The sequence below is a fragment of the Eptesicus fuscus genome, chromosome 8, assembly GCF_027574615.1.
Source record: "Eptesicus fuscus isolate TK198812 chromosome 8, DD_ASM_mEF_20220401, whole genome shotgun sequence".
Taxonomy (NCBI): Eukaryota; Metazoa; Chordata; class Mammalia; order Chiroptera; family Vespertilionidae; genus Eptesicus; species Eptesicus fuscus.
The window spans coordinates 92,480,703-92,769,060 of NC_072480.1; the positions used below are offsets into that span (position 1 = coordinate 92,480,703).

The following is a 288,358-nucleotide window of genomic DNA, read 5'->3' on the forward strand; positions in this document are numbered from 1 at the left end:
GCAGCTTATTTTACCTTTTAAGTAGCTATGATTCTTGTGAGGTTCTTTCTAACTTTACTCAAAATTAGCATACTTACAGTTTTCATCTATCATGTATTTTAACTGATTTATTAATTTTCTTCTTGAAGTTTTTGTGGAATGAATATAATACATCTTCCCATACAAACCCTTCAGCTTTTGCTGACTACTACCATGTTTCTCCTGGAATTCTCTTGCTGTCTCAGTTGAGCTAAGTAATACTCATCATTTCCATTGTGGATGGTCCCTTCCAAATGAGCTTCGGTTTATTAATATCCCTTTAATGTTGGTGCAAAATTGAATCTAATATTTCATATAAATTTGGATAAGTCCAAAGTAGTTACTACCTACACTGAATGGCCAGATTATTATGATCTCTGAATGCATAATAATCTAGCCACTCAGTGTATATCCTATATAATAAAAGGCTAATATGCAAATTGTCCCCTCGACCAGGAGTTCGACTACCAGGCAGGCTGGCCAACCGCCCATGTCCCCTCCCCTGGCCAGGCTGGCCAGACCTCATCCATGCACGAATTCATGCACTGGGCCTCTAAAATATATATATGTGTGTGTGTATGTATATATGTGTGTATACACACACACAACACACACACACACACACACACTGAGTGGCCAGATTATTCTGCATTCAGAGATCATAATAATCTGGCCATTCAGTGTATATCTATTATTCTAAATTTTAGATGTTGTATAATGAACTCCAAGATCATACTAGCTTATTTTTGGTAGCTACATTATCTGTGTAAATAATTTTGTATTAATTCTGATTAAAGGACTGTCTCAATACAGATCTAATTAGTGGCTCATTCTTTGAAGGGTCCATAGCATTTTTTACAGACCGCTATTGTACAACCAAGTGCAAAGGTGTTTTACCTATTTTATTGTGTTCTTACATTTGACTATGTGCTCTGCATAGGTAAATTTTTCATTTTTTTATTATAATGACTAATAACTTATGTTACCCAAAACATGTTTGTCAAATAAATGTTGAATTAATTCCTTTATAGTGCTTTTTAAAGGGAACTAGTTAACAAAGATCACTGTACCATAATGTCACATGAAATTTAAAATTTTTTTCAATTATGGTTTACATTCAATATTATCCCATGTTACTTTCAGATGCACAGCAAAGTGGTTAGAAAATCATATACTTTACAGAGTGGTTTCCTCGATGCTTCAAGTACCCACCTGGCCCCATACATAGTTAGCACAATATTATTGACTATATTCCCCATGCTGCAATCTATGTCTCTGTGACTATTTTGTAAGTACCAATTTGTATTTCTTTTTTTTTTTTAATGTTTTTATTAATTTCAGAGAGAGGAAGTGAGAGAGACAGAGACAGAAGCATCAATGTGAGAGAGAAACATTGATCAGCCATCTCCTGCACCGCCCACCCCTGGAGATTGAACCTGCAACCCGGGCCTGTGCCCTGACCAGGAATTGAACAGGTAACCTCCTGGTGCATGGATGATGCTCAACCAACTGAGAGCCACATAGGCCGAGCCCAGTTTGTACTTTTTTTTTTTTTAATGAAGTAAATGTCTTTATGAATGTTATTAGAGTAGAAGTTCAGAATGTAATGAGGTAGGAACCAGACATTTCTCTTTTGTACTTAAAAGGTTAAGTCAATAGCTAAAAATAAGTCATTATTAAAGAATGTATATAAAGAAATATACAACTTAAGATATCAATGAGACCATTACATTGTTGAAAGTAATTCTTAAAAACATTTTTTTAATCTTCATTGTTGAAAGTATTATATATGTCCCCTTCCCCCCCCACCCCACCAATTTGTACTTCTTAATCACATGAAATTTTTTATAGAAGAGGCCCACAGAGATTAATAAGCCCATCTCCTTTCCTAAAGTCCGGCTTACACCAAACCATCCAGTTGACGAGTTGTAGAACTTGAGTCTTATGAACATCAGGAAAAGGGATTATTAAACCCAATAACTTAGTCACGCATGTGCCCTATGTATGCCTCCAACCACACAACCACTGGGCATGTAAGAGTAGGGGTGGATTACTGCGCAGATTCAACACCTACCATGGCAGAGAAACAGCTTTGGAAGGCAGAAGCCACACACAAAGCTGCTCCACAGAAACCTGATGTGGAAACTTTCAGTGAATTCTGCTGCCTTGGCAGGCACATGGCATCCAACACTCTGGACCAAGGAAACTTATTTAGAGAACAAGCGTGCCTTTCAGGAGATTGCAATGAATCGGACCTTAAACTATACACTAGGGGCCTAGAGAATTATGGTTCTATTTATGTTGTTTGTGTTTTTATATATAAAACATATATATATATATGTTATATGTTATACACATATGTTTTATATATAAAAACATAAGAAAGACGCCCTTTTCCTCATTGGTTTTTGTTAATAAATATTGTTTGGTAATAGCTGCTATATTGAACAGAGAGGAACAGCTACCTCAAGGCCTTAAATTCTACTGGATTTTTCAAAATTGATATTCAATTTCCAGCTTAGCTTTGATAGCAATATTTTCAAATCATGATAAGTAAAAAACACTGAAGCAAGTCCTCCTGACCATGAGATCTTGTGTGCACTGAGGAGATCAGAACACTGGAACCGAAGTTGTTCGCGTCTTTGATGTGGCTTACAGCCTGCATCTCTAACCGGACAATCAATGGGTCCTTGCTGCCTGTCACTACTTGAGCCGATTAAGCAGAGAGAGGGGTGAATCATTTGAGCGTTTATTCCAATACTGCCGGCAGTCTGGGAGAGCAGCAGGTCATCCACAAAAATCTGCTCTCCACCCCACCATAAACCAACAGCTTACATTGTGTAGAAGGGCAAAGATTACCTGGGAAGAAGGCAAAAGGGTATGCCAAAGAGGCAGTTTACAGGTAATGCGGGCTGGAGATTTGCAAAGGCCTGCGGGTATGCAAAGGCTGGGGTTTTCAAAGGGCTGGCGGCTCTGGTCTCTGCAACAAGGTTGTTCATCTTCCCATGGTGACAGGCAGCTCCTGGATGGGGAGGAGGGGCCGCATTTCCAGGTGAGCTCCCAGGCCCCACGTGCCTCTCCCAGCCAGGTGACAGTGTGCCTTCTTTAATCAGAATAAAACAATCACGATTAACAGAGCATGCTTAATATTCTTACAATTATAGTTGCTCCCCAATATTCTATTTCTGCCCCTTATCACATCCAGTCACAACTCCCTTCCTTTCCGTCCAGAAATCCCCATCAGTAAAGTTAGAACCAAAATAAATAGAGCTTATTGCTTGGTGACTGAAGGGCATTTCCCTGACCTGACAAGACATTCTCGCCCTTCCTTGTTAGCACCTCAGGCAGCAATGGCGAGTCAACACCTGAGAAGGTACCAGAAAGAATCTACCTGAGGGACCAGGTCCCTAACAGTTAGTTCCCAGTGACCGAACTTCTCCCCAGGCCCACACCTGGAGCCTCTGAGGGTCAAGAAGACCCTGAGCGGCCTGAGCCAGAAGCCCGTGGGCCAACATCTAGGCAGTTCACTGGGCCGGCCCTTTAGGGAGGGAAGACTGAGACAGGAGGGGAGGAAGCCGAGACTCACTTAGGATTTGCTCTGGGAAGGAAGTCCTCTCTGGGTGGCATTCTTGCCACTGTGACTTTGCAGGGTCAGCAAAGCCACGTTGTGAATTCACGATACAATCCTGCCTGGGAAGCAGCAAGAGCAGACCTGCAAAGCTGCCTGTGGACACGAGATAGAGGCAGTTCCTCTGTTAGAACCCACATCTCCAGGCAGGGAGATGGTCCTGCAAATAGTGGCCACACGTCTTACCAGGGCGACAGGTCCCAGGTCACAGCCATTCCATGAGGGGCCTCCGGGCTACTACCCCTTCCTGCCAAACTCAGAAACACCAGCGCTAACCAGAGTGTCTTCCTCTCCCCACCACTGCTGGACTTTTTCCATCAACCATGAAATCCCCTCCTGGTACGCTTTCTTCCTTTTATTTTAGGAAATTTGAAGAAAATATTTTTCAGGTAAAATACACAAATATTTCTTTTTAAATATTTAAAGGTTTGCATTTAAAACACTCTTTGACTGAGAAATTACTCTTCAGTGAAGACTTGTCACATCTTGGAGTGGAAGACTGTGTTTTGGCAGGGGTTATTTATGGATATAGGAAAAAGGGACTAACTGAAAATGGTCAAGGAGATTGCCACACACTTTACAAAAAATAAATTTAAAAAAAATTTTTTTTGTTCTGGGCCTACTTCCAGCATGGAAAAGTTTTCCTCTCTAAATAGACTCTTTTAGGAAGTTTTGGATGATGGTGAAGATGGTCTACAGAGAGTTTGTCACCCTAACTTCAGCTTTGATGAACATTGACATATTAAATAAAAGCTACAGTGACCAATGAGCTCCAGAAGTCAGTCTTTTACTAAATTATGAAGCAAGGAGGCCAGCTGGCATTCACGCCCCCTTGGCAGCTAGTATGATCCAGGCTTTCTGACCGAAGGAATGAGTATGGAGAGCTCACCAGCTGTCCAAGCATCCTGGCTCAGGCATCCGGTCCTCAAGGGATTGCTGAAGAATGTGGGCGCACACCTGATAGCCATCTGCATGCTGTAATCATCATTGCATTGCTTTTTTTCTCGCTGGGTTTCAGAAAACTGTAAGAGAATGTAGGTCTGAACTTCTATCCCATTAAGGTTCACCCTGGAAGATTGTCCTTGAGCTAAAACTGCTATGTCAAACTGTTCAACTTCTCTGAATGAGAGCAGTGTTGAGGAATAACACCAAGGATCTTTAAACTTTTGGGTGAATCAGATTTATTTCTGGAACTTGTTAAAACTTAAGTGGCTCAGGCCTCCAACGTGGAGCTGACATTAAAAATAGCCTTGAGAATAAAATATATTGTCTTTCCAAACTCCTTCTAGCTCCTCCGAGTTACACATCCTACTACATGCTGACTCATACACAAACAATATGCAGATGTTCCTTGAACCCAAGTTTCAAAAGATCCCTGTTTAGAAAAAGTTCGTAAGCATACTCACCAAATTCCTTACATATTGTGAATGTTTTCAGAGTTATTCTCTCTCTGGCCCTACTGGTCTCCAAGTCAACATGGAACTCTTGCTAATGTTTCATTTTAATTGGCATTGCTTTACTTTGCATAATCATTGCATATGTCTATCAGCTTTTGACTTTTAAAAACATTTTTTTAAGTATACAATTTTCTGTCTCTTTTTTAAAATCCCTTATATTGTGTGTGTGTTTGTGTTGTGTGTTTTTTTAATGTATATGTTTTTATTGATTGCAGAGAGAAGCAGGGAGAGGGCTACAGGGATAGAAACATCAATGATGAGAGAGGATCATTGATTGGCTGCCTCCTGCATGCCCCCTACTGGGGATTGAGCTCATAACCTGTGCATGTGCCCTGACAGGGAATCCAACTATGACTTATAATCACTGAGACACACTGGCCGGGCACTATTTTTTTTAAGTATACAATTTTCTGCCTCTTCAATATGAATAAAAGCACAAGGCTATCACTCTCTGAAGCCACAACTACTAGAACAGGACAAAAGTGGCTGGGGTTATGTCGATTTTCCACCAATGAGCTACTTAGTGTTTCAAATTTAACTTCCTCATAACTTGGGAAACACGGGCTGTTTTTTAAAAACAACAACAACAACTAGTGGTTAAAGAGCTGGTATTATCTCTAAAGAGCCGTCTTTGAGGAGTGTGCGATTCCTGAGAAGCTCAGTTTGTTTGGTCAACAGAAAAGGTCAGAGAAGCCTTTGTAACCAGCCGCCTTCCCGGAGGTTTCATTTTACATTTCAAGCGCCCTGTGTTCTAACATCACCCAACCGAAAAGAGACACTGAGGTGTGATAGAGGAGGAGCGTGCACGAGATGGGACAGCTGGCACATGTCGGCCACCTTTAAGAGCTGCAAAACTACCTGGTGTTCCCAAGAATGATGACGTGCGCGATCATTCCGAAGGGTGTAGTCACTGCTCCTGGGAGAGAAGCCGCCGCGGGAACCAGGGAGGCAGCTACTACCCGACAAAGGGGTGTCTGTTCGGCGCCCTGAAGGAAACCTTCAAATGACCCCTAACTCAAAACGGTGTAAGGCCCACGTCTTCTAATGAACGTACAAACCTAGTCCTTCTAACGTAGACTCTGGCCCCATCCCCCTTGCTATGTGACTTTGGAGAAACCTCTTTTGAAGTTTTCTGTGTCTATAAAACCTGGGTAATAATACTATCTCCCAGCTGGTGGAAATTGTAGGAATTAATTAGTTCAGGCTGGAAAGGCCTTTGATAATGCTAAGGGCTGAATGTTGTTCTGGTTAGAGGTGCAGGTGGAGGCAATGTTTCATAGCACGTCTATAATTAGAAAGGCCTAGAAACGGCAGCGGGTGCCAGCACCCAGGAGCCCAGGACACAATACCCTGTGTCACCGGCTCCCCGGGAAGAAGCCGGCTTGCTGCGGCTAAAAGCCTCACACCGCCCTTTGTCCTCCTGGCAAGGCTGCAGCTGGTCTGGGGCCTGCCCTCCCCCCCCCCCCCCCACTCCCGCCCCGCCATGCACACCGCTGCACTAGGTTTTACCAGGTGCACCTCCCTTCTAAGGCCGCTTTCTAAGCGAAGCGCCGACATTCTTAGGTCTGTGATGATGCCTGTGACTCTATGAGTCAAGGGAGTAAGTCAGTCCTTCCCCACAAATACCTGGAAAATGCAGGCGGCCTCTCGGTCTATACAATAAAGGGAGAGGTCTAACTAAACCTTCTTTCAGAGAAGAACAACTTTGTTTTCTTCCCCCCAAACAAACAGGTTTTTAAAATCACAAAGTGTTATCTGGAATGTAAATAGGTAAAATATATAAAAACTGAGCTTTGTCAGAGTGGAGGACTCTCCTGAACCCTGTCCCCCCATGCCCAGGCCCCTGTCCCCCCATGTCTCCTCCCCCCACCCCCCCCCCAGTCTGCACCAGCTCCATGCCCACAGGGCCCTCTCAAGGGACCCTCCCTCTGAGCGGTTAGGAGCCCGGCTCCCAGGAGAGATCGCAGCGCCAGGCAAGGGTCAGACAGCCAACCCGAGGCAGGTGCGCCCACTGCGACCCTCCAGGAGAGGCTCACCTTCTAGGGAGCTGGGCCAGAGGGCTGGGCCTGGAGGCACCCGGGGAAGAGCCCCCGGGGAGCCCAGGCCTCGGCTGTTGCCTGCCCATCCGCGGGCTGTCCCCACAGGAAGGGCCCCGTGGCCTGCTCTGGGACACCCCTTCACCTGCACCCCATGCAGGACAGGAGCGCCCCTCCCAGCCACTGCCACAAACGCACAGACCTCACCAGGTCCCTTCTCAGAGGACAGGATGACAGGCCCTCCCTCCGCTCTGTCCTGCCCCAGCACCCCCCCTTCCCATCCCCCCACCCCTCACACTGTGCTCCTGAAGGTGCTGTGGGTGGGGCTTGTCCCAGGGAGGCGGGGTCGCTAATGCTAGTAGACTGAGCACTGAAAAGAACACACTGGTTTGTGGACCCTGATGTCCAATCAGCTGATAGAAAGGAAAAGCGTATTTGCATTTTAAAACGTGATGAAGCCTAGTAACTCCCTAAGGATGACCTTTCAGAGGCGCTTATTTCAGACTGGGGTCTTCCTGATATTTGTGGCTTCAGGTGAGGCAGCCGATTTCCCTCTTTTACATCTAAACGTCTCAGGTGACCTCCCTATTCTCTCTCTGCCCTTATTTCCTGGCCTCCGGTTATTCTCTGCACTAGCCCATTGAAACAGACTTAAGGATACAAATCACATTATCACTACGTATTTTCCGACTTATAAGACGACTTTTTAACCCATGAAAACCTTCTCAAAAGTCGGGGGTTGTCTGATACGCCGGGTGTCATCTTATAGGGCGGGTATATCCCAAACTCTATATTTTGACTGGAAAAGTTGGGGGTCATCTTATACGCCCAGTCGTCTTATACGCCGGAAAATACGGTAAATCCAACGTTCTTTCATTAGAACTCTTCCTCGTCCATCTTTTTATGGCATTTACATTCTCGTATCATTCCTGCCGAATTGAAAAACTCTGATACGGAGCTTTAAGTAACACTATACTGGTTTAGCTGCCCCCCCCCACTTTTCTGTAGAATCACTTTTTTTTTAAATATACCTTTAAAAGCTTTTCTTTTGATCTTTTAATTGTATGAGTTCTTCAGGCTACTACTTGAGCAAATAATAGCTGTGTTTAAAATGGTCACTGGTACCCCATTCTTTAAGTGTGATCTGCAGAACGCTATTCCCACAAGACTGCATTAGAAAATAAATGTTCAGAAACATTGGGGAAGGATTCTCTCACTGCACATTCTAGAGACTGTAAAACGGAATATTCTCTCCTGATCTTCCTTCCAGATGGAGTGACCACATGACTCAATGTTGGCCAAGAAGGCAGAAATTGAAGTCCATCGACCCTTTGCCCTCCTTCCTGCTTTTTCCATGGGCCGGAAGCAGGCACTGCGGTGGACACCTTGAGATTTTGAAGGAAGGGCGAAGTGAACTGCAGAGATATCCGCTTCCACACTGCAGAGCCCTGATCCTGGGCAGCCGCCTCCTGCCTCCAGGGTTCTTATTACACAAAAACAATCCCATTTGTTTGCATTTCCAAATCAGGTGACTTATACCTCCCGACTGAACACACTTCTAACTAGATATAAAAATACAGCATACTATCTGTCTCTCTTGGAACTTGGGAATGCACATTAGAATATTAAAGGACCCAAGAAAATATTCAAAAGAAATCTGTTGAATTTTGTTTAACGAATCATCTCCTAAACTCATTTGATTAAGGGGCCCTTTTAGTTATTGTTTTGTTTGTTTTTTTTTATTTGTTTGTTTGTTTTTTGTTTTTTTGTATCAAGGGGCCCTTTTATTCTTGTGTTAGCTATTACTATCCCATAGGGCAGTGATGGGCAACCTTTTGAGCTTGGTGTGTCAAACTTCACCAAAAAACTGAGCATAACTCCGGTAAGTGTGTCACTTTGAGGAAAAAACTAACTCCAAGACTCTAGTCGCAAATGTTTCATCCTCAGGAGCAGCAAATGTTTCATCCTCAGCATGCAGCCGCGTGTCATCAGAAATGGCTACGCGTGTCTTAGGTTCGCCATCACTGCCATAGGGCTACAGTTCCCTACATCCTTGATTTTCAAAGTGTGATCCCTAGAGCAGCAACTTCTGCTATCATCTGGAAACTTGTTAAAAAACAAAACAAAAAAACAGAATCCTAAAAAATAAAAAAATCTCCCAGAATGCTAGGCCCCACCCCAGAATCTACCTTTTAACAAGAGCCTCTGGTGATTTGCATGACATTAAAGGTTGAGAAGCACAACTTTGGGAAACACTGGTTAGAGAACAAAGTAAAACTAACCTTAACATTTTTATGTGACCCATTATTTTGAGACATCTATTATTATTGTCCCTTCATGCCTACTTCACTGATAATCATAACTAGTTCTTACTGATTGCTTACTTTGTGCAAGACATTATCCTAAGTACTTGAGTAATTCTCACTCAACCTGAGACAGGTACTATTGTAATCATCTTATAGATGAGATAGCTGAGGCTCAGAGAGGTTAAGTAGCCTCCCAGGGTCACACAGCTATTAAGTGGCAGAATCCTGGGTTTGAGGCTGTAAGGATCACTAAGGGATACTGCCCCTCCAACCGTTTTTGTTTCCATGCACTTTCCTACTTTGTGTGTTTTTCACAAGGGTTTCCTTCTGCCTGCAACCATCTCCCACACTCACCTAATTAAAAGGTGTCAGCTGAGCCCTCCTCGGTTTTCTCAGTGGTTAGCGTCGGCCTTCGGACTGAAGGGTCACAGGTTCGATTCTGGTCAAGGACATGTGCCTCGTTGCAGGCTCTATCCCCGGCCCTGGTCAGGGCACATGTGGTGTGTCTCTCTCACATCGATGTTTCTCTCTGTGTCTCTACCCCTCCCTTCCATTCTCTCTAAAACATCAATGGGAAAAAATACCCTCTGGTGAGGATTAACAACAAAAACAATGTCAGCTGAAAAGTTTAGTTCTCCCAGGAAGCTTTTCTGATCCTCTCCCCCAAACCAGGGCAGGCCCCTGCTACCAGTATACATGTCTGAAGCACATATTTTTCCTTCATTCTTATCTGCCTTTAAAATTATATTTTTATGACTATACTAGAGGCCTGGTGCACAAAATTCTTGCACTGGGGGGGAGGGGAGTCCCTCAGCCCAGCCTGCACCCTCTCGCACCCTCTCACAGTCTGGGAGCCCTCAGGGGATGTCCAACTGATGGTTTAGGCCTACTCCCCATGGAGAGGCTCCCGCCACCACTGCTGCACTCACCAGCCATGAACCCCACTTCTGGCTGAGCGGCACTCCCCCTGTGGGAGCGCACTGACCACCAGGGGGCAGCTCTTGCATTGAGCATCTGCCCCCTGATGGTCAGTGTGTCATAGTGACCAGTCATTCTGCCATTTGGTCCATTTGCATATTAGCCTTTTATTATATAGGATGGTTAGTGCATATCTTACTAAAAACACCTGAGCTTCATGTGGACTTTAACTGTATTCTCTGGGTCTGATTCTTGTCGGCACTCGAATATTTGGGGGAACATCTTACCCTTAGTCTTTCACTCTCACTTTAAAGGTTCTCTCTCTACCTCACCCATCCACATTCTAGTCAGAAGAACCTGTAGCATGGTGGCAACATGTTTCATTTAGCCTCAGAAGGCTTGGATGTGAGTCTTTGTTCCCTTACTTACTAGCTTTGTAACTTTGAGCAGTCACAAAACCTTAGATCCATAAATTCTCAGCTCTGTTCATTGGGATAATATTACTTCACAGGATTGGTATAAACAAGGCTTCGGAAAGAAGAGTACAACCTACATAAACATCCTAAAAGTATAAGATATGTTTTCTGGTTATTAAGATCCTGGGTTGTGTTTATAAGATTTCCAGCTTTGTAATCAGAGACCTGGGTTCAAATCCCTACTCATAATATTTGTTGTCCATGCAGTTGATTTGGCAATCCATTATTTGCTGGATTTTTTTAATGTGTATATTCAACTACATTCATACTTAATTTAGTATGTACTTAGGCTTGTGTTATCTCTCAAGTTGGCATATATTCTATGCTTTTTATTTTTGGTGTGCTCTTTATTTTTTATTCAACTCTAATTTTGTATTCAAATCATCATATCCCTCTTTACACAGGAATGCAATCATTGTTAACATAATCTACATTTATTTGGTGAACATTACATACAATTTCTGTACATTAATTAACAAAGACAAGTAAGAATGAAAAGTAGTACACAACAATGACCATCATCATACATGTATATGTTCAAAATTGTTATTTTTCAAATCACTTTAAACCAACATGATTTGCAGAAGTAAAACCCCAGGGGGAACGATTAAACGATATTTGAAATAAAGTCATTTGGCCTAATTTTCATAACCACGGATTTCAAAGAATACCACCATCCATGCCAGGTGTGCCAGACAACCCCATTGTCAGTTGTATTGCTATAGGGGCCCAGGTAGTATAAACCATTCAGGTTTGCAGAGTGACACCTAGTGGGAGAAAACATAAACACAGAACAATCAGACCAGAAAAATATCCCGACACCCTTGTAGTATTTTGCTAACAAATGATCAAAAACATCTTTATGAATTCTTCCATTTCAGACAAGGAAATATTTATCAGTTTTCAGAAGCCAAGATATTCCTACAACAGATGGATTTTTTTAAAAAACTGGTGGATTTTAGCACCATAACAAATCTGAGGATCCGAGCCAGGACACTTGGAGTGAGCATATTGATAAAGAAGCTTTTCTGTTCTTAACAGCCTTTAAACAAAAAAAGAAAAACAAGCAAACAAAGGCTGAGCTTTGTGATCCTCGGCCTTGGCAAGACTGGCAGTGGGTAACGCAGCGAGGTGGGGCGGAGCGCTCGACCGCTGCTCCCCGCCCCCCATAATTTGCACTGACACATTTACCCATCTGCTGCCAAGACGCCACTTTCGTAATTCCAACTCTTTCCCTCCCCTTTTAAAAAATCGCTAGCATATCAATATTTCAACCTCAAGGATAAGAAAACAAAGACTAAACCCACAGTTTAAAGTTTTCCCAGCCGACAACCAATAATCATTTGTCTGAGTTACTGAGTTAATTTTTCACTCTAATATATTGCTCCAATCTGGATAAAGTGGTTAGGTTATCATGCATTTTAAAAAGTCTCCCTTCTTCCTTTAATATCTATAAACTAGAGGCCTGGTGCATGAATTCATGCACGGGTGGAGTCTGGCCAGCCAGCCCTGATGAGGGCCAATGGGGGCTGGGCCGGCGGGCGGGCGGGCAGGGGTGGAGAAGGGGAGCCCATGGGCAGTTGGCCCCAACTCTGATTGGGGTGGGGGACCAAAGGACCAATAGGGGGCCGGACCGGCCAGGGGGAGGGACCATGGAGGTTTGGGGGACCGATTGGGGCCGGATCAGGCCAGTTGACCACCATGTCATAGCAACCGGTCATTCCGGTCATTCCATTGTTCCGGTCACTTGGCTTTTATATATATAGATTTTGTCCCTGGCATGGACTAAGAGTATGTGCAGTGTTATGAAATGAACTGCTGTGTATTTCTTTATTGATATAACCAATGAAAGATGTCAGGCAATAGGATGTAAAGAGAACATTCACAAAGAATAGTTCTGACATCTATGGAAAGTACCCAAATTATATGGTTTTCCTGAATTAAAAAAAAAACAAAAAACACCATATAATTTGCCCATAAATGCCAAGTGGTTGGCTTGGATCATTTGCCCACTTGGTAATTCACTCCTGCTGACCACCCTGAAAGTCATACTAGTCTAAATAGATGGAACTAATCGGAAAAGTATACTAAATTTGAAGTGTCAATAGTGTACTGTGTTTTTAAAACTGCATGGAGTCTGGCCAGTGTGCCTCAGTGGCTGAGGGTCCACGAAGGAACCAAGAGGTCACTGGTTCCATTCCGGTCAGGGCACATGACCTGGTTTCTGGCTCAATCCCCAGTAGGGGGCGTGAAGGAGGCAGCCAAACCATGATGTTTCTCTCTCATTGATGTTTCTCTCTCTCTCTCTCTCTCTCTCCCTTCCTCTCTCTGAAATCAATAAAAAATATATATTTTTTAAAATATAAATAAATGAAAATCTATGTGACAGAAAAATAATAAGGAGGAAGAGGTTGGTAAAGTTAGACTACAGTAGTAGCAGGCATGGTAGAAGTAACACTAAACTTCTGGAATAACAGGCTTTTTCTCCAGCTTTTCTGATTTCCCACCTGCACAGCCTTCTCATCTCCTCTGACTCCAAGGATGATGCAGGTTCCTTGGGTGGCCAGCCACTGAATGGCCTTTGTCCTCCCTGAAGCCCTATCTTTAAAGTCCGGTAGACAATGTATTTGCCCAGGCTCACACGTCTGCCAGCATCATTCAGACACAATACAAGCCGAACAACTGAGCAGGCACATGGTTTTGATCTTATGCTAATATTAACCGATGTAATTGCGATGTCTGCATATAGAATTCTGTTCAAAACTAAACATGAAGGGATGCTTGCAACTTTGTAAATTATAGGTAAGTTTTACATAACTTACAAGGACAGGGGGAAGGGGGAAAGGAGGAGAAAGAGAAGGTGACCAAAGAGGGTTTCTAAAAAGAACAAGAAAATTGCTAGGGAAAAGACTGTCATTGCCTTTGAGTCTCTAAGTAGGAAAGATAACGTTGTCTCTCTGACCCTTCTCACTGCTGTATGTGCTTCAGTTCCCTTACAGATGACCAAAAAGTAAATACATTCGAACTTTTAGAAAAGCAAAATCCAGAGAAAATACTGCTTTACAACTACTTAGATTTAACTTGACCCTACCTACAACTAGCTGTATCCCCTAGACCAGTGGTCGGCAAACTCATTAGTCAACAGAGCCAAATATCAACAGTACAACGATTGAAATTTCTTTTGAGAGCCAAATTTTTTAAACTTAAACTTCTTCTAATACCACTTCTTCAAAATGGACTCTCCCAGGCCGTGGTATTTTGTGGAAGAGCCACAACTCAAGGACCAAAGAGCCGCATGTGGCTCGCGAGCCACAGTTTGCCGACCACGGCCCTAGACCAGTGGTCGGCAAACCGGGGCTCGCGAGCCACATGCAGCTCTTTGGCCCCTTGAGTGTGGCTCTTCCGCTAAATACCACGGCCTGGGCGAGTCTATTTTGAAGAAGTGGCATTAGAAGAAGTTTAAGTTTAAAAAATTTGGCTCTCAAAAGAAATTTCAATCGTTGTACTGTTGATATTTGGCTCTGTTGACTAATGAGTTTGCCGACCACTGCCCTAAGACTATACAATTCTAAAACCTCACAATAGCAGATGTTCATAATGAGGACTCTCCTGATTTTAGGGAAAATTAACATATATCTGGCATACCTCCACTTTATACAGTAGATGATTCTTAAATGCTTTAAAAGTGTGATTATAACACAGGGAGCTGTCTTGAAACCATGTTGGGTGGAGAAGAGTTAAAGGAATTGGGGAGATCTGGCCTAGAGAAGAGAGAATATGGAGGAATACAGTGCATGCCATCTGAGCCAGAGCCTGAAGACTTACGTTGAAAAGGAATTACAATTACTTTGTAGCTAACTGAGGAAAACACTGGCAACGTACAAGAAGGCAGATGTCAGGTTAATAAAAGCAAAAACTTAATACAATCAATAATGGAGCGAGCTTGCGGATTAAGTAACATTGCAGTGTTCCATCCGAGAGTGGAATTAGGTCTCAGGAATATGATAGAGGAAATCTCTGCATTGGGAGGAGCTTGGGTTCCATGATTTAATGAAAGTCACAGTAATTGAAGAGTATTATTACACAGAGAAATTTACAACAATAACATGGCCACCTCCTATGAGGGGGAAAGTGAAGAGCTACTTGGTTACTAAAAGGCCTGAAAATTTTTTTCCTATATGTAAATACTTTCTTTTTCTTCATGCCTACTTTCTTCAATTTGTGGCCTGCTGTTTATGATAACAAACCCATAATTCGGGTTGCTAACAATTTTTTTAATTGATTTCAGAGAGGAATGGAGAGGGAGAGGGAGACAGAAACATCAATGATGAGAGAGAATCATTGATCAGCTGCCTCCTGCTTGCCTCATACTGGCGATCAAACCAGCAACCTGGGCATGTGCCCTTGACCATGATCTCTTGGTTCATAGGTCGACGCTCAACCACTGAGCCACACCAGTCGGGAACAAACATCTTTGTAAAAACAGTAATTTGATTTATTACTAAGACATATTTTTCCTGCTTTGCTAACATACACAATGAACGAATCCTCAAAAATACTTCATCGGTGAAGAATTCTAATAAAGATGATTACTTAATGCCAGTATTACAAAGAAGACCAACATGACCTCATACAGATATAATTAATGCCCAACAGTGAGATACCATCAACGCCATTACACCTATGTTTATAAGACGTCAAACCTGTTAAACCACCAGCCCGACTGATCTTCCTCCGCACAGTTGCCTTCGTAGTTGTCATGATCTCTGTCCCATGTGCTGAATTTCATTCTTTGGTGACTACCCCACCATTGCACCTCCGGATGAAATCTCACTGCAAGCGAGTCTCCTGCCGTTCCAGAATATTCCCCGATATTCAACTCATAGGAATCCTGAAGGAACAGAGGCAATTTCTACTGTCAGTTGTGACTATTAAAAAAGTAGGTTTATGTAACAAACAAAAGAATTCTATTGGTATATGTTTGTTTCCACTGACTTCGGGGTTTATCTTGTATGTTTTACGCATTAATTGGTGGTATTAGTTATTTGAACATTTTAGTACCTTTTCATCTCCAACTTTGAAATTTTTGTATTGGGCATAACGGCTATTGCTTTCAAAATCTGCAAGGTCGATTTTTAAAGTGTAGTCTCCTAGAAAACAAACAAACAAACAAACAGAAAATCGTAGTGGTTTCTTTTTTAATGTATTAGATAATGACTTACTGAGGTTTAAAAAAATTCAGTCTTGCTCAGTGGACAGAGCATTGGCCTAGTTTCTTTTTCTCTATATCTTAGTTTTAAACGGCCACATTTTAGAAAGAAAATTATTGCCCAAAAGAGACCATTGCCATCTGCGAATTAGCTCTATTATCTATGATTTAGAGAAAGACATTTTAGTGTTGTTTTTATTGTATTTCCAATGAATATGATATTAGGCAAATCTTACCTTGTGTGGTTAATAAGTGAAGATTTTTATTACCCAGCCAATATTCACCATTTTTTTGGACAAAATTTCCAAAGCCATTTTCGTAGTCATTCCAGTCTCTACAAAATTTAAAGTGAAAGCTGATTTTAGCAAAATTCAAATAGACCTTTGCAGTACCCAAGGTGTCCATACCCCCTCGCTGCTGCTCTCACACCCAATATTTCCTTGATTTGTTAATGCACTTTCAGTATTCTTACTTAGAGAGAGTGAGAGTCTATCTAATTAGTAGAGTTTAGGACACGAGAAAAGGGCTCACTTATAAATCTCACATGTGCTACTGCCAATAAACCCCTGTGTCCTAATTAGCACACCTGTTAAAGTTCTCACTGCCATCAGAGCGTCTCTGAATCACAGTCCATCCTCCTCCATCAGACATGTCACAGTAAACGGAGAATTCTGCTGGGCTCTGGAGAGGTTTGATTTTGTAAAATCCACTGAGCTTAGAACCATCATTGAAAATTTCTGAACAATCTGTTTGCAAAACAAGGTAATGTAACATTTGTTTTGTGTCTTTTTTTTTTTTTTTAATAAAGGAAGGCTCTGAATGAGATTACTCAATACTAATGGAGACAGATAGACACATGACATAGACAATCAGCTTTTTAAAATGGCACCTTGTACATTAGGAAAGCATTTCTCTTCCTAGTATTTAATTATCCTCTCACTCCCTGATATGATCATAAAAAAAAAGAGTGAAATACGAATCTGCTTTTTCATTTCTAATTTTTGTGGAACACAATTTTTAAAATGATATGTGTTCAGTTGATTACATTTATTTAAGTGGAACTTACAGATTTATCAGACAGAATAGTGGAACTTACCTCTCCTCTGAAGCTAAAATAAAAAGTAGAACTATAACACCAAACAAGTCAGATGGGTTATCTTGACTTAGAGCATTGCAAATCATTCAGAAAATCTGGAAATGAACTCAAAATAGTAATCTTTTTTAAAAATATGTTTTTATTGATTTTTAGAGAGAGAGGAAGGGAAAGGGACAGAAAGATAGAAACACTGATGAGAGAGGAACATCATGGATGGGTTGCCTCCTGCACGCCCCCCACTGGGGATCAAGCCCTAAACCTGGGCAACTGCCGACCTCTTGATTCCTGGGTTGATGTTCAACCGCTGAGCCACACTTGCGGGGATAAAAATCATAATCTTCTTGTTATATTCTTACAACCTTCCAGTCTCATTAGATGTTTTACTAAACCATAACATTTCTAATAGTCCATATATTCTTAGATATTTTTGCTGAAAACTGAAAGTTTCTACTATTCTTATCTCAGCATTCTTTTTTTAGCCAGGGTATTTCTTTGACCATTGGAGCAAATATAGCTACCAGTTTGTCACTATAAAGTGATTCCTGTTTCTTAAACCACTTGAGGGTGAGACAAGTTAATATCATTGGGTCTCATTTAGGCTGATCTGTGCAGACTTAAAGAATATGGCGAGCCCTAGCTGGTTTGGCTCAGTGGATAGAGTGTCGGCCTGCGGACTGAAGGGTCCTGAGTTTGATTCCAGTCCAGGGCACATGCCTGGGTTGCGGGCTCAATCCCCAGTAGGGGGCGTGCAGGAGGCAACCAATCAATGATTCTCTCTCATCATTGATGTTTCTATCTCTCTCTCCCTCTCACTTCCTCTCTGAAATCAATAAAAATATATTTAAAAAAAAGAATATGACAAATACGAACTAAGCTATGGTTTAGATGCCCAGGAATCTATGTTTTAAGGTGAAGTACTGGTATTGGTCACTATCCAGAGATTGTTTCAGGAACACTCATTCACAGACTCTTGAATAAAGACTATAATATGACATCACTAACTTTCAAATTTTACCCTTACTATTTTGTTAATTTCCTATCTTTTCAAAAAAGTTTTATCTTCCTGATTGGATAATTCTATCCTTTCAGCATACTTTTAAGTTTTTTCTTCATTTTCATTGTTTTGACACCAAACTGTCTACAACTCTGCTTTGTTACTAACATATACTCCATTTTAAATAGATTGAATAGGCAATAGGAATCAGAAGAGAAAGGAGCCCTAACCGGTTTGGCTCAGTGGATAGAGTGTCGGCCTGCGGACTGAAAGGTCCCAGGTTCGATTCCAATCAAGGGCATGTACCTTGGTTGCGGGCACATCCCCGGTAGGAGATGTGCAGGAGGCAGCTGATCGATGTTTATCTCCCATCGATGTTTCTAACTCTCTATTCCTCTCCCTTCCTCTCTGTAAAAAATCAATAAAACATATTTTTAAAAAAGAGAGAAAGGAAACAAAGAAACTCGGTCACTTTCTAAAGCCCTCCCCAAGTTGAAACAAATCACACACTATTGCTTTGGTGAGATGATCATCTTTGTAATGATCTAAGCTTTGTTCACATATTTATTTTTGAGATTCAGAAACACAAGTGTTCTTGATACTGCTGAATTATAAAGAAATGTCCTGTTTTGTCCATTAAACAAGAGTAAAAACAATAGGGAAATGATTACCTAAAATTAGTTCCATGTTTGTTCAAAAGCTTACATCTTGTAGGCCACTTTTCATTAAAGAAGGCAGATTTGAACTTTCCTTGTTAAGAAAGCTTTTTGCTTACATTTAACCTCCTACCAAAATGCTGAATAGTAAAGTTTCATAAGGTTGAGACTATTTTCCAGGCAAATATGGAAATAATTAGCTATACTGTTTGCATCTGGAAAACTTTGTGAATATGGAGTTTTCAGCCAACACTTCCTATTTGTTTTTATTTTATGCCAAGTGTGAGTTTGTTTGTGTGTTTTTTTAAAAATTTCTTCTTCCCAGAGGAAAATGTTATCTACAACTTAAGATCCAGAGGAAAGCTTTCAAGCAGGGGGCAAAACAACACAGAACAACACCTAACATATAAATGGAGTAAGCGTCTGTAGCAAAATTAATTATATCAAATAAGGTAGGCGCCTGCCATGGGGAAATGTGACTTCCACTAACAGGGTAGGGTTTTCAATATTAACTAAAACTACAATTTTCAAAATGTTTTGAGTCCCTCAACCCCCCCTGGAGAATAGGCAGGAGGACAGGGTTAAAGAGCTCTGTGTTCATGGGACTTTAAAAAAAAAGGTTTTTGGATACTTACATAATATTAGAGTGAAGCCAAGGCCTCCTGCCCCATTTGACAAACACGGCATTAAACTGGGCGAGGTGAATACTTTCTTTGACCACGCAGAAAACAGTCCATGTTGGAAGTCTGAATGTTTAAAGCTTTTCATAAAGGGACATGACAACCTGCCAAATGGGCTTTTCCTCTTGTCCCTGAATGGAGGCTGAGCTTAAAGCCGAGAACTAAAGGCATTAAAAAAGGCCAGCACGCCCTGGCCGGTTTGCCTCACTGGTTAGAGTACTGGCCTGTTGATGGAAGGGTCTCGGGTTTGATTCCCGGTTCCCAGTCAAGGGCATGTACTTCAGTTGCAGGTTTCCCAGCCCTGGTGGGGGCGCATGTGGGAGGCAACTCACTGATGCTCTCACTAGATGTGTCTCTCTTTTTCTCTCTCTCCCTCTTCCCTCCCTTCCATTTCTTTCTCCTCCTTCCCTTCCACTCTAGAAAACAATGGAAAAAATATCCTCTGGTGTGGATTTAAAAAAAGGTCAGCCGGCCCTCCACGGAGCAAGTTGGGAAATGCCAGAACTGGCTCTCCCATTGCCATTCTCAGCCAGGTGACATAAGAAGGGAACACAAGAGCCCTCGCTGGTTTGGTTCTTCGGACTGAAGGGTCCTGGGTTAGATTCCAGTCAAGGGCACATGCCTGGGTTGCAGGCTCAATCCCCAGTGAGGGGCGTGCAGGAGGCAGCCGATCCATGATTCTCTCTCATCATTAATGTTTCTTCTCTCTCTCCCTCTCCTGTCCTCTCTGAAATCAATAAAAATATATTTTTTTTAAAAAAGAAAATAATAATTTTAATGGCAAAGACTTCACATCCATCCTCCCCTAGGAAATTAGATCAGGAGAGAAATAGATACGATACATAAATCTGCTCATTTTTGTCGGGACCCCTTCCAGTTTTATACACAGTTTCTTGTGTAACTCAAATTTACCTTTGAAATGTTTTTAAAAATGATAGCTATACCGTGAGCACTTACTGTGTGGCAGGCACAATTCTAAATGCTTTCATTCATTTAACTCTCACAATAATCCTATAAACTAGCAGCTGTTACTATCCTCATTTTACAGCTGAGAAAATTGAGGCATGGAGGAGTTAAATAACTGGCCGGAGGACATACTGCTAGCAGGGCTGCAATCCATTCTTCAAACAATAGGCAGGACAACCCTCGTTTCAAAATAGACGGTTAATATGTGTTTGGGTGACTAAGAGCAGGGACATCCAGGGAGGGCAGATCCAGGCTGGTCCTTTAGGAAGATGCTCTGGCAACAAAGATCCTTCTAGGCTTTCCTCATTAGAGTCAGCTTCACCAAAACATGCTAATTTTATGGGTTGCCTGTCTGGTTTCACAGTCCTTGGGAGCTCTGACTCAAGGCACTTCTAGTTACCTTTCTTTATAAGAGTGTTACCTTTCTGGGCCAGAAGCTGATATCTAAGGCAATGCAAGGCATGTTAACTTGCCTTAATAAAATATTATTTGCCCACAGTAGGGGAGCATGGAAGTTCAAGGTTAAGGTGTCTGTATGTTTGGTTTCTTCTGAACCCTCTCTCCTTGGCTAACAGATGTCTGCTTTCTTGTTCTGTCTTTACGTGGTCTTTCTCCTGTGCACCCATATCCTTGGTCTCTCCCTGTGTGTCCAGCTTTGCTCTTCTTATAAGGACACCAGTCAGATTGAATTAGGGCCCATCCTAATGGCCTCATTTTAACTTCATCACCTCTTTAAAGGCCCTGACTCCAAATATAGTCACATTCACCGTGCTGGGGGTTAGGGCTTCAATGTGAAGATTGGGAGGTAGGGGACAGAATTCAGCCCATGAGGGCAGGGTCATCAATCAAATGGCCTTCTGACCATTCTGGTGATCCCCTTCTCTGTGAATCATTTCTGTCCTCCACAATGATCGACCCAAATGGCCCAGTGAGATCTTACAACTATTGCTTGTGTACTTTAAAAGACGCCTGGAGGAAATCAGGTGAGCAGTTTTCTGCAGGTAACAGTGATATGTTCAGTGTTATGTTTCTAGGGGGGAATACTGGCCTCATGAAAAGGGAAGTCACCAAACTATAGAATATACACATAAAACAACTCTTTTATTTTCCTAAATTATTTTCATTCCTTTTCCTTTTCTAAACTTTTATTCTATTACATTACTTATTTCCTAAGGCACATCAGAGTTTCAGAGGGAAAAACTGTGTTAATGTACCAAGAAAAAATACACAAATAAAAACAAAGCTCGCCCTAACCGGTTTTGCTCAGTGGATAGAGTGTCGGCCCACAGACTGGAGTCCCAGGTTCAATTCCAGTCAAGGGCATGCACCTTGCGGGCTAGATCCCCAGTAGGGGGCAAGCAGGAGGCAGCTGATTGATGTTTGTAACTCTCTCCCTTCCTCTCTGTAAAATCAACAAAAATATATTTTTTAAAAACCCCACAAAGCTCAACTGTAAGATTTTGCAAATATAATCTGCCATTTGCAAACTGATATTTAAACAATCTGTTGTCTTGATCTTTTATTAAACAATAGAAACCCTCAGACATTGAGCATTGATATTAAATGTCCTCTGCAGAGATAACAGAGAAAATAGGATAAAATCTGGTGGAAGACATTTAAATTTGGTATAATGCTTTATGTTGCTGGTTACTGGAATTAAAAAAAAGCTCTTTAGCAAAACCTGAAGTGATCAAATGATTAGCATCATCATTGCACGTGGGTTTATATAAGTTATTGAAACACTAAAGAAAAATGGATTCTGACCTGCATATTGCCTCTTGCCTCCAAGGTCAATGACACTGCTCTCCTCTCCTTTATCCAGGAACTGGATTTCCTTCTCGTGCAAAAGCTGAGCAATCTTGACCTGTTGTTGTTTGACCCGGGTCTCAAGCAGGTGCACCTGGGCTCTGAGACGCGCCTGCTCCTGGAGACAGCTCTCTAGAGCCTGCAAAATAGCGTGCATGTTGTTCTCATGGGAAATAAATGCTCCTGGTAAGTTGGATAAATTAACAATTCAATAATATTCTGAAATCCCCATTTCAGAATATTATTCCAACCAGGAAGTCGTTAAAACTTCCAATACTATTAGTTATTGGAAGGATAAGAAGTCATGGTTTATGCTAATGTGCTTGAACTAAAAAATGTTATAAAATAATCTGATGATTACGCTAAGAATTTTAGAGTCACTGTCTCATTTGACCCTCATAACTATTCCATGATGTGGGAATGGGTTCGATCCTGATGAGGAAACTTGCTCAGGAATTCCCAGTGGGCAAGAGAAGTCAAGATTTAAATCCAGCTCAAGGTTTCTATTCTCAATCTCTACATGACACTAAGTGCCTCTTAACCAGTGAAATTAACTAGGCTTTTGAATGACCTTTTGATATTAACACGCTGTGCACCAGTAGTTTTATTGCCAGCTTTACCCAGTGGCCAGATAAGTTTCTATTGAATGAGTACAAAAAACGTTGTACGAAGATTCATACTTTAAAAAGATATTAGCTTGTAAGAACATGTAATAAATAACTGCAAAATGCAATGGGTATTTAATTTTAAGGCGTGCCTTTAACATTTATGTAAAACACTGGGTAATATGAAGACATGAGAATGCTCGTGATCCGCCCAAAATGTTTAATATGTTTTAAAATTATAATTGAATGCTTATGACCTTAGACATATGGTCACCTTTGTTAAAAATGCTTAATTTAGACTCTCATATCCTTGAACATCTCACCCATTTACCTTTTGCTGAAAATTCTACTGGGTTCACTTTAACTTTTTGCTTACTTATCGTTTTTTCCTCAATCACTTTAAAAAGGGATGGCAGGAGCCTGAGCCTTCCAGTTAAGTCATTTATCTACTCTAAAAAGCCAAGTAACCCAAGAATATTGCCTGTGAGAGAGTTTATTAGCTTCTTTCTAAAGTGGCATTCGACTGAGCAAACCCTCCAAAGAGAAAGCAAATGTGGTGGGTGAATGGGGAAGGAGGCTTGCAGAGCTGGGTCTCCTGGGAAGAGGGACTGAGGCCAGGAAGCTGCAATAAAGCTCATGAGTGCTCAATGCGGGAGCCGTACTAAGGGGGAGTGAAAAAAAAAGGACAAAAGACAAATTTTTGCCATTTTTACCTTGAATTCTCTATTTGCAGCCAATGTCATGATCTCCTGTGGTACATGCCAATGTTTACTTATGAGAAATTATCAATTTTAATGTGTAAGTGCTTCACACTAGTTTTATATGCATTAATTTCTAAAGCAGGCATTTGGTTGTAGTACGATATATTTCCCAATTTATATTTGCATCACTTCCTGTCCCTGTCTTTATGGGCTACCTTGTATTCATTCCGTAAATTCAAGGCCCTACTGCGTTCCAGGCCCTCTGCTGGGCAGTGAGAACAGCACAATTAGGTAGCGTCTTCGGGACAAAGGAAGGAGGTACACCGCTTTCCAATGTAGGATTACGATGTAAATACAGAAGTGTAGCCTCACAACTGAAAGACACATCACAAGAGAATGGAGAAGGGGAGGGAGAGACCCCCCACCCCCTCCAATTTCCTGGTCCAAGTCATTGACTCTCCCAGCTATTTCTCTAGGACTATTTCTTACTTGTTCTTGATTTACCCTCTTTGATTTATCCTCTTAGCCCCCTGGGTCCCACCTGTCTAAAAAAATGAACAGCAAAGACTTTTGATGGTGTCTGGAATCCCGTGTTGCTTTCTAATAGTGGAAAATTGGTTGTGATCTTGTTAAATGCAGTGGACTATGCAACTTAAAAATAACTGAAGGGATTACAGGGCAAGTATGTGCAATCTGTTCAATGTTCATGAGACTGGACATACAGTGTTAGTAAGCTTATTTAAAACCTAGGAGTTTTCTTTCTCCCAGGACTGTGAGTAAATGAGAATTTTTACCTTTTTACTCATGAATGGAGGAAGGCATGAGTTCATTGTAATTACTTTCAAACAATCGGTCTAACTTATACTAATCGTGTTCAATAGCCGGAAGCTCAGGGTCCATTTTAATGGACAGTTTTAAATTCCTAATGTTAGGTAATCACCCAAATAACCCCAGTAAATTAAAAAAGAATTTACTGATTTGTTGTCAATACTGATTTTTTACTTCAAAAACTTTTTAAAGCACGTGGTAAGTACCTACTATGTGGCAGGTGCTGCCACAAACCTTCGTTTCCACCCCTTAGTTAAGTTCTTCAGTGTCACAACTTACTATAGATTTTCTGCAAAATAAAATAACATGCAGGTCAAAGCAGACATTACACACACAACAAGAGTCTTTTTACGAGCTTACCCAGCTTGCCTTGCCCGTTACCAGAGCAGTGGTGACGAGGATGAAACTGAACATCTTCGCCATTTTCCCCATTGAAAGGACTGCAAGAACAAGAAGACTTTCATAAAGTTATTTTCTGTGAATTTTTCATGAGGGCAGGGTTAGGGTGAGACTCAAGACCATCCAGGAGGTCAGCTGCAGTTCCAGGTCACCTGAGCGTCGCCGAGGAAATTCTCCTGGACTTTGCCTGGCTTCCCCCACAGAGAGAGATCCTCTCACAGTGCCTTTCATAGAATTGAACCTGTTCAACTGCAAATATAAAGGAGGGACTCGGGATCTGAGGGTGGTCTGAATGTGCTGCTTGTACACTGTGCTGAAAAGGCACAGGCTCTCTTAACACAACACAAAGGGTCTAGATTTTCGCTGAACTGCTTCCTGGTGTGTGGCCTCAAGCAATTTACTACAAGGCTTTTTACCTCTAAAACTAGAGGCCCGGCACATGAAATTCGTGCGTGGGTACGGTCCCTAGGCGATCAGGGCCATCTTCCCCAGCTGCCGGCAGCCTGCTCCACCCCCCGCCGCCACCCACTCCCAGTTCCACGCACGTTTGCCATCAGGCCATTGGAGCCTGACAGTGGTGGTGGGGGGGGGGAGGGAGCCAAGAAGTTGGCTGTTCCTGCCGCTCACTGGCCCCGCCCCCACCATGGGTCGCCCTCTGTGTGTGGGGTGACGGGTGGGGCGGAGGCCTTGGCCTGGTGCTGACCCCAACCCCCGCCACCCACCCCTGGTTCCCCGTTCGCCTTCAGGTGATGGGAGCCTGCCCGCCGGGGAAAGGGACTGAGAGGTGGTCAGTGCGCCTCATAGTGACTGGTCGAGTGGTCATTCTGGTCGTTCTGCTGTTAGGGTCAATTTGCCTATTACCCTTTTATTATATAGGATGGAAATCCCAATTCCCACTTTGCAGGACTGCGGCAATTTTGATGTGAGATTTTAAGATACCCTGGCATATGATAAGTGCTAAATGAATAGTAACTCATTTTGTATATGGAAGACAGCTTTTATTTTTAAAAGAAGAAGAAAAAAGTTACAACAAATAGAAGGTGATGTACATTGTTTGCCTTAATGTCTTAATGTTTAGGCAAACTACCAAGGTAATATGAAATCTTTAGGCCCTATTTGAAATTGTGGAGGAAAATTCACTTTACCATTTCTCAAGATTTTTTAAAATCAATCTTGAAGTCATTAGTCTTGATGAGAAATTTTGCCCATCCTCAGAATAACTTCTGTATGCTGCCAGTAGTGAGTTTTTTTTTTGTTGTTGTTTTTAATGTTATTATTGATTTTTAGAGAGAGGGAGGAAGGGAGAGAGAGACAGAGAAATATCAATGTGATAGCAGAACATCGATCTGCTGCCTCCTGCATGCCTCCCCCTGGGGATCAAGCCTGCAAGTGCCCTGACCAGGAATTGAACTTGCAACCCTTTGTGCATGGGATGATACCAACCAACTGAGCCCCACCTGCCAGGGAAGTAGTGAGTTTTTATACATTTTAGAAGCTATCCTTAGAAGGACAGAAATATCTGTATTATCTTCAAACGAATTGTAAACATATGGTTTCTGTTAAAATTAAAAAAAAAAAAACTGGAATCAACTGACATTTGTTAGCCAATTTTTTTTCTTATAGAAGTTATGATCACTGGGCCCTTTTAATGTGTCTCTGTCTCAATTTTTTATGTAAATGGTTCCTAAACTTGGCTATCCATTAGGGTCTCTCAGGGAGCTTTTAAATAATCTCCATGTCTAAAGGTGGCAGCCAGACCTCGGAATTTTTGAGACTTCCCTCCGAGTGCAACGTTTGGCAAAGATTGGGAAGCAATCACTTAAAGACTGAATAGACAATATATGTTTAGTCTATGTTAATAAAGTAGGTAGTTCTTAGTCCTCCTGGGGCCAAACAAAATACTTACAGGATGGGAGAGGCATTGCTTACATTCAGTCACAAATAGCATGCATGACCTTCTTGGAAAACATTGTAAAATACAATATGAATTTTTAGAATATGTGAAATGTGGGCATTACAGAGAGTAAGAAAGAGTCTGCTAGATCTAACTGTATAATCTTACTTCACACATGATTACTTCTGGCTGACATTTTTATAACTGTGTACCTAGGACTGTGCTATGCATTTTATAAACCTCGTACTTAATCTTCAAATAACTGTACAAGGCAAGTACTATTATCCTTATCAAATAAATTAATTATAGATCAGAGAGGTTAAGTCACTTCCCTAAGCTCACACAGCTGGTGTATGGAGGACCAAGCAATTGAGCTTTCCACCTTGAAGGCTTGCCCCCAACCTGTACTCTACTTGGCCTTCCTCCCTACATACACACAGCATGGGGCAAAAGTAGACTTACGTTTGTGAGTACATGAAACACAGAATTTATTCTTGTATTATTATTTATTAACTAGAGGCCCGATGCACGAAATTCATGCAAGGGTAGGCCTTCCTTCCCCCAGCAGCTGGCACTGGCTTTCCTCTGGTACCCGGGACCTGGGCTTCCCTCGCAGCCTCGGCTTTGTCCAGACAGTTGTCCGGAAGGACATCCGGTATAATTAGCATATTATGCTTTTATTATTATAGATTATTGTATTATTTTCCATACATTCTGAATATCCCTGCTGTCTACAGGGACATAGGCTGCAGCGAGGAGTAGAGGCCCTCTTACTTGGCCTTCTCCACTGAATATCACTCTCACTCCTGAACGTGGCTGTGACTTATTTGCTCTTGAGCCACATGCTTCTCTAAAGGGACGTTAGGCCCGCTTGGCGGGAGAGGAGACAGCTGCACCGAAGCCGAAGCAGTCCTAGGGAATGGTAGCATCAGCAGGCATTTACTGATGACCTGCTATCTGCTCAGCACTATGCTAAACGCTGCGAGAGAACAAAACAGCTGCCTCAGCAAAGTGATGTTTTGAGGAAAAAACAGAAAATAAATATTAAAACGGAAATTAAAGACAATATAAATTATGTAGACATGACACCATATGTAATTAAATATAAAAACTAAACTCTCCCAGACCACCCCTCAAGAAAAAATTAATTACTTCCTCCACTGTGATCACACACTATATTTATAGACCAATATAGCATTTATTCACTCAGTAGACATGGTATGCATGCCTGCTGTGCTCTAGGCACTGTGCCAGGTAATGGAATTCTCATTTAGTCAGCTTTTCACGTCTTTCTTGAACTGCTTCCCTTTATCCAAGCTGTTTTGCTTAGAGTAAGATTTTTGAGGGCAAAGGCCACAGCTTGCTAATTGTTGTATCCCCAGCATCTAACCTACTTGGGCAACTCAGATAAAAGTGTAGTTATTGCCTCTGCAGAAAATATTTCCCAGGAGGGAAAATCTTTTACGGAGGGGAAAATGTGATTTCCTTGCCATAAATCTGCAGTCTGTTTATTCTGACGTACTTCCTCCTCTACCCTTATTTTGGTCAAGGGGAAAACAATGGGCTTAGTGCATTTTTGAAAGTAAGGGTTAAGGAGGAGGTAGGCACTTTTAGTTGGATTGAACTCATGAATTTATTTTTTCTTTCTCACAAAACCCTACTCCAGAGCCCCCTTGAGTCTCCTGAGTCTCTTTCTTTAGTGCCTAGTTGTTCCTTTCTTAATATATTAAATCAAACAATAAGAAATGGCATATGTTTGAGCATTTTTGACCTACAAAATTGGAAATTTCATGATTCAAATTAATACATATTGGTTAGATGGAAAAAACACACTTGAAATCATCATAGCTTTTTTGCCAAAAGGCGTAAGTTAAAAATAAAATATTTGCAGCTTATATAATGAAAGAAAACAATTTAGTAACAGCCTGTTTTTATATGAATGCTGCCTCCATGTGAATACTATATAATAAAAGGGTAATATGCAAATTAACCATCACTCTGTCACAAAGATGGCGGCGCCCATAGCCACAAGATGGCGGCACCCAGTCCTCTCAGCCCTATGAGTCCCCCAGTCCCGGGGGGAGGTGGGAGGTGGCCGCTGAGCAGGCAGCCTGAGCGGCCTGGCGAAATGCTTGCTTTGTTGCCGCGGCAACGAGGTAAGTGTTCCGCACCCGGCCATGGATGGGCCTCTGGGCCATGGAGAGCCTCTGGGCAGTGGGCGCAGGGTGGCCAGGCCCCACAGAGAACTACTGGAGCATGAATTCATGCATAGGACTACTAGTACATTAATATACATCAATTAAAATATATTTTAAAATTGCTAACACATAGCCAACATGTGGAATCTTATACTTCTGCCATGAGTCAATCCACAGGATGTCTATAGAAAAGAAACTACAGCTCTAAAAAAAAAAAATGTCTTTATATCTATGTCTGCGTCTGATTCTTGCATAAGTAACAGTGTTGAAAGTGCTCTGGGAACTAGGAAACTATATAACATATGTTCATATTGCTATACCTTAGATTTGCTATAAAATAAAGGGCCAAAGAAATGCTTTGGCAGGTCTCTGCATCTTGGTGTCCTGAAATTACTATCTCATTGGCATTAAGATAATCAAATCTGATTTTTCCTAGAGAAAGGAGGCAGCTTCTAGTCTTTAGATCCTTAAACAATAAGGCATTTCAAAATGTCATATACATCTTATGTCATATAGTCATTATGTTAATATATCATATGTCATATAGTCATTATGTTAATTTGACCACCTTTAGAATAGTTCCTGAGGCTATCTTAAGTCTGCTAAAAGTCTGCAGTGCCCTCACTTCTTTCTCTCTTCTTGTTTTTTGTTTGTTTGGTTTTTTTTGTTGTTGTTTTTTTTTTTACCTCATTTCTAATTCTAACCACCTTCTACAATATTGAAGAAATGTTTAGGTATTAAGAAACTTGCTTTGAAAATCTGGTCTCCATCATTCATCAGTGTAAACCATTATTATTCTGCAAATCTGGCTTGTGGTAAAGTTATATCAGATTATTTAGTTCTTTACTATGCAACTAGTTGTATTTCTTTTACAATATTTTTGCTTTGGGCTACTTCAAAAGTTTTAATTATTATAAAACAGTTTCAATTGGCTATTCTTTGATGTACTGTATTATTTGGTAGAGTAAACTAGTCTAAGTCTATAAAGTCTAATTTCTTACCCACTAAAATTTTTTAAGTTAGTTGACTATAGTGATTAAATTTAAGTTTGGAACGTAAAAGTTCAACAGCTGATATGAAACTTTTACGAACACAATTATAAAAGCATGTAAAATTTCAAAAAATGGTATGTTTTAAATGAGCTATTATGGAAAAAATACAAGATAAAAGAAATTTTAAAAGAAAGGAAAGGTTATCAAAGAAAGCATATTTAATAAGTTAGCATTCACAAATGGACTGCACCCTTAATGTAAGACAGTTCAAAATTTACCCATGACATGGACTTAGAGATTGTTTATATGCTACTTTCTTCCAACTTTATTCCTCTTTTAAAAAAATAGAAAATAGCAGTATCTTTACTTACCTCAAGAATTGATACTCAATGAAAGCTTTCAAAGTCTAAATGAGTTTATCCCCAACGATAGAAATAAAGAAAAATATTTCTGAAGTTTTTACTTCTGAAGTGGAAATTATGAAATGCTCCATTATTTCCCACTTTGTATAATGAAACTTCAAATATAATTATTCACATCAAATTCCCACTCAATTCACCCATAATGCAAGGGGAATGGGAAGGAGGTAGAATTCGAAATCTCTTTTCCAAGCTGCGGAAGCAGCCTTTTCTCTCATCGACCTGACCTCTCTCAGTAGCTGACGGATGTTTATTGAGTTCTGCAGAATATCACATCTATGAAATAAATGAGCATTATTACAATTATGTCCAAAGCGAAGAGATGTTAAATACCTTGCTAACGTCAGAACCGAGTCAGACACAGCGCAGGCTAGGTCCGGCCACTCTGCAGGATCCTTTAACTGCATCAGGATTTGTAATTGTTTCTCCATTATTTGATTAGAAATACGGACAATGTTGATTCTGGCTTTAATCCAGAAACAAATATGTGAGGAAATCAGTTTAACTGGAAGCAAAGCTAAAAGAGGAGATTCAAGGACAAATCCCAATACTCTGATATTTTTCTCCTGTTTGTATGACTTTTTATGAAAGATACAATAATATGTCTTCACAAAAAACACATCTCTGATTTTTAACCTCTTATTATTGGGCTCACTCAGAGAAGTTTTGTAGTTTGATTAACTTCAGTAATGCTCACTTAAAGCTTAAATAAAGCCAAAGTTCAACTGAAGCTTTGCTTTACAGTACTAATAATAATGACAAAGTTTTACCTATAAAGATATGAATTAAAATGTCATTTCAACTACAATATAAGAATCTAAATTTTTCTTAGTTGTAGAAATGGGGCAAGTTAATAATTGCCAAGATGAAAGGGTCAGTTTACTTGCAAAAGGATTCCCTGAAGGGCAAAATTGTGAAATTTATCTGTAAGCATCAATAATCTTCTAAACGAGTTGTTCCTTTTGTTTTAAACTCTAGCGGACTTTTTAATGTGTAGGAGCTGACTTGTTAGCTCCATTCGCCATATTGCATAATAGTTCAGACTGCAAATCCTGGTTCATCGTTTTCTTTTCACTCTGATGTTACTCAAGCTGCTGTTTGCTATTTGTTCTGTGATCCCTATTTCTTAACTCAGATTCCAGTAAAATACTGAAGTTATGTTTTCTCTCTGTTCTTTGTTGTTTTCTGTACTCAAGTACTGCGGGTGGTAGGCCTTCCCATTGAACATTTTCCTGTCATTCACTCAGGAAATTTGAAGTTCATCCAGGAAAAGGTAATCCTGATGATTTACTGGAAAGAAAAACAGTCAGTTAGGTTGAAGTGATTTACACACCCAGGAGAAGTAGATATGATACATGAATTTCATGCATCAGGCCTCTAGTGATAAAATAATTTGAAATACAAACCTATATTTTCCTCCTACTATCCCTTTTGTCTTTTCCCCATTCAAGCATTTAATAACTGCTCTGCTCACTTCCTCAGAGGAGGGACAGTAATAACATAACAGTAACTAACATATGTGGCACATTTCTTATGTGCCAGACATGGTATGTTTAGTAAAGAATTCAGTCACAATAGCCCTATATGCAGGTATTGCTAATATCTCCATTTCACAAATGAGAAAACTGAGTAACAGAAGTTTAAGTAACTGGCCCAAGGTCACACAGCTAGAAAGAGGTGGCCAGGATTCAAAGTCTGGCTCAGAATCTGCACTCCTCACTATTAAAAATAGACAATTCTGTCTCTGAGGGACATTGCCTCAGAAAAAAACCTGGAAAAAGCTAATCGAAGGGCAGAATAAAGGTCCATGTTCTGGGAAGGCATGCCAGAGACTGAACTTAACTGGGGAGGATGTTCTTCCTTTAGTCCTTGGCTGCTCGGTCAAAACATGGTGGAAGACTGTCATCAGGAAAGGTCAAATTTTCGATCTTGTATGGTTGCACCCAAGGTATGAGATGAGAATGAGACCAGACATCACTGGCTGAAAGAAGTAAGATAAACTTTTTTTTTTTTTTTTTTTTTACTGCCTAGGAGATGGTTTGCATGGGAAAGAAACTGGAAGTAGCTTGATCCTCCAGGAGGTACCAACAGATTATGCTAAAGTGGTGAGGACATAAATGAAGGTGATGGCATTGAGGTTGTGACAACGGGGCTGATGAAGAGAGTTTGGCATCCAGGAGGAAGAATCAATAGGACTTACCACTAAGGAAGTGTAGGATGAGGGCAAGAAATGATGTGTGATAATGCCAAGACTTTGAACTGGATAAATAAATAAATATCGGTCTTACTTATATGCTCTATCTTTTGACATATAGATAAAAACTCTGGGGATTGGTTCTATTTTTAAATGTGGTCATGAAAGTTTGAATCATCATGTGTTTTCCAATTAGTTGGATAATATTCTAAAATGAGATAATATTTTAAGAATCTAAAGCTGGAGAAAAAGTACACATAGACATTGGATTTAGGTATCTGAAAAAAGATTTATAACAAAGTTATTGAAAGCAGAGAAGTCATACTGAGGACTACAGTGAAAGCAGACATCTTGAGTTACTGCCCATCTTCCTTATGTGCACAGGCATATTTTAAAATGTGGTTTTACTTAACATGTGTTCTTGTTTTCTTTTTCCTCCACATATTTTTACACAATATAGCTGCATTTCTTCTTCATGTGTTACATGTAAACAATCTGTTTTCTATTAGAATTTAACATTTATTTGGTTTCAATTGTTTTGTTTTTTATGATGTGATCTTATGAGGAGATTCTTGTTTCATAAGAAAGATGTTATTATTTAGAATCATAAAATATATGCCATTCTGAAGTCCTTGCCTACACATGGAAAAAAAATATCCCAAACATTCCTTGGCAGAGCTCTTTTCATTCTTTGCAGGGGAAAACTGAATAGGAAAACATCTTTTGCACTTTGTTAGGGAGCAATTTATAGTTAGTTATACTCCAGTAGAAAAAAAATTCAGATAGGTGTGTCGACTGAGCACAAAAGAGTGAGAAGGCTTGATGTAGAAATAAATGACAAAGATTTATTAATGTGTCTCGGGATTTGCAAATCAGAAACACTACCAGGTAACACCCAGTTTGTTCTGAAGAAAAGAGAAGAATAGAGAGTTCTTACAGTAAAAAGTAAATTCTTGAGAAGAATAGGTCCTGCATTTGGTCTGAGATAGTAATTTTCAGGTGTCTGATGGTCTGAATAATGTATGTCAGGTGACATGGACGCATGAATATTCTTTCCTAAATTCTTCAGAAGGTTATCTATAGGCTTTATATATATAATGGAGCTATCAACTGTTAAAGTGTATATACATTTTGGGGGAGCTATCAACTGTTAAAGTGTATATACATTTTGGGGGGGACCCTGTATATATATATATACACTTTAACAGTTGATAGCTCCATTTTGAGAATGAAATGTATTTTAAAAAACACTGCCTTTAGAATTATCCAAACCCCTGGTTTAAACCCTCCAACTTGATATGTCCTGGGAAGCAAGCATTCCACTCAGGGCTTACCGTGAATAGAGAAGGTGGGGTAAAAACATATAGACCCCCAAAGAAAAAATATAGGAAAAAGTATATAGTAATTACAACTCTAAAGAACTAAAACCATGTACACATTGATAAAATGCAAATTTGGATGGAATTGTCAGAATCACATGGTTATTATTTTTTTTAAAAAGAAAAGGACAAACTGGTTATGAAGGAAAGGGCAGTTCAGACTGGTGTAAATATTAATATTGTGTGTTGAGAGTAGCAATTAGGTATTTTGGAACTTAGTAATAAAAAGCGAATTAGGCAGTAATGAGAGATGTCATGGTGATTAATATGAAGAAAACACAAGAAGGTAAGAGGAGCCCGGGAACATTACTTATGCACGTGGATTTGATATAATTAGGTGATAGGATTACATATAGCAATTGATTTAATTACTTATAAGTACGGGGTTTTTTTTTAGCAAAAGAGGTACATAAGAAAAATCATAATTAGCCGAAACTGGTTTGGCTCAGTGGATAGAGCGTCGGTCTGTGGACTGAAAGGTCCCAGGTTCGATTCCGGTCAAGGGCATGTACATTGGTTGCGGGCACATCCCCGGTAGGGGTTGTGCAGGAGGCAGCTGGTCGATGTTTCTCTCTCATCGATGTTTCTAGTTCTCTGTCCCTCTCCCTTCCTCTCTGGAAAACCAATAAAATATATTTAAAAAAATTAAAAAAAAGAAAGAAAAATCATAATTAATATGCCTCTTTTTTTTCCAATACAAACACTAGATCAGTGTTTCTTAACTGGTGGTGATTTTGCCATCCTCTCCTCATCCGACCCTCATTCCGACAATGTCAGCAGACATTTTTGGTTGTCACAACTGGGAGGTGGGATGCTACAAGCATCTATGGGAAGAGGCCAGGGATGCTGCTAAGCATCCTGCATTGCACAGGGCAGCTTCCACAACAAGGAGCCATTCAGCCCCAGATGACAGTTATACCAAGATGGAGAAATGCTGGGCTAGCTTAAGGCAGAGAAGTAAAGTTCATAAATTTAATTAAAAGGTCTAAGAACTAGGTCAGAGGCCTCCAAATAGTCCCTTGTTTGACATGATCAATCTCTTCTTTCATCAAGCTACCCACAAAGCTAATATGAAGAGTAAAGATAAAATTAGTTATATTCAATTGCAGGAATATTCCAAATTTCACATTCTGCTCTTAATAGACTCTGTGTTTCCACCCATCAACATGGATGAGTCTCAGAAACATAATATTGAATGACAAAGCAAGCCAAGTAAGAATATATTTAGTGTGATACCAGTTATAGAAAGTTTGAAAACAAGCAAAACTAAACAATATGTTATTTAGGGATATATAAGTTATATGAGGAATATTAAGAATGATAACAACAACATCATTCAGGATAGCATTTATGTCTGCAAAGAAGGAAAACGGATTTGGAGAAAAGCACAGGGGACCCTTCAATATATTGATTACATTCTAATTTTTAGAGAAGGTAGTGGGTTATTGAGTGAAGTTACTGTACTTTATAGTTTACATAAATGTCATATATTCCCTTGGGGGTATCAAAGATCACATAATACAAACAATCATAAAATTCAGTTATTGAGAGTTGGCCTGCGGACTGAAGGGTCCCAGGTTCGATTCCAGTCAAGGGCACATGCCCCGGTTCGGCTCCATCCCCAGTGGGGGATGTGCTGGAGGCAGCCGATCAATGATTCTCTCTCATCATTGATATTTCTATCTCCCTCTCCCTTCCACTCTGAAATTAATAAAAATATATTAAACTAAACTAAAATTCAGTTATTATATCAGTGCAATGGCCACTGAAGATTTTTCCTTTAAATTCTATTACCCTCTGCAGGCTAATACTAGGTACTGCAACGAACTGGCTTTCAAAAACCAAATGAATGAACATCAAAATAGATGAACTCTGCAAGGCATTTGGGATATAAACAAATACAAAAGGCTGGGTTTCTGCTCCAGCCATGCTTAAAATCCATTTGTGGGTAAAGAACACCCAGAACACATTAAGGAAATAAACGATATAGCACACAATATTATATTGTAAGGGCCCCTTTGTCAGCGTCATACTTAAATAACAGAAGCAAACGATATTTGACAGCATGAGAAACTGATTAAGTTTACCATCAGAATCCAACCCCTTGACTTGATTCTTCCTGCCACTCCCTTAGGCCAGGCCTCAGTTACTTCATGCCAGTTACCACCTGTTCTCCTTGTCTCTCCCCTCTCCTCTGTCCTCCCTCGTTTATTCTAAACATTGCCGCTGTCTTAAAATAACTACTTCGTATTAGAAGCCATTCATGTTCTCCATCTACATTTCCACCAGACCGTTGTGCCCAATTTCACCCTATACAGAAATCCTGGAACCGTCATTATCTTTGAGGGAGTACTTTCTCTGAATTCCTAAAGCACTTACTGTTTGTATCATTTATTTGCCATTTTCACATACTGATACTAAAACTGATTCCTTTACATAAGGTTTGTCTTCTAAGTTAGGTAAGTTTTTGGAAGTCTGGGATAATTTTCTAGTTTTAGGAAGGTTCCTTTCTTTTGTCCCCTGCTAAGATCTGTAATGCCCATATTTGAGTTTGAGGACCCCATTTTAATGTAAAAATTTCTCAGACTCCTCCCTCACTAAACAGACACAATAGCATTTACATTTTTCAGGTTCCATAAATGAAAAAAACAACAAGATAATGACGATATTGATTTCAGTAACACTTCAGAATTAATATGAATTGTTTTAATGACAATAGCTTCTACAATTTTATATACACACTAGAGGCCCAGTGAACGAAATTCGTGCACGGGGGTTGGAGGGGGGAGTCTCTCAGCCCAGCCTGCATCCTCTCGCAATCTGGGACCCCTCGGGGGATGACTGGGAATGGCCCTAAACTGGCAATTGGACATCCCTCTCGCAATCCAGGACTGCTGGCTCCTAACCACTCGCCTGCCTGCCTGCCTGCCTGATTGCCCCTAACCGCCTCTGCCTCTGCCTGTCGCCATGACTTTGTCTGGAATTACGTCTGGAAGGTCATTCAGCTGTCTGGTCTAATTAGCATATTATGCTTTTATTATTATAGGTAACTAGAGGCCCGGTGCACGAAATTCGTGCACGTGGGGGGGGGGTGTCCCTCAGCCCAGCCTGCACCCTCTCCAATCTGGGACCCCTCAAGGGATGTCCGACTGCCCATTTAGGCACGATCCCGGTAGGATCAGGCCTAAACAGGCAGTCGGACATCCCGCTCACAATCGAGGACTGCTGGCTCCCAATTGCTCCCCTGCCTACCTTCCTGATTGCCCCTAACCGCTCCTGCCTGCCAGCCTGATCACCCCCTAACCACTCTGCTGCCAGCCTGATTGATGCCTAACTGCTCACCTGCCAGCCTGTTTGCCCCTAACTGCCCTCCCCTGAAGGCCTGGTTCCCCCAACTTCCCTCCTCTGCCGGCCTGGTCACCCCTAACTGCACTCCCCTGCTGGCCTGATCGCCTACAACTGCCCTCCCTTACAGACCTGGTCCCTCCCAATTGCCCTCCCCTGCTGGCCATCTTATGGTGGCCATCTTGTGTCCACATGAGGGCAGCCATCTTTGACCACATGGGGGCAGCCATCTTGTGTGTTGGAGTGATAGTCAATTTGCATAGTACTCTTTTATTAGATAGGATCATTAGGGTAGGTAGTGGGTATGTGATATATATATATTAGAGGCCCGATGCATAAAACTAGTGCAAGAGTAGGCCTTTTCAGCCCTGGCTGCCCCGGCTTCATCGGGAAGGTCATCTGGAAGGTTGTTCTGCTGTTAAGTCGTTCGGTCAATTTGCATATTATGCTTTCATTATTATAGATACTAGAGGCCCAGTGCATGAATTCATGCACCAGTGGGGTCCCTCAGCCTGGCCTGTGCCTTCTTGCAATCTAGGACCCCTCAGGGGATGTTGGAGAGCCAGTTTTGGCCCAATCCCCGCAGGCCAGGCTGAGGGACCCCACTGGTGCACAAATCCATGCACCAGGCCTCTAGTGTGCATATAAGATCTTTGGTTAATCTTTTCCTGCCCTCTCCCCTCCCCCCTTCCCTCTGAGATTCATCAGTCTGTTCCATGTTTTCATGTTTGTGCATTGAGCATCTGCCCTCTGGTGGTAATTGTGTGTCATAGGGTTGGCCGGTTGCTTATATTTTCATATATATATATATTATTAGAGGCCCGGTACATGAAAATTCATGCACTGGTGGGGGGGGGGGGGGGGTCCCTCAGCCCGGCCTGCCCCCTCTCACTGTCTGGGAGCCCTCAGGGATGGGAGGTGACCTGGTGATCAGGGGAAGGAGATGCCCCATCACACCTCTGCTGCTGCCACTGCTGGCAGCACAAGCCTCGGCCAGCCCTGGTTACCTGAGCCTCGGGTGGCCTTGGGTGTCTAGGCAGTCGCCATTTGAGGCTTGCCTGTGCCTCGGGCCAGCCCTGCATGGCTGTGGGGCTGAGGGGACTGGGGGACTCTGGAGGCAGGCGCCCCAGTGGGGCTGAGAGGACTGGGCACTGCCATCTTGTGGCTGTGGGCACTGCCATCTTTGAGGTGGGGCAGTCAATTAGCATATTCCCTCCTTATTGGCTGTGGGTGCCGCCATCTTTTGTGATAGCGTGAGGGTCAATTAGAATATTCCCTTTTTATTAGATAGGATACACACACACACACACACACACACACACATACACACACACACACACACACACACACACACACACTAGTGGCCCGGTGCACGAATTCATGCACATTGAAAGGAAATTAATTAGAAGACATTTTAATATCGCTATTTGCCCTTTCTCTATAATAGGAGTGTCAACCAAATTCACGATCAACAATGACAGATGGAAACACATGCGTGCAACTGGCGCCAGTGAGAGCTTTATATGTATCATGCATGTATGAGTCAACTTAGTCTTTTATAGATATAGAATAAACTTGCTTAATTAGACCTGCTTTCTGATGTAGCTAGACTTTTTCCAGCCCAGTGAAGCAAACCAACTTCTCTTTCAGGTAATTGTCAGCAACACAGCAGTAAATATCAACACGAAGCAGATTATTATTGTAGATCACGCAGGGAGAACAAAGGGTAAAATATTTAACTGCCACAGTGTTTGACTATATTCTGTGCAGTGAGAAAACCTGAAGTCATTTTCAAGGTCCATCATTTCTTACTTCTTTTCAGTCAGGTCAAGTTTCTAAGCTTTCTAAATCTCCATTTTCTGGCTAATGAAAAGAAAATGGGATTCCATCGAGTCTCCTATCTACCTACTCCAGGACTTCTGTGAGGATCAAATGAGATGAGGCACATGAAACGTTTCACAGACATTTGGTTAAAATGTGAAATGTGTGCGCTTTTCTATAAAGCAAGTCATGCTCCTGGGCTGAAGAAACTGCAAGCAGGCTAGTCGTCGCTAGGGAGAGGAAGCCAGACGTTGCTACGTGACATCATTACCCAGCGTCCATAGCCACCGTTTCTGGGCTGGGCTGGGCTATGGGCTGCATTTTGCACCATGGCAGCATCAGCTGCGATTTGGTGGGGTGTTGCTCTGGGGTGGTGGCGGGGCCTGTGTCCCATTTTGGGGAAGCCAAGTGTTGCTTTGTTGGCGCCAGGTCCGTGCTGCTGTTTCTCTGTAAATGGCCAGTGCATGTCACAGCAGCTCCTGTGTTGAGCGTCTGCCCCCTTGTGGTCAGTGTGCATCATAGCAACCAGTCGGACGGGCGGAGGGACACTTAGCATATTAGCCTTTTATATAGATAGATAGATATGAGGGGGACCAAAGTTTTGCCTCCTCAAAATATGCCTTTTAGGACTTTGATTTTAGGCTGGTTATTAAGAAAACAAGACTCAGAAAGGAACTTTGACCCTCCCCCTTATCTGCTTAAAGGAATTTAAATAGAAAAACCTGCTTAAAGCATAATATCATAGACTAAATGTGCCAGACCCTGAGAAATCTAGCAAAGCCTGTTTGGTGAGCTTCCTTCTGTGTACCATTGTTTCTGGGTGGCCCAGCCAGCATTTATTACATGTTTGCTCTTTCTATCCACCTCTAAACTGTTCGCTTTCCCTTTAAAATCCCAGATCCTTGCCGCCCTCTCATTTGTTCAGAATGGCATATGTCTCAACTGCCAGTGCCTCCTTGGGTCTCATATTCTTATGGCACCCCCTGCATTATATCTGTAATACAGTTTGGACATTCTTCTCCTGTTAATCTGTCTCATGTTAATTTGATTATTAGCTCAGCCACAACAACTTAGAAGGTTGTTCTGGAAGAAAAATTATTTTTTGCACCGCCATATAAAACAAAATGGTAATGATGATGATACTGATAGCTAGTATTTTGAAATCTTATACGCTAGTACTTTTTCCCATGCATTTTCTTCTTTAATCCAAAAATCCCTCCAAGGATTCAGTAGACCTCGGTTTCAACCTGGGCTCTACCACTTGGAGTCAAGAGCTTTGGTGATTTATTCAACCTGTTGTTTGTAAAATGAAATGAATGCAGAATCAATCCCTTCGGGGTAGTTGTGGGAATTAATATAATCACAATAGGAGAGATGCTTACCTCCGTGCCTTGCACAAAATAGACACTACGTAAAGAGGCTCTGAGAGGGTAGTGACTTGCCCAAGACCTTAGCGCTACTGAGTGTGAATTCGAAGGACCTAGGGCGCGCGGGATTACAACCAGCACATCCTGGTTAGCTGCTCTAAGCTCTGTGCACTTTGTTTTCTTACAAAACAGAATTTGTTTACATCACACCGTTACATCGTTCAGTAAAATAGGAGCCCTTCAAGGGCGACGTTTTTGTTAGCTAAGTAATCAGCACCCAAAGTACTAAAATATGTATGACAGAAAGAAGTGCCAGACCAGTGCACCGAGGCTGAGCCTGGATACAGTTGCAAATGACAGGAGGCTGGAAGAGCTCCCGCGCCTGAATTATGCAGGGAGGCGAGTTCCAGTAATTGGTTTTGTGAACAGTTTCTGTTGGTCATTGAGAGCAACTTGTTGTTGGAACCCAGATGCCCATTCATTTTCCCTTCCTTATTTTGCTTAAAACAAGCCAACAAGCAAAGCAGAATTATAAACTGCCTAAAAATATGAATGCCCTTGCCCTCCAGCAAAACTGACCAATTTTAACTTCCCAGGCAGGCACACCTGAAAACCTTACATATCCCTTTGTCGCATATTTTTGTTTTACGAGAGAACTGTCCATTTACTAACCTTAAAAAAGCTGCTGCTCAGAGAGAGGGGTCAAAAAAAGAATTCAGAATGCAGTTTTAGAGAAAATTTCTCAATATTAAATTCTGACGTAAATCATCTGGTCCTTCTGAAAAAAAAAAAAAAGTAGGACATTTATCCAAGGTGGCATTAATGATTAATATTTATGATCTCCCACAAACTATATATATATATATATATGGCTTTCGGCCAATGAACGCCCGTGGATTTTTCTCCTCACGGGTAAAACCTAAAACTAGGTTGGCAAAGACCCTTTTGTCCCCATCCCTTCGTGACCGGGAAGTGGGTGGACAGGGAATCCAAGAGCGACCGCGGACTTGGGTCAGGTCTCCTCCATCCGGCACCACCCGGAGCTGACACCCCCACGCAAAACGAGAAGGCGCCTCCGCTCTTTTTCCAGCTGCCAAGGGCAGTGAACCCCCTTCCGCACAGGCCTCGAGTCCCCAGTTTCGCGAGCTGCCTCGGGAAGCGCACAGCATGCTGGGATTTGTATTCCTCTCCCTTCTGGCGGAAGGGCGGACACGCCTAACCCGGGGTCCAGTGGCATTCTGGGATATGTAGTCTCTGGTTGTTCGTTGGTGTAAGCGGCACCGGCAGACTGAGGAGCCTAAAGTGATACCCGAGACTCCGGCCGGTCACGTGACTGCAGTCTAGCGCGGTGAGCGCACTGCGGCCCCCGCCCCGGCCGGAGCTCGCAGCGCGCGGCCGTTGCCGCGGAGACGGCGCACGTCGCCCAGCGCGTAGCCCCCTCTGCCGCCCCCCCGCCCCTCTTCTCCCACCACAATGAGATCCTAAGATGGCGGTGGCTGCGGCGGTTGGCGCCGCCTGGCTGAGCTAGGGAAGGCGGCCATTGGGCCCGCGGCAGCCCGGGAACTGTGGACTCTCCCTGCTGCGGTCTCCAGGGGAGGACCGCGGTCGGTGGCGGGTCGAGGGGGCTGACCGTTACTCCGCCCGCGGCTGGAGCGGCCGCTCGGTTTCCAGGTAATACCTGCGCGTCCCTCGCCCTTGGCAACCGAGGCAGCGCGGCGCCGGGGGCGGGGGAGCAACGGCTCCGGGACACTTGACCCCTCGGGCCTGGCCTCGGGCCACGCCTCGGTGGGCTCCCGGGTCTTCGCGCTGCCTGCTCCGGTCCCCCAGGCAGACAGCCCGCCCCCTCGTCCGGACCGGCCGGCGCCATCTCCGGGTGAGCGTCTGGGGCGCGTTCGGGACCGCCGAGCCCCCTGCCCGCCTCCCCGCCCCTCTTTTCCGCCCCGGGGACGAGGCCGCCCCGGGAATGTCCCCCGAATGCGGGGAGCGGAGCCGGGGGGGCGGTGTGGTTGTCAGCGGCAGGGTGGGATCTGGTTCTCGACGGCCTGGGGCCTCGGGGGCCATCGTCTCCGTCCTTGTGCCCCCGCCCTCCCCCAAATTCCATTCTGCGGGGCTCTCTCGCCCAGAATTTGGGGTGAGGAGCGACGCGGCTTTCGGGTCGGGCTGTGAGCCGCGGGATCTGCTGTGCGGGGTGTTCGTGGAGCCGAAGGGCCGCGGGCGGCGTCCCGGGCTCGGGCGGCCGGAGAGGCGCCTGGTGGTGGCGAGCGGAATGCCGACCCGCGCCCCTCCCCACGCCGTCGCCCCCCGCCCCGGTCCCTCTGCACGTCCGGGTCGGGCGGGTCTCGGACGGGGAAGCTGCGGGCCCGAGGCCCGAGGCGATGCGGGGAACGCCGCCCGCTCCGCAGACCCTGCGCTGGGGAGGCGGGGCCTGCAAACTTTCCGTCCCCGCGGCCCGCGCGGGAGCTCGCCTTTCCGAGAAACAAAAACAAAACACACACGCACACCCGCACCCGCAACACTTGTGTGCGTGTGTCCTCTGCCCTCCGGGTGACGGGTCGTGTTTGGGCGCCCCCAGCACCCCCGCCCCGTGGTCGCTTCTGGGTGCGGGGGTGGGTGAAGCTCAGGGCGCACCTGCCGGCCGTGCGGGGTTTCTGAACTGGAGGTAAAGCTTGTGCTTTTGTAACCACAGTTATTTCTCTTTAAGAAAGCAGGTAGCTTTCACACAAACCCCTTTACCCCCCCCCCCCCCCCCTCGGATGGACAGAGTTGAGGAGAAGTTGAGGGAGTGGAAGTTAAGTCTGGAGAGGAAGCCTTGGCACGGGTCTTCCCGGGGTGGTTAGGGCGAGCCGCTTTCCTCTGGGTTCCAGCGTAGGTGTTCCGGTCTGACGTGGCCGTGTGGTGGGAATCTTACAGGTTTGGAGGATTTAAACATTTGTGTGTATCGCATTGTTTCCCAAAAAGGATGAAAGTAACTTGAGTTTAAAATATTATTGGTGAATTGGGTTTTTTTTCTTTCCTGTTGATCTTCTAAACCTATTTTAGGTCTAAACAACATAGTGCTTGTTATTCTGTACTTCCTAGTGTACAGAATTTACTAAAGTTTTTTTTTTTTTTTTTTTTTTTACTCAAAAGCAGACAACAGCTTTGAAGTGTAAAGCAAAAAAGAGCTATTTCTGAGCTGCAAAGACTAGTTTCCAAACAGGTAATTTGACATCATCATATATGTTACTGCCCCTCGTATTATAGTTGAAGACTTTATGATGAAGACTGCAGTGAAAACACCGTGCCAGGTGGAGGGCCCTCTCTGCCTAGTGAACACACAGTCCTGGTTTGCTGCCCTGTTTGCCTGCCTTTTGGAATGCCACTTTGGTCTGCCTCCATACTTTTGTTAGAAAGGAGCCATATCATTCCTAATTATTAAATACTGGAACACTTTGTGTAATGCCTTGTGAAATGTCTTTCTTTTCATAGAATTTCTTTAGGTCTGTGGTCAGCAAACTCATTAGTCAACAGAGCTGCAGTTTGCCGACCACTGCTTTAGACCAGTTGAGTTTGAATTTGTCCTATAGCAACTGTTTGGATAGCCATATCCATTTATTCTTAAGTAATCTTGTACAACTTCTCTATTATTGCTCTTATTTTTTTATTCACAAACAATTTTTTGGGTTTGTTATACATACTATTGACTAGAGTTTATTTTTTTCTTTTAGCTGTCTAAAGTTACTTTAAACATTAGTTTCTATGCATAGAGTATTATTAAATCCTGGCTATGTGAAGATACTCTCTGACCAGCAGAAAAAAGTCAGTGTACTAGGAAGTTCATTGAGGGAAAGTTTGCTAAGGACAATTTAGAAATTAAATTACTGAGGGATGAGGAGTTGGAGAAATTTTTGTTTAAAATGTTTTAGAAATAATCTCTTTTTTAAAAAATCTCAGTCTGAATTCTGAAAATTTTAAGGCAGACCATTTTCTAAATTTATTTAATATGTTTTTGCTTTCTAGGAAAGCAGACAGATCTTCAGCTTCCTTATGAAATAAGCTGACCCTCATGAGAAAATTTGACAGTGGATTTATATCTTAATAGGGGCCCGGTGCATGAAATTTGTGCACGGGTAGGGCCCCTAGGCCTGGCTGGTGATCAGGGCTGATCTGTGGGGCGACCGGTGAGGCGGTTTGGGGGCCCCCACTGGCATCGGCCTTGGCTAGCCTGGCGCTGCCCGCTTGCTAGTCCTGCTGCTGGTGGTCGCCTCCCTCTGGCACCCTCCTTGGCTGGCCTGGGGCCTATGGGCTGGGGGCAGCTCCTGCATTGAGTGTCTGCCCCCTGGTGGTCAGTGAGTGTCATAGTGAGTGTTTGTTCCCCCGTTATTATATAGGACTAGAGGCCCGGTGAATGAAACTCGTGCACTGGGGTGGGGAGGTCCCCGGGCTAACCCCCCTCAGAGTCCGGGAGCCCTCAGGGGATGTCCTACTGATGGCTTAAGCCGCAGTCTGGCCTCCCTCTGTGGGAGGCAATCGGGCTGATCAGGGGAAGGCGCGACCCCCATCACCCCTCTGCTGTTGCCACTGCCGGCTGCTGCAGCCACCAAGGTGTTCTCATCAACATGGACTCCAGTTCCTTCACCACAAAAAAAATGACAACTTTCTTTAGGCATTTTCATATCATATGTCGCATAGGATATGACCTTTCTTTTTTATTTATCCTCACCTGAGGATGTTTTCCCATTGATTTTTAGAGAGCGTGGAAGAGAGGGGAAGACAGAGAGAAACATCAATGTGAGAGGGACACTTCTATTGGTTGCCTCCTGCATGAGCCCTGACTTGGGCCCCAGCCAGGGTGGAGCCTGCAACCTAGGTACATGCCCTTGATCAGAATTAAACCCGGCTACAGGGCCAGGGCTGGGGGCCGGGCCACCTGCAGGTTTGTGTCTCTGCTGCTCTGGCCCCAGCAGCCTAGCACTGCGGGGCTGGGGTTTGGGGCCGACCCCACTGCGTGTTGTTCTCTCCGGCTCCGGGGCCTGGCGCGGGCCGCTCTGTCTGTTGTTCTCTCAGGCTCTGGACCCATGCCAGGCCCCTCCTCCTGAGCTGGTTGTGACGGTTACGGTGTCCTGGCCTAATTTGCATATTACCTCTTTTTATATATATATATATATATATATATACACACACACACACACATATATATATATATATACACATATATATATGTATATATATATGATTATAATTCTTAGTAGTATTTTCTTTTTTTAATTGTCAGACTGTAACAGAATAGGACAAGAAAAATGGAATTCTGGGGAAAGGTCAAAAGTGAGTGTGTGCATTAGAGTTCTTTTTTTAATTTATTTATTTATTTTATTGATTTTTAACAGAGAGGAAGGGAGAGGGATAGAGAGCCAGAAACATCGATGAGAGAGAAACATTGATCACCTGCCTCCTGCACACCCCCAACTGGGGATGTGCCCGCAACCAAGGTACATGTCCTTGACAGGAATCGAACCTGGAACCCTTGAGTCTGCAAGCCAACGCTCTATCCACTGAGCCAAACCGGTTTCGGCTGCATTAGAGTTCTTAACACTAAAGTATGTAGTAGGAGTTTGGTAAAATAAAAAGAATTGTAAAATGAGTTATAAAGTAAAATAATTTTTCTTTTAACATGGTAAGGAAGATGGATAAGATTAAACAAAAACATAGGATCTTTGGGCTAACTCACATTAGAAGAACTTGGTTTTCTCAATAGGGTTTGGCCACCTGAAGGAGGCAAGTATATTTGAGACCTGGGGGAAAATATAAAAGGTTTGGAATTCTCACATTGGAATTCATTGAGAAGCCATTATGGATACATAGCAATACATCTTACAAATTTAATTGAGTGCCTACAGGTGGTACTTAATGACTGAAAAGTACTTGAGATATGGCAGTGAGCAAAACAGACCAGGTGCCTTACCTCATGGAGTAAATTTACATTTTGAAAATGCGTGTGTGTGCATGTATGTGTGTGTGTAGTATACTGTAGTAATGGACACAAGCAGTGCCATTTTATATCTGTTCCCCACTGACAGGTGCAGAGTAGAAGCGGAGAAAAACCATTAAATGAATTGACAGAATAGGCAAATAGGTGAGGAAGTTAAGGATGCTAACAAGGCATTTTTGGAATGGCTTTCCTTCACAGACTGATTACTTGAAAAAATTACCTAATGACCATCTTTTCAAATCCTTCCCATTAGTAAACAGATGACAATTATGGAATTGACCCTCACCACCCTGTTGAAATTTCTCTTAACAAAGGTTATCATCAGTAATCTTGTTGCTAAGTCCAAGTGGACATTTCTCAGTACTTTTCTTACATGACAAAATAACATCTAGCATTTTTATACCCCGTCTTTATACACTTTTCTCCATTTCTAGTACACTGGTTTCCCTTCAGTCTTTTTGTACCTTCACGGTGTTCTTTTTCTCTTTAAATATCAGTGTTCTTCATTCTTTTCTCTTACTCTTCATCTTTGCCTGAGCCTTCTGTTCCATTTTAAGTACTTTTATGACTGTATGACTTGCAAATTTCTCTCCAGCCTAGATTTCACTTCTGAGAGATTCGTATTTGTTCACTAGACAAATTTAATTTGGTATACCATAGGTATCTCAAACTCAACATTTTTTCTCAACCAAAACCTGTTCCTTTTCAAGTCACTTTGAATGTATCATCGTATACCCAGTTGCTCAAGCTACAAGTGGTTCTAGGGTCATCCTTGTATTCTTTCCTCACTGCCTCATCTCCCTAGAATACGTAGTCACCAATTCCTGTGATTCTGCCTTGGAAATCTTGCTTGTATTGGCTCCTCTACATACCTACTGTTTTGATTATTGGAAGTCTTTCTATATAAATAGTAGTTTATAATAATAAACTATATAAATAATAGTTTATATGAATGTGTCTACAGAATAAAATTTAGAAGGCAGAGATCCTATATTTCTAATGGTGACTCTGAGATGATTAGAATGGTTGGCATGAAGAAGAGAGAAATAATTTGCCTTTATTTTGCACCTTTTATGGGGTAGATTTTTATAATGTTAAGAGAATTAGTCCACTTCCATTTTTCAGTTTTAACTTTTTAAATATTTAATGATCATTTTTTTAAAAAAATGTATTCTTATTGATTTCAGAGAGGAAGGGAGAGGGAGAGAGAGAACATCAATGATGAGAGAGAATCATTGATCGGCTGCCTCCTGCATGCCCCACACTGGGGATGAAGCCTGCCACCCAGGCATGTGCCCTGACCGGGAATCGAACACTGACCGGGAATCAAATCCTGAATGGTTCATAGGTCGACTCACCCACTAGGCATGTGCCTTTTTAATACATTTGGTATTATGTTATTACATACTAGAGGCCCAGTGCATGATTAAATCATGCACATGTAGGGTCCCCTAGGCCTAACCTGCCATTCAGGCCATATCCACTGCCCCGCAAAGCCTAGCACGCTCTGCGGACACTGCTAGCAGCCTGCTCCCCGCTTTTGATGGCAGGGGGTCCGCTGGTGCTGGAGCGGACACACAGCTCCCCTGCTTTCGCTCCCCGCTTTTGATGGTCCGCAGCAGGACGTGGGCTCGCTGCCCCAGAGGCCCCTTCTGTGCCGCAGCACAGCCATGGCGCAGACGCTGAGCTCGCGCTGCTGCTGGTGATGCAAGCTCAGCATTCTGCTGGCCCAATTGGCCACCCCGGCCACCCCAAGTCCCGCCCCCTGCGCCTCCCGCTGGCCCAATCGTGGGCGTAGCGGAGTGATGGTAATTTACATATTACCCTTTTATTATGTAGGAAGGATTCTACCTCATTGTATTGTTAATCACAATATAACAGTAGACAAAGTTTATTTTATAAACTTAATAGACTTTATTTAGGAAGTGGTTTTCTTAGAAAGGTTTAAAAATATTTGATCCATTTTTTCCCAAACTAATTTTAATGAGTTCAAACTGTTTTAGAACCTTATTTTAGTAGTCTTCAGTTATTAGCCTAAAAATAGATTGTTAATAAATTTACAAATTTATCTTAAAGGGCTTATTACTCTATTGCTAGAAAGCATAACATACTCTAATTTTAAGAAGTTATGTAAGAATTTTTACTTACTTTTAATAATTTTCCAATCTAATTTACATTTTAAGACAATTTACTTTTAGTACTTTTAAATAAATCACCTGTATTGCATATGTATTTTTAAGCTGTTTAATATTACAGATATGATCAATGGTTCATCATTGATTTTTCTGTCTCCTTCTCTCTTTCTGAAATCAATAAAAATATTTTAAAAATAATAAAAATGATATCAATACATCTAGAATATAGTAGTTGCCAAATGTTTAGTTTAAATGAGTCATTTCAGCTTATTGGACATATCTATCTATGGGTATCAATTATTGCAAAAAATGTATAAGACAGAGAAAAGAGGAAAACAGCTTCATATTCCTATCCCTCTAACCCAGTGGTCGGCAAACTCATTCGTCAACAGAACGGCAAACCGCGAGCCGCAGTTTGCTGACCACTGCTCTAACCAATAATTGATTGCATGCAAGCATTTTATTGTATTTTCTTAAAATCTGTATACAGCCGAAACCGGTTTGGCTCAGCGGATAGAGCGTCGGCCTGCGGACTGGAGGGTCCCGGGTTCGATTCCGGTCAAGGGCATGTGCCTTGGTTGCGGGCACATCCCCAGTGGGGGGGGTGCGGGAGGCAGCTGGTCGATGTTTCTCTCTCATTGACATTTCTGGCTCTCTATCCCTCTCCCTTCCTCCCTGTAAAAATCAATAAAATATATTTAAAAAAAAAAAATCTGTATACAATTTTGCATATTGCTTTTTTCCTCTTTTACACTATACTAGAGGCCCGATGCATGAAATTCGTGCAAGAGTAGGCCTGCTTTCTCCCGGTTGCTGGCACTGGCTTCCCTCTGGCACCTGGAACCCAGGTTTTCCTTGCAGCCCCAGCTTCGTCCGGAAGGTGTCCGGTCTAATTAGCATATTATGCTTTTATTATAGATTATTATAGATGATGATATATTATAAACACAGGCAATATTATTTAGCTTTCATAATTACATGTTTTGAAGGGTACTCTTCCCTAATAGCATTCAGTCTACCGTTTGATATTTAGTTTGTTTTCAATTTATTACAATTTTAGCATAATAAACAACTTCCTTTATTATAGTCTCCTCCTTTTCAACTGTGCCCCCACCACCACTCCATATTTTTTTAAATTAACTACGGAGACGTAGAAGTACTAGATCAAAACAATTTTAGTTCTTGATACAGTATTGCCAAAATGCTTTCTGGAAAGCTTATACCTGTTTAGGTTCTCACCATAATGACTGAGTGTCTGGTTTCCCTTTGCTGTCATTAGGATTTAATAATATATATAATTGAGCGAATTTAATAATCTCTTATTTTGATTTTCAGTTGGATTGTATTCATATCTTTATCATTTTATGTTTACTGATTTTTTTGTAATTTGTGTGATCAGATTATTTGGGTGGGGAGGGTTTTTTTTAAAAAACATTCTTCATATAGTAAAGATATTAACGGTATACTTCATATTTATTTCAGTGGTTTTTCCCAATTTATCATTTACTGTTTATTCTCAGCATACTTAGAATTTACTTTTATGTGAATAAAATCTGTTGAACTTTTTTTTTGGTGCATCCCACATTAGTAGCTCTCTTTTTAAAAGTTCTATTTTGTATGTTGTTTGATTTTTAAAACTTATTTTTAATCTACTTACTATCTTGGTGTTGTATAAGGCAGCCTTTTTCAGTTGGAGAGAATTAAACTCTAATGCTCTGAGCCCTCCATTGTTTACTGTGAATTAATTCCTCTCTGTTTCTGGACTGGTACTGGGTATGCACCATCCTTGGAAGAATTGAGAAAACAGTCACTTAAGTCATTTTCCTGGGTTCTGTATCTGAGATGAAGAATCCTAATTATAGAAAGACTGTTAAAGCTCTAAATAAATCTCTTTCAAAATTGGTTAGCAAATTGCCTCATCAACTGAATAATCTTGCATCAAAGACTTCTTGTGAGGATTAAATGATAAAATGCACATAAAATTGTATAGTGCTTGGCTTACATATAGTAAATACCAAGATATAGATGGTAGCTATAATTTTTCTCATTTTTTTCTAATTAGGTATATTTGAGGATTTTCTTTTTTGGGTGGGTACTAATTTACCCATATGGGCATTCAATGTGGTTGAATTATCTTGGAACTAGTTTTCTATTTTCTTGACTTCTATTGCTATTCTTTTTATTTTTCATACAGTAATTTTTTTCCTGACTTGTTTATTCATACCTGTTCTATTAAATTCCAAGAAGAATTACAGTGAGGTTTTTGTTGGAATTTTATTAAGCCTGTACATTTAGAAAAAAAATGGTATGTTTGTAATACTTGACTTCCTACCAGAGAAGAGAGTTTGTTTTTATCCTTATAAAATTTTATCTTCTATTGTTTTATAGAGTTTAGTAGTGCTTCTCCACATAGGGCAAATAATATTATTCCTACATATTTTTTTTTGTCACTACAGACAGTCCTCTGGTTACGTCGTACTTGATGTACATCGTTTTGTGGTTACGTCTCCATCTCCCATTTATTTATTAAAAATAAAGTTCCGTCATTTTGACGTATGTACATATGTGCTTGATGTTTTTTATTATTTATTTACCACAAGGTCAGGAATTGTCTCTCTTTTAAATTTTTTTACTGTTTCACTTCATTACTGCTGTGTCTGTGCTCCATGTGAGTGACGTAGGTGCTTATTATGTAGGTGGGTTCCGACTTACGGAAAAAAGCGCGTAACCCGAGGACCTACTGTATTATAAGTGGCATAAATTTTCCCAGTGTATTTTCTGAAAGGTTATTGGTGATTATTTGAAGTTGTCTAGGTTTTTTAATGCATATATATATGTGTGTGCATATATATATATATATATATATATATATAAATATGTTTATATTGATTCTAGAGAGAAAGGAAAGGAGAGGGGGAGAGAGGGAGAGAGAGAGGTACATCTATCCAAGAGAGAAACATCAATCGGCTGCCTCCTGCACATCCCCTATTGGGAATCGAGCCTGCAACCTTGGGCATGTGCTCTGACCAGGAATGGAACCAGTGACCTTTTATTTTTTATTGTTAATTCTTACGGGAGGACATTTTTCCATTGATTTTCAAAGAGAATGGAAGGGAGGGGGAGAGACAGAGACAGAGACAGAGACAGAAACATTGATGTGAGAAAGACATCAATTGGTTGCCTTCAGCATGTGCCCCGACCGGGGCCAGGGATTGAGTCTGCAACCGAGGTACATGCCCTTGACCGGAATAGAACCCGGGACCCTTCAGTCCGCAGGTCAAGGCTCTATTCACTGAGCCAAACCAGCTAGGGCCAAACCAGCGACCTTTGGTGCATGGGACAACACTCAACCAACTCAGCCACAATGGCCAGAGCTTAATGCATATTCTTTAAAAATACCACCTTCTCTCTTTTCAGTATTAACATTTGTTTCTTATTTTTCTGTATTTTTTTTTTTTTTTTTTAGACTTCCGAAACAGTGCTAAATAACTGATAATGTGGCATTCTTGTTTTGGTCTTTATTTTAATAGGGATGTCCTTCAGGTTTTATTTTAAAATTATTGGCCATTGGTTTAAAATGTACTTTTTTCAACTCCAGAAGTTTATTAAAGTAACGTATGTTCATTGAAAAAACACACACAACCACTATAAAAATAAATATAGCTATAAGGAACTGTCAATATATTTGTACTTTTAAGATTTTTTTCAAATTTGAAGTGCTGAATTTTATCACATCACTTTTTATTTTGAGATGAAAAAATTTAATCTGCCCTGTAATCAGTTAACACATGATTCTGATAGGTATCCTAGCATTAAAACATCCAGGGGATCAATCCTACCTTGTCATGGATGATAGTCCTTTTAATATTGTGTTCTAGTGATGAATGGGATAAGTTAGGATCTTAGAATTAAAGCACCTAGTATTTGTATTCATCTTTGACATTTTTAACTGCATCACCTTGGCAAAATTATCTAACTCCTTTTAATGTTAGTGTTATTGTTTATAAAATGAGAAGCCTATTACAACCCTGATGTCCTTTCCTGCCATTAGATTATAAAGTTGTCTTACCCTCTCCTTCACTCAGCCTCTCTCCAACAGGCACAGTTCCATACCCAGGGGAAATTTAGTTCACAGGTTATGTAGAAATCTTATTTTCTCTTAAATATCTCTGCTCTTAAACCTTTGCTTGCTTCTCCCATTGCTGCTACTGTTTCTTATCTCTGACTCGGGCATGAAATTCACTTCCTTCCTTGATTTTTACAAAATTCCTAGAAATACAATTTAAAAGGCAAAGTATTTTAAAAGTGATTTAAGCCACTGTATTCTTTGCTTTTATAGGCCACCCATCTAGTCCTGCTTCTTCCTGCCTTCTCGTCTTGCTTACCATTACTTTCCTTTCTATTAAAACCAAGCCTTCCTCAGTGTTTCATACAGAGCAGTTCTGCCCTCTGAATCTTTGACATAAAGCAAATGCCCTGGTTTCTGGAGAGTATTAGTTTCTTTTCTAAGAGCACTATTGGTTTTAGTTATTAATAACTTTTTCCTACCACATTATCTTTTAGGACTTTGTTGAATAAATTAAATGAAATAACCTTAAAGTTTACAGGCAAGTCTATATAGTGGATATTCAGAGGTTTTCCTTCCCTGCCCCCGCCCAATCACTCCAACTACTTAGCTCATATTAATCATACTATGTCTAAATCAATGTGTTTGTGATATGTGGTTTTCAGTGCCTCTTTTAATTTTGTAAAATCAACTTTTCCGAGATTCTTTTATATTGCTAAGTTTCATGGAGTGATTTAAATATTAGAGTTTGTCTTTATGTGTTAAAAAGGTTTTTACTTGTTTTATAGGAAATTAATTGTTAAAGCCAGTATGGCCGCAGGAGGAGGTCCTTTTGAAGAAGGCATGAATGATCAGGATTTACCAAACTGGAGCAATGAGAATGTTGATGACCGACTCAACAATATGGTATGATTATCTTATTGATGGTGTGTTACTGACTACTGATATTAAAATTCAGCTTTCCCTTGACTTAGCTAAATCAGACTCACTGAAACTATCTGTAAAGTAGACACATGTTTTCTAACTGGCCAAGATATTAAGTCAGTGATGGCGAACCTATGACACTGACACGTGTAGCCATTTCTGATGACACGCGGCCGCATGCCAAGGATGAAACATTTGCTGCTCCTGAGGATGAAACATTTGCGACTAGAGTCTTGGAGTTAGTTTTTTCCTCAAAGTGACACACTACCCGAGTTATGCTCAGTTTTTTGGCGAAGTTTGACACACCAAGCTCAAAAGGTTGCCCATCACTGTATTAAGTGATGCTGGGCTATTTGTTACATTAGTGAAGACATTTTTGTTTGCAGGTAACAGATACCAACTTGAGTTAGCTTAAGCCAAAAAAGAGGTTTCTTTAATAAGGATATACAGCTGTTTTATGGAAAACAGTTTAAGGGAATAAAGTTGGGTTTTAAGAAGGGACTAGAAAAAGGAACTAGAAAGTTTTCAAGAATTACTTTTTGGCTACTTTCACTCTCCTTCTGAGTGCCTCTGTTTAACACAACAGCCCAGCTTTCTCTCTCCTCTGCTTCACATGGTGCACTATGGCTGCCCTTTGATTCTAAAGTTTTCAGTTATAGCTGCAATTAAATACTGATTAGTTATTTTTTTCACTGACTAGTGACATTTTGAAGTATGAATATCCCAATTTAGATTAGATATGCATCTTTTTTCCAGTTATCTATGGCAGGATGGGATGGGGTAGATAGACTAAGAGGTTGGCAGGAACACCAACACATGGATTGGGGTGGAGGGACAGTTTGTAGAGAAGGAAGTTTTGTTATAAATGAGGAAGATATCCCAAAGGTTTTATTATTGTGAAACTAAAGGATTCTTCTAATCTGGATATGGTGGGAATTTATAGACTTTTTGTTGAATGAGTTAGGTTAGTAAATAAAAATGTTTTCTAGTGGAAACATTAAGCATTTTTTGTTATAAAATCTTATGTAATAAGAACACTGTTTCCCATAAAAATAGTAAGTTATGTTTATTGCTCACTGTACACTAGGCACTGTGTTAGATGTTTTCTACATGTTATTTTTAATTGTGTTTTAAAGGTGACACTATTTTAGAGATTAGGCAGCTGTGATTATGGGAAGTTAAATTGCTTAGGGTCATGCAATGGAGCATTTCTTCAGAAAACAGTAATTACTTTAGAACCCAGGTTGACTCCAGATCTGCCTTCTTATCATTCATACTAACTTTAAAGGAGGCCAGTAAAGGTATCTATAAATTCATTTCCCTTATGTATGTCTAAGCGATCATTATGACTGGTCGACCAAATGACTGGTCACTATGATGCACACTGACCACCAGGGGGCAGATGCTCAATGCAGGAGCTGCCACCTGGTGGTCACTGCACTCCCACAGCCAACCTCCCCTGGCCAGCCAACCTCCTGCGGTCTCTCCACCGGACCAGCCCCGATCACTGGCCAGGCCGAGAGACCCAACCCATGCACAAATTCATGCACTGGGTCTCTAGTTCATAAATAATAAAGAACCATTTATAAAAATGCTTTTGAAAATATTCAGACTGACCCTAGGGTTGGAGTTTGGGGATTTTTTTTTGGTACTGATCTAAAACTGATGGTTTAGTAATCCTCCTATATAATAAAAGGGTAATATGCAAATTGTCCCTGTGACTGGGAGTTTGACCAGGGGTTGGGGCCAGCTGGCCAACAGCCCACGGCCCCTCCCCCTGGCCAGCCCCGCCCCCGATCAGCCCCCCTACCCTGATCAGGGGCGAGGCTGGCTGGCCAAACACCTGGAGTCCCTCCCTCATCTAGCCCTGCCCCCAATTGGCCCAGATTGGGCGGGCTGGCCAGACCCCACCCATGCACAAATTCGTGCACCAGGCCTCTAGTCCTAGCTAATAAAGAGGGAATATGCTAATTGACCCTCATGCCATTGCAAAGATGGCAGCGCCCACAGCCAATAAGAAGGGAATATGCTAATTGACTGCTCTGCCCTCATATATGGCAGCATCCACAGTCACAAGATGGCGGCGCCCAGTCCCCTCAGCCCTGCCAGGGCGGCAGGCATGCGGCAAGGCCTGCTTCATGTGCCTGCCTCTGGAGTCCCCCAGTCCCCTCACCACCCCCAGCCACCCAGGGCCGGCCCGAGGTGCAGGCAAGCCTCAGATGGCAACTACCTAGCTGCCCAGGGCCGCCCGAGGCTCAGGTAACCAGGGCCAGCTGAGGCTTGCGCTGCTGGCAGTGGCATCAGCAGAGGTGTGATGGGGCATCGCCTTCCCCTGATCGCTGGGTCACCTCCCACCCCTGAGGGCTCCCGAACTGTGAGAGGGGGCAGGCCAGGCTGAGGGACCCCCCACCCCCCCCCCCCGCTCCAGTGCATGAATTTTTATGCACCGGGCCTCTAGTAGTAAATAATTGTCTCTAAGATTACATGTTGATGTGAAAGTGTTTTGTCATTTTTAAGGCTGACCAAAATTTTTTAAGCATAAGTGATTTTCCTGGTTTGATAGAGGCCCTATTAACCCTTGCCTTTATTTTTTTAAAGGATTGGGGTGGCCAACAGAAGAAGGCAAATAGATCATCGGAAAAGAATAAGAAAAAGTTTGCTGTAGAAAGTGATAAGAGGGTAACTAATGATATTTCTCCGGAGTCATCACCAGGAGTTGGAAGACGAAGGACAAAGACTCCACACACATTTCCACATAGTAGATATGTGACTCAGATGTCTGTTCCAGAGCAGGCAGAATTAGAGAAACTTAAACAGCGGATAAACTTTGGGGATTTAGATCAGGTTAGTGCATTATTTTAAAAATAAGTTATGACTAGGAAATATTTGAGATGGCTTAAATAATTTCTTTTAAGTAAAATATTGAGCTTTTTATTTTTTCTTAGTTTCTGTGCATGGAAAGAATTTTAATCAGTGATGATAATGTAGGTTCTTTGAAGGGCAACAAGGTCTTATTTCTAAATTTGCTAAAGATGTCTTTCTTTACTTTGTTACTTTACCTTATTACTAAAATTATTTCATTATGAAACTAAATTTTGTATGTTAGTACTGAATAAGATTGCTATTAAGGAAAAAGGAAAATCCATATTAGAATATTTATTATTGGCTCTGTGGAATGTGCTGGATAAACCTCGCTTAGAATAAAACTAGGGTTTATATTAGTAATCACTCAAAGTTTACAAGTAAGAGCAAGTAGAAATGATAATGAACTCTTTTTTTTTTTTAAGATGCTGAGCTTTATTTTTTTCAATTGTGGTAAACTACACATAACATAAAAATTAACCTTCTTCACCATTTCTAGGAGTTCAGTTCAGTGGCATTACTTACTCTCTCACCTTATTGTGATACCATCACCACGATCTAGCTACAGAACTATTTTCACCTTGGAAAACTAAAATTCTGTTCCCATTAAAAAACAACTCCTCATTCTCCCCTCCCCACAGCCCCTGACAACCACCATTCTACTTTCTGTCTCTGAATTGGACTGCTCTTGGTACTTCATGTGGGACTAGGTATAACAACTTGTGCTGTTGGTCAGTGATCGGCAAACTCATTAGTAACAGAGCCAAATATCAACAGTACAACGATTGAAATTTCTTTTGAGAGCCCAATTTTTTAAACTTAAACTTCTTCTAACGCCACTTCTTCAAAATAGACTCGCCCAGGCCGTGGTATTTTGTGGAAGAGCCACACTCAAGGGGCCAAAGAGCCGCATGTGGCTTGCGAGCTGCGGTTTGCCGACCACTGCTGTTGGTGATGAGTTTAATGTTAATGAACTTCACATGTGCTTTACACAGTATTTGTCCTCTTTGTGACTGGCTTATTTCACTCAGCATAGTGTTCTCAAGGTTCATCCATGTTGCAGCACATGTCAGGATTTCCATCCTTTTAAAAGCTGAGTAATATTCCATTTTGTGTAAATGATAATGAACTCTTAATATTTTACTATAACATTGGTACTTTATATAGATAAACAGGTTTTCAGATATGCATAAATGTAGATCAAGTCTTGTATGGTGATGATGATATGTCATTAGTCATTTATTTACTAATTATTAAACACATATTATATGCCAGGCACTGAGCCTAGTACTGTTTTAGGCGTTGCTTCATAAAAACAAACCTTTATGCTGGTGTTCATATTAGTTAACATTGATTCATTGGGTCTAAAGCCTATACAAAAATCTGTGAACAAGAAAGACTAGCAGTGTGAGTCATAAATATGTCCCAGTACTTTCTGTAGATTAATCTTGCTGATATCATTAGTTGAATAGTCTGAAAATTAGGAATCAAATTTGTACCAATCAAATTTTGATATTTTAGTAGAATTTTGTAGATCTGAAGCTATTTCATATCTTACTATAAGGTGTTTATGCACACCTCCTGAATCAATCTCTGATGGTGAAACTGACTAAGAATATTGGAATTTTTTTAATTGCTGAAAGGTTAATGTTTGTGGATTTGTTTTCTTTTTCATATATAGAGAAGCATTGGAAGTGATTCTCAAGGCCGAGCAACAGCTGCTAATAACAAACGTCAGCCTAGTGAGAACCGAAAGCCCTTCAACTTTTTGCCTATGCAGATTAACACTAACAAGAGCAAAGATGCTGCTCCAGGTCCTCAAAAGAGAGAAGTGATTGGCTCAGCACAATGTAAAGAGTTGTTTGCTTCTGCTTTAAGTAATGACCTTTTGCAAAACTGTCAAGTCTCTGAAGAAGATGGGAGAGGAGAGCCTGCAATGGAGAGCAGCCAGGTGGTAAAATGTTTCTTTTGCTCTTTGCCTTCACAAACCTCAACGTCTAAAACATTAACATTAAAAATCTATATATATATAAAAGCCTGAGCGACCATAACGACCAAACAACCGGTTGCTATGACGTGCACTGACCATCAGGGGGCAGATACTCAACATAGGAGCTGCCTCCTGGTGGTCAGTGTGCTCCCATAGCCAACCTCCTGCGGCCCCTCTTCCCTGGCCGGCCGCCCCAATTGCCCGATCCAGGCCTGCCAGCCAACCTCCCACAGTCCTGCCCCCCCCCCCAAGCACAAATTCATGCACCGGGCCTCTAGTATAATTATATTAGATTATGCACATAGGAATATTTGTTAGGTAGAATTAAAGTACTCCCTGACACTTTTCATTAATTTTCAGATTTATTCAAAATAAAGTAAATTTCATTTTACCTAAAACGATTGTAGAAATGACATATTCAGATAAATCAAGGATGCTGTTTATCTGCCAAATACTATATTGTCAGTTTTTAGTAAAGGGGGCTTGGGAGCAAAGTGATCAATAGATTTTATAAGAATTTTTAAAAATGGTGATATAATTCTTTGGAAAAGTACTTTCAAAAGTATTTATAATACTTTAAAATTTATTTATAAATAAATATAAACATTAGAAAAAATTTATATAAATAATAGTTTGATATGCAGTTCTATAAATAAAAATATTCAGGTAAATATGTAAACGAATTTTGAAATTTTTAAGTTAACAGTAATTGGAGTTATTAAAATAGCTGATTATGTTTTGATGAAATTCTAAATTTGATTCAGGTGTTTTGCATGTATGAATTCACACAATTACTAGAAGTATTTTTAGTCATTATATTGAAGTGTAACATATATAAAATTGTTGCTGTTGAGTGAATTATGCTCAGTTTTACATACTCTTTACTTTTATGCCTTTTTAAAAAAATATTTCCCCAGCAGATTGTAAGCAGGCTTGTTCAGATTCGTGACTATATTACTAAAGCTAGTTCCATGCGGGAAGATCTTGTAGAGAAAAATGAAAGATCTGCTAATGTTGAGCGACTTACTCATCTAATAGATCACCTTAAAGAACAAGAAAAGTCATATATGAGATTTCTCCAAAAAATCCTTGTAAGTTATGGACCTTTTAAATAATGTATTGAGTTATTTTTTAGTATATCAGTGTACATGTACTGGTGACATTCTGTGCCACTTCAGAGGAGTTGATATATTTCAGAAAATCGTGCCATCCGTTATAACATTTTACTGCCCTTTTTAATAGTTGTATGATTTATACCACTAAAATATTTCAGGCTAGAGAAAATGAGGAGGAGGATGTTCGGACTATAGATTCAGCTGTGGGATCTGGTTCTGTAGCTGAGAGCACATCGCTAAACATAGATGTGCAGTCTGAGGCTTCAGATACCACGGTAAGCGGCTTTTGGTAATTAAAGTGCTAGAAGTGAAGATTTAAACTTTTCTCCCATTTCTCAAGATTATATTTTTATAGGCATTCCTTAATGAAAAATATATTTCAGGGAAGAAACTTCAAATTGTTAATGCTGACTATATTCTTTTTAAACCTGGAAGTTTAAAAGTTTTATTTACTAACATTAAAAATACAGTTTTAATGGTTGATTTTAAAATCTAATAATTTCTGATCTTTATCTTACAGAAACAAGGTTTTTCTAGTTTGTTTTGTTAACCACAAGTTTACTTATCTTGAACAGCATTGGGAAAGTTCAAATTCATCATGGATATAAGAGCTATAAGTATAGAGTATCACTGCTTAGCATATTGTATATTTCAGGTCGCCAAGTTCATTTGCCATTGAGGACTCATTTTAAGGCTATTAGGATTTTTCATTTCTCAGGTTAGTCTAGGAACTGTAGCAAATCAGATGACTGAAAAATTGAGATGAAAATGGGACAAGGTAGTATTTTCATTGTCATTTATTCACACAGAAAAATACTATAACTTCTGACTCTACAAAATGAGATTTCTTAAAATATATCTTGAAAAATAATCAAGACTTTACAGAATTTTGAGGAAAGATTTGTAAAATACACTTAGTTCAGAGAAATTAGTGTGCTTTGAAGCTATTTTGCTTTTAAGCATTTTTATTTTAATAGATGCACCTATAACTGCATTAGTAAACTTCAAAACCTGTTACCAGTAAACCTTTTCTTATGAAACATGATATATGTATATCTTTCATCCCAAATACTATTCAGCATTAGGAATTTGAAGGTTTGTTTCCTTTTAGTATTGACCTGCATACTGGTAGTTTCTTATCTGCCTCCTTTCACTTCCCTGCCCTTCTTAATTTAAAGAGGAAATTTGAATTTTTTCTCTCTACATTATTTTCACCAGGAGATATTCACAGGGCTTGATCAAAATAGTTGTAAAAGAATGGATTCTAATGAGGAAATTGTTTTTCTGTTTATAGTGGTGCTGGGAATAATTTCTTCCTCACCTTTCATTCCAGCAGAAATGGAAGGGTTGGGGGCCTATGGGTAAAGGAATTCTGTTGGGGATGGGTGGGAAATGGTATAGTTGGTTATTACAATGTTTATATAGTGTTCACTATGAAGAGAATTTTTAATAACAAAATCATTGAAAATTGATAAATAACATAGCAGCATAAATGTTAAAATATGCATTAGCAGTTGTATAACTTGGAAATTGTCTAGGATAAGATAATTACAATAAGCAGTAGTCTAGTGTAAAGAAATTTAAAAGTCGTAAGTTTATTGACACTTGTGGGAGGGTGGATTGATTTTTTAAAAAAATAGACTGGTAAATTTTCTGTATTTATTTATAAGGGTGACTTGTATGTTAAACAGGAGTTTGTGTTAAGAAATTAATATGCTACACTATTTAATAAAGGAGGCATCTTTTAGTCTGAGAATTCGGCCGTTCATTGAGGACAAACTAGGGAATTCAGCTTCACAAGAACAGGTTTCAGACATTGACGTTACTACAAGTCCAAAAGGGAAAGGTGACAGACCTCCTCAGAATGACAGGGAACTGAGGCCTAATAGGAAATATAGCCGAAAACGTGGATTTCCCTCAAAGGTATATACTTCACAATATTAACTTGGGAAGTCTGTATATGAGCAGCTCTTTTGTTCATATTTCCTCTTCCTTATTTGCTTTTCTGTTACTGCTGTTTTTCTTAAATATGTTATAAACATGGTTAATTATATTGTAATATGCTTTAGCAAAATGCTGTTTTTTAATGTTTTTATTCTTTTCTGCTTTCTTATACTCCTCTCCAGGGGTTAAATTTGGCAGCTGTTTTGAATTTGCATTAACAAAGGACCTGAAACTTAAAATCAATTTTTCCTTTGAGAATTCAAAATGTAACAAATTTTTTTGCTATTGAGAATTCAAAATAGACCAAAGTATCTGCCTTGACCATTACTTGCCTTTTGGTTTGTAGTTGTGTTCCTATTGGAAACTCCTTCTATTCTTGTTTTGTTGTTTTTTTGTATGTGTGAAAAATAATCCAGTTGACTTTGTTTGCTAATGTTTTTGCAATTTTTTTTCCTCCAGTGTTTGCTCTAAATGATTTTCTTTTAATTTTTCATTATTTGCATAAAGGCACTCGGGAAAGGTTTAAAGACAACTATTTGTATAGTTCCAGTTAAACAGTTTGAATAAAAATAGCATTTCTAATGGTGCTCATATCCATTTGGCAAGAATAAAGGGCTATTTTAATAACTATTTTAAGACTAATTTCATGTTTTATTACTAGCTTATTACCTAGGATTAGTCTTTCTTTTATGTACATTTTTTGTTATGTACATACTTTATATTTTTTTGTGTATGTTTAAAAATGGCAAAGCTTAACTTCTAGGTGTCTTGTTTTTTTTATGGCTCCCACAAGAGTTTGAAGATACAGATTAAAATCAGCTTTGGTGATGTTACTATAAAGTGTTAAGCGAAAGGTACCCCAATTCAACAGAAAAGTCAGTGAAGTAGTTGATTATTTTTAAAACTACTGGCATTGGAGAAGAGAAAGTGAATGTGAAGCACAGTAGATATTCTTTGAAACTAATGTTCTTTAAGTCTTCTAAATAGTGACAAAGAGAACTTAAGAGTTGATAATTACTATAGCATAGTATTTGCCAGTTCTTTCCCTAAGACATTACATATACCACTTTCCTTATTTTAAGTTCCTTTTAATAACATCCTTGTAAATGAATCATATTATTCTCCTGAACTTCTTGGAGTTTATTCTAATTTGAGTCTCTTTAATTGTTTGATTCTTAGGGCCATCCTACAGTAGTTCTATCAGTACTCTGTTCATAAAATTATTTTAATTTCTCAGAAAAAATTCATAATTCCCACCGACTTGATTCTTTCTCTGCTCTGCAGAATCTGTCATTCTTCCTACCCCACCTTTCCTTCCTTAACATCCTATCAAAATGTAGTATTCTGTTAGAAGAGTAGGGGGAAAAGTTGTGATCTTACCTGAGAGTCAATGTAATGGAAAATGATTAATATTATCAAGCTGCCTACAAGGGCAGAGTCCATTTTATGGATTATTTTATAGATGGGATGACATTTGGCATAATTTTTAAACAGAAGCCTTCCACAAATACTTATGTCCTCATTGTTTTCCCATATTCATCTTTTTCCTTACCCTTAATCCTAGCTCTTAGAAAATTTGTAGGCTTTTAAAAATACCATTTAGTTTTTTTCATGTCTAACTTTGTTTCCCAAATCAAACTATGCTTCTTCAGAGATTATATCTTAGACCTCTGTGTTTATAACTATCTAAATGCATAATTTTGGGGCAGATAGTATGGTGTTAAAAACTCAAAACTAGAACCTAGGAATTTTACTTCCCCGAACTGTGATATTGGATAAATCATAGCTTTATTTTCTCTGGGCTTTTAATTCCTCATCTTTCACATAAAAAAAAAAAAAGTTGGGGTGCATATTTATCTGAAGTGCTGTTTAGCCTTAAAAATACATTTGCATTCATGAAGAATACTGGAGGAGCCTCAGCTAAGTAGAGGAAATGTAGGGTTTTCTGAAATCAGACTGTTAACCTGTATGTAACTCAGGATTTCATGCCCCAAGTTATTTATTTATTTATTTTTAAAATATATTTTATTGATTTTTTTACAGAGAGGAAGGTAGAGGGATAGAGAGTTAGAAATATCGGTGAGAGAGGAGAGAGACATCAATCAGCTGCCTCCTGCACACCCCCTACTGGGGATGTACCCGCAACCAAGGTACATGCCCTTGACCAGAATTGAACCTGGGACCCTTCATTCCGCAGGCCGATGCTCTATTCACTGAGCCAAACCAGTTAGGGTCCAAGTTATTTTTTTAAATCTGTAAACTAAAAGCATGCTTGTTGAAAGTGACTCAGGAAGTTTAGTATGGTTTGAAGGGTGGATACAGGCTTGGCTTCTTTTTGGGTTTCTGTTCCATGCACCATCCTCTTAGCATGTTCTTATCCCTAAGTATTTTTATTTCCATTTTCTCGACTTCCCTTTATATTTGATAGTAGTCCCCACCTACAGCCCTTAGTTCAGCTTTTTGAAGTATTATTCTGAAATGTTATTTTTTATGGATGCGAAAGTTATTAAGCAGTAATAAAACCTCACTAATTTAAAAAATTGTTGGGAATTCATCTCTGGATTAGTGAAAAATCTAAAGGTAATTGTGTTTAGTAAATAGTTCAGAATTCTTTATAATTAGAATATCAAAGTTTTGCAAATGGATGTGACTAACAAGGATTAAAGTTAATTTAAAAAGTTTGCTTTTTAAAGTGTAAAAAATCCATAATACTATGTTGTTTAGTAAATCCTTTAGGAATAGATAGCTTTCAGGTTACCTTGAGGTCTGAACTGTTTCTGGGAGATGGGAGAATTTTTAAATTAGGTGGAGTTATAGACATTCTTGAAGGTTTTCTTTTTTTCCTAGATCACATTTTGCCTTATTTGTGCGATGTTTCTTTTCCTAATTAATCACCATTAATTCTTTGCTGGAATATTTGATATCAGTCTGGAGACATTTCTCTTAGTCATTCCATTAAGATCTGTACCTATTTTTGCTCTGGTTTCACATTTTACCAATGACTTTGATGAAATTATTTTGGATCAAGTCTGAGAAAGTTAACTACTTATAGTTACCCCTCCTCCTTCAGATTTCTTTCTTTTTTTTTTTTAAGATATAAATAGTGTTGAAATAAGCCAGAAATAAGAAGATGAGTTAATAACAGGAAAGAATGTAACATACGTTTCTGAGTTAATAGAAGCATTTTATATAAATATTAAGTAGAATCATTAAACTTTTAAAATTCAAGATTTTTATAAAGCAAGTCTATGATGAAAAATATAATGGTAAATAGTTCAGGCATAATTTTGTTTATAATTTATTGTTTCCTAGTTATATTTAAATTTGTCTCTTTGCTTAATTGACTTAATTTTTTTGTTGGGTTATATATGAATAATTTTAAGTTTTTAAAACTTAGTTTTTAAATAATCTGATCCTCTATTTTTTAGGCAAAAATTCTGGCTACTTTGGGGGGAATATCAGAGTATTCTAAATGAACTTAATTTAGAAGAAAAAAATATTTTTGATACAAAATATAAAATTTCTGCTTTACTTTTGCTTGTATAATGTGATGTGAGTAAATTAAAGCCTTTCACATCAGATTATCAAATAAAAAATGTGTTTTTAAAATTGTTTGGTGGGTTTTTTTAAACATCTCTTAGGAGTGGGGCAAAACTGTGGGGTTTTTTTAGTCTTTTCAAGGGTACTTTTAGGGCATTAGCCTGGTGTGATTTGCTCTTCCTTTTCTGTAAGGGCTGAATCCCTCCTTTATTTGTATATATGTAGGTGCTTATAGCTCCTTTTGCCTTTTAGACTTCCTGTCTTTTATTGTATGCCTTTTTCTTTATTTTCCTTTTGTTGATTCCTCTTTATGTTAAGCAATTGCTTATGGTCTTTGACTATGAAATTACCTATCTACCTTCTCTTAATATGGCAGGCTTCCTGTGTTACCATTTTTTTTTCTTAAAGTGTACTAAACCTGCATCTAGGGTTGTATATTTAGTACTAATTTATTATATATGTATGTACTTTGCCACTGGCAATTGAAATGGAAACATGAATTTTAGTAGCTATAATTGTTGTTGGTCTTATTTTCCAGGCCAGAGATCCTCAGCAGGAACCTATGGAAGAGATAGAAAATTTGAAGAAACAACATGATTTATTAAAAAGGATGTTACAGCAGCAGGAGCAACTGCGAGCTCTGCAGGGAAGACAAGCTGCTCTTCTTGCTCTGCAGCACAAAGCAGAGCAAGCTATTGCTGTGATGGATGACTCTGGTATGCCGCAGTCTTAGAACGTTGTTTTATAAGCAAGGCGTGATAGTACTGCGAGGTGGATGCTGGTTATTAAATAGTCAGATCTTGATCATTGACAGGTTTAGAAACCTAAATGTAAGGCTTACCCTGTCCTGTGCTTTTCTCTGGTTATGCAGAAAAGATTGCAGGGACAACTCCTGGCCATCATACTGTACCGGGCAGACAGCCATCTCGCTCTCCTTTTCATCAGCGAGTACCCTTACGAGGTAAAAGGGACAGGCTGTAGTTCTGTTTTTGTACCTCCGACTGATAGTGGTGTTGATGCTTTTATTTCCACCTTTTGTACTTTATTTAGGTAGGATTGCTATATTTTGCTTGTCTCCCAAGGAAGGGTTAAGACCTTAAGTAAGATGGTGATTAGATTTGTAGAGCTTTTTTAGCTTCTGAGGTTACTGGTAGTTCTTTTATTTCAATTAGGTATCCATTTGTGTACAGTAGTTTCTTTGGGCTGTTTTTATCCTATACAGTCTTCCTGAGACTCAGAAATACTTTTTTTCCCCCCTAATAGTCGTATATGACTTAGGTGGAAATTTTATTGCATTGTTTAGTATTGAGTTTAATTTGTCTCATCACCTTCAAACCTAAGTATTTAATCTTCATTAAGTTGGAAACAAATTGTTACTTTTTAAAACTCAGGTAATATTTCTAGTAGTCTGTCATCCCATTCTAATAATTTATCACCCTGTGGGCTCTCCATTTTAGGTCCTCACTGAAGTTACCTTGTTAGTAGATTTATCCTGCTGCTCACACCCAGCCCACTGGCTCAGCCCTCTGGTCACTGTTATGCATAATTTAATTTTTCCCTTTTCATAAGGAACTTTATGACTTGCAAGTAACTTACTCTTTTATAATAATTATATAGTTATATATAATATATATAGTATAACATATAGTAATAAGTATAAGATTTAAAAGAAAATCCTCACCAAGCCTATGCTCATTGATTTTTAGAGAGAAAGGAAAAGGGTGGGGGGGGGGGGGCGAGAGAGAGAGAGAGAGAGAAACATTGATCAGTTGCCTTCCATAATCACCCCCACCAGGTATGGAACCCTCAGCCTAGGTATGTGCCCTGACCAGGAATTGAACCCACAACCTTTTTGTGCACAGCATGATGCTCCAACTGAGATTCCTGGCCAGGGCAATAATTATAAGATTTTTATTCCCACTTTCCCTTTTAAAATTCAAAGTATCATTAGCTTTTACATTTAGGAAAAACATATATTACTAATGACCAATACTAGTTTGGTTAATAATACATTTTAAACATTTTTCAAATTTGGAGTGTTAGATTTCAGAGACTTTCCTGTGATAGTTATGTTATTTGAAATAGTTAAGTTTACATCATCTCATTTGATTATCACAAAATTAGTCTCAGGAGCTTTTCTTGTTTTCTCACTTTATAAAGAAGGACCTCCAGCACAGAGTTTGTGACTTGTCTAAGCTTATACGAAATTTTAGTAGCATCAGATCTCTTGAGTTTTAGGTCAGTGGTCTTCTGTTTATGAACTTTTATTTTTAAGTAAGCAGATAATCTATTTTAAAAAATGTGTACTGTTACGAGGCAGGGACCAGGAATAGGACGAATAAGAGTTTTAATTTATTTTATATACTATTTCAAAAAGAACTTTAGGTTAATAATTTTAAGACAGATTTACTCTTGTATTTATGAGATTTTGCAGAGGAATACTGATGGAAAGCCACAATTGTTTTATTTAATTTTCTGGTATATAAGAGCACTCCTGTGAAAGAGTGCTCTTGTAATCATTTAACTAGAAAGCTGTGTGTTAGTTATCTAGACTGTAATTTCTTCCTTTTTAGAACATAGTTTGGACTAGATGTGTGGGATTCTCTCCAGCCCTGAAATTCGAATTTCTCAATAGAAAAAGCTAGTATTTTCCTTTTAAACAGAAACAGTTTATAGCCAGTGTCTCATTTAGAGCTAGGATAAGCATGGGGTGGCTGGATAGTAGAGCACCAATCATTATCAAAATTGTCATCAGAGTACTGCCTTAGAAAGGAAGATAAAAACTATGGTCTTTTAGTATGACTAGTATTATAAGCAATTACTTCAGTAAATTATCTGTTCTGTTGCAGGGGTCAGCAACTGATGGCCAACTGGTTTTGGCCCACTATCTGCAATAAAGTTTTAGGGAATATAGCCATGCCCATTTGTTTATGTATTTTCTGTGGTTACTTTTGCCCTATAATGGCAGGGTTGAGTAGTTGAAACAAAAACTGTATTTCTACAAAGCTTAACATATTTAATACTATCTGAATTTTGAAGAAAGTTTGCTAGCTTCTGAACTAGAGCATAATTTGTTAGTGGAGATGGGAATTGAGACCTATCAGAATCAGCTGTTCTTTTTCAGACAAGTACTTTCCCTAACACAGCCCCAACCCAGACTACTAGACCTGTCCCCATCCCTACTCCATTCAGTCACTGTTCTTAATTGGGATGTAAAAGTATCCCTCCTTAAATGTTGGGATAGAAAAAGATGAACCACTATCTTAGAGTTTTGTCAGTTTCCCTTTATTTTCAGATTAGATGGAAACAATAAAATGATTGGTTGACAAATAAATATGAGGGTTAACTAGTTTCAAATTATGTTAGTGGAGGTGTTTTAAGTCCTGTTTCCCCACAATTTATTTTTAGTTTCTCATAAATTAAGGTGTTGTATTTATTTATTTACTTTAATTAATCGTTCTTAATTTTTTTTCCAGTTGTAACAGAAACTACAGGTAGCCTATCTGGAGTTAGTATCACATCTGAACTAAATGAAGAATTGAATGATTTAATTCAGCATTTTCATAATCAGCTTCGTGATTCTCAGGTAACAATTTTTTCACTATAGCTGAGTTTAAAATCACATTAATTAAAACAGTGGAGCTCAAACTTTACTGAGCGTAAGTATTATCTGATATGATGGTTAAAATAATGTAGATTTCTATTCAGTGGGAGTCTTCCCACCTTTAAAATTATGATTCATACATTTAGCGTGGGCTTTCTTCCATGTGTTCTAGTGCTGGTAGTCTAGGGACTATACTTTGAGAAACAATAAATTAGAAGAAAATCTATTTTGAATGAAGTGATTAGTGAAATTTTTCCTTTGTGTATTACTCAATAACACGTTCTTTTTTCCTCTCAAAGATGAATGGTCACAATCTTTAAACTTGTTTTGTTTGAATCTATGTCCTTGTAATAATTTCTAACAATTTTAAGAAAGTTCTTAAGTTTAATTTCAGAATAAGTTCATAATTTATTGACCTTTTATTTATTTAAAAAAAAATACATTTTTTGATTGATTTTTTTACAGAGAGGAAGGGTGAGGGATAGAGAGTTAGAAACATCCATGAGAGAGAAGCATCGATCAGCTGCCTCCTACACACCCCCAACTGGGGATGTGCCCGCAACCAAGGTACATGCCCTTGATCAAAATCGAACCTGGGACCTTTCAGTCTGCAGGCCGATGCTCTATCCACTGAGCCAAACCGGTTAGGGCATGACCTTTAAAAATAATTATATAAATGCAAACATTTCAGTCTGTGGGCCTTGAGTAAGAAAAGTGAATTAATACCTCTCCTGTGGAATTGAGTATGATTGAAGATGCACTATCACCTGCCTGCTGAGCAACTGGAAATAAAAGAATATGGCCCGAACACTCTTGGGAATTATTGAGCAATATCTAGTACATATTTTCCAGGAATCCTGCAATATCCCACCTTAAGAAATTCTATGTTCACAAGGAGTCATGTTATGTACAAGAATGTTCATGCAGCATTGTGTTAATAGCATAAAAAGCAACCTAAATGTTCATCCATGAACAGGAAAATGGACTAATAAGTTATGTATACATAGAGTGAAATCCTGTAACCAGTATGGTAACTGAACTAGAGCTGAGGAATGAAAAATGCAAGTTTAAGAAGGGTACCACTTAGTGTATGTTTAAAAATGTATAAAGAATGTATATTTTTTTATGAGTACATACATAGGTATTACAGACTAAAAGCATGTTAATACCTTTGGAAAGAGTAATGGGTTGGGTATTTTTATGTATAGAGCTTTAGCTGTATTTATAAGGTTATAGTTCTCTTTAAAAAAGAAATTGATGCAAATGTGGCAAAATGGTAAAATTTAAGGTCAATGGCATTTATTCAACACTAGAGACCCAGTGCACAAAAATTTGTGCACTTGGTGAGGGGGGTCCCTCAGCCCGGCCTGTGCCCTCTCCCAGTCTGGGACCCTTCAGGGATGTCCACCTGACGGCTTAGGTCTGCTTCCTGGAGGATAGGCTTATGCTGGCAGTCAGACATTGCTCTGGAAGCCCGGGAGCCCTTGGGGGATGTCCGACTGACAGCTTAGGCAGGGAGCTGGCCTAAGCCGTCAATGTTACATTCTTAGTGCTGCCAAGGAGGCGGGAGAGGCTTCCGCCATCACCGTTGCGCTTGCAGCCATCAGCCCGGCTTGTGGCTGAGCAGAGCTCTCCTTGTGGGAGCACACTGACCACCAGGGGGCAGCTCCTGCATTGAGTGTCTGACCCCTGGTGGTCAGTGTGTGTCATAGCAACCAATCGTTTCAGTTCGTTCTGTCGTAGGGTCAATTATCATATTACCCTTTATTATATAGGCTGTGATTCCCTAAGTCTTACTAGATTTTTGAAAGGTTTCATAATTTATTTTAAATAGAGGAACATAGGAAAGAAGTGGATGGAAAGCCTTTGATAGGTTTAAGAAGTTAAAAGTTTATGGTGGTGGTAAGAGAGGGATTGATAAGGCTTATCCTACCTAATAAAAGAGTAATATATGCAAATTAATCATCACTCCACCACGCCCACCAGCCAATTAGAGCGAGTATGCAAATAAACCCAACCAAGATGGCTACAGCCACAGAGAGCAGGAGGGAGGCTTGGGTTTCCCAGGCAATGGAGGAAGCCAAGCTTTCCACCTGCCCTTGCCAGCCTAAGCCTCCACTCAAGGCTACAAAGTTTCAATTATAGAAGGTAAACAAATCCAAACAGAAATGGCGGCAGCCACGGAGCTGGAAAGAGTGGGAGGCTAGGGTTTGCCCTTGGCAATGGAAGAAGCAAAGCTTTCCGCACACCCTGGCCGGCCCAGGCCTCTTCTTAAGGCTACAAAGTTTCCATTATAGAAGATACATAAACCACTAAAGAAATGGCTGCTGGCCACAGAGCGAGCAGGAGGCTTGGCTCTGCTCCAGGCTACAAAGTTTCAATTGTAGAAGGTAAATAAATTCCAGATACCAGGGCCTCCGCTTGGGTCGCCAGGGGGAGTTGCTGGCCTGCAAACCACCACATGCCCCTCGCTCAGGCCACCCCACGCCCCATGCCCCACACCCCAAGGGAACCCCCACCCTGATCCGTGACACCCTTCAGGGCAAACCAGCTGGCCCCCACCCGTGCACCAGGCCTCTATCCTCTCTAATAAAAGAGAAATATGCAGATTGACCATCACTCCAACACACAATATGGCTGCCTCCATGTGGTCAAAGATCCTGCCCCCATGTGGACACAAGATGGCCACTACAAGATGGCCAGCAGGGGAGGGCAGTTGGGAGGGACCAGGCCTGCAAGAGAGGGCAGTTGGAGGCTATCAACCCTGCAGGGGAGGGCAGTTAAGGGTGACCAGGTTGGTAGAGGAGAGAAGTTGGGGGCAAACAGGCTGGCAGGGGAGCAGTTAGACATCAATCAGGCTGGCATGGGAGTGGTTAGGGGGTGATCAGGCTGGCAGGCAGAAGTGGTTAGGGTCAATCAGGAAGGCAGGCAGGTGAGCAGTTGGGAGCCAGCAGTCCTGGATTGGAGAGGGTGCAGGCTGGGCTGAGGAACACCCTTCCCCCCCCCCCCATGCACGAATTTCGTGCACCGGGCCTCTAGTTTTGTATAAAGTGTGGCACTGTGTAGTCATGTGTGTCTTTAAAACTACGTATATGTTTTAGTGGCACAAAAGGAAGCACTATGCAATTTAGGAATAAGAAAGGCATATACTTACCCACCGTACAACCTAGGCAAATATATATCTCTCAGGAAGAACATTTATTTTTTATATATTTTTATTGATTTTGGAGAGGGGGAGAGGGATAGAAACATTAATGATGAGCTAGAATCATTGATTGACTGCCTCCTGCATGCCTTCTACTGGGGATCAAGCCTGCAACCTGGGCATATGCCCTTGACTGGAATTAAACCTGGACCCTTCAGTCCGCAGGCTGATGCTCTATCCACTGAGCTAAACCAGCTAGGGCTCTCATGAATAATTTTTATGCCTTTTTAAAATGAGGATGCAACCTTTAATTACCTTAGTTTTTATTTTTCTTCTATTTTTTTTATAAGCCTTTACCTGTTCCAGATAATAGGAGACAGGCAGAAAGTCTTTCATTAACTCGGGAGGTTTCCCAGAGCAGGAATCCAGCAGCTTCAGAACATTTACCTGATGAGAAAGTTCAACTTTTTAGCAAAATGAGAGTGTTACAGGAGAAGAAACAAAAAATGGACAAACTGCTTGGAGAACTTCATACGCTTCGAGATCAACATCTCAACAATTCATCATGTAAGTAAATCTGGCTTAGTGGTATTAGGTAGAAGACATATGTATTATAGCAGCATATAAATAGTTCCTTAGTAAATATTTGGTGAGTGAATGAACACATAGTTTCTCAAGAAAATTACGTTTTTTTGTGGGGAGATAGAACTTGCATGTGAAAAGCTTTTAAGTAATAAAGCATTATGATTAAAGCCAAATAGATGGTAGATCGGTTCTGTAATTCAGAATAGGGAAAGGATAAAGTTAGGCCTTGAAAATTGGGAGAATTTAAGGGAAAAGTAGAAGGTAATTAGATTCTTAGACATAATAATACTGCAATTTTAACATATTCAAAATTTTCCCTTAAAGAAAAACTAATCCAAATTAATACTTGGTTTAAAAACATGAAAGTGTTTATACCAAAAAAGTGAGATAAAAAATGTTTATATAGTACATATAGTTTAATGCATAAATTCCAAAACATCCTTTTAAAAAATATATAACTAGTCATTCATGTGGGAATAAGAAAGACAGTAATCATCCTAGTTATACTATAGAAACGGTCTTTTCTGCTTTGCAGATGTTTTACTTGCCTTAGACAATTTCTCATTAGCTATCCTCATCTTCACAAGCCTGGTTCCTGCCTTTTGCCCAAACAGTAGTAGGAGCTCTAGCATTGGAAATGGAGTCAATAGTCAGGCTCAGTTGGTCATTATTCTTCAGCATTCCAGCTGTTCTCTTACTAAAGAAAAAACAAGGGTTAGAGATATTTCTGGAGTCCCTGTTTCTTCTCTTTGCCATGTTCAAAAGAATCGTAATATTTCTACCCTGAAACATACATACTCCTTTTCCCTGACCTCTGTTATTCTGCTACTCTCTAGAGTATAAACTAAACCCAACACTTATCCTTCCCAAACAGATTAACACAACTAAGAAAACCTTAAAATTTGAAAGTTGTATTCAAGGCCTTGTGATCAGTGTTATTCACATAGGAAAGTAGCACATTGCTTACTGATGATGCCAAAAGTCATTCTCTTTCCACTGGAAAACTGTGCAAAGCAGCAGCAAAGGTAGAACAGCTCGGGAATAGAGTGAAGAGACTACTGGAAAGCAGCTATAGCAGTTGATAATGTAGGCAACAAGTAGTGATGATGTTGCTGTGAGAAAGAGACAAGTGACAATAGTTTTAAAGTGGTGGAAGATAGAGAAGTACAAAAATTCTTAATCTTCATTTATTGCCCTTGAAGGCATAAGATAACCTTTGTCTGATCTGTGTGAACAGAAAAGTAATTAAAATGTAGTGGTTAAAGGACTACAGAGGATTGGCCATCATTAATTAGAATGTTTTATTGCTGAGTAGTAGTTCATAGTATGGGTATACCACAGTCACTTTAATAATTTTGCTTTATTTTTTGGAATAAGAAAAGTTCTGCTTGGAGACCGGGTGTAATTTCCTCTGAGCTATAGATTTGGTATTCTCCCAAGGACATTCTATGCTAGGGCTGCCTTGTAAAGATTTGTGGGTGGTGCACTGCACATCATACACAGTGGCCTTGATGAACTTAACAGAACCAAGTTTATCAGGGGCTTTAACAAGGAATACTGTAGTTACTTTTTAAAGGTAGAGTATCATAGTTCTTGTCAATTTCCATCTTTCGTTCTTTCTGTTTTAACTATGTTTGGTTGAGGATCATGTTTATAAGTGGTCTGGATGTTAATGTTATTAAGTTTCTAAAATTTATGCAGAATTTAAGATGTTAAAACATGACTTCTGCTTTTTATTTTTCTACATCCAAACAAACTGTAAGTAAGTGTTTGGTGCCATATTTGTTTCTGGTAACTTTTTTTTCTATGTGTGTAGTTGTGCCTTCTTCAGCCTCTCCACAAAGGAGTGTGGACCAAAGAAGTACAACTTCAGCTCCCTCTGCTCCTGTTGTCAATGGAGAATCCAATAGCCTCACGTCATCAGTTCCTTACCCTGCTGCTTCTCTGGTTCCTCAGAATGAGAGTGAAAACGAAGGCCATCTAAATCCAACTGAAAAACTCCAGTAAAACACTTTTACAAATATTGTTAAATAGATTAAAATTGAATAATGGGGATAAGTTCTGGGTTTATTTAATATGATAAACATTCGTAAGTGATATGGTAGTACAAGTGTGTCTGTGTGTTATATGAGCAGTCTTTAGGCTTCACAGGAGCCTTTGTTGGCTGCTATTACATGAAAATAATGCATGCTTTACTTTGCTAAAATAGTTATTAATATTATATATGTATATATGCTGTTTATCAGGAAGTTAAATGAAGTTCGAAAGAGATTGTAATATAGATAATTTCTATGAGCAAATGTATTCCCGTTTTCAAATAAAGAATTAGAAACAGCTGAACTACAGTTAAAATAAGTGGTTTAGAAGCTGGCTTTACAGTCAGATAGCTCTGCATTTGTGTCTTTCAAGGCTCTATGACTGGACAAATAACTTACCCTCACATAGCCTCTGTTTCTTCATCTGCAAAATAGGGATAATAATATACTTGTTCACAGAGGTGTTTTAAGGATTAAAAAGCATTGGCGTGCCTCCTGGCACTTAATAAAAACATAAGCTGGTCATTTTTGGGTAAACATATGATATACTTTATAGATTTCTATGTTATAGGAACCATCTACAAATGCTCAATAATGCCTGCATACCTGATTTGCCTGAGAGCTAGTATTCAAATTGAGTATTTTGTACTTCTCATTTTAGATACATATTAAGAAATCTAGGAATATTTCTGACATTGCATTTTAAGCTGTTAACATCCATACCTGCTTAAAATGAACACTTGGAACTCTTTAATATGCTTTTGTCCCTAACACAGCATGAAAAAAATAAAGCTGAAATTTTGAGTAGACTATACTTGAAATTAAATTATTTACAGTCATAGCCCCTGGATATTTGACTAGACTTAAGTTTTGTTTGTGTTGGCTGCTATTACATGAAAATAATGCATGCTTTACTTTGCTAAAATAGTTATTAATATTATATATGTATATATGCTGTTTATCAGGAAGTTAAATGAAGTTCGAAAGAGATTGAATGAACTAAGAGAATTAGTTCATTATTATGAACAAACATCAGATATGATGACAGATGCTGTAAATGAAAACACAAAAGATGAAGAAACTGAAGAGTCAGAATATGATTCTGAGCATGAAAATTCTGAGCCTGTTACTAACATTCGGTAAGAACTTTTATTTGACTTTTCTCCTGTAAGTCTGCTGTTTTGGTCAGTGTAATCTTAATTGGTCTGTGTACAAAATAGGGAAGAGTTGAGTATAGTAGTTGAGTAAGTTTGCTATTTGTTAGATCAAATGCAAGTAAATTATAAGAAGTATCTAAATTAGCTTTTTTCTACCTCTTTAATTTTAGATATAATTGTGATTTTTCAAATGTTTTAAGTTTCTAAATTGCAGAAGTTAATGAAAAGCAAGTGCCAATTATTTATAGTATGAATTTAAATGTGGAAAAGCCAATGACGTTCATAGTTTGGAAGTATTTTATCAGCAGTTCTAAACCTTGGTTATTGTTGTTATTATTTTTACCTTAAATAACTAAGCTGTTTTCTTTTTTTTAGAAATCCCCAAGTAGCTGCCACCTGGAATGAAGTAAACAGTAATTCCAATGCACAGTGTATTTCTAATAACAGAGATGGCAGATCAGTTCATTCTAATTGTGAAATTAACAACAGATCTGCGGCCAACATAAGGGCTTTAAACATGCCTCCTTTAGGTATGATTGACTCTACTCACAGAAATGTTTGCCATATTGTTCTTGGGAAGTAGATTTTCTTTTATTAGTACTCTTAAGTTTATGAAATTATGGATTTCAATGATACCTGTTTTCAGCAGATTGTCGATATAATAGAGAAGGAGAACAGGGGATTCATGTTGCACAAGGTGAAGATGATGAGGAGGAGGAAGAAGCAGAAGATGAGGGTGCTAGTGGAGCTTCATTGTCTAGTCACAGGAGCAGTGTGGCTGATGAGGCTCCAGAGGATGCTGAATTTGAACAGAAGATCAATAGACTTATGGCTGCAAAACAGAAACTTAGGCAATTACAAGATCTTGTTGCTATGGTACAGGCAAGTACTGCTTGGTTTTTAAAAAACTGCTTGTCAAATAGTACAGTCTTATAAGGTAAAATTTATGTATTTTGACAATTACATAATAGTTATACTAGTACATATTTATGTATTAAGTTCTTGCTATATGCCAGCTTTACATGCTTAGCACTTAAATTTATTTTTCAACTACAGTTGACATACAATATTAGTTTCAAGTGTACAGAATAGTGATTAGACATTTTATGAAGTGATCAGCTCGATAAGTGTAGTACCCATCTAATATTATACGTGATTATTACGTTATTGACTATATTTCCTATGCTGTACTTTATTTATATTGTGACTATTTTTGTAACTGCCAATCTGCACTTTTTAATCCTTTTCACCCATGACCCCAACCTCCCTCCTATCTGGTGACAATCAGTTTGTTCTCTGTATCTGTGAGTTCATTTCTGTTTTATTTGTTCTTTTATTTTGTTTTTTAGATTCTACCTATAAGTATTACTTACAGTTTGCTTTTTTTCCCACTTCACAATGTCTTGGAGAACTTTTCATATTAGCATATATATCCGATATCATTATAGATAAATAATTGTGAAATATTATATAGAAAAATAATTATAAAATATAAATCATACTGCATATGTATGTGTGTGTTTGTGGTATATATTAAATACAACTCTTATTAGCTGCAACAGAGTTTTCTGTAGTATTAACAGATCTTAATTTAGTTAATCTGACTCCTACTGTTAGATACTTTTGTTGTTTCCAGTTTTTTACTACTTGGAAAATTCCAGGGAATATTCTTGCCCAGCTCTCTTTGTGCATTCCAAGAATATATATTTTTTTATTGATTTGTGTGTGTGTGAGAGAGTGATTGAGATTGATAAGTTGCCTCCCATATGCGCCTGACTGGGAATCAAACCCCTTCAACCTTTTCGGTATATAGGATGACATTCCAACTAACTGAGCCACTGGCTGCATTTGTGTTTTTTAAGAGCATACAAGAAATGGAATTGCTATGTTAGATTTTTAAAAATATATATATTTTATTGATTTTTTTATAGAGAGGAAGGGAGAGGGATAGAGAGTTAGAAACATCAATGAGAAACATCGATCAGCCACCTCCTGCACACCCCCTACTGGGGATGTGCCCACAACTAAGGTACATTCCCTTGACCGGAATCGAACCTAGGACCCTTCAGTCAGCAGGTAGACGCTCTATCCATTGAGCCAAACCGGTTAGGGCTGCTATGTTAGATTTTATGCACATAGCAATTTTAATGGACACAGCTTAACTGCTCTCCAAAGTGACTCTCTTAATTGATATCTAAGCAGTGGTGTATGAGTCCTTTTTCTCCTACCCTTGATTACATTTTTTATATTGATACACTATAGCTTGTTTAACCATTATTGGAATTGGTTTTTGGCTTTTTCCAAGTTTTCCCTAATATAAGAAAGGCTTTTGTGTAAACACATGTATACAAACACATATAAGTGTGTATATACACATGTAAATATTTTTGCTTATACAAATTATAGATGTGGGGTACATAAACTGATAACATTGTTTACATATGGAGAAAGGAGTCAGTTGGGGACAGAGATGGAAAGAAGACTTTTCTAAATGTCTTTTTTACTTTTTTGAACTTTGGTTATATGACAGTATTACCATTAGAAAAAACTAAAACAGCTTCTAAAGCAAATAATAATAGGTTGTGCTTTCTTACATATCATTGTACTTGTTAGTTACTTTCCCTTTTTTATAAGATTTCTGTCTTCCGATGTATTACCCAAAGTGGGAATAACAGAGCAGAAACGATAAATAACTTGGTGGCTTATAGATGAATCAGCTTAATTTCAGGCTTATGTTGAATCAAGATCTTTTGCTTTAGGGAGTTCCTAGGACCTAAAATACATATGAGAAATGAGGAAACTGCAACCCAGAGGGAATAAAGGGTCTCCTTCTGAAAGAGAGCAATTGAAAAAAATGATTGGTCCTGGCAGTGTGGCTCAGTTGGTTGAGTGTGGTCATATGCATTGGAAGGTTGCTGGTTCGATTCCAGTTAGGGCACATACCCAGGTTGTGTTGCATATGGGAGGCAATTAATGAATATCAATGTTTCTCTTTCACATCTATGTTTCTCTCTCCCTCTCCCTTCCACTCTCTCTAAAAAATCAATTGAAAATCCTATGTAATAAAGAGGGAATATGCTAGTTGACCCTCACCGTCGCAAAATAGCGGCACCCACAGCCAATAAGGAGGGAATATGCTAACTGACTGCCCTTAAAGATGGTGGTGCTCACAGCCAATAAGGAGGGAATATGCTAATTGACTGTCCCGCCCTCAAAGATGGCGGAACCCAGTCCCCTCAGCCCTTCCAGGGCGCCTGCCTCTGGAGTCCTCCAGCTGTCCAGGGCCTGCCTAAGGCACAGGCAAGCCTCAGATGGCGGCTGCCCAGCTGCCCAGGGCCGCCTGAGGCTCAGGTAACCATGGCTGGCAGAGGCTTGTGCTGCCAGCAGTGGCAGCAGCAGAGGTGTGACAGGGTGTTGCCTTCCCCTGATTGCTGGGTCGACTCCCCCCACTGAGGGCTCCCAGACTGTGAGTGGGGGCAGGCTGGGCTGAGGGACCCCCCTCCAGTGCATGAATTTTCATGTACTGGGCCTCTAGTATATATAAAAAAAGAAAAAATGGTTTTACTTATTTTATCTAAGGTACTCTTCATGTTCTTATATCTTATATTCTCTTTCCCAAGAAACTCAGGAGATGGTCTCAATAGTTACATAGTTATGAGCATCTAAAGGTATTATTATGCTTCTTGATTAGATTAGCTTGGACAACATACATGGCCCTTATGAAACCTTATGTGTCTTAAGAGTCTCCAGATGGCCATTTCTTTTAGTTCCTTAGTCTGATGAATGTGTGTCAACACAGTACTTCTTTGTTTTAGTGTTTGAGTTATATCGTTTCAGTTCAGGCACTTTCATACTACCATCTGAAACAGCATGCAGTTGTTTTGTATCCTTTCTCATACTTTAATTTTTCCACTTTTTATTATCAGAAAATGTCTCATGATCTAGTTTGTTTATTCCCGAGTCTCAACCCAGTTATTTTCTAATATTCCTCTCCGTAATAGTAATGAATTAGGTTAGTTTTTAGATTGCAAAGACCAGAATAACACCATCTATAAACTTAAAATTGGTTAGGCGGTTTTATAACTAAGTTATCTCTAACTTTTTAAGGTTTTATTAGAATGATGTTTGCAAAGGTTAAAGTTTTAGTTGAGGGCTTCTGAGAAAGCATGAGTAAATATAAAATATATAGAGTTAAAATTTTTTAATATACTTTTATTGATTTCAATGAGGAAGGGAGAGATAGAGAGATATAGACTCATCAGTGTGCCCTGACCTGGAATTGAACCATGACTTCCTAGTTCATAGGTCGATGCTAACCACTGACCAACACTCGCCGGGCTAGGACTAAATATTTTTAAGAAAATGCAATAGTTCACCCCAAACCTTCTTTTTTTTTTTTTTAATTCTTCATTGTTTAAAGTATTACATATGTCTCCTTTTTTCCCCATTGACCTCTCTCTGGCCACCCACTCCCCACCCCCCCTTTTTTTTTTTGAGGGCCTTCCGGTAAAAAAATGGAAGGACTGCTAGACAAATTCAAAAAGAGCTATGAGCACTACCCCCCAAATCTTTTAATAAGTACATTGATTTCAATAAAATATGAATCTGTTAGGAAGATAGTAACTTCAGTTGTATTTCGGGTGATTACTAATTTGAAATGGTATATTCTCATTAGTTTTTGTCTTGCAAGCCATTGGCACTTGTTTGGCAGACAAAAGCCAGTGAGGAAAGGGAAAGTTTTATGTACGCAAGTGACAATGGACATTAATTATTTGAATTGTTACTGTAAAAGTTAAATCTTAAGAAAAATTAATATTCAAGAGTTTGCAGTTCAAGTAGTATATTTTTTATCTTCATATTCCTTGATAGCCTAGTATTTGGTCAAAATAACAAAAGGCAACTTAATATTTATCATTACTGGATAATAGGCAGCTCAGATATGTAATATACTATTTTTAGTTTCAGTACTTCATTTCTTGCCATTGGTAGAATGAACTTCAGTGTTCTCTACTACTTTCTCTGCTTCTCTAATTTTTCTTACATAACTTTGACAGACTAATGGTATTTACTAAGGTATGAATTAGATTTATCAAGATTATTTAATATAATGATGTGTTTTTAGGATGATGATGCAGCAGATCAAGGAGTTATCTCTGCCAGTACTTCACATTTGGATGATTTCTACCCAGCAGAAGAAGGCACCAAGCAAAATGCGAATAACAATAGAGGAAATGCCAATAAAACACAGAAAGACGCTGGAGTAAATGAAAAGGCAAGGTATGTTAAGCTTATAGCCTTCACTTAATAAAAATTTAGTGTCTGTTTTAGAGAAAGTACTTGGCTGGGTGTAGTGTATTACATCATGCTTAATGTTATCAGATTTACTGGAGTCCAAAATATAATGTCAATTTAATTATAGAGAGAAATTTTACGAGGCTAAACTACAGCAGCAACAGAGAGAGCTCAAACAGTTGCAGGAAGAAAGAAAGAAACTGATTAAGATTCAAGAGAAAATTCAAGCATTGCAAAAGGCATGTCCTGACCTACAGGTAAGTAGGAAATTTCTCTCTTTCTATTTGTAAAAGATGTCTAAAACCCAGTGTCAATTGAAAGTACTCTTTATTTCTGTTAATTTTATGATTAATGAAATGATTGAACTAATGAACTGTTTTAGGGATACACATCTACACTGTGAAAGATACCACAAAGGAATTGACAGATTATTTCCATTCTTTCACTTGTTGGGTTAGCTCGCTAGAGATTCAGAACATGACTATAACTATTAAAATACTCTGGATTCACATTTCTAGGTTCCACTGAACTTCAAAGAGATCACTTTTTACAACATTGTCAGGCCTTAGCTAGTGGGGAAAAAAATCAAGATGAAGTAAAATACCAAAGACTCGGAAAGAAAGAAAATGAACCATACTCACACGTACTATGACTATGTATCAGAAAATCTAGCAATTAATTAAATTTTTTAAATGAGTTAAATAAAACCCAAAGAGTAGTTTTTCTACAAACCTTCAATAAAGAATTAAAAAATAAAATATTCTGGTTTCAGCTTTATAGTCAGGGACTAGCATTGCCATCTTTACTGGCCTAAAATTATATAATAAAGCTCTTAAGCCATCATGTGTTATCTAAGGAAATTAAAATGTTTTATTTTTAGTTTGAATATTAACTATATATACCTTTGTTTATTAATAGTATCCCATGCTTAGGTCTTTGATATTGAACAGATAATGAACAGTCTTTGACCATGTCAGGTAATAGGGGTAGGGTTAATATGGGAAGGAAATACCAGTTCTTTTTTAGCTTTTTTTTTCCTCCCTAAAATTTATTGGTTGAGTTTATTCTTCAATCAGGTTTTATTTTCAAAGGAAGGGAAACACATCAAATGATATTTCTAATGTAACAATTTATTTTCTAGACTGTTACCTTTTCCACTATAATCCCTTTTTCCTTGTCCCCAATCTAAACAATGTCCAGAGGAATACATACCTGAGTTGTGTTGAGTATATGAAATTTTCCACAGTAACATTTTATCAACCTCTTATCTCTCTTGTTTCTGAAGTTTGGTTACTACTCATCAGCTTTAGTCTGTGCTTTTATCTTTGTTTATTATGTCATATTTTCTTTGAATCATGATAGCAGTTGAGGTCTGATAACAACAAATTAAATATGTCACTAGAACCCTAGAGGGGTAGTAAAATACCTGTTTTTATGAAATTAACATAATTGCTTTAATTTCTCATAATGTTTCTAATCCTTTTTTTAGCTGACAACCACTAGTACAGGTAATTGTCCCACAAAAAAATATATGCCAGCTGTTACTTCAACCCCAACCGTTAATGAAAATGAAACCAATGCAAGCAAATCTGTTTTTGAGCCTGACGATTCTTCAGTAGTAAATAATGAGGTATTGTATAATGTACCCTGTTGTTCTTGAGTCTTAAGTCACATATTGTTTTAAAACTTATTTTCCAAGTACAGTTGAATACAATATTATATTAGTTTCAGGTGTATAACATAGTTTATTAGACATTTATATACCTTATGAAGAAATCACCCTGGTAAGTCTAGTACCCATCTGTCACCATACATAGTTGTTACAGCATTATTGACTATATATTCCCCATGCTGTATAAGTCACAACTTAAGGAGGAAACAATACCTGTGAAACATGTTTTTAAATGTAGCCTGTTTGTGTCTTTTAGTTTGGGGAGGAAATTTTTCTTTTTCAAAAAGTGATTAGGTTAGGATCTCTTCAAAATAGTCTTGATCTTTATTAGCAAATATTTGGTAGAATTATATGTAAAGGATAGTTGCAACAAATAGCAATAATTTCAGTTAGAAAGACCTATCCTTTGGTATTTTCTTTCATTTATATGTGATTTGTAGGAAACAACTTTTTCTAAATAGTTTGTATTTGGGTGCTATTTGTTTTCTTTAAGAATTAATGATTGCCTAATTTTTCTTATTTATCATTAACATTATTTTTAACCTTCATGAATATTTCAGTGTAAAAAGAATAGAGTGAGAATAGAAGTATTTGTTGGTATTGACAATAGTATTAGCCTGTTGTCCTTTAAGGGGAAGAGAAATCCAATTACTTTACCTTTGCTCTAATTTTTAAATTAATAGCTATGGTCAGAAATGCGAAGACATGAAATTTTAAGGGAAGAGCTGCGACAGAGAAGAAAGCAGCTTGAAGCTCTGATGGCTGAACATCAGAGGAGGCAAGGTATAGCTGAAACTGTATCTCCAGTGGCTGTTTCACTGAGAAGTGATGGATCTGAAAACCTGTGCACTCCTCAACAAAGTAGAACAGACAAGTAAGAGTTGTTTAAATCACTTTTTAAACATCTACCTGCGGCTTGTAGGATAGGCAACCTTGTTTCCTTCTGCGTCACAGTACAAATTTGTTGTGGCAGTGAGGATAGTATTTAAGTATCCACCTTTGTGCCTCAGTTTCACTAAGTTGAGTTACTTTCTGTTCAAAGTTCTCATAGGATCAACTTTTTTTAAAATTACTAAGACTCTTAATCAAATGGTGGTCTAGATTTTCTTGAGTGTATGACCTTTATTTTCTTAGTTAAGTTTTAAGCATATAAAAAGAAAACTTAGTCAATTACTATCTGAATAGTAGTGTTCAGATCTAAAATTTGGAGTTCAAATGTGTTGTGACTTTACATTTTGATATTTTCAGATGGCATTTCTGGAACATTGCACCAAGCCTAACTCTTCTTCCTCTTAGAAGAACTTTTTTTATTCGTGGAGTCCCCATACATATTTAGTGATCAAACTACATCTTTAATATTTTATTCCATTCTGAATTACCACACATTTATACTTCAAGTTCTTTGGATAGCTTTGATAAGCATCTAGATTTTAGAGTATAGGTTCTAGAATTGTAGTACCCAATATGACAGTCACTAGATAGAGTATAGAGGTAACTAAGTTAAAATTAAATATAATAAACATTTTCTTAATTACGTCAGCCATATTTTAAGTGTTCATTGGTTATATGTACCTAGTGGCAACTGTGTTGGACAGCACAGATATAGATCATCACTACTGTTCAGAGAATGGTATTGGACAAGAATGGTATTGATCTAGAAAACTGTCACTCAAGGAAAGGAAAGTTGAGGAAGGTTTAGTTTAGGAAAAAATATTCAGAGGATATGATTACTGTTTTAATTGGAAGAATTGTTTTATGGAAGGCAGAGGAAATATATTCCATATGTAATTTAGAATACTACTCATACCATAGTTACTAAGATTAAATGAGATTTTATATACACACACACACACGTGCATCTACATATATATTTGGTAGTGTCTGGCACATGGTGGTAAAGTATTTAGCTCATCTCCAGAATGATCTCTTGGTTTTTTTGTCTCTTAATCTCTAGAACAATGGCAACTTGGGGAGGTTCTACCCAGTGTGCACTAGATGAAGAAGGAGATGAAGATGGTTACCTTTCTGAAGGAGTTGTTCGGACAGATGAAGAGGAGGAAGAAGAAGAGCAAGATGCCAGTTCCAATGATAACTTTTCTCTGTATTCTCCTAACAGCATGAATCATAACTCTTACAGTGTAAAGGAAACTAAAAATAGGTTAGTTTCTGTTTTAATTCTTCGCTTGATTTGAAGAGTTTCAGGTTTTTCTGACACCAAGAAATTCTTTGATTCCCTGAACCGACGGGGGATCCTACAGTATAGTTCAGTTCTGACACTTAACTAGTTGGAGTTAGAGCAGACTCCACAAGTTAAGGTGTTCAGTCCGCCAAGACTGCTGTCACTTCTGATGCCAGTCATAAGTCCCCAGGGAACCGACCTTTCTGTCTGACATGGCTACTAATTTGGGGGTTCCCACAACCCCTCTTCAGGTTTCGTAATTTGCTAAAACAACTCACAGAACTTAGGAAAATGCTTACATGTATTGGTTTATTATGAAGGATACAACTCAGGAACAGCCAAATGGAAGAGATTTATAGGGCAAGGTTTGAGGGATGGGGTTGCAGAGCTTCATTGCCCTCTCTGGATGCACCACCCTCTCTGCACTCCAGTGTGTTCACCAATCCAGAAGCTCAGCTAACCAGTGCTTTGTTTAGTGGTTTAATGGAGGCTTCATTTCACAGGCTTAGTTGATTAAATCCTTGGCTATAGACAATCCAGCTTAATCTCTGGCCCCTCCTCTATCGTCCTTGGAGTTTGGGAAATAGGGCTGAAAGTTCCAACTTCTCTAGTCGCCTGGCTGGTTTTTCTGGCCATCAGGTCCCCTCATGAAGCTACCTCGGGCCTGCCAAGAGGTATTAGCAGAAACTCAGAGATGCTGGAAAGGGGCACTTTATGAAAAACACAGGATACTCAGGGAATGCCAAGAGTTATAGAAGCTCTGCTGGAAACCTGGGAAAAATATTTTTTAATAGAATTTATTGGGAGTTTTATGTGTATAATTCTTTTTTGAATTTTTATTTTTTAAATATTTATTAAATTGATTGGGGTGACATTGGTCAACATGAACATACAGGTTTTAGGTATGGATTTCTATGTTACAAAATCTGTATCTTGATCATGTGCCCACCATCCAAAGTCAAATCTTCTCCTGTCACCTTATATTAGGACCCCTTTCCTTCTCTCTCTCTATCCCTTCCCTCTGGTGATCACCACACTGCTGTTCGTGTTCACGAGTTTCAGTTTTATCTCCCACATGATTGAAATCATATCGTTCTTAGCTTTTTCTAACTGACTCATTTCACTTAGCATAATGTTATCAAGGTCTATCCATGTTGTTGCAAATGGCAGTATTTCATCATTTTGCTTGAATAATATTCCATTGTGTATATGTACCATGTCTTCTTTGTCCATTCTTCTATTGAGGGACACTTTGGTTGTTTCTATGTCTTGGCCACCGTGAATGATGATGCAGTGAACATAGGGGTGCATATATCTTTGTGAATACATGATTTCGAGTTTTTCGGGTATATACCCAGGAGAGGGATTGCTTGGTCGTATGGTAGCTCTATTTGTATAATTCTGTAATATATTATCTGTATATTGTATTGTGTATTCACCACTCCATGTCAAGTCTCCTTCCATCACCATTTATGCTCCCTATACTTTCTTCTACCTCACCCAAACCCCCTTTCCCTCTGGTAATCACCATGCTGTTGTCTGTGTCTATGAGGTCTTCTTTCTTCTTTCTTCTTTCTTCTTCTTCTTTCTCTCACCTTTCAGAAACTACATATATATTTTTTTTGTTAATCCTCACCCAAGGCTATTTTTCCATTGATTTTTTAGAGAGAGTAGAAGGGTCGGGGAGAGACAGAGAAACATTTGTGTGAGAGAGACAAATGGATTAGTTGCCTCCTGCACAGAGAGACACGTCGATTGATTGCCTCTCACAGGGCCCCAACCATGGCTGGGGATTGAGCCTGCAAACAAGTACATGCCCTTGACTGGAATTGAACCTGGGACTCCTTAGTCCTAGGGCCAATGCTCTATCCACTGTGCCTAACTGGCTAGGGCTCAAAATATATTTTTTATTATACCACAAGAGTGTTGCTGAGATATATTCCAGCTACACTGGATCAGTATTCATAAGCTTTGATTTTTGCTCTTTTGGGGGAGGTTAGCAAACATTTAAAAATCAGAGCCTAGCTGGTTTGACTCAGTGGATAGATCGTCGGCCTGTGGACTGAAAGGTCCCGGGTTCGATTCTGGTCAAGGGCACATGCCTGGGTTGCGGGCTCAATCCCCAGTAGGGGGCATGCAGGAGGTAGCTCATCATTGGTGTTTCTCACTCCTTCTTCCTTCCTCTCTGAAATCAATAAAAATATATTAAAAAAATAAATAAAAAATAAAAATCATAGAGAGTGAAAAAAGTCTGTACAAAGATACTCATTATATTGTTATTTACAATAGTGAGAAATGTTTGATGAGTAAAAGATGAAGTAATTCCACCTGATGTTGTAATGTGGCTAAGCTTATAACATGAAGAATGGAAAAATGCTTGTGATATATTTTTATTTTGCAATATACAGAATTAATATGGACACTTCTGTTTAAGACATAAGTGAAAAACACTGGAAAAGACTAAAATAATGATAATTGTATAAGGCTAAAAACCTAGAATCTTTATCCCCTTTATTTTTCATGCTTTTTGTGTTCTTTAACTTAAAAAGAGAATACTGGCCTGTGGTTTGTTGCCAGATTTTAAAAACGAAATAATTATATATGATGACCTAATGCTTTAAATCTTGTATTAGATGGAAGAATAATCGCCGTTTTCCAGAAGATGGAAATTGTCGTCCATTAGCCAAGACAAGACAACAGAATATCAGCATGCAACGTCAGGAAAACCTTCGTTGGGTGTCAGAACTCTCGTATGTAGAAGAGAAAGAACAATGGCAAGAACAAATTAATCAGCTAAAGAAACAGCTTGATTTCAGTGTCAATATTTGTCAGACTTTGATGCAAGACCAGCAGGTAAAGTTCACTATGAAAGTAAAAAATTTTTTATCTTGTTTTTGAAGCAGTCCACACTTTTCTCAAGTCATTAGTAAAATATTATGAAATTTTTTTTTTTCCCATAGGCTCTATCTTGTCTGCTCCAAACTCTCCTCACAGGTCCCTACAGTGTTATGCCCAGCAATGTTGCATCTCCTCAAGTGCACCTTATAATGCACCAGTTGAACCAGTGCTACACTCAGCTGACATGGCAACAGAATAATGTACAAAGGTAATCAGTTTCTTGGAAATAGTGAAGCTCTACAGTAAGTGCTAAAGCTGAGCAGTGGTATTGCAGTTATCTTCTGGGACAAAGGGCATGAGCCAAATTATATATGCAAATATTCTCTGTCACCTGAGAATTTCATAAGCAGTGATTTGTGCAATATTCACCTTTAATATTGTTTATAAAATTTTTGTCTTTTGTTTATAAAATTTTATACACTTACATTAGGTGAATTATATGGTGTGTAACATACCTCAGTAAAGCAGCAGACAAGGAAAAGAGTTTCTTATAATTATATCTACTACCTAATAGATATGCTAAGTGCAGTTTTTGATCCTAAGGCTGTTAATTGAATTAAGCCTGCAGGACAAGCAAATATTTGTTGTAGTGAATATCAGAGTAGTCAGTCAGTTTTGCATGAATCACTTCTTACACATATTCGTTCTGAATGTACTGTAAGTAGATGTTAATATAACTGATTTTTAAATTACCATCTTTTTAAATTTTTATAGATTGAAACAAATGCTAAATGAACTTATGCGCCAACAAAATCAGCATCCAGAAAAACCTGGAAGCAAGAAAAGGGGCAGTAATGCACCACACCCTCCTTCTCCCAGTTTATTTTGTCCTTTCAGCTTTCCAACACAGCCTGTAAATCTGTTTAACCTACCTGGGTTTACTAATTTTTCATCATTTGCACCAGGTAAGTGACTGAAAACCTAATGGAAAAATAAGAACAAAAGCGTCTGAGAGTATTGTTTGTCCGTTGCATGGATATTTATCAGTCTCTTTTGGACTGGTGGGAAATACTTGCAAAGAAAGTTAGAAACTCTTCTCTACTTTGATTCTTTATAGTGAAAATTTAAGTTTATTATGGTTGCTAATGGAATTAAGTAAACAATTATGAATTATTGCTAAGTCTTATATCTTTGAGTTATTTAACAACTATTAAGGAGAAAGGGAATTGATGTATCCAGTGGCTACTGTACATCAGACACTGTGTAAAGCATAGAGTAAAGATGAATAACAGTGTTCTTGTAGAGGAGCTTCACGTCTCGGCAGGGAGATATACTGCTAGGCTAAAGGTGAGTGCTTAGTTTAGGCTTACATTTCATTTTATTCAGCTTAGGCTTTTATTCAGACGTTTTTTTCTGCACACATTATGTGCCAGACACTATATACTAGTAAATGACTGGATTCAAAGATGGTTAAAACTAATGCTTTAATGAATTTTAAGTCTAGTGAGGAAGCTAAGAATGTTAATAAATGCCTAGTGCAGTACCGCAGATACAAATGAGGTGAGTGACCTACTCTTACTTGGGGCAATAGATCATCAGGAAATGTATTTTTTTCCAGAAAAATATGTTATTTAAGCTAAAAAATGAATAGAAGTTATTTCCAGGGAGTAAAAGGGAAAGAAAGGGCTTTCTAATCAATGGAACCACTTAGAGTTACAAAGCAATGGAACAGTATATCACTTAGGGAATTTAGAGGTCAGTAAGTATGGCTACTGTTTAGGGCCATGCCAGGTAAGAGTAATTGATATGGCTGGAGAGCAGCACAGGCCTTTTGTGTCTGTTTCCTCATGGGTAACATAAAGATTACATCTATTTTATAGTGTTGTTTTAAGCATTGAATGAAAGGACATGCAGAGTAGAGTCTGCATGCAGAATAGAGTCTGACACCCTGTAATAATTTGATGTTAGGTACTCTTATTCTTACCTTTTAAGGGGATGTGATCATTTTTATTTTTTTTTATCACTAATGCTGAAACAGAGTGGGCTGAGCTATAAACTGTGATTTAATAAAAGACTTAGTTTTTTTTTAATGAACAATTTCTTGTTTTGGTAAATCTGAATGGCACATTTAATTAAAACTGTCTCGCCCTAGCCAGTTTGGCTCAGTGGATAGAGCGTCAGCCTGAGGGCTGAAGGGTCCCAGGTTCGATTCTGGCCAAGGGCACATGCCTGGGTTGCAGGCTTGATCCCCAATGTGGGGCATGCAGGAGGCAGCCCATCAATGATTCTTTCTCATCATTGATGTTTCTGTCTTTCTCTCTCTACCTCTTCCTTCCTCTCTGAAAAAGAAAAAAAAAAAACCAAAAACTGTCTTATTTCATATTAAGGCTAAAGGTACTTTATTGTCATCTTACCCATTGCTTTTATTTACTAGGTATGAATTTCAGCCCTTTATTTTCTTCTAATTGTGGAGATTTTTCTCAGAATATTTCTACACCCACTGAACAACAGCAACCATTAGCCCAGAATTCTTCAGGGAAAACAGAATACATGGCCTTTCCAAAACCTTTTGAAAGCAATTCTTCTATTGGAGCAGAAAAACAAAGGTAACTCAATTGCAAACATAATTCATTATGTTTAATAGATCACATTAATCTCTTTTTTTATTACACTTAATTATATATAATTTGAAAACACAGTTAGGGAGTATGTTTGTGATTGTTTGTCCTGGTAGTGTTGGGATTATGAAACTTTGACCTCTCACCAGATGTGTCTCAGGCATATACCTGCCCTGGTACAAGAGCAGTTCAGAGTTTTGATCAGGGTGTCCTATGAGATTCATTTTGAAAGGATAAGACCTTACCCATACAGTATCTTTTGGGCTTGATTTGATATCTGTCTTTAAGTTCACAGATTTCAGTAAAAACTAATATTAATTACTAGAGGATAGTTGTAAAGTGATGGCACTTTTGATTCAGCTAAGAATGAGTTCCTAAGGCTTATCCAAATGTAATGTTGAGTACTGTTTTATTATAGAGACAACTTTAGACAAGAAAGTTGTAGTGATATATAGTATCACTTCAACTAGGAGTCCTATGATTGACCTCTCTGACTTTGCTTTTCTTAGCTGTACTAACCGTTTTTTTCCATTAAACCTCATGGTGCTTTATAAAAGAGTCTAACAGTGTTCAGTTGTCTTTCAGAAATGATGGCTGAGTGAATCTCCGTAATAAGCAATAAACATTTTTTCAAAGCTTTAGTGAATAGCCTATCTTCTGTAAAGTTCCTCCTTTCTGTAAAGTTCCTACTTCATTATTATCCATATTTTATATATAACTGGTGGTAAAAAAGGATGGCTATGGATATCTAATAAGGTTTTAGATATTTGACCTACTTCAGATTATACCTAATCTCCTCCCCAAAATCTCAACTAGTATAGGTTGCCTGAATTGAATGGCTGGAGATAATAAGAGGTCAGGTGGAACATTATAATCTTGAGCTAGGGTTAGAAAACTTTTCCTGTAAAGGGCTAGGTAGTAAATATTACTGTGCCTTTCGTACCGATTCATCTCTGCCACTTTTGTACAAAAGCAGCCATAACAGTATGTAAACACATGAGTGGCTGTGTTACAACAACACTTTATGGGCACTGAAACGTAAATTTCATATACTAATAATTGTCACAAACTTTACTCCTTTGATTTTATTTTTTCAACCATGTATGAATATAAACATCATATTAGCTCTCAGGCCATACAAAGAAACAGCAGACTCAATTTGGCCTGTAATCTACAGTGTCTCCCAAATTACGCTTTTAGGACTGGAACACTGTTGTTTATGTCAGGTTCTGTGATAAAAGGTTTTGGACATCTCACCGTGATCCCTTTTAAGATATTTTATAAATTACATTGCCGTATTAAAAATTCTGAGGAATCCTGTTTAACTTTGTTTTGACTCTTTTTTTTTTTCAAATTAGATGACCAGTGAATACCTATTAAAATATTAAGGATGCCAGTGTTTAGCAGGTAAAATTTGAAAATGACACTGGACCAATAGAACTAAACTATACTTGATGTGTGGAGAAAGAAATTACTAGTTGCATGGCCATTGTTTTTACCAAATTCTGGTTCTAGTTGAACTACTGTAAGTGACACAGATCCATGTATGTTTCATACCCTCTGCTTCAGCTCTTCCTCCAAGTTTTTTGTGTTTTCCTTATATGTCCCATCCTTTCTTGAGTTTCTTTTGTAGTCTTTTCTGTTATGAATGCTAGATCTTTGGTTTGGGACTTTTGCTAGTGAGAAGGGTTTAATATTAAAGTTAGATAATTTAGAACACTAAACTGTAAAATATTTATATACTTAATGCATATTTTGTGAAAATATTTTTATAGTCTTTTGACTATTTACTGAAATCTAGTAAACTATAAGTTAAGTACTATATCTGGAGTTTTTTATAAACACAGAAACTGTCATTGTACCCTCTAAAAGCTTATTTTCTTTGGTGTAAGGAATCAAAAGCAGCCTGCAGAGGAGGTGGAAGACAGTAGGACACCATGGTTATATGACCAAGAAGGTGAAGTAGAAAAACCATTCAAGACTGGATTTGCAGTGTCTGTGGAGAAAACTACAAATAGTAATTGCAAAGATCAGTTAGATACCAGCATGAGAAGACGCCAGTTTGATGAAGAATCCTTAGAAAGCTTTAGCAGCATGCCTGATCCAGTAGATCCAACCACAGTAACAAAAACATTTAAGACGAGAAAAGCATCTGCACAGGCCAGCCTGGCATCTAAAGACAAAACTCCCAAATCAAAGAGTAAGAAGAGGCATTCTGCTCAGCTGAAAAGCAGAATTAAAAATAGTGGTAAGTATTTAAATTTGTTGAATATTGATCAGTGTGAATGTTGGCAGCTTTATTCTGGCATATTTAATTTCAGTATGGTTAGATGGGTGGGCACTGTTCTAGATATAAACATTGCATTTCTTCTTTTTTTTGGTTCTTATATTTCTTATATATGTGTTTACTGTGAACTTAGAAGATTTTTTTTTTCCAAATCTTGTAGGTTATTTAAAAGTTGCTAAAGTCCAAGTTTTACTGTTATATTTTAATATTACATCTTGTCCTACATTCAGCACTTAATCATGCTTCTGGTTAGGTCCTTGATTTGATTTATTGCAATCTTTGAATACCATATAGATGAAACTGCTTTTAAAACAAGTTTGCTCTTAGCCTTCCTGAACCTTAGTTAATAAGGTTTAACATTAACCCATATTTTATTGAATCTTGCCATTGAATATCACATAAACGTTCTCTTTATAGTGTTAACTACATGTCACTTTAAATTTCTTTTCTGTGATTTTAAACATTTTTCTATGATTTTTAAATAATTTAATGAAGGGTACACTCGGTCTGGGGAGGGACCTGAAAGTGCGTTCCTAATGAGCTCCCATGTGTTGCCAGTAGTGGCCTGTGGACTACACTCTGAGTGTCAGGGTCTGACAGGATCCTTAGTAAACGTGGCCATGTCTGCCTACCCCTCGAAATACTGGTGTGTTTGTGTTTTCGAAACCACTTTATTCTGAGGAATTACGCTTTTTATATATGCAGTGCAGCTTTTTTACTTCAAGGCAAAGATTAACATTCTGATCTACATGCTCTCTTTTCTCATATTTAAGTGTAAAAATACCTGCCAAAATATGTGTTCACATTTGATCAAGACCCATCTGTAAGGCACCCTCACAAAAATAAAAGACTTAATAGCACAACCAAACTAATATGTAACAAAATCAAGTGAGTCATCTAAGTTCTTGGTATTCAAACTGTGAGTTATGGAGAGCAGATGGCATCATTAGAAGCTTATTACAAACGCAGACTCTTGGCCCCTCTTGATACCAACTGAATGGATACGCATTGTTTTTCAATGTGCATGTTAGCAAGATTTGGATGTCTTAATATGTATAGATATACATAAAATCTGAGAAACACTGAGCTAGGCCATAATTTATGTTGCTTTTGTTCTCTTGATGGCACAGGAATAACCATGATCTCTTAGAAAAAATAATGCTTACTCTGTTGTAAAGGAAGTGGTAAGGGAGGTGGAGTGGATGGAGAGAAGATTGGAAAGCATTCCAAACAAGAAAGTGTAGAGTCAGAACAAAGCTGGAAGGAGAAATGAGAGGAACTGGGGTAGGAGTAGGAGATGACAAACACACCAGTGTGGTGGGACTTGGTTGCTGTCTTAAGAGATGTAGTACAGACAGTTGTGCTGTCCCAGATTTACTAGACTGAACTGTGTGGATGTTTTTTGCAAATGTTGAAGTCTTACAGAAGTGGCATGCTAAATCTTTGTTTAACTTTGTTTCCTGTGATGTAGTACATTTTAATCTTTACAAACTCTTTATATGTAAAGATGCATTTTACTGTATGTGAAATAAGATTTTACAAATTATGTGATGATTATCTTTTAACCTTTTGCACTCGGATGTCGAGTGTGACTCGACATGGTTAGCATTAGAATAAAGGAATCGAGAAAAAAGCAAGCGAGTGCAAAGGGTTAAACTTCAATTCACATTCACACTTAGTGAGTTGAACATGATTTCTTGCCTTGCTGGATGTTATCAAACCTATCATTTGGTTACCAGACCCATAATTTGGTTACAGTCCACCAGGCCCATTTTCTCTTTTGATATGATTAGAGAGAATAGGAGCATATATTTTAGATATTCCTCTTTTTTTTCTGGGAATATTGGGTAGAATTGTTAATGTGCTGACTTCTGGGTTCTGTCCATCCCTGAATCTTTTAATTTCTTCCCTTCTCCCCCTCCTATGACTCATTAATGAAGATTTAGATGAAATAGATGTTAAGCATTAGGCACGGCCTGTAAAGAAACAGCCCTTTTTAGATTCAGAGAATTTATTACTTATATAAATAGAGAAAGGAGAAGTAGCTAAAGGTGCCAGCTCCCTATGTCATTTATTCCACACACCATAAGGGCAACACTGAAAAAGGGCTAGATGACAAGTATCACATACATGAGTGGTAGATACCTATTGCTGAGGAGCCAATGCTTACGCTGTAGCCAAGCCACTCTGTAGAATGGAGTTGTGCCCGTGGGGTAGCAGAAAGGTGTCATGTCATCAGAATCAGGGAGAAGATGGAAAACGCTCAACAGTTTTCGAGGGGAAAGGGGGAGGCGAGTGAAAATGGCCACATAGCAGCTTCTCACAAGCCTCCCGTACTCTTGTGTTCCATGTTCCAAGAGGATTATTATAAGGCCTTCAGCCAAGCCTTAGAGTCAGCTGCAGTTCAGTACTTTCCTGTGAGGCTTTTGTGGACACATGCAGGGTCCCCACGGTGCCATGGCTGAGCTGTTTACGTACAGCGGACACAACTAGAAGTACTGTTTCTTCTAGCTATGTCAGCCACTCATGCTGAGAAAAATAGAATGAGTGTAAGGGAAGGAGTGATGAAGTGGGATAGGGGATGACACTTTTACAGTAATGAATGTCATGTGTTGTTATTCTGGCTGACTTAGCCAGTGTTCCTCTGAAGTATTATTAATTTTCATTAAGTCTCCTGTTCTCCCTGGAGGATTACTATTAAAGTGCCCAAGAGAGAAATAATTCAGTCACACTAGTATCATACCTTTGGAAATCTAGCCTTGATGTTTTTCATTTGGGACTCAGAACACCATAGTTGTGTGTGTGTGTGTGTGTGTGTGTGTGTGTGTGTGTGTGTGTTTAATCTTTTTATAGCATTTTAATTATAGCACACTTTTTTCCAGTTTCAGCTGTTTTGGAGTGTGAGTTTGTCTTTGAAGTGCCTACTGGGGCTACCCAAAGAGAATTTTGTGTATGCCACATAGTGTATATTTTAATTTTCTATTAGAATTCATTCAGCACTTTTTTATTCAGTAATAGTAGTTAGAAGCTTAATTTCATAAATTCTGTGAAGGTCAAACATAACCAAGAGAGCTCTTTTCCTGTAAGTTTTGAACAGAATGAATGAGCATGGCTAGACTAGTCAGAGAGACCAATGAAGAAACCAGGAACCTAAATATGAGATGATGAAGTCCTAACTGGAAAAATGGCTTTAGAAATAGAAAGGGAAGGTTGACTCCAGATAAGATATCACAGAGATAAATTAACCATATATTGGGGACTTGTTGTTAGCAGAACAACTGCTGTGATTGAGAAGCTGTAAGCAGCAAGGCTTTATTTAGGGTCTGCTGGCTCTTTCAGAGAGTGTCTAGGGCAAAGATCAGAATTCTGTGGTTCTTGGGAAACATTTGGTTGAGGAGATCCATGCAACTCTTCTGTTGTTGAAAACTCTCTATGCTGTAATTTACGTCTCTGTGACTATTCTGTAACTACCAATTCGGATTTCTTAATCCCTTCACCCTTTTCACCCAGCTTCCTCACCACCCTCCCCCACTCTGGCAATGGTTCTCTGTATCTGAGTCTATTTCTGAGAGCCCAAGTGATACTGGAAAATAGCTCCTAAAGTAACTGGTAAATATTTTTCTCTATTATAGTAATACCCAGTAGAAATGGAAGTGGGAGGAAATATTCTCATTTTAGTATCCAAAACTACTGGGGGAAATTTTTCTTAGGAGTAAATTTAACAAGGAAAGTCCTAGTTTTGTAAAAAATTATAAAATATTTTTGAAGAACACGAAACAAGAATGAACAAATGTAAAAAACACAACCATGCTCTTAGATGAGAATGAATAAGTTATTAAATATTACTTCTCAAATTAATAAATGCTTTCAATGTGATTCTATTTTGAATCCCCAAAGATTGTTTTCAAAATTGGGGGGAAAATTTTTACGGCTTATCTGGAAGGACAAATGTCCAAGAATAGCCAAGGAAAGCTAGGAAGGACTTGCCTTACCAGTTGTTAAAACACACTGTAAAACGTTTGTGGTTAAAAGAATGAAAATGGCATTGGAATAGACAGAATACCCAGGAATAAAATCCAATAAATAGGGAGATTTAATATGTTAACTAAGGTTACATTTTTTAAAATATATTTTTTATTGTTGATAGTATTACAGATATCTCCCATTTGTCCCCTCTCCCACCCCACCCCCAAGCCCTTATCTCCCTCTTCACCTACCCCTCCCCACCCCCCGGGTCTTCACTATCCTGTTGCAAGGTTAAAATTTAATTCATTGGGCAAAGGGGTATGTATAACCAACTATTCATGTGGAACAAAATAAAGTTGAATTCCTACTTGTGCCATATACCAAAATAAATGTTAAAAGAAAAAAAAGAAATTTAGAAGGAAAATTTAGTAGAATATATGTATAACCTATGGGTGGGCAAGACTTTTTAGACTAAGTCATTACATAAAAGGTATAGTAAGAAGGCAGGCATAATTGACTATTTAGTGCCCATTATTCTTCTCTGTGTTGGACATTTTGTATAGATTGGATCTAATTTTTTTTCTTGTATTTTTTAATACTGAAAAGTTGTTAACTTAAAGTCTAGTAGAGAATTTGGGTCATATTAGATATACTCATTAAGATGGGTATCAAAGGACAATGAGTGATAGAATATATTACTGTTACCTCATGCTTCCAAAGATTATTGCAAAGATATCTCCAAGACATTTCATTTACTCTTTCATATTCTATTTATACCAGGCCTTCACAGCATGCTCAATTGAGTTACCTGTACTAGTTCACTATGGAAATCAGTTTCCCTTTCAGTTTGAATTAGTTACAACTGATAACAGTTGTCACTTTTTTTACTTAAGGGTATGAAAGTGCCAGTATGTCTAGCACATGCGAACCTTGCAAAAATAGGAACAGACATTCAGCCCAGACTGAAGAGCCTGTTCAAGCAAAAGTGTCCAGCAGAAAGAGTCATGAGCAGCTGGAAAAAATAATAAAATGTTGTAGGTCTGCAGAAATGTCTTCAGGTATGTTCTTTTTTGGTTTGCTTTAATTTAAGGACTTCTTCATCTTAATATTTGAAAAGCTGTACTAAAACAAGTCTTAAAATTGGTCTATCACACTTTTCTATCTGTAGAACAGTACACATTTTTTTTTTTTTTTTTTTTTTTTTAAATATATTTTATTGATTTTTTACAGAGAGCAAGAGAGAGAGGGATAGAGAGTTAGAAACATCGATGAGAGAGAAACATCGATCAGCTGCCTCCTGCACACCCCCTACTGGGGATGTGCCCGCAACCAAGGCACATGCCCTTGACCGGAATCGAACCTGGGACCCTTCAGTCCACAGGCCGACGCTCTATCCACTGAGCCAAACCGGTTTCGGCAGTACACATTTTTTTATATCAAGAAATGTAAACCAGAACTTTTTTATTGTTGTTATGATATTAGCTCTTGACTTATTTTTCTAAAATTCTAGACAGAAAAGTATGGTTAACATTAACTTGGAAATCCTAATTGAAATTCTGAAAATCTTCTCTGAATAAGAATTCAGATATACAATCATGTCATTTTCCTGCTTCAAACCATGCCTGCAGGAGAAAGTCCATATGCCATAATGTAATATATCTGTTCAGCAGAGATTCCTTCCTGCCTCTCCAGTCTCATTTCTCATCACCTCCTGTCTTAAACCTACTCCTTTAGTGGCACAGAACTGAAATGTTCCTATAGCTGTCATGCTGTATGTTACCTCAGCAGTTGTTTTTTCTGCCTCAAGTCCTTTTTGCTCTTTGTGAGAGCCCTTTCCTCTGCTGGTCTCGTAAATAAAATCTTAGTTCTGTAACTCTGAACTTGCATCTAAATGCAAGCTGGGATAGGTTTCCCTTCTTCTTTGTTTTTGTTGTAGCCTGTGTAAACCTCTTTTGTTGCCTGTATCACATTGTCTGGTATTTACCTGTTTAAGTGTCTGTATCGCCTTTTTGAGTCCCTTGGCAACAGATACTGCCTTTTCATATTTGTTAAATGATAGTGTAATACCTGACACATGGCAGTCACTCAGTAAGTGTTTATTGGATGAATGGAGTCATATGTATTTGCCACTGTTTTAGTTTAAATAAGCACTGGTACTTTCATAATCTATAAAGAATAAGTACATCTCAAAGAAATGTGGAGAGGAAGGGAGGTAGTAAATATTGACTGTCCGTTTTCAGTTGCCAATAAGATCCTTAGTGAAAATGATAATTGCAGTTACCATTTGTATTATGCTTCATTGTTTACAAATTTAACAAATTACTCATCTCATTTGAGCTTCATAATCCTGTGAATTGTTTTTATTTCCATTTGTAGATGAGTATACATGGTCAGAGAGGGTATCTGACTTTTTTACAACACTCAAAAAAGGGCCAGTAATATAAACTGGCGCAGTTTTTTATCAAAAAAAGTCATGCCCTTAACTCAGTAATTCTACTGTAGGCATCCACATCCTAAGGAAACAAATGGGAAAAAATAAATTGAGATTTATTGTTGTTTGAACTGTACAATTTCAACTATGTTTTGTTTTTATTCAACTATGTTTAAACAAAAATCTGAATGCAAAAGCACAAAAGAAAATGTATCAAAATGTGAATAGTGGTTTTATCATCTTTAAACTTTACTATATTTTCTAAAATTTTATAGTATTTTTTACTTTTGTAATCACAAAAGAAATATCACTTTATTTATTTATTTTTTTATATTTTATTGAATTTTTACAGAGAGGCAGGGAGAGGGATAGAGAGTTAGAAACATCGATTAGCTGCCTCCTGTACACCCCCCACTGGGGATGTGCCCGCAACCAAGGTACATGCGCTTGACCAGAATCGAACCTGGGACCCTTCAGTCTGCAGGCCGACGCTCTATCCACTGAGCCAAACCGGTTTTGGCACTTTTTTTTTTTTTTTTTTTAATGACTTCCTTAAGGTCATATTGCTTAGAAATGGTAGAGCTGAAGTTTTCATCCTGGTCTGTTAAATCTCTTTTTGGCAGAAATATCAATTTTATTGTCCTGACCCTGAAATTTTAGCAAAATTTTATAATTTTCATCTCCTTTCATTATCTTTATCAAATAGTAATGTCTTCAAAAGTAAACGTTTGGATGGAGGTTAGGGAAAGGTACTAAATTGAAAGGTACTAAATTGAAAGGATATCAGTTACATAAATTGATTGTTGGTCAGATCTTACTGTCACTTATTAAAAGAAAATGATTGAATTTTAGTGAATTGAAAAATGTTTGAATAGTGTAAATATACCTTTGTGTGTATTTACATGCTTTCTAAAAACACTTTTTAGTATTAACCATCACCCTAAAATTCTTAATAGCATGTAACAGTTTTTGTTATATGATTATTAGAGAGTAACATATATGACTGCTGGTATTAAAGTATACAGTCCTCCTCTCCCTAAGGAGATGTGAAAGGTTCACCTGGATGCGTATACTTCTAAGTGAATGATAGAATTTATTATGATCACTATCAGGCACTTTAATAGAAGTTTATGGCAAGTCGTTTTATATTTTCTCTGATGAGATTATTTTTAAATAGAGCACAAATGATAACATTTCAGTTCAGGCAAACAGCTTTAAAGGAATTTGCTTATTTAACTTCTTTATTCACTTGTTTATATTATAGACCCTATCATACACATTTTATGTTCATCCTATGTCTGCCCTTTCCTACAGCACATGCTAGGAGAATACTACAGCAGTCTAACAGAAATGCATGCAATGAAGCGCCAGGTAACAGTATGTTTAGTTTTGGTGTCCACTCTATGTTAATTTTTTGCTATTGGTTCTAAAAATCCTTAGGTTTTTTTTTTTTTTCATTGTTCTGATATTTTTTAGATTTAGCTTAGTGCATATGTTATTTGGCTTGTAAAAGTCAAAGAAAGTTCATACTCATAACATTCCAAAGCCTTTCATTTGTAATTCTTTACTTGGTAAAATTGGCTGCTTTTTGGTTTTCATTTTCTGTTAGTGTATGTAATATAACCAACACATCCATATGGGTAACAGAAAGTGTTTTTATAATTTCATGTTTAGTAAAGTTAATTTAGTATGTCTTAAATGCTTAAGAGCATTAATAATTTTTTCAAACATAAGTACAGATATTTTATTCCTACCTCTTGATTTTCGGTGTTAAGTATTGTGTATGCCTTGTAGTTGCTTATTTTTCATTACCAGTCATCATCTATAGAAAATAAATCACTAAACAAAAACAACTGTGACATGCAGAGACCATCCTATATAATAAAAGCCTAATATGCTAAGTGTCCGGTCAACCGGTCGGCCATTCAGCCAATCAAAGCGTAATATGCTAATGATATGCTCAGGCCGTTCAACCGCTCGCTATGACATGCACTGACCACCAGGGGACAGACGCTCCGACCCGTAGGTTAGCTTGCTGCTGGGGTCCAGCCAATTGTGACTGAGTGAGATGGGTCAGACACACCCTGGTGCCCTCCCGCAGTCCCTCCCTAGCTGGCCAACCTCCTATGTCCCTCCCCAGCCCTGATTGTGCACTGGTGGGGGTCCCTCGGCCTGGCCTGTGCCTTCTCGCAACCCGGGACTCCTCGGGGGATGTCGGTGAGCCGGTTTCGGCCCGATCCCGCAGGCCAGGCCGAGGGACCCTACTGGTGCACAAATTTGTGCACTGGGCCTCTAGTGATAAAGATCATGGAAAATTACAGATTCCAAAATGCTGGTTTTGTCTTAAATTATGCATTTTCATTAAGTATGGTTGTGATTTCCTATATAATAAAAGCATAATATGCTAAGTGTCCAGTCCATTGAACCAATCAAAGCGTAATATGCTAATGATATGCTAAGGCTGCTCAACCCCTCGCTATGATGTGCACTGACCACTAGGGGGCAGATACTCAATGCAGGAGCTGGCCCCCTGGTGGTCAGTGCACTCCCACAGGGGAAGAGCAGCTCAGCCATGATGGCGGCGGTGGCGGGAACCTCTCCTGCCTCCGCAGCAGTGCTAAGGATGTCTGACTGCCAACCATCAGTCAGACATCCCTCGAGGGCTCCCGGACTGCAACAGGGCGCAGGCTGGGCTGAGAGACACCCACCCCCAGTGCATGAATTTCGTGCACTGGGCCTCTAGTAGAATTAAAATATTTTTCAGTGCCTCCTGTACTGCACATGAATAAAAAATAAAAGCCTATTATGAATCCTTAGGGGAATCTAAGGAAGAAAAACAAGGACCTGGCACAAAGTTGAATTATATCAGTGGCACTTGCTAAGGAAAAGAACAATGAAAATAGAGAGGGTAAAAAGAGGATAGATCCTCTCCCACAGACATGCATCCCCTGACCTCTAAGGAACCCCATGAGACTTGCAACCAAGGGAGCAATGGGAAGGCATAGCTCTCCCCAGGTTAACCACCCGAACCTGCTCCAAGGTCCCCCTTTCTCTGACTTACTAGTGAGCTAAAGCAACCTAGCCTGGGCTCTCTTGTTGCTGCTTCTATGCCATGCCCTTCCTTATTTCACTATCCCCAGCTTTAATAAATGTATCCCCATAGTCATCTGGACTTGTGAAGTTTTTCCTGCACAAAGTCAAGAACCCACATACCAGTGGGCTGGCCTGAGGCAGTCCCACTTAGGACTACTAGTAGGTTCCCTGTCTGGTAACATCTTCACCTTTTTAACCCATCCCTGTAACCCCAAGAGAGAAAAAACAAAAAACAAAAACAAGATGGAATCAGAGATACCTGACTGAGATCAATGATTTTTAGTCCAGGAGGAGAACCTGGCAAAAACTTTCCACCCCTCTCTTGCCAGGAAGGGGAGGTATGAAAAAGCATGTGTTTGACATAATTCAATTATTTGGGAATAATTTGATCTTTAATGATATAATTTAGTGAAAATTTTACCATACAGAGGGATGAAAAATATTAAATATGCTTATTCTTATCTTTGAGATAACACATTTTCTAAGTTAACTGTGTCAAACATATATATAGAAAGTTTGCATATATCTTATCTGGGTTTTTCCTATAAGTTGAGATTTCTTACAGAGAGAGTTTGGGTTCTTGCTTATAAGATTATTTTTGTAGTGATATATCACACTTGGACATCTATATATATAAAAGCCAAGCGACCAGAATGGCAGAACAACCAGAATGACTGGTTGCTATGACATGCACTGTGGCGGCCAACCAGCCTGATGGGGGCCCTGATCAGCCCCCCCAACTGCCCGCCGCCTCTCTCCCCCAGCCGGCCCAGCCCCAATCAGAGCCCCCTACCCCATCAGGGCAGGGCCAGCCGACCAACCTCCCGTGTCCCCTCCCCCCTGCTGCCCGGCCCCCATCAGGGTGCTGGCCAGCCAGACTCCACCCATGCATGAATTCATGCACCAGGCCTCTAGTCTTATATAATAAATACGTAATATGCAAATTGACCCTCATGCCCTCACAAGATGGCTGCCTACGACCAGGCCAGCAGGGGGGTTAGTGAGGGACAACCAAACGACTGAGCAAGCAGGCTGCATGGGGCGACTAGGCCGGCAGGGGGTTTAGTGAGGGACAACCAAATGACTGAACATCAGGCTGCGTGGGGCAACCAGGTTGGCGGGGGGTGAGGGCCGTGAGGGGCAACCAGGCTGGCAGGGGGGGGGGCAGTGAGGGGAGACTAGGCCGGGGGGGGGGGCAGCAGTTAGGAGCAACCAGGCCAGCAGGGAGGGGACAGTTGGGGGTAACCTGGCCAGCAGTGGGGAGTACTGAGGGGCGATCAGGCCGGAAGCGGGGGCAGTTAGGGGTGACCAGGCAGACAGGCAGGTGAGCGATTAGGAGCCAGCAGTCCAGGATTGTGAGAAGGATGTCCTGGATTGGAGAGGGTGCAGACTGGGCTGAGGGGAACCCCCTCCACCGTGCATGAATTTCTTGCTCCCGGCCTCTAGCTTTATAATACTAATAGAACTTTAATATATCTTATTATTTTATATTCATAAATGTCTGAGGCAAGATAGGGAAGTTGTATATTTATTATTTTTATTATATTTTACTTGTGGAAATTGAGACCTGAACATGTTTGTTTATTTAGGACATTAGTGTAAAGTTTTTGTTGTTGTTGTTGTTTTCCTTTATTGATTTTTAGAGAGAGAGGAAGGGAGAAAGGATAGAGAGATAGAAACATCGATGAGAGAAATATCGATTGGCTGCCTCCTGGAGCATGTGCCTGACTGGGAATCAAAACAATGAACTCTTGATTTCTGGGTCAACTCTCAACCTCTGAACCACACTGGCTGGGCAAAATTTTATTAAACTCCATTGGCTTTGCATTTTCTTATTCCTCTTTTGCAAAAAGTGAATTAAATCTTTATGATCTTTGCATATTTATCTGAAAACATAATATATTAAAACAGCATTTTAAATTTTCTTTGTTAGGAATTTATTACTGATTTTTGGAATTTTAAATACTTTACTACATGTGGTTCTACTATTGCTCTAGAATGTTTACAGAATTTGATAGAAGAACCACTTGGAGATAATTTTTTTTTCACAGAGAAATAAAAATGGAAACAGTTCCTAATTTGTATTCTTAAAAGTAGAGGTATGACTACATCATTAAGGGTGATATTCTGTGTTATCAATAAATACACATGGCAGAATTTTTGCTAAATTAATAGAGTGCTACCTGGTTCTGTGAAACTGAAAATCTCCATGGCAGCTCCAACTTATACTGAGTATGTTAGTAAGTATGCCAGTATGTCATACTGTAGAAAAATTGGCCTATTATGTTTGTTATAGTTGCAAATTCAGTTTTTATACTATAGTGTCATAGTTAAGATTTGGCAATTTGTAGATAACTAGATAGAGCTTAAAATAGTAACTCTCATTAGTAGCATTTATTCTCAGTATTGAAGAAATTTCCTTTTTTGTAACAAGTTCATATTAGGAAGAAAATTAAATTATTTGCCTTAGCCGATTTCATCCAGATGTTGAAAGATTTCCACTGATTAGTCCTATGGAGTGTATAACATTTCCAGATTTTTTTTATTGAGAAATAATTGTGGTCCAAGTAATATTAGATAATATTATTTATACATTTACGTATTTCTTTAGTGTACAGTATATATCTTGATATTTTCATGATTATTTTTATCTTGGTATTTTTAAGATTTCTCTTTCTACTTTAAAAGCCCTGAAATAGAATTAAGTATGCTATGATTTTTAAGTAACTTAAGGCTGAGAGTAATGATACAAGTTAATAGAATTGTCAGGAATGTATCAGTGTTAACTTTCTGATATTTTATATCTTCCAGAAACTGGGAGTGATTTTTCCATGTTCGAAGCTTTGAGGGATACTATTTATTCTGAAGTAGCTACATTAATTTCTCAAAATGAATCTCGTCCACATTTTCTTATTGAACTCTTCCATGAGCTTCAGCTACTCAATACAGACTACTTAAGACAGAGGGCTTTATATGCATTGCAGGTAGCTGGTACTTACCATTCTTTTTCCTACCCTATCTGGTATTGCTGTCTTGTCTGAAGTATGTACTTGTTATGTCTTTTGATTGTATTCTATGTGCCTTCTTGCCTTTTATTTAAAAGTTCTTGTATAGCTAAAATAGCTTTTAGATAAAATCTTTTTCTGAGCAACTTTTCAGTATTATTTTTTCCTCATAGTTAACCTATAAGGTGAGGAATATTGAATTTGTTCTTCTGTCTGGTTTTGCTTTTAAATTTTGGTTGGACATTTATGTTTTAACACAAATATTTTATTTTCTCATTTAGGACATAGTATCCACACATATTTCTGAGAACCATGAAAAAGATGTGAAAAATATAAAGTCAGTGAATTCTGGTACTTGGATAGCATCAAACTCAGAACTTACTCCCAGTGAAAGCCTTGCTACTACAGATGATGTAAGCTGATAATGATTAATGAAATCTATACATAATTTCAGTATGTATTAAATAAATGTTAAATTGTTATAAATGGTGAGTGTTAATATTTGGTTTTCAGCTTTAAAAAACTCAATCAAAATACATTATAAATGATCAATTATATAGTCTAAAATAGTTGTGTTTTATCTCTCTTGCTCATCACAGAAGTTAACTCATAACATTTAGTAAAATTTGTTGTGTTCAGTCAGAACCTTTCAATAAATAAATATAAGATAAAGCAGGTCTTTGGGCTAAAAGAGAAGCCTAGACAAAAAGCCATTCAGGACAAAAATGTAATTTAATGTATTAAAGTTGATGAAGGAAACTTTAAGTAGGAAGGAAATGGAAAAGAGTGATGAGGAAAATGATATATTGTCAATAAACTATGGTCTCCAAATAAGCACCTATAAAGCATACAGGACCTATGGTTGTGCTAGGAAGGTGGTATTAAATGACCAAATGGCAAACGACTAGGATACTGAGGAGATAGATAACATGTGAAGTATTTGGAAATCACCTGTTTAAAGGTTCAGACCCTGATTCTGTCATAAAAGATTACATGTAGTTTTGGAATAGCAAATAGGCTCTTTTTATGCCATCTCTAGCACCTGGATATCGATGAATAAGAGAACCATAACTGATTAGCATATATCTGCTATTGGGAGAGTTGAAAGCATATTACTGTTTCTGCCCGTTGTGGATAATGTTAACATATTTTTTTTCTGAAGTAGTGTTTTTCCCAGAAGATTGTCTTGTCTCTTCACATATCGTAATTTTTTTACAATATCAAAGACTTTTTTCTGGAGTTTTGCTCTTTAATTTATACTCATGTTTAAAACAATACTTTCCTATGTCATTTGTGTTTTTTTTGGTTTTTTTTTTTGCTTAAAACCTTTCTCTACTAGGCTCCAATGCCTATACTACTATGAAGGTAAGCCTGTGTCTAAAAACTACATGGTTTTAATTGACTTTACAATATCAAGTATAAGTTAATGTAAGGAATTGCTACTTGGGTTACATTAAAGTTTATTAGACATTGAAATAACTTTACTGAGAGCATGAAGTGTTTTTTCTAAATATTTTTTTAGTAATTTTATATCCTTAACTCCAGTGCTTCCCTTTTTATTCAAATTTTATAGGTAGCATTACTTTATTTTATTATTTATTTACTTTTAAATATATTTTTATTGATTTCAGGGAGAGATAGAAACATCAATGATGAGAGAGAATCATTGATTGGCTGCCTCCTGCACGCCCCCTACTGGGGATCAAGCCCGAGATCCAGGCATGTGCCCTTGACTGGAATTGAACCTGGGACCCTTTAGTCCACAGGCCAGCGCTCTATCACTGAGCCAAACCAGCTAGGGCATTTTAAGTTATTTTAAAAGATTTAAGCACATTGGTCAATAGCAAATTTTGAAAATTGAGTTACAATTTATTAATATTAACCTGACAAGGTTTTAAAGTTACCGGTAAATGAAATTTAAAAGTACTGTACAGCTTAATAAGTAGGTGCTTTAGTCAGCTTGGGCTGGTAAACAAAATACTGTAGACATTTAAACATTTATTTCTCATGGTTCTGGAGGCTAAGCAGTTTACGATCTTGGTGTCAGCAGATTTTGCTTCTTGTTGAGGACCCTCTCCTTGGCTTGCAGATGGCCACTTTCTCCCCGTGTGCTTACAGTGGCAGTGAGAGGAAGACCTGGTGTCGCTTCCTATTTTCCTAAGGACACTAATGCCTTCATGGGGCTCCACCCTCATTACCTCACTTAAACCTGATTACCTCCTAATGCTATCACATTGGGAGTTAGGGATTTAACATATGAATTTGGGTGAATAGGGGACTCACAAAGATTCAATCCATAATTGTAGGGTTTTGGCATAAATAATCATAGTTAGTATTAATAAATTTTTTTAAATGTAAAAAAAAAATTTTATTTTTTAAATATATTTTTATTGATTGAGTTCAGAGAGGAAGGGAGAGAAAGAGATAGAAACATCAATGATGAGCCCTAGCTGGTTTGGCTCAGTGGATAGAGGGTCGGCCTGCAGACCAGAGGATCCGGGTTCAATTCCAGTCAAGGGCACGTATCTTGGTTATAGGCTCCTCCCTAGCCTGGTCCCTGGTTGGGGTGCTTGCAGGAGGCAACCAATTGATGTGTTTCTCTCACATTGATACATTGATGTTTCTCTCTGTCTTTCACTCTTTCTTCCTCTCTCTGAAAAAAAAAAAATCAATGGAAATATAGCCTCAGGTGAGGATTAACACCGACAACAAAAGAAACATCAATGATGAGAGAAAATCATTCATCAGCTGCCTCCTGCACACCCCATACTAGGGATTGAGCCTGCAACCTGGACATGACCCGGACCGGGAATCAAACCGTGACCTTCTGCATCATAGGTTGTCCAATGCTTAACCACTGAGCCACACCAGCTGGGCTTACTTATTTTTTTAATTGGTGACAGTATTACAGATGTCTCCTGTCTTTCCCTCTTTACCCTCCTCCACCCAGTACTCTTAGTATTACTTTTAAATAACTAGTTCTTTAATTTTTAATCTAAAACTTAAATTCAGCATTAATGTCAACATCTTCCCTTATTAATGCCATTTAATTAGCAGCAGCAGTACAGCATCCAATGTTTATACCCGTTGATCTAGAGCAGTTTTGTGCAGTGGAACTTTCTATAACGATGGAAATGTTTTAGATCTGCATTGTCTAATACAGTAGTCATTGGACATGTGCTATTGAACCCTTGAAATGTGGCTAGTGGGATTGAGGAACTAAATTAAAATTTTATTTAATTTGAATGGCTACATGGGTAGTGTTACCATATTGGACAGATAAAGAGCCTCATTCTCCGTGTTTCTAGACCAAGGCCCTTTGAGCTTCATTTATGGAGCGTTAACACACATTTCAGAGTATGTAGAAGAGTCTTCATGCCCAGGACAAAGAGAAGGAAAAGTGGACATCTGGGGATTATAAGTGAAGGAGAATGAAGAATTGAAGTTTAAGCAGAGGAAGAAACACTTCGCATCTTCTACTCTGGGTGCTATAAAATGCAAAAGCACATCCACCAGCAAGTCTTAATTGACGAGCAACAGAATGGTTTCATTTTCTAAAGTGTGTTCACCAATACCTGAATTTTCTTTAATTGGGCTAAAACTTTCATTTAATATCAGAAAATTTTAAAAGATCAATAGCTAGGGGAAAGAACATAATTATGAAATGAGTTTCAGTCAAAATACAAGTGAGACCTGGCTGGGTGGCTCAATTGGTTGGAGCATCGTCCTGTACATCAAAAGGTTGAGGGTTCAACCCCCAGTCAGTGTGCATATGGGAAGCAACCAATTGATGTTTGTTCCTTTCTCACATCCATGTTTTTCTCTATCGCTTTCTCTAAAAAATCAGTGAAAACATATCCCTGGGTGAGGATTAAAAAAAAAAAAAAATACAAGTGAGACTCGTGCCACCCCCTAATCATACTAAAGACAAAAGTTAATGTGAAATTTCTTGAAGTCCAGAAAAAAAGCTAAAACTATGACTTCTAAAAGAAACCAAGGAAATCTTCATGATTTTGACATAAGCAAAGATTATTAGGACAGAAAGCACTAACTATGAAAGAAAATTTGATTCAATTCTGGTTTTTTGAAAAGTTACAATTAGGAGAAAATAATCTCAGTATATGTAGTTGCCAAATAACTATACATGACAAATTCAGATTGTTTTATAAAAATCTTTTATAAGTCAATTGTAAGGCAATCAACTCAGTAAAAAACGGGCAAGAGATTTGAACAGGTGCTTCATGAAGGAAGATATGTAAATGGCCAGTGTCAAATTAAAACCACATGAGATGTTACCTTACACCCACCAGAAAGGCTGAAATTAAACAACAGGAAGTGTTGGTGGGAACTTGGAGCAGTTGAAACTCTCAAACTGCTGGTGGAATTGTAAAATTGTACAGCCACCTTGGAAAGCAGTTTGGCAGTCTCTTATAAAATCAAAACATAAACTTGGCATGTGACCCAGCAATTTCTCTTCTAGGTATTCACCCAAGAGAAATGAAAGTATATGTTCAAAAAAATTCTTGTACACTATTATTCATAGCATCTTTAGTCATGATAGCCTCAAACTGGAACATCAACAGATAAATGGATAAAGAAACTGTGGTATATCCATACAATGGGATACTATTCGGCTATCAAAATAATGAACTTCAGAAACACAAAACAACATCGGTTAATTTCAGAAACATAGTGAGCAAAAGATGCCAGACACTCAAGAGTACCATACTGAATGGTTCCATTTATATGAAGTTCTAGGCCAGTGATGGGCAACCTTTTGAGCTTGGTGTGTCAAGCTTCACCAAAAAACAGCATAACTCGGGTAGTGTGTCACTTTGAGGAAAAAACTAACTCCAAGACTCTAGTCGCAAATGTTTCATCCTCAGGAGCAGCAAATGTTTCATTCTCGGCATGTGACCGTGTGTCATCAGAAATGGCTACGTGTGTCAGTGCTGACACGGGTGTCATAGGTTCGCCATCACTGTTCTAGGCCAACAAAATAACCTGTGCTGATAGAAATCATATTAGAAGGGTGTAGTGGAGATAAAGGACCTTTCTGAGCTAATGGAAATGGTCTTTATTTTTAGGGAAGGTGGTTGCATGGGTGCACATATTTTTTAAAACTCATCAAACTGTATACTTAATGGGTGTATTTATAAATTATATTTTAATAAAGTTGATTTAAAAAATATGAATGATGCTGTCATGTTTTTCTTCTGATATGGAACAACTATATATCATAGTCTAAGGTACTGGGCACTGTTGGGGTTTGGAGGTAGGAGAATTTCCTTGAGGGTGGGGAAATAATTTGCAACATTAACTTTTCCAACTTAGAATTTAATCTGTAGCTTGCTCTGTGTATTGTCATCTACATAAGGACAAGTGTTCTGCAAGGTTACTTAATATTTTAATATTTTCTGTGACTCTCTAATGTTTTATAACTTTGGTTATATAATAATTTTAAGTATATAGTTTTATGCAAATAGTTTGTTATAAACTTTTAAAAAGAAGTATTAGTGATTTTTATTTGTCTTAAAACTGTAACTTAGGAAACTTATGAGAAGAACTTTGAGAGAGAAACACATAAAATAAGTGAACAAAATGATGCTGATAATGCTAGTGTCCTGTCTGTGTCTTCAAATTTTGAACCTTTTGCAACAGATGATCTGGGTAAGCAGAATTTTTTATAATCTTAGAATATGACTTTACTACAGTCTTTGAATTGCATTGATAAGGAAGCAATAGTCTAGAAGGACAAGTTCTGGTAGAATAGGGACTTAAAAATCTATCCATCAGTCTAAATTCAGGAATCTTTGACTGTTAATTCTTTGACCTTGTGCAAATCATCTAACCATTCTGACTGCATATACTAAGAAAATGGGGGAGGCGGGGGTGTCTTACTTATCTTATTATGTTCTTATGAAAAATATACAGAACTTTCTAGCAAGCATAAGAGAAGTTTAGAAAATGTAATTTCCTTTTCCTTAAGAGAAAGGTTACCCTCTTATGTCTTCCAGTTAATGGGAAAAATCCAGAGTTAGCAATGCCTCATCTAATCACATTTTTAATAAAAGTGTTAACTTCTTAATTTGAGGTAAGAATTGAAATTTCTTAGTGTAATAATGAAAGAAGTTTTAGAGGCTTGCATTACTCAAAGGTAGAGAAAATAAACCCTGAGTCCTAAAATTGGGAAGGAGATTAGGGAAAAGAAAATGTATGAGTACCACTTGATTCATTTTCCAGGCTGTAGCCTATCAAAAGATACCTGAGCATCCAATGCTGAAACACAACAGCATCGATTAATTTCAGAAACAGTGAGCAAAAGAAGCTAGGCACTAGTTCATATGGTAATCCGATGTCGTATACTAGTGTTTGTGTATATGTTGGGAACAAGATTTAGATTATTTCAAAGGCATTTTTCTACTACAAAGGATAGAGCCAAACCTTGCCTTGTCGTTAGTTATCTACCTTGTACCAAAGCAATGAATCTTCCTTTTGCCTTATTCTAATTATCAACGACTCTAAGGCCAGTTCCCTTCTGAGTAAATGCCTATTAAGTATGTACTGAATTCATTTCATAATAGAGAAAAATCACTCTCTGACCAACCCATTCCCCTTTAGTTTTCCTCACAATCATTCACCACTAGCTTTGTCTGAAGTAGACAAAGGAAAATTGGGAAATGTCATTCTAAGTTCTTTTTCTTACCTTAATTGATTGTTTTAGCTTAGGTTTTTGCATCAGAATTTGCATGACATTTTGGAATTTATTTTTGTACTGTTAAGTGAAGCAAAGTGATGTACTGAAATACATTGACTTCAGCACCTAAGAGACCTGAGTTCAAATTCCTTTTCCAACATTTAACTGGCTGTGCAACCTTGTGCAGCTTACTTAAGTTCTCTGAAAATGAGGGTTCTATCATCCACTTTATAGTTATTTTAAGGATTAAATAAAAGTACCATACCTATAACTTGTTAAAGCTAGTTTTCCTTTCCTATGTTCAGACATTAGTTTTTTATTAATAAATTTAGAGGAATACATGAAAAAATTTTCTTTTACATCTTCTAGACATATTTCTGTTCCGTATGCAGGTAACACTGTGATTCACTTAGATCAAGCATTAGCCAGAATGAGGGAATACGAACGTATGAAAACTGAGGCTGAAAGTAACACAAATGCGAGATGTACCTGCAGGATTATGGAGGATGAAAATGGTGCTGCTGCCATGACTACTGGTAATAATTTGAAAGGTGTGTTGTTGAATTCATTAACAGGAAAAGTCATTTTAAATAGTTCCATATATAAAAATTGAATGCCCCATCTGATGTATAATAGTGGTTTTTTAATCACTTTCTTTTATTAGGGGTGCTAAAATTACATAGATGTTTCTTTGTATTGAGCATTAAATCATAATTTAATGTTCTTTAGAATTTTGCATAAATACATATAATGTCAGACTTTATTTTGCTATCATTTTCTTTTTAAAAATAGAAACTCCTGTTATTGAAAATCATAGTTCACAACAAGCTGTAAGTGAAATTTCTACCGTCCCGTGTCCTAGAATTGATACTCAGCAGCTAGACCGACAAATCAAAGCAATTATGAAAGAAGTCATTCCATTTCTGAAGGTAAGCAATAATTTTTAAAAATAAACTTTGGTTTTTTTACTTCATACAAAGTATTCCATTGTAATAAATTCAGAAAACACATATAAACAAAAGCTAAAAATAACCCATAGTTTTGTCACTCAAGAGATAGCCCCATCAACATTTTGGGAACCTTTCCGTAATATTTTCTACATATATATGTGCATTCTGCTTTCTTCATACATTATAAACATCTTTCTACAGCATATTTCTATGGTTACACAATATTCTTTCATTATTTATTCATAAGTGCCTACTTTAAACCAGGTTTTGTGGACATGGCAGTGAACAAGTCAAAGCCTTTGCTGTCGTGGGAGCTTACATGCAAGGATGTTACTTATTTTAAAATAAGTAAATGTACTGTATTTTCCGGCGTATAAGACGACTTTTTAACCCAGGAAAATCTTCTATACGCCCAGTTGGCTTATACGCCGGAAAATACAGTATATCAGATAGTGATATGTGCCATGCAGAGAATTAAAATATGATGATATGATAGTGTCTATTTTAGACTGGATGGTCAGGGAAGGCTTCTGAAAGGGAGCATTTAAGCAAAGATATGAATTAGGAGCCAGCTTAAACCAAGCTCGTTTCAGACAGAGTTAAAGGCCTTAAGATAGGAACTAGCTTGGCTTGTTGAAGGAACTAGAGGAGGACCCATGTAGTTGTAGGAAATTTATGAGAGATGAAATTGGAGAGGCGGCAAGGGCCAGTTATGTAGAACATTATAGGCCATGATTAGGGGTTAGGACTTTGTTCAGAGTTAAAGAGGAAACTTCAGGAGGGTTTTAAGCAAGAGAAAAACAAAGTCTGGTTTGTTTGTGGATAATTGATTATAGGAGTCAGTAGCGCAATGAACTCAGATGAGACATAATAGTGGCTTAGACAAAGGGTATAGTACTAGAGATGGGGAGAAGTAAACAATTGAAATACACTTTGGAAACTGACAGGTCTTATTAATGGTAGATGGTTACCTGAAGCAGGCACTAGCTAAGAGAAAGGGCCTAGAACTGGGGCCCAGGACAAGATGACTCAACATCTAGAAGGTGTGCAAAAAAGGAAAAGTTAGAGTTTACCAAATAGGACTGCCAGTAGTGAGCTATGTTGATTGCTACTTTGAGGGTTAAGTAGTCATAGAATAGAATTTTGTTATTTTATCAGTTCTTATTGTTAAATATTTATCCTTATTTTTTTTACTTTTATAAATACTTAAATTATTTAGCTAAATTTAAATATATATCCCATTTTTATTTCTTGAGAAGTAATTCTTATACAAAATTTCTTATTCTAAGGTTATGAATATTTTCAAGACTTTTGAGGCATTATATTAAACTAGAGGCCCAGTGCACAGATTCGTGCACTGGTGGGCTCCCTCGGCCTGGCCTGCGCCCTCTCACAATCTGGGACCCCTCAGGGGATGTCGGACTTGCTGGTTTCCACCCGATCCTCACAGGCCAGGCTGAGGGACCCCACTGGTGCACAAATCTATGCACCAGACCTCTAGTATGCATATAAGATCTTTGGTTAATCTCATGCCACCCTCCTCTCTTCTCACCCTCCCTCCCCTCTCCCCCCTTCCCTCTGAGATTCATCAGTCTGTTCCATGTTTCTATGCCTGTGCATTGAGCATCTGCCCCCTGGTGGTCAGTGCATATCATAGCTACTGGTCGAATAGTTGCTTAGGCTTTTATATCTATAGATTGTCCCTCAGAAAGGTTTAACAATTTATATTCCTACCAACAGGGAGAGAATGAGATTGGTAAGCAGTACTGGTAATTTTGTTCAATAACAATGAACAAGGCAAAGAAAAAAGTGTGCAAGAAATAGAAAGTGGGCCTAGCTGGGCAGCTCAGTTGCTTGGGTGTCAGCCGGTACACCAAGGGTTTGGGTTCTACATCTGGTCATGGTCAGGGTACATATAAGAAGTAACCAGTGAATGCATAAATAAGGGAAAAATAAATCTCTCTCTTTCCCTCTCCATTCCTCTCTCTAAATTCAATAAGAAAGAAAGAGCGAAGAGAGAGAAATGGAAAGTGAAGGCAAAACTTGTACTAGAGATGGCACTCTTTTACATTCTAATTTAAATGGAAATTTAAAGAATTAGAAATGAAAAGCCAGAATTTCCTTTTCATTCAGATACAGCAAACTATAAAATATGTTGTAATTGGGCTCATTTCTTACAATCTACTTGTACTTTTCAATGTGTAAGACAGTGACAATGGAAAGCTAACCATCATTTGGATTGTAGGTAGTTTGAACATGCTTCTAAAGCAAGCAAGGAAATGAGACTGTGTACTGGGTCCAGTGGTGAATTCTCTTGAAGGCCAAAGTGGCTTGTTAAGGAAGTTAGGACAGTGGTTCTCAACTGGGGGTCATTTTGACCCTCAAAACATTTTGTAATGTCTAATTACATTTTTAGTTATCAGGGCTTGGGAGGGTGGAGGGTACTACTGGCATCTAGTGCATAGAGACAGCAGCACAGTGCGCAGATGCAGTAGTGCCAATTGAGAAAGCCTGAGGATGGTTGTAAGAGGAGTTGAACTGAACTGCAGACAGGAAGACAGACATATGGAAACTATGGCACGAGTCGTTCTGCTTAAAGTACAGAAAAATAAATGATGAGAAGATTTTAATCAGCCAGTTTCTTTTACTGGCTATTATCTGCTATCGTAAATCAAAATTTGCAAACCTCTTGATGTGTACAGAGAGGGGTTGGGGAGTTGGTTATTTTTATGAATAAATTATTCCAAATGTATATATCTGAAAGTTGAAAAGCATCTATGCAAGAAAAATAAAATCTCATATTATGTGGATTGTTATTTTTTGAACAATAGGTAAATTTATATCCTAACTAGCTAGGATTTTTCTCAGGAGCACATGGATGAAGTATGCTCTTCTCAGCTTCTGACTTCAGTAAGGCGCATGGTGTTGACCCTGACTCAGGAGAATGATGAGAGCAAAGAGTTTGTAAAGTTCTTTCATAAACAGCTTGGAAGTATATTACAGGTAAGAGTTTATACTTGTATGACATAAATATGTACCACCTGATTAGGATTTTTTTTTGCCATTTCAGGCATTCTACATTCAAGTAGCTCTCCATCTAGCATTTATTTGGGGTGACATTTTAATACTTTTTAGGTTATTCCTTTACCTGGTTAAAAAAAATGTATTAGGGCCTGTGTCTTCATTTAATTTGATCATCGCTAAGGCCTCTCCCAACTCTAATAACATTTTGTTTTTATTTTTTTTCTACTTACTAAGAAATTTCAAGTTTGAACTGTTTGAAAAAAAATTGTTTATGTGTATATATTTTTATTAATTTGAGAGAGGAAGGGAGAAGAAAAAAGAAATAGACACATCAATAATGAGAATCACTGATCGGCTGCCTCCTGCATGCCTCCCACTAGGGATCGAGCCTGAAACTCGGGCATGTGCCCTTAACCGGAATCAAACCCAGGGCCCTTCAATCTGCAGGCCGATGCTCCATCCACTGAGCCAAACTGGCTAGGGCTGTTTGAAAATTGTTTGTCCTATTTTCTCAAATAATTTTTTATCAATCTGGGAAATTTTTGAAGCTAGAAACCAGCTGTTGATTGTGGAGACTTCTTAGGCTATAACAGTAACCTTAAATTATGTTACAGTAGTGATTCTCAAGGGGGCGGGGGTCGAGTTTTCCTTCCAAGGAGACATTTAGCCATGTTTGTAGACGCTTTATTTGTCACAACAGGCAGGGAGGCCTCCAGCATCTAGTGAGATGTTAATAGTGCCAAGGCTGAGAGAATCCTGTGTTAGGTAAGGATACCTTACATACTCCATATAATAAAAATCTCTATGGTTAAATTCACTTGTATATTTTCCCACTGAGATAGCTCAATGATGTGTATTGTTATTCCAAACTAGAAAATACATTTTAAAAATGTTTATTACAAAATTTTTCTGTAAAATTTTTCCTTCCTATTCCTGTGTTTAAGTTGGTTTTACAGACAGTATTATTACTCTGCTATATTTTTTTTTAGTTTTTTTTTTTTTTTTTTTTTTTAGAGAGAGAGAGAGAAACATTGATGAGAGAGGACCATTGATTGGCTGCCTTCTACACCCCCTCCCCTACTGGGAAACAGGCCTGCAACCTGGGCATGTTCCCTGACTGAAAATCGAACCTGTGACCTCTTGGTTCATGGGTTGACCCAAATTCTGAGCCACACCACTGGGCATTTTGCTAATTTTTAAAACCCTAAGCTTGATGCAAATTTCCATCACTATAAATTTTCCATTTTGTTTTTATTTGGACTAAGGTATAAATTCTATGTAGTTTTTAAATTGTCCTGGCTCTATTTAATATAACTAACTTATAAGGAATATAAGACATCAGTGGTATTATCCATTGTTTAAGAATGCTTAAGATAATTTTTAAGTAAATGTATTTTTATAAATTTAGCTAACTCATTTCTACATGAAGAAATAACTCCCTTTTAGAATCAGGTTGAAAGAGATACTGTAATTTAAATACTTTTTGTTTATTAAGATCCATACAGTCCTGCCTCAATTTTGCCTACTATAATCATAATTTTGGGCAAATCCCAAAGTATAAATTTGGAAATAAGATTTTTTCCCCCTACATCTCAGAAAATCTGCTTTTCTTTTATCCTACTCTTGATTTTTTTTCCCCCAAGGGGACTCATATGAAGAATAAGGGTAGTGTACATTAAGTCTTGCTTAAAGTATTGAAAGTTTTTCATGAGCTAGAGCTTAAATTTCTTTCAACTTTTTTCTTACAAAACCTGTTCAATTATTTTTTTTCCACAGGTACCACTATTTGTACTTCTTTCCATGATTGTGCTGGATAAGATAGTTTTTGGAGGGAGGGGACACCAGATATCATAGTTATTTGCCTGTTTTCTAAACAGCATAGTCCATATTTTTAGGAAGAAAGAAAAAGATAAATGGCTTTATTAAGAAGTATCTCAAATATAGCATACTTGTTCATTTGATGTATTTCAGTTTGAATAGAATTGAAGTTTTTCAATATTAAAAAGTAATAAAATTGGGGTTGGTTTTTTTTACTAGATGACTATTATAATTTAGATTTGTATTGCTCTATCCACAGTTAACATTTACTGTAATCTTAAAATATTTGGTTATTTGAATAGGATTCACTGGCAAAATTTGCTGGCAGAAAACTGAAAGACTGTGGAGAGGATCTTCTTGTAGAGATATCTGAAGTGTTGTTTAATGAGTTGGCTTTCTTTAAACTCATGCAAGATTTGGATAATAATAGTATGACTGTTAAACAGAGGTGCAAAAGAAAAATAGAAGCAGCTGGAGTGATACAGTCTTATGCCAAAGAGGTAAATAGCATTCATTTTTATTTTAGAAGTAATCATAATTAGCCTATTAATATAATTATTATTATTCATAACTAAAATCATACTTGACCTCAGAAAAGCCATTTTAAAGTAATACCAGTTAATCAGATTATAAATCGGTACATATGCTAGCCCCGTACTGAATCTCTGTGATAACATCACTGTCGACAGGTCAGGAATGCAGACAGGAAATGATGCTAAATGTGCATTGTGAGGTTCACTTTGTCACTCAGGTTTGCAGAGAAGAGGGTGCCTGCCACAGCTCTTGCCTACCCCAGTAGATTCCCTGGGCATATGTATCACCCAGCCAACACACATGCTCATTTGTCAGTTAGGACTTGGTTGCACTTCCCTCTAGCTTCTTATACCCTAATAAGTTAGTCTTGATCACGTGTGAAATTGGATGAGGCTTTTCCCTCAGCTTGAGGTATCCCTAGATCTTCACCCTATTCTTGACTCCCTAACCATGAAAGGGAAAGCAGGTCAAGACCCAAAACATAATGGGATAATCTTTCCTCCTTCAATCTAAAGTAGATAGAGTCAAGCCATCTTTTTCATGCTTTGTATAATGTTTTCATTCCAGACATAAATAAAGAAGTTTCAGCCATTGCTTAGAGCTTGAAAAAAATAAAACAGGATAATAACATAATAAGTGATCGGGAGGACTACTTTGGATAGGCAGTCTCATAAGGCTGTCGGAGGAGGGGAAATAGGAGCTAAGGCATGAAAGACAAGGGATTTGTAATGATGCTGAAGGGGGAGAGCATTCCGGGAGGAGAGAACTTAAGTGTGAAGACTCGCAGGATTGAGCAGTTTGGAGAACAGGGAGAAAGCATTAAATGAATTGGGAGTGTAGGAGGGTGAATTCACAGAAGTAGATTAAAGCCAAATTACAAAGCCTTACAAACTGTGATAAGGACCTTTCATTTTATTCTAAGCATGATAGAAATCCATGGGAAAGTTTGAAATAGAGGAGTGATGTAATCTCATGTACAATTTAACATTTTTGTCTGGATACCATATCGAACGGGAATTGTAGAGAGTAGAGAAAGAGGCAGAGAGACCAGATATAAGGCTGTGTTAGTCCAGTTAAGAAATGAGGTGTCCTATCTGAGTGTTCAGCAACAGGCACACTTTGATGATTGAGTCAATAAGGCATTCTAATAGTTTAGATGTTGGTAATGAAAGTACAGGCTGCTTCCTGGTTTTCTCACTTGGGCATTTGTGCAAATGAAGGGCCATTTACTGAGACTGGGAAGACGAAAGGAGGATAGCATTTAGATTTTTGTTTTAGACTTAGTAAATTTGAAGTAGCTCTTCTGAATCCAAGGAGATGTCAGTTGGCAGTGTTGCTTTGGATTTGTTAATTTAAAAGATTTAAATAAAAGTTTAATTTACATTTCTAAGAAGCATTCACCTCTTTGGATGATGCAGCCTTTGTTAAAACTTACTGAATACAGAAGTGTAATGCTGAAAGGTTACCCCTAAATTCTGTTAAATTTATTTGCTTATAGGCCAAAAGGATTCTTGAAGGAGATCATGGCTCAGCTGCTGCAGAAATTGATGAGGAAGACAGAGTACGTGCTAATTAATTTGTGCCTAACAGTAATGCTTTCAAAATGAGATTAAATGATTTTAACAGCTTTTACCTTTTGAGAGCAAAGTATATTATCAAATGTCCTTTCTTCTAATCTTTGTTTCTTTTAAAAACAAAACTAAAATGATTGTTTTTTATTAGATAATGACTATTATTAATTTTTATGGTAGACTTACTATGTATCTTTTTAAAATAAACTTTAAGAAATTAATTGCTCAAATTTATTTGTGGCTAGGACAAGGATGAGACCGAAACAGTTAAGCAGACTGAAACATCTGAGGAGTATGATGGTGACACTTCCAAAAATGTGAGATCTGATATTTCTGATCAAGAGGAAGATGAAGAAAGTGAAGAATGTCCAGTGTCTATTAGTAAGTTTAAATGTTTCATGCTAGGATCATACACTTGTTCTTTGTTTGTTTTTGTTTTTTTGTTGTTCTTAATCCTCACCCAAGGATATTTTTTCCATTGATTTTTAGAGAGTGGAAGGGTGGGGTGCAGAGAGAAAGAGAGAAACATCCATGTGAGAGAGAAATCAATTGGTTGCTTCCCACATGTGTCCTGACGTGGCCAGGGATCGAACCTGCAACTCAGATATTGGCCCTAGACTGGGAATCCAACCCTCCACCCTTTGGTACAAAGGTTGATGCTCTAACTACTGAGAAACACCAGCCAGGGCCATATACTTGTTCTTTATAAGTCTCTTATTGAAACAGTTTGGTGAAATGTAATGAATATAGAATTAGGTGTCCAACAACTCTGAATTTGAATTGCTGTGTAATCCTGACTAAATTACTTGTTCTGCACCACAGTTTTTTTAGTACTTACTGTTTTGATGATTTCAGATGTTATATGTAAAGCAATTGGACAAGCCCTAGGTGGTTTGGCTCAGTGAATAGAGCATCATCCTGCAGACTGAACGGTCCCAGGTTCGATTCCAGTCAAGGGCACATGCCCGGGTTGTAGCCTCGATCCCCAGTAGGAGGCATGCAGGAGGCAGCTGATCAATGATTCTCTCTCATCATTGATGTTTCTTTCTCTCCCTCTCCTTTCCTCTCTGAAGTCAATAAAAATATTTTTTTTAAAAAGCACTTGGATAATATAAGAATGTAATAAATTGTAGCTATTAAGTGCTGAAAATTTACCAAAAAATTGTGTTAACCATTGTAGATTTGTCCAAAGCTGAAACTCAAGCACTGACTAATTATGGAAGTGGAGAAGATGAGAATGAAGATGAAGAAATAGAAGAATTTGAAGAGGGACCTGTAGATGTCCAGACTTCACTTCAGGCTAACACTGAAACTACAGAAGAAAATGAACACGATGATCAGGTATCCCACTGTAGATTAACACACTTCCCCCGTCTTAACTACTAAAAGCAGATTCTTTTTAAAGATGTCAAAATTTACAGCTTCCCCATTCTCATGTTCATGAATACAAAATTTTAAAATACCTTTGGCTGCTGTCATTCTGGAGCTAGATGTGAGAATGGGGCTGAGGGTCTCACCATTATACAGACTCACTGAATCCTGTTTTCAATGTGACACGTTGCTCTGGCCTCATTCGTGCTTTCCATACCCCACTCCTACTCCAGATGGCTCCCTAGGCCTGAGAATTACTAATTTCTCCAAAATGCAATCTCCCGTTTTCTGTTGAAGTTGAGGGGAAGGAATCTAGGTGTCCACGTTTTCCTTAAACGAATTCATGTATCCATCACCAACTCCCCACCACAATATTCCTTCCTAGAATCTGGCACTTCTAATTATGAGGTGATCTCAGTTTTTGTTTTCTCCTGCTGCTGAAGGCACATAGCTTTGTTCATCTTTGGCCCCTCCTGGTCAGTTTCTCTTCCATTCTTTTATCATCTACATATAAACAGATGTAAGTTTTATTTAACCAGTTAACTGTCACGATACTTTGAATTTAATTAATAAAGGTCCACTTGCATCTATAAATGCTTATGGCGTACAAATGGTTAAGATAGAGTCTGACCTGAAAAAAATAATAAAAAATAGTGGAATCCATAACATTTCAGTTCTGTGTATTTGAGGTTCTTTACAGAGAAGAGGAAACTTCTTTACTTAGTTATCTTGAAATTGCAATCACAGCTTCCTTGAAATACTTTTAGAAGATATTTTTAAATTCTTTTGTATGAAGGTCTCAGGTTGGACAAAAGCCACATAGTAGTAACCACCTGTCTAGTGACCATATATTTTAGGCCTTACTATCAAAACATTATTTTTTCCTTCTAGGTTCTTCAACAGAACTTTGAAAAATCAGCAGAAAGCAAAAATGTCCCATCAGAACAAGAACCCACTACTAGTAAAGGTAAGAAATCTAAATAAGTATTCAATTTTAAGATTATTTAAAGTGCTATTTATGTGCTTAAAAATTGAAAAGAAAAAAATTCTTAGCTGATATAAGTTTGAAGGTATTTTGGGCCTAATGTATGCCCCTATTCTCCCCCTAAAAATGTAGAAAACATAGGGTTTTGTTTTCTGCCAACAGTTGTTAAAGAAAAGTTGACATACCTAAATACACAGAAAAAAATCTATAAGGAAGATATTTTTAGATAGAAATGTGGGGGATTTAAAAAAAAACACCTGTTCCTGGGCTTATGCATTAGAAATCAGATGGATTTTAGGAATCTAATATTTAAAACAACCCAGATTAAATTTGGAAACTTGATAAGGAAAATTTATAGTTGCCTTTCTTTTGTTCTTAAATGTCTTAAGTGCTCTGACTCATACATACTGCTTTTATTTCGTGTAGTAATAAAATTTATCAGCTGTTGCATTACACTCATGCTGAGATTTTTCTTTATGACAGATGACCAGGATAGTGTTCCTGTGAAACCGTGTTACCTCAATATCTTGGAAAATGAGCAACCTCTAAGTAGTACTGTCCAAAAGGACTCCCTTACTGCCACTGATTCATCTAAACAGCCTAGCGCTTTGCCTTTACCTTTTACTGAAATTGAAACCTTGGTGCCTAGAGTCAAAGAAGTTAAATCTGCTCCGGAAACTCCTGACAGTTCTCTGGCTGGAAGTCCTGATACTGAATCTCCAGTGTTAGTAAATGACTATGTATGTATCCACTTACCTTTCTAAATATTTCTGCATTTCATTTCTGTGCATATTTATTTTCAGGTTAACATTTTCAGCATGTAAACACAACCTTTATGTTTAGGTTTAGAAACTGTCAATCACTTTATTTCTTACTCAAACTTATTTTAAACTTGAACAGAAGGGTGATTAAGGTGACTATCTCAATACCTAAAAGCTATTCTGCTGTTTATAATTTTGAGAATGGAAGAGATGAGTTTTAGGTGGCAAACTGAAGGGAGTTCATTTTTAAGTTCAGATCTGATAGGATAATGATATTTGAATCAGCATTACTCTCTTATACTACTCATACATGACTTTTCAGCTGTTTATAGCATTTCATAAATTTTGATAAACCTGAAAGTTTACATTTGGAATGGGAAATAAAACAATTTGACAGCAATAGTATTTTTAAAAAATATTTTTTTTTATTGATTTCAGAGAGGAAGGAGAGGGAGAGGGAGAGAGAGAGAGAGAGAGAATCATTGATTGGCTGTTTCTTACACTCCCCCTACCCCCATTGGTAATTGAGCCCCACAACCGGGGCATGTGCCCTGGCCGGAAATCACACCGTGATCTGGTTCACAGGTTGATGCTCAACCACTGGGCCACACCAGCTGGGCAGCAAGAGTCTTTATGGCTATACACTGAATGACAGAAAACAATGATATGCTACCAAATCAGGACCTTTGTATCAATTTAATTTTATAGCAAGCAGGTTTATTTTTTGGATTCTTGGGTTGTGTATGTTTTATATACTTCGTCTTAGCAAAAATGAAGGGATTTATAACAGTGTACTCTTCGGTCTAAGAGTGTTTCCTGTATTTTTAAAATTTACATCAATTTTCTTCCTAAAGATAGATTTACAATTATGATTTTATAATTTCTCAGAAAAGGAGCTTAAAATGTTTGAAAAAAACATTAGAAGAGTAATTCTTAGCACTCTGTTTTATTTTCTTCATTAACAGTAAAATTATGCACCTAAAACTCTTAAAGTTACATGTTAGATTTATTCCTATTATCATTGATGAGTTGCTGAATGAAGTACTGCATGAAATTAACTTGAAATTAGATTATAATAAAGGGTCTTGAATTTGAGGCAAGGACACTACTGAAGGTTTTTGCATAAGAAAGTGAGATGTTTATAGTCATGGTTTTTGAAGAAGAATCTATCTGATGGCTATATAAAATATGTTGTCAAGGGAGCAATGTTAGGAGTCTCCATTATCATATAAATACAAAATAGGAGCTAAATGGGAGATGGGTGAGAAATGGTTCAAGAAAAAGAAAAACCTACAGTTTCCACTTGGGTAATGGTAGGAGGAGAATATTATTAAAACTCGAGAGGAGAACTAAGAGAATAAGAGAATTCAAGTTCCAGTGTGAGCTGGTCAGAGATGTGAGTACTAAATTCCTGCCTCATTTTTCTGGTTGAGCCTTCACAGGTTGATATTGAAAGTCTGTAAATGTTTACTTAGATTCTGCTGGATACAGGTCTGATGTATTCTGTAAACATATCAAGGACCAAGCGCTTTTCTTCTGGTTATTTTAGCCAATTATTTCTTCCTTTAGCCCATATAAACTGGCTCTTTGTTTTATAAAATAAGAACAAAAACACAAAGTATGTTCCCTGAAAGTATGTAACCCTTCCTGTGAACTCCAGGTTTCTGTTTCATTATAGAGTTTAATTATATTAGAAAACCAAAGATGGTAGAATTTTGTCTCTTGGCATGGGTGACTTTGGTTTTAAATACAGAGATGAAGCGGACTGCCTTCATTAAATGCTAATTTGTTTATATTACAGGAAGCAGAATCTGGTAATATAAGTCAAAAATCTGATGAAGATGACTTTGTGAAAGTTGAAGATTTACCACTCAAACTGACAATATATTCAGAGGTATGTGACTCTTTAATTAAACTTATCTTTATATAACAAATATTAAGATGGAAATGATTTTTTTTCCCCATCATTCCAAAGGCAGATCTAAGGAAGAAAATGGTAGAAGAAGAACAGAAAAACCATTTATCTGGTGAAATATGTAAAATGCAGAGTGAAGAATTAGCTGGGAATTCTCACACACTAAAGGAACCTGGTATGAGTTATTAGTTTTAACCAAATTATATTGAAAATTTACTGTCTTACACCATCATTCATAAATGGAAAGTGGGTATTTAGACCTACCTCTCCTTTCATTGTTCATATTGGGGTTGTTTGGTTTTCTGTTTGCTGCCTTTGTTATTTTCAATATATACATTTTCTAGTTTCATCAGCTTTGGTCATTACCCAGTTACTCCTTCCTTCTTCCTTTTTCCTTCTGTTCAGTTTTCATCATATTCTTACATTATTAAGGTTATTAAAGTAAACACTTATTTTTATTTTTGTTGTTAATCCTCACCTGAGGATATTTTTCCATTAATTTTTAGAGAGAGTGACAGGGATGGGGAGAGACAGAGAGAGAGAAACATCTATTGTGAGAGAGACACATTGATCAGTTGCCTCTTGCACAGGCCCCGACCAGGGCCAGGGATCAAGCCTGCAACTGAGGTATGTGCCCTTGGCTGGAATTGAACCTGGGACCCTTCAGTCCGCAGGCCAACAAAATCTTCTCTATTTTCCTGAAGATGGTTCTATATAAATATGAGTCATCACAGAGCCAAGTGATAGTCCCAGATTTCCTTTATAGTCTAATAGAACAACCTCTGGGCCGCTCAAAGAGCAGTTCTTGCATCAAGGACCAAAGATTTTTGTTGTTCTTGTCTATCAATTTATCATTAATTAAAGTCATGTAAGATTTTTGTTTTAGAAATGGGATGAAGAGAAGGGCAGACCAAATATCAAACCTTCAGTTAATTTCCCAGTCTTCAGCCTAGTTCCCATTTCAACTGGTACCATCTCATAGTGTGTCCAGGCCGCGGCTTCCTCCACTCTCACTGAACCTCCCTGTGTCAGCGTCTGGGAACTTGATGGTGTCTTCTGTCCTCTGTTCTCTCAGAACCACTCTTCTTTTGTTGGTTTGGATTTAATTCATTTTTACACTCCCCACCTACCCCCCTCCTACCCGTAACCCCTGAGAGAGAGATAGGAAGTATCTGCTCAGAAGTCTGCCATCTTAACACAGAAACCCTCATCTATTCTTTTAAAACTTACTGTGTGTTATCAGGGAGTTATCGTAGCAAACTAAATTAGTATTTCCTTGGTAATAACTTTATATTAAAAGTGAAAATTTTAATGGAAGACAAAAATATTAGAGTGAATTCTAGTAAGTAAAATTTTAATTCAAGTAATTTATAAGGCCTTAATTATTATTTTGTTTTTCAGAAGCAGTGGGGGCCCAAAGCACATGAGATGTCTTCAGAGGCTCATCTAACTTCTCTCTTTACATAGTCAATGCATATATGGAACTGGTTCTAAATAAACATCTGTTTTGAGCTGTATAAAAATGTAAATTAGTTTGACACTGCATTTTTGATAGGTGTGCTAATTTCTGCCCATGGCAGTTAACATACGAAACTAACTTCTGGACAGATTCAAGTCTTGATACACTGTGGGGTTTTCTTTTTCTCTTTCCTATTTTCCCCCCATTGTGATGTTTGGTAATGTTGAATTTAAAATGTAGTTTTAAATAAAGTTTGAACTTACCTGTAAAGTACCTTTTTTGGAAATTATGTTGAATTCCATATAGCAAGATACTGCTCTATATAATTAGGCTGTTCAAAGAGGTAGTGGTCGAGAGTTAGAGAAATACACTATTATAAAGTCTAGCCATTATGGCAGGCTTCCAAATAATGCCAGTGTTACTGCTCTTGGGTCTAATGTTCGTATCTTATTCCTGTTCAAGATAGGACAGGTTATAAAGGTTTCTAGGATATCTGTGAAGTTATCGTAGAATATATATTAATACTCTATTCAAATTGGATAATAAGTTTAGAACACATGTCCTTGGTACTGATTAGATAATTTCCAGAATTTTATTCCTATCTATGTTGTCTCCATCTGAAAAGAAAAATGTTTTATATAATCAGAGAACATTTCTGCACAGACAGTAACATTGTAGTTAATTTTAAATGAAAAACTGGGCTCTTCCAAGTGTGGATTAATAGAAATAAACTCATGTACCAGAACATTAAGGTTATGTATGCCTTTGGATGAACTATTGAGATGGTAGTTTAATACCAAAGCATAGCAGTTGCTTCTGTGAGTAGTGAGATGAAGTAATGAGTAATGAAAATCTATGTGACTTCATTACTAAGTCAACCAGCCTTTAAAAGATCGTTTACCTTAGATCCCAAACTTGCCATATACCTAGTAATGCTCCACAGAACCAGTTAACAGTTATTTATTCCAGGTATCTTTTAAATTTGTTAAAAAATGACACCCTATAAAAATTGGTTGGTATTCCTTTAAAATTCTTACCTGCCTGATAACTTGATGTAAAACTGCAATGCCCAATCAGGGAGTATGAAACGAACATTTTCCTATGAGGACACTTACTGTGTTGCTACTTAATTTAGAATTGTGAGACATATATCTCCTACTTGAATAAAATCTATTCAGAAACCTGTCATTCCAGAATCAGGAATTCTTATCCAGTTGGCTTTGCTTCAGGGAAATGGAAACAGTAAGTTAAATTTTATGTACACTCCAATTCTGTGTTTGTTTTCTAGGTTGTATAGGAGGGGGAAACTTCATTTTGGTACTCAAGCCAGGCCTCACATATTGACTCACTCTCCCTCTGTATGCATGCTAAGGGTGGATATAATGGAAGAGTTGTACTCATATCTTAGTTACTGTTGTACCTGTGATCCTTATCAGACTTGTTTATTTGACTTAATGTTATAGCTGCTGTAATCATTTTAGTAGATAACTAAATTTTAAAATACCTAGAGCTTGAGAGCAAATAACTAGTTTCATATGTTTTTCCCTAGTAGCTATTGCTAAAGAGTTAGGTATTTAATATTCCTGTCTGTCTTAATTTATAAGTTAAAAATTTGGTTAGAAATAAAAGAGGGAGAAAAGGTCAAAATGAGAGAGAACCCTACACAGGTTGAGATAATGTCTGACGTAGTGAGCGCAACAGACTGTGCAGGTACTCTTTGTATTTTGTAACACTCACTTTGGGTAAATGCTTTTTCACTGTTAATAAATGTATATCCTGCATATGACCCTGAATTGCATTTTCATTTAAATTGACATATTTATGCTTAGAATTTATTCCAGAATTGGGGCTTGACAATTTTAGATGTAAAAAGAAATCAAAACATGAAAAATAATGACATATCAACTAGCCGGAGAGACAATTTATTAAACTTGAGACTATTTTTCTTACAGTGCAGGTATGCTCTACTATTTCTTACTATCTTATGTGGAAAACATTTTTGTATTTATTTAAACTTTAACTGGTGTATTTCCGGCTTGTTGCTAAACTTTAATATAAACAGGCCATTCTTGATCTGTCAAAGAAATAATTGGCTCTGGATTTCACTTGTTTCACTGTAAAAATGTGGTTGCCCTGTCACCTGTCCTGGAAGAGGCAGTGTTTCTTGTTCTTGCTGTACAACTCTAATGGTTACTTTAGCATTTGCTGTCTTTACATGTCTGGTCCTTTCCTCATATTGACTGGTGCTTCTGATTAAGGAATGGGGGAATCCTATGCCTACAAATGACTTTGATTCAGATATAAGAAGAGTTTTAATTATCAATTCATTTCATCTGCCCAGACTCAGAAATATCCATAAACGAACCTTTGAGCCCTAGCTGGTTTGGCTCAGTGGATAGAGTGGACTGAAGGATCCCAGGTTTGATTGTGGTCAAGGGCACATGCCCAGGTTGCAGGCTCAATCCCCAGTAGGGGGTGTGCGGGAGGCAGCCGATCAATGATTCTTTCATCATTGATGTTTCTCTCCCTCTCCCTTCCTCTTTCTGAAATCAATAAAAATATATTTTAAAAAAGAACCTTTGGGCCAGCAATTTAAAGAAAACTTGATTTGGTTATTTTGAAAAATAGTAATGTAAAGTTTCAGTACAACAGAGTTCTCTCATATATTCTTTTTTTAAAAAATTATTGTTGGAAGTATTACACATGTCCCCTTTTTCCCCCCCATTGACCTCCTTCAGCCCACCCCGGCCCCCACCATCCCACTGTCTGCGTCCATGGTAACATTCTTGCATTAAGACTTGCTATGTGTAGTTAGTTATCCCTGATATTTAGGGCTATCAAATCACATGTGATTAACTTAAATAGTAGTTGTAAATATTGTTATATTGCTAGAAATCCTCACCTTTAAAGAACTATATCTCCCACAGTCTAGCAGCCTGTTTAAAGCCATCCTATTTTTTTAAAAATATTTTATTGGTTTTTTAACAGAGAGGAAGGGAGAAGGATAGAGAGTTAGAAACATCGATGAGAGAGAAACATCAATCAGCTGCCTCCTGCACAACCCCACAGGGGATGTGCCCACAACCAAGGTACATGCCCTTGACCGGAATCGAACCTGGGACCCTTCAGTCCGCAGGCCGATGCTCTTATCCACTGAGCCAAACCGGTTAGGGCAAGGCCATCCTATTGATCAAATGACATCATGAAAGAAATTTTTAAAATATTTTTTTAAATTGCTTTTGAGAGAAAAAGGGAGAGGGAAGCATCAGTCAGCCACAACCCCACATGTGCCTTCCTGGGAATTGAACTGGCAACCTTTCAGTGCAAGGGACAGTGCCCAACCAACAGAGCCACACGGGCCAGGGCAACATCATAGATTTTTAAAGTATAAAGTGCTATGCCAATTCACATTAGTAATATTTAACATTGGTGTTAAACCTCTCTCTTAGTGAGACTGTGGACAGTTAAGAGCTCTTCCATCTCCATTGCTCCTTCACCTGTTGGATATTCAGTATTTTCCTAGAAGGTGAATATGAGTTAGTCTGTCCAATGTTCATGTAAATGTTTTGATGATGAGTGCTAACAAATGTAAGGCACATATGTATCCATGTTTGAGGAAAGAAAGGCACAGGAAAGGGGATCTACCAGAACCTACACTTTGTTCCATATGTTCTTTGCTTAACACATGTTCTTTTCTGACATGTCCTGGCTCTGTACTCTTTTTGTGATTTTCCACTCTACGTAAGGGTGTGAGGTCTAAAGATAAAGAGCCTTCGTTCTAGTGGATCTTAGATGTAATTTTCCCACAGTGTCACCATTCTAGTTATCGTCCATTTCATTTCCTCTCTTATTGTCCCTCCCAACCCCCAATGTTTAAGACATAGATAAATGGAGTTCAGTTAAGCTACAAATTAGTATTTCAGATAACGTTTTGGATTATATAATTTTCAGTTTCACCTTGGATTATATCACATGTTTTTTATATATACCCCTTGTTTTTTCTCCTTACCTAAAACTAGGTGGAGAAATTATAGCCCCTGGTTTGGATGCAACCAGTCCAGGATTATTATCCAGCATTTCTAAAAATACAATCTCATTAATGTCCTCTCCAAATTAAAATAGCAATTAACACTACTATCCAGGGGGAACCATTGTCAACCTGTTTATAAACATCTCCTAATCATCTTTTTATGTTCTAGGTGTATATCTATGCATAAGTATATATAAATAGGCCTGCCTATACTATATATCCTGAAGTAGAGCAAACAACTCTACTTCATATTTTAATATCAGTTATTACCTTCACACACTTTAGTCCTGAGGAATCAGTATGAAACAATTAGCATCCCATTTTATTGTGCATATCAAAGGCTACTTGAGAAAAATAATACAAGTTTACCTCACATTTTTATAAGAGGAACAAAATTCCAAGTAAAGTTTTTCCATTAATTGAATCCTATTTTAACACAAATCCTCTTATAATTCTTCCTGCTTCAGTAAGATAATACTGGCATCACTGTAATTTTGAGGTAACAAACCAAGAAAACCTCCATTCTGGGAGGAAAAGCTGTCTCTGAACATCTGCACACTGGGCTGGTAACAGTGGGAAAAGAAGTGGCAAGGACTGTCGTGTAAAACTAACCAGTCATAAGCTGAATAACCCACTTGCACAATTCTTGTTCACACACACACTAAGTAGCCTTGATTTCTCCATAATAACGCCCACCCTCAAACCAGCACATAGTTGCACACTCGGTCAGTACACAAGGCTGCTGACACTGCTTTATTGGACATCATGAATACAACTGACATGGAAATGAAGTGGATACGGTCATGCCCAACTGGCATGCAGTTCACAGTTAATTGTGAGAGTTTGAAAAATTAACAAGTGCGATTAGCATTATTCATAAATATATTGATTTCTGAAAAACATTTTTAGTAACTACTTAGTTTAAAAAAATACATATTGATCAAAAGGACAAACTCAAAATCTATGAAGTGGATGATCCCTAGGAAGGTTAAAAAAATGGGTTCATATTCCGTTTTCCACAAGTCTGACCTGTTTATCTACTATTAATTCACAGAACCTGGGGCTCAGTTTTTGAAGCTAACGTCCTGGGGTTTCTGGGAGGTAGGGAGGGTCATTACGAAAAAGGAAATCCCTCCATTCTGTGTATAAAAGACTGTTGCATACTGATTGCTTCGTGACCCCTAAAAAGTACTTCTATTTAGAGTCAAAGGCCCAGGTGTTGCCCATTAAGAAATACACAGTTGAACGCATTTCTCGCTCCAAAGTTAGTGAAATAACATTGCTGTCACAAACAGGAGACAGTGGCATACTGTATTAACTTGAGTAGCAGTTAGTACCAGGAGGAAAAGACTGCTATACAGGAAAATATACAAATCTGTAGATAAAAGTGGAAAACAATTTGCTGTAACTATTATGCAGATGTACTGATTCAGCGCCCACAAGACACTTGCTTTATTCTATGGAAGTGGGTCCCACGATAGTTTAACTGTCCATCCCCAAATATCAAAGTGAAATGAAACTCAACAAATTCTAAATGATCGTTGTACTTAAATTATCTGTAAATAAGAACAATCAACTGTTGCAGCACAAATGCCTGTGAATTGTAAACATACAAAGACGAAAAAGCTCATGCCTTAAAGAGAAGCTGCCCTGAGTCTTAGTTTTTGGTCAGAGATCAGATGGCTGCACCAGTGGGCCACATGTGAGCTCCCACCTGATGGCACAGTGCATTCTGCAGGCCAGGTGTGTGCTCACCAACCTACACAAGGGTCTGGGCAATCCCGCAGGTAAGTTTCAAATTGACCTTTGGTAACGTCCATCAAGGTTGTGAATACAGTCAGCTGAAAGAAAATTATTTTTACTTTAAGGATGTTTTCAATTCTAAGATGTCTTGATTCATATTAGCATTTCTTATGGAACTGCTATATATAAATATATAAAACAAAAGTTACATAATATAAAGTCTAAATAATAATAAGTTAATAAAAACAACTGACTTCAACAGAATATTATTCCAGGTTGTGAATATGATAGGCTTGGGAGAGAAGCAAGGTCTCTTCCTGGGCAGCACGCTGCTTCACCAGCAATGCTGTAAGACGTAGCCTTCAGCTTACAATGTGTAGTCAGGCAAAGCCTAATGGTGTACTATGGAGTATGAACAGTTTTGCTTTAGCTGTCCTTATCCTTAAAACCATACACAATGGGGGTCACTATGCAGGCATGCAGATTACAAGGCATACACACGAGGCACATGGAATCTAAATAACCACTGTGAGCTCAGGATGATGGCATGGGCCAAACAAGAAGTATGGCAGGGTCAGGGGGCTTTAGGAAGGCTTCCTGTAGGAGCCAGGTGCGGGCTGAATGCTACGGCAGAGGTGATGGAGGCAGGCTGATTTTAGGGAGGGTTAGGGGGAAGGACCAAAGAGAAGGGCAAATGGGAAAATCAGGGTGTGTATATCCAGAATACACAAGGGTGACTTATTAGTACATTGGGTGACTAGGAAACTGCATTTTTAGCTATCGTATGGGGAAAAGATAAAAGAATGTAATAAAGTTTACGAGAAACCCTAATCCACCAAGACACAAAGCTCTGCCTCAAAATGGACTTTGGTCAGGTTTGAGGTGCTAGTTGTAGTGTACAGCATAAGATTCTGGTGGACAGGGAGAAGTCAAGGCTAAAATGCTACACTTAATTCAGTGCCATGTAAGTAAACCTAGACATCCAAGCCACAATGATTGGTTTCTTTGTCCCGTCCCAACAGTTACTATGTTAGTCACACAAAAACATTTTTAAAAACCGGCCTTAAGCTGAACATGCCTTGTGATTCTAGCTCTGATTTCTCCAATGATAACAGGGAAAGATAAAACAAGACCAAATTATTTCCCCTAAAAGCAAATATATGTATATATTTTAAATACCTTGTTGAGGACAGGTTTTGTTGACAGGATATCATATATAGTTGGTAATGAGATATTCTAAAACACAAAAATAGTTTGTTCAGTACATTAAATACAGATGTCAACAGCCTTATCCATACAAATGGGTCATTAGAAACCAAGACATTGCCAATCAACCTCCCCCGGCACCTAAATGAATTTCCCTTGGGGTTGCTGATAGAAACACAGGTAATGGTTCTAATGTTTCACTTTTTCTGACTCTTCCTCCCCTTTTAATTCTTGTCTATCATTCAGCTTCAACAAGTGATTTCCAGAATTAGAAAGGGAAGTACAGCAAAATTTTGCTCTTTAAATTAAAAACAAAACAAAAAAACTCCGTGGGGACTATCCATTGATAATGGATAACATGAGGTTTATAAATTCAACAAAGGCCAAATAAAAATGCCAGAACTAATACAACCTTAATGGGAACCTTTTCTTTCTATATCTGACATTGTGAATGCTCTTTACCTCCTGGGTTGTCTGGTTTAGACACGTCTTAGCAGCTGATCTGCGATCATCGAGGAAGAAGGGATGTTTCCAACGGTCATAGTTAGTTTCTACGACATACCACCTATCCTGCTGGAGGTCGAGTCTAGAGACGAAAAGAGATTCCTCTCAGGCCCGTGCCTTACACCTGTACATATGTCAGTCTGTGCTTCAGCTTCTACTTTGCTTTAACAAATGTACTTACTCATAAACATCCAAAGATTTCTTTCTTTCTCGTGTAATCACACAGCCCTCGCCGGACTTGTTGCCTCCCAGGATGAAGTATGCTGGGGCCAGTATCTTCGTTTTGGTCAATATATTCTTGGCTTCTTCATAACTACATAAACACATTTTTTAGAAAAGAAACATTTTTAGTTGACTTGGAATGGAAGTTTTTTAACTACAGAAACAAAGCAAAAACAAATATCTGAGGAACACATTTTAAAAAGGATGGTGAGCAAGGCTCAGGAAGGAACAATCTGGCTCCCATGTGGTGAAACACAGATCGGAAATGTCCCCTCTAGGCTTAAGGACAAACAACAGTCTGAAGAGATCATCTTCCACCTTCTTGTCTATGCCTTTCACTCAACAATAGAACAGGGAGAGTAGTATTACTATCTATAGGACTTAAGGAATAGAGAGTAAACCTGGAAAATTAGGGCTATTGATCAAGGAAGAGGATCTTCAAAGATGATTACTAAATCTTATTGCCTGAAAGCATTAAAAATAGAATTGATGCCCCTTTATTCTAGGTCATTTAGATGTAGTACTGGCTAAAGGCAGTTTTGCTATTATAAGATTTCTGCACCAGCACAGAATATAACTTCTAGGTTAACAGGTATTATGATTTAAATGGATATTTTATTATATAACTAGAGGCCCAGTGCATGAAATTCGTGCACAGATGCAGGGGGAGGGGGGTGCTCCCTCAGCCTGGCCGGCCGGCATCCTCTCAAAATCCGGGACCCCTTGGGGGATGTCCGACTGCCAGTTTAGGCCCGATCCTGCAGGGATCCCTGTAGATCAGGCCTAAATTGGCCGTCAGACACCCCTATCTCAATCCGGGACCGCTGATCCCTAACCGCTCGCCTGCCTGCCTGATCACCCCTAACTGCCTCTGCCTGCCTGATTGCCCCTAACCACTCTGCCTCCCTGATTGCCCCTAACCGCTCGCTGGGGGGCGGCTGGTCGGGGTGAGGGACCATGGTTGTTCTGGTCTCTGGTCGTTCTGCTGTTTCGGTTGCTAGGCTTTTATTATATAGGATTTGTATTTTGGGTATAGGTCCCTTCACAGTGGCACTATCTCCAGAACTTTTTAAACAAACAATTTCCTTACTTTAAACACATACACCACACACACAAATGAAGAATTCCATATGAGATTCACCTACAAAATTCTGAAGTGATTCTTCAGTTGAAGATAAAGCTGGGAAATATTTTTCTATTTTAATATGAGTAATTTAAAATAAACAGTATACTAAAAGAATCATACACCATGTCAAGGGGAACATAATAAAGGCCATAGATGATGAGCCCACAGCTAACATCTTATTCAATGGTGAAAAGCTGAATGAATGCTTTTCCTCCAGGAACAAGACAAAGATGCCCATTTTATTCTATACTAGAGGCCCGATGCACAAAATTCATGTAAGAGTAGGCCTTCCTTCCCCCGGCTGCTGGCACCAGCTTCCCTCTGGCACCCGGGATCTGGGCTTCCCTCCGGCCGCTGGCAGGCACCTGGGACCTGGGACCCAGGCTTCACTCGCAGTCCCAGCTTCATCTGGAAGGATGTCTGGAAGGACATCTGGTCTAATTAGCATGTTATGCTTTTATTATTATAGACTAGTAGCCCATCATGCGATACCACGCGCAGTAGGCCGCTCACCGCTTCCCCGGGAGCTGGCGGGAACCGCAGTGCACCGCCAGGAGCCGCGCTGCTTCAGCGGGAGGCGGACCCGTCTCCTCTCCAGGCCGCACTCGTCTGTGGAGGCCGTGGGCCAGCCCCTCTCCCCACTCCACCCCCCCCCCGCCCCCGTCCACCAGAGGCCCTCCGCGGCCAGGGCGTTGCCGCAGTGACGAAGCAAGCATCCCGCCCCAGCTGCTCCGAGCCCGCTGCCCAGAGGCCCTCTGTCGCCACTGCAATGAAGCAAGCATTCTGCCAGGCCGCTCACGCTGCCCGCTCTCAGCGACAGTGCCCCCCAGGACTGGAGGACTCCGGCGAGGCTGAGGGGACTGGGCGCCACCATCTTTGTGACAGAGTAACAGTTAATCTGCATATTACCCTTTTATTATATTGGATAATATTGGCAGTACTAGTCAAAGCAATTATGCAAGAAAAAGAAAAGGTATCCAAATCAGAAAGGTATGCTATTTATGTATTATATATAGAAAAAAACTAAAGACTTCACACAAACAAAACCTGTTGGAACTAAAAAATTCAGTAAAGTTGCAGGGTAAAAAATGTACAAAAATCAGCAGCTACGCACTAATAATGAACTATCCAAAAGAGAAATTAAGAAAATAATCCCATTTACAATTATATAAAATAGAATAAAATACCAAGAAATAAATTTAACCCAGGAGGTGAAAGACCTGTACACTGAAAACTAAGTCTGATGAAAGAAATTGAAGACATAAATAAATGGAAAGATACTCCCTGCTCATGGATTGGGAAATTAATATTGTTAAAATTCTATACTACCCAAAGCAATCTACAGATTCATTGCAATCCCTGTCAAAATTCCAATGGCATTTTTCACAGAAGAAAAAACCCTAAAATTACATGGAGTCACTAAAAAACCCTGAATAGCAAATGCCATCTTGAGAAAGAACAAAGCAGGAGATATCCCACTTCCTGATTTGAAATTATACTGCAAATCTATAGTAATCAAAATAGCATGTATTGGCATAAACAGACATATAGCTCAATGGAAGAGAACAGAGAGTCCTCAAACAAATCCATGTATATACAGTCATTTAATTTACAACAAAGGAGTCAAGAATACCCAATGGGGAAAGAATAGTCTCTTCAATAAATGACTTTGGGAAAACTGGACAGCCACATGCAAAAGAATAAAAGTAGACCATTATCTTACACCATACACAAAAATCAACTCAAAATGAAATAAAGACTTGAACGTTAAGACCTGAAACCATAAAACTAGAAGAAAACAAACGGTAAACTTTTTGACAATGGTATTGGCTATGATTTTTTTAGACTTGATACCAAAATCAAAAGCAATAAAATAATGAGACTATATCAAACTAAAAAGCTTCTGCACAGCAAAGAAAACAACAAAATGAAAAGGAAACCTACTGAATGGGAGGAAATATTTGCAAAGCATGTATCTGATAAGGGTTTCCATCCAAAATATATAAAGAACTCATGCAACTCAATAGCAAAAAAATAAAATAAACCACACCAAAAAACCCTCAAACAATCCTATTAAAAAATGGGCAGAGGTTCTGACTAGACATTTTTCCAAACAAGATATACAGGTGGCCACCAGGTCCATGAAAAGATGCTTAACATCAGTAACCAGGGAAATGCAAATCAAACCACAATGAGATACCACCTCACACCGTTAGAATCACTTTTCTCAAAAGACCTGAAATAACAAGTGATGGTGAGGATGTGGAGAAAGGGGACCACGTGCACTGCTGGTGGGAATGTAAATTGGTACAGCCACTATGGAAACCAGTATCCAAAAAAAATCATGCACCCCCATGTTCATTGAAGCATCCTATCTATTAAAGAGGGAATATGCTAATTGACCACAACCCCCGCACAAAGATGTGGTGCCCACAGCCAATAAGGAGGGATTATGCTAATTGACTGCCACGCCCTCAAAGATGGCGGCACCCAGTTCCCTCAGCCCCCCAACCGCCCAGGGCCAGCCCGAGGCGTAGGCAAGCCTCGGATGTCAGCTGTCCAGCTGCCCAGGGCCAGCCCGAGGGACAACCAAATGACTGAACAAGCAGGCTGCGTGGGGTGACCAGGCCACAGGGGGGTTAGTGAGGGACGACCAGGCTGGCAGGGGGGGGGGGCAGTTGGGGGCGACCAGGCCAGTAGGGGGGGGCTGTTGGGGGTGACCAGGTCAGCAGGGACATCAGTTGGGGGTGACGAGGCTGGCAGGGGGGGCAGTAAGAGGCAACCAGATCGGTGGGGCGGGCAGTTGGGGGTGACTAGGCTGGAGGGGGGGGGTGTAGTTGGGGGCAACCAAGCCGGCAGGTGGGGCAGTTGGGGGTGATTAGGCTGGCAGGGGGGGACAGTGAGGGGTGACTAGGCCAGCGGGGGGTGGGCAGTTGGGAGCAACCAGGTCGGCAGTGGGGGGGCAGTTAGGAGTGACCAGGCTGGCAGGGAGGGGGCAGTTGGGGGTGACCAGGCCAGCGGGGAGTTGGGGGGACGGCACTTAGGGGCAATCAGGACGGTACGCAGAGGCAATGAGGGGAGATCAGGTGGGGGGCGGGGGGAGGCAGTTAGGGGCGACCAGGCAGGCAGGCAGGTGAGCGATTAGGAGTCAGCGGTCCAGGATTGTGAGAGGGATGTCTGACTGTTGGTTTAGACCGGCAGTCAGACATCCCCCGAGGGGCCCCAGAATGAAGAAGGTGCAGGCTGGGCTGAGGGGACCCCCTGTCCCATGCACAAATTTCGTGCACCGGGCCTCTAGTCCTATCTAATAAAACAGTAATATGCAAATTAACCACCATTCTGCTACACCCATAAGCCACACCCACCAGCCAATCAGAGCAAGTATGCAAATTAACCCAACCAAGATGGCTGTGGCCACGGAGAAAGCAGGAGGGAGGCTTGGGATTCCCAGGCGATGGAGGAAGCCAAGCTTTCAGCACACCCTGGCCGGCCCAGGCCTATGCTTAAGGCTACAAAGTTTCAATTATAGAAGGTAAATAAATCCCCTGCCGCCACAGAGCGAGCAGAAGGCTTGGCTCTGCTCCAGGCTACAAAGTTTCAATTATAGAAGATAAATAAACCCGATACCAGGGCCTCTGCTTGGGTTGCCAAGGGACGTGGCCGGCCTGCAAACCACCACAGGCCCCTCGCCCAGGCCGCCCCACGCCCCAAGGGAACCCCCACCCTGATCTGAGACACCCTTCAGGGCAAACCAGCTGGCCCCCACCCATGCACCAGGCCTCTATCCTATCTAATAAAAGAGTAATATGCAGATTGACCATCACTCCAACATTCAATATGGCTGCCCCCATGTGGTCAAAGATCCTGCCCCCATGTGGACACAAGATGGCCACCACAAGATGGCAAGCAGGGGAGGACAGTTGGGAGGGACCAGGCCTGCAAGGGAGGGCAGTTGGGGGCAATCAAGCCTGCAGGGGAGGGCAGTTATGGGTGACCAGGCTGGCAGAGGAGAGAAGTTGGGGGCAAACAGGCTGGCAGGGGAGCAGTTAGGTATCAATCAGGCTGGCAGGGGAGTGGTTAGGGGGTGATCAGGTTGGCAGGCAGAATTTGTCAAAACATTTTGTAAACCTTAAACTAATGTTACACTTTAATTATATAAATAAAAATAATCCTACCTAATAATAGAGTAATATGCAAATTGACCGTACCTTCGCTATACCCACCAGCCACGCCCACCAGGAAACCGTCGCAGGGACACTGGGGTGCGACGGAGCCCAAGGCCGGGAAAGCCTCGCGCGGAGGCTTTCCCGGCCTTGGGCACCAGCGGGGAGCCTGCACGGATCGCAGGCAATGACCAGGGGGTCGACTCCTACAATCCTTAGCAGGGACGCTGGGGTGCAGCAGAGCCCCTGAAAGAAGGCAGAAGGCGGTGGCCACAGCCAAGGCCTGGGTCCCTGGTGCCGGCAGAAAACTGGTGCAGGCAGCCAGGTGAATGAAGGTCTATTGCACAAATCTTCGTGCAAACAGGCTGCTAGTTTTAAAATAAAATGAAATACTAAATTTGATAATAAAGCAAATGGATTACCTTGTACTATTTTCCAGAACTGCTCTAGTAAGAAACCCAATCCATGTGGCATCTTTCTTTCCCAAAATCCATTCTAGGACACCTGGAAGAGATCACACACACAGTGTCATGGGACCTGGAAGAGGTGAGAGTGTTCACCAGAACGCACAGTCCAGCCCAGCCTCCTCTGAAAAATCTATGAAATTTCCATTTCACGTAACAGCTGTCTACTCACCCATAAAACCGCCATTTGTGCTGAAACGCTCATTTAGTGTAAGGCTAAAGAGTCCCTGAGGAAAAGACAAGGGAGTGAAGTCAGGAACTTGGACCATCCTGTTTCAGGCCCTCTCACTGCACTGTACGTGGTATATTGAGACCTGGACTGGGTAACAGGGAATGCAAAGATAATAATCGTGGTAATACCACCTTGTATAAACAGAGCTTTTCGGGAAGTTCAAAGGATCTTCACACCTACTGTACGAGACAAGTAGGTGGGCTGGTACTGGCCTCACTTTTCTAACTAACTGCAGGGCAGAGATTTAATGCCTGAGGTGCCGACAGGCAGACCCAGGACCAGATTCCAGATGGATGTTCCCAGCCCTCGACATCCAGCCCCATGCTTTTCAGCAGAACAGGCTGGGAATCCTTCATTCCTTTCCACCCTCCTCTGCGTGGAGCTCAGACCTCTGAAGGTGACAGGAAGCACAAAGGGACACCCAGGGGCTTCATATTCGTTGTAGGGCCTCGTTTCCTTAGGTTCCACCCTTCTCAGGGAGTAAGAGCAGGACACAGAGCTACCTGTAAAATTACGTAACGGCAGGGTCCTTACCGGTTTGAATCCTGTTAACATGCCCACATAGCCAGCAAAGCTTGCCGCCTTGAAGACCGTCTTATTGCTTCTCTGGAAGTCCAAGTTCACTGTTAAAGGCTTTAGCTCCTCAGTTACGGTCCAGGTATTATTATTTATATTCCACCTACAAAAGACAAATTTAGTGATATTTAAGAACAATGATGATAACGATGAATATGATGACGTTGGCCAGGCATTATACTAGGTCAGTGGTCGGCAAACTGCGGCTCGCGAGCCACATGTGGCTCTTTGGCCCCTTGAGTTTTTAGCAAAGGCCAGCTTAGGAGTACCCTAATTAAGTTAATAACAGTGTACCTACCTATATTGTTTAAGTTTAAAAATTGTGGCTCTCAAAAGAAATTTCAATCGTTGTACTGTTGACAGTTGGCTCTGTTGACGAAGGAGTTTGCCAACCACTGTACTAGGTACTTGACCTATCTAATCCTTAACAATCAATCCTAACAAGTACTTTGCATCACAGGGGAGGGGGGCTGGGGGCTGGGTAGAAAAGGTAAAGGGAGTAAGAAAAAAAATCCTCATAGGCACAGACAACAGCATGGAGATGACCAGAGGGGCAGGGGGTGGGGGGAGGTAGAAGAAGGTAAAGCGGGGATAAATGGTGATGGAAGGAGACTTGACTTGGGGTGAATACACGATACAATGTACAGATGATGTGTTATAGAATTGTACAACTGAAATCTATATAATTTTATTAACCAATGCCACCCCAATAAATTCAATAAAAAAAGAACAATATAGGTGGTTTTATCCTCCATTCTTCACATGACAAAAGTGAGGCTCAGAGAAGTTAAGGTATTTCTCCCAATATATAAGTCTATAAATAACGAACTCCAGATTCAAATTTAGGTGTCTAATTATAAAGCCCTGTTATTTTTTTTCCCCCAGAAAGAGCAAGAAGACATAACATAGAATGCTATTCTTCCTTTTAAGCAGTATACTAGACATGCATCTGGGCCTTCAAGCACACTCCAAATTTTTGTTCAGTAGGTGCAACTCAGTTATGGACTTACCAATAACTGAGCAAGAGTATACCCATCTTATCTCAAAACTCAGGAGTCCACTCTTGTCACTTCTGGCCACACTTTGAGGGTGACCTGGGACTTTTCACCATTGTAATAAACCTATTCTTCTCAAGGACTGATACCATTTTCTTTACTTACCCAAGAAATATTCCAAAATCCATGTTTCGCCCATGTACTAAATGACCTAATTGAAAATAAGCAAAAGAGACATGTAGGAGCAGTTATGATAGTACGATTGATCTTAAATCAAAGCTGGACACTGAAGTTTGGTTAAATGATAGTCACAGCTATTCAATCCAGCAATAATCAGCCGCGTCCTGGCACCGTAAGCCAAACTGTTGTCCCTGTCACATCAGCCAGATCCCCCCATAATCTCCACGAACACAGGCTTTCAGGTAAGATAAGAATATGGGGGAAGGATCAATGGTCATTCTTTGGTCCACTATGACAGGGTCCTATCGGAACATAGCTATTTTAGCCTCCCCTAATGTGACCTGCAAACATGCTTCAGGCACTGCCACCAATACCTGGGCCCCTCAAAGAACAGGTAAAAAATAAGAGTGAATTGGGGTAAATCACGCTGTGCCCTGTACTCTGAGGATCTGCCAGGAAAACATGGGAAAGTGAGGGAGGGCTACATGGGGCCCCTTGGCTGAGAAATGGTGGGAGAAGATTGGTCCTGGGCTTCCAGGGAAGGCTGGGACATTAGGCATTACGGGGTAATGACGCACCCTGTGGGTACTTATATCACATCACGAAGGTGGGTACGAGTAGACTGTGAGGACAGTCCTGAGACACTTCTTCCCAGTTGTGTCATGTGCCTGAATTAAACTTCAATAGGCATTACAATGATCTTAAAGTAAGGATCGTTTTCAATCCACTTGTAAAACTTTACCAAGATCCATACTCTGTATGCAACATAACACAGAATTTGCATGGCAAGCCTAGATTTTATAAGTTCTAATTCCACTTATTTGGAAGTTTCTTCTTTGACCCTGTGCTTGGCAGTGCTCACCCTCCCTCAGCATACTTACCTTTCTTGTCCTCTGCTATGATTGAGGTACAAATGGTAAAAAATTCATAGAAAACATTGAATGAAATAATCTCTCCTATGAGAAAAGAAAGGACATTTTTTGGTTAACATACAGAACCATGACATTATTAGAAAATTCTCCTTTAAGAAAGGGTTGGACTATCGTTCTCCGTGTGAGCGATTGCTTTGGCATGCCCATAAAAAGACATGTACAAGAATGTCCATAACTGTTTATTCTTAACATCCAGAATCTGGAAACAAGCCAAATACCCTATTCATACAACAAGTATAAGCAACCAAACACAATAGTGCATACTGTTTGGTTCCATTTATAAGCAGTTCAAGAGGCAAAACTAATCGAGGTTGAAGTCAGAACAGCCGTCACCTGGGGACGAGGCATTGTCTATTGTCTATGAAGGGGTATGATGGAGCATTCTGGGTAACTGGGATTTTCTGTATGTTGATCTGAGTTGCAATTACATGCATGTATTTTAAAAATTCTGTTGAACTGTATGCTTAAGATCTGTGCGCTTTACTGTATGTGTATCATACCTCAATGGAAAACATTTTGTGCTTTATTACATTTTTTTAAGAGCTGAGAAATGAACTTTACCTAAAGGTAGGCCAGTAAGATCTGCAATCCCCTTCATTTCCTCCTCGTAAGGGCCAGGAATGTTGCCAAGTAGACCAGGCTGAAAACCAAATAAATGAACGATCATTCGACCTAAAGAGTTGCTTTGAGATGTGGTTCTCTTACATATAATTTGTTCTAGATGCTGCTGCCACAATAAGTGATCCTATTTTTAAAGGCACTTTTACACCATGTATTTCTAAAAGATCTATGTCATACTCACCGTAACCCCTGCTTTGAGACCCGGGAGCTCATCTGTTCTGAGGCATGGTGCAGAAGCCTGTGATTCTCAGACTGTTTCTATCCCACCCTCTTCTCCAGAGAGCTGAGGAACTGGGAGAGTTCCACTTGGAGGACCTTATATGGCCCACCACACAGGACCCTCACAAGAAGCACTCCCTGTCTCTCTACGCAAACTCACCCCGTAGCCCATGGCATTATACCCTCATTTCTATTTCCTTCCCCCACACAGCAAACATCTGTCTTCTGGTCACTCATGAAAACTTCTATCACAGTTAATATCTGACCTTGGCCTAAGACGCTTTATGAATTCTGTTGGCAAACAATGGACACAAGAGGCAAACTCAATGGTGGGCATCATACGTTTATCCTCAACTGCACCTACTCTCCAGCAATGAGATTACGATGTAAGCTCACACAGCCTCTTGCTAATAAGATAATGAGTTTAAAATGTACAAGTCTTGCTGTAGCCGGTTTTGGCTCAGTGGATACAGCATTGACCTGCAGACTGAAGGGTCCCAGGTTCGATTCCAGTCAAGGGCATATGCTCAGGTTGTGGATTTAATCCCCAGTTGGGGGGTGTGCAGGAGGCAGCCGATCAATGACTCTCTCTCATCATTGATGTTTCTATCTCTCTCTCTCCCCCTCTCCCTTCTTCTCTGAAATCAATAAAAACATATTTTAAAAATATAAATAAATAAAATGTACAAGTCTCATTTTTCACCAGCTTGATATTTATATGCAATGGGACCTATGGCAGTGCACAAGGAATATTCCCTCCAATTTAACAAACAAAAATGCCTTACTGAACGTCTATTAACCACTTGTTATATCCAGGCACTGTGCTTTACATACAGTATGTCTTTTAATCCTTACAACCATCATATACAATGTGCATTAGTCAGTTCTCCCTGGGGAGAAAGATGAAGTTTCATAAGAAACTTCTCCAAGGACACACGACTAGTACGTGACTGATCCAACCTTCAAATCCAAAATTTAAAGGACAAAAACCTCAATGTTGTCGAATTGCAAAGCCTGGGCACCCTTTGCACACTGCGCCCCCTGCTGACAGGCAGAGGAGGGGGACTCCTGCTGCTCCTGCCCACATGCACTTCAAGGAGGTCTGGTTCGGAAGACCAGGGAGAGCCTTCGCGAAAGGCGGGAGAGCATGCACAGGAGGGAGGGAAGGCTGCTGGCTGGCAGGAGCCAGTCTCCTGGGGATAACGCCCAGGGCGTCTGCGGAGGGTGATTCCCAACCCCAACCCCGGGGGGGGGGGCGGGAGGGGGGTTGGCGACATCCAGAAACAGTAACTGAAGGTGTACTACTGGCATCCAGTGGGCAGAGGCCGAAGATGCTGCTACCCATCCTTCGATGCATGAACTGCGCCCTCCCAACAAAATATTTTCCAATCCTAAATGTCATTAAGTTAAGACATCTGTCCTAGGGCCTTGGTGCCCCACCCCCATCCTTTGCACCCTGCAGGCCAGGGAGGCCCCACAGCAAAGACTGAAAGAGGGTGAAGAGGAACTCTGGGGGGGGGGGGGGCGGTCCTAGGGGCCACACCCTAGATTTTCCACTGGTTCCACCCAAATTTAAAAAGACTGAGAAGTAGAGTCTCCCTGAAGGGCCAGGAGGAAACCCAATGGTTTGGTGACTGCACAGCCACAGGAAACACGCAACCCAGTGGTTCTCAATGGCTGCAGCTGCTGAGGGCTCCGTAGGCGCAGGGCCAGCTGGGAAAATCCCTGGTGTCCTGGGCAAAGCACTTAAGAAAAACACCGAATGTTCAATAACGAACTTGAAAACCCAAGTGTACATTAAGGGGAAGGAAACGCGATACTCCCGGATGAAATAGGTATATTTTGCCCATCGCTCTGTAAAATTGTCAAGATTTTAAAAAACACTGAAGGGCAGTTAACAGCCCAAACTGGCCATGCTATTTCATGTCCCTGCTCTGATGATACTAAGCCCTAGAACGTCCAGTCCCCGAAGTTCTGACAGTTGTCTGGAATAACAGCAAACGTGTCCAAGCTCCTTCGAAGAGGTTGTAAAGTTATGCCTTTAAATAAAGACCAGAGCCTTTTCTGAACTGCGTGTTTCTAAATTTATTGTAGGAAATATTTCTTACCAACTTTTGATCCACTATCTGCATGAGTTTTCCACTTGGAACAAAGATATTTGCTGCATCCCTCAGGTAATTCAGCATAACCCTTAGCTGAAAAATGTATGAATTCATTCATTAATAAGAAACATAAAGTCTTGACATTTAATATTAATATAATGAAAACAGATATAGAACTTTTGATTACTTGTATGTAGCTAAATAAAATTAGGTGATATTTTTGAAACTATTTTCAATTAACGAGTAAACAAAATACATCTTTAGCATGACATCTTTTTTTTTTTAATATGCTAATTCCACACCTAATTTTATTGACACAGAAAATGTTGAGGATCTCAAATTTGACTGGTTTGAAGAGCATGTACAGCAAGCATGTCTAGCATGACATCTGATTAACTACTTAGATGAAGGTGATGATTCAGAGAGAGGGAAACAAAGGCAAAGGCTAGGAAAGAGAGCAAGAAGTCCCAAGGGCCCGGCCGGTGTGGCTCAGAGTTTGACCTATGAACCAGGAGGTCATGGTTCAATTCCCAGTCAGAAACCTGGGTTGCTGGCCCAATCCCCAGTGTAGGGCATGCAGGAAGCAGCCAATCAATGATTCTCTCTCATTATTGATGTTTCTATCTCTCTCTCCTTCTCCCTTTCTCTCTCTGAAATCAATAAAAATATATTTACAAAAATAAAAGCTCCATTGAAACTAGATCACCAACTTACACCATACACCAAAACAAATTCAAAATGGCTAAAGGACTTAAATGTAAGACGGGAAACCATAAAAATTCTACAAGACTCCATAGGCAGCAAAACAGCAGACATATGTCGTAGCAATATCTTTACCAACACAGCTCCTAGGGCAATGGAGACTAAGGAGAAAATAAACAAATGGGACTACATCAAAATAAAAAGCTTCTGCACAGCAAAAGTAGCCATCAACAAAACAAGAAGAAAGCACACTGCATGGGAGAACATATTTGCCAATGATATTTCTGATAAGGGCTTAATCTCCAAAACTTACAGGGAACTCATACAACTTAACAAAAGGAAGATAAATGATCCAATAAAAAAATGGGCAAAAGATCTAAATAGATACTTTTTGAAAGAGGACATACAGAAAGCCCAGAGACATATGAAAACATGCTCAAAGTCACTAATCATCCAAGAGATGCAAATCAAAACAACAATGAGGTACCACCTCACACCTGTCAGAATGGCTCTCATCAACAAATCAACAAACGACAAGTGCTGGCGAGGATGTGGAGAAAAAGGAACCCTCGTGCACTGCTGGTGGGAATGCAGACTGGTGCAGCCACTGTGGAGAACAGTATGGAGTTTCCTCACAAAGTTAAAAATGGAACTCCCATTTGACCCACTAATCCCACTTTTAGGATTATATCCCAAGAAACCAGAAACACCAATTAGAAAGGATATATGCACCCCTATGTTCAAAGCAGCACAATTTACAATAGCTAAGATTTGGAAACAGCCTAAGTGCCCATCAGCAGATGAGTGGATTAAAAAACGGTGGTACATTTACACAATGGAATACTATGCTGCTATAAAAAAGAAGGAACTTTTACCATTTGCAACAGCATGGATGGAACTGGAGAGCATAATGCTAAGCAAAATAAGCCAGTCAGAGAAAGATAAATATCACATGATCTCATGCATATGTGGGATATAATGATCAACATAATTTCATGAACAAGAATAGATCCAGAGACAAATGGCAGGGCGGGGGGGCAGGTTAGAGAGCAACCAAAGGACTTGTATGCATGCATATTAACATATCCAATGGACACAGGCACTGAGGCGGTGGTGGCTTGCCTGGGGTGGGAATGGCTGTGGGGGGCGGGGGGGAGGTCAATTGAGGAAAAAGAAGACAAATGTAAAACTTTAGACAATAAATTAATAAATAAATAGTTCCAAGGAATGACACCTTTTCCTCTACCATCATTTATGGTAAACTAGAGTCCCGGTGCACAAATTCATACACCAGTGGGGTCCCTCGGCCTGGCCAATCGGATCCAGCCGAAACTGGCTCTCTGACATCCCCCGAGGGGTCCTGGATTGCAAGAGGGTGCAGGCAAGGCCGAGGGACCCCACTGTTGCAATCAGGGCTGGGGAGAGATGCAGGAGGTTGGCCAGCCAGGGAGGGACCGTGGGAGGGCTCCAAGGCCTGTCCGGCCCATCTTGCTCAGTCCCAATCGGCCAGACCCAGCAGCAAGCTAACCTACCAGTCATATGGCCTGCACCCTGGTGGTCAGTGCACATCACAGCGAGTGGTTGAGCGGCCTTAGCATATCATTAGCATATTACACTTTGGTTGAACAGCTGACCAGTCGACCAGACAACCGGACACTTAGCATATTAGGCTTTTATTATACAGGATGGCAGAAAAGTATCCAAAGTTCATTCTTCAAGTATTGGTGTGGAATTTCATAAAGTACTCATGAAGTGTTCCTTTATACATGCATTATATTCAGTAAGTCAGATTTAAGATTGCAGCGTACCGAAGGTGCCTTGTCGGTGATCAGTTCCTGCCACCTCTTGTAGGGCGGTAGGTCCAGGTTGATGGTGTACCACGGCACCGGCCCCCGATAGCTGCAAGGAGAGGCGCATCATCTTCAAATGGTAAAGGCAGTTTTTTTGATGGGGTTAGAGAGTTACATCTATATGGATGTGTTAGAGATAGAGTCTTAGTGACAACACAGAAGTTAGGCCCTGGCTGGTGTGGCTCAGTGGTTGGAGCAATGGCCAGCACACCGAAGGGTCTTGGGTTTGATTCCTGGTCAAGGGCACATACCTGGGTTGCCCATCTGATCCTTGGCTCCAGTTGGGACGTGTGCGGAGGCAACCAATCAATGTGTCTCTCTCACATCTCTCTCTCTCTCCCCCCACCATTCTCCCTTCCTCCCTTCCACTCTCTAAAAAATTAATGGGAAAAATATCCTTGGGCAAGGATTAATAACAAAAACAAAATATACAGAGAAATTAGTACTCAAATTTTGCAAAAGCGAATTTTCTGGTGCTTCTGTCCTACACTGTATAGCACCATAAGTAGTTTCAGAAATCTTAGACTAGAATTATACATTCTGGAATGTTAATGTGAACTGTGGATATGGGAAAGAATCAATGTTGGTTCTAGAGTTCTGTGTAACCTGAATATCACTGCTAGAAAATACCTGCCCCGGCTTTCTCTCCTAAATCTCTGCAAAGATGTAGTCTAAGCCTGGGAACCTCTCTAATGGATCTCCCAGTCACACTGCCTCTTAGACAGTCTACACTATGGCCAAGTCATTGTGGGCGTCAGTAAGGTCATCTTTCAAAACCCCAGTGTGGCATCATGTATTAGTTTCCCATGATGGCTTCTAGAACCTTTGCTATTCACTCAGCACCTTCTTCTTCCTACTCTACTTCCCTCTTCTCACTCCTCTTCGGTAAATCAAGCCCAAGCATTGTGGGATCAGCCCATCCCCAACTCCCTACCCATCAATTTACACACAGCAATTTCTGCGGAGGACACAGCAACATCCACAGCTTTCCCTTATCAATGGGCCTGGGCCATATTTCTTTCTGGTGGATGAACTCAACAACTACTCTCTGTTGCTATGGAAACATTATCTTCTGGCACTTGTTACAAAACTGAAATAGTCCCTAAGGGCGTGCCATTCAGTGATTTGTCAGCTTAAAACTCTGCCTGAATATAGCCAGCATTTGCCCCATTATTGCTCTACTGGGGGGGGAGGGGCATAAGGATTACTCTAGGACAGCGGTCGCCCACCTTTTGGACCTCATGGACCACCAGTGGTCTGCAGAAAATGTTCCCAGGCTGTTAAAGTAAAACGTGACCCATACTGACATCTATGGCAGAGACCGGTTAGTTCCTAAGTCATGAGTTGTGCTCCTAGTTACACTTCTGTTGTCACGAGTTAACTACTGATTCTCTACACATGCTGCTGAGCTCGGGGCCTGGGGATACGTGTGAGGTTTTATGAAACTGAACCAGCAGCCACTGGTTGTGTGACTCGGATAGGCAAGGAGAGCACCCCTGATTCAGGAAACAGACTTTCAAACAAAATCAATACATTTTGTTCTTTTCAAAGCATTCTCAAAATCCCATTTCCTTAGGAAGGAATCTGGCAGAAATACCAGTGCACAAATATTTATATTACGTAGACGTATAAATATAAGAAAACAGTGTTTATCTGTCTATGTGTGTATACACATGTATAAACACACACTCACACAATCGGCAATTTGGAACCAGTTAAAAGTCCAGTTAAAAGCGGGGAAGGTTGGCCAGGCAATCAATTCATAGACCCATATAAGGTGCGCAAAGAGAGTAGAAAAAAAGCCTTGAACGTGGAAAGTTACTCATTAAATGTTCAATGAATTGGGGCAGTGAGACCAGCCAAGTGAGGCGCACAATCAACAAGGCACTGAGGACCATGCAGTTAGTGATGAGACAAAAAGGAGACCTCGGGGAGAGCAAACCCTAGGAGGGCTGGACCCTGCACCAGCTTTAGACTAACATAGAAACTGACTGGTTCTAAATTACTTCCTGCCAAAGGTGTGCCTCTTTCTACAGAAAGGCCCGTGAAGAAAAAGAACTTAGTTTAGTACCGTTTCCTTGTACCTGGAACAGAGGCTATGTAGACAAGTGCAGCTACAAAACACAAAAAGTCATCTTGCTATACTGGTTAAAGTTTTACTCTGCCTCCCCCGACCCCCCTGCCCCGCAGGCAACTTTCATTGAGCATAAAGAGCAGGGCAAACAAGATTACCTGCCTTATGCCCTAACTGGCTTGGCTCAGTGGATAGAGCGTCGGCCTGCAGACTGAACAGTCCCAGGTTCGATTCCGGTCAAGGGCATGTACCTTGGTTGCGGGCACATCCCCAGTAAGGGGTGTGCAGGAGGCGGCTGATCGATGTTTCTCTCTCATCGATGTTTCTAACTCTCTATCCCTCTCCCTTCCTCTCTGTAAAAAAAGATTACCTGCTTTATAACTTTCCCTTCTCTCCCACACCCTGGTACCCTTTGGACTGGTGAGCTAGTCTCATGTCTTTCTCATAGACCCATGTAGCCAGCCACAAAGGATCTGAAAGGCCACCCATATATCTAGACTTCAAATATGAACATTAAATACACTAAATATTGGCCTTACCTTCAGACTTTCCAATCCTGTTTTTCCCTTGATAAATTTGTTTACCATGCCAGGGTTTATTGCTTGAATGTTTCACCTGTAAGACCCTACACTATTTTGTCCCAATGTAATCTGGTAGTTTATACTCAGGCACCACCGAAAATCCCAGGCCAGCTCTGCGTTTGTGAGGATGAGTAAAATGCCTAGTGGTAGGTAGAAGAATTTAGTGAAGAATGGAAATCTTCCTCCCCTTCCCGCCCCTTCTCCCCCAGAGATTTTGATAGGCTAGAAATGAGCATTTTAATCATGAGGTATTTTCATCTTTGACCAGGGCCTTAGTCAAATGCATAATACACAAACTTGAGAGAAAAAAAAAAGTTTGTCTTTCTTAGGATAAAGAACATGACTTAAATTTTTTCACTGCCATTATTTTTATGAGACCATTACACAGGGAAATGTGAATTCTGATCATCTCTCATTTTGATATTTACTCACGTTGGTCCAGAAGGAGGATAAGTTGATTTTCTGCAGTCTTCTGTCCACTAAAAAAAACGAAGAAAATGTACAATTTCAGAAAACAACAAAGTGAACAGGCAATTTGCAAAAACATTTCAAGTTTATGAAGACAAAATCAAATATGGTTTGCCCTTTTAGACCATTTCAATGCCTCTTAATAGTCTTTTCCTCCTATAAAAACTTCGAAGATCTCAAACATAAGTGCACGTTCCGTCTCAATTCCATCTGCTCTAGTGCCAGGTGTGGTAATTTGGCATTTGTATTGCAAATATATCATATCGTGTAGAGAGGAAGCCTAAGCAGATGGAAAATGTATGTCAACTAGGTTGATTTATCACTAAATTATTTGACAGAATGTGATGTTACTTGAATTTATGAGCCAACTCTATTGCAATGAAGATTTGCATCCCAAACCAGATTTTCAGGGCACACTGTCCAGGGCCCTTCATAATTTGGTCATAACTTACCCTCCCAGCCTCTCTTCCTGCCACTCCCCGTTACGCGTAGCCACGTGCAACCGCATCCTATGATCTCTCGCCCTTCCATGCCTGTACAGGCGCTGTGCCCTCTGCCTCCAAGGCCTGTTCTCTACTGGGGCAACTTCTGGCTTTAACATCTGAGACCCAGTTCAACTACTGATTTGTGTGTGTGTGTGTGTGTGACGCCTTCACCTACTTTCCATATGAAAATAGTCATCCCTCCTGTACACTCCCACACATTTGCACTCAGCTCCATTACCATACTTCAGCGTTGCATTATAATTATGTTTGTGTCTCTCTTCACTACCAAACATGTGCTCCTGGAGGTGATGGCCCCGAAACACGGAGGCCACTGCTGAGGCAATGAATGAACGAGGCTTAAGGAGGAGTGTTCGAGCTCAGCAGTAAAACAGAACCAGCTCTTAACAACGCCCACAAAAAGCCCACATGGATTTACGATGCCTTAATTACTTGTTCAAGATAGCAAGCATGTTTCTCTTACCTCTGGAGGCCCAATCCTATCCAAGTAAAATGTGTGTTTTTTTTTTAAAGGAGGATAAATTCACAATAAACAGGGAGTAAGAAAGGAACTACTAGGTCTGTCGTTTGAGCCCAGAAACTGTCTCTGCAGGAAACCTGTGTGGGAATGAAGTGCTGACATCTTGTTTTAACTTCTAATAGTATGGGAAAGGTATAAAGCAGCTTGACATGACCTGTCACGCTAACATTCACTGTTGTCAAAATAAACTTACACTTTGCTACAGTGTAAGTTTCTCGCATGAGTGCTGTTTTGCCTTGTAATGTTGGGTGGGTTTTTATTAAGAAACAGTTATCAAGTATCAAATTGTCAAAGGCTAATTCAATCATTAGAATTTAAATTCTGTTTCTAAGTTATTACAATGTAAAAATATTTGATATTAAATATCAATTTGATAACCATATAAACTTAGCAAAAGCTAATTTCCAAAGCCATTCAATGTTTAATAAGAGTGGTTGTAGGACAGTGATGGGCTTGGTGTGTCAAACTTCGCCAAAAAACTGAGCATAACTGGGTAGTGTGTCACTTTGAGAAAAAACACATTATTTCGCAAATGTTTCATCCTCGGCATGTGGCCGGCCTCAGCGGCCGCGTGTCATCAGAAATGGCTATGCGTGTCAGTGCTGACACGCGTGTCATAGGTTCGCCATCACTGTTGTAGGGGTTGCATCTTCACAATTTTCAGTCTCTGCCCTGAGCTTACAAATCCCAGCCAGACTTTCCCGCGGCTAGCCTGTCTACCTGCTGGGTGGTAGGGGAAGTCGGCATCAATTTCTTGTGCAAATTCACAGAAATGAGGATGGCTACGTCTATGAGAGCAAAAGGAGTTCATGGTTGACATTACCTGTTCAATAGCACATGACAGATTCAAGTATTTTCCATACAGTGTTTGCCAACAGATAATATAATTCATAGCCACAACATTTAAACACCATTTTCACAAGTTTTATACATTTGTCCAACTAAGCCTTTTTCTGCTTCAGACATATTTTTACCACTGTCAGTTGTTACACATCACAGCAGATTCCACTTCAGGTCTCACGGAATGACCGAATTCTCAGCTTCTCTGAAAACAACCTTGCCTGCAGTTGTTTCAGACAGACTGTTCATAGAGACTCATTCCTTACTCTCAAACTTGGCACTGATGCTCCAACACGTATCAGTAACTGGTAATAGTCATGTCGAGAATCACGTGCCTTGTTCTTCAACTGATATTGATGATGCTGCCAGCGTCCTGAGCAACTGCTCTCACCTGAAGGCTCAACGTGTGAAACAGGTTTTCTCAGGACACATTTTTTAAAAAATATATTTTTTATTGATTTTTTTACAGAGAAGAAGGGAGAGGGATAGAGAGTCAGAAACATCGATGAGAGAGAAACATCAATCAGCTGCCTCCTGCACACCCCCTACTGGGGATGTGCCCACAACCAAGGTACATGCCCTTGACCGGAATCGAACCTGGGGCCCTTGAGTCCACAGGCCGACACTCTATCCACTGAGCCAAACCAGTTAGGGCAGGACACACTTCTTATGGGCTGCCATCAGCTGCGAAGTAAGCCGCCACTGGTAAACAGCTCTCCTTGCTTCGCTAACCAATGAACTACTTGGAGAATGACTTTGGCTGCATCCTCATTTCACTTTTAAAGTTTATAAAGGAATTCTGCTGCGATGAGAGATACTCTGCTTTACATTTTCTGATCACTTTTTTTCCCTATGAGCTGGGGATACTGTGAAGACTGCTTCATCTTGTAATGTCACCTATCTGTATTCTTTTATGGCAACCCTGGCGTCATTGCACAATAAACACAAGCGTTTGCCATCTAGCTCTGTAACAAGATGACCCATACTCCACTTTGCCTCAAGAGTTTGCTTCTTTTCTCGTTTTGACATGATAGGTTTGCTTTGGCAATTTTTAAAGAAGATTAAAACAACACGGCCTAGTGGTTCAGGTGGCACTTACTGTTTAGTTAGAACCGCCTCACTGTCACTGAAGTGCCCCGGGCAGCAGTGAAAGCCAGCGCAGCCACAGACAAGGAGCAAACAAGCAAGTGTGAAGTGTTCCAGAACAAGGCCCTTTATGGTCCGACAGGTGACTTCCCTGCAATCTTTACGTCTCAAAACAGTAATCTTCTTTTGATCCCCCCAACTTTTTAAAAATCTGAAAACGGCCCTAAGCTCACAAGGCCTTCCAAGAACGGCTGTCAGGCGGGGTCTGGGCACCCCCCCCGCCCCCCACCGACTCCCCGGGGCTGCAGTTTGGGAACCTGAGTACCAACACCCACAAACTGTCCTTGGCCTTATCTAGTCAGTGTCTTCGGAGGAAAACCCTTTGAGGGGCTGCGCATGTGTGAAAAGAGAGAAAGAGGGACAGATTGTGTGCTCAGTGTTTTGCCTCAATAAGGCCACATGTAGCTCTGTCTGCAGGGGTGGGGCTGGGTGTTTTTGCCATTTACTGGCCCCTCACTTAATGCTCCTTCCATCCTCATTGAATATTCTAACTCTCCAAACAACAGAACGTACGAGCAAAAATAAAACAAAACACACACACACACACACACACACACACACACACCAACCCACCAGAACTACAGGGGGAAACGGTAATATCAGAAAAGTATGGTTCAGTTAATGAGAAAACGGTCCCAGCTGCAATGGGAGTTCTGTAGGCTTCAAGAAGAAGGAACAGAATAAATATGGAGAGGATAAGTCAGAAGCTGAAAAAAATACAGGATACAGTGAGTATGGCATAGGTTTGGCTCCTTCGGTTGCTGAGAAAAAGAGAAAGCAATCAGAAACTCCAAGGAAGACAATCCGTGTAAGAAAGGCGTGATACAGATATGAAGAAACAGAATGGCAGTATTAGTATGAGTATCTGACAGAGTGTATATTTGAATATTCTTTCGGTGCCATGAGAAGCTTGGCTTTAGAATTTCAGGAAAGGAAACGTAATCACAGTACACTGGGCAATGACCGATATTTACAAATCTTTCCGTTACAATCATGTTATCGATGTTTACTTAAGCAAGAGTATGTAGATCGGAAGAAGGGAGAATAAGGTACAGCCGTCACCCGGCCGGTGTAACTCGGTGGTTGAGCATCGACCTATGAACCAGGAGGGCACATGTCCAGGCTGTGGACTCGATTCCCAGTAGGGAGAGTGCAGGAGGCAGCCAATCGATGATTCTCTCACATCACTGATGTTTCTAGCTCTCTCTCCCTTCCTCTCTGAAATCAATAAAAATATACTGAAAAAAATACAGGGGTCCAAGATGTCTCCCTGTACCACTTCGGAGAACCCTCTGACCACCCCCGAAAGCCTCAGGAAAGAGGGTGCAGGTGTGCAGACACAGGTCATCTAGACGATGACCATCACGGACCAGGCAAAGGCCCAGAATGCAGGGCCGATTCTGCTAAGAACGTACTTTTCCTGTAGGAACTCGGCTTTTCTGTCTTCTTGGACACACTCGGGGTACTGCCTAGTGTTCATGGTTTGCAGACCCTAACGCCTATGAACCGATCTTTATCATTTATTTCTAGCTAAAGCCTCCAGACTCTTTCTATGTGTTTGCCACAAGCTATCAGGGACTGCAGGGTCATGTTGTGGGTGCAAGGCCCAGCACCACGAGTGATGAGCAGGTTACAGAGCTGGTGAGAGAGCCCGAGTCCAGAGCCCCAGTCCCAGCTCTCCCTGCTCTCTCAGAGCTTCCCACAGAGATAACAATAAAAGCAACGCCCCCGTTTAATTCCTGGTAGGCAATGATCTGCCCTTCCTTCAGGGCTTTAATGACTGCTGAAGTAAACTCAGCAAGTAAATGAAATGTAATGATGTTCATCTCTCCCTCATAATCATATTTGCATGGCTGGCCTGGGTCCCAAAGCCAATATAAAAATCAAACTGCAGGGCTTATCTCTTATGAGACAACTGTGAGGGAATATAAAAGTGCTCTGTCAAGTCTTAGGAGAGGACCCAACCTGCCCCAAAGGTGAGAGAGTCACCTAGCCATCATGCATGTAGGAGTCTGAGGTTGGAAAGATATTGTACTATGATAATCACGGCTGCAAGAGATAAACATGAAATTATAATACAGACATGAACTCTGCATAGAATCTGGCTGTAAGAATAAAAGGTAAAAAAAGTCATTTTAAACCAACTGGATTGGGGGGGGGGGCGGTGGTAGAGTGGAGACAGCTACACCCTCACCTAAAAGGGAGTTTTCTATAAGGAAAGAGGGTTTCAAAATCTATGTATAGACTTACACAGAATTACAATGAGCGCATCTGTTATTTAAAGTTCCTTGCTATCTCCAAATTTAACTATACATGGATTTGATAAAAGACAACCTTATCACGGTGAGTACCAATTTAAATAGACGGGAGGTAAAGATTCCACACGATGGGTTAGGCATATTACGCAGTCTGCTTGGTATACTGTGCTACTCTGTCACCAGGAAAAACACACACAAGCAACTCAGAATTTCAGTCAATCTCTCGCTCATGCCCCTTTCTCATTTTTGCTTCCTAAGGCCAGAGGAAGTGCTGAGAATGTTCTGTGAACACTTTCTGGGTCAGTGAATTCTCTAATCATTCTGGTTATTTGAGAAGAACTTGATCCCCTTTGAAATTAATTAGTCTTTATGTCCTCCCCACTCATTAAGACCAACTAATTATAAGGCTAGGAGATACCATACTTAGGAAAATAATACATAAAGGGAAAAATTTTCCATTAGTGACTTGAATACCGCACACCTAAAAGCAATGACAGGAGTTGTACAGCTCCTTAAAATATCTGAGCCCTGAAGAATCCGTGAGCACCTAGTGAAGAGGCTGTACAAAAAACGTGCAAAAAGCCTTCATGTTCTTGTCTTATTCACAGACTCAGAAAAAGGCAATGAAAGGTAAAGAAATTACACGGCTCACAGCAGTGTTCATACCTTCAGAAAAGAAGCTGACCGATTCTAGCAAGGCAATTTTAATTCAATGCTTTAATTCAACAACGATTTTCTAAAGAAGATTTTTCTTAACATGTTCACTGTGTACAACAGACAGACACACACCTACTGAATAAGGAAAGGCATGTTTCTTGCATATGTAACAAATTCAAGTGAGCATGCAAAGTTGTTCATCTGTTGTCTCACTTTGGATGGGATGGCACCCTATTAAACTAGGGATATTCAGGTAAAAGAAATGTGAATAAATCCTCCACGAGGGCAGGGACCTTACCTCTTATTCATCGACCTGTCCCCAGCATCTGGAACAGAGTTTGGCACACAGTAGGTGTGCAGTATTTGCAGACTGACTAAGTGAACAGACTCTACCTTGTGTGTTCCTGCCTTTGGGTACATACTAGGGGCTAGCAGGTGCACTGACAAGAAAACTGGTCAGGTCGGGTGGGGTTTACGTGATTCCTGAACACTCGGTGGAAATCTTTGCTAAAACCTGATTCAGTAGCTCAGGTCACATGAGAGGCTGACGCATGAAAATAAGTTCACTTCGGCAATTAATTACTGAGCCATTATGTTTGTGTTCACACACTTCAGGAATCCGCTCAGCTTTATTACTGAGAACAGCCATCTCCTCCACTCCAATTCCCTCCCCTCTGATCTCTCCTCAGCCTACTGCACCCTGTTACCCAGTCCCAGCGCTGCACTGGCCAAGGTGAGCAATGGCTCCAGCTGCCAAGCCCAACAGACACCTGACGTGTCCATGGCATCAGCATAGGTAAGCTGTCCCATGCTCTCACTCTCCCGCTCTGGCTGCTGCATATACGTGCTCAGTTCTTCTCTACCTGACACCTGCATGCACCGGTCCCTTAGCCTCGGTCTAGGCCTCTTCTTCTGTCTTTTTCTTCTTTTTCCCCCCCACTATTTTGGTTTTATTAAAAACAAAAGGCAAGCCTGGCTGGTGTGGCCTCAGGGTTGAGCTCTGACCTATGAACCAGGTCACGGTTCGATTCCTGGTCAGGGCACATGCCTGGGTTATGGGCTCAATCCCCAGTAGGGGGTGTGCAGGAGGCAGCCAATCAATGATTCTCTCTCATCATTGATGTTTCTGTCTCTCTCTCTCTCTCTCTCTCTCCCTCCTCTCTGAAATAAAAATATATTTTAAGAAAAGGCAAAACTTACATGTAAAACAGGACCCTTGGTTTTCATCTACCAAATTTATATATTTTTTTCCATCACCATTTATCATCTCTATGCTCTCTTCTACCTCCGTTCCCCTCTGTCCCCCACAGTTACCACTCGTCGCTGTCCATGTCCATGAGTTCTCTTTTTTTTTTTTTGCTCAATCCCTCCCTTATCCCCCAACAGAGCTGTCTACCTGCTCTCTATCTATGAGTCTGTCTCTATTTTACTTGGTAGTTCAGTTTATTCATTAAATTCCACATGAGTAAATTATATGATATTTGTCTTTCTCTCACTGGCTTATTTCACTTAGCATAATGTTCTCCAGGTCCATCCATGCTGTCACAAAGGGTGACATCTTCTTCCCTTCTATGGCACAGGAATATTCCATTTCCATTGTGTGAATGTACCATAGCTTTTTTATCCGCTCTTCTACTGATGGGCACTTGGGCTGCTTCCAAATCTTAGCTATTGTAAATAACGCTGCAATGAACATAGGGCTGCATATATTTTTTCCAATTAGTGTTTCAGGTTTTTTTGGGGGGATAAATTCCCTGAAGGAGAACTGCTGGGTCATAAGGCAGTTCCATTTTTAATTTTTTGAGGGAACTCCACACTGCTTTCCACAGTGGCTGCACCTGTCTGCATTCCCACCCCCAGTGCGTGAGGGTTCCCTTTTCTCCACATTCTCGCCAGCACTTACACAATGACACATCACCTCACACCTGCTAGGCCTCTTCTTTTCTCCTCTTTCTATACCCTCCACCTACTCCATGTTCGCCTGCTCCAATGGCTTCAAGCAATTTGCCTATAACTCCCAAATCTCTCTCCTGAGCTCCAGCCCCAAAGGCCTGCTGGGGATCTCCGTACTCGGGCTGGAAATTTGACATAACCAGAATGAAAATGACCTTTACTCTTCCACCCCCCCAACATTTCCCTCCCCATGTGCCCTGGGAGGCCACCATTCACCCCGCGGAGCACTCAGAAAGGTGCCTGCCTCGCGTCCCCCTCCAACCCTTCGACCCACTTCGCTCCTTCTCCACCAGCACTCCCCTCCTGAAGGTCACCCCATTTTCTCCCCTGGACTAGTCTCCTCACATCCACCCTGGCTCCCTTCCAATCCAAAGGGATCTTTTTAAAGTGAAAATGGTATCTTGTCATATCTTGTTTAAAACTATCCATGGCTTCCAGCGTGGCTCAGTGGTTGAGCGTTGACCTATGAACCGGGAGGTCATGGTTCGATTCCCAGTCAGGGCACATGCCCGGATTGCAGGCTCTATCCCCAGTGTGGGGCGAGCAGGAGGCAGCCTATCGATGATTCTCTCTCATCACTGATGTTTCTATCTTTCTCTCCCTCTCCCTTCCTCTCTGAGATCAATAACAACATATCCTTAACAAGGCCTAAGAGCCTGGTGACTCTGCCTCCCTCTCCCTCTCCAGACTTTTCTGCACCCCTCTCGTCACCACCATCCCTTGATAGGTCTCCTTCTAGAATCAACAGTCAAGAATGACTCAATATGCTATCTTCTGAAAGCCTCAAACAAGAAGAAACAAAGCCCACAGACATTCCAATCAAATGACTTTTTGTTTGTAATTTAAAGCGGGTCCTCATTATTCACATTAATCAGGAGTAGTTTTGAAATAGCTTTTGTTCCCATGTGGCTATACAACGTGTATCATATAAAATGATTCAAAGTGAAAAAACTGCTTACGCTTGTCAGAGGTCGAGGTCACTAAACTTCTGTGAGGTTCCAAGATCCTTTCAGCCAGTGACTCCCAGAATTTTCCAGATCAGTAACGAAATTAAGAGGGGGCCCAGCACACGGGAGTCCAACTTTTTAGCCTCCCAGGAGATGTTAAACCAGTGATGGGCAACCTTTTGAGCTTGGTGTGTCAAACTTCGCCAAAAAACTGAGCATAACTCGGGTAGTGTGTCACTTTGAGGAAAAAACATTATTTCGCAAATGTTTCATCCTCAGGAGCAGCAAATGTTTCATCCTCAGCATGTGGCCGCCTCAGCGGCCGCATGTCATCAGAAACGGCTACGCGTGTCAGTGCTGACACGCGTGTCATAGGTTCGCCATCACTGTGTTAAACAAAACAAAAACGCACACACATAGAAGAACACCTTAACCACAAAAATTGGAAGGCCGTAAAATCAGAATAAAAGTCAACATTCTGACTTAATGATTTTAGTTTCATGCTCTCCTCGTTCTCATTTCATTCAAGACGCAGGAAAGCAGCTTCCCAAACCCACCTCAGTAGCTGGCCTCGATTTTGACAACCACTATTCTAGGTAAGAACCATTCAAGTCATGGAGTCAGCTGGTTCTTCTTGTCTTAAAAACAGCTTTTAAAATACTCTTGCTTAAAAAAGTCAAGTATTGGGAAAGAAGGAAAAAAGCAGCCCCTGACAGCTGAAACTTCTCTGAGGTTCACAGCCAGACCTCAGTGAGATCACACACTCGTTGGACACCCACGGTCAGGCCACTTCTGTCCCCCTTTTTGGATCTAACCCATCTCACATGATTCCTACCCCAGGGAGGCAGGATAAAACCCGACAAAGCAGGGCCGCTCATGATTCTGTGTCAGCACGGACGAAAACAAGGGTGCTATGCAACCCACAAGATACCAAACACCCCCTTCTCTTGCTAAATGAATGACTGTGTCTTCTTTACCCAATCAGGGAATTGCCCCACTTTCTAAAAGCATTCAGTGTACAGCGAACCCCCGATTCCTTAGATGCATCTCCAAATCACACAACCAAACGCTAAATTATGAAACAGGTTCTTTCTAACGCCTTTACTGAGAGGCCCACGGTTACCCGAGCTGTGCTTTCTCCCTCGCCACAAAGAGTAATCATTTGTTGAACGACCAGTTGTGTTTCCTGGGGAGTTTGGCTGAAGGGCATGGGTGGTATCAAAGTAATAATTTCTTTAAACATTCCCTGATTCCGACCACTTCAAAGCAAATTAATTCCCTACCCACGCTAAACACACTCATTTTATTTTTCCGTATACTCTTCCAATCCTTGTCCACATGCACATACCGTGCATCCTTCTGTTACTGAAATCATTGTACATACTCCTCTGTACCCTGCTTTTACTTGCTTAACACAATAACCTTTTTAAAATTTTATTTTTTATCCATTTCAGAGAGAAAGGGAGAGGGAGAGACCTAGACACATCCATGATGAGCAAGAATCATGGAACGGCTGCCTCCTGTACGCCCCGCCCTGGGGATGGAGCCCACAACCCGGGCCTGGGCCCTGACCGGGAATCCAGCCCTGACCTCCTGGTTCACAGACGGATGCTCAACCCCTGAGCCACGCCAGCCGGGCACGATCACAACTTTTAATGGCTGGATATTAACTCCACCATGATGTTATCCATAAAGCTTCTCTCCTTAGAGAAGTAAGAGTCAGGGAATACACATCTTGCTCCCACTTGTCAACATCCTCTCTAAGCCGTTCTGGATCCTCCTCCAGGCTCAGGTCAAGTCCCATTTATCGGATCAAGTGGCCAAGAAAAATGCGGTCCCGTGGCTCTTAAAGAAGAGAATTAGGAAAGAGGCTGAGTTTAGGCACGCTTGGGTAAACAAAAGTGTGACCTCTGGCTAGACATTCCCTCCCTCGGTCCACTTCCTCCTCGTCTGGAGAGTCCGAGCCAGGCTGCTGCCTCGCGGTGACAGTCTGTGTTCCTGTAACTTGTGGGCAAAGAACCACCGCGCGGGGCAGGCGACCCCCTGACTCGGGGTGAAGGCGCAGCAGCCACGCGCGGCCTGGGCTGCTCCCGCTGCCCCGACGGGGACGCCTGGCCTTCCCCGGGGCGCCGGGGTCCTCGGCTGCACCTCCCCGAGCACCTCGTCAGGGGCAGGGAATGCCCGAGTCACCAGGCCGTCCGTCCCCCGCTCCAGTGAGCTATGCACACAGGTCGCCTGGATGTTGTTCTCGGCGGCGCAGAATGCGCGCGCCCGGAACTGGGGGAACGAGGGCACCCCCTGAAAATGGGGGGGGGGGGTAGTAAATCACAGCCACCGTTCTGCAGAGCCCAGGAGCTCCCTGAGAGGTTTGCTCCTAACAGCTGTGCCCCAACCATCTGCACCCCCTCTCTTTCTCCCCGTACCCCCCTACCCCCCGCCCCCCGCGCAGGAAAACGCCGACACCTGTACAGATGCTGCGGGGACCAGGTGCTCCCACGCCCCGCCCTCCCCGCCACACCCGCACCTGCGACCCTCGAGCTCACCCACCGGCGGCGCGTGCTGCGCCAGGGCGACGGCCACGGCCACGGCCAGGAAGCCGGCGGTCAGGCGACTCCGGCCCAGCATCGTTGCAGCCGCCAACGCCGCTCCAAGACACGCAGAGGCCGCGACAGGCACCCCCAGGGCCGGGGCAGACCGCGCCCTCCGCCACGTGACCCGCGCCCGGGCCGCACCACCGCGGCGGGGGGGGGGGCGGGCGCGGAGGAGACGGGGCAGGAAGGCAGGATGGCGCTCCTCGGTGTCGCGGGAAGGGCGGAAGGAGCAGGGTCACCCTCCCGCCCCGGCGTGGAGGAGGGACACCCCCAGGATGGTAGGCAGAGCGGGCGTTCAGGCCGTGCTGTGGTCGGACCCCCCTCCCGCGGGCAGTGGTTGGGCCGAGCCACAGCCCCGCCCCGACCGGGTGGCTCCGGGATCCTGCCCCGCGGATCCCCGCGCGGACTTCGAAGCCTGGGGAGCGGGGCCTTCCCCAGGTCCCGGCCGCAGGCGGCGGGAGGCGGGAGGTCACGCGCCCCTCGGGCCCGGTGCCACCAGTGCAACATCCCCAAGTGGCCCGGGGCGAGGGCTGCGCCCAGGCCGCTCGGTGCCAGATTCCCTCGAAACGGACCCAACTCACAAAAGTCGGAGAACGCGGCCTAACCCGCGACCCCGACCCACCTTGGCCCGAAGTGAGTGAGGTTCTGCATCCTGACCCGGGGTCACTGTTCAGGCTCGGATGTCTGGGGCCGGGGGAGGGGGTGCCCCATGGAGACCCCACGCTGTGAATTACCCACTTAGGCTTTCCCAGCAGGTGACAGGGCACAGAATTGAGGCTTCGGGTACTTCGCTTAGACGCTGGTGGGGTGACCAGTGGCACCGCGAACCCGCCCCCATTGATGTACTCAGCTGGTTCTCACCTAACTGCAGGCTGCAGGTTGGCAGGCTTGAGCTAACCCTGGAGGAGGGTCGGCAGCCTGAAAAACAAGCAGACTTACAGGGGCATGTGCTTGGCATCCGTGCCTTCTGTGGACGCTGTCACCCAGGTAGGATGCGGTGCTTAAAAGTCCGACAGGAAATCCTCCACTTCTGATTGAGTCTCTGACATTTCAACTAGCATTTTCCGTTCCTATAAGACCCAGAATACTGTCACTAACATCTTCATACATTACTTCCCCCCCCCCCGTGTGTGTGTGTGTGTGTGTGTGTGTGTGTGTGTGTGAAATTGCAATTTTACCCATTTGTATTACTTCCTTAGAAAAACAATCCTTTTGTTGGAAATGAGAACTTGATGTTTTGGTGTGTGTGTGTGTGTGTGTGTTTTCTAGGCCTTTCCCCCCCTGTACATGAGTCATTCTCTTTGAGGAGGAAGCTTGATTTTTGAAATAGAACACATGATTAGAGTGAGTTCCTGATTCCACATTAAGCAAGCAGATCATTGACATGTTCACTAATTCAAAAAATATTTACTGTCGACCTACAGGGTGCCAAGCATTGTAGGATAAGCAGGGAACATAAAAGACAAGTCTTCCCTCATGAGGTTTTCAGTCTAGAAGAGAAGTAGACAATACGGTAGGCGTCATCTGTGAGAAAACATATAGGATGCGAGAAGGCAATAAGTGTCATGTAGTAAATGCAGAGGAGGGGGTCAAGAGCGGGGAGAGGCACAACATTAAACAAGATGGGCAGCATGGGCATTGCTGAGAAAGTGATGTCTGAGCAGAGATTTGAAGGAGGTGAAGGAGGTGGCCTTGGGGAGGCCGAGGGAAGAGTATTCCACGCAGAGGAAGCAGCTGGAGCAAAGGCTTGCCTGTGAGAATGTGCCTGGCGAGTTCTGCTTATGCAGTACATCAGTGTGGGTGGAGCAGAAGGAAGACGGGGAAAGAACTAGACCAGTCTGAGAGGGAAGTAGGTTAGGGCAGAATATATGGGCCATTAGGAGCCATTGTAAAGCCCCTGGCTTCACTCTGGGCAAAGGTGTAATGTGTCAATAGGTCAAATTCTGTTGGACCTAGAGCATTCCTGTCTTTAGTATATAAACTAGAGGCCCGGTGCATGAAAATTCGTGCCCTGGAGGGGGAGGTCCCTCAGCCCGGCCTGTCCCCTCTCACAGTCCAGGAACCCTCAGGGATGGGAGGTGACTCTGCAATCAGGGGAAGGCAACGTCCCCATCACACCTCTGCTGCTGCCACTGCTGGCAGCACAAGCCTCGGTCAGCCCTGGTTACCTGAGCCTCTGGCAGCCCTGGGTGGCTGGGCAGCCGACATCCAAGGCTTGCCTGCGCCTTGGGCTGTCCCTGGGCGGCTGGGGGGCTGAGGTGACTGGGTGCCACCATCTTGTGGCTGTGGGTGCTGCCATCTTTGAGGGCATGGCAGTCAATTAGCATATTCCCTCCTTATTGGCTGTGGGCGCCACCATCTTTTTCAGGGTGTGATGGTCAATTAGTATATTCCCTCTTTATTAGATAGGATATACTAGAGGCCTGGGACACGAATTTGTGCACTGGTGGGGTCCAGCTGGCTGGCCCTGATGGGGGCCCATCGGACAGGGCCGGTGGGGGTAAGGGGCTGTTGGTGGTTGGAGGCTGGCCCTGCCCCTGATCAAGGTGTTGGGGGCCCAGCTGGCTCGGGGAGGGGCTGATTGTTGCCCGGATCAGGCTGGTTGGCTGCTGCAGTGCATGTCATAGCCACCGGTCATTCTGGTTGTTCTAGTCGCTGGGCTTTTATATATATAGATAGCTATTTGGATTAAAGATTGGTCACCTTAAATACTACTGAGGGCACTTTAAACATTTTTTTTTCCCTATGAGAGGATGTTAATTGGTGGCAAAATCAGATTCCTTATGCAGAAACCCTATTTTAATTGTCATAATATTCTTAGGCACAATTTTCATATAATTTTGCATTTAACTTTCAAAGGCCTTTTATATGCTATTTATTCTATTTTCAGACAAATTAAGAATTTATTCTACTTTCCTAAAATTATGCCATTTTGTGCATTATTTTTTCTTACAATATATCCTTTTTTTGTTTGTTTTTAACCTAATCAATTCTTCAACACTAGAAACGCACAGAAAGCCAAGGCAAGGTGTGTGGCCATAGGAAACCCTGCCATGGTTGGAGGTATACTGCCATATTAACATAAAATGGTATTTAAATGGACAAATGAATGGCTGTGTCCACAGGAAGGGTGGTTCAAATACTACCTTCACAGCAAGCATCAAGTATAAGGTTTGGGTGACCTGTTTAGTATGCAAGAGTCAGCATCCATAATCAAATTGTTTATCAGAATAGCTGAAGTGCTTGGCAAGCTGTGAACCTTCTCTAATCTCCTACCTAACATTCCTAGCTTCCTGAGCTGGAGCCTTGATTCAAAACCACTGCAATCTAACTACCCCACCCTAAATGAAATCTATCACACATAATAACATCACATTAACCAGAACAGGTATGACTTGATTTATAAAACTGAATATTAAAAAACGCATTCTAGATCAAGAAACATAGTTCTAAATATAAACATTTATCAGAGTAATTGCCAATTAGTACTTTTGTTTAAAGAAAGAGGCTTAGTATATTTAAAATGTACTCTTGACTTTCAAAGCTTAGATTTTTGTCCATCTTTTCAGGAGAATAAAAGATGTAAAAAATGGAAAATAAAAGGTCATGCAAAATTATCACATGATTCTTTCTCTCCAGTAGCTTTATCTCACTAAGAGAGTATTTGTTTTTGGCTTTACTTTTCCATAGAAAAATATGTTAAATCATTACCTTCAGCTCTAGGTATTCCATTGCACACCTACTAATTTAGTGCTCACATTTAATCTAATTGTCCTCCCCATGTAATGTCAAAATAAAATAGCTTAATTATCCGTCACTTTTAACTTACCTTTCATATATATATGTTGATTTCAGAGAGGAAGGGAGAGAGAGAGATATCAATGAGAGAGAATCATTAATCGGCTGCCTCCTGCACACCCCCTACTGGGGATTGAGCCTGAAACCCAGGCATGTACCCTTGACCTGAATTGAACCCAGGACCCTTCAGTCCGCAGGTCGACTCTCTATCCACTGAGCCAAACTGTCTAGGGCTTAACTTACCTTTCTGTTTCTTTGTGAAACATTTTTGATGTCTGATTGAGTCTCTGATACCTGAGCCAAGTTCGAGTTTGAAGAGCCATTTATCATCCTCTTTCCACTTTCTTTGATAAGATATATGGTTCTGACCTGATTTATCCAGTCAACTCAAATCCAATCATCTCTAAACCTTTTTGTTGATGACTTTATATTCCTGCATACTTTCATTTTTATATAAACCATTACAGCTACCTATTTAACGCTCCAACAAGTTGTTTCTCATAAGTTTGTGGTAAATTCATGTATCCTCTCAATAATTTTTGAGCATTTACTCTACATGCTGGGTAAACTAGTGAACAAATGACCCCTGCCCTCCTGGCAATCAGGCTTATGGAAGAGGAAAATGAAGATTTGGGTGTGTGTGTGTAAATCAAAGGACATCTGAAAAACTTTCTTTTTTACAAAATATGTTTTTATTGATTTCAGAGAGGAAGGGAGAGGGAGAGAGATAGAAATGTCAATGATGTGAGAGAATTATGCTCCACACTGTGGATCGAGCCCGCAACTTTGGCACGTGCCCTGACCAGGAATCGAACCCTGACCTCCTGGATCATAGGTTGACGCTCAATCACTGAGCGGCACTGGCTGGGCTGGAAAACTTTCAATACATTTAGCTTATTATTCCTTGCTCTAACCTCTAGTTTAATGTTGTGGATGCATCACCAACCTCAGTTCCACTCCATTATGCAGCAGCCATATGATTAGGATGACCCATATCCTTATCCTTAGTCTTACCTCTGTAGGTGGGCCTTGCCTGGCCTGATCTTTAAGGTTCTCCTAGCTCTGTTGCCCCAGTACTTGACTTCCACCTTAGCCACTGGGACTCTTGAATCCAACAGGCCATGGGGTGGAACCCAGGGCTTTTGTCCCACAATTGAGGCACTTGTCTTTTCTAACAGGAAAGAAAAAGTAAGCTGGTAGTCCCCATTGCTGCTGACATTCATGTTGTAAACTTGTAGGGGAGGCCCCTGAGGATGAATAGATACTGTGGGCAGCACAGAAGAGAGATGGGAAGAAACCGGGTCATTAAGACATTGTTAAGCTGCTAGATCAACCATTCACGGAGCCTGTCCAACAGCTGGACTCTTCATTAACGTGAGCCACCATTCTTCTTTATCCTTTAAGCCAGGTCAAGTTGGTTTGATTGCAGGTTGAATTATTGTACCTGAGAGTATCCTCACAGATGTGCTCACCAAAATAGGTATTTCTATCTTCTCAAAAGCAGAGGAGGAATTATTGTAAACCTACACCACTTAAGTTTCGGGACCTCCCTTGCTCTGGCCTCTTCCAAGCCTTCTACCTAATTTTGCACTTGCAATTTTTTTTATTAAAGAAGACCATCCAAATTGTATAAGCTTCAGGCCTCACAAAACCTGGATCTACTGTCAGATGTTTGGGGGAGAAAATGTCCACTTTTCTCTCCAGTTCCCTCAATTCTTGGGAGGAGTGACTTACCTAGATGGTAAGTAGCTGGAAGGGTCCCTGTGGCCCGGCCTCTCTGGCTCTGTCATTCAGACCTGCCTGCCCACAGTGGTCAGCTCGGTACAGCAGCCCTGGTGACCAGAGTGGCAGGGGAAGTAGTTGCTGCCTTTGACCACATCTTCCAAAATTGGCACCTCTCCAACAAACTTGTAAAACATCATGTTAACGTCCTGGCTGCAAAGACTAAAGAAAGCACCGCGGAGGGCTGGCACTGGGAGAGTGGAGAGAAGGTAGACAAAGAACGGAGCCCCTGTAAGGTCTTGCGTCTGCTGCTCCCCAGCCCAGCCTCTCCTGCCCTCGGGGATCCCTTCCATGTTTGAAACTGGCTGTGCCCTTGGCAGGCAGTTTTCATTTGTCAAGTGACTGAGTGTCTGAGGTCATTCCAGAGGAGAAAGGGTTGGGTTCCTTCTTCGTCTCAGGTCCGAGCTGTTTTCTTTATTTCAGTGTAATCATCAGTAAAGCTGTGCTTGATCCCCATCTGATCAATCTATTTCTCAATTGTTTCCCAACTTGAAATGGTAAGGAGAAGAAGTATCACCCTGAAATGACAACAGAAGTCAGCAATAGCAAATCTCTATATATGTAAAAGCCTAAGCAACTGTTACGACCGGTCGACCGAACTGTGATGCGCACTGACCACCAGGGGGCAGACGCTCAATGCAGGAGCCCCCTGGTGGTCAGTGCACTCCCACAGCCAACCTCCTGTGGCCGGCCAACCTCCCTCGATCCCTCCCTCCAGCCAACCGGCCCCGATTGGCCCTGATCGACCCCAGTCAGGACTGAGCAAGACGGCTCTGATCACTGGCCAGGCCAAGGGACCCCACACGTGCACGAATTCGTGCACCAGGCCTCTAGTATAGTAACAATGTATGTATGTGAAGGGCTGTATGACCAACTAAAAGGACCAAGCAGTGCCGAAACCGGTTTGGCTTGGTGGATAGAGCGTCAGTCTGCGGACTGGAAGGTCCCAGGTTCGATTCCGGTCAAGGGCATGTACATTGGTTGCGGGCACATCTCCTGGTGGGGGATGTGCAGGAGGCAGCTGGTCGATGTCTCTCTCTCATCGAAGTTTCTGGCTCTCTATCCCTCTCCCTTCCTCTCTGTGAAAAATCAATAAAATATATTTAAAAAAAAAATAAAAAAAAAATAAAAGGACCAAGCAGAACACTAGGTGCTATGAAGGATACACATGAGATAAAATAAGGATTCTTGATCTCAGGGACTTTATAACTGAAAAAGAAAATTGTATATATATTTTGAGGCTGACCACAATTCAGACATATCCTATATAATAAAGAGCTAATATGCTAATTAGACCAAACAGCAGAACAACCATCTGGACAACCTTCCAGACAAAGCTGGGGCTGCAGGGCTGTGAGGGCCAAGCCCCTTACATGAATTTTGTGCATTGGGCCTCTAGTTTATATATATTCAGTTATATTAGGTTGAACCATATGAAATTGCCATGTTTGTAGGTTAAAAAGTAGTTGAATAACAACACTTTCACATGCTAACTTAATATTACCAACGTCCAAAACATACCTGCTTCCCCTCACCCCTTGAACATTTTTCACACCTGACTCACTGTCACTGTTTCTAATATGATTCCTGTCAACATTCTTTTTTATTTTTATGTTTTATTTTTCTCTTGTCAACATTCTTGGTGATTAAAATGTCCACAGAGACAGTCCTTCCAATATTCTAGTTTCTGGACCTCTTCTCTTGCAATGTTCTTGGCCTCTATTTTATCTTACTACCCAATCCCACAATTGTATCTTAGATATTAGAGCACTTCATTTTTCTTTGGAATACCATTTTCTGTTGATTCTTCTCTTCCTCACTGGCTACCTCTTGAAAAACCTCGGTTGGTTTCTCCTGATCAGCTGACCTCTGTCTGTAGGGGTGCCCCCGGGCTCAGTCTTCACATGCCTTATTTTTCTTTACCTATGCTCACCCCTTATGTGATCTCATCCAATCTGATGACTTTAATGCCTTTGTTATTATATCGATGACTCTCCAATCTATGTCCCTAGCGCAGATCTGTTCCCCGAACTCAGACTCTTATATCTAGCTGTCTTCTCGACATCACCTACTGTGGATATCTCAAAGGCATCTTAAACTTATCATGTCTGAAAACGAACTCTCTTCTCTCTTTTCTCTGTGTCCCAATCCACACTGTCGCTTTCTCAACCTTCCCTACCTCATTTTCTAGTTCGTTTAGGCCAGAAATCTTACAGTCACCTTTGACTCTTCTTTCTTACCACACACCCAGCACACTAGCAAACCCTTTTGGCTCTACCTTCAAAATATATTATTGCAGAATCCAACCACTTCTCACGGCTTCTGCTTCTACGTTGGTAGAAGCGATTCTCCTCTGGATCATTGCAATAAACTTGTAGTTGGTTCCCCTGCCTTTTCCCATGCCCTGTCTACTGTCCACATAAATCAGCTCATGTCACTCTTCTCCTCAGAATTCTCCAGCGAATGAAAGCCAGTGATCTTGATCTTACATGACCTACAAGGTCACTCAGGGTCTGGCTAGCCTCCTGCTACTTCTCTGATCTCATATCCTACCAGCTCCACCTTTTCTCATCATGCTTGGCCACACTGGTCTTGCACACGGATTTCAAACATGTCAAGTATGTTCCACCCGAGGAGCTTCGTACTTGGTGCTCCCCCTCTCTGCAGTGTTCTTTCCCACATATACCTACGTGGCCTAGGCAAATGCTCAAGGAGCCCCTTGTTCTGGATGCCTTCCTTCAGCATTATATGTGATATTATATGTAATATAAAGCTCCACAGGTCCTCCTTATCCTCCTTTCCTCACTTGACCTGACTCCAACCATCACCACCATCTGGCCTATACATATTTATGTTTTCATTTGTTTAGCATCTGGCCTCTTTTGACTAGAATGTAAGCTACCCAGGGCAAGGATTTTGTTTTGTTTGCTGCTTAGTCTTAGCACCTGGAACAGGGTCTGGTCCGTAATAGCACTCAATAACAAATACTTTTGAATAAATAAAACAACTAAAGGAACTGCATTAACATCATATACCAAAAGGTGTTTAAAATAATATAAGGTATCACCAAATTACAAATGGATTGTTTTCCAAAAGTTTTAAAAACATCTTTATTGTTGAAAGTATTACGTATGTCCCCATTTTTCCCCCATTGACCTCTTCTAGCCCGCCCCTGCCCCCGCCTCCCTATTTTAAAAAACATTTTAAAGTTAGGTGTTTGGAAATCAATATCCATTTTCCGTATGAATATGAAGTAAGTGCTGTTATTACCCCATCTCATGGTTGAGAAATCTGAGACATAGGTAAAGTAACTATGCGTAGGTCCTAATTCCAAGACATACATACCTAACCACTACACTAAATTCCCAGACCAGGCCACAAAACCTTGGTAAGTCATCTAGTTCTGATTTAAAGCATTTTATAAAAAGGAAGGACTACAATGAAAGACACCTATCTTACACAAGAACAGGTACATTTAGAGTCTAGATTGACCTCTTAGCTTTTTAAATTGTTCACTCAACTACATCTGTTCTCTGTTCTCTGCTTTCAGCAGCCTATCTGCTTTCTCCCCACCCATCCCAGTTTTCTTGCTATCCTTCCCTCTCCAGCTAGATTCCATGGTCCATCATTTCAGCCACTCACCTGCCTGTGTATTAGATGCTCTTGCTGTTTGTCCTTTCATTGCCCATTCTGTGAAATCGCAACCCTGGATGAATATAACTATTTGTAACTTCTGCATACTTGTACCCGGGCTGCTGAGTTCTGTTTGTAGGTTTACTGATGGTAGCCATTGTGGCAGGTGTGAGGTGATACCTCATTGTCATTTTAACTTGCACCTGTCTGATGATTAGTGACATTGAGCATTTTTTCATATGTCTCTTGTCCATTTGTATGTCCTCTTTGGAGAAGTGTCTATTCAGGTACTCTGCACATTTTTTAATTGGATTGTCTGTCTTCCTTTTGTTGAGTTGTAGGAGTACTTTATATATTTTAGAAATTAACCCCTTATCAGATGCATCATTGACAAATATGTTCTCCCATACAGTGAGTTCCCTTTTCATTTTGATGCTGGTTTCTTTTGTTGTTTTAATAAGGAGTGCCATTCATGGTATCTTATTTGCTATACCAGGAAACTCTAGTTTTATAAAATCGAGGTGGAACTTGTTGGGCTTGCTAGGAGAGGAGAAATCCCAGGAAAGACGAGAAGAGCAATCAGTGTCTTCAGTTGGTGGCCCTATCAGCGCCATCCCCCCAACTCCTGCGTGTGCATTGCAGTAATGGGGCCGGGGAGGAGGAGCAGAACACAGAGTAGTAAATGTGTCCTCAGACATGCAAGATGAGTTTTCATCTTTCACTTCTTATTGACACTCTATAGCAAATCAATCAGCAATTTTTTAATATTAAAAAGAAAAAAACAGGATCCTGATTACACTTGGAACATGGCAAGATGTGGGATTTCTTATAGGTAAGATGTTTGTTGCATAGGAAAATATCAACATTGGATTGTAAAATACTTTTTATTCTATGAACTCAATAACTATTAATTATATACTGTACTAAAAAGAAAATAATTCATTAGGCTTAGAAATAAAACACTAACTGCAGAAAATTAAATCTAATAACACAGAGGGCTTAAGACCGAGAAAGCACATTTCAAAACTTTTACAGTGGCCCTAGCTGGTTTGGCTCAGTGGCTAGAGCGTCGGCCTGCGGACCAAAGGGTCCAGGGTTTGATTCTGGTCAAGGGCAAGTACCTAGGTTGCAGGCTCCTCCCTGGGCCCTGGTAGGGGCGTGTGCAGGAGGCAACCAATTGACGTGTTTCTCTCACATCAATATTTCTATTTGTCTCTCTTCCATTCTCTCTTAAAAAGAAAAAAAAAATCAATGGAAATATATCCTCAAGCGAGGATTAAAAAAGAAAAAAACACACACTTTTATAGTGAAAAGTGCAATGGATAAAGGGTGAACAGCATGTTCCAAGAGGGTCATTCTGAGTTGGAGATGAGGATTTCCAATCCAGGAAGAAGGTGTAGCAAAAGCAAACTGTGTAACCTACTGCTCTGTAGTTAACTTAAGGTCGAGTAAAAGATTAGTGGAACAGAGGCGACAGACTTTTAAGGCAGCCATCAGCCAAATGTAAGGTCACAACAGTGTGGATGCTGAAGTCAATGGCACGGAGGATGGAGCTCAGTAGGGTCCAGGCATGATGACGAGCGAGCGGTGCAGAACTGCAGTGGCCATGGGTGGGGACCAGGTGCTCCAGGCCTGGGTGGATGGGTCAGGAGGAGTTTCAATCCGGGACCTGGCGCCATGGTATGGGATCCTCCAACTCCAGCCACACCAGGATGAGAGCTGAATCCAGCACGAGTAAAATCAGAAGGGGCATTTTCATGGGAGGGTCGAGAGGAAGTTTGTTTATTGGAAGTTTTCGTTTACCCTTCTGCTAAGTGCTTAAGTCTTCACCCATTTCTCCGGGTTGTGAAGGAGCTCAGAGGAGTGGCGTGAGGTGATGGCAGTAAAGGGAACACGGTAAAGGAGAGCGGGTAATCCTGGGTGCAGAGCTGGAAGAGGTTGAGGCAGTGATGGGACATGTTGAAGGCCTTCTAGAGAGGATTTTGAGGTTAAAAAAATGAGGAACAAGGCAGCATGCAAGAAGGTTCTGATTCTGTAGGCAACTGGGGAAATTATTTTCCTAAACAACAAATGGAAGGGATACATTCCCACAGTCCAGCTGCTGTGCTTGAACGCTGATCTGAACTAGGGCCTACGGGCCGAGGAACCGTTGAACAGCCTAGGCTGGTCTGAGGTCCACTGGTTGTTTCCAACACAAGCCACCACACTTCAGACATCCACAGGCAGCCTCAGCCTGAGTGAGTGCGGTGGTTGGCTAAACTACTCTCTGAGTTCTCCAGGTAGATCCCTGTGGTTTTGAGTTTTTTTTTCTGGTATCAGTAAAACAGAAACCAAAACAAACAAACAAAAAACAAATAAATAAAAGTGTGTGTGTGTGTGTATGTGTGGGGGGGGGGGATGCCTTGAAGGAATATATTTAGGAGCAGGCTAAGAAAATAGGGCCTAATCTTGTGAGACAAGCATAAGGGAATCCTAAAGAAGAAGAAGAGAGAAGACAGTTAGGGAGCTAAGGTTAGGAGTTATGACTTGATTCCTGACTCTGGAGTCTTCCTTAAGTCTCCACCTTTCTAAAGGACTAAAGAGATGTGTTTTGTTTACTGGGTTCTCTTCCTTACAATTCCACTTGTTCTGAGGACCGGAATGAGGAAACCATGATGGAAAAATAAACACTAACCAGAGTACTGCACCCTGCTCTCTCCCGGCAGCACTTGGCACAGGATTGCAAAACCTCATTAGATCTGTCAAACGCTAAGGAAAACCCCTGCAGATTTTGATTTATAAGTCCTCGCTGTACGCTCTGAAAAGAATATGTATTCTTCGAGAAACACAAAGGCAGTGTTGAAACTCACGGCTAACTGGAAAGAAAGCCTATTGTTCCTCCTTCAAAGAAAACAAGCCTCAGTAATAAAGTGCCATAGTGCCATACAATTAAACAGAAATACACTAATAGTGGCAGAGATCCTAGTGTACACAGAAATGCCAAAAAGCAAAACCTGCCTTAACACCATCAAGTTCCTTTCATGAAATGGGCACTTTTAAAAAATTTGTAAACTAATAGATGGGTGACAAAAGAAATTTCTTCTTTTATGGAATTATTCTTTTGGTTTCTAATCTTTTCATGAAATGAAATGGATTTCAGTATGTGTGAGCCCAAAAATATTTTAATGGACTTTACCTGCATTAAGCCTCTCAGGCTAATATTATTGATTAGGATAAGAACATAAAATAATAATATCATGAAAAGAAAGCCATTTCTGATTTCCCGTCTCAGTTAAGAAGACTATCATGTCATCATAATTTGGTGAATATAATACGGAATTAAGCCAGCACATTTTAATATGTTCTTCTGTGCCATCAGTGTTTCGAATGACTGAGTAAATGTAATTTCTGCAACAGGGAGTTGAAGCCAGGGGCTGATTAGTGTCTACACTGGGCCTGACACAGGAACTCCATCATATTGGGGTGGGTGCTGGGTTACCCGGTGTGATGGTATCTGTAACTAGAAAAGCCCAGGCAGGTCCTTGATATCAGAGTTTGAGCCAGTCATGGAGTAGCTTTTACTACACTGACCTTTAACACACACAAACATTTATACTTTGAACAAATATTAAATATTATCTAAATGTAATGGAGAGTGACCAAAGCATGCAGAAACTGGAGGGGAGTTCACTCTGGTAAGAAGGGAATCATATTCTTAACTCTTTTCAACTTAGGACAGACCCCCAGGCAGTGCCACTGAGAGTAATTAAAACTCATGGAAACCTCGTTTTACTTGTGGAGGAATCGGAGGACAGAGTTCAGAGTGACCAAAGAATCTGGGAAAGGAGGAGGAAATGCTGAAAAGGGGAGAACTAGAGGGCGGCCACACTGCCCCAGTCTCCTGCTGATCTCTGAACCCCACAGCCTTGGGGCAGACTCCAAGCAGCCCAGCCTAAACAGAGAAGTGCGTAGAGATTTCCTTTTGCCCACCATAGGGGAGACAGGATTTAGAGCGTGAGATCAAGTTAACTGCCTGTTACACAAACAAACAATTACTCAGTGGAACAAAACAGAGTCCACTGCTTCTATAATGCATTATTTATAATGTCCAGAATCCAGTCTAATTATCAGACACATGAAGAAGCATACTCAAAAGAAAAGGCAATCAGTGGAGAATGATCCCCAGGTGACCTGGATGTTGGAGTTGGTGGACAAGAATTAAAAAAAAAATTCTCTTTATTGTTGAAAGTTATACAGATGCACCCTTTGTCCCCCCATTGACACCTTCTAGCCCACCCTCCCACCTCCCGACCCAGGCCTTTACCACACTATCATCTGTGTCAATGGATTATGCATACATGCATATAAGTTCTTAGGCTAATCTCTTCCCATCCCCCACCCACACACCCACCCACTACCACAATCCCTCTGATTCATCTGTCTGTCCCATGCTTCTATGTCTCTGGATCTGTTTTGTTCATCAGTTTATTTTGTTCTTTAAATTCCACATATGAGTGAGATCATGTGATACTTGTCTTTCTCTGACTGGCTTATTTCGCTTAACATAATACTCTCCCAGTCCCTCCATGCTGGTGGACAGGATTTTTAAGGTAGCTGTTATAACTCCGCCCCCAAACCAAAACAACCCCCCTAGAAACCCTCTTAGTGCATAGGAAGTTTCAACAGAGAAAACTATAACAGTAGGATCAAATGGATTCTAGAAGTGAAAAATAGTGTCTGAAATTTAAAAATCACCAGAATGGTTTAACAGCAGTTTGGAGATGGTAGATAGCAGGTCAATAAACGTACAGATAGAAAAACTGAAATTACCGAATCTGAAAAATGTGGGCAGTCAAAATTGGGTGTGGGAAGCTTTTTCTTTGGTTAGTGCTTTTATTGTAGATAAGCTTCTAAAAAAGTTATAGTTGACATACAATATTTCATTAGTTTCCGGTGTACAACATAGTGATTCTATTATTTTTATACATTACAAAATGATCACCATGATGTGTAGTTACCATGTCACCATAGGAAGTTATATTGACCGTATTCCGTGTAGTGTTCATTACATCCTTATGTCTTATTTATTTTTTTTCAATTTTTTTATTAAGGTATTATATGTGTACATATCCTTGTGTCTTATTTATAACTGGAGTGTTTTTTTTTTCTCTTACTACCCTTCACCCATTGCACCTGTCCTCCCTCCTTGTTCCCTTTGGCAACCACCAGCCTGTTCTCTGTATCTATGATCTGTTTGCTTTGTGTTTTAGATACCACATGTAAGTGAAATCATGCGATATTTGTCTTTCTCTGTATGACCTTCTTTTAGATAAGATTGGTAGACTGGTAAATCAGGAAAATGCTTGACCAGATTTCAAGTGCTTTAAACAAAATCTCTCATTATTTCCTCATGCATAAGGTGGAAAAATGTGGACCATGTGCCAGTTTAGATGCATTCATTCTTAACCCTGGCCACTTTCCCAAGACTGATGGTGCTGTAAACGGGGGTTTGTATGAAGTGCAATGATGTAAACTGGGAAGGAACATTTATCTGTCACCGACTTTTTTTATTCATTTGTCCTCCTTTACTAGCTCATGAGTAAACTCCATGAGGGCAGGCAATGCATATTTTATTTTTTTAAAAAATATTTTTATTGACTTCAGAGAAGGAGAGGAAGATAGAAACATCAATAATGAGAATCACTGATCAGTTGCCTCCTGCATGCCCCACACTGGGACTGAGCCCACAACCCAGGCATGTGCCCTGATTGGGAATTGAACCATGACCTCCTGGTTCATAGGTCGACACTCAACCACTGAGCCACATGAGCAGGGTGAGGGGGGAAATGCATATTTTAAACATGTATCTTCCTAGTTGCCAGGAATTCATTCTGTAATAGTTCTGCCACCTGGAATGGGGGCAGGAACTGGGGGAACACGAGGGTGAGCCCTGTGACAAGGGGCCCAGGAACCACTATATTCAGAAATTAAGACAGATGTTCGTGCCAGGGAAACCCGTCAGCGGCTGGTGCCGGACAGACTTTGTTTCTTCAGGGTAGTGTTTCTCCAAGTGTGGTTCAGATCACTTGCTTTAGAATGACCAGGAGTGCTTATTAAAATGTCAGTTTGGGGGCCCAACCCTAGACTTGCTATCTCTAAGGATGGACCTTGGAAATCTATAGGTACCCTAAGCGATTCTTATGCATAGAAATGTGAACTATTGTTTTAAGGGGTTGGAGATCTGGCAAAAGTAGACTAAAGGTCTTACAACCTTGGCACTACTGGCATTTTGGGGTAGGTAACTCCTTGTTGTGGTGGCTGCTGTCCTGTGCATTGTGGGATGTCTAGCTATATCCTTGATCGCAAACCCTCTAGTTGCTAGTAGCACCTCTTCTCCGAGTGCGACAAGACAACCACAAATATCTCCGAACGTTGCAAGATGTCCCCTGGGAGACAGAGTATCCCCCTGGCCGAGAACCACTGCTTTGGAGGATCAGCATAGCAAGCATGCTCCCCATCTGAGGGTCAGAAGAGAACACAGCTGGGGGATGCCCAGTTCCGGAATCTACGGTAAGAGCTCCTTCCTAAGGGTGATACTGGCAGCTCAGCTACCTTGATGAAGGGGGCCTGCAACCACAGCTGGTGCCTAAATACAAAGGCTGAGAACCAGGCAGGGGATGGCAGCTTGGGCCAGGTCGCAATCCCGGCTGTGCACGGGCATCAACCCAGAAATGGCAGTGCTTCTGAAGCAGAATTTCCAGGGACGTCCAGGCCCCTGATGCACAACCTGGGTTAGATGACATCTGGAACTGTTCAGAAGCTCAGACAGGCTGGCTCCCGTCCCAGCTCACAAGTGAGGAGGAAAGCATTGCAGGGATCCTGTGGCCAAACTGTCCAAAATTGGGGCTTTCCTCAATTTTACTTTTATCTTCTGTCCTGAGCCTTCTTGCTCTTCTGTAGTTTCCTGTTCCCATTCTGTGGCCTAATGCCTGACTTCTCTCTGCCCAGCCCCCTTGTTTGGTCATGTGTTTGGCTTGTGTGTGACTTGGGCAGCACTGAAGAGGTAGAATCAAAGCCTTGCTGGCTGATTGGACTGGCACTTTCCACCTTCCCTTTAAAGGTACCCTGTGGGAAGGCACAGGACAGGAGTTGGCTGAAGGCGGCCACCCCTTCCTTGACTTTTCCAAACAAGTCTGAGCCCCCAGGTGTTTATTGGAATCGTTGTGCTTAGTCTTCAGACGTCCTTGCTTAAAGGACACTGCAGATGCATGTGCCTTCTCAAGGATGCTACCCTACTGATAGTATCTAATCGTTAATTTTAGTTCAAGCTGTTGTTACAGTTAAAGCCTGAGGAGGCCGGTGAACCGTGCTGTTTGGTTTCTCAAGCCAAGCAGTCCCTTAGCCCTCTCTTTCACAGAAACATGTGTCAGAGTAACCATTCATTCGTCGCTCCGGGTCTGCTGATCAGCCCTGGCAGTCCCTAGTAGGATGTATTGCATCAGGTCACGCAGGGTAAGCAATGAGCGTAAAGCAGTAAGATGGATCCCACGAGCTGCACACGAAACATCAGTTTCATAGAGCAGCACAACTGCTTCGTGACAGGGAATTCAGAACAGAGAAGAATTCTGTGGCACTCACTTTAGGTGTGTCCTCCAAGCTTCATTTCCATGGGAAACCCTGCAGTGAACTAAAAGTACATCCATGGAGAAGCTCAGCGGAACTTGGTTAACTTTGGTTAAAGTTGCTACTAGTTTAGCAATAATTTCACAACAACCCTAGAACTCTATAAAAACACTTCCACTGATTATTTTATTCAGAAAAACAAACAAACAAACAAACGACAGAGACAAAAACCCTTGTCATTTGCAGTATCTATCAGCTTTCAATTTGGCTCTCCTGTTTAAAAAGACAAATAATAAAAATTAATCTATGTAAAACATTCCATATATAGTCAACTGCTACTAAATATAAACCCATGCTTAGAAACTGTGTTCTCAATTTTGGTTATTATATTACCACACCATTTACATTAAGATATTTTAATTAAAACTTTACTGTTCAAGTCTATCCTATATAATAAAAGCCTAATATGCTAAGTGTACGGTCGTCCGGTGGGCCATTCAACCAATCAAAGTGTAACAATGCTAAGGCCGCTCAACCGCTGGCTATGACGTGCACTGACCACCAGGGGGAAGATGCTGTAGGTTAGCTTGCTGCTGGGGTCCAGCCAATAGGGACTGAGCAAGACAGGCCAGACATGCCCTGGAGCCCTCCCGCGGTCCCTCCCCAGCCCTGATTGTGCACTGGGGGGAGGGGGGAAGTCCCTGGCCTGCGCCCTCTCCCAGTCCGGGACCCCTCGGGGGATTTTGGAGAACTGGTTTTGGCCCGATCCCACTGGCCAGGCCAAGGGATCCTACTGGTGCATGAATTTGTGCACTGGGCCTCTAGTGTTTCATACTAAATGGATTCTATTCTTATGAAAGTCTTTTCCTCATCTTTAACAAATGTGCCTAAGGACTTTTTCAGTCCACATGAGCAATTTTAATTACCTCTGATTTTAAGCATGCCCAAACTTCTATTTAACAATGTTGTGCTTTTGTTAAGAGATAAAAGTTACAGGACATAGACTATAAACCTTATTTTATTTCTTCTGAGTCTATAACCTGACTATTTTTAATACCTCGTTCTTAATTTCTTAGAACTAGAAACTAGATGCTAATTTTCTTAGCTGGGAAAAATTCTTTCATCATTTACTGACTTCAGGTAATAACTCGATCAACTAGTTAGCAGGAAATACACTGTCTTTATCAAGTAATATGAAGAAATGTCTTAAGACTAATTTTGCAACATAGGACTTGAATGAGTGGCATATTAGCAAATTCTTCCTTAATCTGGCACTTCTTTGATTTTAGTTGTTAAGCTCAAAGTTTAACCTCTCTACTCAGTTTTTAATGTTGTAAATCCAGAGTATTACTTAATAGAAACAGTAATAAATATCAATAATGTGCTAAGATAAATATCCTGTACACTTCTGAATTCGACTTAATAACAGTGCCTCAATTTCACTTATTTAATTTTATACTTAGTAATTTTTAAACTGACCTATATTTACCTCATTTTTAGGAACCTGTGCCACTCTAACAGAACTGAATTTTGAAGAGTCAAATGACTTCTTTTTAGCCTGCTTCTAACAGTTATAAAAAGATGTTGTAAATAAATTTATGATGTAATTTCAGTGAGATCTGAATTTCTTACAACAAAATATATAATTACTTGGAATCTGACTATATTTAGACAGTTTTTCTTGGTGATCTTTTCCCAGACTTACGATGTCCTTTTTGGGTAATATTACCATGTTCACAAATTAGAAATAAAGATAAATATTTGAAAACTACAAGTAATTCAGAAAGAACATTGGGCTAGCCAGTTTGGTTCAGTGGATAGAGTATCAGCCGGTGGTCCGAAGGGTCCTGTGTTTGATTCCAGTCAAGGGCACATACTTCAGTTGCAGGGGCCCTGGTCAGGGCTCATGCAAGAGGCAACCAATCGATGTGTTTCTCACATTGATATTTCTGTCTTTCTCTCTCCTTTCCACTCTCTCTAAAAATCAATGGAAAAATATCCTTGAGTGAGGATTAAAAAAAGAAAAAGAACATTGGGTTTTATATTTACCACTTCTACTGTGTACTTAATCATAGTTGGAAATAAGTAAAAATATACCTACCTGTCCAGAAGTGTTTCATGCAAAAATCCATCTTTCCGGGCCTTTTTAAGAATTTTACTGTCTTCTTTACTTATTTTAAGTTTCTGGTCTTGGAAGCTCTGAAATTTCTTTCTGTTAAGAAAATATCTCTCTTGAAAAAATATCTCAAATTTTGATTATACCTGATTACTGATGCACTTTCAAATATTTTTTAAGTTTTCATTTATTAAAAAAAAACCCCAATTATATTTCTTTAATAACATACAGCTTTTCAAATACTGATGCTCTTAGTTAGTGCCCACCAGCAGGAGGGCAGCTGCTTGGCAGCTCTCCACAGCCTCACCTCCACCATGGAATGCGGGCTGGAGTCCGTGTCCTGGCTATGGAACAGCGTAGGGCTGCCATTCTGTACTGACACGGAACAGCCATTCTACTAACTAACTGGGAGGACACACGAGGCCAGGCGACTTAGCTTTGGAAGCTGGCAGGATAATCAGGAAAACTGAAGGACTGTGAAAAGGAAAAGCACTGAGCTCAGTGCTTTGTTCTAGCGCAGTGGTCAGCAAACTCATTAGTCAACAGAGCCAAATATCAACAGTACAACGATTGAAATTTCTCTTGAGAGCCAAATTTTTTAAACTTAAACTTCTTCTAACGCCACTTCTTCAAAATAGACTCGCCCAGGCCGTGGTATTTTGTGGAAGAGCCACACTCAAGGGGCCAAAGAGCCGCATGTGGCTTGTGAGCCGTGGTTTGCCGACCACGGTTCTAGAGTTTACATTATGCTGCCTCTTTCCTGTCCTTCAGGTGTTTTATTTCCGGCACCTTGAGAAGCACTTCACTGTCAGATCTGTATGTCTAAAAGGAAAAGACTACGTACACGTAATTGATTTCACACTGTTTAACATTTCCTTTGTCTTCCTCTGGGATGTCATCTTTTTTCTTAGTTTCTCTTTCAGCACAGGATCTAATCTGGACATTGAAATGAGAACCCAGTAAGTTACACATTCATCTTCCCCCTTTCCCTCTTATCACACAAGAACAGTCTTGGTGATTTCTTATGCAAAAGAAGGAAACCATTAACTTAGCAATTAGGTTCAGAAAATGGCAGGTTCTAGATACTGTTTTTATTTTTATATAGAATTTATATAAATCATTGCTATTATATGTTTCTCTAGAACCTTGCATCAGAAACACTAAAGAAAATCATTTGAAAAACATTTTGCAGATCAGATTTTGCTAAACAATTAGGCAGTAATTTAATTTTGGCCTCAAAGTGAACACAGGAGGACCAAATTATCCCTATCAGGTAGTATTTATTTCATAACATTGAAAGCCTAAGATAGTAGTATTTTACTTTGCATAGGCTATTACCAAATACATTCAAACTTTTAACTTAACACAATTTGTTTTTATCTAACTGGAATTTATCCCTTTTAAATACTTCTTACATCCTCTTAAGTTTTGACTGACATTTACTATCCATTGCCATAAATGAACAGAGACAGAATCAGCATTTAAGATCTAAGTTTTAGATGAAAATTACTTGAGACTTTGGTGGAGAAAATACCTTTTGATAAAACTCTGGAAAATATTCTGAGATTTCTAAATTTTTGTGCTGTGTAGAATGGTATTTCTTTTTCCACCAATCAACTCCAAATAATGAAGAGAAGAGTTCCTGGTATTATTCTTGTTTTAAAAGGTAAGTGATGTTTTCAAAGTAAAAAAAATACTGAAAGACTAAAACTGAGTATTATGAAAGCCAAGAACATTTAAAAAGTAAAATCAAATATATAACATGGAGTTTAATACAAAGCATGTACAGATACTTGATAGATGCATGTAAAGACTTTTACGTATTCATAAAGAGATCCAGAATTTAAGGGCAAGAGCTCTGAAAAATTCTGTTAAGACTTTTATATTTTATACTAGCAACACGGATGCTCAAGTATTAGACAACTCAAACAGCCTAGTAACACCTTCTCCTACATGATGGTGGGAGTGTAGGTTAGTACAACTCCTATAGAGGTTACTTGGCAGTTTGTAAACAACTGCAGAGGTTTATAGCCCTCGACTCTGTAGCTGTGCTTCTGGGAACTCACCCTGGGATGTACTCACACACCCACAGAACGACGCACATTCACAGTTACATGCTGCAGCACTCCTTATAACAGCAAAAGACTGGAAATAACCCAATTCCCATTTATACAGAACTGATTAAGTAAATTATGGTATACCCCTAAAATAGAATATTATGTAGATGTTAAAAAAGAAGAGAGCGGAAGAAAAACAAAAAGGAGAGGAAAAGCTTTCAATGTAATGATAAGGGCAAAGCTCCAAAATACAATGTTAAGGAAAAAAAAAAAATCAGTGTCTAAAAGAGTGTATAAAGGAGGCTAACTTTAGTGTAAAAAAGTAGAAAATTTCCAACATTTATATTTTTATTCTGAAACTCCAGAAGGCTGTAGAACAAGCATGTCGAACTCAAAGTCTAATATAGGCCAAATAAATGAGGCATGTGACCTGCAGGCTGCGATTTGACATGTTTGCTGTAGGAGGATGGGAGACATGTTTATATATGCTTGTATTTGAAAATTTTGGAATCATGTGCTCATATTTATTTATTTAAAATATTAAGCTTTAGCCCACCTAGCTGGCTTAGTTGGTTGGAACGTCATCTGATGCACCAAGAAGGTCTTGGGCTTGATTTCCCATCAGGGCACATACCTAGGTTGTGGGTTTGATCCCCAGTGTGGCTTATACAGGAGGCAACCAATCAATGTTCTCTCTCTGTTTCAAATCAATAAGCATATCCTTGGATGAGGATTAAAAAAAAAATGCAGATAAGAAAAAAAGATAGGGCTAAGAACGTGCAAGTACTCAGAAAAAGATACTAATACATGGAGATAATAGCAAGAGAGCTTATACAGTAATTTCTCTTCCACAATGTGCAGACACACCACCAGTTATGGGATTTATAACTAAAAACAAGGCTTATTTGGAGCACAGTATAAAAAGCAATGAAATAAGTCTTTCAAGTGAGAGTAAATGACTTTTCAACATTTAATTTAATTTATTTTTTTACTTTTCAACATTTTAAAGAGATGTGGTCACATCATATGTGACATTCTATAGAAAAATGTCATGATTACCTTTATCATTTCTTCTTCTCCTGCTGTTTTACTTTTTGCTTCTATATCGCCTGCTTCATTGCATCTGATAAAGCAGCTATTTGAGGCCAATAAAGCCATTTTCCCCTACATAAAATAACAATAAAAAATAGTTATGACAATATCTGCAAAAGGATTCAGGAAAAAGAATTTGGAAAAAACCTGGAAAAAAAATAGAGAAAACTAAAACCACCTATAATCTAATTAAAGATAACCACAATAAATATTTCTAGTATATTCTATTAGTAAGACTAAATTCTAACTAGATGAAATAGAATTATTTCATTTGGTCTAAAAGATCTATTGAGGATATTACTAATTTAGTTGAGTTTGAAAAAAATAGCTTTAAACACAATAAAAATAATAAAAATAATAGTTTACTCAAACAGTTGTGCTTTAAGTAAAAATTTTCTCCATAAGACTGTATCATACAAAAGCTAGCTTTTGGGGCCTTTGAGTTTACTGTTCAGAACTTTAAGAATCAATGTCTGGGAGACTTTCGTGTATGGAAAGAAATATTCATATTGTTTTTAGTTGTTTATTTCACAATGTATTATCTGATTCTGATAAACAAAACTTTAATAACTTATTTTCTTGTGTATCTGAACCAAGATTATAAATTTTATTAATTATATTTCCTTACATAAAGTTTAATCATAAGTTGTATATAGTTGATTCTTTTAGAAAAATGAATACCTTAAACATCAAAAATATCCACAAACATAATTATAAAAATGTATTAATAGCCTTATATCATATCCAGTTATGAAAGTGCTAATAACATGGATCTAATTTTTTACTCAAGATGGGAAGGGCTGGGTTTTCTTTTTTCTTTAATATATTTTTATTGATTTCAGAGAGGAATGGAGAGATGGAAACATCGATGATGAGAGAGAATTATTGATTGCCTGCCTCCTGCACACCCCACATTGGTGATTGAGCCCAAAACCTGAGCATGTGCCCTGACTGGGAATTGAACCGTGACCTCTTGGTTCATAGGTCGACACTCAACCACTAAGCCATGCCAGCTGGGCAAGGGCTGGGTTTTCTGTCATCTGGATGACCCTGGGTGAGCTTGGATATGGCTGTATATTCCCAGGTGATTTAAACCTGTACTGCTGATCTTTTAGTTACTTTCTGCAATCCAGTTTTACTTGTTACATCAGGGACTTTTAAGACTCTCTTTAATTTAAAATTTAAAAACATTATGTCTTTCCCCCAAATAAAGTGAGATGAATGCCCCTTTATGAGCATTAGTATCTGACTCATCATCCTGACCTGATATAACAGCCTTTTCTGTTGATACAATTTTTATTATGAGCATCTCAGTATATTGGTAGGATCTTCTATCTATAAGGGGCTGTAACCCATTAGTAGTTCATGAAATGAATTTAGTGGGTCCTGACCAGTACTGAGGAAAAAATAAAAAGAGATAGAAACAGAGGTAGAAGAGAAAAGATCAGAGTGTAAGCATGTAGATAAATAAGTACTGCCAAGTACAACTCTTGTTTCAGTTATACACGTGTGTACTAGGCTGCAATATGCAATGGAAAAATGTCTTTTCTCATTGGATCAGAGTGAAAAAGTTAGAAAGTTAGTGATCCAGAGGTTTTAATTCAGGGCAAGAAGGAACGAGTCTAAGTAATTATCTCTTTTTGGGGGGTTCTTGGCTAATTTATCATTATGGAAACATGTGGCTAGTGGCTACAATTTTGGACAGTGTAATTCTATATATACTACTTTAATGGATATATAATGTTCTATTATAGATGTTTTAAAGTTTATTTTTTCTATTATAAATAGTGCTGCTGGTTATTTTCTGTGTATAAAATTGTTGATTTATCCTTAAAAGAGATTCCTTACATTGACAAGAAGCTTTCTATAAACATTAATAGCACTTACATCTTGAAAGACTGGTTCCCATTGTTCTCTTGGTCCAATCGCATCTGAACGCCCAACAACAAGTCCATCTGAATTTATACCAAGGTATTTTCCATAGCCAGATTTTAGGGCAATTCTTCAGATTAATAAACAAGATAGATGTTAGAAACTGAGAGGAAGAAAATTAAATATGGAACATAAAAATAATGTGTGTGTACATAAAAATTCAGACTATAGTTCAAATATTCAAAAGTCACAAATGATTAGTGACTACCATATAGCAAAGTGTAGTTCTATACATACAATGTCATATTCTACTTTTATTACAAGCATTATAGCTTCTATATTATATAGCAAATATTTTCCAAATTCTTTATTCTTAAAATATATAAAAGAAGTTTGTGTTTATTGATTTTTCTTTAAAAGTCCGGTGTACTTGTTGGCCATTCAAAGAAAGTATAGAAATAATCATCTTAATATTATTTTTTTTTAAAGAAAAATAGGATTTCTATGTTTTTAGCTTACCAATCCCCTGTGATGCCAGAGGACTAACTTTATACTCATGTACAGGTTAATGATAATATAACACAAGTCATTATTGTCTTGATGTAGCCAATTACTAGAATATGAAATTTAGTTGTTCTACTACACAAAGCATCATTCTGTACTTTTGCATTTTGAGAAAAAAAAAGGTCAGCTTATAAAATGATTGTAAAAATAGTGAGCAAAATGTCCTTTTGGTTTTTATGACTATGTAACATTCTCTGCTGGTTTCAACAATATTCCTTTCTTCTACCTTCCTATTTGTCTCTTGATTGCTAACCAGTGAGTTTAAATATCATAGCAATAGCAGACAGTTTTAGGTATGTTTTCGTCACAGGATTTTTCTAATCTATATCTTACTTGGTCTATAACATTTTCATTTTTCCCAGCATAGTATTATATATTGCTAGGAATCATAATGTATGCTTTTATCTGGGGCTTTTCTCTTTTAAAGACGGAGTTATTGAAAATGTAATTTTTAAAAAATATATATATTTTAATTGATTTTTTACAGAGAGGAAGGGAGAGGGATAGAGAGTTAGAAACATCGATGAGAGAGAAACATCAATCAGCTGCCACTTGCACACCCCCTACTGGAGATGTGCCCACAACCAAGGTACATGCCCTTGACCAGAATCGAACCTGGGACCCTTCAGTCTGCAGGCTGATGCTCTAGCCACTGAGCCGAACCGGTTAGGGTGAAAATGTAATTTAATAATACCTACATATTAACTGGATATATAAATAATGTTATAGTTTATTAAATATCATAAAATACACTTTCCAAAAATATTGTTTTGCTTTTTAAAGTGAAAATTACTCTGTGGGCTTACGTTAGCTATATATTAAAAAAATTTAATAAAATTAAAATAAAAGATTATTAATTATAGTTCAACTCAAACTTACCTGGAATCAGACAATTTGACAGCTGTAAACTGCTCCGGAGGACTAGGGCCTTCATCCACTACAGGAGAAAAATCATTTTGAAATAAATTTGACATTTGTTATAAATATACATGTAAAGATAGTCTCCAGTTTTTAAAAAATGTAATTTTCTTCTAAAATTAAATGTAGCCTGGCTAGCATGGCTCAGTGGTTGAGCACTGACCTATGAGCCAGGAGGTCATGGTTCAATTCTCGGTCAGGACACAAGCCCAGGTTGCGAGCTCAATCCCGTGTGGGGCATGCAGGAGGCAGCCAATCAATGATTCTCTCTCATCATTGATTTCTCTATATCTCCCTCCCTCTCTGAAATCAATGAAAAAATATATATAAAAATTAAATATAAAAATATTACATTATGATGTAATTATAATGCAGTATTCATATTACCAAGATCTATTTTATCTTCTTATAAGTGCCGTATTCGTTTTACATGCTTAATAAGATAGGTCAGCATGATGCTTATTTAGTCACTTCCAAGATATTTTCTCTTTGTGTTTTAAAATGCAGTCAGTACATGGACAAACCATGTCATAATTAAAAAATTAAATGCTTTAATTAATTCAAACGGCCATTCAGACCAAAAGATATTGCTTTTTATTTCCTAATTACTTCATCTCTCAATGCTTTCTCTGATTAACTAAAAGGGGATGAAAAAACTTAAATTGTTTACAGTGTTCCAGGTTAGTTTCAGCAAAAGGTCTGGAGAATAAAGGAATTCAAAACTTTGACTCACCCACGTTTTCTTTTTATTTCTACATATCATTTCAATTATTCATGTTGTTTTGATTTCCACAGATATTCTGGAATTATACAAAATGTTTTCTAATTTTTATATTAGAAAGAGGGAGTTGCCAATAAGAGGTAAATGTTGAGGAAAGAAACAAGTGGAAGAGTCAAATGCAATAGATTCATTCCTTTGGAATATACTTGGGATTAGATGCTGACCTAAGTGAACAAATGCAATAAAATGTAAACTTTAAGTGGCCTTTCCTTTTAATCACTTCTACCAGACACAAACCTTCTTTATGTGGAGCTCCCAGTGTAAAAAGTCCATTGTCAAGTGCATGTATGTAGGTTCCTTTATCCATTTCAATAGCTATGGTTCCTGAAATTTCACCAAAGTTTGTTACTGTCCACCAGATTCCTAAAAAATAAAATCAATATTTAAAATTTGTATTTTAGATTTGACACAAGGTTCTTACTTATTGTTATAACTTACTTTCTAAAAACATTATTTTGCAGTTCTCAGAAATTAATAGAGAGAAATCTCATATACCCTTCACTCACTTTCTCCCAATGGTAACCTCTTGCATAACTTTGCTACTGATAGCACAACATCAAAACCAGGACACTGACAATGATACAATCCATTAATTTAGTCATGTCTCAGACTACAAGCTCAATATATAGGAATCAATTACATACCTATATACAATTAAAAAATAGAAATTTAAACTTCTATTTATAATAGTGTTAAGTTATGAAATATTTAAGAATATAAAAAAAGACATGGAAGACTGCTACACTAAAACTGCATATTATTGAGAGTCAATGTTGTTAAGATGTTGAGTCTCCCAAAATGATCCACATTCAATACAATTCTCCCAAAAATCCAACAGGCTTTACTCTATAAAGTGATAAACTGATTATAAAATTTATATGTAAATGTAAAGGACAGAATAATCAAAACAATCTTGAAAAAGAAGTGTAAAGTTGGGAGACTCGTATCACCTGATTTCAAGACTTGGTTAAGTGATAGTAATCAAGACAAATATATCCGTGAAACAATAGAAACAACACACAACTTGATGGAACAGAGTCTAGAAATAGACCAAAATATAAAAAATCAATTGATTTCTGACAAAGATACCAAAGCAGTTTAATGGAGAAAGGAAAGTCTATTCAATAGTGCTGCTGAAACAACTGGATACAAACCTGGAAAATCATACCCCAAACCCCGATCCTTACCCCACACCATACCCAAAATTAATTTGAGATAGGCCATAGATCTAATGTAAGACCCCAAACTATGAAGCCTGTAAAAGGAAATGTAGAAGAATATCTTTGTGACCTTGGGGTAAACAAGGATTTCTTAGACTGGAGAAATAAGGTGACTGTCATAATAGAAAAGAATTAGGTTTTATAAAAATCACAAACTTACACTTATCAAAAAAACACTGTTAAGAAAATGAAAAGTAAAACCACAAACTGAGAGAAAAGAGTAAGAATAGAACTTTTAATACTTTCTTGGTGGGAAGGTAAAGTGGTACAGGCACTTTAGAAAATTTGTGCCAGCTTTTTATATAGTTAAATATTCATGTATCCTTTGATCGTTTTTCTTCTTACTACAGGAGATAATTTATATAGATGAGCTTAAAGGATAACCTATCATTTAACTTCATACAGTTAAATATTCACCTATCCTTAGATATTCTACACATACGATGTCTACCCAAATATGTACCTTAATTGTAGAATTATTGATTTGCTATTTCAAAAAAATGTGATATTTTTCTGGAATATTAGCTTTATACCATATCATATAAAATGTAAAGGAACCATAACTTAAGAAGTTTCAAAATGTAACCTGCCAAGTTTTAAGAGAAAGAACTGCTAAAGTATAGGTGCGGAAGGATGGAAGAATTAACTAGAAAACAGGCTAAATATATTTGGGCCAATTTATTTCTGTTGCCATTTATAGACTACCTTGATGTGTAATTAAGATTTTCATTGTATACAAAGTAATTATTTTCACTGTGAATGTATTTCTTTTAGGGATATACAAGTCACTGGTTTAAGATGCATACATGTTCATAGAAAATAAAGCAAGTCATTGAATAACATTGTTTTGTTCAATGATGTTACGTTTAGAGTTGATGAGAAAAAAAAAATTGATTCCCAGCTGGGGCCAGTGTGTGAAGTCTGCACACTCCCCTATGTCTGTGTGGGCTTTCTCTGGGTACTGAGGTTCGCACCTACATCCCAAAGATGTGCACGTGAGGTAAACTGGCGTGTCTCAAATGTCCCGGTGTGAGTGAGTGTGGCAGGGTGTAGGAGTGTGCCTGCGATGGAAGGACGTCCTGTCTGGGGCTGGTGCCTGCCTTGTATCCTGAGCTTCAGGATAGACTCTGGCCACCAGAAACTCTGAACTGGAATAAGGGGGTTGGAAAAGAAGGTTCTTACTTGTTCATATTCATCTTTCTTAAGTGTACGTATAGCTCGTATTTATCTCAATGTTTAATATTAGAAGTATTCTGGGTCTTTATTTGGAAGTTTGGTGATGTTTTTGTGACCAGAAATATGCTGAAGGAACTTAACTCTCGATTATATCAATCAGCTATGGTAAAACTGGTTTCATTATACCACACATCATTTCACTTACAATTCAGTTTCCAAAAACCTACTGACAACTTTAGGTTAGGACTTACTATACTCTGTAAAATAATGTATCAGAATCTGGGCTATTAAGTAGTCTAATGGTGTCTATTAAATCAGAGCTGTTTCCTCTCTCCTGTGCTTTGATCTGATAATGATGGAAAGGCATCGATGACACCTACTGTGCTGGAGAAAAAATCTACAACCATAAATAATACTTGAGCACTTTAAGATAAATATGAATAGGTCATAAACTCCTCCTACTTTCTTTTTACTGTTTATCTCTAATTAGGAAGATATTTTTAAAGGGATCCCAACCAGTGCTAACTTTTCTCAGAATATAGAAAACTTACCAACAATATCAAGTTGGGTTTCTTCATCATCTTCTCTTTTTCTCTTCTTCTCTTTGCTCTTTTTCTTCTTACTACAGGAGATAATTTGTATAGATGAGTTTAGGCATACTGATGTGCACTTTAAATATCACAAGGTGGAATCTCAGAAGAATCTTTTGAGCTGTACAATGGTTTATAAATTATTAATTTACATCGACATGGCTCTTATTTCTGATTATGTATATATAGTGTTACAGTTAAGAGCACACTTGGAGTCAGCCCGCCTGATTTTTAAATGCTGATTATATCACTTCTGAGCTCTGTGATTTTGGCAAAATTGACTGAGTCAGTTTCCAACCTTTAAAATAAGGGTAATAATTTAACCCAACTCTTAAGGTTACTGTGAGGATTGAGAGTTGATATGTGCTTTCATGTGTTGCTGGTGAGAATGTAAAATGGCACTGCCACTTTGGAAATTAGTTTGGGGTTCCTTAAAAAGTTAAATACAGAGTTACCATATGACCTAACAATTCTACTCCTAGGTATAGACCCAAGAGGAATGAAAACATCCTATATAATAAAAGGCTAATATGCAAATTGACTGAATGGCAGAATAACTGGTCGCTATGATGCTCACTGACCACCAGGGGGCAGACACTCAATGCAGGAGCTGCCCCCTGGTGGTCAGTGCGCTCCCACAGGGGGAGCGCCACTCAGCCAGAAGCCCTGAGCCAGGCTCATGGCTGGCGAGCGTAGTGGCAGTGGCGGAAGCCTCTCCCGTCTCCATTGAGCAGGCCTAAGCTGTTAGTCGGACATCCCCCAAGAGCTCCTGGACTGCAAGAGGGCACAGGCCGGACTGAGGGACTCCCCCCCCCCCCCCAGTGCACGAATTTTGTACACTGGGCCTCTAGTATGTTCGTAATTGTATAAGAATATTTACTTCTACTCTGATCTTTATTATTTCCTTCTTCTCACTCTGGGCTTTGTTCCTTTTCAAGTTTCTTTAGTGTAAAGTTAGATTGTTTATTGGGGCTTTTTCTTGTTTCTTTCTTTTTTTGTTTTTACACTGTACTAGGATAGAATGAACCACCTCAGTAGCTTCTGAGGCTAATACATTTCTATCACCACAATTACTTTAGCAAACCTGGTTCCCTTCACTTCTGCAACATCATGCAGAGTTAGTGATCGAGTTTGCACTTTTCTTGTTTCTTGAGATAGGCATGCAATGCTATGAATTTCCCTCTTAGAACTGCTTTCCCTGTGTCCCACAGATTTTGGTGGTTCTGTTCTCATTTTCATTGTATAAAAATATTTACAGCACTATTATTCATAAGAGCCCCAAAGTGAAAAAACACACAAATATCCATCAACTGTTGAATGAATAAACAAAATGTGTCGTATTCGTAGATACTACATTCACAATGGAATATTATTCAGCTATAAAAGGAATGAGTACTGATACATGCTACAACACAGATGGACCTTGAGAAAGTTTTGCTAAGTAAAAGAAGCCAGATACAAAGGCTGCATTTTGCATGGTTACATTTATGTGAACTATTCAGAACAGGCCAATCCACAGAGACAGAAAGCAGATCAGTGATTGCCAGGGACAGGGAGGAGTGAAGGGGAGGAGTGAATGCTTAATGGGTAAGGGGCTTCCTTCTGAGGTGATGAAAATGTATAGCAACTAGACAGTGGTGTACCTTGTGAATATACTAAAAAAACCACTGAACTGTACGTTAAAATGTTGAATTTTATGGTATGTAGTTATACTGCAATAATTTAAAAAAACCCAGGGGCTACTTAAAAAAGTTAATATGCAGTGTTTACAACAGTTCTTGGCACATAAAAAGTGCTATATATGTGCTAATTATGCTCAGTAGTTATGATAATTATAAGACACATTTGTTTGCATTTCCATCATAAAGTACATTTTCAGAAGCGAAGTCTCCCCTTCCTTCCGTGAATTCACACAGTAAAAGCTGCAGACTTATTTTCAGGGCAGTGGCTTCAGCTTGCTCTGAACACTTTTTTTCCATCTCACCTAAGAGAACCCAAAACTCTGTTTTAAATCACCGAGACCAGGAGGAAATGCTAACATCTGTAAGAACAGTCAACCCGAGCAAACCTACCAGTTAAAAAAGAGGTGGAGATAGGAGCGGGCAGATACCTTTTCCTAAAAATCTTCATCACCCCTACACCCTCCGCCTAGCACTTGAGGCTCATTATTTCCTGCACATGTTCTCTTATTTCATCCCCATAACAGTCATTTTGGAGTATCATTAATCCCTCTGAAGTGGATTAAGAGACACTCAGAGATATTAACGAACTTGCCACAAATCACAAAATTGGTCATTGGTGGAGTTCCTACTCGAGCCCATATCCCTATCAAAACCCACATCTGCATATTGCGTTGAAAATTCACCAAGAGTTTTTTTTAGGGTGGAGGGAGACAACGGTGAAAACAATGATCCCTAATACCGGAAGTTATGACCTGAGCCCGCAGACTGCAGCGGGGGAGGAGCAGGGGGGAGGAGGGGGCAAACGTGCGGCTCCCCGGCCATTGGTCCCGCTCCCCATCCCCGCCCCTCGCGGGGCGTCTCGGCTCCCGCCTCCCCGCCTGCGGACCGAGTCCCCGCCTCCGTCCTCCCCGGCGCCAGGCCCGGGCTGGGGGCCTCAGTGACTGACAGCTGTCCGGCCTCCAGGGGACCCGCCCGGAAAGAGAGGGAGGCCTGCCTCGCCGGAGTCCGGCCTCACCTCTTGGCCTTGGTTCCCTTGAGCACGAGTTTGGTGGACTTGACGTAGGAGTACTCGGCCATGGTGCTGCTGACGCTTCCGTAGAAAGGTGGGCTCCGGCTCGGGATGGATACCTCCCCTGGAGCGGGACGGACGAGGGAGGCACAAAAGTGGGGACGAGGCGCCGGCCCCTGAAGCGCACGCCCGTAGCGGCGGCCGGAGGCGTCTCAGCTAAACCGCTGGTTCTCTTCACCCGAACGTCAAGGCCCAGAGTTCCACTTCCTGTTTACTGTCCCGGCTACGGCGGCGGCGGAGGGTCTAAATACGTCACTTCTCGTTCGCTGGGTCTGAACGCCGAGTGTTCGGGAACCGGGGAGACGCGCCCTCCGGCGGTCGAAGCGGGTATAACAGCCGGGGTGACTTCTCACGCCTCTGTGGGGATAGCCTCCTGCGGGGTGTGTGGGGTCCCCGAGGCGGGCACCCTGCGATCAGCCAGGGAGAGTAACCCAGGGAGAGCAAATCAGTCACCCAGAGAGAGTGAACCCATCCCCCCTTCCCGTGCAGCCACCAGCGGGCTGGGCCCGACTTCCCTCCGGGGCGGCGCAGAGCGGTGGTAGGCAAACTCATCAGTCAGCAGAGCCAAATATCAACAGTGCAACGATTGAAATTTCTTTTGAGAGCCAAATTTGTTAAACTTAAACTATATAGGTAGGTACATTGTTATTAACTTAATTAGGGTACTCCTAAGCTGGCCTTTGCTAAAAACTCAAGGGGCCAAAGAGCCGCTTGTGGCGCGCGGGAGCCGCAGTTTGCCGACCACGGGCAGAGCATCCTCTGCCCTTGGACGACTTTACAGGCCTTTTCAGTTACATAAGCGTTTATTGTAGTGTTTTAACTCAGGCGACCTGCGTGATGTACTACAGGAAGCGATTAGGGAATAAAATGAAAGATCATTACGTGTCGAAATTCGGGCTGCAGATTTCACAAGAGCTGCGGGAATCTGGGTGGAGGTGGGGAGGGAGGTTGCGTGGAAAAGTAATATCGGAGAAGTCTCCCCGTGCGGGCGGGTCTTGGAGAGGCTCTCACAGCGCAGTCACTTACCCTAAGCAGTTCCCCTGCCTGCTCCAGCCTCTCCAGCAGTTTCATAACTCACCTCCCTGATTCCGCTTCCTCCTCCACACCATCTTCTGTGCTGCCCCAGGGACCTGCCTAAGGAAATAGCTGGTGATTATTCAGCCCTACCTACAAGGCAGCCTCTTGTTTTCAGGAGAGGAAACCCTAGCATGTTTATGCCATTTCTTCCTGCTACTGTAACTGTATAATATAGTTACAAATTATGTGAACCGAGAAGATGACTATAACGAGTGTGGCTGTTTCTCTGAAAAATTTGCTACGTGCGTTGGGAAGATGAGACGCTACCTCTGTTGCTGCTGGAGTAAACTGTAGGCAGGACAAGTGGAAACAAATGGGAAAAGGTGGTGGAATCCGTGACTGTCCTCAGATTGCTTTGACCCAGTCTTCACTTTGTAGAAAGAGGAACTGGAAATCAGGGACGATGCCTCCTGGGCATAGGGTCTTCAGGGAACTCCAGTCAGTGAGTCAGAGTCCATTCGAGGCTCTGGCCGAGTGTGCTCACTGGTTATACCCAAAGGAAAAGTGAATTTCTTATGCCTCTATGACAGGAGGTACTTTTACTACTAGGAGCAAGGCACCCACGAAGTTAGGCTCCTGCCCTCCCAGAGACTGGGAGGAAGGGTGCTCGCTCCCTTGAGGATCATGCTTCAAAGGGAGGCTGGCTCCCAGGTCCTTGAGAAAGACATTCCTGGGTTGTAAAACTGGCAAGTGGCTTTAAGAAAGATTCACATCTCAAACGGGCAGAGAAGGAGCCAGCACAACCTCCTTGTCTTAAGAAGGGGTTATGTCCTGATGAATACTTCCTAAGTTGAAAATATCCTAAGTAAAAAATACACCTGAGCTTCGGAACATCGTAGCTTAGCCACGCCCATTTCTACTGAATGCCTGTTGCTTTTGCATCATAACGTTGAAAAGTCATACGTGGGATCATCCTAAGTCTAGGACGGTCTGTAAAAATTCTCTGAAGTACATGTTCTAAGACAGTGGTCGGCAAGCTCATTAGTCAACAGAGCCAACTATCAACAGGACAACGATTGAAATTTCTTTGGAGAGCCACATTTTTTAAACTTAAAACTTCTTCTAACGCCACTTCTTCAAAACAGACTCGCCCAGGCCGTGGTATTTTGTGGAAGAGCCACACTCATGGAGCCAAAGAGCCGCATGTGGCTCGCGAGCCGCAGTTTGCCGACCACGGTTCTAAGAGCAGGGAGGTGAGGGCATGGAGTCAGGACGTCTGTCTGAAGCTTGGCCAGCTGTCTGGGTGGGAGGTGGAGGTCGGGGGAATTCCCACTGGACCGGAGAGAAAACCTTCCACTGCGGAGGAAGCAGGAGACTCCCAAGGAAGGCGGCTATGAGAGGGCCCTGCCCGTGTCTGTGGGAAAACACCCAGACCCCCGGGGGCTTCCCCAGATAGATGGGAAAGGAGGGAGCCCTGGCCGGCGTGGCTCAGTGGTTGGAGTGTGCCTCGAGAACCGAAGGGTCTTGGGTTTGATTCCTGGTCAAGGGCACGCACCTGGGTTGCAGGTTCGATCCCCGGCTCTGGTTGGGGCACGTCCAGGAGGCAACCATCGATGTGTCTCTTTCATTGATGCCTCTCTCTCTTTCTCTTCCCCTCCCTTCCTTCCCTCTCTTCCACTCTCTCTCAAAATCAATGGAAAAAATATCTGTGGTCTGATCAGATCAGACTGTCGGACCTCAGAGGGAAGGTAGGGGAGGGTGGGGGTAAGGGGGAGAGATCAACCAAAGGACTTGTGTGCATGCCTATGAGGCGAACCAGTGGTCACGGACAACAGGGGGGTGGGGGCATGCGTGGGGAGGGGTGTGGGATGGGAATGGGGGGATGAGGACAAATATGTGATACCTTAATCAATAAAGAAATTAAAAAAAAAAATCCGTGGGTGAGGATTAACAAGCAAGCAAGCAAGCAAAGAATAGAAAAGGATGGACAGATAAAGGAAGGTCAGAGAATGTCCACCTTGGCGCTCTGCTTAGCTGCATGGCGTGGCCCGGGAGTGACGGAGCAGTCAGGACAGAGGGAGGTGTCTGAGGCGTACATCTCTGCTCCCAGCCTGTGAGTGCTGGGCCGGAGCCGGCGTGCCTTCATGCCGTGGTTGAAAGGGGCTTCCCGGTGTTCTGAGAGGACGAGTGGGACCAAGGCCTGCAGAGGGACACGGGGCCTCAGAACCTGACGCCTTGGTGATCACAAGCACGTGGCGGCGGGTGACCAGAACCTTCAGCAGCGGGCGCCTGGACGTGCCCAGATAAAGCCGGGATTGCCACGTGTTGGCCAACATCCGTGCAGCGTGCTCCGAGACCAGTACACGGCAGAGATGACTGAGTCCCCAGGACGGTGCAGCCCCTCCCCACGAGGGTGTGTGACGTGGGTCCTCCCCCAGATGCCTCCTGCAGCGTGAGCAGCACAGAGGGTGGACCCCCGAGAAGGAAGCAGCCTTGAGGTTGAACTTTGAACGGGCTGAGTCCTCAAGAGGATTAATTGTGGGGAAAGAGCCCAGTGCGTTTTATTGGCAAGGGTAAGCATTTTCCCACCCTCTGCTGAGAGAGACTAAAACGCGATCGGCTACAGAAATAAAATACCCTTTTTTATAACGTTTGCACATATGCACAGTTTATGTGAACTTCCAACGTTTTTACATGTCACGCAGGCACAGTGCCTTGTAAGCACTCCGCGAATATTGCTGTTTACTGTTTTATCTCTAGTTAGCTTCATTTACTCTTATTTGTATTTCTAGTTAGCTTTCATCTCAACCTTCTGTGGCAAGGATTTGATGTTCACAGCTTAGGTAAATTACACCACTTCCACATCAGCCACCCATTTTCTCTTTCTGCTTTCTTTTCCGCATCCATTCACCTATTTTTCTCCTATGGGGTTAGATTGCCTCCCTGCCCCAGAATCAAGGATTATTCCCCAACCTCAAGGTCCTTAATTTCATCGTATGTGTAAAGCCCCTTTTGCCCTGTAAGGTAACAAATTCACAGGCTGCAGAGATGAAGACATCTTGGTGTGTGTGTGTGTGGGTGTGTAGGGTGGGGGGGGGTGGTGGGGGTGGGGGGGGTGTATGGGGAGGGAGGGGCATTATTCTGACCACCACAAAGGCAGGGCCTTGAACGTCCTCATTTTGTGCACTTGATCTCAGAACCTGGAACGCATTTAGACTGTTACGTAAATGTTGAGTCAGTGAATAGATATTTCAATTTACAGATTGCTGCCACATTGCAACCCCCACTTCTGGGCGGAAGGTCCCTGTGAGAATTAAATAGCCAGAACTAAAAATAAAGTCCACACTTTCTCCAATGGGATTTGGGTGGAATGGTGTTTTAACGTGAGAGTACTCTCCGTCTATGGCCTTCATTGCCAGTAACAGAAATAAATGATGGCCCACTTACACAGTGTAAGGCTTTAATGGGAAGGTATTACGTTACCATCTCCTTTGCATTCAGATTGAAGTTGGTGATGTTTTATTTATTTTTTTAAATATACATATTTTATTGATTTTTTACAGAGAGGAAGGGAGAGGGATAGAGAGTTAGAAACATCGATGAGAGAGAAACATCGATCAGCTGCCTCCTGCACACCTCCTACTGGGGATGTGCCCACAGCCAAGGTACATGCCCTTGACCGGAATCGAACCCGGGACCCTTCAGTCTGCAGGCTGATGCTCTATCCACTGAGCCAAACCGGTCAGGGCGAAGTTGGTGATGTTACTCCTTTCCCCTGAGCGGCCCGGAACCCCCTTTCTGTTTATCTCTATTAGGAAAGATCTGATCCATCAAGCCTTTCCTAAATGCCACTTTCATGAAACATTGTCTGACGTGCAATCATATATAATCCCTCCTTGGAGTCCCCCTAACAGTATGTTTAGGCCTAACTTGTGATTTTCCGTCTCAGTCTCACAGTGCCTTCCTTCACTAACGGGGTGCTGCGGTGGACAGCTCACCAACCAGGTGTGTGGAATCCTGAGCTCAGTGCGGGGAGGGCCCCACCTTCTGCTACAAAAGCGAAAGGGAGCGCGCGCTTCCTTTTCCAGCTTCCTGGCTGCTCTGTGTGGGCACATCCCTGGCCCCCACCGCTCCCTGCGTCCTGGAATACTGAACCTGACGGGATGTTGCAGAGGAAGTGGGACGGTCAGAGATGATTCTGAGCAGCCGCAGCAGAGATGCCTGTGGCAGCCAGTGCCCGGGCACAGCAGCACCCAGCTGCATGGTGCCAAGTGTCAGATGCCCACATCCTGGCGGTGGCATCCTAAGCAGGTTGTTTCTGTGGGATGAACTTGGCTCTGCCCCCTCAGCTAGGTTCCTTATGGGTGCCCAGGGTCTACCATGGTTCTCCAGCATCTTCAATGATTTTGTGAACTGTCCAGTACTTCTTTTCCCTAGAGACTGGATAGTGTGCCCGCCCCCCGCCCCCAAATTGATATATTGAAACCTAATCCCCAACGAGATGGTATTTGGAGGTAGGGTCTTTGAGAGGTGATTAGTGTCCTTAGTAAAGAGGCCCAGGAGAGCTACCCCACCCTTCCCGCCACGGGAAGACCCATTACAATACCACTCCATCCAGGCATCCGCCCTGGAGTCCAAGTGACATCCCATCGGGGAAAAGCATGAATTTTATTTTTCATTCTGGCTCAGAAGAACAGGGTCAATCATAGGGTTAATGGGCACTATTTATAAGGAGACGAGTAACACACTTTCTGTGAAACTTCTTACAGGTGACACAAAAACCCTCCTGTGGAAACTCCTTCCAATCCGCTGTCTCCATGAATTTGTTAAGTAACCCAGGGTATCATGTTAACTTACCTGGTATTGATAGGCTAGTTATGTGTTTTCAGGGCACCTTTTTCCCCTTAAGATAGCTTTTGAAAACAAAAAAGTATCTTTAGACCTTTCTCTCCTAAATTGTGTTTTCATCGGCATCAGATCTACTTATGAAAGGTCTCTTTAATTTTAACACCAGGCGTTGTACCATCAAAGTAAAAGGTTTATTCTTGGTCTTGTTTCTGGAATTATTCCAGGTTTGAAAATGGACTTATTTACCTCAAACCAATGGAGCACATTCCCACGCAGCCTGCTCCCCCCACGTCGAGGTCCCCAGGGGCAAGTGGCGACTCCCTTTTTACCTTTCCAGCAGTTCTGAGAAAGAGAGCATGTGGCCTGGAGAGCTGAGAGCCGGTGGCATTGCGGCCCCCACTTACCCCTCAGCTAGTCCCCCACTTACCCTCAGCTAGGCCCCCACTTACCCCTGAGCTAGGCTCCTTCCTGGGTGCCCGGGGCCTACTCCTGCAGCTGGGGGCAGTCTCGCCTCATCCCTTGGCCGCAGGGACAGACAGTGGCTCCATCCAGGAGCTCAGACAAGGGCTAATACGGGAAGGAGGGGACAGTGGGTGGTGAGCAGCCCAAAAGTACAAAACAAGAAACCTGACTTGTCTAGCCTGTATCTCACGGATCCTTTACAGTCATTTTCAGTAGAAATACATTTCAGGAGTGTTCAGAAAGCTGTAATGAGCACATCTGGGGGCCTTAGCTGGGACATTCTGCACTGGACTCTATGAATTTACCACCAGCATAGAGCATTGACTAATATACACAGAGGGTGTATCGCATAGAGGCACAAGATAATGGGAATCGAGATACGTGATATTCTATCATCATTTTCTCACTTATCAGAAGGCTCAAAGAATCCCGTTTTTTCTTTTCTCCAGTTGACATACTTCTAAGCAGAGACCAGTTGACTTGTGCCCCGAGAAAGAGAGCATTTACAAAATGTGCGTTAGACGGAGGGAGGATGGGAAGTGGTTCCAAACAGGCCAATGACATTAAGGAAGCTCTTTGCGGAAGTTGTTAATAACCAATGCCCATTCCCACGCAGCCTGCTCCCCCGTCGAGGTCCCCAGGGGCAAGTGGCGACTCCCTTTTTACCTTTCCAGCCTACTGAGAACTTCCGCATCGGCTGGAGGCTGGAAATGCTTCCCACTCCCCTCACAAATGCAACAAGGCTTTGTGAGGGGAGTGGGAGATGCCTGATGACGTATCAGCTCTAAGAAGTGAACCGGGGGAAGTACAGCAGGGAGAATGTGCCTTGGACCATCAGGTCTCAAACATGTTGCCTTCAGGACTCCTTTATACTCTTAAACATTATTGAGGCCCCCCAAGAGCTCTTGTTGATGTGGGTTATATCTATCTATATTTACCATATTAAAAATTAAAAACGAGAAATTAAAAATAGTATTAGAAAACAGACCTGTTACAAGTTAACAGGGACATTTTATTGAAATAATTATTTTCTAAAACAGCAAGGCTACTGAGAAGAGTGGCATGGTTTTATGTGTTTGCATATGTCCTGACGGCTGGCTTCTCCCTCAGAGGGGAGCGTGGTTCCCCTGTCCGCCTCCGCATTCACCTTCTGGTGCTGTCGCAGGCCCGGCAGCTTCTGGGAAAGCAGTGTCCACTCGTGGGGGGATGGGAGTGGAAAAGGCAAACAACTCCCCGGTGTTACTAGGAAAAGAGTTTAATGTTGCAGACTCCCCGGATGGGACCCAGGCTTCCCCGGATCAGATGTGAAGGTGGAGGGTACTAGAGGGTGCGTTCAGGTGAGAGGGCAGCGGTGGGGGTTTTTGTTGACTGGTGGGGGGCGGGGTTTAGGAGTGCTGTTGTTGCTGGAATTTACTCTTTGCAGGATGATATATCCATAAGTTAGGAACTGTGTGAATAGACATTAACGATACTGCCTCATTAAAGATGATTTTTTGTCTGTCTTTAAGGTTTGGTACATTCAAAACCTTCTGTCACATTCTCCCCCCACCAACCAACCCTACCCCCCCCTCCCCCCGCAAAAAAAAAAAAATTGGAATTTAGAAGAGTCCATGTAGCTATATTTAGATGTTGTGTCTCCCTGAATACATTTTTGGATCATTTATACATGTTGGGATCATTTAATAATCTCTATAAACAGAGCTATGTTGTCACTTACATACAAATAGGATCCTACTTCTTTTGTAGACAGGGCTATACAAACCTAACAGGGTAGTATTTTTAATACAACCTGATGACTACTTGAGCACAATGGATCCAGGTTCTCTTCCTTCTTTGTTCACAAGGTGGTGCTGTTTCCCTTCAAATAGTACATGACCTCCAACTCCAAGAGGACAAGGTCCTCTAAACAAGGACCGTAATTCCTGTTCCATAATTATTAAGTTTTCAGGGTGCTATTAGGTTTGCCCCATAGAAGAAATGCATAGGGTTTTTCTCGTTGAAACACAATTTTTTTGGCAACGAGTTAGCTCAAATTTCAACACCGTTACAGTCATCTCCCATTTCCCCTTATAATTTCATTTATAATTATTATGTTGTTAGTGATATAACGGCTTTATAAAAAACATCATTCTATTATATACCCAATGGCTGTGAAGTCATCTGCCTTGAGGCACAGTGAAATCATCCATCAGCAAACAGGGTTCAAACTCGGCCCATTTTAAGAAAGCTATTTCCACTCTAATTTGCAAGTTGGTTATTTATTTATTTTTTGGGGAAATTAAAAACATTTCTAAAATGCACTATGATTGTTTAAAAAAAGTAATGGTTCATTTTATGGTAAGGAAATAAATTGAACCTCTGTGCTGGAAAGTGCAGAAAACAAATCAGCATTCTTCGTAAATAGATTTTACTGCTGGTCTACAAATTACCTTGTGTGCTTTTTAGATGATGGGAAAATGAAATCAGCCCCTGTTTGCACGGTGCGGGCAGCATGTATGCTGTGCCACTTTCCAGAGGATTATGGAATGTTGGGAGGTCAGGATTCTTGAAATGAAGAATTCTACGAAGTGGCAACATGAGAAAATGAAAATAAGGCAAACCTAGTTTTTGAATACCTTCACCGATGGATTGGAGGGCAAACCTTGGATTGGGAGCCAGCAGATCATCGTCTGACTTTGACTGAGTCATTGGTGGCCACAGCAGGCCTGGCTCTCAGTGAAGGTCAAGGCAGACAGAAAGTCAGGCTGATGGGCTTGGAACAGGGGGAGAGGCCACTGGCCAGAGGTGGTGGCCAAATGTTCACTGTTCAGTCCTCGGTGCTAAGCTGTGTGTTACTGTGCATCCTGAGGGCGAGGCTGCCACTAGAACCTGGGCCTTTGGGCCAAGTCTGAGTCCTCCATCTGATTAGAAGGACACGTAGTCTTAGAGATCCAACAGAACCCACAGAGGCGTGCTCTGCAGATGTTGGCTGGTGAGCAGCATGAGTTTTTTTTGTTTTTTGTTTTAGTTATTTTTATTGTTTTCAGAGAAGAAGGAAGTGGGAAAGAGAGCTAGAAACATCAATGATGAGAGATAATCATTGATCGGTTGCCTCCTGCATACCCCCTACAAGGGGTGGAGCCCACAACCTGGGCATGTGCCCTGACCAGGAATTGAACCGTGACCTCCTGGTTCATAGGTCGACGCTCAACCACTGAGCCATGCCGGCCGGGCAACATGGAGATGTTTACTAGTAATTCCATTTAGCGAGCACTCTTTGACTGTCTCAATAGCAAGCAGCCTGCAGGAGCAGAGACAGACTCCTCATTGTGGGCTGGGAGGTTGGCTGTGTGGAGCGGCAGTCCCAAGCTTGTACGTCAAGGTGGGAGAGAGGAAACAGCTTCTCGGGATGGTAGGCAACTGCAAGAAACTGCCTTTCTAAAATAAGAAATCCTTACGTCTTAGTCTGCTTGGGCTGCTGTTACACGTGGCCATCTATTTCTCACAGTTCTGGAGGCAGGGGAGTCCAAGGTCAAGGCAGATCTGGTATCTGGTGAGGACCCGCTTCCTGGATTGAGGACAACGTCCTTCTTCTTGTGTCATCACATGGCAGAGGGAGCTCTAGCCTCTTTCTTTTACAAGGACACTAACCCCATTCTCCACTCCCCATCCTCATGACCTCGTCTTACCCTGTTTACCTCTGGGATGTCCCATCTCCTAATTCTATGTTCTGGTAGGTTGGGACTTCAACATACGATTTCCAGAAGGACAGAAGCATGCAGTCTGTAACACCGTATTGAATAAGAATCAGTCATCCCTTGGATAAATAAACTAACCCCTAGAAAAAGGTTTAAATTATGATTTGATTTTTGCCCAAAGTGTCTGTCTGGACTTGTTAAAAACAAAACATACTTGACTATTTCCTCTAAGGATTTCTTCATTCTTACCCTAGTGTATTTATAGAATTTTAACAGAATTGACACAACAAGACACTTGATAGCTTAATCTATCATAAGAGGTTTCTAATAGTCTAGGCAAAAGCATATGCTTTGAAACCGTACAGTAGAATTTATGAACAAATGCTAATGCTAAGCACCTTATATACATTATTTAATTTAATCCACAAGCAACCCTATTGTTGGCTACTCTTACTCTTCTAATGTTGCTGAGGAACTAAATTTGAGAGACTTGCCTAAGGTTTCATCGTTGATAAGAGGTATAGCGAGGATTTGAACCCAAGTCTCTCTGATTCCAGGATCTATATAGTGTTGTTAGTGGGTCAGTGTCATTTGCAGGCTGCCTCGCACCAGCTCTGTAAGAGGTAGGGGGTGTATCTGTTGGGCTGCGGGGGACAGAAAGCCCACAGCTTCTACCCTTCCCTTCCCTTTCACGTCATCTCCGGGGGATGGACTGCTATGGTTGGTCAAGTTTGAGGATCTTTTATGAACCACAGCTAGAGTAGAACTTTCCCAACTCTAGGTAAAGGTCCATGGGCAGGCTGGAGAGTTAAGGTAGCCTGCAGCTTACTTCTTTTGAGAGAGAGTCTAATCATTTTTTGGGACTCCCTTTGCTCCCCCAAATGCTGGTAAAACATGTCTGCGTTCTCATCCTTCGGCAGCAGAGACTATCCACTTTCTTCTACCAAACACGTAACCAAAAACAAATAAGAAAAATCAGCAACAAGCTCAGGTGGGCTCCCCTGGCATCCCTGAGACCGCTGTCCGGCTGCTCTCCTGTTCTCCAGTCTGGCAGGCGCTCTGGCCCTTCCTCCCACCGCAGCGGCCACGTGTCTGACTTGGGTTTGGGCTCGGGGAGAAGAGGGGTCTCTGGCCTGCTTTGTCATTAGACCGAGTTAGCAATGGAGTCCTTCCAGCTTTAAGCGCTCTCTCCCTCTCTAATTATTTTACCATGCTTTGTTTTCTGTACATATACTCTTGCTAACAGACATCATGAAGAGATTTGTTCCCTGGCCAGATACCACTTTTATTATAACAAATTTTATTTCCTTTGTGGAATTGAAATCTAAAGGGAAATTCAGGAAACAAGTATGGTGAGAGAGTTACGTTGTGGGTTAAATCCTTTACCGTCTTCTTAGGGACCCTGGTTGTCTTCTGCCTTGTTCCTCACCAAGTTCATAATAATGGTGTTTTGGTCTTCCTGATTGTTTTTTAAGGTTTTTTATGTGTTAAATTTATTTTTAATTTTTTTGGTTTATTTATTTTAAAAAAACCCAACACTTTACTTCCTGATTGTTTAGCAGTAAATAAGACCACCACCTATAGGACTGCTGGGAACCATCTCTTTCCTCAGTCAGAAATCCCACTATTTGGATCTCGGATCTGGGAAGGCTGTTAATATTTACTGAGTACCTGCTTTATGCTCAGCACTATAGTAAGTACTGGGAATATTAGGCTTCAAGTGTACAATTCTACAATACATCATCTGGATATTGTATTGTGTGTTCACCACCCAAAGTCAGGTCTCTTTCCATCACCATTTATCCCCCCTTTACCCTCTTCTACCTCCCCCTACCTCCCTTTCCCTTTGGTAATCACCATCCTGTTGACTGTCTATGACATTTTTTGCTTAATCCTTTCACCTTTTCAACCAGCCCCCTGACCCCCTTCCGTCTGACAGCTGTCAGTCTGTTTTCTGTATTTATACCTATGAGTCTATTTCTATTTTGTTTGCTTATTTTGTACATGCTTGAATTTTTCCATAAAAAAGTAAAGAAAAAGTCATGAACATATTTAGTACTTCTGAATAATTCCATGTTCAACCCTCACAACAATAATCTGACACATACTAGTATATTCATAGTCCCATTTTAGAGATGATAAAACTGAGGATCAGAGACTCCCACAGCTAGGAAGAAATGGAGCTGTGATTTGCAGCAGTTCTGACTTTGGATGGACCACCACATTTGTACTGTGTCTTCAGTAGGGTTCTTTCTTTGATCCCTCGAAGTCATTAGTCTTTAGGAATTAATCTTCAACTCTAAGTGTCACTTTGTGGCTGCAAATGGATATTTGGAGCTTGGAGAGGAGCCCGGGGAGAGTTTTGTTGGTAAAATTCATGGAATTTGTGGGCTCTGAAAGACTGTCTCCAAATTCTCTGTCCTGTTGGTTTTTTCATAGTAGTTCAAATGTCAGATGAGTCGCTCTTTGGTTAAATTAGGGAACATGTTGGAAAGTTAAAAACAAAGAACTGAGGTAGAGATTTAAAAAGCCTACTCAGACCTCCTACTTAGGTCTCAGTGGTTCAGCGTCAACAGGCCGTGACTCAGAAGAAGCAGAATTGAACTTGCTCATCTTCAGCAAATCCATCCATGTGCACAGCTCACTTACCGGATTTACCAAGTTAGTGACATAGCCCAAAAGAAGACAGACACAGGCCTACACAGTTTTGACAGGGACAAAAGACAAGTCTGGGACAGTGAGCCTGGACAGGCCACCGTGACGCGGACAGAGGCTGGGGGATGGTGATGCCGGGAGTCTTGGGAACTGGCTGGCTAGCTGAAGAGCATAGAAATCAAGTCGCTTTCTTCAAACGCTGCCCACACCTGCTGGAGTTAAAGGGAACTCTGAGAAGCACGGGTCCCCAGCTGCCTTCCCTCATCAATACCTTGGCTGGTGGCTGTGCACTCGGGCAGGGTGCCTCGCTTTCTTGATCCACGCCAGAAAACTTGCTTTTGAAGTGGTTTGGAAAGCTCCAAAAGAGATGTGCTTGATGCTATTGGTCCTGCTGCCAATGAGAAGAGATTCTGCTTTTCATCAGCTGTTTACTCCAGCAATCTGCGTCTCTCCAGCACCTGCCGCCAGTGGCCCTGCTGAGGCTGAAGAATAGCATCGGCCTCTCCTCTCCGGTCCAGGCTGGGCTGGGAGCAGGCTCTGCATGTCCCCAGGCCTGACTCAGGTAAGCTGGGATCTGCGGCAACTCCTTGAACCTGAGGCTGGCCGTTCTTTATAGCTTCCCCAGACACAGCAATTGGCAAGGCTTGAAAAAGAATCACTGGCAGGAAGTTCGTTTTCTTTACTGCTACCTCCCCAGCCATAACGCTGAAAGCTTTTTACCTAAATCATGTTTGCTGTCTCACGGGAGTGGGAGATCTTTTCCTACAGAGTTTCTCCCCATTGGGGTTTAGTCCTAGGGATTTGAGAGTTTTAATAGGCCGTTGGAGTCCGAAGAGCTTTTCTAACTGATGTTTCTCATGTTCCCCCCGCCCCCGCCCCTGCCCCCCACCAAGGCTTCTGATTGTGTCATCTTTGTTTTTCCCCTCCCTCCACCAAACCTCAGATTCCACTGAAACCTTTCATTTTGAACTTCATCATCTTTCACTTAATTGGAACTTCATTCACCTCTTGTGCTAGCTTTAATCTCTTCACTTCCGAATAACTTGAAAATTTGACTTTTTTTCTCACTATTTGACCCAGAGTTATTTAACTTTTTAAACAATATATATTTTTATTGATTTCAGAGAGGAAGGGAAAGGGAGAGAGAGGTCGAAACATCAAGGATGAGAGAGAATCATTGTTTGGCTGTCTCCTGCATGTCCCACACTGGGTATCGAGCCTGCAACCTGGGCATATGCCCTGACTGGGAATCAAATTGTGACCTTCTGGGTCATAGGTCGATGCTCAACCACTGAGCCTTGCAGGCCAGGTGGAGTTATTTAACTCTTGCAAATAAACAGAAAAGGGAACCTCTACTTGTTTCTGGTGAGATGTGTAACAAAACATTTTGAGGTGCGGACCCCCTGATTTGTACTTTGTTGATGAATAAAAAGTCTACTAAGAAATTTATAACTTTCAAATATAATAACTGACATTGCCTCTAATTCAGTCTACCCTTCTGGTGTGACATCATGTCAGGAGCCCTGTGCTCTGAAGCAGACACTGTGAGTAGCCCCTGTGTGACCTCAAGCAGACATTTCATCTTTCTGACCCTCCTTTCTTCCTTCATAGGTACGATGTAGATACCTCTGTCTGCCCACGTCATTCACATGGTGACTGGATTAGCTCATGTACAACATTCCCTGTCAATCATCAGCTTCCTCAATCCGGGGCCCGTGGAGGGAGTGCCCTGTTCTGGGCAAAGACCCCTCTGCAGGATTTCCACAGCATCCCTAGTCCCTCCTTTTCCTGGCTTTTCAGGGATTCTGTTCATCGCTTTTCCATTTTTCACCTGCATCTTCAGTCTCTCCCTTCATGATGTTTTCTGTCAGCGTTTAAATATAAATCTTTCACTTAAGAAATATATCCTTTCATCTTGGAGAGATGCTTCCCTGGACTCTGCATGCCTTTTTAGCTGCCAAGCCATCTGTCCTCTTTCTTCATGGCCTAAGTTTCCTCAAGGGTATTCCAGGTTAACAATCTCCTCTTCCTTACTTTTCTTTCACTCTTTATCCAGGTCAACTTTGCTTTCACTTTCACCAAGTCCATTAAACTATTGCTAAGGTCTTGTCTGAGTTTGCTCGGGCTGCCGAAACAAAATACCATAGACTGGGTGGCTTCAACAATAGAAATTTATGTTCTTACTAGTAGCCCTGCGCACAAATCCGTGCGCCAGTAGCTCGCCAGTAGCTCGCTGTCACCCTCCAGTAGCTCTCTGCCTGCTTCCCTGCCCTCCTGTAGCTCCCTCCGCCCCCTGCCCCCCTCATAGCTTTCTGCCCTGCCCCCTCCTGTCGCTCTCTGCCGCCCACTTGTAGCTTGCTGCCCCACCCTCCTGCTGATCCGTGATCCAGTTGTTATGTGGTCGGTCGTTAAGCTTCACGGCATAAGGACCATTTGCATATTACATCTTTATTATATAGGATAATTCTAGAAGCTGGAAGTTCAAGATCAAGGCCTCTGTCCTTGGCATAGATGGCCACCTTTTTGCCATGTCCTCACATGGTTGTCCCTCTGTCTTTGTCCTAATTTCCACTTTCTAAGGACACAAGTCACACTAATTAGGGTGTACCTATGTGACCTCATTTAACCTTAATTACCTCTTTAACCTTTTGCACTCGGATGTCGAGATTAAAATTACTCTTTGAATGTATCAATAATTTGAAATATAAAAAAATCCAAATAAATAAGTTTGTATGAAAAGGAACTCCAGTTTTTTATTCTACTGTCGCACTTTGTAAAATCTGGGGTATTTAAAAAATTAAATCCCGAGTAGAATAAAGGAATCGAGAAAAAAAGCAAGTGAGTGCAAAGGGTTAAAGGCCCTATTTCCATATACAGTCACATTCTAAGGTACTGGAGTTAGGACTTCAGCATATGAATTTTTGGGGAACACAATTGAACCCATAATAATCACCAACAGCCTTCTTATTTTTAAGTGGGATTTCAGGAACATTCAGTAGAGTAGGCCTCTTCCTCTAGCTTGAAACTCTCTCTTTTGGGGGTCTTCCTGGCTGATTTTTCCAGAGAGATCTTTTAAAGATCTCAATTAGATCATGTCTCTTCTCTGTTTAGAATTCTTTGTTTCCCACCCACAGGTAATTCTGCTGCACTGCAGGCTTTAAGGATGCAGGAACTAAATTTCTGTTATGGGGAGAAACCAAGATGGCGGCATAGGTTAAACACCTAACCTGCAGCCGGGCACAACAATTTCAAAAATACAACTAGAGGTCAGAACGGACATCGTCCAGAACCACAGGAAAGTTGGTGGACTGAAATGCCCACAGCTGGGGAGAAGGAGAAGGCCACGGGGACAGTCGGGGAAGCCGTAAAAGCCTGAGGTATGGAGAAACGGGCGGAGACACAAGCACACGCGCCTGCGGGGAGGATGGAACCGGAGAGGAGGGGGCGGCTGATGACCTGGCCGGCGTTCACTGGCAGGAAGGAGATAAAGGCTCCGGAGTGCGCTGAGCGCCGGCTCCGATTGCACTGAACCCCATTCCGGGCGAAACCCTGGGAAACTCACTCACTTTCGCAACTCCGCCGCCCCCGCAGGCCGCCCGGCCCGGGACGCTGGGGACGCCGCCGCAGCGGCGGCGCCCGGAGCCCGGCGGCCTCCCAGCACCCGTCCCCACCGCGCAGCCCCCGCGCGCCTGGTGCCGTGGGCCGCGCGCCCCGCACACCGGACGGAGGCCCGGGCGCCCTCTCCGTGCACCTCCCGGCGGCGCTAGACTTCAGTAGAGTTGACTGAATTCAAGGGATTAAGAAGTATAAATTGGGGGGACACCGCGGCGGCGACGTCCGGAACGCGGCGATGGCAGTGCCTGGAGCTCGGCGGCCGCCCAGCGCCCGTCCCAGCCGCGCGGCCCTCGCGCGCCTGGTTCCGCGGGACGCGCGCACCGCGCACCGGACGGAGGCCCAGGCGCCCTTTCCGTGCACCTCCCGGCGGCGCTAGACTTCAGTAGAGTTGACTGAAATGAAGGGATTAAGAAGTACAAATTGAGAAGTTTGAAAAAGATAGCGGCGGAGGTTAAAGGCTGTTCTGTTGCCTCGCACCCAGCGAAATCGGAGGGGATGAGGTGTGGAGGCGCGTGGGTCTGGCTGGTGGCGGGGGAAAGGGGCTTTTGTTCCAAACCTAAGGGAGATTAGCTCTCCATCACCCTGAAACCCATCTTCTGGCGAACCCCGGGAGACCCAGATGCCTGCGGGGAGAGGCGGGACTCTTGCGGAGGTGCGCCCAGCAATCAGTGTTTGCTGCGCTGGAGTGCGGAACGAGGGGACTTACATACGTGGAAGGCAGAAGGACCAGACTCACAGACATCGCGGCTTGCCGCACCATAGCCTGTTGGCGCCCTGAGACCCCGCCCCGCCCTGGGACCCGCCCCGCACATTTTGAAGACCTGCCCCGCAAGTCTTGCAGGCACACCTGCGCCCCAAGCAACGGCTTATACATGTGGGTGGCCTGCCCTCTGGCAGCGGACCAGATGATCTGCTGTTCTAGTCGGACTGCTCCAGGGCCACTCAGACAGGAGGAAGAAACTACAGTTTTTGCTGTAATCCTTGCTGAGTGCCTAAGGCAGTAGCTGATCTACACCCCATTGGAGACCCAGAAACGAGGGCATCTAGTGGTCTGAGGGAGATGACACCAGATTTCAACCACGTGCATAAGGGACACATTCAACGGGAATATTCAGTGAGCGCCAAAGCTTTGCTGCACCAAGACTCGGGCCATAAACGTGTCTCCTGCACAGCAACTCTTCCTTTATAGACAAAGAGAGCCCCCCCAGTGACACCAACAACAATCAAGACTTAACTATACAAAGGAGGACCAAGATGGAGGCATAGGGCGGAAGCCTGATTGTTGCCTACCACAACAACTTTGAGACTACTACAAGAGAGCAGAGCAGACACCATCCAAGACCACCATAGGGCTGGCTGAGTAGATGCTATACAACTAGAATAAAAGAGGGGTACGTGGGATGATGCTGATGCCGGTGACCCAAAGACCACACTTTAAGAACTACGGCTCAGGCGACACAAAAGAACTATGGCTCAGGTGATACAACAGCGGCCTGGAACATGCTCGGCACAGCAGTTCCCCCGGCGGTCTCTGGCTGAGGGGACGGCTCCACTGGCAGCCAAGCACGGACAGACGAGCCCCTATGAGACATGGGGTGGGAGACTCCGCGCTTGCTGACCTCCGAGTCCGTCAAGAATCTCAACGCCCCGGAAGTGGCCAGGTGCGCATGCTCGGCGACCGGCCACCGATGCAGACCCAAGGGCCGACGCAGCGACGCCAGACTGGCCCACCGCCATGCACCGGGTGCACCGGAGCTTCGCCGAGCCGCCGCCCGACGAGTTCTGCAGCAGCCATACTGGAGCTCTGGAAGGATGGCCAGGGGAATTGCTGAGGGGGGATTGACCGGCAGGAATTGGGATCGGGAAGACGGGGCCCCGCTGAGGCCCAGGTGCGGGCGGGGTTGCGCGCCTCTGGGCTCGGGTGTGGTCACACGCCTCTGGGTATAAGTGAGGCCTCACGTCCCTGGGTCTAGGTGAGGCCACATGCCCCTGGGTCCAGGTGAGGCCGGACTCCGGGTCCGGGTGAGGCCAAGTGCCCCTGGACCCGGATGACGCTGGATCCCATGCCCGGGCGAGGCCAAGCGCCCCTGGGTCTGGGAGAGCCCACACACCCCTGGGTCCAGGCGAGACCATGTGTCCCTGGATCTGGGTGAGGCCGCGTGCACCAAGGCCCGGGTGAGCCCAAGTGGCCCTGGGTCTGGGAGAGGCCAAGCGTCCCTGGGTCCGGGTGAGACCATGTGTCCCTGGATCCGGGTGAGGCCTCGTGCACCTAGGCCCGGGTGAGCCCAAGTGGCCCTGGGTCTGGGAGAGGCCAAGCGTCCCTGGGTCCGGGTGAGACCATGTGTCCCTGGATCCGGATGAGGCCTCGTGCACCTAGGCCCGGGTGAGCCCAAGTGGCCCTGGGTCTGGGAGAGGCCAAGCGTCCCTGGGTCCGGGTGAGACCATGCGTCCCTGGATCCGGATGAGGCCTCGTGCACCTAGGCCCGGGTGAGCCCAAGTGGCCCTGGGTCTGGGAGAGGCCAAGCGTCCCTGGGTCCGGGTGAGACCATGTGTCCCAGGATCTGGGTGAGGCCTCGTGCACCCAGGCCCGGGTGAGCCCAAGTGGCCCTGGGTCTGGGAGAGGCCAAGCGTCCCTGGGTCCGGGTGAGACCCTGTGTCCCTGGATCCGGATGAGGCCTCGTGCACCTAGGCCCGGGTGAGCCCAAGTGGCCCTGGGTCTGGGAGAGGCCAAGCGTCCCTGGGTCCGGGTGAGACCATGTGTCCCTGGATCCGGGTGAGGCCTCGTGCACCTAGGCCCGGGTGAGCCCAAGTGGCCCTGGGTCTGGGAGAGGCCAAGCGTCCCTGGGTCCGGGTGAGACCATGTGTCCCAGGATCCGGGTGAGGCCTCGTGCACCTAGGCCCGGGTGAGCCCAAGTGGCCCTGGGTCTGGGAGAGGCCAAGCATCCCTGGGTCCGGGTGAGACCATGTGTCCCTGGATCCGGGTGAGGCCTCGTGCACCTAGGCCCGGGTGAGCCCAAGTGGCCCTGGGTCGGGGAGAGGCCAAGCGTCCCTGGGTCCTGGTGAGACATTGTGTCCCTGGATCCGGGTGAGGCCTCGTGCACCTAGGCCCGGGTGAGCCCAAGTGGCCCTGGGTCTGGGAGAGGCCAAGCGTCCCTGGGTCCGGGTGAGACCATGTGTCCCTGGATCCGGGTGAGGCCTCGTGCACCTAGGCCCGGGTGAGCCCAAGTGGCCCTGGGTCTGGGAGAGGCCAAGCGTCCCTGGGTCCGGGTGAGACCATGTGTCCCTGGATCCGGGTGAGGCCTCGTGCACCTAGGCCCGGGTGAGCCCAAGTGGCCCTGGGTCTGGGAGAGGCCAAGCGTCCCTGGGTCCGGGTGAGACATTGTGTCCCTGGATCCGGGTGAGGCCTCGTGCACCTAGGCCCAGGTGAGCCCAAGTGGCCCTGGGTCTGGGAGAGGCCAAGCGTCCCTGGGTCCGGGTGAGACCATGCGTCCCTGGATCCGTGTGAGGTCTCGTGCACCTAGGCCCGGGTGAGCCCAAGTGGCCCTGGGTCTGGGAGAGGCCAAGCGTCCCTGGGTCCGGGTGAGACCATGCGTCCCTGGATCCGGATGAGGCCTCGTGCACCTAGGCCCGGGTGAGCCCAAGTGGCCCTGGGTCTGGGAGAGGCCAAGCGTCCCTGGGTCCGGGTGAGACCATGCGTCCCTGGATCCGGATGAGGCCTCGTGCACCTAGGCCCGGGTGAGCCCAAGTGGCCCTGGGTCTGGGAGAGGCCAAGCGTCCCTGGGTCCGGGTGAGACCATGTGTCCCAGGATCTGGGTGAGGCCTCGTGCACCTAGGCCCGGGTGAGCCCAAGTGCCCTGGGTCTGGGAGAGGCCAAGCGTCCCTGGGTCCGGGTGAGACCATGCGTCCCTGGATCCGGATGAGGCCTCGTGCACCTAGGCCCGGGTGAGCCCAAGTGGCCCTGGGTCTGGGAGAGGCTAAGCGTACCTGGGTCCGGGTGAGACCATGTGTCCCTGGATCTGGGCGAGGCCTCGTGCACCTAGGCCCGGGTGAGCCCAAGTGGCCCTGGGTCTGGGAGTGGCCAAACGTTCCTGGGTCTGGGTGAGACCATGTGTCCCTGGATCCGGGTGAGGCCTCGTGCACCTAGGCCCAGGTGAGCCCAAGTGGCCCTGGGTCGGGGAGAGGCCAAGCGTCCCTGGGTCCGGGTGAGACCATGTGTCCCTGGATCCGTGTGAGGCCTCGTGCACCTAGGCCCGGGTGAGCCCAAGTGGCCCTGGGTCTGGGAGAGGCCAAGCGTCCCTGGGTCCGGGTGAGACCATGTGTCCCTGGATCCGGGTGAGGCCTCGTGCACCTAGGCCCGGGTGAGCCCAAGTGGCCCTGGGTCTGGGAGAGGCCAAGCGTCCCTGGGTCCGGGTGAGACCATGTGTCCCTGGATCCGGGTGAGGCCTCGTGCACCTAGGCCCGGGTGAGCCCAAGTGGCCCTGGGTCTGGGAGAGGCCAAGCGTCCCTGGGTCCGGGTGAGACATTGTGTCCCTGGATCCGGGTGAGGCCTCGTGCACCTAGGCCCAGGTGAGCCCAAGTGGCCCTGGGTCTGGGAGAGGCCAAGCGTCCCTGGGTCCGGGTGAGACCATGCGTCCCTGGATCCGTGTGAGGTCTCGTGCACCTAGGCCCGGGTGAGCCCAAGTGGCCCTGGGTCTGGGAGAGGCCAAGCGTCCCTGGGTCCGGGTGAGACCATGCGTCCCTGGATCCGGATGAGGCCTCGTGCACCTAGGCCCGGGTGAGCCCAAGTGGCCCTGGGTCTGGGAGAGGCCAAGCGTCCCTGGGTCCGGGTGAGACCATGCGTCCCTGGATCCGGATGAGGCCTCGTGCACCTAGGCCCGGGTGAGCCCAAGTGGCCCTGGGTCTGGGAGAGGCCAAGCGTCCCTGGGTCCGGGTGAGACCATGTGTCCCAGGATCTGGGTGAGGCCTCGTGCACCTAGGCCCGGGTGAGCCCAAGTGCCCTGGGTCTGGGAGAGGCCAAGCGTCCCTGGGTCCGGGTGAGACCATGCGTCCCTGGAGCCGGATGAGGCCTCGTGCACCTAGGCCCGGGTGAGCCCAAGTGGCCCTGGGTCTGGGAGAGGCTAAGCGTACCTGGGTCCGGGTGAGACCATGTGTCCCTGGATCTGGGCGAGGCCTCGTGCACCTAGGCCCGGGTGAGCCCAAGTGGCCCTGGGTCTGGGAGTGGCCAAACGTTCCTGGGTCTGGGTGAGACCATGTGTCCCTGGATCCGGGTGAGGCCTCGTGCACCTAGGCCCAGGTGAGCCCAAGTGGCCCTGGGTCGGGGAGAGGCCAAGCGTCCCTGGGTCCGGGTGAGACCATGTGTCCCTGGATCCGTGTGAGGCCTCGTGCACCTAGGCCCGGGTGAGCCCAAGTGGCCCTGGGTCTGGGAGAGGCCAAGCGTCCCTGGGTCCGGGTGAGACCATGTGTCCCTGGATCCGGATGAGGCCTCGTGCACCTAGGCCCGGGTGAGCCCAAGTGGCCCTGGGTCTGGGAGAGGCCAAGCGTCCCTGGGTCCGGGTGAGACCATGTGTCTCAGGATCCGGGTGAGGCCTCGTGCACCTAGGCCCGGGTGAGCCCAAGTGGCCCTGGGTCTGGGAGAGGCCAAGCGTCCCTGGGTCCGGGTGAGACCATGTGTCTCAGGATCCGGGTGAGGCCTCGTGCACCTAGGCCCGGGTGAGCCCAAGTGGCCCTGGGTTTGGGAGAGGCCAAGCGTCCCTGGGTCCGGGTGAGACCATGTGTCCCTGGATCCGGGTGAGGCCTCGTGCACCTAGGCCCGGGTGAGCCCAAGTGGCCCTGGGTCTGGGAGAGGCCAAGCGTCCCTGGGTCCGGGTGAGACCATGTGTCTCAGGATCCGGGTGAGGCCTCGTGCACCTAGGCCCGGGTGAGCCCAAGTGGCCCTGGGTCTGGGAGAGGCCAAGCGTCCCTGGGTCCGGGAGAGACCATGTGTCCCTGGATCCAGGTGAGGCCTTGTGCAACTAAGCCCGGGTGAGGCCACGTGCCCCTGGGTCTGGGAGAGGCCAAGCGTCCCTGGGTCCGGGAGAGACCATGTGTCCCTGGATCCAGGTGAGGCCTTGTGCAACTAAGCCCGGGTGAGGCCACGTGCCCCTGGGTCTGGGAGAGGCCAAGCGTCCCTAGGTACGGGTGAAGCCAGATCCTGGGTCCGGGTGAGGCCGTGCGCCCCTGGATCCATCCGGGTGAGGCTGGGTCCCAGGCCCGGGTGAGACCACGCGCCCCTTGGGTATGGGTGAGGCCACGTGCCCCTTAGTCCGGGTGACGCCGTGCCCCTGGGTTCGGCCGAGACCAAACCAGAGGGAGTCGGACCTCCATTACCACCATTTGTCCACCATCCAGAGCTGAGGGGTCAGTGCTGACATGTACACATAAGGAACTACTGGACATCGAAATTGGGTCTCAAAAGAACTGTTGGTCCAGGGGGAAGCTCGCTACAGATTGATTCATTTGCCTGTCAGCATAAATATTATTGCTCATCTCACATTCAGTTCTTATTAGTATATATCTAGTGACATATGATCTCGTTCATCTAGAGGAAATGATGAACAACATAGACTGAGGAACAAGAACAGAACCAGAAGCAAGGAGGCATCGATCGGACTATCGGGCCTCAGAGGGAGGATAGGGAAGGGTAGGGGGAGGGTGGGGGGAGGGGGAGAGTTCAACCAAAGGACCTGTATGCATGCATATAAGCCTATCCAACGGTTAAGTTCAACAGGGGATTGGGGCATGCGTGGGGAGAGCGGTGGGATGGGTATGGGGGATGAGGACAAATATGTGACACCTTAATCAATAAAGAAATTAAAAAAAAAAAAAAAAAAAAAAAAAAAAAAAAAAAAAAAAAAAAAAAAAAAGAATGCAGGAACTAGGCTTGTCTTACTTCTGCTCACCCAGAGCCCAGCCGGAGCCTTCTACCTCATGGCACTAACACACTGACCTGACTCTTGGCCATCTTCTCAGCCTCATCTCTACTCCAGTGCTCCTCTGTGTCAGTCACACTGCTCTCTTCTCAGATCTGTGAGCGGATAAGTCCTGGCTGCCTGGGCATGCTGCACATCCTCCTGCTCTGTTGGTTAGTGTTCACTTGTATCCCTGCTACTCTAAGTGCTGGCTAAGGTCAGCAGTGTGGGCATCCCTGGGAGCTGGGTAAGACTCAGGCTTCACCCTAGACCTAGTGAATCAGAACCGAGTCCCCAGGTGGCCCATGGACACTGTAGAGTCTGAGAAGCTCTGCTCTTGGTCTCAGCCTGTGTTAGTCTTTTAGAAGGACCTTCCCCAACTGGCCAATACACATCGGCCACCCGATGGATTCACTCACAGCATCTGTGACACCAGAAGGAAGTGAGACAAAGGGAGGATGGCAGGGGAGGTGAAGCCTGCCAATCAAAAGCTGTTTACTTTAGAACTTTATATGAAGCCTAACTTTCAGAGGTTTTGGATTACCCAGAGGAGCATGTGAAACTGGTGAATAGTTTGATTTGAGCAAATTGATAATTGCAAGAAGTTTTGTTTTGTTTGCTTTAACACATTTGTTTTGAGTTCACTCTGAAAACTACTTTATATAGTTGTTTTGTTTTGATTTGCCACATTATGACACCATAGGATATGTGCACAGCAGTGAGCCACAGTCGGTTTGGGTTTTCCAATATTTCATTGATCCACGGTGGTAGAACGCGTTGCAGAGAGTCCAGCCAGCACTCCTATTCTTTAATGTAGTTTGATTCCAGCTCTGTTGCGAATCAATGGTGCAGTGTTTTGTTGCAAACGCTTTAGACATCGCATCGTTGCCTTGATTGGTTTGTGGTTCCTGGGGCTTTCTGTGGATTCTGTCAGAAGCCTAATAATAACATTATTACAGAGCTCCAGCATTTTATAAAGAACATGCAATGAATGTTCAACCAATGAGCTAAGCCATGGTTTGTGACTGAGAGATGAAAGAAAACACACTAATCCTGCCTAATAATAGACAAATATGCAAATTGACTGCACATTCGCTACGTCCAGGCCACGCCCACCAGCCAAGCCATGCCCACCAACCAATCAGGACGAGTATGCAAATTACCCCAACCAAGATGGTGGTTAATTTGCATATCAAGACAGTGTAGAAAGAAGCCAATAGCTGCAGAAGGGAGCAAAGCTGCAGAGAAGCAAGCAAGCTGGGGGGAGGAGAAGGGAGGGGCGGAGGCGGGGCAGGGGAGAAGGAAGGAGAGCAGGCGGGCTGGTGTAGAAGGCGGGGTGGGGGAGAAGGGAGAAAAGCAGGTGGGCTGGTGGAGAATATGGGGCGGGGGAGAAGGGATGAGAGCAGGCGGGGCGGGGGAGAGTGCAGCAGGAAATCCTATTGCAGGATTCTTCCTGCAACGGGAACGCTAGTTAAAAATAAGCACCCTTGTTGCTTATCTCTGAAAGCATCTCTAAGGTGGCATATATGTATGCTTCACTTGTAGCATATTTTGTTGCCTCTATTACCAAGTATTCTGGGACTTTGGGGTACCAAAGCATTCTATTAATTTAACTGGACAACTTGTTGGAATTACTCAACAAACTACAAGTGTTGGCAGAGCTGTAATTTTAAAGTATAATCCCACTTGTTACTCAGGCATGGCAGCTGCTCCTTGTTTGTTTAATAATAGAGCTGATGAGTACTTAATTTGAGAGGAAATCTGGGAGCAGGTGTAGTGCTAGTTAGATATAATGGAGGACACATTTGACATCTGTAGCAAGGTCTATAGGTAAAGCAAAAACAGAAGTGAAAATCAGCCTTATGTCAGATCTACGTAGTTTAAAGCTTCAGTTTCTCTAGACACGGAGGGAGGAAGTTTAGGAGAAATGTAAGGGAATGTGAGAGACACCGACATTTGTTGATTGCCTTCTATGGGTACTCATTTCATCATCACAACAGCCCTTCAAGGTAGGTTTTATTTGTTCCATTTTACCTAGATAAAAACATTGAATTTCAGACCCATGCTTCCCCCTCCCCCGTTATACACTAGAATCACAGGAGTGATATTAAAAAGACATATATACACTCATTAGGGTGGCTGTTATTAAAAAAATGAAAAAATAACAAGTGTTGGTAAGGATGTGGAAAAGTTAGAACCCTTGTGCATGGCTGCTGGGAATCTAAGCTGGTGTAATTGCTGTAGGAAACAATATGCCAGTTCCTCAGAAAGCTAAACAGAGAATTACAGTGTGACCCAGTGACCTCACTCATAGGTAGGTATATATCCAGGAGAATCGAAAGCAGGGATGCAAAAGGGTACATATACACTCTTGTGAATAGCAATATTATTCACAATAGCCAAAAGATGGAAATAACCCAGAAGCCCATTGATGGATAAATGGTGGTATATATACACACAACGGAAGGTGGTATATATACACACAACGGAATATTATTCAACCATAGAAATAAATGAAATTCTGATACTTGCTACAAAGTGAATGAACCTTGAAAACAATGCTAAGTGAAGTAAGCCAGGCACAGAAAGACAGGAATATCGTACGATATTCCACTTACCTGCAGTGCCCAGAATAGGTAAATTCATAGAGACAGTAGCATAAGGTTACCAGGGACTGGGGCGGGGAGTGGGGGGTGAAGTAATGGGAATGTTTAATGGATACAGAGCTTCTGTTTGTGATGATGAGGAAGTTCTGGGGATGGATGGTGATGATGATTGTACAGTGATGTGAATGCATTTAATGTCACTGAATGGTTCACTTACAGATGGTTAAAATGGAAAATTTTATGCTATGTATGTTTGCCATAATAAAACTAAACTCATTGCTTGGGGCTCTCCATCAGACATGCTGACATGATTGGCTTGGACAGGGGACCAGGCACCGGTGTCCCCCAGGCACCCTCTGCTCTCAGGCTGCCCTTTCCAGAGCTGTGCCAAGATCCCTCTTGGTATTAAGCTTGGCCTGATTGCTTCTAAAGAGCTCCACCCATCAAAGCCATCTCTGCTTCTCCCTTTTCTGATGTCAACCCTCTACCCTCAGCCTCAGCTAGGCATTAGGAGAAAGTCAAGATGACTAAAAATCGGCTGTAGGCTACAAAAATAAATAAATAAATAAATAAATCTTAGGTTACTGGCTGATAACCCAGATGACTCCCAAGAGAGTGGAGTTCAGATTGGATGTAGCATTCCTAAAATCCCACCACCCAGTCAGATGTTTATATGTCAACAATTATTTGTGCTAATGCTTGGGATGGAAAAAGAGTAAGGAGCAGAGCCAGAAGCTACTCTGAGGCCCTAAGGAAGACTTCTGGGCTCATCACTCCAGGCCCAGGAGCAGTGAGGGCCCTTGGTGATTCCACACTCTTCCTCCGTCTCAGCTACTCTGTTTATCCTGTGTGCCCCCTGCAGCTTTCCTTGGGGTCCTGGGTCCTGCGCCATCCTCAGTTCTAATCATCTACCTTCCACCCCTTTGGATGAAGGAGCATGGTTTATCGAGAATGCTGAGCCGCACTAAGTTACATTAATTCAGGAATCATGATTTATTTCTCACAGTTCTGGAATTTGGAAAGCCAAGATCATGGTGCTGGCAGATTTGGTGTCTGGTGAAAGCCTGCTTCCTGATAGATGGTCATCTCCTCACTGTAACCTCACAGGATGGAAGGAGAGAGAGAGCTGTCTGGGGCCTCTTGCACAAGGGCATTAATTCCATTCCCTCAAGCTCTACCTTCAGGAGCTAATCACTTCCCAAAGGTCCCACCTCCAAAGTATCATGACATTAGGGATTAGGTTTTCAACATATGAATTCCAGGGGCTTGGAGGGATACAAACATTCAGAGCATAACAATCCTATTTTATGATTAGAAGAAAGAAAATAGAATCCTTACTAGAATTCTCAGATCCAAGGTGAGAATATATATTTTGATATCTGTCCTGCTGTGGCCTGAGACTTGAAATCATGGAAAGAAATCTCCCTGCAGTCTGCTTACGGCTTAGAGAACACACATCAGCATCAACATGAAATCCTCACGGGGAATTTCTGGTAGTTATGTTTACTATTCCAGAGAAAAATTAATATACGATAAGAAATGGAATATTTTCTGTTATCTTGGGTGTAACGACAAGAACCTCCCTCAGAAAAGCAATAGTGAGTTGTGAGGACACTGGAGGCTGCAGTATCCTTTGCCTTCAAGGCATTGCCAACAGCCCGAATCAATCCCAGGAACCTTATCAAGCACAAGCAAACAGTAAAATGAAAGCCATTTGTCTGAAACAGCAGGTTGGGAACTTCATTGGTTCACTTTGAAAGCATCTCACTAACCCTGCCAAAGCTTAACTCCACCAGAGCAGGACATGAATTTTTTATTGCCCCAATAATCAAGGTCTTTAGAGTTTCATGGTGTTTTCTCTAATACAGATAATATGCTGAACATTTCTCTAATACAGATAATATGTTGACATCCTGCTTTTGATTGCCAAGGATAAACTAAAAAAACTTGCTTTGAATGGTATTATGAAAACATTGAAAGAAATAACTCTGCTGTTGGATTATGTGCTCTATACAGTCACTTAAAGTAGGAGGAGAAAACCTTTCAAAATGACTTTATATAACAGGTATAGACATCATTATTGGATTTGTCTGGAAAAAAGGAAGGAAAATGCCAACATCTGTTCTGGTTGACACGTGTAGGGCTCAGCCCTGTCCCACCTTGTGGATCTGCCTGCCCCCCTCCCCTCTCCATTCCCATCCTCTTTAGTTCCTTTTCTTTTTTACTCTGACTTCATGCTTAGAGAAGAAACTCAAATGAGGATCGAGTAGTCATCCTGGAAAGTTATCAGCTTCTTCCATAACACTACCATTGCTCGGAAAACATTTTGAAGATTCTTCTATTGCAGCGATTTTCAACCTTCTTTTATCCCATGGCACATATAAACTAATTACTAAAATTCTGTGCACACCCCAAAATATACCTTTTGCTGATCTGACGAAAAGGGCATAATTTTGATTCATGCATACCAGATGGCATGAATTGTTGTGTTGGCTGTTGTCATCTTTTTATTTGACAATCTAAAGGAAAAGAGGTCCATGCCCCTGACTAAATAGTCAGGTGTCGCATGTTTTTAAAAAATTTTTGCAGCACTCTGGTTAAAAATTGCTGCTCTATTTGGATTGGTCTTCAGAGCAAGAAATAAACCCCATGATGAAGTCAATCTTACCGGCTTAACCTGCATTTTAGGGCCACATTCAGTGGAACTAACATGGACTTTAGAGTTCCATTACTGTTCAGAACCCAGGCTATATACTCAATAGAGGTGTGAGATTTTAGACAGACTACCTACACTCTTTGAGCCCCAGTGTTCTGGTTACAACAGTATATACCTGAAAGGGTTGTGGTGTGGATGAAATGCGGTCATGTGCCTAAATCCAGTATGGCATCTTCTTTCTCCCTTCTTTGTTCCCTGCACCTGATTTCCCATCAAAGCTTACTCTGAAGTCTGACTTCTGAGAGTTAGACACACAGTCAAGCTGGATGCTTGCTAGAAAATGAGGAGCTAGACTTGGGTGTTAGGGAAGCAGAAAATGGTATCCATGAGGCTGGAGGCCACTGTAAGGCCCAGGAGAAGAGCGAGGCACGTCAGGAGAGTGGGAAGTAACACTCTTGAAAGCCACTTAGGCAGTCCCTGGTGTCATTGGTCAAGGTGTTATTAGTGCTGAGTTATTTGGAGTCTGATGTAATAGCAGATATAAGAGATGAGTGGCAGCTATTGCCTTGTCCTGAGTCCAATAATTTCTGTTTCCTGTTACATCCAGTTTGGTTCCTTCGGTCCCAGTCAAATCCATGGTCAATTAAAGTTCCTTCTGCATGTCTGATCAGATCTCTGCACCATCATTTCTCACCTGCAAGGGCATCTTATTTGGACAAAGGGGAAAGGCTTATGCACCTAGCATAGGTAGGGACTTGCTCACCTTTTCTCTTCATTGTCAAAGATAAGGGTAACCTGGGTCAGGACAGAGCCTGGTCATAGCAGTTTGACAATTGTACCCCTCATTTTTGAGTACATATACTCTTGTGCAGTCTGATCTCCATTTACTTCACTCATTCACTGGTCATTCATTCAAAACATTTATCTGTGGAACAGTTGGCCTGGGAAGAAGAAGGGAGCATCCTGTAGCATCAAGGGGGAAAGAAGAGAGAATGCACAGAGACAGAGCCTTGATTTTGTATGACCTGGGACAGTTTCTAAAATGAAATATGATCTAACCTGGAAGGGCAAGACCTGCTATTGCTGGAAACATTAAAACATTGAAAAAGCCAGTTCCAAAAGAACTTCCAAAAAGGTTTTAAAAAATGAGTAGCCATGTGGGAATGACTGTGTAGCATTCCAAGTGTTCAACTAACACTTATTTACTGGTGTATCCTGTGTGCCTGGTGCAGGGCCAGGGTAGTGGGGGTCGCAGAATGAACTGGAAAGTCCCTGCCCATAGGCACTCAGTTACTGTCTAAGTGTGGATACCTCGTAGACAGCACCGGGTGTTGTGGGGGAGAGGATGTGGCCAGCAGGTGGACCTGGAGGGTGGGACAGGGAAGTGTTCTGGAGGAGGCACGATCTGAGTCAGTCCCGCAGAATGAGCAGGGTTTTATGGGGCAGATATGGCCTTTTGTTAGTCACATGTCCCATCCAAGCACTTGTTTGGAATTTCTATTTCATTTGCGCTTTGGAGAACAGTTCTTGGGAAACACGCCTTTTCTGTCTCGGGATGGGAAGAAAGTTGCGATTCTTTTTGTGCAGCGTTTTTCACAGAATTTCTCTGTGTTGCCAAGCTTACTGGTAGCTTGCTGTTGCTGAAGCTTGTCAGAATTCTCCTAACAAATGTGTGATTGAACTAAATTACAAGCCTTTGCCTCGGGCACATGAACCTTGGGCTACCCCAGTGCTTCCAGGGGTGGGCGTGGGGTGGGGATGGTCTGCCTTCTGTGATTTATCTACAGAGCAAATGATATTGAGTAACAACTCCCAGGCTTACACCTGCAGCAGGGTCAGAAACAGTTTACACTTAGTGATCTGCACGAACAAATGGGGTCTGCCCAAACTATTGTTTTCTTTTGTTTTTCAAAACGATTCTTTTCTTATTCGCATGAATGTATTGACCTGTTGCAGACTTGTAAATGTGGTGAGGTAATGACAGTGCTTTGTAACAAGCTCTAATCTTGTTACTGTTATTATAGATTATACTTTATTATATATTGAATGATGATCTTAGAAAGTACAGGTTTTTTTTTAAAAAATATTTTATTGATTTTTTACAGAGAGGAAGAGAGAGGGATAGAGAGTTAGAAACATCGATGAGAGAGAAACATCGACCAGCTGCCCCCTGCACACCCCCCACTGGGGATGTGCCCGCAACCAAGGCACACGCCCTCGACCGGAATCGAACCTGGGACCCTTGAGTCCGAAGGCCGACGCTCTATCCACCGAGCCAAACCGGTTTCGGCAGTACAGGGGTTTTAATTGTGAAATTATTCTGAAGCATGCAGAATTTGGGAATAAGCTTTCCCTTCAGAGCGTCATGATTTGTCTTTAAATTCTCTTGATTGATACTTTGAGTGGACTTCGAGTTAGCAATTGAATGCATTTGTGTCCTTGCAGTGCAGTAAGATTTTGTATACATTTTTTATCCAGCAAGGAAAGGCTAGATAAAATGAATAGGATCACATTAGTCTCATAACTTATCTTTTAAAAGATGACTTAAGACCACAGGAAATACTGACTCACCTTTTCCAGAGGTAAATATTCTTCTTGTGTTTTTAAATCTAAATTCATCCTGCCTACCTTTGAGTGATTAAAACAGATGATCACCAACGTTAATAGAAAAACTCTTCTTCTTCTTTTTAAACCAGAAGTGAAAGGTAAAATGTTATTTTCTACTGGGAAGGTTAAGGAAGGCAGTCTTGGCCACCAATCTGAGTTTAGGCTTTAACCTTTCTTAGGATATTTGTGATCCCTGCCAAAATGCAGAACTTTAAATGCCATTCAGTGACCTGATAAAATAGGAATTTTGTTTTACTATGAATGGAGCCGAGCTTCAGCATTTGACCACTGTATTGTGATTTCTATGGATTCAACATGCAAAGGAAACGTTGACATTTCCATGAGTATCCCAGGTCTCAGTCCTCAGCCCTCCTGCTCTCTGCACTCATTCCGATGTGATCTCAGGAAGCACAATGGCATTAATGTCATCTAAGTGTGAAGGATCACAAGTGTGTATCTCCAGCTCAGTCACAACCTGACCTCCAGACTCATGTCCCTAACTGCCTGCTAATTACTGCCACTTGGAAGACGCACATACAGTTCAAACATTACCTGTGCACGAGAGAATTCTTGGTCCCCGCTCAGTCCCAGGCCCTATGCATGTGCTCTTGCCGGCAGTCTTCCCCATCTCAGTTATGGCAGCTCCAGTGTACCAACTGCTAGACCGGAAAACCCACCTGACTCCTATGTACTTCTTATACTCGAATCAGCAAACACTATTAAACTACATTTAGAACCTTTTTTTAAAAATATATATTTTTATTGATTTTAGAGAGGAAGGAAGAGGGAGAGAGAGAGAAACATTGATGAGAGAGAATCATTGATGGGCTGCCTCCTGCATGCATCCTCCCTCCCCACTCCCCCCACCCAACTGCCCCCAGGGAATCAAGCCTGTAACCTGGGCATGTGTCCTGACTGGGAATCCAACAGTGACTTCCTGGTTCATAGGTCAATGCTCAACCACTGAGCCACATTGGCCAGGCAGAATCTTCTTCTTCTTATTTTTAAGAATACTTGATTGATTTTGAGAGAGAGAAGAAGGGAGAGGGAGACAGAGAAACATTCATGTGAGAGTGAAACATCCATCGGCTGCCTCCTGCACGCCCCCACTGGGGATCAAGCCTGCAACCCAGGCATGTGCCCTGACCAGGAATCAAGCCAGCAACCTTTTGACATGGGATTATACCCAACCAACTGAGCCGCACAGGCCAGGGCTAGAATCTTACCTCTTCTTTCCACACCCACTTTGATTTCTCTACTTCACTTTACATGATCATTTTCCTGGATTATTAAAATACCCTTTTACTTTTTTTCATTTATTCACCCTTGCCCCCTGTGTTTTATTCTTCACCGAGCAGCCAGAATAAGCCTTTTAAAACATAAGATGGATAAGATTTTTCATCTCCTAAAAACCTCCCAGTGGTTTTCCAGATCAACGTAAGAGCCAGTATCTTGCTGCGACTGGCAAGGGTTTCAATCACCTTGTTACCTGTCACTTTGCTGATCTCAAGTCCTATCATGCTCCCATCTCTGCAATCCTCAAAGATGCCCGGTAGCTGTGTTTCTGCCTCAGGGCCTTTGCACTTCTGGTACCCTTTGCTTGGAACGCTCTTCCACCAGGTTTCACCATGGTTCACTTTCTCTCTATCCAAGCCTCTTCTTAACATTACCCGCCATTTGAAGAGTCTTTTCTCACCATTACATTTACAATGGCACCCCCATTATCTCTGTTCCTTATTTTACTTTGTCCTTCTTCATAGCACTCCTTACTACCTGACATGTTTTATATACACATTTTGAATTTGCTTCATCCCTCCTCACATAAACTCCATGAAAACAGGGACATAATTTTGTTCATCGCTGTATCTCCAGTTTTTTAAAATAATGCATATGGTAGGCATGCAAGCAAGTACTGCATGTAAGAATGGGTATATTCAGGAGGTGCAGTTATTTTCAAGGTTGTTTCAGTGGGCTAGGTGCTGAATATTCGTTTGTGAAAAAAGAAATACAAACAACAAGGAGTCTAAATTCTTCCAGAAAGTCTCCTCTCAATCTTTGGGCTTGGTTAGTGTCCCCCAAATCTTGGTTTTTGACATTTAATGAGCCACTTACTGTTTTCTGTCCCATTTATTTGATGATTCTGTTCTAGCTTATATTCATAAATTATTTTTTATGTACATGCCTATTCTTTCTGATTTCTTGAGTGTAGGGACTGGGTTCTATACTTGTAGTAAGTACAACAATGAAATTTTAACATAAAATTAATCCTGGTATCACTAGAATCTATTTTAGTTAGATCTGCAGTGCATACAAGTGATTAAAGATTAGGGCCGTATTGCACATTGTGTGGCCAACATTTAGGGTAAAATGGAATTTAAAGAAGAAACCTGGAAAACAGCATCTGTACCACTTGCTACTCTAGTCTGAATTTTCTTTGTTCTATGCAGTAAGTTCTATATAAGACTGAATAAACCTGGCTTGTTGGAAGTTTATTGTAATAATATCAACACAAACCTTGGTATCAACACTTGAAATGGTCCCACCTGACAAATATTTGGGCAGTAGTGTTGAATATTCCATTTTCAGGTTGTGAGTGGGGCGTAAAATATTTCCACACAACTTCAACACAGGTTGGGAAACATAGGTGTTTAGTACAAGAATAAAAGATGGGGAAATGTACCTTAGTTATTTATGAAAAAAGAAGAATCTACAATTTTATTTTGTACCATAAACATACCTCCCAATCACATGTAATATACAGTAAGACTTTAGATTTAGCCCATGGTGGAGTTTGCTTGATGCCTGTTGAAAGACTATTACCAAATCCAATTACAGTAATTTTCCCCCTCAATTTCATTCTTCCCCTCAATTTATATATACATATATATTTTCATATGACTCTAAGTAATTTTTGTTTCCTTAAATGTTTACCCTCTATAGATATCATTAGATAGTATTATCTCTGCAAAATCATTATTTAGGCAAACCAAGCAGGTCTGACTTTTCAAATATTTCCATATAAATTATTCGAGTTTTAACATTTTTGTTACGTTCTGCCTTGTAAATTCACTTTATTTTTCTTACCAACCGTCCTAAGCACATTCTGTGACGCTGATTCTCTGGGTCCTTTTTGAGATGACCACATCACTTCTACGTGGGACTAGATGCCTGTGTTTATACCACCCACACCTCAGTCCCCCCTTTTTTTGTAGGTGTCATCACTCATAGTAAATCCCGTTTTAGCTTCTTATAACATTTCTATGTCTCTTCCACTATTATACCTTTACAAGGACCTTACTTCCATTACAGAAAGGTGTTTTATAACATGCGCTATGGAGATACTAGCTTATGAGGCTAGACCTTATTTTATTGCCTGCCCCCATTTCTAATCTGACTGTATTATTGGGTTTCATTTCTCAGCTCTGAATGTTAACAACGCTGCACAGATGGATTTGCCTGCAGAGGTTATTGGGATGTTGTTTGCTTTTCCTCCCCAAAGTCATTAATGAAGGTGGGGAAAGCCAGTTTAAAAGCAATCCCTGTGTTATAGCACCAGCAACTGCCCCGCACCCCAACACAAATTTAAAATGCCATCACCTAACCTTGCCTCCTGTTTCCTTTCATTCAGTCAGTGGAATCCCTTTTAATACGTTCATGGCGGGCATCCTCAGTGATTGAGCATCGACCTATGAACCAGGAGATTGCCATTCGATTTCTGGTCATGGATTATGCCGGGGTTTCAGGCTCTATCACCAGTAGGGGGCGTGCAGGAGGCAGCCGATCAATGATTCTCTTTCAGTTGATGTTTCCATCATTCTCTCCTTCTCCTTTCCTCTCTGAAATAAAAAAACATTTTTTTTTTAAAGTACGGTAGCCCAATTTTGTGAGTTGAATTAGATGAGTCCCTGAGCTTTCCTCATGGTGAAAGTCAGGATTTAGGAGACTTTTCTAATGAATTAGTATTAACTGCATCAAAAGAGCTTAATGAGATTCACCTGGGATGATTTGTAGGGTGATTATTTTTCAGATTTATTGAAAAGAGAAGCCCTTTGATTTGTTATACTTTCAAGAAGGCAGCGGCTGGAAAAAGGCATGGCAGAGGGTCCAGGTGTGTTAAGGCATGATTGAGCTCCTTTGCTGCAGATTGGCTGGGGAGAATTCTTTGTTCATGTTACACTGGTGTCAGGAGTCGGAGGCACACAACATGCAGAAAGAGCAAACAGGAGCCATGGTCCCTCATTTGACAACTGCATGCCTACCACAGGCAGTGGGATGGCAGTGAGGAATGAGATGGATACATTCCGTACTCTGCAGACATGATATACTGGGGTTAGCTGGCAAGTTGAAAGACAATTTCAGTACAAGGTGACCGATGCTCTTCTCCAGGAAGTTCAAGGTGCTGTAGGAGCCCATTGGAGAGCACTTACCCTCTTTAGAACGAACTGACAATGGATACATATCATGTTTGGAACTGTTATCAGTTCCAGTGGAACTGGAGTGGAGTAGAGTTGGGCATATCAGCTTAGAATACCAGTTTACTTGGGTTAGTTATCAAAGACTAATAATTTAATTATATGAGCATAAAACTGATTTGTAAGGTAAAGGAGAAAGAGACATGGGAGGTTTTTAGTATCACTGCTGAAAATATATGTGGTACACTCTGTAAGTCTCACAAATATTATACGAACATGTATAAGTGCCATGCAATATGAAGCTGTAGAAAGAATGCTATTAAGTATTATTCACTGCGTACTCTTCACAGCACAACTATAGATAGTGGATAGATATTCATCTAGTTGTGAATAGAATTAAGGAGATGCAGAGGGATAGAATTAGTTGAAATGGCAGTTCAGCAATGAATAGAGCTGAGGGTAAACTTCCTTTGGGTTGTTTCTAATGCCCGAGAGAGAGCAGCTGCCCCAGAACTGCATCCAATGGCATCTCTGTCCGTGTCAGAGAGTCTGTGGTGGGACCATCAGCCTTTCCCTTGCAGGGAAGTAGCTGTCTTTCTCCAGTGAGCTTCATGAGTGCCCTTCAGGTTGGAGCTTTAGATTGGAATCTGTTACCCAATCCTGAAACGCTCAAAGATTGCCTTGCCCCCAGGGAAGGGCTCAGGCTGAGAGAAGCCAGGTGCTGCGACTGCCCTGACCTGGCTGTGCTGGCCTTGAAACTCGTAGAAACGCCCTTGATGCAGAGAGACGATGCACCCCGCTCTCAGGACCCAGCTTTGCTTGTAACAGGGGCTCAGTCTGTGATGTGTTAGCTTGACAGTCTTAGACGTAGGCTCTTAACTTCAGCATGGACATCTTTGTTCATGTCCCTAAGTTGTACGTTGCATACATGTTTAGTTCTGATTGGTTTCCCCCATGTTCTCTATTTTAAAAATTGCTGCTATGCCAGGATATTTCTTTCTTCATGAAGGTGTAGTGATTTGGACTGCTACTGATAGCATTCCCCTTTCACCATCCTTCTCTTCTGCTCTTTTTGATTACCTGTAGTCTGTATCAACTGCTAATCTTGGCTTCTAATTCTTCTTTTTTTTTAAAAAAATATTTTTATTGATTTCAGAGAGGAAGGGAGAGGGAGATAGAAACATCAACGATGAGAGAGAATCATTGATCCGCTGCCTCCTGCACGCCCCTGAATGGGGATTAAGCCTGCAACCAGGGCATATGCTCTTGACCAGAATCGAACCCAGGACCCTTCAGTCTGCAGGCAGATGCTTTATCCACTGAGCCAAAACCAGCTAGGACTTCAATTCTTTTTACGTTTTGAGCTCAAAATATAAAACTGTGACTTTATCTTTCTAAAAGTTTTGTCAATATCTTCCTAAAAGATAGGTAAGGATGAAGATAGATTAACACAGATTAGAGAATCAAAGATAGGGAGACAAAGCAGCAGGATCCAAAGCAGAAGAATATACGGGCTGCGGATGTCCACCTTGCTGGGGACTGGGACATTTATCAGTCTTGAGACTCTGATGAGCTTTGCCATCTTAAAAACGCCCCCGTTCTCTCTGTTCTGACGATGATGTGCAGCAAGTGTGGTGTGCTGAAAATAAGACTTGGTTAAAAAAAATTGCAGTTTGTACTCTTGATCCTTCTGAGATGACAGATTATGAAAAATGGATTTGAAAAATGGACACCTATGGTAAAAAGGCACATTTGGGTGATAACTGACTACAGGAAAAGCAGCCAACACGTTGGTGTCTCCCATTTACCACAGCATAGCTGCCTGCCAAGTGAAAAAATATTACAAAGAATTCTTGTGGGGAAGGAACTATTCAGTGTCTTGACTATCTGTGGTGGTAGATTCATAAATCTGCTCTGATGATAAAATTCCATCAGACTTAATAAACACATACCCACACACAAGTATAACTGGGGAAACTGGAATAAGATGACTGGATTGTCTAATGTCAATTTTCTGGTTGTGATATTGTATTGTAGTTTTGCAAAATGTTACCAGTGGAACAAACTAGAAAATGTATTCAAAGGATCTCTCTCTATTATTTCTTATAACTGCACATAAATCTATAATTATCTCAATAAAATTTGAAATTAAAAATGACTTGCAGTGAAATCTCTGTTTATTATCAGTGTTGGATCATAATCATCTTTGCTTCTGAAAAAAATAAAATTAGAGAAATTACTTTAAAAATTAGGATATAAGAATATAGTTGTAAAGGAAAAATGTATCTGGACATTTTAGCTAATTAATTTGCTTATAAGGAGAATGACTTCTTAATCTAATAGTTTCTTGGAAGGAGGCTTAGTTTAAAATGTTCACAGTAATATATGCAATTTGGAAATAATGCATAAAGATGCACTTTCAGTAAAATTTTAAATGATGTGATATGTGTGTGAGACTTTATTTGACAACTAGAGGCCCAGTGTACAAATTTGTGCATGGGTGGGGTCCCTCTTTGTAGCCTGCGGGGATTGGGCCGAAATCGGCAGTCCAACGCCACCTGCTGCTCCCACTCATCCCGGCCCTGCTGCGCCTGCTGCAGGCTCGCACCCAGCCAGTCCTGATTGGGAGAGGTTCACACAGCCGCAGTGGTGCTCGCAGCTGTGAGCCCTGTGTCTGGTGCCCATCCTGAGGAGGTTAGGGGGACGGGACACAATCGGCCCTCTGGGAGGGCGCTGGGACCCCCTTGCTGGCCCTGGATCCATCCTGCTGATATTCACGCCGGATGTCGGGAGCCACCTGGTGGCTGCTTTTATATCGTTTCTTCCTTGCAGAGTGTCTAAGGAGGGGAAGCGGCCCAGGTGACTGAGGCCGACTTCCAGGAGGCCAGTGATGGGTCCATTGGTGCCTGGCCTATTCTCCAGAGATTGGATCTGCAGGACTACTGAGGGAATGAGTGGCTGCCACTGGGCTGGTGGGCTGCTGGGATGGGTCAGTTGAGCAGCACTCCCACTGTGGGAGCACACTGACCACCAGGGGGCAGCTCCTGTGTTGAGCAACTGCCCCCTGGTGGTCAGTGCATATCATAGCAACAGATTAACTGGTTGTTCGGTTGTTCAGTTGCTTAGGCTTTTATACACTGAGTGGCCAGATTATTATGATCTCTGAATGCATAATAATCTGGCCACTTAGTGTATATCCTATATAATAAAAGGCTAATATGCAAATTGTCCCTTTGACTAGGAGTTCGACCAGCAGGCAGGCTGGCCAACTGCCCATGTCCCCTCCCTCTGGCCAGGCTGGCCGGACCCCACCCATGCACAAATTCATGCACCAGGCCCGATTCATGCACCAGTATATATATATACTGAGTGGCCCAATTATTATGCGTTCAGAGATCATAATAATCTGGCCACTCAGTGTATATATAGATTGTTAAGTAGTAGGCACTATGATAGAGTGACATGATTATATAGAGAGCAGAATCTGTATTCATTATATTTTAAAATTTATAAAAATGAGTTAAAAATGAGTTCTTTCCTTATACATCCAAATGTAACCTAAACATAAAATCAAGTAACAAGTGAACTAATAAAACACTAAGCTTTCCATTCTAGGTCATTGTTTATCATTTGAGTGTGTGTGTGTGACCCTGGGAGGCCACATACTTAATTTAAGTATGTTTTCTTAGTTCAAAGTATTCTCTGAGTTTTCCTTTTGGACTCTATGACACATTAATATGGATATCATCAGGGAGGGAAGTGCTTGTTTTTTGAGGAGGATGAATAGTAAAAATTTATCAAGTTAAGTTTGGTAAATACTATGTTAGATGAGATTGAATCATATTTAATTGGACCCCAAACAAGGGACTACTGTAAAGCAATGCATTTTCTTTTCTTGTGTGGTTTATTTTTGGGTTCTGAAAAAAAGCAAGAAATGGGTAAGCATTTACTTGATTATATTTTTCACAAAACCAGTTTTATGGCTCTGTGGACAAATCCTATGTATAATATGATTTGATATACGGAGTATATTAATCAAGACATATTTGTTGAATAGATACTATCATACAAATGAGAAAGGAATAAAAAGGAATCTTAGATATATTTTCAAGCTAATGAAGCAATTCCATTCCATATTTTCTATTCACTCCCTATACTTAATTATTGATGAGCAGACTGGTTACTCTCAACCCCATGTATTGGGAGGTTTGTGGTTACTACAGCCTGGACTGTGCATCCAGAACGGAGTGCCTGGCAGGTGTGTGTGAAACTCGACCTTGTGGCCAGAGCTGCTGAATGTGAGGGAGCCCTGATGACCCGGAGCAGAAGGCAGAAGGTATCCAGTGGACTCCTAGGATGAGGTTGATAAGGAATTTGAGAACACTCTTTTGCTCTGGACATTCTGGGGAGATATCTTCATTCACTGTTAGAGCTAAGAAGTGCTTTTTGAGTCTTTAACACAGGAAGGCTTTGCTCTCCTATTTATCCTCTGAGGGTGTCCAAGGGATGCTATGCTTGCCCACAACTCAGTTACAGTTCTCTGCCAAGGTTGAAAACTCAGGAACTCTCCAGGGTTTATGTGCTATGCTTGAGAATGAACCTGTTGGCTCTGGGTTATCAGGAATTACATCTTAATTGCATAGGGCTTTGTGAATTACTCAAAGGCAACACTCTGGACCCACAAATTGTGGGTTGTGATCACGTTACTGAATATCCATGTTGCTTCCCCAATCAGCTGTGTTTTTGAATGTTGATATCATTGATCAAGGTTGCAAAGCGATCTTAATCTTCTTGCTCAGGTGTTGAAGAATGACTTCTTGCTACCTCAAGTCAGTCATCTAAAATTTTAATTTAATGACCTATTGAGGTCTACAGACTATAAAAAATTAAATCAATATAAAACATTGCATGTAGAGTAATATTTCCTAATAGAAATGTTTGGGCTACAGTTCTTATAAAAGGAAGACTCACCTTTAGAGAGGAAAAATACATAATACTGCCTAGGTAGCTCATTGCATTAAAGAAGAGGAGGGACTAAATGGAGGAGAATTATAATAAACTAGAGGCCCAGTGCATGAAATTCGTACACGGGGCAGGGCATGTGTCCCTCAGCCCAGCCTGCACCCTCTCCAATATGGGACCCCTCGAGGGATATCCGACTGCCCGTTTAGGCCCGATCCTACTGGGCAGTCAGACATCCCTCTCACAATCCAGGACTGCTGGCTCCCAACTGCTCGCCTGCCTGCATGCCTGATTGCCCCTAACCGCTTCTGCCTGCCAGCCTTATCACCCCTTAACCACTCCCCTGCCAGCCTGATTGATGCCTAACTGTTCCCCTGCCAGCCTGATTGCCCCTAACTGCCCTCCCCTGCTGGCCTGGTCCCCCACAACTGCTCTCCCCTGCAGGCCCGGTTGCCCCCAATTTCCCTCCTCTGCTGGCCTGGTCACCCCTAACTGCCCTCCCCTGCAGGCTTGATCTCCCCCAACTGCCCTCCCTTGCAGGCCTGGTCCTTCCCAACTTCCCTCCCCTGCTGGCCTGATTGCCCACAACTTCCCTCCCCTGCTGGCCTGATCCCTCCCAACTGCCCTCCCCTGCTGGCCATCTTGTGGTGGCTATCTTGTGTCCATGTGGGGGCAGCCATCTTGTGTGTTGGAGTGACAGTCATATTACTCTTTTTTTTTTTTTTTGATAGGATAGAGGCCTTGTGCACGGGTGGGGGCCGGCTGGTTTGCCCTGAAGAGTGTCCTGGATCAGGGTGGGGGTTCCCTTGGGGCATGGGGCAGCCTGGGCGAGGGACCTGTGGTGGTTTGCAGGCTGGCTACGCCCCCCGGTGACCCAATTGGAGGCCCTGGATCTGGGATTTATTTATCTTCTATAATTGAAACTTTGTAGCCTTGAGCAGAGGCCTGGGCCAGCCAGGGTGTGCAGGAAGCTTGGCTTCCTCTATTGCTGGGGAAACCCAAGCCTCCTGCTCACTCCGTGGCTGCAGCCATCTTGGTTGGGTTAATTTGCATACTCGCTCCTGATTGGCTGGTGGGTGTGGCTTGTGGGTATAGTGGAGGTATGGTCAATTTGCATATTATTCTTTTATTAGGATTGTAATTCTTAGTTTTCATGTTTCTTTATCTCTAGGTTTTGTGGGATCCAGTTCCATGATAAAAATTTCCCCATTATTATTCTCCCAATGGGCTTTGTAATTAGGGAAATAAACCCTCAAAACCAACCCCCTCCTTGCTATTTTGGTTGAATACCCTTATTCTTGGATTCAGTCAACATGAATATAAGGCTTATATTTAAAGCAGACATACCAGTATAAAATAAAATATTCTTTCTTGCAAATTTGCCTCTGCAGCCTCCATCCCTCATCAGATGTCAGTATTAATTCAGTCTTAGTGGATACAAGGCTTATTTTTTACGTAAGAAAGCAAGCATTGTGGTTTTATTTTTTTTTTTTTACAAATGAGTAGGAACTGCTGAAAGATGGGGCCCTAGCACCTAGCTTTTATCCTGAGTTCCTTGGAGAGTCAAGGTTCTAAGAGATATTATCCATCCTTCTCCCAGATATTTTTAAAGATTCCTAAGGCCTCCCATGTGCTGGAAGGTGAGAGAGGATTGAAAGTCTTTCTGAGAATGATTCCTCACATTACTGTGCTTTTTTTTATTTTATTACTAATACAATACTTTCCCAACATCTGTGCCACAGTTTTCTTTTTTTCTCCAAGGTAATGAGCACAGGTAACTCCTTTTAAGAAACAGAACAGTTAAGCATAAGGTAAGTGCCAGATTGTTTACACTTAGCTCCAACCAGTTCAAATTATTCATCTTCTGATTACTTTTTGTTTTCCTAAGGGAAGTGCAGTGATATATTTACTAAGACGGAAGAAGTTCAGCCTTGCAGAAGGAGTGTACATTTCAGCAGCTATAGCCTCTGTGGTTAGTCACTCTTTATCACCAGGAGTTCTAGCTTCCTGTCCCGGGTCTACCTATTGTGAGGGGTGCATCAGCGCCTCTTTGGATGCTGCAGAAGGAATGACTCCCTTTTGGCGGTAGAAGGCATCTAAAATGTGAAATGTAGACTCCATGAGGAGACAGACTTGTGTCCTTTCTTGTTCACTGTTCTATTCTAACACCTGGAATGGTGCTTGGTACACAGTAGACCCTCAGTAAATACTTGTGGAATGAATGGATGGATCCTCGAGAATAAGTGTAGGATTTGAATTTATTGGAGCTTGATCTCCATCAACCTTCACATGGGGAGGAAAGGTTATCAGTGAGTTGCACTGGTACCTTTTGATTCCTTTATCCGACGAAGAGCTGGCCTCACCTTCTTCCAGGCTCGGTATCTCAGGGAGCAGGACTCTATGGCCTAGGTTGCCAAATTCTGCAATTCTGTAAGAAGCCATAGTTGAGAATTCAGAAGGCTTCCAAACGGCTGCATCCACCCTGCAGAGAGGCACCAATTGGCAGAGGCACCATTCCTGGGGCCACGTTGGTGCTGGCCAGGCATGGAAGCCTTTCTCAGATTCCTCAAATGCATGCCAACATAATTTGCCTTTTGAATGCCATAGACCTGGTTCACAAAGTCTAAAACAGCAACCAGTGCTTCTATCGTAGAGCTCTTATTTCATCACAAGGAGCTCCAAGTAGGTGAAGATAGGTTGGAATGTGTCAAGAAAAGCTAAGAAAGCAGATTTCTGATAAGACTAGCATGTGACTTGTATAACAGCTCTGAGTTACAGACTGCAGGATGGGATGCTGACAGTTCCTTCTCTCTTACTTGTGATTGCTAGGATTGTATTCCCCCCAGTACCGGGTGGTTTTTGAGCCAATCTTAAGAGGAGAAAATACTTGGAAGACTTATGCACGATGTGGAGGAGATCTCCCTTGTTATCAGGGGCTCCACTGTTCACAGGTGGGTGGAGGCGATGCCCACGTCTTTGGACGTAATAGCTTTTGACAGACAGACCAAAATAACTCCTTTTTTAGCCATGCCGTTGTCTGTAAATCTGCCTCGTTGGTCATCCAAAGTGATGACATTTAAGATATAGTTGGTACTCTGTTTATCTTAAAGAAACATTTTAAAATTAATTCTCCAGACCTGTGCAATATATTATCTTTTCAGCTTAATAATATCCAAATGTGCTTTTGTGAAGCAAAAAACACATGTGTGTTGCTTCGTAAATCAGTCATTTAGCTTAGAAAATAAAGTACATTTCAAGTATAGAGCAAAGGCCCTCAAAACACAATTATTAAAGCAACATGAGGAGTTGAGTTTGCTTCAGTTTTGGGTTTTTAATAGACTTCACTGTTACGTGGTGAAGACAGAAATGTGCCATAGAAATCTCTGGTTAAGAGCCAAGACTTTCCTCTTGAAGTATTTGAGATCCTATTGTTTCCATTGGTTGTTGAGAATGGAACATATTCTATTGTTGAGTAAAGTTGTTAGAAAATGTAAATATGCTGGCACATGGGCTCAAGATTTCAAATAATAACTGTAAGGAATTTTTATTTACTTCTAATGAAAGTACTATTACACTGTGTTCTTTGCTTGATTTATCATGGAATTATGTGAGACCTTTACGTTGTGAAGATAAAACATGTAACTTGAAAGTTATTTAAAAATACACATCAAATCCATCACTTTGTTCTGTTAGTTTTGTCTCTAAATAATTCTTACATCTTTGTTTATTTTCATTTCAACTCCTAGCACCCCAGCCTACATCACCATCACCTTTTTATTGTCTGAACTACTGGGATAGAGTCTCCTTCCCAATGCCCTGGACAAAGGAAAACACTTTATGTAAATAAGCAGAAATCCAAATTGAATATTCAAATCAATCATGATGGAAACACAACAAAATGTTAACAGTGATAGAATCAGGGGTGCTACTTATGTTTCTATTTTATATTTTTAATATTATCCCCATGTTTTATAATAAGCATGAATTGCTTTAAAAAGATTTTGTTAAGGTATAGTCTCATCTTAAAAATTTTAAGCAATACACAAAGGTTAAGATGAGGACAAATTTTATCACCTAAAATCCTACTACTTCAACATAATAAATCATCAAATCAGGTGATCATCATGCTAAATCTCACAGACATACACACACTCACACACACACACCACACACATGACAAAGGACAGCTAACCAACTAATTATAGAGATAGGAAAAAATAAAATTTTACAAATTCAGGATCAAACTATATGTGTGCTTTTTATAAAGGGTTAAAATGTATATTACTTTATACCTGAGGCAGCTGACGGACATTGCAGAACAAACATTCTTTCTCTTATGATTTGTATAAAAGAAAAGATCCTTAGAATGGTCTGTAATGCCTTCTCGATCTTTCCCACTTTGTTTTCTAGCTTTGTGCTACTTCTGTTGCTTTCACTGACCTTGTTATGGTTCCTTGAACAAGCCACGCTCTTGTCTGACTCAGGGATTTTGTATGGGCCGATCTCTCTGCCCAGGAAACTCTCCCGCCTATGCTTTGCTTGGGTAACTCTTACTCATCCTTTATGTCTGGTAACATGTTACTCCTTGAGGACCTCTTCCATGATATTTCTCCCCATCAGACATCTGAATTAGGTCCCTTAGTTATATCTTCTAATGCAATTTCCCCCTTCCTAGCGTTTATCATGAACTATGACTAGCATATGTATGTTACTTGAATGATTATTTTCTTAATGTCTGTCTTCCCCACTAGACTGTATGCTTCATTAGGCAGCAACCATGTCTGTTTTACTCGCCTCTATTTTTCTAGCTACCAGCACAGTGATGGCTATGCAATAAATATTGTTGCATGAACGAAAGCACATTTTTATACTTGTAATCAGATGGATGGACACAAAGAGAAAAATACCAATTTTTCAACTTGTTTTTATTAGGGCCAGAGGATTTTAGATGGGTTATTTCAATCACTTTTACTGATGTAGCTACTTTGACAAGTTAATTGTAATCATCATCGTTTTAAAAAAGCAACCACTCTTCATTTACTCAGTCACAATTAGTATTTTTCACTAGTTGCTTATATTAGGGACTGTTTAGTTATTTAAACTAAGTTGGTTCAATGCTCAGACTCAGTTATATGTTTATACCAAGATAGCAGAAACACTGAAGATATTATAAAGCACATACTTCCTTAAAGAATTAATATAAGCTTGTCATATTATGCTTAATTATAGGTAATATTTAAGGTCATCCAGGATTTTCTGGATAGCAATTCTCAAAATTCTCTCTAGAATGTGGCTATGAGGTCCACACCGTGGAATTCTCCACCCGCCTTGGTTGGGCAGACTGTTAATTCACCTTTTAAATCCTGTGTGTTTTCTTTGTACTTATGTCCTGAGACAGTTAAATTACGGAGGGCACAATTCTATAAATCAAAATATATCACAAATAAGGGTGGCCCTAAGACCCAAAGGAATTCTGAGAGAACGCAAAGGCAGGTATGTTCAGCCCCAGCTACTCCATTTAAGAACAACCCCTGCTAGCCAGCCTAAGGTAGTAAGTCACCTTGGAACACTGTTGAAGAAAGTAAGCAAACACATGGGATCACCACATTTGAAATTCCACTTGGCTAAAATGACTGACCCCTGGAACAATTCCTTAAGGAATTATTGTAGATAATTGTTGTAGACTAGAGACCCAGTGCATGAAATTCGTGCACGGGGGCGGGGGTGTGTGTGTGTCCCTCAGCCCAGCCTGCACTCTTTCCAATCTGGGATCCCTCAAGGGATGTCCAACTGCCCGTTTAGGCCTGATCCCTGAACGGGCAGTCGGACATCCCCCTCAATTCAGAACTGCTGGCTCCCAACTGATTGCCTGCCTGCATGCCTGATTGCCCCTAACTGCTTCAGCCTGCCAGCCTGATCACCCCCTAACCACTCCCCTGCCAGCCTGATCGACACCTAACTGCTCCCCTGCTGGCCCGATTGCCCCTAACTGTCTTTCCCTGCTGGCCTGGTCACCCCTAACTGCCCTCTCCTGCCAGCCTAGTCGCCCCTAACTGTCCTCCCCTGCAGGCCTGGTCCCTCCCCACAACTGCCCTCCTCTGCAGGTCTGGTTGCCCCCAAATGCCCTCCCCTGCTGGCCTGGTCACCCCTAACTGCCCTCCCCTGCCAGCCTGGTCACTCCTAACTGCTCTCCCCTGCAGGCCTGGTCCCTCCCAACTGCCCTCCCTTGCTGGCCTGGTTTTCCCCAACTGTTCTCCTCTGCAGGCCTGGTCTCCCCCAACTGCCCTTCCCTGCAGGCCTGGTCCCCACCAACTGCCCTCCCCTGCAGGCCTGGTTCCCCCCCTGCAGGCCTGGTCCCCCCCCCAACTGCCCTCCTCTGCCGGCCCAGTCACCCCTAAGTGCCCTCCCCTGCCGGCCATCTTGTGGCAGCCATCTTGTGTCCACATGGGGCAGCCATCTTTGACCACATGGGGGCAGCCATCTTGTGTGTTGGAGTGATAGTCAATTTGCATATCACTCTTTTATTAGATAGGATAATTATTGTAAACTTGGGGACATATAGGTTTAATTATGTTACATGTTTTCCAAATTCTGGGAATGTTATTCAGGTCAAAACATGCCTTGAGCAAAACTGATCATTGCTTTCAATGTAGAAATGTTGACAGTGGTTTGGGTTGTACCATGAAAATGTGCTATTGAAAGACAGTACAGGTGTAGAACTACCTATGGCTGGTATATGTCAGAAGTTTACTAATAGATGCGGTAGCTGTGTATATGGCAGCAGGAAGTAGCCATTCAGAAGAACCCCTTTCAGGTAGGCAGGTGTGATTATGTTGTGTCTTTTTCTCTCGAGATGTCCTTCTTGATGCAGGGGTCAGGTGAGGTACAGGAACATGGAGTCCATGGTTGTGAGCCCATGTATGACCTGCACATACATGCCTGGATCCCTCTCATGGCCTCTGTTCCTCCAAGTCATGTTCCTCACTGCATGGCTCTGGACCACTGCTCTCTTTGCTGTTAGTTGTGATGTGGAACTCAAGGATATAAACCCTCTCACAGCCCTTGTGATGCCATTGCATGAAGGGGTGGGGAGAATTATATATGAATACAGGGCAGGTCTCCAGAGTCCTGCCTCTGTCACCACCATTCAAAGTTATGTAAAAAATAAAAAATAAAAATCAAGGAAATTGCAGTGCACTCATGAGATTTAAAAACCTCAGTTGGTTGGAGCATCGCCCCATACACCAAAAGGTGGCAGCTTTAATTCCTGGTCAGGGCACATACCCAGACTGTAGGATCAATCGCCTGTTGGTGCATGTGCAGGAGGCAAGCGATTGATGTTTCTCTGTCACATTGATGTTTCTCTCTCTCTTCTTCTTCTTTCTAAAATCAATAATAATAAAAAAATCTCCTAATTATTACTTCTTTTACCCCCAAGAGAATAATGCCTAAGAGGTTAAATATGTGTGTTCCTCCTATTATCAGTCAGAATAGTCTATTAATAAAAAGTTTGCTAAGACGATTTTCCAAGATCATGACACATGACATTTATGAATTAAGTGTACTAAAAGTTTATTTCAAAATTAAGTCTTAAAATAATTTTCTCCCAGAAGTAGGTTTTATAAAGTGTAGTTTCAGAAATTGGGAAAAGGTATATTTAAAAACATTTAAGTATGCCACTTTTATTTCTGAGGCCTGAAAATTAATATGACACTATCATTGCCAACCAAAATAGGAGAGAGCTAAGGGCATGGCACGGAGCCATAGTTCAAGTGATTTGAAATTACCTCGATATGATTTTCAGCTCGTGGAATAGGAAGAGATTTGGAACTTAAGAATATATAAGGATATATTAACCTTTCTCAGAGGTTATGTGGTAGATGAGAGGAGCTCTAAAAAGATGTCTGGCTCTAATGCAGTGTATTCAGGCAAATAGCACCTCCAGAGAAGGCATCTGAATGAATAGATTGGCCAGGAAATTAAGGTTGAAAATGAACAGTACTGGAAATGATGAGTTTGGAAAATGAATGTGTTGTCACTGAGCTGTGAAGTGGAAGAAAAAGGAAAAGGGGAGATGATTTATGAAGATGGTGTGATCTGGTGATAAACAAGGTAGACTAGTAACAGCGATTCAACCTCCAGTTACATACTGTCATAGCATGATTTACAGCTGGGGCTGTGGGAGTGGATAAAAGGTGCCATTTGCATTGATTGCATAGTTGTATTTCATCAGAATTTATATCTTCAAAATAAATGGAAGGCATTTGATAACATTTGTTTAGTAAATTGCTGAGAATTGATTATAAGTGATAAAATAAAAAGATGCTGACAATGAACTGGTGAAAAAGATTAAAAAACTGTAATTGCATGTGAAAGTAAAACTGGTTTACTCCGCTCTGGATCCGGGCTCTATTTTTTTATGGTGTGACAAGCAATTTAAACCACAGAATTAAACAATAAAGGATATAGCTTTAAACATAAATGAATTGAAAGAGCCGCAATTTTATTTTTAATCTCAGAAGAAACCCCTCCTTCGTATAACATACTTCATTACTCTGATATTCCTTTTATTTAGCAAAAGCTTCTGTTTGCAGGAGTTTATAGTGAGTGACCAACATGGATTTATGGTAAGATTTTGCCATTGAAGGACAGCTTTAATGAACATTGGAAGATGTTATTTTCGACCCCAGATCTATCATCACAAAGTCGTACAAGTGATTGCCATTTGCAAAACCTCCTCTGGGAATTTTTTTTTTTGTACTAGTGTATTTTATTTGCATTTTTCATAATGCAAATAAAATACACTAGTATTTTATTTTATTTCTTCATGCAGCTGGGGCTGGGCATGGGATTTGCAAGCGAAGTGGTTTCAGGCTCCCAGGGAGGCCTTCTTGCTGCTCCTCGGGCCATACCGTCTAGGACATGGTTGCCCAGTAGGCACTCAGCAATATGTGAGCAGCGAATGGATGAATCTGGCCACTGCCCGTTGTGCTGGTGTTTGAGGCAGGCTCAATAGCAGCTCTTTTTCTGATTCACTGGTTGGATCTGTCAAGTGACAATTGGTCATACTTCTCTATCCCCGTCCTTCTCCTCATTGTTGGTGCACAGAGCCCGGCAGGGGCCTTGAGCACGTGTGTGCTGTGGGGGTTGCATTCCCAGTGCCCAGCACAGGGACTGGAGCGTGCTAGGGGCTTGAATATCTTCTGAACACACGATTGAATGTTGTTAATGTGGGATACAGATAAAAGTCAATGTGTTGGGTCTCAGGTTCCACATTTCCCCTCTTAGGCTAAAGAGCGTGAGCCAGCTCACTGCATGTGATACCCTGATGCAGTGTGGGTACCACATTACTGACACACTCAGACCAAAGCTGGCGAACTAGAGGGGCCAATTTGCTTTGAAAGGGAGGCAGCTATGAGGAGGCTCTGAAGTATCGACCTTCCAGGCATTGTCCTCCTCGGAAGAGTATATACATTTTCCTTTAATACCATCAAAGGTAGAACCTCAAGAACTGGCAGCCATGTGCTCATCGTTAGCTATGTTGGATGTCTGTGACCTGCCTAAAATGTATATTTCTGAGCTGGCCTCATGAAGTACATTGCCACTCCTGAGTCTAGGTGTTTAACAAGGCTGCCTTAGACGTGTGCCGGCTTTCTGGAGACTTCACCATCTTTTCCTCCTTTTCACCGGGTCTGTATTTCTGGTTAGAGAAGTTAGGGACGATGGCGCATGTCACCTCTGCTTATTTTTTATAGCAGATTTCAGGGATAGTCTATCACGAGGATACCTAGTGATGTAATATTCAGTGAGTCATCCTAAATATTCTACCATTTAGGATGGCCCGCTACTCACCACTGGTGAAAAGTGTTCTTTTAGATTTCAGGTACTGATCTAAAAGGCATGCCACACTCAGTATAAGGGAATAATAAAAAATATTATCAAGTGGTAGGTATTTTTGAATCTCCATTATATGAAAATCAGAGAAAGTGCATGTGGTTTCATTTGCTTACACATCTGGGCGGTTTGGAAATTCAGACATTTAGATTCTGTGCTCCATAGTCATCTTGTTTGCAGCGCACACCCCCTGCCCAGCGCTGGCCTGGCCAGTCCTCGGAACTCAGCGTTTGTCGGCTGACTGCTCAGCATTCTGAAATCATTTTTGTATTGCAAAGCTTTGATCTTGATTTTGGAAGATAATAAAAATTTAAAATGGATAATTAAAAAGCATGTTTATTATTATTCACGTCCTCCTGTGTATACCGGGAGGAGTGAGGTGTTAGCCTCCTAGACATGAGGAAAGGCAAGAGGATAGAAGTAAGAGGGTAAGAATCGCTATCGCCACTCGTTCCTGGAAGGACTGGGAAGGGGCATTTTCAGGGGGGGTCTGTAGGCGGACAGGGCGCGGGTGGCTTAGGTGTGCATGTGACTTGTCCGCATCCAGTCATGTATCTCCTCGGCCTAAGCTCCAGGGAATGCATGCTGCCTGAGAGCACATCCCGGGAATGGGCAAAGGGTGTGCATCCGGCCCAGGTGGGGTGTTCTCTGCTCATTAGTTTGGCAGATGGGAGGGCTTTGGGAAACACAGAATCCGAGTCCTAGGAAATCATGGTTCTCTCTGTGTGAGGAAACGCCAGGGGCTGTGTTCTCACCTACCTGCTCTTCAGGGGTGGCGCCCTCAATGTTTAGTAAAGGGTTCAGGTGGTGTCCGGGTGCCGGGAGCAAAGCACCCGCAGCCTGTATGGATGCTAACAGGCCCTCTCTGCAGGCAGCAAAGACGTTCGCAGCAGTCCTCACTCCCCCCACCCCCCGACTCCCCCCACCCCCGCTCGGGAAGAAGGCAGAAATCCTTCAGAGAACCTCCACAGTTAGGGGCGTTTAAATTTGTGTTAAAAGTTGTTTCTGCTCACTCCTCGTTGCCCGCGAGCCCCAGACTTTGAAATGAAACACATTTCACAAATTGGGCTTTCCCATCATTTCTTTCCGGGAAGCAGCTGTCCTGTTTCCTCTAATAAGGCAATACGCCCGAGCATGCAATGTAAGCTCTCAGGGTATGTGATTAGAGAGGCTTGCCCCACAGAAAATGCCTGGGAGCAAGGCGCTGGCCCTCCCTAAACCACACAGCTCCTTAGCTGTGGCAGCGAGGGCGGCTGGCCAACTGTGGTTATATTTCCGTGGAAGCAAAGGAACGGGTAGATGGGTGTGAAGGATGCTGGCTTCCGAGATCAGAACCAGACTGCAGGGAACCGTTATAGAATCTGCAGGCATGTTGCATTGAAATACATATTTCTGACCACCCAGAGCAAATTCTAGAATGAAATGATAACAAGAACGCTAGCCCTGGCCAGTGAGCTCAGTGGTTAGAGTGCCAACCTGCACACCAGAGGGTCTCAGGTTCAATTCCCGGTCCAGGGCACGTACCCGGATTGCATGTTTGATTCCCACCCTGAGTATGGGAGGCAACCAGTCAAGGTGTCTCTCTCACACCAATGTTTCTCTCTTTCTCCCCCCTCCCCTGCCGGCCCCCGCCTCCCTCCTTCCGTTCCATTCTCTCTAAAAATCAATGGAAAAAATATCCTCGGGTGAAGATGAACAAAAATAAAAGAATAAAAAGAACTCTGTGCTTGGAGACCAGACGGACGTATTGCTTCTGTCCATTGAGTGGGAAAGGAATTGAGACGGGAGAGCCTCTGGAAGGAGCCAGGCTCTGAGCAGAACCTGATGTTCCCGGGGCTCAGGGCCTTTTTCCGATTCAGGGCTCGCGCAGGGCCAGCAACCCTGCAGGTCACAGGTGGCAGCTGGCTCTTCTCATGTGCACCCGGCAAACCCTGTCCGCAGATAACCCAGGGCAGCAGGCCTCTCCTGAGTGTTATTGCCAGGGAGCCTTATCTTCGGTCAGTGTGTACGGGAAAAACAATTTGCACACGATAAGAATAATAACATTCAATTAGCAAGCGCTTGCTGCGTGTCCGGTGATGTCTAAGTGTTTGGGAAAGAGGACATACCTCTTTTAGTGCTTGCCTTTGCCGTGTGAGGTAGGTGTCATCACTCTCATTTTATGCATGCGCCAGGGCAGGCTTAGGGAGGTTAAGCATCTGATCCAGGATCAAACAGCTAGTCAGTGGCAGAGCCGGGGTTCAAACTTAGGTCACTCACTTCAGAGCTTGTGCTTATAATCACGGCCTCTAAGATTAAAACAAAAATGGGGAAGTACCACATTATAAATGTACAGCGTAGTGGTTTCAATCTGAGGGAAAATATTTCTCAATGATTGTAATTCTTTCTTCTTTCCTGCCAGAACCCACTGAGAACTACTGGTGTTACACGTTATAAAGTTAGAAAGGGCTTTCATTTCGCAAAGATGCATTTTTTTTCATTCACAAATTGGGATTTTTCCTGTTTTGCTATCCCTGAAAGCTATCTATTTCCTTTAATGAGGGAGTAAGTTCTGAAATACAATGTAAACCGAATGGCAGTTTAATTAAAGTAAGGTTGCCCAATAAAATATAGGGCACCTAGTTAAATTTGAATTTCAGGTAAATGACACATAATTTTTAAATTATAAGTATGTACCAAATATTGCATGGGATATATTTATACTAAAATATTATTTCTTGTGCTTTGGAACTCAAATGTATCTAGGCATTTTGTATTTTTATTTGCTATATTTGGCAGCCCCAAATTCAATCAGAGAGGCTGTGCACAAAGCATGAACCTTGGGTTTGCTGTTTCACACCAATTTCTCAGCAGCCAAGGAAAAACTCAAATGAAATGGATCAAAGAGAAATCTTTGGGCAAATTATACTTGCCTCTGTTTGCCTTGTATAATTAGTCTTTTCTATCAACTCTTGCTAATCTCAAACAATGTTTTCAGCCATTGCTATTTGGGAAGTAAGAAAATGGTTAGAAACTTTACAAGGGCAATTTTACCTTTATTGATAGTTCAGCTGAAGCCCCACTGAGGCCGAGTCCTCAATGCAGACTTTGTTTTAATGTTTTTTTTTTTTTTTTAAAATTGATTTCAGAGAGAGGAAGGGAGAAGGAGGGAGAGAGAGGTAGAAACATCAGTGATGAGAGAGAATCATCAATTGGATGCCTCCTGAACACCCCCTCCTCGGGATCGAGCCTGTAACCTGGGCCTGTGCCCTGACTGGAAATTGAACTATGACCTCTTGGCTCATTGGTTGACATTCAACCACTGAGCCACACTGGTGGGCACACACCTTTTAAAATATTTTCATGTTTTTACTTTTTATCTGACTGTACTGCAGGTCCTTTGAGGTCTTCTGAAAAAAAGTCTTTCCATCAGCAGGAACATAAACTTGTTCAATTGAGATCACCATTTCTGCTTTTGAAAGCTGGCACATGGATAGCTAAGGTTGTCTCTTCATCCACTGACCCCCAGTGATTGACCAGACACATAAAACTGTAGTTAATCTCTTAACAGGGTTGACTCTGATTCACAAAGGCTGCCTCTTGTTTTAATGGAATGCAATCAGTAATACTTCAGTAGTGCCTGGTTTTCTGGGCAAAGAAAACTTCTTTGGTAATATCTTAGCAGGAATTGAGTTGTTGTTGTTGGTGGAGATGGTGGTGGTGGTGATGGTGGTGGTGGTGGTGGTGATGATGGTGGTGGAGATGGTGGTGGTGGTGGTGGTGATGATGGTGGTGGAGATGGTGGTGATGATGGTGGTGGTGGTGATGATGATGGTGGTGGTGATGATGGTGGTGGTGGTGGTGGTGGTGATGATGATGGTGGTGGAGATGGTGGTGATGATGATGGTGGTGGTGATGATGATGGTGGTGGTGATCATGGTGGTGGTGATGGTGGTGGTGGTGGTGATGATGGTGGTGGAGATGGTGGTGATGATGATGGTGATGGTGGTGATCATGGTGGTGGTGGTGGTGATGGTGGTTGTGATGGTGATGGTGGAGGTGGTGGTGATGGTGGAGATGGTGGTGGTGATGGTGGTGATCATGGTGGTTGTGATAGAAATGGTGGTGGTGGAGATGGTGGTGATGATGATGGTGGTGATCATGGTGGTGGTGGTGGTGCTGGAGTGTGTCTGGAGGGGTGGAGGAAATGGGAAGTGTGTTTCCTTTGTAGGGTGACTTTGACCCAAATAATACTTGGCTTTGGAACTTTACATAAAGAATATTTTAGAAACATATCTGTTTGTTGAGTACTGCATATTTTAAGCAACAAATCAGCCTGTAAAACTACATTGCAGCAACATTTATAAGAAATGTTGCACCTGGTATAGTAGCAAAACATTAGTGGGATTTTGTGAAATGAAAGAAAAAAGAAAAGCTTTATTTTCTGACAGTACTTCTAGGTTTTTTAAGGCCCTGATTGCCATTGCTTTCTGAGTTGCTGTCTGTCTGATAGATCATGTGTCCAAGATTTGGTTACTTCTCCCCACATGTTAATTTCAGATGTTTGTCACTGGGTGAATATGGATTGATAATATACAGGAAAGTAAAAACACACAGGAAAACTTTTAATATATAATGGAAAGGAGTTCCGGCATAACTGATCTGAGACCTGAGTCCTTTTACCCAGCTTTCTCTGTATAGTTTATAACAACTCCCAGTATATTAAGACTTTGCTTCACTCAACGATTTCATGTTAATCATCTTTTGTTTTGTAGTCCCTTATTTTCTTGCTGGAATCAATATCCCATCAACTTCACCAACTGTCTACTCCGTGATCTATGAGATGGTGCTAGCACAGATCTGAATTTATACCAGAGCAATTTGCTTTAAATGTTACCGGAATTTTATCCAAAACATTTCTTCCAGTTTATTCTCATAATCTTACTACTTTTTGCAAAGTTGCTTCCCTACTTTTAGAGAAAAGGGAGTGACAAATAAAATGTAAAATGCCTATATAGAGGACATAGAAGTTGGACTTGAAAATACAAAAAAGTGAAGTCCATGAAAATAATGGAGAACCCAAGAGGTGTGAGAGGTGTTGGCTCTGTTGTCACACTGTGTGTCGGCAGCAACACAAACTTGGTGAATTCATTTCCACCTTGCTGGCCAAAGCGGGTTGTTTCAAGTGAGAACACATTTTATTTTAAAAATATATTTGTATTGATATTAGAGAGGAAGGGAGAGGGAGAGAGAGACAGAAATATCAATGATGAGAATCATTGATCAGCTGCCTCCTGCACGCCCCACACAGGGGATTGAGCCCACCGTGACCTCCTGGTTTATAGGTTGTTGCTCAACCACTGAGCCATGTCGGCCGGGCAGTGAGAACACATGTTAAAGCAGTTTTGGATCCTGCTGGTATATTCAGGTTGCCTTCGTTCCGGCAAGATTAATCAATTTGGCATCGTGCTGATAATCTCAGACCCCTGTCCTCCCCTTTGCTTGCCTTCATTCGGCGGGATGGCAGCTGTCCTTTAGATCATTAGTAGAAATCCAAGCCGCACACCACAGGGGGCTCTGAGTCTTTGTGGAGATTAATTTAGAAATTAAAAGTCCATTATCCCCCTCTCAAAATACATTATCCAGATTGTAACATCAGCATGGTTAATACAATAAATGATTGTTACTTCACTTAATCTCATCACTAAATGTAACTGTTGATATCACTGAGCAGTGGGCAGTGAATTCTAAAATTTTGTGAATTTTTAAATTAACTTTATTGGGGTGACATTGGTTAATAAAATCATATAAATTTCAGCTGTGTAATTCTATAATACATGATCTGTATATTGTATTGTATGTTTATCATGCCAAGTCAAGTCTCCTTCCACCACCATTTATCCCCCCTTTACCCTTTTTTACCTCGCCCCACCCCCATGCCCTCTGGTAATCACCATATTGTTGTAATGGTGATGATGACACTTTGTACTTTTCAATGATTATTATATTTATGATAAAAGATACTATTTTTTGATGGAATAATTTTCACTTAATGTGTTAGAAAGTCTAATTCCCAGTGTCCACATGAGGCAATTCTGTTTTAATTTGTTCCAAGATGTCCTTTGCATTCTGTTTTGAGTGTATAATATTACATAGTGAAAAAGCAAACTCAGAATGTGTGTAAATTAATTGCTTAGGTTTGGTCCTTTAAAGGAAGTTTCAACATCAACTCATTTTAGAGGCCTGATTCTAAGACTTGTACTTTCAGCTTTCTCCTTTGTAAAATGGGTGTAGTAATTCCTGTCCTGGTGTCCTCTCAGGACCGCATGAGTAAAATGTGAAAATGCTTAAAAAAAACAAAAGTAGTGCACAAAATCAGACTTTTAAAAAGAGGGTAGGATACACGAGGATTAAGCAATACAGAGCACAGGGCAACACGAATAATGTCCAGTTATGTGGTTGCAAATGTTAAGGATATGGTAATCATACTTTTACTGATGTCTTCTAACTTCAAGCATATATAGAGATATATACTTTTTTTCCTTGTAACTCTTTTACATTTGGTTTCTATATAAGAAATCCCTTTTATAGTTTCTATCCCCCTCTCAGCCCCAGAATTTTGAGATCATCTTTTACAGCTTGTTGTGTCTGGTGGTAACAAGCAGATGTTGCTTAAAGTAGGAGATGACATCAACTTTTTCTCAGAGTATCCGAGTGCTCTCGGTGGCCAGCACGACCATAGTGGGGGGTAGTTTTCCTCCAGTGGAAGGGATGGATGCTCCATCTGAGGGGTTCATTCTTCCTTGGAGCCAGACCAGACCTGGCCTGCAGGGTCCTGACCACACTAATTCAGTTCGGACCTTGCACTGAGCCATGTCCTCACAGATTCATGCTGAGAATGGCTACCATCTGAATCTATTTGCTGAGAATTTTGTCCCTCACTAATAAAAAATGGAGACATTTAGAGCTATTTATGAAGCAATAGTTTCTCAAAGGCAGTGCCATGCATTTATAGGAAAACTCTTATTATAAAGAAGTGATTCACTCACAGTGGGGATAGATTTAATACAGATTAGAAACATCTTTTCCTCCTTTTCTGCCTTATCTTTTGTATTTTATAAGAGGTTAAGGCCAGCTCTGAAGTCTTACTACGGAGTGTTTTCTTTTTACTGGCAAAAGGTAGTTTTAGCCATGTAATGAAATTGCACCATTTACTAATGATGTCTGCTTTAAAGTATAGCTTTTTAATTGAAGGCAGCATTTCTAAATGTGAGTTTTTGACATGCTAATTTATAAGGACTGGCAGATGAGAAGACCTGCAGGGAACAGATAAGGCTGGCACTGGGACAATTAAAATGCGTAAGGGTGATCAATTGAAAGATCATTTTTCAGGAAAGAATTTTAAAGAAATATATGTATTTTAATGTGGGTAAGTAGACCATGACTCTTTTTTTTAGGGCTTGTGGGTGCAGAATCCCAGGATCGCCAGAAAAATGAGGTCCAGGATCAGGTGATTTGGGAGGATTTGGACTGACCCTGATTCCACGGTGAACTCACAAGAGAATCCCAGGGAACTGGTACTAGCAGGATGCCGGGCAGCAGCTGTGCAGTGTGATGGTAATCTCTGAGATGGTCCCCACCATCCTTCCTTTCTCTGCATGTGCTTGCTATGTTCTGGAGGCAGAACACAGATCTCCACTTGAGTCATCACTGCCCGTGACTGCTTTGGCCCATAGAATGTGATACAAATATCATTCTGGGACTGCTAAGCCCAGGCCTTAAGAGGCTCCTGCTTTCTTCCTCTTGGAATGTTTCCTCTTGAGACCTTCACTCTAGGAAATATTGTGCGAAGCCCAAGTCACATGGAGAGGTCACGTGGGAGAGAAGCAAAATGCGCTGCTAGATGCCCCTGATGAACTCACAGCCAATAGCTGGCACCCGGCCACCTGTATGTGTGAGCCATTTTGGATATTCCAGCCTGGAACCCCGGATGACTGCAGTCTCAGCTGCTGTCCCATGGAGCAGAAGAACCACCCAACTGAACCCAACGGCTGACAGAGTCCTAAAAGGTGCTGCAGGATTGCTTCTACCTCCAGGGTGTCTTCTTATAGTCCCCGAAGGGCCCTTGGGCCTGGTCCTGAGTGTTAGTGAGAAGGCTAAAAAGGGCTAATTCCAATGTAACCCTGATATTTGGGGAATAGTGATCTGTATCCATGCCAGCAAGCTCAGTGTACATTCTTGATAACCTATAGTTAAGTCACTACCTCCTTCCCAGATACTGGTCTTGCAGAACCGGTTACAGAGGCCATTGGGCTGTGGACAGTGTATTGCCCAGAGGGAGGGTTATTAACCTGACGCCAGGCCAGACCATCAGATATGGCCTGGAGACCCCCAACACCTGGGGGCCTTCTTGCAAGGCCCGCGAAAAGGACCGGAAGCATAATCCATGTTTGTGGGACAAGGACCACAGGGAGATATAAGGGAGGGCCCCATGCGTGTTCCTTCACTCAGATTTGGAAGGCTGTTCCCCGAGACTGCTGGCGTATTAAACGGTGTCCTTCCTTTTTTTTCTCAGAAGCGTCCTTGGTTTTCTTTGGTCTTCTGCAACATTAGGATAAATTAAGTTAGATGGTAGGTCACTAGATAAGGATTCTGTATATCCACAATTGACCTGCCCACAGGGAGCTTATACCTCCATAGTTTTTACACTGTAGGAAAGTAGAGTTTTGCACCTTAAATGGATGATGGACGTGTTCGGGGCTGGTGATCATGCATGGTCTGTAAGGTGCCAGGAAGGCTCTCTCAGGTGATAAGTTAGAAAATTGTCGCTTGTAGAGAGCCACTTCCTCAGTCCTCGGGGGATGATTTTGGTTGTGAAAGTGACAGGGATAAACGCTGACTTTTATCTGAAAAAGTGTCATGAGATTTTACTACAGACTTCTAAAAGAACCTTGATCATTTAAGCAAGACTATAGTGCTTTCATGTTCTAATCTGTGTGGCAAAGAAATGCAAGCTTTGTCCAAGAGCTATTTACACATTTATGCTTTGTGTTAGTTTTTTATTTTTATGTTATATTTCACCTTCTTTTCACATTATATTTTAGCTTTATTTTTCAGATCAAGTAAGGGCTCCTGGTTTTATATGTAAATCTGTGGTTTGTTTCTCAAATATTGAATTTCCCCTTTAACTTTAATTTTTTTTCTTGGTTTCTTGTTAAAATTTATTTAACAGCATGGTGAAATGTACCTTACTTATTCATGGTCCAGTTTGAGTTTTTTCATAAAGTGTAGGTTGAAATAAAGCTGCCAAAGTATACACAACATGTAAGGGAATGAGAGGAGCCTTAAAAATTTTTTATTGGAAAATAGCTTTAAATTTACAGAAACGTTAGCATAATAAGAAGTGCATAGAACCCCTGTATATACTTTATTACTTTATACTTTATTGTTAACATTTTTTCCCCATTTGCTTTAGCATTTGATTGCTCTCTCTTTTCCTTGTATGTGTATGTATGTGTGTGTACTTTAAATCCTTTTTTTTTAATCCTATACCATTTGAGAGTAAATTACATTCATCATGGCCCTAAAATCTTCAGTTTGTATTTCCAAAGAATTAGGATTTATTCTCTTAAATATGGCACAGTCATCAGCTTTACTACATTTAATTTTGCTACAATATTTTATCTAAGCCACTTTCCATATGTTAATATTTTCAACTGACCCAATAACGTCCTTCATAGCCTCTCCCTGCACCCCCTTTGCATTACCTGATCTAGTTTAGGAATATATTGTCATGTCTCTTTAGTCTTCTTTAATCTGGAACACTTCCACAGCCTATTTTTGCCTTTTATGACACTGACAGTTTGAAGAATAGTCTCTTTAAAAAAAAAGAGAGACTGTTTCTTATCCTGGGTTTGTCTGATGGTTTCTCCTAGTCTCATTTAGGTTATGCATTTCAGGCCAGAAGCGGCGTGTGTCCTCTGGCAGCTCATAGTGTCCATCTGCCCCTTGATGTTGATGTTAATTTTGGTCTTTCCAGTTTATCCCTGTACTGTTTTTCTCCCTTTTGCAACTAAGAAGCTATCTGGAGAGACCATGCAAAATATTCTGCTCATGAAATATTTCCCTGTGATTTGGTATCTATTTGGGACTCGTGTCTGAACTAAATTTCACTGTGATGGCTGCAAAAATGATGATTTTCTAGGTCCACCACTCCCTCCACATTAACCAATCAACATTCAGCATTCTACTGAGCAAGAGCTCTTCTTCTTTCCCACGGATTTATTTATCTACTTTTTATTTGGATGGACTCATTACTCTGTTTCCAGTGGCCTATAATTCCTTATTGTCCTTAATTATTTTGGTGCTTAAATTCTCCCAGACTTGGCCCCACGGGAACATCTTCCAACTGCCTCCTGCGTCCTTGTGCTGCACCATCATTTTTTAAAGTACTTTCTTAGTTTTTGGCATAACAAAGTGTTCTAGGGGCATCTAGTATGCACTCTACCCTAGCCCTAAGATGAGCCATTTCTTTAAGGAACGCTGGTTTCTTTTAGTGGGGAATAGCATTAAAGACAAAGATCTGGGTAGTAGGTCTACTTGGAGGACAATTTTTTTGTGGGGTTAAACTGGATTTAGAATGCCTTTCACTCCAAATTTTACTTAAGATGGCCAAAATGATGTGTATCTACTTTTATAAAAGAAAAATGACCAATTTTCTGCCTTACACCAAGGTTATCCATAAATTCAGGTGACTGTATCAGAATGAGGTACATATTTGAGGATATCATCTGCATAATTAACCTCCCAAATCTGCTCTTAAGGGTAAAGTTTTATTTCTCTTTAAAGTCTCTTATTAGCATTTGGGGTAGAAAATGTACTATAATTAATAAATTTGCTATAGTCTAAGAACACACACTATATTGCTGAGTAGAGGTAAGATTTGACGATGTTCTTTACCGATATTTTAGAAATATTAAGGGGTTTGGCTATAAACTCTTGTAATTTTACCTCATGTCAAAAATTGTTTGCTTCTGCCCTAGTTGGTTTTGCTCAGTGGATAGAGTATTGGCTTGCAGATTGAAGGGTCCCAGGTTTGATTCAGGTTAAGGGCACATGCCTGGGTTTCAGGCTCGATCCCCAGTTGGGGGCGTGCAGGAGGCAGCCCATCAATGATTCTCTCTCATCATTGATGTTTTTATCTCTCTCTTCCTCTTTCTCCCTCTCTGAAATCAATAAAAATATATTTAAAAAATTGTTTGCTTGTGTTTATGCTGTTCATTCAGAAAACTCTGAGATTCAGAGCATTTGGTATATTAATGATAAAAGAAAGGGAAGGTCTGACACTAATGGGAATGTAACAGTTCAGAATTAGAATGTAAAAAGTTTAGGACTATAAGAAACCAGAATTAGAATCAAATTAGGATGGAGTGTATGCCTGAAGGATGTCATGAAATTGGTTATTAGAGACACATGTCACAACCTAGTTATCAGTGGTACACTGATATTGGATGGAATGCATAATACGATCTCCCATTTCCGAAGAGCATTTTAACGAAGTGGCTGAGAGTAGTTGTGTGTGTGTGTGTGTGTGTGTGTGTGTGTGTGTATGTGCATCTGCATATGTGAGGGCAGGGTGGGCTGTGTGATAGAGGGGAGGAACTTGCCAAGGTTCCCTGTGTTTGTGTGTGGGGATGAAGTACTGGTCGATTGCTATCTCTTCCTTGGGGATCTTTGACTATCTACCTGTGGTGGAGCTAATAGTTGGAAATCCATCACTATGCTTTTCTTTTTCATTCAGAGGAATTCATTTGCTTCAGCAAGCAATAAGATTATTATAGAAGCAATGTTCTGCTCCTGCTATCCAAAATAGGATTTCTGATTCTCCCACAGGCCGTGAGAGGTAGAAATGAGTTTTCAAAATTTCTTGAGCTTCCGTGAAGGTATCTGTGCTCTGGCTTGAACACAGGGTTTTATTGTAAATCATGGGGTGAAGAGAATCAGAACAGGACATCAGAGAAGCCCTTTATCTCATAGCCTGGGAATCACCGCAGGGGAAGGAAGAGAGAGGCAGGGTAAACAGGAAGTGATGTACAAGAATCATGTCTCTCCTCCCCTCCCCGCAGCTGAGCTCAGAAGAAGGGTCATTAGCTAGGTGGACAGGGAAGCCAAAGGCAGAGGGACTTTTCTCCTGCTTCCTCTTTTGAAGTTTGGTAGGGAGACCGAAGTGCAGGGCGACCTTTACCATCATGGGACTGCTATCAGAGAGGGTGGGCAGGTAGGGAGAGCTGGAGTCAGCGCCTGGGTCCGCTGGCCATCTGGGGAAAGTAGATGGTCACTAGCTCTTTGATAGCCAGGGTCTTGCTTCAAGGGCTCACCATGATAAGTGGCGGTGACCTTTCAGGAGATTGTCCTTCAGGAGACCATGGATGAGACGGAGGGCGTGCGGAAAGGATCAGCAGCCCCATCAAGTACTGACCAAGACAAGAGAATAAGTCACAACCTCATCAGGCATATCTTAGCGGAAACCATGTCCAGGGACCAGGGAGCATGACAGGCTGGTGGCTCTGCAGCAGAAATCAGCAAAGATCTAAAGGACCCACTTGGATCCAAAGCGCCTTCCTTGCGCTGTCTGCGACCGTCTCCACGGGCCACCAGTGTGGGTGCCTGAAAGACTGAACATTATCCCCCGAAAGACAGCCAGTTGCTAAGAGTTGCTAGTTGCTATTTGAAGTATAAAAAATTGAGACAAAGTGCAAAGTTGAAAGTATTATTTTCCAACTCTCCCATGGTAACTGGCTATGATGGAGGTTTGAGAAAGACTCAATTAGTCATAGAAGATGAGGATCCACATTTTCTCCACTTGAGTGGAAGTGTAGATGGCTTTTGATTCCATTGCACACTTGGCAGAGGGACGGCAGAGACTACCAAGCCCTGGCAGGCAGTCTTTCTCATTGGACAACTGCCCCCTCCTCTGCCCCCTCCTCTTAAGGGCGTTGCCACTAATTTTGCAAGCCTGAAAATGGGACTGCTGTGCTTGTTGCCCATGCTGTGTTATGAGGCCCCGCAGAGAGCCCAGGTATATATATATTTGAGTTTCCCTGGGTAAGTTGTCTAGAGTATTCAGTTATGTGTGAAATAGATTTGGTCCCAAACCATTTGAACTCGGGAGAATTAACTATAATTGGTTCTGGAAGATATAATATGTTTCCCCAGGAGTTAATGATTTTGAAAGGGTAGTTTTTCTTCTGGGCCAGATAGACATGAATCATCGAATAGGTGCACAGTGCGATATCTTTGTTTCTGCGCATAGAATCCAGATGGAGGCCCTGGCTAGTGTCACTGGATAAGGAATAATTACTAACATTTGCCTGGGGCTTTAAAGTTTTCACAGCGCCTTCAGGTGCATTTATCACATTAGATGGGGCCGCTGGGAGTGACAGACTTGTGTCTTCACTTACTGGACCCACACACCCTGGCATGGGGTTTTGTCCCTCTCTAAGAATTTTTTCTATGAATTGATTCAGTTACCCAAAGCTGTTTTAGAATAAGATGAGAATGAATAAATAGAGAGACCCATGGCCTTTCCCGTTCTAGAAGATCCGCATTCCCTGTTTGCGGTCATAGAAGATGAACTTTAGTTGGTACTGGGAGGTGTTTTTCCTCTAACGTGACCATCTAACTCTGTTGTCTTTTGTGAAATAACAATAAAGCCAATTATTATTGTCCTGGTTAAAGATGTACATGTACACCAACAAAGAAGAGGTTAAATGACATGTCTGAGGTCACTTTTCAAGAATGAGCAATTAAGAGTGAGCGATTAAGCTCGCTTTCAAATTGCTGGTGAGGATTTCATGGAAAGCCTTGTCATTCATCGATGCTCTCAGGTGCTGGCCTGCATTGCCATAGGTGGCTCAAAATGGTCAGAATTGCTGGGAGCTCCAGTAATCAAATCTGTTTTCAGAAGGACTTGAGCATTTGCTTTTGCAAACTCGCATTTCATTCCTATGAAAACCAGTGAGTGCTGTCAGAAAAATACGGCCAGGATTTACTGCTGCTTCATGAGGCCCAGCACTAAGCCAGAGGGACGCCCAGCACCCCAAACCTACTCCTAGCTGCTGCCTCTGAAACTCGAACCTGTAATTTGGTAAGTGTTTTAAAAAATGCAACGAAATGGCTACCACATGGCGGAAAATTAGCAATCTGGGACTGCAACTTTTGTGTGTTGTTAAATCCGCATCTGGAAAAAATTAAATCTCATCCTCGGTGCCCTCCATGTGTTCAGTTGTATTAAATGAAATGCTTAGAAAGTGTGACACTATTTAACTTTTATAAGGTTTGTCACATCTAGTAAAACTTATTACTGTTCTTTTGAAAAGCTTCATACAGGTGCCTTCTGAGCTCACATCAGTCTGGCTGTCCGGTGATGTATGCATCATTTGTGACCGGATAAAGCACTAGGCAACCAGCCGTGGAACTCCAACCAGGGCCACTTGATATAGCGGAGAAGACACTAACCGGAAATGGGCAGTGCTATCGCGGGTGGGTTCTTGATAAACCTCTTTCCTATAGAAAGGATTTTAGAAACATGCAGGGTGAAGTATGTACCAGAAATTGTTTTGACAACATTTGACTGTAAAATAAGTGGCTCCCAATGTCTTAGGTTTCCCTAAATTTAAATGGTAGTGCCATCTGACCTTCACACTCTGCCTCTGCGAATGTGTCTGGGCTGCTGAATAAACGTCAGAGTCCTGCCGATGCCATTGATAATAGGATTCTTTAGGAAATTTGTCACCTTAACTCAGGTTACTCTGGTGCAAGCAGATATTTCCTGAATTTAAGAGCTAGTCGATCCTTTTATTAGAGACCGACTTGCATCTCAGGTGCTTAGAACCCAGGTGTTCCTGGGGTCCTGGAACATCACGTCTCTGTTTCAACAGGTGTGTTTTATGGCCCACGGGGGTCAGGATCACGTGGAGGACCTGTTGAACCCAAGAGGCCTGGGCTTCATTCTAGACCTACTGCAACTTGCATGCATATCAAACTCTCCGGGTGATTCTTATTCATTTCAAAGTGTGAGATTGACAGGCCGAAGCCTTTGCTTAGAAGAAAACCAAGGCTGACAAGTTTATCAACAGTCTCAGCTACATACAGCTAACAGAGGCAATGCACAAGGATGCATGATTATCCAGCAATGCCTGGCGTTTACAAGTGTACAAATGAGTTCCACTGATGTAGAATTGGCTCCCCGTGTAAGGTGAATTGCGTATTGGCTAACCTTCCATAACCACAGTCCACGTTAGAACGAGCCACCTCAGTGCACTCATCCTTGAATCTCTGCCTGGCGGACAGTGAACAGGGGGACTCTTTTGCTGAGACTTGATACCCAGAAGTTTCAAAATCTCCCCACAGTGTGTGCAGGGTCCCTATGTTTCCTGCAGTTAGATCCCAAGTCCTAGAGGGTTTTTGTTTGTTTGTTTGTTTTACACTGTGGGCCCAAAGAGTTTAACCTGCCCATATTTGTAACAGGTCAAACCCCCGGACAGTTGAAAAGGTAAACTCGGTTTTATCCAGAGCATAGCAAAATGGATCAAACCCAGTTCTTCCCTGTAAAGAACGCGACAGAGTCCATTTTATTGCTTCATGCCGCGAGACAACGGCGCCGGGCCACTGCTCCAGGTTCTGGCTGAATGATCTCCCATCACAAGAAATACTTGGGCTCCCGTGGCCGCTGAGACAAGCCGGAAAGCGCCAGTGCCTGTGTCTAAAGAAAGCCAAACGGGGCGTTTTCCAGGGGAATTTTGAGTCTCCCGGCCACCGTGTTCTGCTGTCCTCAGTGATAATGTCATCGTGGCGCCTGCGACACCGCCTCTGGCTCCCTGGGTCGAGGTTTCCCCACGGAGCAGCACACGGCTCGAGGCAGCTGCCTCTGCCACGCGATCACATGCTCCAAGAGCTGCTAAAAATGTAACAATCTGTAAATGTCAATGTTTTCCACGGAAGAGTATTTTCTTTTAGTTCCAAACTTCGTGCTGTACGTTCATGTCACCCGGGAGCTGCTATAATGGTGCCTGATGGGCGGCCTCCTGCAGTGACATGTCCTATATTTCTGTAGGGCTTCCTCACAGAGCAGGGGCACGAGCTCAACGGCAGGGTAGTTTCACCCCGTAAGTACCTCTTTTTTTGGTACTGTCCAGACTATTCCTTCCTCTTGGGTCATCTATGAGGAGTGATTGTTAACTTTTCATGTCTACCTAATTGCCTTAGAAGTTCTAAGAGAAGCACCAGCATTGGGGGGCAACCCTCTCTTTCTGACCCTGGTTCGGGCTGGGATTTTTAGTCCAAAAGTATGGTTTGTCATGTTTTGCCACTATTGACAGAAAAATGAGCATTTACCCACCAGCAGCCCAGAGTCAACAGTTCTCAAAGAGATTAGCAAAATGCATGATCCTTCTGTTTTATTTATGTTTCTGGTCGGATTTTGGAGTCAACTGCATTTTCTAATGAAATGGGTGGTTCCAGTTGCCAGGAATGGGAGAGTCAACCATCCGGTTTTGAATGTTACAGTCTGCCCTCGATCGCTTTGAGTCAGTGAGGGGGAGGTTATGGGTGTTTGGCCTGGTTGGAATGGCTGTGGCTTCCTTCCCCGCAGCAGGAATCTGGCATGCGTGGCCTTGGCTGCCACTTGCCGGGGCAGTGAGAGAGCTGAGCGTAGGGGAGCTGTTGTATTAAAGGAAGCTTTGCCCCATGGTAGGGCTCCTTTTGCCTGGCTTAGGGCCCCACGCAAAGTCTCCCTGCCATCTGGCTCCCGTGAGGTCTAAAGAGGGGCATTCTCTGCTTTTTGAAACCCTCATTTTAGAGCCCAGATGAGATTTGCACGGGCCATTAACAGCCTGTGACACCTGAATGGGAGGAAATTCAGAACACACAGACCTGCTCCTCCACCAAGTTGGAGAACACTAATCAGGGGAATAGTAAACTGTTTCAGAAGTCATCTTATCTGACGCAATGAGGGTTGATCATTTGTTGACTAATCAGGCCAGTCAAAGTCATTTGAAGTGTAAACGGTATGTGGTTGTATCTATCTGTCTATCCTCTACATTTATACTTATGCATATAAATACATGTTATAGACACATGTTTGGACTGAGGAAGCATACACATATATTTGTTTGACAATCCTTTGTTGTATGTTCAAGGACTTTTCTTTAATTGTTGGTTAGCTGATTGGAATCCTGATTTATCTTCCTCCCAGAAAGTACCCCCATGAAGCTTTTTCTTAGTTCCTCAGCACAAAGAGGTTCTGTTGTGTTTACGAGAAGGAAGCTGGTATCTGTCACCTATGTCTGTGATTGACCCATAACTTCGAAAAGCAAAGGAAGGGCACTGTGAATCTCTGTGCTGTGATTTGTGACTTATGCCTCTTCCTGTGACTTATGCCTCTTCCAGGGCCTCTGTTAGGGATACAGAAATTATTCTAGTTACTAGAGGCCTGATGCACAAAATTCATGCAAGAGTAGGCCTTCCTTCCCCCCCCTCTGCTCCCCCCTTGCGGGCACCGGCTTCCCTCTGGCACCCGGGACCCGGGCTTCCCTTGCAGCCCCAGCTTCGTCTGGAAGGTCATCTGGAAGGATGTCTGGTCTAATTAGCATATTATGCTTTTATTATTATAGATAACTCACACCTGTACACTGTGAAAGCATACAGCTGCTGAAACTTCTCCGAGAGACCTGAGCTTGGCCAGGCAAGAGAGCATTAGGGTGTGGGCCGGGTCAGGCTACCATCCTTGGACTTTGTCTTGCCTGCGTCTTGCTGGAAGAGTAGACTATATGCCATTGCCTTTCTATGTATGAGAAATATCGAGACTTGACAGCCACATTAAAAAAGGATGTTCGTTGAAGAACAGAGCTGAAGAACATCTGTTTTTGGTAAAGTCTGGCCTTCGTGCCCAATTTTACAGCTAAACTGCCTGAAGTACCACAAGGTCATGACTTGTTTAGGGTCAGCTCATCGGTCAATAGCTCAGTTGCTATATGATCCCCAAACTCTCGTAATGTTCAGCCCTATATTTTAACTATTAAGCCACGTGGCCTGCTACAGAATATGCCACAGAACTTCCCAGATGTGCACTGAGAGAAATCCATCCGTGACCCGGCTGACATCAAATCCCCCTGGGACTTTCTGATTATTAAACGTTCTCGGAGACTTCTCCTCCGGTGTAAGCGCATTAACCGGAATGTTATGAGGATTTCCCCACAAGCAAGCGCGGAGTCTCCCACCCCATGTCTCATAGGGGCTCGTCTGTCCGTGCTTGGCTGCCAATGGAGCCGTCAGCCGGAGGCCGCCGGGGGAACTGCGCCGAGCACGTTCCAGGCCGCTGTTGTATCACCTGAGCCATAGTTCTTTTGTGTCGCCTGAGCTGTAGTTCTTAAAGTGTGGTCTTTGGGTCACCGGCATCAGCATCATCCCACATACCCCTCTTTTATTCTAGTTGTAGAGCATCTACTCAGCCAGCCCTATGGTGGTCTTGGATGGTGTCTGCTCTGCTCTCTTGTCGTAGTCTCAAAGTTGTTGTGGTAGGCAACAATCAGGCTTCCGCCCTATGCCTCCATCTTGGTCCTCCTTTGTATAGTTAAGTCTTGATTGTTGTTGGTGTCACTGGGGGGGGCTCTCTTTGTCTATAAAGGAAGAGTTGCTGTGCAGGAGGACACGTTTATGGGCCGGGTCTTGGTGCAGCAAAGCTTTGGCGCTCACTGAATATTCCCGTTGAATGTGTCCCTTATGCACGTGGTTGAAATCTGGTGTCATCTCCCACAGACCACTAGATGCCCTCGTTTCTGGGTCTCCAATGGGGTGTAGATCAGCTACTGCCTTAGGCACTCAGCAAGGATTACAGCAAAAACTGTAGTTTCTTCCTCCTGTCTGAGTGGCCCTGGAGCAGTCCGACTAGAACAGCAGATCATCTGGTCCGCTGCCAGAGGGCAGGCCACCCACATGCATAAGCCGTTGCTTGGGGCGCAGGTGTGCCTGCAAGACTTGCGGGGCAGGTCTTCAAAACATGCGGGGCGGGTCCCAGGGCGGGGCGGGGTCTCAGGGCGCCAACAGGCCATGGTGCGGCGAGCCTCGATGGCTGTGAGTCTGGTCCTTCTGCCTTCCATGTATCTAAGTCCCCTCGTTCCGCACTCCAGCGCAGCAAACACTGATTGCTGGGTGCACCTCTGCAAGAGTCCCGCCTCTCCCCGCAGGCATCTGGGTCTCCCGGGGTTCGCCAGAAGATGGGTTTCAGGGTGATGGAGAGCTAATCTCCCTTAGGTTTGGAACAAAAGCCCCTTTCCCCCGCCACCAGCCAGACCCACGCACCTCCACACCTCATCCCCTCCGATTTCGCTGGGTGCGAGGCAACAGAACAGCCTTTAACCTCCGCCGCCATCTTTTTCAAACTTCTCAATTTGTACTTCTTAATCCCTTCATTTCAGTCAACTCTACTGAAGTCTAGCGCCGCCGGGAGGTGCACGGAAAGGGCGCCCGGACCTCCGTCCGGTGCGCGGTGCGCGCGTCCCGCGGAACCAGGCGCGCGAGGGCTGCGCGGCTGGGACGGGCGCTGGGCGGCCGCCGAGCTCCAGGCACCGCCATCACCGTGTTCCGGACGTCGCCACCGCAGCGTCCCCCCAATTTATACTTTTTAATCCCTTGAATTCAGTCAACTCTACTGAAGTCTAGCGCCGCCGGGAGGTGCACGGAAAGGGCGCCCGGGCCTCCGTCCGGTGCGCGGTGCGCGCGTCCCGCGGAACCAGGCGCGTGAGGGCTGCGCGGCTGGGACGGGCGCTGGGCGGCCGCCGAGCTCCAGGCACCGCCATCACCGTGTTCCGGACGTCGCCGCCGCAGCGTCCCCCCAATTTATACTTTTTAATCCCTTGAATTCAGTCAACTCTACTGAAGTCTAGCGCCGCCGGGAGGTGCACGGAGAGGGCGCCCGGGCCTCCATCCGGTGTGCGGGGCGCGCGGCCCGCGGGACCAGGCGCGCGGGGGCTGCGCGGCGGGGACAGGTGCTGGGAGGCCGCCGGGCTCCGGGCGCCGCCGCTGCGGCGGCGTCCCCAGCGTCCCGGGCCGGGCGGCCTGCGGGGGCGGCGGAGTTGCGAAAGTGAGTGAGTTTCCCAGGGTTTCGCCCGGAATGGGGTTCAGTGCAATCGGAGCCGGTGCTCAGCGCACTCCGGAGCCTTTATCTCCTTCCTGCCAGTGAACTCCGGCCAGGTCATCAGCCGCCCCCTCCTCTCCGGTTCCATCCTCCCCGCAGGCGCGTGTGCTCGTGTCTCCGCCCGTTTCTCCATACCTCAGGCTTTTACGGCTTCCCCGACTGTCCCCGTGGCCTTCTCCTTCCCCCCAGCTGTGGGCATTTCAGTCCGCCAGCTCTCCTGTGGTTCTGGACGATGTCCATTCTGACCTCTAGTTGTATTTTTGAAATTGTTGTGCCCGGCTGCAGGTTAGGTGTTTAACCTATGCCGCCATCTTGGTTTTTTTTTTCAACCCAATCTTTACCTCCATCAATGTTAGCTGATGGCTTTTAGCTTGGGCCCAGTGAGACTCAATATAGGGCATTTCTTCTGAAATGCTATGGAACTGTTATGGGTAGACTATTGTTATTTAAAAGACCCATGCGATTTGTTAAATCATTTTTTCAGCAAAGTTGACGGAAGCTTTTTTAAAGAGCAGATTCACTTCCCCACACCTTCCAGCTCTGTATGTGATCGTCTGAAACAAATTTGACTGAGTTTATTTAACAAAAGGCTGCCTAAACCAAACTCTTGCCCTACTTTTTTGTTTTGTTTTTGTGTTTGTTCTCCACATATATTTGCTAAATCTGTGCAGTTTGGTATTTTGTTTCTGCAGACCACACGGCCAGCCTTGTGTAACCAGTAATCAGTAGCTGCAGGCCCCTGGCACAGGGACAAGGGACTCCGCAGGGGGGTGCAGGACGCCAGGCTGGAGGGAGGAACAGCCACCCCAACACCAGGCCTCAGAACCACGCTCAGCCACGTCCTTGCTGATGTGCTTTGCTTCTTTTCAGAGTGATTCTGGGAAAAGTCAGGATGTCACAGAGAGCACCTGTTTCCCAGTCTCACACAGGATCCATCGTGGAGGCCTGGGGGAGCCACGGTGCATCTGAGATAGTATCTGTCCGCTTCCTGTCACTCTGAGGCTTTGGAAAACTACCGCAGTTTCTGTTTCCATCTTGTCCTGTGGGTTATTCTGGAAAAACATGACATTAGCTGAAATGATAGCAGTCATATCTAAGTGTTTCATGCAAATAGTATAAGAGGCAATTGTGCCTATTTTAATTTATTAAAAAAATTTTTTTAATTGATTTCAGGGAGGAAGGGAGAGGGAGAGAGAGAGAGAAACATCAATGATGAGAGAGCATCATCAATTAGCTGCCTCCTGCATGCCCCACACTGGGGATTGAGCCCGCAACCTGGGCATGTGCCCTGCCTGGGGATCGAACTGTGACCTCCTGGTTCATAGGTTGATGCTCAAACACTGAGCCACACCGGCTGGACCAATTGTACCCATTTTAGTAAGAAATACATATACTTCTTCCTTCTTCCTTCTAGCCTGTCATTCTTTCCTTAAGAAACATGGAGAATCTTTTATGTGCAAGACATAGACAGTGGGAAATAAGATATTAAGTATGTTATGTTACATGGTATAAATATCTCAACAGTGAATATAAATTAAACAGAGCAACTCAGTCATTAGCAATAATTATATTTAATTAAGTACTGCATCAAAGTATATAAAACATTAAAAAATTTCCATCAGTTATATCTTATTTTGATGGTAATGATTAAGATGGTAAAAGAACATTTGCAAATACTAGCACAACTTAATCCTCAAAACATATTTATTGAATTGAATGATGGTTATGGGATTCAGAAAGGCTTATTTGGAGAGCTTTAAAAGAAAAATACCACTTATGATTTTTCTGGCTACAGGGTATTATTTTTTATTGTAGAAAAATGAGGAAGATAATGAAAATCATGCATAATTCTGTTACCCAGAGATAGCTAACACCATTAATATTTTGATTATTTCTTCAGATCTTTGTGTGTATGTGTGTGTATATATACAAAGAAAGAAGAAATATGATTGTAGTATTTATACAAAACAAAGTTGAGATCACATTGTCTTATTGACTTTAAACTTGTTTTTAAAACTTAATGTATCATAAGCATTGCCCTTGGGTAATAAAGTGTTGTATAAAATAATATTTTTAATGGACTGCAGAATATTGTATTATATGAATATGCATAAATTGGATATGAAGGTTATTTAAAAGTTTTAACTAGTATAAATAACTTTTGATGAAATATCTATACACTAGAGGCCCAATGCACGAAACTTGTGCAAGAGGCATGGCCCTCGCAGCTGCGGAGGCTTGCCTAGGCCCTTGCAGCCCTGGCTTCATCCAGAAGGACATACAGAAAGTTGTTCGGCTGTCCGGCCTAATTAGCATATTATGCTTTTACTAGTGGCCTGATGCACGAATGGAGATTCGTGCAAGAATGGGCCTTTGTTCTCTGGGCTGCAGGCACCGCCTTCACTCTGGTCGGAGCAGCCTTTCCGCTATGTCCCGGAGCCGCCTTTCTGCCTTCCCATGCTGCCCAGAGGCCTGGAGTGGCTGGGGTGGTGCGGAATGCCTGCGTCGTCACCATGGCGATGATGCAAGCATCCTGCCCCGTGCTCAGGAGCCTGTGTATGCAAATTAACCTGCCATTGTTGTTGCATTAATTTGCATACTCACTCCTGATTGGCTGGTGGGCATCGCAAAGGTACGGTCAATTATCTTGTTATTCTTTTATTAGGTAGATTATTATATATATAACCTTTGTAAATATCTTTGATCATTTCTAGGATAAACTCCTAGAAGAAGAATTTCTGGAGTTATTGAGCCAAAAGAAATAATTATTTTTTAAGACTCCTAATTTCCCTCCACTATATTTCAATTACCAATGGATAAGAATAACTGCATCCTCACATATTTTTAAAGGTTGGAATACAATTTTAAAATTATTGTTTTTGTGGGAATAAGCAGAAACTGTATTCAGATTATGGAAATGTCAATAGATAATAGTCTGAGAGAATGCATCTTGAAATATTTTCAGTTAAATTTATATGTGTTATTCATGCTATTAGTTGCAGTGTGTGGTTACACAAACTGGTCAGAGCAGCTCTGAGTCGTAGAGATTGACTTTGAAAGCCTTACAGCCAATCTTCTACCAAAGTGGGACTCTCTCCTATAATACTTCTTACAGAGGATTGTTTAGTTTCTGCTTGAACACTTTCAGGGCCTAGGAGTCCACAGTTTTACTAGGTAACCCTCAAACTTAGTCTTTTATTTATGGAGCTCAGGCTTGCGTGTGTTCACCTACCTTTGGGTCCTTGCAGGTGATTCAAACAGACTTCATAGCCAATATAGGACTATGGGTGGTTTATATTAACCTTAAGTGTGTGTCATGCATATTATCTTCATCTGATACTTTAAAATTCACAATTAACTAGGGACAATCCTAAAAGAGCCCAACAACATAATGGCACTCGAGGTAGGTCATTTCCAAGTGACCTATCATGGGGCTACCCACTGTGCCTCCACCTCCCAGAATGATGAATTTGCTGTTAAGGAGAACTCTTCTTGGGCCATATGCAGTTCCTGCAATATAATCCTGCAATATGACCACGGGGGACTGTATCGCAGAAAGTTTCCTGGTATGTAGAATTCTTGGAAGAAACGATGTAGCAAACATAATGACATTCTGTTTATTATTTAGTGTTACCATGATAATAGTAACATTTATATAGTACTTTTTATGTACAAGTTATTGCTGAAACATTATTATCTTTTTTGAATTCCCAAATAATCCGGTGAGGTAAGGTTTATTGTTGTGGTTATTATTATCATTGGGTATAACTACATTTTGTCCATTTTATGGATGAAGAAGTCAAATGTCTTGCCCAAAGTCACAAAGCTAGTTAACTTGAACTGAAATCCGTGCTGAAATTCGAGAACAGGACATCTGATTCTACTCTTGTGCTCTATCCACCTCTTAATTTAACATAATACCTATACAGCCATTGTTTCTTAATACTTGTTGATTTTCCATGGTTTTACTATGAAGTAAACACCTAAGAGTCCTCTATGGGTTTTAATTCAAGAATTGTGTTCAAACTACCCTCTGAACTTGAGTCAGATAGAATATTATTTATTATTATTATTTTTATTTCTTATGTACCATGTCCACATGGCCCAAACCATTTTTTTTTTCAGGTTTGTACAAATGTTATCAGCAGGAGAAAACAAAGGTAGAAAACACTCCTTGTTAGATTCGATTGCCTGTCACTTATCGGAGAGGAGGTCTAAAACTAGAGAAACCTGTGAGTGGCACGTGGCAAGTGTATGCTGACCATCGGATCCCTTCACTGCTGCAGAAGAAAAAGAGGGTCAAGTTAGAGAGGACTCATTTTGTGTCTAATTCGTATTTATTTATATATACATCTGCTGCTCATTCATACCCAGGGGCATCAAGAGGGTGGGAGAACGAGGAAATATAGCTGCCTAAGCCAGGTATGACCTTTAATTGCTTAAAAGAAAGATAAAGGTCATGTTGGAAGTAAAGTGTCCAGACTTTCACGAGTCCATGAATCAGAATTGTATTTCAACCTAACTCTTCATGCTAGCACTCTCGGGTGTCGTAAAATGGAGTTCTAATCAAAACAGCATAATGAAATATAATCTAAAAAGGAATAGGTTTATAGGTGAGCTTTCAAAAAAGACAGGTGTTTTGTTGTTTTAAGAATAAAATTCTCTAACTGACAAGCTTTTTTGTTAGCTGAGCAGGATCTCTAAGATGCATTTTTTTCCCCCACAGAACTTCAAGCAGTCCCATAGTAAGGCACTTAAAGGTCACCTAAATAGAATGAAAATAGGGCTTTGAAAATCTTTCAGGTTAGAAGCAGTGTAGGGCAGAGCTAATATTAACTTTCTTAGGCACCAACATACATTATTTTCTATATGGATGAACTGATTCAGCTCAACTTGTTTATTCATATGGTCAGTAAATATTTGAGTGCCGACTGAGTCAAGAACACTATTAGAACTTGTACCTTACCTGGTCTTTTACCGCCGCAAGTGGAAAGGAAGTTAGAAGGGAAAGAGAAATTATGAATTGAAACAGAAGGACATCTGATGATTGCATTAAGCTATTTGCATAATGCCGTTTTCTCAGACACACTGCTTTCCAGAGAGTTCAGCTAGGGTTTAGTTGTGGAAACTTAAATCATTCATTCAAGAATTAAAAAGAAATTGGAGATTTAGATCCTATATGTCCCCATTGTTGCCTATATGACTGTTAGCTTTTGAAAGCAAAGAACTATTAGCACTTGTCACTATGTCAATGAAAATAGTGTATGAAACTGACACAATTTAAAAAAAAATTCTGACGACATTTATAAGATATTCAGCTTTTATAGATTAAAATGCATTAAATGTAGACAATTTTTAAAGAGTTACAATGGCATATATTTATGCAAGTGTATTTTGTATCTTGAAGTTTGAGTCTAAACCTTTGTAACATTCAGACTCTAAGGTTTCTTCTGAATCATCGTTTTAGTGTCTGCAGTGGTGCAAATGCCATGATGATGCCCAGCTCACTATAACCCACATTCTTTAAAAAAATACATATTTATTGACTTCATAAAGGAAGGGAGAGGGAGAGAGAGAGAGAGAGTGAGAGAGAGAGAGAGAGAGAGAGAGAGAGAGAGAAAGAAACACCAATGATGAGAATCATTGATCAGCTGCCTCCTGCACACCACCCACTTAAGAGTCAAGCCCACAACCTGGGCAAGTGCCCTGACCAGGAATCGAACTGTGACCTCCATAATGACCTGGTCCATAGGTTGACACTCAACCACTGAGCCACACGAGCCAGGCTATAACCCACATTCTTGCTCTGGACCTTCTTGGCACTGGGAGATATACCTTTGAGACACATTGAAGAATACTCTGTCTAAATTTGTTGTTGTACCTTCTCTTTTCATTCACAGATTTCTGAAAGGGAAATAACTTGAGGCTTCTGGAAGGTAGTGGTGGAGCCTGAGCGACAATCCTTCGTGGATTCACAATAACCTTGCCCAGATCTGTAAATTCTATTGTCTATTCGGAGAGAGTTGGCTATGTTCATATGCGTATAGGCAATAACAAACCAGTTACAACATTAGTTACAACAGTCCCTTTGAGATGGCAAATTTCTTTTGACACATTGCAAAATTCATCTTTATTTCAGAGATGTTAAAATATGAAAAGTGCATTTCAATCAATGAAATAGAGCATTAAAACAGGTGCTCATGTTACTTCCTGCAAAGGTGACTGGCTGGGCAAAGGAGCTGGTCAACCCAGTCATTGCTGCATGAGGTCTGATCACCTTTCAGTTGTATTTCAGCCCTCGGAGGGTGTGTGTGTGTGTGTGTGTGTGTTTGTGTGTGTGTGTGTGTGTGTTTAACTGCTTTGACAGATTACATTTTGATTTCAAAATACCACAAGCCCCTCAAAAAACAAGAAAAAATGGTAGTAAATCATCTAACTCTACAACTTAAAGAATTAGGAAGAGAGCAATAAGAAAAGCCCAGAGTGAACAGAAGGAAGGAGATAACAAAATACCACAAGCCAAGAGTGACTAATTTTATTTTTGTTAATAAAAACACAGATAATAAGTGTAGATCTAGCAAGAGAGTCAGATTTTTAAAGAAATTAATATTTTCTGCTACCATCAATATTAAAAAAATAGCACTGAAACAAAACAAAAACATAATTCCTTCTCTTACCAAAAATTCAACACATATTCAGAAGTTTTAAAAACATGATGTTTAGTAAGTAAAAGTATATATATTGTGTGTATATATATATATTGCTCCAAATATACCAAATATATAAAAAATCAAGAGGAGTTATGTATTTCTAATACTTAGTACAAATACTGTGCACATAGAAGCAATGTGGCTGGCTACTTCTCCAGCAATGATTGATTATCAGTGTCAAGGAAGAATTTATGTATAATCACAGTTCTTATTGTTTTTATTCTGAAACTTACCGAAAAGTTACGAGCACAATACAAAAACCCTTTACCCTGATTCTCTTGAGAGCATATTACTGATGTGGTACCCTATTGCTTTGGAACATTCTATGTTGTTTCCTATAAATAAGAACATTTTTCTACATGTCCTCAATGTAACCATCAAAATCAGAAAATTAACATTGACACATTACTACTATATAATTTGTAGACACCAATCAAGGTTGCTAATTGTTCCAACAATATTATTCTTTTGAGCAAAAAGACCCAGTTCAGAATCTCAGGTTTTATTTAGCTGTCATGTCTTTTTTGTTTCCTTCGGCCTAGAAAAGTTCCTCATTCTTTCTTTGACCTCATCATCTTGACACTTTTGAAGATTACAGGCCAGTGATTTTATAGGAAGTCCATCATTTTAGATTTGTCTGATGTTTTCCCAGGATTACATTCAAGATATGTGTCCTTGGCAGAAATATCAAAGGAGTGACCCTATTCTTCTCATTGTATCGTATTAGGTAGTGCACCATTTCAATTTGTCCTATTATTGATGATGTTTAGTTTGATCATTTGATCATTTAGTATCTACCCGTCTTCTTCACGACAGTTACTCATTTTTTTTTCATAATTAACAAGTACTTTGTGGGGAATTTTTTTGAGTCTGTGAAAATATTACATTCTTAAACTTCAATTAATCCACATATTTTTCATATGAGTATGGATTTATGGTATTTTATTTTGTTCATTGAATTATAATCTATCACTGTGCTTTGTTTGATGTTCCATTTTGCTCCTTAGCTTTTGCTAGTGGGCGCCCCTTTAAGCTGGCTTTTTGTCCTTGGCCACGTCTCTATGTGGATGCTGTTCTTACTTCATTGAGATCTGACACCTGCATCAGGTCTGCCTCCTGCCCCACCTCCTGCTCTGATGCCCTGCTCTGGGCCATTTCAGTTGCATCTCCACCACCCTTGTCAGTGGCACAAACTTCTTTCTTGCCCAGCCCCACCTAATAATGGTTTTTTGGACTGAATTGTTCAGGAAGGGAAGAGGAGGATGAACTTTGTTCTCAGTGTTGTCCTTTAGGACCTCTTCTAGATCTCCACGAATTCATTCAAAGTTGTTTTTGAGCTCCAATATTTTGCTGGGTACACTCTTCGTCTACTAGACATAAAGATGAGTCACACAGTTGTCCCCTTTGGGAGGACAAAATCGAACTAAAACTTAAGTACAGCCATCTGAGATGAATGGTGCTAGTATTCTCATAGAGGACTGAGAGCAGAGATACGAGAGTCATTCTGTCCCCGGTTGAGGGGACAATTTGCATATTAGCTTTTTATTATATAGGATGGGTCAAAACTGTGATTTTTATGGAGCAAGTCAAAGACCTACTCTGCACCAGGAGTAGCTGAGGCCACCAAGCACCTGACAGCACAGGGGGATCCGATCCAGGGAGAGCAGGACAGAGGCCTAGTTCTGGTTGCCTAGAGAGGAGATGGCATGAATGACAAGCTGTGCCCTTGAGGAGGGTTCCCATTGAGTAGGGTTGACTGTAATCAGGAGCAGGTGATTGCTGCCCTGGAGGTACTTACAGCTGCTGTTCTGGTCAAGGACAGAGCCCTGGGAGGAGGCTGCTCCTGGGAGGGTTTCAGATCCACAGGCAAGCTAAGCACTCAGCTTCTCCTGCTGGTGCGCTGAGAGGCCGGTCCCCTTATGCCCTCAGAGTGATTTTTTTTGGAACACACACACTTTTCTTTCCGCCATATACTTCAGAGACAGGAAGAGCTAACAGTTTGAATTTGGGGTGAGGAAAGAAAAACAGCAAGTCATCAAGGTTAAAACTGAGCCCCTATTAGACACTGTTCTAAAAACTGTACATGCACTGACTCTTTCATTGTCACTCATTTTACAGACAAGGAGATTAAAGCTCCAGGAGATTAAGTAACTTGTTAAAAGTCACATAGCTGGTGAGGGCACAGCATGAAATGGTGGTCTAATTCCCATGCCCATGTTCCACAGAGGACCTGCTCTGTTACGCTGGGGAAAGGAAAAATGTGGATATCTCAAAATATTATCCACTTGTATAAATTAGTCAATTAAAGCCTGGCGTATGATGGATGTGTAGTAAATATTTTTTGAATAAATAAATGGAAACCTCTCTCACATCACTTAGTCTTTTTGAAATGAGTGTTTTATAGTGTTGTTTCTGTCTTGCTTTTTGATTTTGAGTATTTCAGAATTAAGATGATCTTTGAGTGGTGCATTATATTTTCCCAAAAAACAATCTGAGCTACACCAGAATATACATTTCTTCATTTTCAAAACACTGTGCTAAATCTTTTGATCCTGGAGCTCTTCCTTATCAATAGATTCAATGACTTCAATTATTCATTTACAGCAGCTCTTTCTGTCTTGACATTTTGCTGTGCAGCACTTGTGAGGCCAGCCTGGCTGCTGCTACTGAGGGTTTTGTGGGGGGACAGTCAGCGCCCGGGAGTCTGCCTTGATCCGGGTGCAGTGCCCACATTTCCTGCCTGAAACAAGCCCTCTGGGGTCTGTCTTTACCTTCTTCTGAGCTTACTTGTATCAAATAAGTCTGCTTTTCGGGAGAAGTAAAAGCATGCATTGTTCCGTCTCTGTGATGAGAGGCAGATCTTCCACAAAAAGAAAAACTGCCTTTTCAAAGGGTGACCAGGTTGGCATGTAGAAGGGAATTCCAGCCGGTGAATGTGCTGGGAAAGAGATCCAGCGTCAGAGTGCCGTCTGGCACTGTGCCCACCACATTTTTGGCTGATTGTGAACTGGAGAGATTTTCATCACGTTAGGGACTTTGCTTTTCAGCATTGTGTGCTGACACAGGGGAACATGTGAGGATACACAGGCTTGCCTGGTATCATGGCAACCCTCATGAGCATGATCAATTGGTCAATGCCTGTCGTATCAGAAGCGAAGATGGCCTCATGCTTGTTGACATATTTGCAGTAAAAATCTGAACAAGAATTGAAAAATACTTTCCCTTATGTGTTTTTTTTTAACCCTTGCCTTTCCTTTCCTTTCCTTTCCTTTCCTTTCCTTTCCTTTCCTTTCCTTTCCTTTCCTTTCCTTTCCTTTCCTTTCCTTTCCTTTTCTATCTAAAAAGATATTCTGAAGATATGGAGATCTTTAAGTAAAAGAAAACTTTAGAAAGTTGCTAATATCCTATGTTCATATTTTTCCCCTCAGTGGTTGACATACAAAATATCGATATGAATTCTCTGTGGATTCAGATCACTTTCCAGGGCAGCTGTCGATTCAGCAACTCACACTCTTGCTCCATTCAAGATCTCCATGTTCTTGGATCATCCAAGAGGAAGAAAATCTAAAGGTTTGTGTAGAGGTCTTCACAGCTTCAGCTTGAAGGTGACACATATCACTTCTTCTATTTCCTTTGGCTATAGGTTTTCATGTGGCCCTGTGTGACAACTGTAGGAATACTTATTTCTTCTTTATTTTTGGGAGTAGAGCTTTGGGTTGACAGTCTTTTTTTTTTTCTTTCATCACTTTTAAGATACCACCTCATTGTATTCTGTGTTTTGTGTTTTCTGATGAGAAGTCTACCATAATCTTTCCGTACTGTAAAGAACTATAAAGGGTCTGGGATTTCTGTCTGCTTGCAAGCTGAAAATGTAGCCTGCTATGGGTACATCAAAGGTGGCAGAACACAAGAGACTCCTGAGTGAGAAACAAAGGACACTCTCACTCATGGCACAGAAGTAGCATGAGCACCAGCATATTTGCATGTGTTCCTCTTGCTCCAAGTTCTACAAGGCAGATGTAAATGGTTCCAGGTGGATTGCATTACAGGAGAGGGACCCTGAGCTCAGGGGACCCAAACCTTTTATAATGGGCAGTAATCATGTCTGCCATTGTTCTGGAGATCTCGAGACACTGTATCTTATAAGACTGTAAGCAAACCCACTATTTGCTTTGTGTAAAGAATACCATTTCTATTTTACAGAGCAGTTTTATACACAAACATCCTTGTATAGATAGTCTGGAATTATTTAATCAGTGCCTCACTTTGTGAGATGTTCAGAAACATGAGAGACCCAGGTAGACTTGTCTCCTAACTGAAATATCTCTCTTTTTCCCTGGCTGCTTCAGGACTTCCTATTTATATTGTGTTTTCAGCAGTTTTAATATTAAGTTCCTAGGTTTGTGTGTGTTCATGAATGCATGTGTGTATTTTATTATTAATTCCTGCTTAGTGTTCTCTGAGCTACTTGGATCTGAGGTTTGTGGGTCTATCAGTGGATTTTGTAACGCTCTTGACTATATATTTTTGAATATTTCTCTTGCCCTCTTTTTTCTCTTTTCCTTCTGGATTCCAATCATACATACACTGAGTGGCCAGATTATTATGATCTCTGAATGCAGTGTGTGTGTGTGTGTGTGTGTGTGTGTGTGTGTGTGTGTGTAAAATCTGGCCACTCAGTGTGTGTGTGTGTGTGTGTGTGTGTGTGTGTGTGTGTGTGTGTGTGTATAGAGGCCTGGTGCATGAATTTGTGCATGGGTGGGGTCGGGCCAGCCTGGCCAGAGGGAAGGGACATGGGCAGTTGGCCAGCCTGCTGGTTGAACTCCTGGTCAAAGGGACAATTTGCATATTAGCCTTTTATTATATAGGAGCGTCCAGAGATCATAATAATCTGGCCACTCAGTGTATATTAGACCATTTGATATTACCTCATAGTTTCTCTGAGTTTGGATTTTTTAGATTTCACATATAAGTGATATTATTCAGTGTTTGTCTTTCTCCGTATGAATCACTTCATTTGGCATAATGCCCTCAAGCTTCATTGATGTTTCATAATACAACACACACACATACACATATGTCATATATATGTGTACATATTTATATGCACTTGAGAGATAAAATTTGGTCTCACAATCTTTCAAGCAATTTCTTTCATGATCCCAGAGACCAGAGATACTATATGTAAACACTGTTAAGTACAATGGCATATCTAATTGTCTTTGGGCCTGTTATAGGTTAAATTGTGTCACCACCCCACCCCCCCAATAATTCATATATTAAAGTCTTAACCTCTAGTACCTCAGAATGTGACAGGGTCTTTAAAGAGGTACTAAAAGAGAAAATGAGGTCATTAGATTATGCCCTAACTCAATATGTCTAGTGTTCTCGTGTAAAGGGAAAATTGGGGCACAGACAGATAACAGTGGAAAAATAACCTGAAGACACAGGGAAGACAGTCATCTATAAGCAAGGAGAGAGGCCTAGCACAGGTCCTTCAGGACACTGAGAAAGAACCAACCCTGCTGCCACCCAGATCGTGGACTTCTCAGCCTCCAGAACTGTGAGACAATACATTGCTGTTGTTTAAACTACCTGGTTTGTGGCACTGTGTTAGAGCAGCCCTAGCAAACTAACATAGGGCCTATACCAGTAGGCATAGACTTCTTTCCGTTACCAGTGTTGTGTAACAAATTAACCCCAAACTTTGAGGCTTAAAATAACCATTTTATTATTTTCATTGATTCTTTGGGTGAAGCTCATGATATCTGGGTCTTCAGCTAGAAAGACTAAAACAACAGGTGGGCAGAACCATCTGCAGACGCATTCATTGACATGTCCGGTGCATGGACTAGGACAATGCCAAGACTTGAGCTACAGACTGAGCACCTACAGACTGAGCACCTACGTGTGGCCTTTCCATGTGGTTTGGTTTCCTCACAGCTCGATGGCTTTTGGATAGTTGTCCTTAGGTGGTGGCTCTAATGCACAAACAGAAGTGGCATCACCTTTTATGACTCACGTGGGGAGACACCCAGAGTAACTTCTACCATATTCTATTAGTCTAAGCAGTCACAAGCTTGTCCAGACTCAAAGTGGGACAGAGAAGCAATGTTTAAAAGCCTTCACCGCTTCCCCAAGTTATTCCTTTGGTAGGACAGGCATGTTTGATCCAAAACATGTTACTGCTTAGTAGAAGTCTTTGTAGGCTTTGGTCCACATGAGGTTATAGGGTAAGGTCAGATTAAATAAGGCCTAAAAGCCAAGTGGGGAAAGTTAGATATGGTTAAGTAAGAAAATAAGGATTGGCTTAGGTTACTAGAGATGATGAGATGCAATGAATGGAACATTTTATTCCCTTTTTAAGAATAAGATCGAGCACACCAGTCAAAGTTACCCTCCTAGAGTGTTAATGTTGAGAACTTTCAGATCAACATGTTAATCAAAGCCTCATGCCCTAATCTAAGCGGTAGTTTGCCTGAGCCAGAAGCTCACCTGACAGAATCAGAAACACTGGAACTCACATGTTAAAAATATGGTCACAACTTGCAATTTTATACAAAAGTCAGTGCCAGACAGATGCCGTCTCTTCTCCCTGAAGAGAAGGAATACATGATATACCTGGGATGAAAAAGGCCTTCTGATGTAGCTATAAATCAACTCAACTCCTACGCAAGGTGCTGTGCTAGGTGTTATGGGGGTTATGAGATGTGTTAGGACGTGAGCCCTCCTTTTAAGGCCGTTATAATTTAGCTAGGGCAATCCCCATTATAAGCTAAAATAACCGGTGCACAGAAAGATTACAGATCTTGGCTAAAAAGCTAACTTCAGATTAATCTGTTTATTCTGAGCAAGAGCCCTTCTATTCCCATCAGTGCCTCTTTAATGAGACATCAAATGTTACTTCTAATTTTGTTTGAAAAATGAGAATCTGTTTGATTATTGGCTTTCAATTCTGAAGCCAGGAAGCAGGTCGAAGGAGGAAGAGTTTTCATGGTGGGCTGTCTCTCTAAAGCTGGAGTGTACTAAGCCTGATTTTGAGTTAATAAGTGTGAGAATTTCTAACCTTCTCAAAAATGAGTCCAGGTGTGCCAGAGACACTTAATGTTTTCTGAGTAGCCATGTGCTCACGCCCATGTCACAGTTTCTGTACTAGTTAGGTTAGGCCCTGTCATTTGTGCAGGCAAAGGCTGAAGGACCAAGTCTATTGTGTGGTTCTGGGCTGAAGCGCAGGCTGAGTTCTCCACGTTCACTCTTCCTGCCTTCGCCCTGGGGCCACGTGTTGAGATCTGAGTGTCCACCCTTTGGGTTCTGGGATAACTAGTTGGAGCTAAGCCCTCATTGACCAATATTGGGCTTGAGTGAGAAATACATCTTTATTGTGTTAAGCCCCTGATATTTTTGAGGCTCAATTGCTATCACAGGAAAACATAGTTGATCATGACGAAATGTACCAAAGAATTCAATGAAAGGTCTGAGAAGCAAAACTAGGGTTGAGAATAAGTGGAGACCAATGACTCTACATATCCATCTCTAAGTAAAAAAAAAGATTTCAAATTATAGATTTCAAATTAAAATTGTAAGCAATTAGCAGCTCATCAGTATGATATAATACTATTATTTCAAACAAAGAATTTTATTTTTATAGACAAACCTCAGGGAAATGTCTGATTTTCATGCTTGAGCTCAGATTTCCTCTTCCCCACAAGGTGGAGATCTTTGGGGCTCTTGTTGTGTAACCACGGAAGGCATAATCACCACCTGGTGCTAGTGCCCCAGATTGCAGGGACACAGACAGGAGAGTCTAACCAGCCCCAAAGAGTGTGCCTTGTTAATTCAGCCTAATTTTTAGAGAGAGAAAAGTCACCATTTCAGAAGAATATTTAAAGATGATTTAGGCAGTTCTAATTCTTGGGAGTTTATTTCCTAGACTACTTCTGTATTTCTACTACAAATAAAAGTTTAGTGGGTTAAAATAAGTGAAGTAAAAAGGACAGCTTTCCTTCCTACTGAAGGCTAGAAAAAGCATTTTTTCCTGCCTTTCTAGCTTACCAAGGAGGATACAAGGTATACGTGTGCTCCAATTTTGCACATTTGATATCCAGGGAATTGAAAGATCTTCCCAGGGACCCAGTCCTAAGGGTGGAGTGACTATTCCATTGACAGGGCCTCCTCTGTAAGGTCGTCTTTGGAGTGGATCTTGAGAACAGTGGTGAGTGGTGAGTGGTGAGTCTCTTTTTCTAGAAGTCCTGGATGGACACACCTATATTTTCCAGTATTCATAGAAGCTTGAAAACAAGTCTTCGTCTAATGCAGATGCATATACAAATGCATATGCCATTAAGTTTTAGGTCATGCAGAAATGTCACCTGACTGTTTCTGATGTCTCCAGCAGGAATGACTTCCGGTTTTACAATTTAAGGAGAGATATATCTAACATATATGTTAACTCAGGTAGATAAAAGAAAAGTTTACATTTGTGTTTATGTCTTGTTCTCTGTGGTAGAATATTTCTTCCTATATGTTTGGTTGGTACTTGAAGATGGTGGGTTTGTGCAGCGGTTTATCGACAAGTCAACGTTCCTACTAGTAAAAACAGTCATACATTATATTACCATTTGTTTAAAAAGCACATGGACTCAAGATGCTACCAAAGAATATTGTCAGTTTTTGAAAAGCAATTTATCTTCATTCATAATTGTATGTATGGCACCAAAGACGTGATGGTAATAATTTCTGTTTTTCTAATGCAAATGCCTGGGGCTGCTGCCATGGCATTGGCAAGCGAAGGAATCAGCGTTAGCAATCCCAGCATCACTCTCCAGGCAGGGATTCTACTATGCTAATCACCGGAGAAAACAGACAAACTCACCACAAAGAGTACAAAGAAACCTGTGAAATCTGGGGACCTGTGTGTGTGTGTGTGTGTGTGTGTGTGTGTGTGTATGTGGTTTTGAGTATTTCAGAATTAAGATGATCTTTGAGTGGTGGGTTATATTTTCCCAAAAAACAATTTGAGCTACACCAGAATATACATTTCTTCATTTTTGAAACACTGTGCTATGTCTTTTGATCCTAGAGCTCTTCTTTATCAATAGATTCAATGACTTCAATTATTCATTTACTACAGCTCTTTCTCTCTTGACATTTTTGCTGTGCAGCACTTGTGAGGCCGGCCTGGCTGCTGCTACTGAGGGTTTTGTGGGGGGACAGTCAGCGTCCAGGAGTCTGCCTTGATCCGGGTGCAGTGCCCACATTTCCTGCCTGAAACAGAAAAGAGAGGAGAATTGACACATGCTAGGTCATCCATTTTTAAACCTGGGAGACAGATCAAAGCTCCATTCCAGCCTAATTATGTCAAACAAGGTGCTATTTGTACTCATTTCTGAATGACAACTAAGTTCATAGTGAAATATCTTTGCAATCCATCCTGGGAGACAGGATGCTGAGGATGCTGAACGTTGGCAAGGACTAAATGGTGGTAATATTACATTATAGATCTTAGGCAGGGCTCTTTAATACTATAATGAATTCAGGAAAGAGTAAAATGAGGTAGAAGGCAATTTATGATGTGACTAGGTGAACAATACTTCAATATTTCGAAGGTAGGGGATGCGGGGCCAAGGATGTGCCAAGAGATGGGGCATTGCTGTGGTTCAGCATCATCGCTGTCACCGTGGTGCCAAAGGCAATTCTTCTCTCCCCTCCAGACCGCGTGGCTTTATTTATTTAGTTAGTTTTACATTAATGTGCTCAGCAGCAGCTTTTGGTAATGGATTCACAGTCCCAACACAAAACATAAATCCTACAGATTAAAAAAATAATGCATTTAAGACTATCGGCTTATTTCTACCACAATAAAAATCCCTCGTATGAAGTTTGTCTGCAGGAGTTCCCTCACCAGCTGATGCTTCTGATTTTCATCCTGCCTTTTGGGACTAGAGGGGTGGCCCCTACCAACTCCATATTATAACAGCCTGCCCAGCAGCGGTTGCTTCAGGAAGCCTGGGCTATGGTTGGGTCGGAGCATCATCCTTATGCCTTTTGGAGCCCAGTGGGCGCCTTATCTTGGCTCTTCCTTGGGGTGAGTTGCTGGGCCAAGGTGTGTTATACCTAAAGTGAGGCATAACAAGGTGCTCTTTAAGCTTCTTCTAACCCCTACAATCACAAGGGGATCATGGGAGCTGCCTCTTACTTACGTTCCTCTCTTTCCTAGCACGTAGAAGAAATTTGCAGAATGATGGTGTTTAGGAGTACAGGATGGAAAGGGCGCTCCGAGGAACCCAGTCTCTTTTGCAGGTGGATGCTCACCCGTCAGCCAGATGAAGAACTGATCGCGGTTGAGGTAACTGGGGAGAGAGAAACGAACACAGCTGTGGAGCACTTCCCATGGTTTAGGCTGATGGGAGCCTCAGAACGGCACTGGAGGCGGGCCGGTACTGTCCTATTGGCAGTGGGGATGCTGGGCCTGGAGTCGTGCGTGGTTATGATCTGGAAAGAGGCAGAGCTTGGGTTAGTATCCAGTTGTATCCACTCTAGAGTCAGAGTTCCTTGCCCTAAACAGCCCCTTGAAGGAATACTAATTGACGTAAGTTCTTAATGCCAAGAATCTGCTAGTGAAAACAATTCATTTGGACGACCACCAAGTGTGGAAGGTGTGGGACTAACCCCTCCCCGTGGATACTGAGGCTTGGAAAGGTTGTGATTTGCCCTAACGTGGCTATGTCCATGGTAGCATCAAGGATGAAGTCCTAGATGTTTTCCCCTCCACTTTCCTTCCTCCACTGACTAGGAATTCGTGCTGAGAGAGAGGTGTGGGGTAGGGGGGTGAAGGCCAGCAGTCCCCTCTGTCCCTGTGACTTGAGCCTGTTCCCTCAGCTGTCAGATGTACCTGACAGTGTGCATCTCGCAGTGTTGTTATGTGGGCCAATGTTTGGGCAGAGAAGGGGCTCAGGAAATATTGTTTCGCTCATCTTCCCCATGTACTGGGTTTGGACAAAAGCAGACATCAATGGCTTGTGTTCATAGCAACGTGATTACGACTGGACGTGGGATACACTGGTTTTCAACATTTTGAATATCGCGAAGGCCTCCCCAGGGCTGCGTTCTGGGTGGCCAGGCCGCTGCCATTGCATGGTCACAGGCACGAAAAGCTTTCAAAGGAATTCAGCCCCAATTGAAACTGATGCATGAAGATAACATCCAAATAAAGTATTAGTTCCAAAAACAAAAGCAAAACCAAAATCTATAAACAACAAACAGATGTACATGTCCTTAGTGGTAATGTTACCGACCTGTGATACAGAAGTTAGTGCTGGCGTCTCCCTCCCTTGACATAAGGTGGTGGTAATTGTTTACTATTACAAGTAAATGTCAATAGGCATCTTTCAGATTGACAAAATTTTCCTCTTACGTATGTAAGAACTGCTCAAAAGGAACAATTACATATTTAAAAAGTTACTCCTTGATTTCAATAGCGATTCAGTTACATTTAGCTGACTGTGCACTGGAGTATTCAATCTGTCACGAGGCTCATGTCTATATGGCATAGATGAAGCACTGTGTGCTCAAGATGGCTTGTTTTAAGTAAGGTGCCCTCCACCTATGGCTCTCTCAAAAATCCTTGGAGAGAATGCAGAAAGAGTCCTTAGCCTGGTCGTCCAGCAGAGGGCAGTAAAGCGCCAGTTTTCTTTTCTGACTTCCTTTCTGATGCCTGCAGCTGTAAGGTGAGTATTCTGAAGCTCTCAGGAGGTTGACACCTAATTGCAGACATTAAACATTTCTGAAGAGAATCATAAAATATATTGTGAGGTCAATGAAATTCTTTGTCAAGACTACTCTGCAGACTGGCTGACCCCTTTGCATGACAATAACACCCAGCCCTCACTGACTTGCAATATCATGCATGTACTGACTTCCTTGGCCAAACATTTCTGTCTTGCTTCATTTTGTTTAAATAACACCAGCATTCTCTGAGGTTATATTAGGGTACCATTTTACCTGACTGCCCATAAACGAATTATGTATATAATTTTCATATGTTGTCCAATTGGTTTTGAGCTTCCACATTCTCTTGAGCAACAGAGTGTTGGGATTTTTATGAGATAGAAGGAGGTGTATGTTCTTTCTCCCCAGCCCTCCAGGCCCCTTCCCATTTCCAAACTTTCCTTGGGAGTTGCTTGGCAGCCTGGCTTAAGTGGAAAAAACAGATCGTGTTCTTTCTTCTAAGACAGTGGTTCTCAACCCTCCTAATGCCGCGACCCTTTAATACAGTTCCTCATGTTGTGATGACCCCCAACCATAAAAAAATTATTTTCATTGCTACTTAGAGCCTAAGACCATTGGAAAACACAGCTATTCACATTACGATTCATTAACAGTTGCAAAATTACAGTTATGAAGTAGCAACAAAAATAATTTTATGGTTGGAGGTCAACACAACATGAGGAACTGTATTAAAGGGTCGCGGCATTAGGAAGGTTGAGAACCACTGTTCTAACAGGGAAAGGGACATGAATCCTCGAAGGGCAGGAAGGAAAATAGAGAACCATGGTGGGTCTTTGATGAGTTCTCTTGGTGTTTTGGGTGTTACTCCTTGATCTGGGTAGGTGGAAATAAGCTATTCACATGGTCAAATTGGAGTAAGATGCTATGGGCATAAGTTGTTCATAACCACTAATTCCAATGTTTCTTTGGGGAAAATTATGAAGACTGTCGAGCAATAATAACAGATTTTCATTTATGCTTTGCAGCCACTGATTGTGGTCCATGCTGAAGCTGATTGGTGGATAGTCACATTACAGAGCATATAAAAGACTTAATTTAAAAGAAAGAGAACAAAACTACAAAGAACAAAATATCTATTCTTAGCATAGAAATTCTTAAAATGACCTTCTGTGGACTGTGGCTCCAACTTGGTGATCCAGTGGACCTGTGACATTGGGATCCAGTGGACCTGTGACACTGGGATTCAGTGGACCTGTGGCATTGGGATCCAGTGGACCTGTGACATTGGGATTCAGTGGACCTGTGGCATTGGGATCCAGTGGATCTGTGGCATTAGGATCCAGTGGACCTGTGGCATTGGGATCCAGTGGCTCTGTGACATTGGGATCCAGTGGACCTGTGGCATTGGGATCCAGTGGATCGGTGACAATGGGATCCAGTGGACCTGTGGCGTTGGGAAACCTTTGAAGGCCAAGGTTCAGGAATCTGTCCCTCCTGGAGAGTTCCTGGAACAGAGCTCTTCAAAGCAATCCACTTTCTCACTTCATGAAGGAAATGCAGGCACTTAGACCACAGTAGGTCCTCAGTGCACAACTGTTTAATATATAATGAAGTGGCTTATTATTATTTAAAAAAAATCAGGACCAAATCAATTGAAGATTCTTTGTATTAGACATATGTAATCTATATATTCCCATTACAAACTGAAAAATTTTCCTATTAAAAATCTTTAGTCCATTTATTAACATTTTTTATTACTCTTTTAGAAATGATTGAAACATAATCTTTATGACATGGGTACATTATACTAGAGGCTTAGATGAAATACAAATGTCTTTGATAATTACCCAGTATGCTAGATTTAATGAAGTAAGCAAAGAAACTGGGAGATAATAACCGTTGCCTGCAAGTGTATAATATAACTAGAGGCCCCGTGCACGAAATTCAAGCATGGGTAGGGTCCCTAAGGCCTGGCTGGTGATCAGGGCTGGTCTGTGGGGCAACTGGTGGGCGATCGTGGGGAGGGCCCTGCTGGCAACCGCCTTGGCCAGCTTGGCACTGCCCACTCGCTGGCCCCACCCCTCGCCACCACCGCTGGTCGCCTCCCTTGGTGGGGCGATCGAAGGGGCCCCTTGCTGGCACCCATCTTGGCTGGCCTGGGCCTGCGGGCTGGGTGCAGCTCCTGCATTGAGCGTCTCCTCCCTGGTCGTCAATGTGTGTCAGAGTGACTGGTTGTTCTGCTGTTTGGTCGATTTGCATATTAGGCTTTTATTATGTAGGATTGGGGAGATGAGGCCCACCCACATGAAAGCACTAAGATTAGAATAATACAGTCTATTATTCACAGTTAGATTTCTTTATTGCAGATTAGGAGTATAATATAAATGAGGAGATGTAGTTTAGGGAAACTTCATACTAGTAGTTGAGGTAGGACTTGAACCAGGTATTGAAAATGGAATGCCACGAGGCAGAGAAGGTAAAGGGCATTTAAGACCCTGAAACGGGGTTTGTTTATAGCCTTGATAGAGCAGCTATCGTACACTGGTAATTATTTACCTGGATGTCCTATCTCCCCCTTTAGAGGTCTAAGCTGTTGATGGGCAGGGTCCCTGTCTTATACATCTGGGAGTCCTCCACTTTGCCTGGCCCATAGCAGAAAGTAAATAACTATTGACTGAATAAAGGGGTGGAGGCTGAGAGGTGAAATGAGCATGCGTGTGCCAGTGCAGGGTGAAGAGAAGACGGGGTATGGTAAGCACATCCCACAGGTTAGGGCAGAGAATGTGTCCTGAGGGTAGTGGAAACAAGTTTGAGGCTGTCGATGGATATTATTATCAAGGCAATCAAGGAGGAATTGCAATGAGCTATGGTGGCAATAGAGAAACATTTAGGCAGGAATGTGAAGTAAAGGTAGTGTTACAGGAAATTAATCTGGCTGCAATGCACAAACTATCAAGGCTGTAAAGCAATAGGATCTGACAGTACAAAGGCTCCTCAATTAGCCATTCTTTTTTTTCGTACCTGAAATGATGGGCACACGGGAATAAGTTATTGGTCAACCTAGTTTCACAGAGATGACTTATTTTTCTATAAAACAGATGAAAAGATCATCTCTGAAATCGCGCCATCAAGCCAGAAGAGGTTTGAAACAGTGCGGAACTTATTTCTTCAACATGTTCCAAGCAGAATGTTACTACTTTGCTATTCCCAGTTGTCGTTATAAACACGGGGGTGATAAATGACAGCCATTAACAAGGAACAGAGAGACCTGTGTGGAATATGGGGGGACTTCAGCGTGAAGCAAAGATGGTTGTTCCAACAGGGAGCTGTCGGAAGCGCAGGGGAAAGTCCCTTCCATGGTAAGCGGTCCGGAGAACAACATTTTTACAGAGAGACGCGTTGTAAATAGGAAGTGGCAGGCAGCGACATTAGCAAATTAACCTTGGAGTGGTGGCACGTGCCCGGGAGGTGGCTCCAAATGGGCAGGGCGGCCATGCCCACGGGTGAGGTGCTGAGACAGGCCACCAGCTGGGCTGCACTTGCCGCCAGCAGTTGGGGACGTCAGTGCAAAGACATGTGTCTGGTTGGCAAGGGTTTATTGGTTTAGCCTTTTCACCTCCTTTGTAAACATGGGAAGAAATTGTCATCCAGAGCATGCTTGAGGCCCACGCGTTCTGTGAGGTCCCTGCAAATATCCCATCCCTGCGGGAGGTCTCTGCTCCCTCAGCACCACTCCCCCTCCCCTGGGCAAGTCTCTCATTTATACGAATATTGTCCTTGCAGCACCTCACGTTTTCATGGCTATTTGCGTGCCTCTCTCCTCCCACTACACTCTGACTTTCTTGAGAGGGGAATCCACACTTTGTTATCCTGGTTTTTGCGTCCTCAGGGCAGTTAGTCTGTGCAGGACCGGGAGTTAACACCTGACGGAAGACAGTGTGGTGTGCTGGCCAGAATGTAAGCTTTCCGCTTAGACAGATTTATGTTCGAACGTCCGTCTAGACGGGAGTTGAGAACTCAGCGATTATTTTCACACTTCTGAGCCTTGTTTTTCTTCTCTGAAAAATGAGAATGGTACACACCCCACGGGGTTGGAAAAGGATTAGAAGAGAGAATGTGTGCTGCTGCAAAGACTGGGGCCACTCTTAGGGTCTCCAGCCTCATGTAAGACCTCAGTGTAGCCCAGACATCCCCTGTGTCCTTCAAAGTATCCCTTTTCCATTCTCTACAGCCATCTTATGTACTGACTTGCCCCTGGTTATTCACAGGTAGATGCCATGTTACCTCTAGGACTCATTATCCTGCACCTCTCCTGCTCCTGTGCCCCCATCTCGGTAAGTGGAATCTCTAACCACTCTGGCCACCCCAGGGACTTGGAATCTGTTCCTGATTGCTTCCTCCTCCTTGCCTCCACACCTAATTAACCACTGAGCCTGTCCATCCATGCACTCCCCACTATCCCAGCCCACACAGTCAACAGTTCTTGCCTTGTTCTCCAGAAAAATCTATAAATGGTTTCCCTGTCTCCACGATCATGTGCCCCAGGAGTTAATTCATATTTATAACTCACGGTGCGAAGATCTGCAGACCGTCTATGTTTGGGCTGTGTGCTTCTGTCTAACTTGTGTTTTCTCCTCACAGAACTTATCACGATATATTAGGACCCGTGTTTGTTTTAAATCTTCCCTACCCTCTAAACGCTCTGAGGGAGGGGAGCCATGTTGGCCTTGCTAGCACTGTCAGCAAACACAGTAGATGGGGGGCGTGCCACAAATATTTACTGAAAGAAACCAACGACAGCTTTTGAAGGAACAAAGCCACTAGCAGCGCTACTGGAACATAGCAACTCTCCCCCTTTTCTTGCTCTTCTTAGTTCCACCTGTTCCTTTTCTTTCCGCTCCCGCCTTTCCCTTTTCTCTCCACCTGATAGTTTTTGGTTATAATGGCTGTCATTGTCACCACCGTCATAATCATTATCACCATCATTATTAGAATCATCATCAATCATCCCCTGTTATCACCTCTGTGACAGGCAGGAATTGTTAGCAACAGCCAGACCCTGAAGGGAAGGCCAGCAAGAGAAGCTGCAGGGGCATCAGGAAAAGCTA

The 288,358-nt window shown here is 41.7% G+C and overlaps 4 protein-coding genes, 1 long non-coding RNA gene and 2 other non-coding genes across 12 annotated transcripts; 1 reads left to right on the top strand and 6 right to left on the bottom strand.

Annotated features, from left to right (window-relative positions):
- Nucleotides 1-11,360: 11,360 nt before the first annotated feature.
- On the bottom strand, nt 11,361-41,196 carry FGL1 (fibrinogen like 1). The gene is made up of 8 exons (XM_054720325.1): nt 41,061-41,196; nt 24,741-24,820; nt 22,205-22,385; nt 16,635-16,794; nt 16,285-16,382; nt 15,901-15,989; nt 15,543-15,730; nt 11,361-11,606 (listed from the first exon to the last, which is right to left on the bottom strand). The coding sequence occupies exons 2-8, from the start codon at nt 24,810-24,812 to the stop codon at nt 11,447-11,449; spliced, it is 948 nt and encodes a 315-aa protein (XP_054576300.1). The 5' UTR covers nt 24,813-24,820; nt 41,061-41,196; the 3' UTR covers nt 11,361-11,446.
- A 526-nt stretch (nt 41,197-41,722) lies between these two features.
- Nucleotides 41,723-127,711, top strand: PCM1 (pericentriolar material 1). Of its 6 annotated transcripts, none has more exons than XM_028152623.2 (43): nt 41,995-42,059; nt 43,518-43,587; nt 53,346-53,463; nt 56,080-56,325; nt 58,025-58,294; nt 59,251-59,424; nt 59,607-59,723; nt 61,183-61,371; nt 65,471-65,648; nt 65,804-65,893; nt 68,409-68,518; nt 72,032-72,248; nt 74,083-74,269; nt 75,268-75,441; nt 75,835-75,989; nt 76,106-76,341; nt 80,582-80,736; nt 80,879-81,008; nt 82,241-82,381; nt 83,107-83,297; nt 84,378-84,581; nt 87,236-87,455; nt 87,563-87,708; nt 88,215-88,405; nt 89,875-90,046; nt 91,951-92,306; nt 97,205-97,369; nt 100,057-100,113; nt 104,647-104,819; nt 105,122-105,253; nt 110,390-110,510; nt 111,930-112,088; nt 112,330-112,466; nt 115,356-115,490; nt 117,632-117,829; nt 119,362-119,424; nt 119,680-119,815; nt 120,615-120,775; nt 121,697-121,772; nt 122,274-122,530; nt 124,353-124,445; nt 124,527-124,641; nt 125,868-127,711. In XM_028152623.2, the coding sequence occupies exons 3-43, from the start codon at nt 53,368-53,370 to the stop codon at nt 125,891-125,893; spliced, it is 6,549 nt and encodes a 2,182-aa protein (XP_028008424.2). In that variant the 5' UTR covers nt 41,995-42,059; nt 43,518-43,587; nt 53,346-53,367; the 3' UTR covers nt 125,894-127,711. The 6 variants fall into 6 exon arrangements, with proteins under 6 accessions (XP_028008426.2, XP_028008424.2, XP_054576080.1 ...); XM_054720105.1 differs by having other exon boundaries at nt 42,003-42,059; nt 43,521-43,587; XM_028152624.2 differs by lacking the exon at nt 41,995-42,059 and adding an exon at nt 42,114-42,261.
- Nucleotides 72,746-82,027, bottom strand: LOC129150008 (uncharacterized). The gene is made up of 3 exons (XR_008556789.1): nt 81,964-82,027; nt 76,096-76,258; nt 72,746-72,963 (listed from the first exon to the last, which is right to left on the bottom strand). It is a non-coding gene; the product is annotated as an uncharacterized LOC129150008 (long non-coding RNA).
- LOC114233289 (U7 small nuclear RNA) lies at nt 79,954-80,017 on the bottom strand. The gene has a single exon (XR_003619438.1). It is a non-coding gene; the product is annotated as a U7 small nuclear RNA (small nuclear RNA).
- Nucleotides 127,712-130,689: 2,978 nt separating the features above from the next.
- ASAH1 (N-acylsphingosine amidohydrolase 1) lies at nt 130,690-162,427 on the bottom strand. The gene is made up of 14 exons (XM_028152645.2): nt 162,287-162,427; nt 150,880-150,926; nt 147,751-147,841; nt 145,247-145,333; nt 142,860-142,938; nt 142,248-142,322; nt 141,352-141,397; nt 140,150-140,294; nt 139,556-139,610; nt 139,342-139,423; nt 133,590-133,721; nt 133,367-133,490; nt 132,878-132,934; nt 130,690-131,796 (listed from the first exon to the last, which is right to left on the bottom strand). The coding sequence occupies exons 1-14, from the start codon at nt 162,362-162,364 to the stop codon at nt 131,707-131,709; spliced, it is 1,188 nt and encodes a 395-aa protein (XP_028008446.1). The 5' UTR covers nt 162,365-162,427; the 3' UTR covers nt 130,690-131,706.
- Nucleotides 162,428-179,303: 16,876 nt separating this feature from the next.
- On the bottom strand, nt 179,304-194,486 carry FRG1 (FSHD region gene 1). The gene is made up of 9 exons (XM_008146234.3): nt 194,229-194,486; nt 191,493-191,563; nt 188,783-188,908; nt 187,726-187,783; nt 186,298-186,412; nt 184,378-184,482; nt 182,106-182,197; nt 181,247-181,357; nt 179,304-179,418 (listed from the first exon to the last, which is right to left on the bottom strand). The coding sequence occupies exons 1-9, from the start codon at nt 194,288-194,290 to the stop codon at nt 179,382-179,384; spliced, it is 777 nt and encodes a 258-aa protein (XP_008144456.1). The 5' UTR covers nt 194,291-194,486; the 3' UTR covers nt 179,304-179,381.
- On the bottom strand, nt 192,536-192,668 carry LOC114233290 (small nucleolar RNA SNORA66). Its single transcript, XR_003619439.2, has one exon. It is a non-coding gene; the product is annotated as a small nucleolar RNA SNORA66 (small nucleolar RNA).
- Nucleotides 194,487-288,358: the final 93,872 nt, after the last annotated feature.

Coding starts and splice junctions, on each gene's coding strand:
- FRG1 (XM_008146234.3), bottom strand. CDS start 194,290: ATGGCCGAGTACTCCTACGTCAAGTCCACCAAACTCGTGCTCAAGGGA. Junction 181,358..182,105: donor CAGTGTGAAATCAATTACGT/GTACGTAGTCTT, acceptor TTTTCTTAACAG/AAAGAAATTTCAGAGCTTCC. Junction 179,419..181,246: donor CATGAAACACTTCTGGACAG/GTAGGTATATTT, acceptor CTTTTTAAACAG/GAGAGCCAAATTGAAAGCTG.
- PCM1 (XM_028152625.2), top strand. CDS start 53,368: ATGGCCGCAGGAGGAGGTCCTTTTGAAGAAGGCATGAATGATCAGGAT. Junction 92,307..97,204: donor AAGCAGAATTAAAAATAGTG/GTAAGTATTTAA, acceptor TTTTTACTTAAG/GGTATGAAAGTGCCAGTATG. Junction 121,773..122,273: donor AGAACCCACTACTAGTAAAG/GTAAGAAATCTA, acceptor TCTTTATGACAG/ATGACCAGGATAGTGTTCCT.
- ASAH1 (XM_028152645.2), bottom strand. CDS start 162,364: ATGCTGGGCCGGAGTCGCCTGACCGCCGGCTTCCTGGCCGTGGCCGTG. Junction 147,842..150,879: donor TATCCTCCTTCTGGACCAAC/GTGAGTAAATAT, acceptor CTCTCCTTGCAG/CTATCGGGGGCCGGTGCCGT. Junction 131,797..132,877: donor CAAAACCTGTCCTCAACAAG/GTATTTAAAATA, acceptor ATTTTCTTTCAG/CTGACTGTATTCACAACCTT.
- FGL1 (XM_054720325.1), bottom strand. CDS start 24,812: ATGGGGAAAATGGCGAAGATGTTCAGTTTCATCCTCGTCACCACTGCT. Junction 16,795..22,204: donor AGGCAAGAGGCAATATGCAG/GTCAGAATCCAT, acceptor TTTTGCAAACAG/ATTGTTCAGAAATTTTCAAT. Junction 15,990..16,284: donor TCACTTATTAACCACACAAG/GTAAGATTTGCC, acceptor TTTGTTTTCTAG/GAGACTACACTTTAAAAATC.